Source organism: Scomber scombrus, chromosome 20 (assembly GCF_963691925.1).
Source record: "Scomber scombrus chromosome 20, fScoSco1.1, whole genome shotgun sequence".
NCBI classification, from domain to species: domain Eukaryota; kingdom Metazoa; phylum Chordata; class Actinopteri; order Scombriformes; family Scombridae; genus Scomber; species Scomber scombrus.
This window is the reverse complement of record NC_084989.1, coordinates 18855737-19069358: the sequence shown is the minus strand read 5'-3', so window position 1 is coordinate 19069358 and position 213622 is coordinate 18855737. Positions and strand designations below refer to the sequence as shown.

General features: G+C 38.8%; 7 protein-coding genes across 7 annotated transcripts; 3 read left to right on the top strand and 4 right to left on the bottom strand.

The window, feature by feature from the left end:
• Positions 1-23104: 23104 nt before the first annotated feature.
• Positions 23105-54331, bottom strand: tmtopsb (teleost multiple tissue opsin b). The gene is made up of 4 exons (XM_062441657.1): positions 53944-54331; positions 44782-45110; positions 30671-30904; positions 23105-23395 (listed from the first exon to the last, which is right to left on the bottom strand). The coding sequence occupies exons 1-4, from the start codon at positions 54329-54331 to the stop codon at positions 23105-23107; spliced, it is 1242 nt and encodes a 413-aa protein (XP_062297641.1).
• A 25525-nt stretch (positions 54332-79856) lies between these two features.
• Positions 79857-101725, bottom strand: tnk2a (tyrosine kinase, non-receptor, 2a). Its single transcript, XM_062441367.1, has 21 exons — positions 101416-101725; positions 99177-99339; positions 98894-98964; positions 97985-98194; positions 96220-96369; positions 96022-96117; positions 93175-93356; positions 92905-93031; positions 92612-92758; positions 91524-91618; positions 90799-90993; positions 89778-89869; positions 89532-89576; positions 89196-89431; positions 86572-86760; positions 85853-86490; positions 84219-84354; positions 83335-83430; positions 82905-83032; positions 80332-81409; positions 79857-80301 (listed from the first exon to the last, which is right to left on the bottom strand). The coding sequence occupies exons 1-20, from the start codon at positions 101530-101532 to the stop codon at positions 81403-81405; spliced, it is 3120 nt and encodes a 1039-aa protein (XP_062297351.1). The 5' UTR covers positions 101533-101725; the 3' UTR covers positions 79857-80301; positions 80332-81402.
• A 6494-nt stretch (positions 101726-108219) lies between these two features.
• On the bottom strand, positions 108220-123014 carry tfr1b (transferrin receptor 1b). Its single transcript, XM_062441365.1, has 19 exons — positions 122964-123014; positions 119103-119154; positions 118600-118810; positions 117605-117794; positions 116709-116846; positions 116107-116191; positions 115615-115737; positions 115402-115497; positions 115173-115312; positions 114050-114213; positions 113809-113928; positions 113309-113394; positions 113148-113211; positions 112972-113039; positions 112815-112882; positions 112346-112436; positions 111667-111894; positions 111401-111550; positions 108220-111041 (listed from the first exon to the last, which is right to left on the bottom strand). Exons 2-19 carry the CDS (start codon positions 119133-119135, stop codon positions 110829-110831), a joined length of 2268 nt encoding a protein of 755 aa, XP_062297349.1. The 5' UTR covers positions 119136-119154; positions 122964-123014; the 3' UTR covers positions 108220-110828.
• A 7534-nt stretch (positions 123015-130548) lies between these two features.
• On the top strand, positions 130549-164742 carry sh3kbp1 (SH3-domain kinase binding protein 1). The gene is made up of 19 exons (XM_062441690.1): positions 130549-130706; positions 137971-138128; positions 147103-147214; positions 147776-147882; positions 149095-149239; positions 149531-149610; positions 151844-151933; positions 157064-157133; positions 157717-157811; positions 157997-158092; positions 158184-158235; positions 158359-158430; positions 159747-159882; positions 159983-160053; positions 160178-160284; positions 161183-161314; positions 161933-162147; positions 162268-162331; positions 162907-164742. The coding sequence occupies exons 1-19, from the start codon at positions 130703-130705 to the stop codon at positions 162943-162945; spliced, it is 1845 nt and encodes a 614-aa protein (XP_062297674.1). The 5' UTR covers positions 130549-130702; the 3' UTR covers positions 162946-164742.
• A 2294-nt stretch (positions 164743-167036) lies between these two features.
• On the top strand, positions 167037-192449 carry map3k15 (mitogen-activated protein kinase kinase kinase 15). The gene is made up of 29 exons (XM_062441366.1): positions 167037-167340; positions 170537-170676; positions 170917-170940; positions 173108-173301; positions 174198-174366; positions 174489-174595; positions 175174-175344; positions 175527-175639; positions 176556-176715; positions 177083-177233; positions 177336-177443; positions 177661-177710; positions 178159-178254; positions 178414-178501; positions 178593-178726; positions 179534-179661; positions 179951-180081; positions 180901-181006; positions 182583-182740; positions 182881-183061; positions 183435-183612; positions 184221-184395; positions 185641-185826; positions 186500-186605; positions 186795-187035; positions 189201-189313; positions 189397-189503; positions 189600-189676; positions 191025-192449. Exons 1-29 carry the CDS (start codon positions 167037-167039, stop codon positions 191116-191118), a joined length of 3990 nt encoding a protein of 1329 aa, XP_062297350.1. The 3' UTR covers positions 191119-192449.
• Positions 192450-204148: 11699 nt separating this feature from the next.
• ccl20b (chemokine (C-C motif) ligand 20b) lies at positions 204149-205716 on the top strand. Its single transcript, XM_062441715.1, has 4 exons — positions 204149-204309; positions 204486-204591; positions 205100-205174; positions 205275-205716. The coding sequence occupies exons 1-4, from the start codon at positions 204159-204161 to the stop codon at positions 205336-205338; spliced, it is 396 nt and encodes a 131-aa protein (XP_062297699.1). The 5' UTR covers positions 204149-204158; the 3' UTR covers positions 205339-205716.
• Positions 205717-206809: 1093 nt separating this feature from the next.
• Positions 206810-211158, bottom strand: LOC134001946 (toll-like receptor 13). The gene is made up of 3 exons (XM_062441151.1): positions 208635-211158; positions 208203-208320; positions 206810-207474 (listed from the first exon to the last, which is right to left on the bottom strand). Exons 1-3 carry the CDS (start codon positions 211147-211149, stop codon positions 207234-207236), a joined length of 2874 nt encoding a protein of 957 aa, XP_062297135.1. The 5' UTR covers positions 211150-211158; the 3' UTR covers positions 206810-207233.
• Between the last annotated feature and the right edge of the window lie 2464 nt (positions 211159-213622).

Sequence of the window (213622 nt, the reverse complement as noted above, 5' to 3'; positions counted from 1 at the left end):
ACTCTGAGGTCCTGTGGTTGTTCAGGGTGCTCAAACCGTCTCTTATCTGACCCACTGACATTTTGGACTGGCTTACTTCACACTTTTGTAGACAAAAGCATCTAGCACTAACCATTGTCTCCTATATGCAGATGGGGATTTCTTCTTTTTTTTTGCATTGTGGGCATTTATTACTGAATACACTGGGTCTTTTCTCTCTGTAGTTCAGTCGTTAATGTTCTTCTTGTTCCCTGGGGTAACAGAGAAAGTCTTCTAACAAGGACGGGGAAAAGAAAAACTGGGGAGAAGGAAGAAAGAGATACAGAGAGAGAGGTGCGGCTGGATTTTCTTATCATTGTGAAACAGGGTCGCTCTGAGACAAAAAGCCATGAACTAATTTCATACCAAATTTACATGAAAATTACTATTAATTACTTACAGATATTAGGTATGTTGGAAACAATTATACGATCCACATGTAGACCTTATTATGTAAATGTAATTTAGTGTCTGTTCCCCGTGTGAGGCGTTCACGCGTGGTTCGTTTGGTTGTTAGCACTTGAAAAACAAACCCAGAAAGAAAGAGTTGGCCCTCTTTGTTTCCTCCTCTTGCCGCTGTATAAACTTGGTGATTAGTTGGCTCCAGTGCAATGTGTCGCTTGAGGGCCACGGCTCTCGGAGGCAAGCCGCACGGAGCGGTCGCCTGGCGACAACTGGTGACAGGTTGCAACCTTGGCGTTATAGATGTCCCCACCTCCCGCTGACGTCCTGGCGATGCTCTGGTGTTTATCTTGCTCTGCTTCGCCATGAGCACTCATTCATCATGCCGCTGCTCAAAGGGGGCTGATCCCTCGCTAACAGTGTGTCTGATTAAATATTAATCACTTTTTATAAACACTGCCAGGAGTGTGTGTTCATGTACAAAAGTGTGTTTGTGCTGTTTTTCTTCTCAAGTGCAGTTTGCTAATGACTGTTATCCAAAGTTGCTCCATCTAGCAGTGGAAAGTAAGAACATTTGCTCTGCTTTCCTCTGTGTGTGCGTCTCTTTTTCCACATTTAATTAAAGCAAGAAACGCTCTGAAAATTAAATCTGAAGGGCCATGAAAGCGGAGCAGCTATTTAAAAGGCATGACAAAATCCATTCTAATAAAATTTGTCTGAATGTACAAGCATGTGTGTCTCTGTATTATGTTGCAGTGTCTCTTTCTGTGTACATTTTACAAACTTCCCATGTTTGGCCATGAAACTGTGCCATCTGGAGCCGTGCCTCAGGTTTGTGTGTGTAACTGTGTGTGGACATCTTAAGTGGAGAGAGCAGCTGTTTAACAGCAACAGATGGCTCCTCCTCCTCCTCCTCTCTCCTGAGGCCCTTAACATTTAACCCTTAACGGAGAGAGGAGGCAAAGGTAACTGTTATATAAAATTATGTAAGGAGGGGAATTCTGCAGCATTTAAAATAATCATTGCCTTTAAAAAAAAAAAAAAAAACTCTAAAGGCATAAATTTAGTTTGACATGTTAATTCAGTCAGTTGTTAAATAAAATCCTGTGGTTTGTGTCAAGTTCAGATCAACAGCACCTTTTCTTTTTTGAGACTGCATTAACTTTTCTCAGATTTTGTTGTTGTTGTTTGTTTTACATAGATAGTGTAGTTTAAAGTTTTACATTATGTGTAGGGCTCTGAGTGCTGCTAAAAAAAAAACACCACTCTTCTGTTACCATGCTGATCATGTTACACCCATAGACTGTATATAAGAAATGGACACGTAACATCCGTGACGTCACCCATTGGTTTGTGGACTGTTGCTCGGAGGCTAATAGTTTCGGATCTGAGCAGCGCCTTCTTGAAAATTTCAGGTGCATGCCGGGAAAAAAACAAACATGGATTCTACTTATATGGGCATCAGGAGGAGCAAGAGGACGGAGCGGGGGAGGTTGCGAGGGCTGGATCTACCACAGTCTACACCGGCAACCTGGTGATGCTAACCAAGTTAGCTGTTACGACTAACTATAAACACAAAAATCCGGAGAAAAACTGTCGGTGTGAAACAAGTTCACGGCTATTTCCTGCAGTCTATCTGTCCGCGCTCATGAACCTGTAAACCAATCAACCTGTCAATCACGACATAGCCACGCCCTAATGCATACCCTGCTTTATTGTCAAATATAAAATCAGGGAGGCCAAAATTACACAAACATCATACTGCATTGAAGAAGGCTTTAAACTAGCGATTGAGATAATGAACAGGTTAGAAATCAAGTGAGAAGTTGGTGAATTCTCCATTGACTTGTATAGAGATGGAAGTCCTTTTGACACCAAAACGGTTGCCCCCTGGTGGCCTTTTGATAGAATGCAGTTTTAAGTTACTTCCACGTTGGCCTCATTTCAGAGGACCGGAACTCCCCGCCTGGTTACACCTCACCAATTTGATGTCTTGACGTAGGCCGTGCAATCCAGTCACAATAAATTAAAGAAACAGAATCAGCAAACAATGCGTCATTGGAGTCGAAACAGTAGTGAAAAAAACATCCTGGTGAGTTCTTTATCTATGAGGAAAAGTTCTTGTCAACATCGGCTTTGAAGTACATCATGGTTTATCAAGCAGTCAACTGCTTCGTCTTGCTGTGCTTAGCGTGGACAGAAGAGTTGATGGGTTTGAACGGCCAACTCACTTATTCCACTTTGGGAGAAAAACTTGCCAAAAGGGAATCAAAAGGCGAGCAAGGAAACAGAGAAACTGCCCGAGAGCTTAGCCAGTCTGAGAAACTACAACTAGAGTAGCAGAGAGAGATACTTGAGAGGAGCTGGCTGATTGAGAAGTGGCAGAGTATGCTGGCTGGGAAACAGAGGATAGCTTGCTGGACACCAGAAAGACTGAAGAGCTGATGAAAAAGCAAGGCTAGGTCAAAATCTAGTATGGCTGGACTGTGTATGGGTGTGCAAAATTGATGCCAGTTTGTTACAGGGATAGAGTCTGTCGTGTAAATTCATAGATATTAAAAGTTCATCTGGAGGCTGTGATGGAAATTACAAATGAAAGTTTTGTCAGCATTGAATGCAAATTTAGGAGGCTCATCTCCACCCAGTTACTGCAGTTACAGCAAGTGCACCAACACTAAACTGATGTAACAGCCCACATGAGTTTTACCTGCAAGCCTCATATTTTAGCGCTGTTGTTCATCATTTGTGACGTGAAAAAGTCGGAAGAAAATTAAAAGCATGCGTCCTGGTATTAAGTTTAGTTAAAAAATCCAAACGCAGCGCAGAGCATCTCTCCTGCCAACTACTGACAGTGCTGTCAGCTGAACAGTCGCTCATAGTGGACGGTAAAGGAGAAAAGGTCAGAAATGCTGGTAAGTGTCTGTTTAAACAGGAGTTTAGCAGAGATCTATTTTGCTTATTTGGAGGCAAGACTGTAAACGTTTAAAGCATGTCATGTCAGCATATCCTGGGGTATAATTTCATTAAATTTGAGTAGAATACAGACTGAGGTTAATTTCAAATTCCCACGAGGTCCCCTGGTAATACTTGTCCCATGCAAATAGGGCTATGAGCGCTGACACACTCCATGATGACGGAAATAGAAAACTCTTTGTGCCAATTAATTTTGAAAGAGCAATGGCTGGGTGACTTCTCAAGAGATTATTTTTTTGGAAGGGGGTTAGCCAATGGACACAAAGTGCAAGAAGATTAACTGGTGGTCTGCTCCAAGGAGATGCTTGGTGGCTCCAGAGGAGAACTGGAAAGCACTAAGCAGGAACTGGAAGATGGCTAGGAGGTACTGGGAATTGTTTTTTTTCCAGCTGTATGCAGCGTGAGTCAGTCTTGCTTAATATACATTGCATTTTGCCCATTGAGCAGCACTGTAGCTATTGAACCTTTATATTTTAGAATTCCTGGAAGCCTTATTACCTTTTTTTTGCCTCGTGAGCAGCACTGAGTGTTGTTTGTGTTTTCCAGCCACACAGTACGTCACAACTCTCATTCAAGGTTAACAAACAATGAAACAGAGAGTAACCGCAAAGGGCAATGAGAGACACAACAACCTCAATCAGGCATGACCCAGAGAGGTCAAGGATACTTGTGAGAATGTTTTTATGAGGAGAGGATAAGCAACAGCATTTGTCTTCATCCTTGTGATCAGCCGCTGGATGGAGGGAAGGACAAAGGTGAGAGATGATGGATAGAAGTGAATGGCAGGACAATAAACAAGTGTCACGTGGCTCTGCTCATGTTGCATGTGGATGCCCACGTGTGGATTAGACTTTCCACATGTGTGTCTTTGTGTGATGAATATTCTCATTACTCAACATGTCCTTTGACTTTTCATTCAGAGCTCCCAAGAAGAAAAGAGAAGGAAAATATAAACAAAACGTATGCGCATTTGTATTTAAAGTCTTGTTTACATATGTGGTCACAGGTTTTTCAAAAGACTAGCAACATGGCCAATACAACAAAGAGATAAGGACAATGAGACGGAAAAATTAATAAACAGAGATGAGATATTACAAAAACATGTTTACCACCTTTTAGTTGTTGTCAATGCCATGGATGCAATGTAACAGAGCAAATACAAATAAACCAGTGTTTTTAATCTTCATTTAGCCCTTGAATTCATGTTGGCTTTACATTGTCTTTTATACCCCAAGTAATGATCCTGTGGATGAATCTGAAAATGCTGTATCTATTGACATAAACACAAATTTTAATGTGCCAGTAGCCCAATATACATTTATTTCGTCTGAAACGTTGTAGTCAAAAATAACTGGTGCATATTGGGAAACTAAATTTAGGGCACTGTGTGTTAAAAGAGCGATATCTTCCACAATCTTTCTATATTGAAGTAAACATACTCAAATTAAAGCTAAGATGTTGCACTTTAATGTAGTATCCATTATTTTATTTCAAGTGTAATGTGCTGAAGCACAGAGCCTGAAGAACAAACAGTGTCCAAATACTTACTGTCTGGACTGTAGGTGATAATGGAGAGCAGGATGGGGAAGAATGGAGATTTAACAAGCTGAGACTTAAAGTCTGTCCCACTCCTTAGCAGATGTTGGCTGCAGGGCACAGTTGTCTTTGTGGACCAAAAGGAGGACGATAAAGAGATTTAACACATTATTATGCTTCAGAATAAGTAGCTGTTGAATTGTTTAACCGTGTCTGGAAGCCCTTCCTCTCCTACTTTTCCAACAACCAAATTGAAGAAGTCACATCTGACATTTTTATTCTGAAGCATCAGATACGCAATGTCCACTTCTTGTAGCTACTGGCCAGGTGTGTACAATATGTGTTTTCACATTATAAAAAAGGCAATATCAGACTTCCCCGGCTTAGTATGAACACAGACTGAGCAGCAGGGTAGAAAAGAACACAACAGGCAGGCGATGAGGGGAGGCAGGAATATTTTTCAGTAAAGGAGACGGATGTGGGGAAGAGCAAGTAAAGCGTGAGAAGCAATGAAGTGTGCTATGTGCTAATGATCACACAGGGAGGTTAGAGATAAACAGTGAGCTCAAGCACTGACAAGAGGTGGTTATATGAGGGGAGACAGGAGAAAAAAAAGACTAAAGAAACTCCCCGTTTCATGCTGGGAGTATAAACACAGTTGACTGTATATCTTGTGAATATACTGGTCAAATGATGAAAAAAAGACATTAGTCTAGACATGTAGACATTAAGAAGAAGTCACTAGAATATAATTTCCATCAGATCTCCATGCTAACAGAGTAATGAGACATAAAAGGATGAAAATGAGACTATTTCACTGTAAAGCATAATTACTACTTAACACAAAATGCAGTCAGGTCCAGCAGTTGTGATATAATTAAAGTGCCAAAATTAACGGAGCAGTGAATGAATACATGACTACTGACCTGAAACCAATGGTGGCACCAGCAATATTTGTGATCATTTTTAATTTGTGGACCATGATGTAAAAAAAAACAACATTAATGAGTAAAAGGTTACACAAAGATGGGTATCGAGCAACGGTACTTAATTGGTATCACTTCCTGACTGGTCAGTAACAAAATATTGATTCGCTCCAGGATAAATGGTGCCATTAATGGTATTTATGTAATTTTAGTTAATTCTAACATAGCTAGCATAGGTGGTGGTAATGCAACTTAATGCTGGTTGTCACCAGCTGCCCGAAGGAAGAGAGGGCTTGCCTGGACTTGTCAGGCTCCAAGATAACGTTATCTTCTGCCTTCTGCTTAGAAGTGTTGAATTTACAGCTTATAGGCACTTAATACAATATAGTCTCTGGCTTTTGTTTGATATCATCACGATATCACCCACTTAGCTCAGAGGGCTAACTTGGCCTGTTTTTATCACGTGAATGTTGCTCCCCCCCCCCCCCCCCCAATCAACCAATTGCTTAGTTAGTCAGAATTTCAGTCAAACAAGATTTTCTTTGGTTGACTACAGCCCTAGTCATTATAAAACTGTTTATTATGTATATTTTTCTTATCGCCATCCGGTGAAAACTACGCATCTCCATGTTTGATGATCTGCAAATGATCGGGTAATAATGGATTTAGAGGTTCTCATACATCTTAGGCAAATTAAAACACACACACAATTATTACATTACAAACAAGGTTGTATTTTTATTATTTTATATTAATGGTGGCATTCAGCAATGGTATCAATTCAGAAACTGTTCCATACAAGCTCAATGAGTCCTTTAGAAGTCTGTATAAAATCAGCTTAATTCTTCATTTCCTGGGTTGGTTCCAAAAATACCACGTTATGTTGAGAAGGTGTCTGTTTGTACAGTGTCACAAACCTAAAAAGTAATTTCAGACAATCAAAAACCTGCCACTGCTCAGGTGTGCAGAAATGTCTTTAATTTCTGCACACTATCAAGAGAACAAGTGGAGGTGTACCTATCTAATACATTTTAGCAAAGAGAAAATGATCACACTAACTAGGACCTTGTGACCACGTCTGAACTATTCTACACGTTTCCAGTGTCTTACAGTGTCCCCAACTGTCTGTGGACTTGGTCTAATCAGGAGTCATATAGGGGTGTGGCAGAAAGATTCAACATCTCAATTTTCCATGTCAACATAACTCCGTCACTTTTTCCTCCCTGGTCAGTACGCATCTGTCACATCACATTTCACAGCCTGATATCCAAATACAGTCTGTGCTGTGGATGTATGTCACATTCCCATTGCAACAATACCACAGGCTAATATAACAGAAAATTATATTCCGCCATCCTCACTGTATTTTCTGACAATGAACGGTGCTTCTGTCATGTAAATGTAGGTCACCCTGGCAGTTGGCATGTTTCCAAAGCATTTCACAACACAGATGTTACATGGCTACTGGAAGAAGATCCATAGGCCTTGGTCGCAAAGGAATCAAGTTATCGTCATGACAACTGTTGAAGCTATGCAGGGATAATGGTCACTTTATCACCAGGCCACATGATTTTGGCATCCTGACAACAAAATTCAGGAGGCTCAAGTATCTGCTAATTAATAAAAAGTGCTGATTATGAGTGCAACAGTCACAGCATGTTTCATTCCATACATTTGATTTGATCCAGGTGACCAACTCAATGGAAATCTTTATCTTGAAGGGGATGTTGATGATTCAAACCCACCACAGGCCAACAACCAAAATGCATCTCAGTACAAAGACATGCTTTGTGTCCACATTTAAAAGATAGGATGCACATTCACACTTATACCCTTTTCATGAATTTTTTCCTCTCTGCACATTTTTATGAGCTAGTGTGCAGTATACCACAGGGTGAGGTCAAATGTCAAGTTTATCAGGGACATCAAATACTACTACCACCTTGTAATATTTGATGAGGCTCTGAGGCATCAAGTTAATTACCCTTTGATTCAAGTGCCTCTACATCAAGACCACTGCTGTGCATTCAAGTGGAAGCTCATGGCAACTGGATGGTAAGAACCCAAGTGAAATCAGCAGGGGATCAGTACTCCCTAGAGGCAGTTATTTTATGATTGTGAATGTTAACCAGCAAACCACTGCTCCTTCAGTGGAGTTTTTCTGTTTCTTGATGAGATTTATCAAAGACCGTTAATATCTAAATTATCTTGGTTAATCATTTTTTGTTGGTCTTCTTTAATTGGGTCAATGTTTGACACATGCATGTGAGCATTTTCTTTTCAAAGCTCTTTTTCAGAGCATTTCCTCCTCTCCTCCTTTTAGTCTCCTACACATTGGCAGCTCTGCCCTCTCCAGTGACTCCACAGCAGCTGTCCACTTCTCAGCATGGGACTGGTAAGTGTCATGACTGGGGAAGAAGGGTGTGGAAATAATTGTGCCCGATGGTGTAGTCCCCACCCCAGAGCCACCAAATATTTCATCCATTTTTAGTAAACGGACACAGTGGAATTCGCTTGCTGTGCTAAATTTACCCCCTTCACCAGTGTTGCAATTATGAGGAACTGATGAAGCCCTGTAGTTGAATTATGGGTGGCAAAATACTCAACAGGAAAAATGGAAAATTGATACTCTTCAGAAAGTCACATTAAAATCTAAGATGTATGTACAGAGCAAGCACTTACTGAATAATATTCACAGGTAATTCTGCCTTCTCCAGTTGCGTGAGATCTGTTTTTAGCCCTTTTGTATGTGGCCAGCATGTTATCTCATTTTTTCCTTAATTTTTAATTTGTATCCTTTGGCAATAAAGGCTTGTTACAATTTACTGTAAAAGGCTATTTTGTTCTGATTGAATTGGTGTTGCTACTGTATGTGCTGGTTGGCTCAGGTGGTAATATCTTGAAATCTGTAAAAACAGTGCAGTATTGTAAAGACTTTAATATTTTATTCTAATCCTTAAGATTACAAACAAATGATCACTGTACTTGTCTGGAATGTGTGGCATTCTGGCTGGCAGGATGGAAATGAGGCCAAGCCATCTGAAAAGGGTGACTGCATGCTTGTTTCAGGAGCGGGGCACTGGGAGAATGTAGCCACAGACTGGGCCTAAACCTGAGTGTGGTTGGTGGAAACTATGGCCTAGGAAATAGGAGGGGGGGGCAACGGGTGAATGTAGCTCCAGGCTAGGTTTGAACCTTTGTGGGGGAGATGGAAACCCTGGGCTGGGGAACAGGATGGAGTTCTGGGTCAATGTTGGAGGCTGAGGAGTGGGGAAGACCGGAGGCTAGGTGACATTATGGCTTGGGTTTACTATCCGAAAAGAAAGCCAGAAGTTTAAAAATAGTTGTCCAAATTAATTAAAATATTCATGTTCGGCATAATAAAAAGGAAAACTACCTTGATTGTGCCCTGCAGTCAAAACCAGATGCCTTGCCTTACATACCAGATGCAGGTGCCTTTTGGACCCAATTGCATTACAAGATCTTACCACACACTTGCTTGAAATGGAGCAGATCTGTTGTGTTGGAGCCCATTACAATTGACAACAGACTGTGCCCATCCAAGTGATGTGTTGTATGTTTTGATGATTTTGATGACGATATTGTTCAAGAATATATTCTTTTGCTTTACTGCAATTGCCCAATATAAAAACAACAATAACAATAAATGTATCAGTGATGTCAAGATGGAACCTGGTTGATGCTAAAACTCACAGGAAAGTAGTAACAAATCTGTTCCCTTGACCAATTTCCTACCTTCCTTATTAGCATTATTTTTTAATTATGTATGTGAAGATATATCCTTGTCATAGTAAATCTGGTTCTCGTTGGTTTGCCTCATACCTTTGCAGAGTAATTTTTTTTGCATCTATAGTTGACCACCCCTCCAAAACTATGAGGTTACCTGTGGGGTACCACAAGGATCAATTTTAGGACCATTACTTTTTAATAAGTACATGCTATACCTGGGCAGTGTCATCAAGAGGTACGGTATCTCTCTCCAAAGCTATGCTGATGACACTCAGCTCTATGTGGCAATGTTTCCTGATGATACAGCCACCTTTCAACTGTATTTTAGATATGAAGGTCTGGATGTAAGATTTTTTTTACAGGTCAACCAGGATAAGACAGAAGTACTGATCATTGTTTCAAAGGCTCAGAGAGAGAAACTGGCCTCCACATTAAACAAACTGGACTCAAACCAAGAAAAGAAGCAAGAAATCAAGGAGTAATTTTTTTAAAATCTGATATTAATTTCAAGGCGTATGTGTGGGTTCTCTCTCTAAGCAACACAGAGAGACTGATACACACTTTCGGGGTGGTTGTTGCTCAGGAAGTTGAGCAGGTGGTCCACTAATCCCTCGCTCCTCCAGTCTGCATGTTGAAGTGTCCTTGGGCAAGATACTGAACCTGAAGGCTGTGCCATCAGTGTGTGAGTGTGCATGAATGATTAGACACTCTTCCTGATGAGCAGGCATCAGGTCTCTGCCATCAGTGCATACGTGTGTGTTAATGGGTAAATGTTGGCATGTAGTATAAAGCATTTTGAGTAGTCGGAGGACCAGACAGGCTTTGTATAAATGCAGCCTATTTATCATTTATAAGCAGCAGACTGGACTATTGTAACACTCTCCTTTCTGAGCTAACAAAGAATACAATTAATCAGTTACAATTTATTCAAAATATTGCTGCAAGTGTGCTGACTAAGACCAGGAGTAAAACACACATTACACCTGTACATCTTTACACTGGTTAACTGTTTTTGTATTACCTAATAAAAAGACCTTGTACCAGACAGCCTCTCAGAAATGCATTTAGTTTATGAACCAGGAAGGCTCCTCAGATCCTCTGGCTCTTTTTTTTGCTGTTCCACCAAGCAGAACAAAAACCTTTGCTGATGTTTGCTTTCGGCCGTTACGCTCTGAGCTGCTGGAAAAGCCTTTCGAGGAGCTGAAAATATAGACTTTTTAAACTTGAACTAAAAACCAGCTTTTTAGTCTGGCTTTTATGTAGTGTTTTATAATTGTATTGTTTTATTATCTATACTTGTTGTATTTTTCATCTCTTTTTTATTCTGTTCTATCAACCAATCTGTTCTACCATCATTTTACTGTTGATCATTGAAATAACATTTTACTATAATCTATTTTGTGTAGTATTTAGTAATATTTACCCATCTGTTATTGTTGTTTTAAATTGTTTGTTGTAAACTAGTCTCTAAATCCATGTTTACATCCTTAACTTTGTCAGTGACTTGTAAAGCACTTGGAATTGCATTTTATTTCTTTGAAAGGTGTTACATAAATAAAGTTTTATTAACTGAGTGATTGAGTGAGTGATATACTGTGTGAGGTGTGAAATACAAAAACAGTTGCTGGTCTTATATATCCGATCTAATTTATTTATGTATTTTTATTGTGCAGTGATGGTTGTCAACAGGATGAAGCACCTAGCATCTCCTTTGCAACAAAACAGGCAAACGCCTATGATTCACCATAGAGGCTAGATCTTCAGGAGTCCAGCCAAGACACAGGAGAGGTCATGAACTCTCCAGCATACACCAGGTATGTACTGTATCATGAGGCCAGAGCAGAAAAAGATCCAGATCTCATGTCCACATCCTGGAAAACAGAGGGAGATCCAGGCATCTAGTGCCAAAAAGATTCACCCCAGCAAGACCCCCTGGACATCAACTGAACTCAAGGAGCACATACAGGATTTATATAATGTTACAAAGATGAAAAAAGGCAGTTACTGTGTCTCTCCTCTCTCCTCCTTATCTGTCTTCTCTCCCTCTCACACACCTAGTCAAGGCAGATGGTTTTCCACCTAGACCCTAGTTCTGCTTGAGGTTTCTTCGCGTTAAAGGGGAATTTTTCCTTGCTGCTGTCGCCAAGTGCTTTCTCATGGGAGAATGTTGAGTCTCTTCAAATTAAATTGAAGTGTAAAGCCAGCATACCTGGGCAGTGCTTTTCATCTGTTTGTGCATCATTTCTACAACCGTTTAAAACTCCTTAAGGATGTGTTTAGCCTGAATAGCAGATCATGTGGCACGTACTATGCAAATGCTCAAAAGCTCTAAAGAAAAAGGATAGTAGAGGTTTCATCAGTTGGATCTGTGATGACCCACTTGGTTGTTGTGAAGTGGAAGAACACACATGAGGCTGCTCTTCAATCCACAAGGAATACTCTGCATTAATCAGAGGAGGCTCAAAACATTGAATGATGGATGGAAAAATAAATTCATTGAATATCCAACACCTCTCACGGAGTATTATAAGTACGTGGGAGGTGTTGATTTGTCTGACTATCTGATCCAGTACTTACTCTACACAGCCATAAATAGCTTCCTTCTTTACTAGGAACCCATGACCCACAGGGCCTTCATGCAAGAGCTGTATGGTGTCACAGTTGTGGTCCCCTCTCCCATGACAGTATCTGATCAACCCGACAAGCAGCAGGGCCTTATATGGATGCGAGACCTGTGCACACTGTAGGCAGACCAGGCAGGTATGTAGTGTAAGGAGTGTAATGTGGTCCTCAGTCTCATTCCAGACACACTGCATTCATGCATGGCACAAATTACTTTTTTTTGATAAAAAATGTATGGAAAAATGGAAGAAACTTATTTGGAAAGAATGTAAATAGAAAACAATTTTCAAAAAGCTGTAAGTCTTGTTTACTATTCAAATCACACAGAGAAAAATAATCAATTCCATTTTCGCTGTGTTTTTTTCTTTTGTCCTCATGGTCATATAACTATTTATACATTCATGTGACATCCCTGCAGCATACATATTCTGATAACCCAGGTTGTCCTGAAAGAAAGATGTTTTGAGGTTATATAAGGAGACCAGGCGAACCAAAAACATGAAAAATGGCTTAGACCCCACTTTTGATGTATCTGTCTGTGATTATTCTGTGGGACTGATTGTTCTGTTTATATATTCAATTTGTTCTCAGGTCTGTGTTGCAAAAGAGATCGTGGATCTCAGTGAGACGTCATTAAATATTAAATTTACTTTAACCAACTTAGTAATTTGCCTAATGTAGGTAAATCTGTTCTTATCTTTGTCCTCTTTCTCAATTCCTTAACTTCTCTCACTCATTTATCCCCCCCCCCCCCCCCCCCTCTCTCTCTGTTCGCGTCACTCTCTTCAATATGTATTAATATCATTTTTTAAGTATACATTTGTTTACCATAAATAGCCTTATTTGTCATTTACTTTTGGCAGATTTTCAACACCCATAATCCTACTTCCTTATCAAGAGCTAATACGCTCAGGGTGGAGGAATCAATTTTCCATTCTGACAACATACCAACAACCATAAATTTTCACTGCAGTTCTAACTGACTGAGGAGTGGCTCTGTGACTGATTCCTCATCAGCAGAAGCTATTAAAGTGTGTGTGATCAGTGTCCGCTCTGTGTTCTGGTTGCCTTGTCTGTCTCAGGTTGCGTTTCAGCAGATCCTCTTCATATCGACAAGGAGAAGGCAGGAGTGCTGTGTGGAATGAGGGTCATTTGTTAGTAGGGGGTCTTGACCCTTGTGAGAGAGCTGGTGCTGCACTAATGTGAACCTTCACTCAGCTATGTAAGGTGAAAAACTCTGAGATATGAAAGCATGGCTGGTGTTCTGACTCTCCTTGCCAAAAAAAATGCTTCAAGGTGAAAAAAGCATAGAATTTAATAAAATGAAGCATAAATGGAATAAGAGTACATGGCAGACACTGTAAAAGTCAATTTCGATAGCTGTATGTGGAAATGGACTGTACAGTACATGCCAAGGATTATTTAATGCTTTAAAAGAAGAACCACACGCACAGTAAATCTTCAGCCAAAAACAAAAACAACAGATCCTACATCATAGAAATAATTCTTTTGATGGATGCAAGCAAAATGCATTGGTGGTTTAGCAAACTCAAATAAAAAAATCGATTCAAAAAGTTGATTTTACAGTACATACACACGCACACACACAATCACAAAATATGAAAAGTGAGGTTTAACAGAGTTATAGCTCAAATTTAATACTTGCTTACCTAAAAAAAAAAGTAAATATATCATCTGTGTTGCACTTTGAGACTAGAGTCGTACATTATTTGTTACACACACACACACACACACACACACACACACACACACACACACACACACACACACACACACACACACACACACACACACACACACACACACACACACACACACACACACACACACACACACACACACACAGGCTAAATTTGTGGAATTTGGGGTTTTATACTTACTTTCAGCTTTATTCAGTCTCCCAATTGTGTGGATTTACTCAATTCTGTATTTATTTTATTATCTGCACCAGATATGTAAAAAAAACAAAAAACAACCCCCCAAATATGTAATATTTTAATGTGAACTATGAAAGTCAAAACTTTCAGCTTTCATTAGGGGCCAGATATTTTTGCTGGAGGCCTTTTATCTGCCTACCACTGTCATAAATACACTACACTGCATGTTAGCAGAGAACGTAAAACCCCAGCTGACTGTGACTTTGTGACTCTTTTAATCTTTCACAAAAACCAACATGGATGAAAGGTCTGAAATGTACCGAGTGGAACTTTTGATGAGATTGTTTTGGAAACAGTTTCCAAGGTGAAGGATTACATTTAAATCTAAATCGTGAAAAGACTTCACATTGACTCACTCAGAGATGCACCAGGTTCAGATTCCTGTTGTCTCTTGTTATTGTTGCTGTGTAACCTTCCGATTTACCCACAATGAGTCTTAGTTAGTCTCATTAGTTGGTTCATTCTGGAAATAAGAATCTACTCACTGCAGAATAATATGCTCCCACACCCCATGGTTGCCACATTTTACGCAGAATATGCTGGATCCTTATGATCTTGAGCTGTCATTGTTAAATAATGAGGGATATACAGATGGGGACAAATTAAAGGAGAAAAACCTGAATAAAAAAGAGTAGAGAAACATCAAACGCAACTGCTTTTCTGAACCAGGGGTCACTGAATGCTTTGGCGAGTATGAAAATGATTTGAATAAAATGCAAAGGCCTTTTGCGGTCACCAGATGTCAATCCAGTTGAACACCTATAAAAGATTTTGGACCAACATGCAAGACAATGTTCTCCACCACCATCTCCATAAAACCAAATTATATAATAATAAAATTTCATCTTCAAATCTATTTAGTGATGTTTCTATCTGCTTGTACTGAAGTTTCTCCTGCAAAACTATCTTAAACTCAATAAGATTACCTGATATGATAAAGGTTGTACATATAAATTAAGGGATATCTTGTGGAGGAATAGTGTTTATCCCTCCACAGACTTGGCGAGGAGCACTGAAGCCGTTCTGAGGCCTCATGGTGGCCTGACCTCATACCAAGACACTTCATGATGGTTTTTCCCTTAATTTGTCCACCATCTACATGTTTTACATACAGATAAAATAGGTTTTGGGATGTTACGTGGCATGATTGTTAAGTTTTTAAAGTGAAACTGAGACCACGTCAGTGCTCGCAACCTCCAAAAACTCAAAATGAGCAAGTTAAGGGAGCCTCTGCTCACAATCAAAACTCTGCCACTGGCTAAACCCTGAGTTTAAGATACTTTTGGGATATACCATTAACATTAGCGAAGGGGAGGATTCAATCCACAAAAAGCAAAAGTGACTTTAATTTAGCGGCAGCTCAGCGTCATTATGGATCACTTTTCTTTTAAGATTTGAACATTTAAATAACTTTCATCTGCGCTCATGACCAAAGGAAGAAAATAAAGCCAAAAATATGATCTAACAGCCACTCTAATCCTCTTCCAATTTAATCCACTTGATGGAGTCCAACAAGCAGCAGCTGCGGCTCATTGAGCACCTGGTTGATGACACTGCAGCTAACCTGGCCTCAGTTAAGAAGTGAACCAAAGTTGTTTATTTCGTTTTGGTTCGTTTTTATAAGCAAAACTCAAAAAGTCTCATTAAAACAAATTAAATTACTTAAGACCCACTCACAGCAGCATTTAAATGGTTTAAAGTGCCAACCTTTCAGAGGATTTGGAGAGCCAAACAGGAGAAGTTATTGTAGCTTATTCGCGGTTTTACACCATCCACTTACTGTAAATTGAACCTCCTCCGCCACAAGTATAGACCACTCCACAAGAGAAGCATAACATTTAAGACAGTTATGAGACAGAGGCCAGTAGTACCAAAACACATTTTTAATAAACTGTCTGAACTTTTAACTTTATTAACAAACCACCATGAACACAAAGTGTACAACCGATAAGTATATAAAAGCTGCAGCAGTTTCTAGCTTCACCTGTTTCACAAAGAAAACTCAGATGAAGTTTACTGGTGGTATGTTGACATGCTTTATATGTCTTATCTTTTTATCACTGCTTTTTGAACTAGTGTACTTCATGTTGTCTCTTATTCTTCTCGATGTGATGTTATGTGAATATTTGTCGCCTTTTGTCTTGAATACATCCTAAAATCTTTTTGCTGATTACTTCTTCCTGGGATTCATTTGTCTATGTTTGGTGCTTTTGTTGTGATATTTCTTCATGTCAAACAATGTTCTCCTGTCCCCATCCTGTTGAATGGTTGATGGACTGGAAATAAATCTAAGACTTTATCATTCTATTCCTGGCATAGTCTGATATTGCAAAATATTGTCAATAAACGTAAATCTAAACTTTTAAAGTTGCATTCAGCCACTAGATGTTGCACCAACATCTCGGACCAAAACAACTTTTTCAACAACAATCAAGTTGTTGTTGCAGTGCTGATCAAACCGCCATCTTGGAAACAATGGTGGAGGGACCCACATACACTCAGACGCATGTGAGTACGACATGCACACTCACACGCACTAACATGCTTGGATAACAAAGAGTAGAGAAGCTTTAATCACAACACATACAAAGGTAGTATGGCTAAATTCTCAGCTCTGGTTGCCATTATTTCAATATATCTTGTTGTTTTCTGTCAGGCAGTAATTGTAGGCATGTAATCCCTCAGTTAAAGACAATTATAAGAATTACCGTAGAAGAAATTCAGTCAAGTGTCCAACCACTGAGCTTTATTGGCACCTTCTCTCCTACAAACTGTTCGACTCACTTAAACTGACGTGGACCGTCATCCTGAAAATGTAGCGATAATAAAAACCAATTTGATACTCATTCTCTTTATCAAGCCACTAATGAGGATGCATGTAGTGATTTATCAGAGATACACGCTCACTCTTCCGATACGGCTCCTGGTAAGATTGGATTTGGTCCAGTCACAAATGAGATAGCATTGTGATGTAAGGACATTTCTGCTCAATCCAATTACAAGTGAGCCAGTGGAAGGGACACGTTGAGGACATGTCAAATAATCAATTGTTAATAATGGAGGTGTTCTCCTGTGGTTTCTGCTTTGCTAAGTGTTTTCTAGCAACAAAAGGACATTGGAAATGAGCTCATTTATCTTCAGTGTTTGTTTGTGTGTGTGTGTGTGTGTGTGTGTGTGTGTGTGTGTGTGTGTGTGTGTGTGTGTGTGTGTGTGTGTGTGTGTTGCAGACAAATGTTTATCTACATTTGTTTGTAATAGTCCTTGGAGGGCTCTTGAGTAAAGGACTAGTTCATTTCACTTTGAAATCATTCACAGGGAACATCATAGTTGCGCTTCTTCATCATTTTGATGTCTCAAGAGTGTACTGGATGTGCCATATTTACTGTAGGTTGAAATTGATGAGCTTCAGGACTTTTTTTTCTTTCTTGGTTAGACGATACACATTACTATTACTATATATTACAGTTTCATTATTTCCCCACAAACAAATGAGTAACTACTTGAATGATACTACTTGTAACAAGGAGTTCTGTGTGTCTCTTTGCTATTACATATAACTTTTTTTCTGGAAAATTGTTAACACAATAAAAATGTATCTTAAAATTTGATTTTGATGCACACCAGCTCTACAAGACGTGGTTACAATATCAATAATGCAGAACCTGCCTTAGTTTATGTTGTATTTTATTGGTTTAGTTGCCATAATCTGATAAACCCTCCAATTTATAAATCTATTACTCAACAGGGTATAATTCTATTTAATTGTGTCACTTTTTTGTTGTTGTTGTTGTTCTTTTTAACGCAGTGCCACTGTTCACTGTCACTTATAACTACAATCTCTTTTGATTCACTATTTTGCACAGCTATCACCCAAACTAGAATGACAATTTCTGGCAAAGTTAGCTAATGTTGACTTTGCTGGAGTCAGTGATGCAAGCAGATTCATTCAACATATATGCTAGATAAGCTAAATTGCATATTTCTCACCTTTGTAAACCGTCAGACTCCTGTGTGCATTTACAGACTGTGACTGACAACTAAAGCATGTTGTGGCAGACAATCAGCAACAGATTTAACTGAACCAACTCCATGAATACATGATGTTTTTATTACTTGTTTTACCCAAAAAATAGTAAAATGATCATTGATAAAAGCTTCTTAAATATAATCACCTATAATCACTGACTGTATACTGTGTAAGTTTTAAGACAAAAAGTGAGGTAGTGAATCCATACCTTTGCTCCCCCTAAATGAATAAAGGGGATGCATTTGTTCCACTTGTTCCATTGCTCTTCATCATCTATGTTGCCGTATATATGCAGTATAACCTGCAGCTGAGTGCAGGAGAGATGATCATTTTTAACAGCATAAGAGTATCCAGCTGTGAAGTTTCTCTTTAGTCTAATGCAAAGGGAGGCTATCTTTGAGGCTGGTGCTGCTGCTATCACAGATACGTTTGGTTGCCATGTTGGTAATTATCCAGCTCCTCACCTATTAAATCATGTGTTAGTTCATCAGTTGGATCTCTCAGGCGGAAAAGGGGTCCAAGGATGGGTGACAAATCATTTCCTGCTAAAATTAAACTTGGCTGTGCTTCAAAAACACACACACACACACACACACACACACACACACACACACACACACACACACACACGCACACACACACACACACACACACACACACACACACACACACACATACCTGTAAACAATCAAGTAAAGACACACACCATTTTGAATGTACCAAACTAAAAATATGGACACAGCCAGTCTGTTGGGCCTATGGGTGACACCAAGAAATGAGATTAGAGTAATTCATTCTGTGTGGTGTTGTGATCAAATTTGAATTGTTGGAACATAGAATAAATCTCCTCTGTGCAAAATAAACTGCAGCGAAATAAGTTCATTTTTTCATCTTAAACTAAATGTTAAATGGATGATCAAAATATGTTATATAACCAACTGGAGCCAAGCAGTGTGTACTTTTATTATACTTTTATTACCTGCAACTTCTCAATATAGTTTGATTAAAACATTTAAAAAGTGAGCACTGTGTCTGTCTTTGGGGAGGGGGCATTTTATGCCTTTATTACAGTGAGAGAGAGTTATAAAAAAGAGTCACAAGGAAAGAGGGGGAGAGAGAGATGGTGGCATACAACAAAGGTCTGATCGGAACGCGGTCGTTGCAGTTATATGGCATGTGTCTTAAGCAGTAAGCTACCAGGGCGTGCCATGAGTACTGTGTCTCGACAGTTTATCACAACAGAGCAACCATATACAATACAGTATTATATAAAGGTTACTGCAACTAGTTGGAGATGTCTGGAAGTGATAATCAGTCCACATTTAATCTGTTTGATTATGTAATCTGTGTCTCTGCAAGTGATAAGGCCATGGCTGGTTCACTCCTTAGTGTTTATAATTGCATCTAAGACAGACAGACAGACTCAAACACAAGAAGAAACACACACACACACACACACACACACACACACACACACACACACACACACACACACACACACACACACACACACACACACACACACACACACACACACACACAGAGAGGAACACAGCAGGCCCACTGTTAAAGGTTTGACATATTTGTGCTGAAAGAATAGGTCCAACTTGTGCAGTTTACCAAAAATTACAAAGATGTAGACAGATTATGCAGCAGGACTGGTTTGGGGTGATTTTTTTCCTTCTTTTGTGGAAACGCATTATTGAAATCCACTACTGTGAATCCAAGCTCGAGGCCAGTGGTGGAAGAAGTATTCAGGTTGTTGACTTAAGTAAAAGTTGCAATACAGTAAAAAATACTCAATTACAACTAAAAGTCCTGCATGAAAGATCCTACTTAAGTAAAAAGTACATAATTATTAGCAGCAAAATGTACTTAAAGTATTGGAGAGGTGGAGTTAGTTTGAACTACTTTATATACAGTTAGCTAGTTAAGTCCAGTGGTTCCAACCTAGGGTTCAGGCCCCTCCAAAGGGTCACCAGATTAATCTGAGGTGATTAATGGGAGAGGAACGAAGAAAAAAACAAAGCTCTGACACAAATCTGTTTTCAGTTTGTTTTTTTATTTTTGGTGAAATATTGGATCATTTGAAAGTTTATTTAAATTAAACCATGTGAGAAGTTTAGAGGGGAAAATCACTATTTGGTGGAGCTGTGAACAATTCATAGACATATGAAACATGACCCACGACTACACCTTTGTAAGACATCAAAAAGGTAAATCTTTAACAATGTGTTGTATTTTAAAAACTTGTTATGTTATCCATTGTCAACTAAAGTACAAGTACCTCAAAACTGTGCTTAAGAACATTACTGTACTACATTATGTAGTATAAAATGGTTGTATCTTGGTGGGTTAGTGAAAAAGAAGGAAATCACTGCTGACACGTCTCACTTGTATATTTAAAAGATTTTATTAAAAAAGAGAACAGTGTCAAACATCCAATCTTGAGAGACTCCCTGGTGCCGATCTGAGTCACTCTCACTACTCCAGTTTTGGCAACACTATATAGTTTCCTATCTCTAAAAACGCCACCTTCTAAACAATTGACCAGTCAGGAAAAAACTGCCTCTGGCCCATAACCTTTACTTGACTTTTAACCTTTATCCTAAGAAAAACATGCGCTCGGATGTCACAGAATGTCACAGGACTAAGGCAGAACAGATACCACATCACAACTCGTGATGAAGCCCTGACAAACTTTTCACAGGTAAGTTAAATACCCTGCATGCCTTCAATACCCAAAACACAACATTTGGGTGGAGTATTACTTCCAGATTAAAGGTTTACCCTGAGCCCTCAGCTCATTATTCATTCATGGCCGTCAGTTTATATTCCTTTCTAGCCCTCCAGATGCTGCCTGTTTCTCACCGTGACGAAGGCTGTAATTTAGAACATTAATCTGCCTCCCTTCCGTAAATAATGCCTGTGTTAATAATTGATGGATTAATCAACACATTTGAGTATGACTATGAGGAAAAAGAATGAGACCAAGTGACACTGAGCTCCAGTTTCTGAAAGAAGACACACACACACACACACACACACACACACACACACACACACACACACACACACACACACACACACACACACACACACACACACACACACACACACACACACACACACACACACACACACACACACACACTTTGGGTGAAGTAAATAGACAAAGACCAAGGCAACCAAATCTGTTTGTGACATGATTTCATTTATCTTATATAAGAAAAGAAAAATACATTAGGAGACACAAACACAAAACCACATTTGCACTGAACAGCAGCTTCAGAAACATCTACACAACTTAAAATGGTGAAATCTCTTTTCATGTCCCTCATTACCTTGTGAAATTTCCCTTTAATGGCTTTCATAAAAGTCCCAGCATTGATGACAGAGGACCTATATGCCACAAAGTGTAAATAAAGGCATAATAAAAACCTTGACAGTTCTAAATTGCATAAATTGTTGCCTTACACCGCTAACAAACCTTTAATTCTCTGTATCAAATCTTTAAATATCAGCCATGGAAACGGGGTCAGGAGAAAACGCTTACCCCCTTCTTCAACTGAATTATTATCTGGAAAAAAGAGAATAATCCTGCTAACAGTAGCTACACATTGGAGCTGACAAAATATCTCATTGCCCTGTTTACAAAAAACCCCATCACCAAACAATTTATGAAATCTCCGCCAAAGAACGCTATGCTTCTCCAAAATGTTCCTGAATTATTTCTCAGATTAAGAGAGAACATTATTCAGTTATGTAACAAATATATTTCATCAATACAAGAAAAAGGCTTGACCTATTTATGTGGATTTTTTCTATTTCTTTTTTTTTGGGTAGTAATTGAATTACAGGGGTGCGGCAAATGCAATTTCACGTCTTCCTTTCCATCTGGTTCCTCTGAATCAGTAAAGTGCTATCGTGCTTAGTTCCATCGCTAACATGTTAATACCAACCTAATAAACATGATAATTGTCGGCCCATTGCGAACTAACTCCCGTTAAGATGCTACACAATGCACATTCTTTAACAAATCTTCCAAAAATATACACATTTGAATTCACAAATAAAGGGTTTTATTCCAAAAACACTTAATTTCCAAAACCTTCGCTACATCAAATGCATCTTCCTGTCCTCATAAACATTTAGTTTTGTAAGCAGACCTCTCCCAGCATGAGTAATCACTTCATTACTAAACCACTATGTGAATTTCTTCATCTTTCATCATTTTGTAAAAGCAGGCTTCATTTTTTTCCCCAAACAGCGGACATCAAGTTTTGTAATCATCCTCTCCATGTTGGCTCTGTGTAGGCTGCGTTCTGACCCTCGAGCTCTGACCTTTTTTCCAGGCGCCAAGCTAAAATGATTTGTCCCAATGCACAGAAGCAACAGCCACGCTTTGATCGTCTTTTACACCAAGACTAAACTACACAAACTTTGTTAAATGTTCATAATCTTGGATGCCTCCCTCTGGCACTAGACTTCAGGCAGAGGTAAGTGAGCTTTAATGCAACATTTGTGCTCTTGTGTGATGGATGTTATTATAACAAGTACATTCTAACAATAGAAGTCTGTAATCTTAACACGAAGCACTACGTTTAGCCCTAGTCTTCATGTCTACCTCCTGCTTTGTATACAGTGCCTCTGGTAAGCAGGGTGAGACTGGAAAATGCATGTGTCCCTGTTTGCTGACTTCACAGAGCAATGATAATCCATAAAATGTCCCAGCTTGTATTTAAGACTCCCACTGAGCTTGTTTATTTTTATTTTTTTATTTTATATTTTATTAAGAGGATTTTTTTCTTAATTGGAGACCTGTGCCCCTGCTAATTGTTCCCTCTCCTTTCTGAAAATGTTCATCCCCTGTTGTTGTTGTTTCACTGCTCTTACTCCCTGTAGTGAGCCACTAGAATCAGTTTGGGTTTAGGGCTGTTAGCAGTAGCACAGGCGTGGGAAGCGAAAGAAGCCGATGGAGACAGAGTCACGTTGTTGGCTGCCTGTGAGGATACTCGGATGGAGTTGGGCGTGGGAGCGACTGAACAGGGGGCGGCAGCGGACACGTGGTGTTCCTCCTGGCGGATGATGCGGAGCGTCTTGGTCGCCCGTGAAAGTGTCTTTAAGGATGAGCCTCGCTCGGGGGCGGAGCAGCTGAGCAACGCCCTGAAACACCTGTAGAACTATAAAAACACACGGGATTAGTCTAATTATTTTATGAAGGTACAAATAGTAGTGATTCATAATGGTAATTTTAGGACACATGATTGTAAAAGTAGTTATTATTTAATTACAAAAGATACCGCAAGTGAACAAGACTGCAGATTATTTATTTAACAACACTTTGGAGTTTATAACATTAATTAGATTGATTTCATATGAGTTGAATCCTACAAATAGACTGAAAAAACAAAGAAACAGGCAAGTAATCAATTATAAGCACATGATAAATTATTAAAGTAGTTCACAGTGGTAGCAGTAGCAGATTAGACATTTTAATAGTAGTGGAGCTTAGTGAAAGTGAGGATGACTCTTTTGCATGCTCAGGTCTGTAGTTTTATCTCTAAAACCATCTGTCATTCCCATTCGTCATGCATGCTCACTCATAATTTGCTTGCTGTCATTGCCCGAGGTGTTAATAAAGATGTCAGCTGCTCACATCAGCTGCTCACATCTAACCAATACCAGGATAACACACCTTCACTGTCAGCCTATCGTATTGTGACTGTCTTTTTAAAATATGTTTTCTCCCTCTCTGCCTGAGTGCTCTCAAGGTGGCGTTTTGTGCTCCCCACCGCCTCCCCATTACCACCCAGTACTCTCAGAATCATCAGTTCATCAACCACATCAGCCTGATCAGACTCAGGAGAAGTCATCAGCCATCACCACCAGTGTCTGGACTCCATGGGGTATTTATCTTGCTGCTGCTAAGGACCGAAGTCCCTCGAAAACAAAATCTCCCTGTAGAGTCTAACCTCCAAAGACTTTTGATAGACATCAATATTATCTGTATAATAAACAATTATTTCGCTTTAATCACTTATCTCTCCTGATTGAAATGGTAGTAATTGAAGTGATGTCAATAAAAAGTAATGATATCAGTCAAGGTACTTGTAGAAGTCGTGGAGGCACAGCACTAGTAAAAGTGATATGTGATGATACAGCAGTAGAATTACACACATGACTTTAAGAACCCCTAAACATTTAATACATGGATTATAATACAGACATTTTTTTTTAATGTGCAGTATTTTTCAACAATTATAACATGTTCATTTACTAGTAATAAATGATAAATGATGAGACTTACAGGAAGAATGTGTAGGATTTTCTTATTAGATAGTCATAGAAATAGTGGCAGTTAAAAAATTAAAAAAAACATTAGTAAAATAAGTTAGATAGGTAATATCAAGGTAATAGTAGCAAAAGTAGTAGTGGATGTGTTAGAAAGTAGTGGTAACAGCAGCAGTTGTAGTAGTAACAGTGTATGTTGTGTAGTAGCTGCAGTCTTATAGTATAAGTTAGGGATGGAACAAGGTAACAGAAACTGCAATAGAAAGTAAAGTATAAATAAAACCTAGTAGTTGTAGTAGTTGGTTAATAGTGTGATAACAAAGTAGCACTAGAGGTAACAGTAACAGAGGTAGAATAACTAGTAGAAGTTGTAATTGGAGTAACACTAATAGGCATTGTGATAATAGTAGAAGTAGCAGCAGTAAAAATAGTAATTGTAACATTAATTATAATATTATGTAATAGCACAGTATTGTTGGAAATACATTAGAGGATAGACAAACAGATAAAGAAATGATCATTTATCATTTAGATCCTTCTTCTCTCCGTCATGTTGGGAGTCCAGCAGGCTGCGTGCTCCCCTGGATAAACGTAGTGTACTTAGTATACTCTCCGGTTCCACACGTATACTTAAAGTCTACTACATTTCCCCAGGGTGCCGCAGATCAAATAGGCATGATTGCATGAAACATGACAACTCTCATATTACATCATCATAGGGAATAATTTCCTCCAGCATGATTCCATCCTTTGAAAGAAGTGATGTGCAGTGACTGATATGCAAAATGAGACCAGTTTGCGGGGCTTTTTTAACAGAGATATTTAAGCACTTGGCTGACAATTCATCATATATGAGCCAATTATTTTTTACTACCCAGAGGAAACTGCTTTCAAAATGAGTACTCTATCTTATAAATCTTGTAGTATCTAACATCCCAATGTATTCATCTACTGTTCTTGTAAAGAAAAAGAAAAAAGCTGTTGGTTTAAGAGCAAAACCTTCAGGAACGTGTGAAGTTGGAAGTGTGAAGGAGAAAAGGATGCAGAGGAATAAGAGAAGCAGGAGGACAAGCAGACGTCATCAGGGATTATAGCTGATATCAGGCACAGATTGAGATCTTAAGACTCAGGAATGACCAAATCCTCACCTGCCACTCTTAATCTTTGTGTCTTTAAGGAAAACACAGACACACACGCATGATAAAACTGTGATGCATTTGTGACATGTGTCCCTGCAGTAAACTCAAAACCAGGCGAGTGACGTACAGTATGTCACATTAGTCAGAATATTAACATCTCCATCCACCAGTTTAAGCACTTTTTGGAATTATTTAATTTATTTAATAGGTTTATAAGAAGACACAAAGCCTTCCTGTCATCAGAGTATGTGTCAAGTCTGGTTACTTAAAGGTGCAGTACGTAGAATTTAGTGGCATCAAGTGGAAAATATTCACAAGTATGTTTTAATTAGTGTATAATCCCATGCAAATGAGAATCATTGTGTTTTTGTTACCTTAGAATGAGCCCTTTATATCTACATAGGTAGCAGGTCCTCTTACACAGAGGCTGCCATGTTTCTACAGTAGCCCAGATCAGACAAATCAATCACTGGCTATAGACAAAGCCGTGTACTAGCCAAAAAACACCAGCTCTAGTCTAGACCCAGCCCAACAAAGTCTGCAATTTGTCAACCTGAGACCAACACCAACATCACTTTATGCTCTCTATGATGCACACAAACGTGAAGCTACTCTGCTGAGCCACACACAAAACATTGCTAAAATGCTAATTGTTATATTTTATTGAATCAAACTTTTGAAGAGCCTACTTCCTACTTATACTACTTATATTTTAGTCTTTTTTTTGTTATTCATTATATTCTTTTGTGTTTTGTAACAGGTAAGGGTTAAAAAAGTTGGTAACATTGCATGGAGAGAGAAAACCTGACACATCCAGTGGACCCCGAGGACATGCTTTCCCCCAGGAGGATTTTGAAAGATATTTGCCTTCAAATCGCATTTCACGTTATTTGCATCTGCCTGAAAATTAACTCCAACAGTCATTATTGGGTTAAAAAACACAGCATGAAACACATAAAAAGAATCAATAATCAACACATTGATCTGCAGCCAATCATTTCAACCTACTTTGGTTCATCTGTAAAAAAAATTAAAAAAATAAATAAAAAGAGTATCCAGCTCCACAGCTGTATTTAAGCTCTAAAAACACAAAAAATGCAAATGTGTTTTGGCAGCTGTGGATGGAAAATATCAGCTTCAAATGAATACCCACCCATTAATCCACCCATCTGTCTCTCTGACAAACAATATATAGCTGAAGAAGGAGTGCTGACATTATACAATGCATCTAATCTAAAAAGGTCAGCTGTTTGAGCCGTTTTTGAATAACATTATCTTTTTTAGATAAAAGCAGATGTAACTTTTTTTCCCCTCCAGAAAATCTTCTTTTTGATGGTTTCTTTGGTTTTCCTCATTTTAAAGTAGGATTTTAATATTCCACACTACACACATTAAGTTATCGCAAGGCTATCGATTGATAGCCTGTTATAATTTTTCACAGTCAAAGATGTTTTCAAACGTCTTCATTATAGTGACCAAAACCCAAAATATTTAGTTTTACTACAATGTATATGTCGAAGAAAATCACCTAATTATCTCATTTGAGAAGCTAAAACCAGCATATTTCTGTCTTTTTCCTTTAAAAAACGTTTATTGAATTATCAAAAATGATTTTTGTTGGACGACTAATCAATCATTTATGCTCTAATTGTTAGGGGTGGGTGTAAAAAATCAATTCACATGAGAATCAATCCACAAATGTTAAAAATCTAATTTCTAAACATTATTTAATAACATGATATTGAGGCAGAAATCAACTGCGAGGATAGTGCAGTTTAGTACAGTAGAGTTCATCTTTAAAACAGACAGGGGTTGCAAGCATTTTTTGATAGCATACTAAATTAGTATTACTCTTGTACATTTTATTGTTTTTACTATATGTTTTACTACTATTGTCTTTTTATTGCTTGTGTACTTACTTATTATATTTAGTGTTTTTATTCTGTCTATTGACGCTCTTTTTATTTTTTTCTTGGTGCTAAATTAATTATGTAATCTGTATAAATCCATTAACGTAGTTGATGGAAACATGCCATGATTCAATTCCTTAAATTTGATGAGGTAAAAAATATTAAACATAACCAATTTGAAATATATAAATACTGGAAAACTACATTCACAGCATGACACCCTCATTGCTACCTTTTGCAGAAATGTGCTAACAGCCTTAAAGGTGTAATTTGTTCGATGACAGCTCAGGTCCGGGGGCGTGAATCTGTGCAGCGCTTGAAGTCTTCAACTCGCCTCAACACACTGCTGCCATAGTTATGGGCTGGGAGGAACTGAAGACTGAAAGCGCCACGCAGTGCGGCCTCCAGCACGTTCCCCTGTGGCACTGAAAGTTCAGTTTGGTAGCTTAACACACACACACACACACACACTGCAAAAAACTTCACTACAGCACTACCAGACAGAGCGCAGTCGAAACAAGTCAATCATCAAAGGAAATTAAATGTCTCACAAGCTCAAAAGTGACAGAGACAAGCAGTCCAACAGGAAAAAAAACCCTGAGAGACAGACTGAGGTAGAGGCAGATAAAAGAGACAGAGACAGATAAAAGAGTGTGCGTGAATGTATGATAGAAGAAGGAAAGGTCACCGCCACAGTGTGTCCTTCCCTGATAGTATCATCACATGCTAATCAAAATCAAAGCTACGTTGCCTTTTGGAGATTAAAAAGAACTTTCTACTCTTCCTGCCCGTCACCTTTCTCTTGCGCACCTTGCTTTCATCTTTATGTCCTTCCTTTAGTCCGTTGTTTCATCTATTCACACTCTTCCTACCTTCCTTCTCTCCTGAAAGCCCATCCTTGTTCCCTCCTGTCTGTTTCTTACACTTCACTGCCTTCTTCCTACTTTCCTTTTTCCTTTTATTTAAAACTTTCTTAAAATTATTTCCTTTTTCTTCTTTCTTTCCACTTCCCCTCACTAGTTAACCTTTCCTTTCCTCCTCCCACCATCCATTCCTTTCTGTCTACTCAGTTTATGTCCAATTTAATTCCTTTGAGCAGTCCTCCTACATTACTTTCTCTTCTTCCTTTCCATTCTTTCTTTTTCTGTTTGCTCTATCCCCCTCATTTCCTCTGTTTCTGCCATCTTGTCATTTTTTTAATCTCCTACCTTTTGCCTCTTTTTTTCTTCTTTTCTTTCATTCTTGACCTCTCCCTTTGCCCTCAATAAATTCAGTTTTCATGTCCTTACTTTTTCTGTTCTTTCCTTTTCTGATACTCTGTCATCAGTTGGTCAATAGCACTGAGGGTGTCAGTACGCTCCAACTGAAGTGCTTTTCGGATGATTGAGCAACGTCTAAAACTGCCCCAATTTCACCTCCAATCATAATGTGGTTTGCTTCTTAATCCTTTAATTGGATGTTTGAGCTTCGCTGTGCAGAGTGATGCATGCGCAGAGTTTGTTTTCACATTCATCTGCTAAAGTGGGAGAGTTTCTCTGTGCTAACAAAACCAGTTTGAAGCCAATAATGGGACAGTAGCCTACTTACACAATGATGTATTAGTGTGCATACACACTGCATAATTATAATGTGTGGAATTCTTAATGAGGAAGGAATAAATGTCATTTTAGGGATTTTATTGAGATAATTTAACATTTTTTGTGTAAAAAAACATATTAGACTCAAATAATGATTCAAAGTAGAGTGTTTTATATACATCATCAAACATTTCTGGTGACGATCTTTCACTTTCAAACACCACAATCCTCTTAATGAAGTGAGTAAGGTCTGAACATATTCTTCATCTCTGAAACTCTCTTTTTCATTCTATATACAACATCAGTGCCTTGTCTCACGTGTACAACCGAGTGTCTTCCCTGTCAAAATGTCCAAAGCAGATAAAATCATGCATGATCAGTCCTCTCTGTCATGCTAATATTTGGTTACAGTAATTAAACTTATCTATTAATGACTGTGGTAATGATTGACTTTGAAGTTTGCTCTCCTGTCATTTCATAAGGCCAGCAGCATCAACCAGATTACTTCTTCTTTTTGTCATTAGTCGGGGGGGGGGGGGTGTTTTCCCCCATGCTGTGTCCTTGAACATATATCACAACCTCACAGGGAAGAGGGTGTGTGTGTGTGTGTGTGTGTGTGTGTGTGTGGGGGGGGGGGGGGGGGGGGGAATGGGGGGGATGGGGGGATGGGGGGATTTTCGTTGATGCTGTTATGGCTTTGACACCATGATATTAATGTCACACCTCAATCTTGTTGCATTTTATCTCTGACTTTGTAGTGGGATATGGGAATGTGTTTGCGTCTTCAGCAGATGGAGAACGAAGTTTGCTTGCAACTGCATTAACCTCCCCTAGGTGTGAAGCTCATAATACTTCAATTACAAGGGACAGCAGATTATTAGATCCGATCTGTTGCTAGACAAATTAGTTTACTTAAGTTTAGTTTAGTTGATGGTGGTATTAAATATATTTTCTAATTGTCAACGTATCTCATTAAAGCAAACAGTCAAATGATCCTACTAACAAGTATTGTGTGTGAAGCCAAAGTTCAGGAAATCTTGACGTTTATGAACTCGGGTACTGTATTTTATTTTGAGTCAATCCAACATGAACTACTGCAGTAAATACTAACAACAGCACCAAATGTTCACCAAATGGCTGAAATGGTCCCCTAAATGCATGAATATTACTTCTGTTTGAGTATTGGCTGTTTAAGGCAATAACTGAGCCTTTTTTAAAATTGAAACTGCAAGATCTGCTATTAAGGATTCACGTGAATGGGTTTAATGCTGAAAGCTATTTTTACCAACATACACATACACATATTTTTAGAATTCATGCTGCAGTTTGATCTATGACATTAAGCCTACACAGAGACTGCTTCTCTGATTTCCATCTCTCTGCAATCCAGATTGTTTTACATTAACAGAGTAGGCATAAAACACATGGGCGGATACGGCAGGAAGACACAGAGACAGGTGGCGATGGAAGAGGCAACAGGCAGTAAAAAGAATGAACCGAGAAGAAAAGCGATAGCACAGTGACAGAGAACAGCTCACCTGTTTGTTCATGAAGATGTAGATAAAGGGGTTGATGACGGTGGAGAACTTGGCCAGGAGCGAAGGCGTGATGCTCGCCTCAGGGGTCAAAACGTCATGGGGGCCAAACGTGGCGAGCAGAGCCGCCACACCGTATGGCAGCCAGCAGACCAGGTAGCAAATCACCATGGTGACGACCATTATCAGCACTCGCTGCTCTCTGCGGCGGGTCACCACCGAACTCACACTGCGGACCTGAGGGAGAAAGAGGGAAAAACCAAACAAACACAAATATGAGCTTGATTGTAATTTCTTCCTTTTCTCTTTGTTGTTGTTGTTGTTGTTGTGGATTGCTTTATTTATTTATCTATATTTTTTGTGTATGTGTGTGGGTTTGGACAGATGTGTATGTATGTGTGTATGCATGCATATTATGTATATTTTTAGGATTCGGAGCATAATTCTGACCAATATGCAAAAAAAGGGGTTTGTACACACATTTAATTGATTGATAATTTGATTATACAGATGCTTTTGATCTATGAAGAAGTCATTCAGCTTCAGGGTTGAGTCTTTTTAACTTTTCACTAAAAGTGAGCAGCAAATGGCTCCCTCAGAGTTTCCATACTGAAAATTTCCCAACAATAAATCTCCCCAAATCCATCTGCCTAAACATAATACACATTTTGTACATTCACACAACTACATACAGATTATACAAGCAGTTTTTTAAATAACCATTAACATATTTTCCTCTGATCTTAAATTTAGTTAAATCAATTCAGATTGGTTTAACTCAAAAATGAGGTATAGTTTAATTTAAATGAGGCTTATTGACCAATATGTGTAGTTAGCTAAAAAGGTCTAACACAGAATTGGATGATAATCTATACTTACACTTTATTAACAAGCAAACCAGTCAAAATTGACCTGGGAGGACTAAAGTTGCACAGTTGATGGGAAGACAACAGAAAGGTTAAATTCATTAATCAATCTGCTGTGTTACTTCTTCTACAACTGTTTAGTTTGGACACATTGTGATTGAAGAATTGGACATGACGTCTAATTTATCATATTTTGAAAAGCATATTTAAGATTACCTTTGCGAGACAGCTGGATCACGACATCACAACATCACAAGAGAATTCATCTTGTCAGGCTTCAAGTCATGCGCTTGTGTCTGAACCCTCGGTGGATTTTCGCATGACCTCATGAATCTAGCTGCCTCGCAAGGTAAGACAGTGATCGATGGTTATAGACAGATGGTTCATACAATCAACTGCCAAGTGGTTTGTTTTTTTTTCAAGTGCCTGCCCTTTTTCAAACAGTTTCCAAGAACAAATGCTCAGAGGGTTCTGTGTAACAAACCATCTGGCAGGCTTACATTTAAGGATCCATTGTTACTTTTCATTTCTGTATCACAGCTCTATTATCAGTATTTTCTATGCATTGTCCATGCTCTCCTTGCAGGAAGTTGTTGTTATACAATTATTTCTAACCAATATGGACAACAACCGGACAAAATGAAAAAAGCACGACTGTGATATCCTGCAATATAGGACTGCACTAATAATTAATAATTATTTTCATTATCATTTCACAGTCTGTTTTGTGGTCTAAAATGCCTGAGATGATGCCCTCAAATGTATTTTTTTTTGTTGTCCTAATCAACAGTCCACAATCAAAAATATTCACTTTACTGTCATAGATGACAAAATATTCACATTTGAGAGACTGGAACCAGAGAATTTGGACATTTTTATCTTAAACAATGACTCCAAATGATTAATTGATTATCAAAATAGTTGGCTGTAATTGAATACTTGACAATCAATCAATTAATCGACTAATCGTTAAGTATGGAAAAGTTGTTAAGGAACTTTCTTGAAATATTGTCACGTTAGAAACAGTAGCACATGCACATTTTAGCACATTAGGGTTATTACGTGGGGAGAAACCGCACATAATATAACTCCACAACTGTGTCATCATAGCGTCTATCAGTATCTGTGTTGATGTCTGCTTCCTGCTTATTGTGGTGAGAATATCTTCCAAAGGTTTGTGTTTATTAAACACTCAGGCTTCATGCAGAGCCCCTCACAGCTGAAAGTGAAAAATGATTGTGTTTTTTGTGTTTGTTTGGGGTTTTTTTCCACCGTGTGCTCGACTGTTGATATTAAACTTCTTCTGAAAAATGATCCACGGTGACTTTTAAAGTTATTATTATGAGAACAGTCAGTCAATTAAATCAGTGACTGTAAAAGCTCATGGCAAATGATAAGCTCAAACTCCAGCCTTCAAAACATCACAGAAGACTTATTGATAGTGTCAGCGCCTGAAATCAGATTGGCATTGATGACATCCACTTTCTTTGTAGTTTCTTTAATTATACCAGCTCGAAGGGGGACATCCTTCAGGTCCTACTGCAGTGGACCTCCCACTGCCTCCCAGATGGAGCCTGCAAGCATGAACATGCCCCCTGCCCAAGTCCCTGTTGTATTTTCTTGTTTACTTATTTTTGTATTCCACAAAACTGGATTTAAGCAACAGTCTGAGCCGTAGTTCTTGTTCTCACTGAAGCAAAATCCGCTCCACAAAAATGGTCATGGCCTTGTAGAACGGGCTAAGTCACCCATTTGTTGCTTATTCTGGAAACAGCTGCCTGTCAATGCTGAGCACCCGAGTGCTAGCAGAAGAGACAGGATCAATTGATCAATCAATAGACTGACAGATAGATGCAAAGCAGTGGAAAAAAAGAAAACTAAATTTAAGTGACATTTAAATCCAAATAAGCAGTTCTTCTCCTGCCAACATACATATTCCATTCAGAAATCCTAAATATTCATAAGTATAGCAATATTTTAAGGTAAAAAATAAACAGATGAGGTACTGATGGAGACGATTCAGACTGTAATGTTGGGCCATGCAGCTTTCTTTAAGTTGACTCTTTGGACGCATGTATCTGCAGCCAATTCTAAGAGTTACAAGTAGAGACATACCCAGCACTACTGAAGCCAACTCTCCTCTTAGAGAAGTAGCTACTGGCTGCTCAAACAGTCCAACAATATTGTGCAGTTGTGTTTATGCATGGTTTCTCCATTTACACGCAGTGGTTAACATAAAGCTCCTTATCTGTATGTGTTTACCAAGTGGCCTCAAAAGTAAAATCAGCTCTGGTTAAGTTTAAGAACAAGACAAAAAAAAGTAGCCTTAAATGCCCTGGAATGTAAATTTCCACCTTTACATAACCCTGCTGTGCATGGTTTCTAAATTTGCAAATGTTTCTTTGCCTAACAGCTATTGTTGCTGACAATTTCATGGTTCAAAGGTTCATACTGATGTTTTAGCCCTTTAGTTCAACCCCCCCCCCCCCCCAGGATTATATGAAAACTATTTCCAGTACAAAATGTGGGATGGCTAATCCAGTGCAGAATTTGTTGTCTTTACTTTTTTCCAGCCATATTTTGTTGTAGTATGATTGTTAATGGGCATGACATGCACATTTCTGGGTCTAATTTTATATTCTGGGGCACTACTAGAATATCTTTGCATGATTTATAATTCAACAACTCTTTATGTGTTATACTGGCCCTTTATGCAGCCCCTTGTTTCAGCCTCTGTCAAAAACAAGTCGTTTTAGCTCCTGTCTCTATATATTCCCCCCTCCTGATGAGCTGATTGGTCAGCTTCAGGAGCTGCTCCTTGTCAGACTTCCACTGATTCTGGAGGATATGTAAAAAACCAAACAGTGCAGTTGGATTTGACTTCTTTTTCTTGTTTTTTTTTACTCTAAATATAAACATCTAAAAACATTCATACGTGTTTGAGCTTGAATCAATTCAAATTAAAGCTGCAAGCAGCGATGAACGGGCCCTCGCCCCCCCATGCATGTCGGACTGTGGCGCAGTCGGAGGGCGCGCAGCTAGGCGTCTTCATTTGCAGGCTTTTATTTGACATCGCAAGATGTGGTGAAATATCACTGCCTGTGTCCACTAGAGAGCGCTAGAGAGCACCCACCAATTATATGTCATGTTGTAGTATGTGATGTGGAGAACACATCCTTTAAATTTCATATAAATCGGATAATGTTTGTCATATGAGGCTGACTTCCTGTATCCAGTAGGTGGCGCTGTGTATATGACACAGTATTGATACATAGACGTGTTCAGGGCGGGACTCTCTACATGCGTGATCAATTTGGTTTAGATCGGACGATGTCTGTAGGAGTTATAAGGATTTCCTGCTTTTTGGCGAAGGATGGAATGGCGAAGGAAATTGTCGGCACCGCCACGCCCAAACCGAATCCCTAATCAGAACGTTTTTTTTTTAACTTTTCATCTCCAATGTCTCAAGATGATTCTGAGTGAATTTGAAGTCGTTCGGATGAAATCCCTAGTACAAGTTTGTTCGCCAAAATCGCACATATTTTTCAAAATGGCCGACTTCCTGTTGGAGTGACGTCATGGGTCCAAGAGACTTTTTAGTGCGTCTTTACACGATACATGTGTTTACCGAATTTTGTTTGTCTACGTCAATCTGAGTCGAGGGGCTCGTTTTTTAAAAATTTCTAGGGGGAGCTTTTGATCCATTTTGCGTCGCCCATTTCAGTGATCCTTAAAATATCAAATTTTTTGCCGGATCGGACATGATTGCAAGTTTTGGTGAGTTTTGGGGCATGTTTAGGCTGTCAAAAAAGCGTTTTATAGGAACTATAATAATAATCAGGACCTGATTATGTGAGTTGACAATGTGAACAGCTAAGGAAACAACTACCATATCCAGGTATCAAAAAACTGAACAAAGAAGTACACATCAATCCTTGAAAATAATACAATTATAAATGTATCAAATACGCAAACATTGTGAAGGAAAGATAAAAATCAATTTTCAAGAAAATCATGAAGAGAGATTGCTGTTTGCATCCCGTTCACAAGTCACAGATGTTTGAGCATCCCAGAACACACACACACACACACACACACACACACACACACACACACACACACACACACACACACACACACACACACACACACACAAAGAGCACTCTCTAAACAGTTATTGTTTGGAAACTGTACCCCAAGAAATTAATATGGAAAATCAGTTTAAAAATGTATGATATACTGTGAAAACCCCCCCAATATTAATTTAATAATTCTTAGGAATAAAACATCAAATCTTCTGAGAGATACATTAAAGGTGATGTCATTTTGTGAAGTATACAAAACACCTGATGGAAATTAATTAATGTACAATCAAAGACATACAGTATGGTTCTATAATGGCAAAAAATATAATAAAATAAAAAATAGCCAGTATGTGCCAATTTTAAACATTCGCCTTTTCCATAAGGTCTCAGTTGTTGAGCTGCCATCTTTTGAACGATGACTTGCAGAACTAAATAACACAGCTGTCATCCCGTCCATGTTACTCCGAGCAAACTGCACTCTCTCAATCCTGGCGACAGGTGCTGTGTCGGCAGGATGTCAAGGATGTTTTAAGAATATTTCAGACCTCTGCCTTCGGCCATTCTTAATGGCAGAGTACAGACGGTATAAAAATAATAGATATAATATGACATGTGTCAGGTCAAAAAAGGACCTGACACATGATGAAGGACAAGAGCCATCATCTTGCTGGTTTGCCAAACATCAGTGATGCTTCACATGGGAGCATCAGGGTACCACAAGTCAATAAGAATAAAGGGTAGTGGAAAAAGCTACAATCCATGCAATTATTAGCCTTCCTTTTTCATACAGTCATGTCTCTGACACGTGCGAAAAAGCACTCAAAGGAAAATTAGAGAAAAGCAAGTCTGTAAAGAAATAGTTTGATATTTTGTGAAATGTGCTTAATTGCTTTTTTGCTGAGAGTTAAATGAGAACACCCGCTATCTATCTTTTCATCTAATTCCTGGCAAATAAACATATTTCCAAAAATGTTGAATTAGTTCTAATTGTCCATCATACTGAAGGGAAGAACTATGGAGACAGAATTTGTACAATTTTCTGCAGAGCCTGAAAGTACACCCTGAATCTTGAGTCTACACCTTAAATTGGCCATGCATAGGCAGAAAGCTGAGGGGCCCCAGGGGCCGCACAGGCGCCTTGAAACATGGCAGGGAGTATAGATATTTAATGTGTCAGAGCTGCTGTGTTTGAGCTGTTTTCAGTGAGCCAGTGAGTTCCTGCGGTGCATGAGTACATCCAGCTCCATACAAACTGCAAGCATTGGCAGCAAATGTTTCACAAAATATTTTCTCTTTCCCTTTCTTTACCATGTGCGTCAGTTAACATATTTAATGTTTAAGGACAGTGAGGAACATAAAGCAGCTTCTTTCTCATTTTACACATTATACCTACTCTGCTCCAATTGAGATAGAGAGTAAGATTAGAAAGAGTGATATTTGTTGCTGAAATCAGCGATAACCAAGACTGGTGTAAACCACAGGGACAGACACAGATAGGAGTGAGGGGTCCCAGGATGGAAAGGTGTCAGTTGTCAGAAAATTTTAATTTCACAGTTCTTGGTTGCATGTCAGATCATCCTGAGACGCCTGTTTGAAGTTTGGCTACATCTTGGATTATTCTCAAAAAGTCCTGCATTCAATTTTCCAAAATATAAAAAAGACTAGAGGAGTGCAGACTTTGTGGAACATTTACTGCCAACACTTGCGGTTTGTATGGAGCTGGATCTACTCAAGCACTGCAGGAACTCATTGGCACTGAGTAGAGCGCATATCCTCACCAGGTGTGTCTGGGGGCATGTCTAGTTTTAGTTTTCTTTAAGATGCATGGGGTGGTCTTGTAACTGAATGTCCTGTGTTTGCTTAACTGTATGTTATTTATTTATAACATTTTGTTGTAAGACACCACACAAAATAAAACCCTGTCCCTACCTCCTGCTCCCCTCCTGCCCTCAATTGTCCCTCCAGGCTCCCTTATAGTCAAGAGAAGCTAAACAAAAACTGAGATTTATTCATCTTGTATCGTGCCTAACTTTAGTGGATCATAACATATCGAGTGTGGATTTAGTCTGCAGATGCTCCGGTTCAAGATGAGATCAAACCTTTCTATGAATGTCTCTTTTTTTGCTGCAGTAGTTGATTACTTGTGGCCCTTACCGGCCATTCAAGAGGAGTGAGTCAGCAGTCAATGGCGGTATAAAACCTGCTATAAAATAGATTTTTCAAAAGTTGTGAATCATAAATGTACACAAAAAATATTTGGCTGGTGGGTCCAGCAGTATGTGAGATTAGCTTCAGACAAGTACACACATGGACAAACACACACACACACACACACACACACACACACACACACACACACACACACACACACACACACACACACACACACACACACACACACACACACACACACACACACACATCACATTTAATCACATTCTGCAAAACCCTGCGGATGAGTTTTTGTATGTATGGAGATGTGGATTGAGAAAAATGCATTCTGTGTAAAATGGGGGATTATCCCTCCACCCCTTCCAGGTCACCTTACACCTTGACTGCTGAAAGACAATAGTACACACATGCAATCAGAAACACACACATCCACACATATACTGTATACACAGTATGCAGATAGCAGAGCAACATTAAACACACTGGTGCTAATCTGGATCACCTTGAACATTTCCTCTCGTCCTCTTTCACATAAAGTCCAATTTTTACATTAGTTCCTCCACAGTTCTTCACACACATCTTCACACAACATTAGATAATACAATCATCATATCATAACAAAGCTGTGAAAATGATTAGGATGATTACCGGTTCATTAACTGAAGCAGCTATCTGAAGGAAGATTCTGGCAGCATGTTTCTTTTAATGAGTTGAATCACTTGTTAACTGTTGGATGATTGCTTAATAACCTGAAGTGGACTGCCACTAGCAATGAATTAAAGATTATAATCAGTTCTGTGTGTTGTTAAACTGTGCCGGATACAGCGCCAATCAACCCAAATCATCCAAGTCACTTGTAAACACAAAACTAATAAATATGTGAGACAAATGACAAAGACAGTTACCTAATTGCCCTCATTTTACTTAGAAGTTAGTAGCTTACCTGCTGATTTGGACCAGATCAAAATATTCTCACCAGTATAGTATTGCATCATGCACTTATAGAGCATATTTAGTGATATGACAACACATCAAATGGTTTCTTTAAAAAATGTGGAAACTTTTGGAAAAACTTACTCAGTGCTTAACAAAAGACAGATCTGAGAAATGCATAGTTCAGAGGGAAATTAAAAAAATTAAATTAAATTACATTAGATAAATTAGAATTAATAATATAAAATGTATCAAAATTAAAAGATTAATTGAATGATTTTGGAGTCAAATGGAAAATGATATGGTTCTTTTTTTTTACCTAAAAGTAAGCATGTACAAGGAGAATAGTTAAAGGCCCAGGTTTGATGCCTGAGACAATCCAAGAGTGGAATGAATTGTGGAAGATTTATAGCCACATACAGCCACACAAAAGGTCCTCAGAATATAACCAAATACCAGAAAACCTATTTAATTCAGTTTGTTAGAGTATTTCTAGCAAAAAACACCCCCTTTCTGGTGTCTACAACACTCATCGGTATCATTAAAAACAAAACAATAAAAGGATCTGGCTGCCAACCTGACATATTAAAAAATCACAGCCATGACTCTTCCAATTAACCTGCCCATCTCTCTATTTTATGTTCATTTTTCCTCCTCCATACACCTACGAGTGCTCGTCAACATACCTGCCATCTGCTCTGATCGGAAACTAACAGCAAGCAAACAGAGCCAGAGACTTCTCACTACATCTGGCTCTGTTTTCCTTGTATCCTCTGATTAATCAAATCAGAAGCTGTCATCGGCTAAATAAGCAAGTTTGAACCATAATTTTATCTGTCCCAACTCCTCCTTTCCTGTTCCATCTATTTTAAAGCCTTTAATGACTTCCAGCAGATGTGAAATCATCTGCCGCTCTGAGAATTGCACCAAATCAGGAAAAGCAGCCATCCTACCAGTCTAAAGGTCAAATTCAGGCTGTGAAGAAAAGGCCATCCTCTCTGAATTAATTCAGAACAAATTAGTTTCAGGTGTCTGGTATGATCACTGGCGGGAAATCATCTTGTGCACAAAGACATTTACACTAAAACTCAAGAGCAAAACTTCTCTCTGATTAAACACAATTCACCACTGCCGGCTGAAACGTCTGCAAGTGCTTTTCTCTTCCATAATCATTCTTGAGTGACATTGATATTTTCCTGTTTGCCTGAAGTGATTTGAATATATTTCTTACTATGGACTCTGTTCAATCAGACTGTCACTTCCTGAATGAACTTTAAAATAGTGCAAGAAAAAAGTGAATTTACATAATAAACTTACATAATAAATCATCAAGTATACATAATAAATCATCCACTGGAATGAGTTTGTAGATAAATCATTAGTATTCTTTGTAGTAATATACATTTTTATGATATACACATCACAGTTGATGTAGGTCCATGCTCTCATCTGAGATATACAAGAAATGCACGACAAACAGACACAATTCTGCTCCAATTTCTGCTGGTGAGAGACAACAGTGCAGTAGTTGCTATATTAATGTCATGTCAACCAATCTGTTCAGTTTTTATAATATCATTAATTCTATTTTCATGGTAACCCTGCTCAACAATACATAGAAAAACAAAAAGTTCAGTGTGCTTACAGGCATGGCAAACACCCACAGAGGCATGCAACATGAACCAGCAAATGGTGTGGTAAATTAAATTATTGTGCAAACAGCAAAAACACATCAACATCCAACACTGGCAGACACAAAGGGGTTCATGGTGTCAAAACAAATGCATTTAACCATCCCACATAAAGTGAGGAGAACATATTTGACACACAGGCAAACAGTATGCTCTGTGTGCATGTAGCTGCCAAACATATTAACATAGAGTATAATCTAATTTAGGGCAAAAACAAACAGGCACACACACACGCGATTTACTGGAGTTAAGGACACGATGTCCAAAAATATCATAATGAACTTTCAAAACCCACCACATATAATTTGCATGTAACTGTGGAATGTAAACTCCTCCTCGGGTCATTAAAACCTCTGCATTCCCAGGAACAATATGAAGACATGCCCTCTGTGTCATAAGTGGCAGCTACTGTACAGCCCTCGTCTTCACACACACACAGGCATACAGTTCACAGACACACAACTAAATGAAATGATGAGTTTTTGTCTCCTGTGATTAGTTGTCTGTAATCCTGTCATTAACACCAGCCTGCAGACAGAACCTTTGTGCTGCTCTCTACCCCCGCCCTTAACTACTACTTTCAGCTTTCTAATTCAAGTCTTTGAAATTCCCTCATCCCCCATCTGAAAATACTGTTCCGAACTTTCTTCTACCCTATTCTTATTTTGTAACAGACAACTTGTAATGTTGACAGCATGGCAGAAAATCACAAAAAGCATGATATGACTTCTTTAATATTTGAGAGTGTTAGGGTGGGGGAGGGATAGCGTATCAGCACGGTAATAGTGAGAAGTAAGAGGTTATAAAGACCGCCTTTTACACCTGAATGACTGGATGTTACCTCTCAGCTAATGAGGCGAGAAGCGTCATTAGCATTCATGCGTCAGCTGATGCAAATCATTAAAGTGCAAGTCTGACTTCAGTGCTCTCTCTGAACTCAGAACAATACACCATAATGTTAGCCTGGTTAGCTCTGTGGATTGTGGAAAGAATAAATGAGCCAGGACAACTGAGCAAACTCCTTCTGCTGTCAACAACCAGGAGATTTGGTTGAAAGCTCTGGCAAAAAATAATGTGGACCTTCTTAACTGTAATTGGAGATGTTTGAGCACCAATGTTCTTTCTAGATGAGAGTTTGTCATTATAATCGGTAATCCTCAATTATATATCACATTGAACTTGTCCAATACATGTAACACACACAGATTGTGCTTTAGGATTACTGGTGCAGATATAGACTTTAAAACAGTGACGTGATAAACAACGATTGAGTCGAAGCGTTGCTCAGCTTCCCTACAGTACATGCGTCTGCAGCTCTTCATCCAACCAATTCACTTGTTTAGCTTTCTCCTTTTCTCACAAAAAGATACGCTGTACTTTTTCTCTTCAATTGCTTAAAGGTACTTTGTCCGCACAATGTTTCCAAATGACTTCCCACCAAAAAGTTCAGAAAATGTACTTTTGGAAAAGATATGTTGGTACTGTCAGCTAACAACATATGGTATTGTCACAACTACTGGTTTTACAGTAAATGCTTACCACACTGCCTTTACATTACAATTAGTTCCCCATTAGCTGCGGCCATGACATCAGCTAGTCTTTCCTGTGGTCAGACACAATCAGAGGTGGGAAGTAACAAAGTATTTGTACTTCGTTACTGTACTTAAGTAGATTTTCCAGGTATCTGTACTTTACTTTAGTACGACTTTTTACTTTTGCTCCCTACATTTGAACACAAATATCTGTACTTTCTACTCCTTACACTGTCAAAACAAGCTTGTTACTTGTTTCAACCTCAGTGACATTATACAAAGAAGACATGATGTGCAAATAAGCCATAGAAAACTGATCTTTTTTTTCTTCTTTTGGTTTGTGCACTCTGTGTCGCCCCGCCCTGGGCGACTGCTGATATCAAATCCGCTGGAAGAACAGTCCCAACAATGTGTGCAGACAGTGCAGGAATATGACAGCAGCAGGAAGACTCCTGCCACATGAACACATGCTGTGCACTGTGCACAATTTACAGAGGTCGATTATAACGGCAATCTGTGACAGTGAGTGAGTCAGTGAGGACCGATTAACACGATTAAAAGAAATGACAGGAAAAAACACATTAACGCTGACAGCAATAATATTTATATATATATATATATGTTCTTTCTGAAATTTGACATGCAGCACAATTAGACTCTGTCCACTGATTTATTTCTGTCAAGGTTGTTAACAAAAGTGGAAAACTATCCTATTTTGTGTGCTGAGAACATTTTTCATTTTGCCGAGTTATCAAAAGAGGTATTGTGTATCATTGATGGTAAAAATTCATTTTTACTTTTTACTTTTGTACTTAAGTACATTTTAGAGCCTGTACTTTATTACTTTTACTTGAGTAGAGTTGAATCAGTACTTCTACTTTTACCAGAGTCTTTTTTTCTTTTTAAGTGTCTGTACTTCTACTTAAGTAAAGTATGTGAGTACTTTTGCCACCTCTGGTCACAATGCACTTATTGTTAAGCACTTGCAGGAAGTGATAAGTAATAGCAGCAGCTTAATGCAAGAAAATTACCTCACAGCAGCAAATGAGCAGAACAGAAAATAACTTTCACACATATAAATCAAAGGTGCATTTTTTATTTAGGCTGCAATGCCTCCAAATATAGGATAACTTTATAGGCGTGTTTGCAATCTTTGTGGATAGTAGTTTCAGTTTCGGTTTAGTTTCTCTCTCTGCTGTACTTGTCTTTCAAACAAAATCCCTAGTTTTAACTAAGAAGCAACACTTTTTTTTTAGAATTATTTCTAAGCTAGCATGTGTGCCCTCACAAAAAACCTGCACCTTGTAATGAGATACCTAATGTGTCTACTCACAAACATTCACCCTCATTCAGTGTATGTATAATGAAAGCCCTATCATTAAAGTTTCAAAAGAGTATTCATTATGTTATTCAGTTGGTTACAATCTGCAACCTCACTGCTAGACAATAATAAATCCAACACACATCACTTTTATGTTTTTTCTTCCTAAACACGGAGCTCGTGTTAAAGTTAGATTGCTGGTAATGTCAAATCTGTGCAAGACATGCAGAGCAAAAATCCCTTTTGGGAAAATGCAAGAGAAGAAGAAGTAACTGGTTAGACAGAAGTTTATGGGCAGTTTGTTCATGACTGTAATGCATGAATTGGATCATGTTTTAACTACTTCATTTATCAGAGTGCCAACTGTTTTTGCAAGTAAGACATAGCTTCATTAGTTTGGAAGGAGGCTGGATCCGCAAGATAACAAGATTACGAGATGATGTGAGAATCCATTTAGTCAGACTTCAACACATAAGCTTGTGGCCAAACGACTGGTGTTTGAACCAATCAGCATCCTATGAGGAACTACTGGCGGCTATGGGCATGGTTTAGGTGTGACGACAGCGAGAAGTGTCTGTCTGTTCGAAAACAACAGAGGCAGCTCCTAAATAGGTTAGTTTAGATGCTGCTATAGACTCTGGAACATATTTAAATAAATACATAGGTAGCTACACTACTTGTTAGCTTTCACAGGTCCTCAGACTGCAGCTTGTTATTGTGTCTCCTCTTTGGCGCTCTGCTACTAATGTCATACGGTTCATTGATCGGACTGGTTGAAGTTATCTGTGATAGACGGTAATAGATAGATGATTTCATCCAATCACCTGCCAATTAGTTTTGGTTTTTTTGTTTGTTTTATTACAGTGCCTGACCTTTTCCAAACAGTTTCTAAGGACAACTTCAAAACCATCAAACCATCTGGCACATAAGGTTAATGGCTTCAGACACTTCAGAGAAATCTTACAGTGGCCCGGGGGTCAGCAAAAGTGCAAAGCTGAAGACAAGAGAAGAAAACTAGAGCTGGCAGCTTTAATAGATCACCTTGTTGACATGTCAAAGCCCATTGGGGATTGCTGAGATCAGTTGACAGTCAACTGATGTGTGGCTTTTTTTCCCTCAGGTTTCAAATGTATCGACACATTGGTTCTTCTCTTGTATGTATGTAATGTCTTGCAGCCCCAACACTGAACATTCAGACTGGCTGGAGGTTTTACAGTTGCACTTATGGAGCAGTTGAGGTCACAGACAACAGTGACAGTGACAGATAAGAGAGCACTGCTGGTGTACATTCAAAGCACTTATGAATACATTTTCTTTCTGGTGTCTTATCTCAAATCTACCCTGAAGTGCTTTTACTGGAACTTATCCCGACATCTGCAATTTATTTTAATAAAAAACAAACCTGCTCAGGGATTTCTAACTCATAACAGACAGCATTACGCTTTTCCCAAAGGCTAACTTTCTCACTTAGGAACAAGCTCCATTATGTAACATTTAAATGTACAGAATCTCACCTGTCTGATGGCGTGCAGCAGCTTGCCATACGAGTAGACGATGACGCAGAATGGCAGTACCAGGCAGAAGGTGAACAGGCAGATAATGTAGGAGATATTGTTTGGCGTGTGGGTCTTCCAGTCGACTGAGCAGGTGGTACCGGGACCCTCGGGCCCGTATTTGCTCCAGCCCAGCAGCGGAGGGATAGTCCAGGCTATTGAGTAGAGCCACGAGAAGCAGATCCCTCCCAGCGCTGGGCGAAAGTCTCTGCTGTCAGCAATAGTGGTTGCCATCATGGTGCAGTAACGCTCATAGGACAGAACGGCCAAGGAAATCAGGGAGACAATGCCTGAAGAGGGTAAACACAGAAAAATACTTAACACACACACAAGGTGCTTATTAAGTGTCTAACAAAAAAATAATCATGGCAAGATATTTCACATGATAAAAAGGAGCGGGGACGTGAACTGCAATATCAACTAAGCCTTACCACTATTGGGGCTTTAGGAACAACATTCAGCAGCTTTTCTCAAAATTGGAGCTGAGGGAGCTGCTCAAAAGTTTGGACACACTTTCCCATTCAAGTAAATAGGAAAGTGGTGCTTTATATAATAGTAACAAGTTTAAAGACCAAACACTTTATCAAATTATGATTAAGATGAACTAATAATAAAGATAATTGTTAGTTGTAGCCCTAAACTTAAATTTCTTGTATTTTTTTCCAGTATCTGCAAGATACTGAAAAGCAGCAAATTCACACTTTCTTTTTTGGCAATTTTTGCTCGAAAAATTACTCAGTTGTATGACATAAATAAGCAACTTTCTACTTTCACCATTTCTTTTCTATTAAAAGTTGTTAAAATTGCGGTTAAAATTTATTAAAAGTGGATCAAATTGTGAGCCTTGTGGTGTGATTTAAAGGATTGTCACATGCTCAGTGGCCATATTATCTCTTCACAATGAAACAAACATGCACAGAAACACTGATTTGCATTGGAGTGGAGCCAGACAGCAGCACAGTCGTGTGCAGTCTTTTTCTATATATTAATTGCTAATTATGAAATCTGTTGCACTGGAGTGAATTACTGCTGAAGTAAGTCTTAAATCAGGGCTAATCAGCACATACTGCCTAAAGTGATGGTTCAGGGGCTCTTTAACTCCATCCACATTGAGTCTGAGATGCTAATTACACACAATCATAGCAACACGATGCATAACAGAGGTCCCTGATTGGCTGACACCCTGGCATGCTTGGTGTGGTCACGGGGCTGGGGCCATGGGTGCACAATGTACTGAGAGCAACAGCAAATATCAAGAGTCTTAAGAATAATGGAAATGATTTTGTGTTTGTGTGCTTGTTGAGTATCAGTGTGAAAGCTTTGTGAGTGTGTGTGAGTGTGTCTGCGGGTGGATGAAGAGGGAGTAAGAGCTCTCTCTATTCATTACTGATGCACTCTGGTTATATAAAGCCTGTGAACTCTACAAGTTTATCCATATGGGTCAAACAGATAATTAGCGTACTGTGTTTAAAGGATGGCTTTATGATTTTTCCACTGTCTTAAAGCAAAATTCAAGCAATATTCCCAGATAAACATGGAAATAGGTTTTGCTTTCTGTAATCAGTCCTCCTGTTCATACTGACCATTATAAATCTCCTCCTCGCAATGTAAGTGATAGGGGACAACATCCACAGTCCTTCATTTGTGCAGAAATGTATTTAAAAGTTTATTTGAAGATTATGAGGCTTAAGCTGTGTGTTAGTCTTTTGTGTTGAGCCACAGTCAAAGATATAATAATTACAATAAATAATGATATGTTTAATTTGTACTATACTTTTCATTCATAGTAAAACTCAAAGTGCTACAGTATTAAAAACACAGAACACAATATAAAGAAACCTCTAGACTTTTTTTTTTTTAAAGTCTTGGGGTCTGTGTTGCCCTCAGAAGGTTATGAAGGCTGTTACAAAAGCATGATGCAGCAGAGCAGGAGGGTGAACCCCATGGTGTAGAGCTTAATACTGAGAGGCCTGGAGGAACAACCTGCTGGCAGATCCGAGTGTGCAGGTGGAGGTTTGAAGAATGATTAGTACCTGCAGATAGGGAGGTGCATGTCCGGTGATGGATTTGTATGTGAGAAGCAGGATTTTTGTAGTCAATCCTGAAGCTTACAGGCAACCAGTGCAATGCAAAAAAAACTGGTGTCTTATGTTAGTGTTTTCGCTCTCTCATCAGGATCCTGGTTGCTCTGTTATGAATGTCCTGGAGCTTCTGGATGCTCCTGCTAGGGATCCCTGTGAAGAGTTCATTGCAGTAATCCAGTCTTGAGGAGATAAAGACATGGACAAGCATCTCTGCATCTGACAGGGTTCGAGAGAGGTGAAGTTTAGAGATGTTTTTCAGATGGTGGAATCATCAAAAGTCAGCTGAGGGTCAAACCGAACAGCCAGATTAGTAGCCAGTTGTCAAAGGTGAGATGAAGTATGGGGAATGGCTGAATCTGCTGGTGAAAATGTGTGCTCATCAATGCTTTTATCTCCTCAAGACAGGACCATCCACTTCATTTGGCTAATTTGGGCGGCTAAAGCTTAATATTAGCTTCAGATAAGCTTCTGAATGTCTTTTTGCGCAAACTGTGGACTGTGGATTTTACCCCTTATCTAAATACTCCTCTAAGTTCACTAGCTAGTTGTTAACTTTGTTCGTCTGCAGTTTGGTGCTGAGCAGGTAGCATACTTCAGGATATTAAAGATCTTTTGCTGGAAACAGCAGTTGAGTATTACAACTCTCTAGGGGCCCATCTCACTTGACATATAGATGCCTGATTCATTATTAACATAAAAATATTTATTAGTGCAGCTTTACTGTTCTGTTTGCTTGGCCTATAATTGATTTAATGATCCTGTGATTGCAAAATAAGTATCTTGAGATTTCATCTAATTGTGTTATTGTCTATAATCAGCAAACCAATTGATTTAAGTAATCATGGGTAAACAAACCTTAAAGATAACTAACCCCGAAGGCCTTTCCAGCTTTCTGGAGTGGATTTTTTTTTTTATATAAATGGTCTGCTACCTCAGCAACAGGGCAGATTCTCTTAAGAGCAACCATTTTCCAATTCATTTCCTGTAATGATTGCACAGTCTCTACTCTGAGCCTGGTGGGGATTCGGGAGCATATCTGTACCAAATGTTGGCTTTGATTCAAACATGGCCCACTTTGATTCTCCACCATGCATTTTAATGGGTTTTTCACCTAAGGCCTGAATCTTCTTTGCCCCACTCCGGGGTGGCATGGAATAGATTTATGGTAAAATGAATGACCCAATGTCCCAGACCTGAGTCAGCAAAGGAAGTAATCATCCTTCATTGTCTTTTGCTTTTTTGCTCGCTCTCTCGCTCTCTCTCTCTCCATTTCGTCTTTTCTTTAGTTTCTCTCTCGTTCTGTCTTTCTCTGTTACCCTTGTGCTCTTTCTCTCTGCATTCCTCTCTCTTTTACTTCATACCGTGCCTCTGCCTCCTTCCTTCTTTCCATCTCTTCCTCTCTCCTTTGTTTTCACGTCAGTTTCTTGGAGTATTATCCAGTTGCTGTTCACTCAGCTGGACCTCCAGGACAATCAAGTTTGTTTATATGCGCTTACTGCAGGTAACCAGTTTACAATTCTGCAATAATTGGATTTATTCGGCATCAGGTAAACAAGAAACCCTTTTCTCTAATCAGAAAAGAGGGTTTGAAAGAACCACTGGTGGAAAGTAAATAAATAAATTTACTTAAGTACAAATTTGAGGTTCTTGGACTTTCTTTGACTATTTCCATTTTATACTTTTTACTTCTACTCCACTATATTTCAAAGGGGAATACTGTAGTTTTTACTACATTGCATTTATTTGTCACTTATAGTTAATTAACAGTTATTTTTCAGATCAAGATTTTACATGGAATAATATATTTTAAATAATTGTTGTTTAAGTTGTTTTTTTTAATTTGTTATGCACTTTGAGTTGCAGTACTGTGTGAAAAGTGAAATATAAATATAGTGTATTATGATTGTTATTATTATTATTATAATCATAATAAAAAACACGATACAAGTATAGGTACGATGCAGTACAATTTTTATTTATCTACCAAAAGTTTCTGTTCATTGACTTATTTGTTATTGATTTAAAAACCAAGCAATATAATAAACTAAAATAATATAACAGAAGCTGTTTATAGGATTTGGTGGCATCTAGTGGTGAGGGCGTAGATTGCAACTAACTGAATGCCACCCCACCCCCTTCCAAGTGTATAGAACAACCAATGGTGGTCACGAAACTCACAAAAAACCCAAAAGGCCCTCTCTAGAGCCAGTGTTTGGTGTGTCCATTGTGGGCTACTGTAGAAACATGGCAGTGCAACCAGGTGGGCTACATGGAAGAAGACCCACTTCCTGTGTAGATATAAAGGGCTCATTCTAAAGGTGACAAAAACACAACAATTCTTATTTTCAGGTGACTATACACTGATTAAAACATATTTATGAATATTTTATTCTGTTTCTGCCAAGTTTGCCTCACTAGATGCCACTGAATTCTACACACTTTAAGTATATTGCACATAATACTTTATCAGCAAAACATACAGTACTGTACTTTTATATAACTGTGCTTTCACTGACGTAACATTGTGAAATCAGGGCTTTTATTTTTAATGGAGTATTTTTAGGCTACTGTATTGTTATTTTCACTCAAGTAAAGGATCTGAATACTTCTTCAGGCACTGGAAAGACCTCATTTCCCAGCTAGATTTCTTTCAGAGAAAGATGACATCAATGGGCGTGTATACGTGTAACCAGGTTTTTTGTTGTTTTTTTGTGCCTGTGCAAGACCAAAAAAAAAGTAAAGGAAGTAAAGGAAAAAAGTATGGCTGTGACAGTTGCATAATGGAAAGGTCATTAAATGTAGCTTAAATTATGTTTATTTCAAATCCCACTAACACTTGAAATTACACTAAACTAGCCTCTGTGAGTCCACATCTACAACGAAAAAGTTTACTTTTTGCCTAAAATTCAGATACATTTGTGCTTCTTACTGCACGGTCAGTCCAACATCAAACAACTATTATAAAAGGCTTTTTGTTATGACTAATACACTTAAAATAAGGGTAGTAATCGTATCATAGAACCACTGCTTGTACTGTATATAAGGATTTTACAGTAACATGTTAACATGTTGCCCAATCTCCTGCGTAATTTGATCCGTTCTTGTCACCGGGGTTCATGTGTGTATGTAAACATACTCTATGAGTTCCTCTTTATTCTCACCATTTCCCCTGAAGTCAGTTTAAAAAGTGTACTCTTTTATCCTACACCTGTTACCCCCCTACAGCATTATGATGGTGGATAGCTTATGTAGGAGGGAGGAGAAAAAATGTCCTCACTGATTCATGAAGATCTAATTCCAGTGAGAGTGACCCGGGGCTTGATTACCAGCTTTCCAACAGCGCCTGAATGCACGGTACAATAGCTCCAATGTTGTCTGGGTAATTGCAGCGGGGCAGACAGTGTCTCATTAGTAAATTAACAAACAGACTGGATTCCATGTTTATTCTCAAAGGGCAGAAGGGGAAACGATAGGTCTCGGCTCCTTTTGCACTTTAGTCCTGCTAAACTGAGTACATGTTTCTTTATTGTAGTCCTGCCAGTGACACAATATGTCTTATTAGACTGATTGAACAGTGTGATGTGTACTGCTGGTAGGATAGTGATAAGTAAGTGTAGGAAGAAGCTGATTACATTTGTCTCTGTTGCTTCCGTTTCCTTTAGAGGGTATTATAAATATCTTTGGTTATCTATAAACATCCTAATTTGGAACGAATAGCCAGTTTGAGCGTTTTCTTTAGGTTAAACACAATTTGTTTATAGAAAAAACATTTATAATCACACTATGTTATGATCTCATGTTATCTAAAACAGGAGAACAAAACAGCCACAATTTTTTTGTAAGTGAAGGATGCAACATTTTTTGAATGGTAGGTTTCATTGTAACCATTAATCAGCATTGCTTACGAACTGAAAGCCCACCTTTACTGTCAAATGTAGACAACCAGTGTATTAGTGTAAAATAAACTGGTTTACAAATTTCAAACAAATGAAACTGCAAAAAACTTCACTTTTACAGTCCTTTTTTTGTTGCATCTCCCTCTCTTTTTGCCCCCTTCTGGCAACTGATTGTGGGACTGCAGACTGATCAGGACAACATTTGGACTACTGTGCTGCTGCGGCTGCTGTGGCTGGCATGTGAGGAAGCTGGCGTCGCTTTTTGCATGAAAGAAGTCACAAGGACATTTCCTCAATTTTCTCTATGTCATCCTCCTTTTGTAATACTTTCACTTTAACTCATCGTCTCCTGTTTTTCATCTTGGATTTAAAGATCCACCTTCCACTCCACTGAACCACCGTCTCAGCGACTTTTTATAGTCCTATGAATGCTGCCCTCCACTACGGGGAGGCCTATGCACTACAATCACAACGATGATTGCCTGATAATTGATGGGTTTGATTTGTTAATTTTCAATCTTGTTTGCAGGGCCAGGTGGCGCCCATTTAAGTGGGAACCCTGGCAAGTGTAGCAAGGGATACATTGGCAAGGGAACACAGGCAGTTCTCATGCCAGTGTCAAGGTCGCCCCTTGAGTTCTGTCTCCACTGTCCTAATGACAGAAATACACAGACAGGCCAATCTATAGCTTCAAGATTCCACATAATCACTCTTTACCTTAAGGAGGCTATGCAATTTAAGCTAAATCTCCACCACAGGCGGCTTTTTTTCCCCGGTTAAAGCAAAACTACAGTGAATTCAGAATTCAGACTCACTATTACATCACTTAAAAGGAACCTGACATGCTTTTTGTATTTTTCTGTCATTTTGATTCTATTATGACGTCTTGTGTCTCCATTAAGCAGGGTCAAAAACCTCCAAAACTTGAGGTAAAATGCTCCAGAGAGACAAAAGTCAGGATTTCAACTTGCTCTAAATGCTCCATTAACAATGTTTTCTCTACTTCTCCAACTTGCCCACAAGCAGCCATCCGTTGAATTTAGGGGCTTAAAAAGCCACTATAAGATAAATAAGAATTGATTAAAAAACTGTAAATCATGCAAAAATATTCCAGTAGAGCCCCAGAATAAAAAATATGGAACTGAAAATGTGTATGATACATCCATCACCTTTAAAAACCCAAAATAACACTTTTCTTTCCATCAGACCTAAAAAAGATCTAAACTAACTTTACAGGAAAAGTTATCATTCTTAGATCAGTTATGCCAAAATACTGCAATCAGTTACCAAGTGCTGACATCAATCATTAACGGCAAGGTGCGCATCTGTCCACTCCAATAGTCTTAGAGAGCTCTTGACTAGACCAGTCCAGAAATCAATCTCTAAAACTAATGTAGGTCTTAGAGCCTTTGATCCTCTCAGGTACGGTACAGTTTTGATCCTATTGCTTTTTTATTCTTTGGTTGTCTGCAGCCGCGCTTGAACATGCTCTGCAATGAAACACTGCAAAATTAATAGCGAAAGTTCTCAGTTCATGGATAAACTGTAGATTGGATATAACTTGTGCATGTCTTATTATAGTGTGAATGTCAGTTTGTTGAAAGATAGAGATAGATAGATAGATAGATAGATAGATAGATAGATAGATAGATAGATAGATAGATAGATAGATAGATAGATAGATAGATAGATAGATAGATAGATAGATAGATAGATAGATAGATAGATGGTAGCATCTAAGATTGTATTGGAAAGCTGTTCAGCCTGTCAGAAGCTGTTTAGTGGAGTCATGGAGGGATTTAGTCAGAGTCCTTCTGTTTGATTGAAAAAGATGAGAAGAGATGAGCAGATACCTTGCTGTAGGTGTATAACCCACAGAAAACAACCAATTTAAAAGCAGATACTTGACTCTAGAGAGAGATGATGACAAGGTGAGTAAAGACCAGGATAGATCTGTACTGTGAGTCTATTAACAGATTGATTATTCGCTGGTTTCCGCTCGGTCACAGAGGGAGAAATGTCTAAATTCAGCAAGACCATGAGTACGCTGACTAGCACAACACTCTGTCATGATCTCTCTCTGGTTTTGTTTGCTCCAGTGGCTCAAAAATGAGGATATTACTATCTGAGCAGGGGGGGTGACATTAATCAATCCTGAGCAATAATTAGAGTGATTGTCCTGAAACTAAAAAAAGGGTTTAAAGTTTGATCCCAGCACTTGCAAAGAGTTCTGTCAACAGTCCTGCATGTCCACATTTTAACAAGACACAGAACCTCTAAGGATCTAGATAAGAGCCTAACAAGAGGATATTTATTATGTAATATGATCAGAAATGCTTTTTCCATGTTTTATGATTTTTTTTTTTAGAGTTTATTTCCTCTACAATCTATCCTCCTCCTCAAATGTTACCTCTGGGACAGATTGTAGTCCATATTTTTCTTAAAGACTCAGTTTTAAAGCTGAACATATAAACAGCAGCGGGCAGCATATTACACAACCTAATAGGATTTTAATTGAAATTGGAGAATGAAAGAGGTTAATAAGATTTTAATCATGTTCTGAGTGAGTTTTATGTTGCCCATTGCTGCAGGCGATAATGTATATTTTCTCCATGACACTGCAAGCTGCTACAGCATGAAAATGAGGTAATGTGTTGTATGAAGTAACAGGGCAAATCATGACCATGCTGCTAGACTTGAAATCCTTAAATTATTGTCAGTTGTCATGTTTTATGTGTGTAAAGATGCCACATTGTGACCCTTGGTGCTCTTGAAATAGTTTTACATCGTTTTGGATAAATGTGCATGGTGTGCAGAAAGTGAAAGTAAGAAGTTAGTAACGTTAGTGGGATACAAGATATTTAGCCTACAGTTTTTGCTACATAGAGGGTTAATATATTGATAAAAGAAAGAATTGGATAAAATCCTAAATTACGCATCACTGCCTCTATGACTGACACTGGAATTAAGAGGCAAAATCAATATTTAATCTCTTTTCTTTGGCTTGTTAGAGGTGAAAACGAGTGAAATGATAAAACAGATTTAATTCTAGATTAAATGACTTGAAAGGTGTTACTTTTGCTCATTAAACCTCCAGTGACTCATGCCAAAGGCGGGAAAAAAATGATTGAACGCCAGCTTACCTAAAAATGCGTTAATGAACCCATACCAAACGCACCCAGCGCGCCCGATCAGCCACCGCCCCTGGGTGCTGGCCGCGAAGCTGAACGGGGTGCCCACCATGCTGACCAGCAGGTCGCTCGCCGAGATGCTCACTAGCAGGAGGTTCATGGGCGTGCGCAAAAGCCGGTACCGGCAGAACAGCGTGAGCACCAGGAAGTTAGTGAGGAACCCAAAAGTGCCAATGAAGCCGAGGCACACCGCCACCACCAGGTGCCCTGTGGGGCTCAGGGACAGAGGAGGCAGAGAACCGGATACCTCCTCGTACGCATCTGTCGCCGTCGCTGCCGTGCCACCGGCTCCTCCTCCGGGACAGTGCGCACAGCTCAGGCTCACGTTGGAAACGATCATACCGGGCTGAACCGCGAAGTTTGGACCAGCCCGAAGTTTGCACCGCGGGGGAAAACCATCCGGTCTCGGTGCCTCTCACTCAGTCAACCCATCTGGAGAAGCGGAGGCGCACGGGGGAGTCCTCTGCTGTAACAGCGCATGTATCAGCTTCTAATGGAAAGATTATAAATTTCTAAACGCTGGGTTCCCCGGTCTAAGAGCGCTACTTGGCGAATGAGTGAGGTTTCAGAGAGCAGAAGCCAGTGTCATGATAGATCCGCCCCTCCGCCGTGCGCTCCGGGTCCGGCGAGGTGCGCTTCTTTTCCTGAGCTTTTATCACCCACAGCGCCTTTTAACGCGCTGCGGGACAGAAACCCTCAACACAAGCCGGCGGAGATGTATGTGTGTGTGTGTGTGTGTGTGTGTGTGTGTGTGTGTGTGTGTGTGTGTGTGTGTGTGTGTGTGTGTGTGAGAGAGAGAGAGTGTGAGAGAGAGAGAGTGGGAGAGAGTGTGTTTGTGTGTGTCTGTGGGCATGCATGTGACACTCTCGATCAACTGAAAATGCACCGCCAATGAAAGCATCGCATAACGATGTTTTATTTGGACAGAGCACACAGCAAATGAAGTGAAACATGATTCACAAACTGTGTGGCAGGTGCAAGCTCAGAGTGTATTTCTCCTACATTAGCTTGTGAACATATTCATGATCGATATAAACACTCATGTAGAGCTACACACTTTAAATTAAGATAAATCACCGATTTCTCATGTCTGATGGAGGAGCAATCCATATGATGCCTAACAAGAGATCAGTATGTTATAGCCTGAGGGATAAGGGCTGCTTTATTTTTTTTTCTTTTTGAGCTTGTATGATATACTGTTTTCTGGGTTAATCATTATTTCATGATAAGATGAGGTTATTGGCTGCTTGGGTTGCAGCTTGATGTCAGGGGTCAAGAAGTCTAATTACCTTTCAATAGCATGGAAATCAATCATATCGCCTGGCTCCAACAGCATGTCTTTCTCTCTATGCAGGTAGCCATGTTCATTTCATTTCTCTTTCTTTTTCTTACTTGATGCCCGTGTCATTTCCTCTCCCTTTTCGACAGGAACACATAGACTCACGGTGAACCATTTCAAAAGGAGTTCTTGGTTGTTATCATAGACTGTATATAAGAAAGGTTATTATTCAGTCTCAAACCAGGGGGGATGGAAACCTGTAAGAGGTTTAATCAAGTTGGACATTATGACCGAACAAATAGTCTAATCCACCAAACTACCTGCAGCTAAACAATAATAAGACAGTGGTGCTACTAATTGGTCCACACACTGTGTAACTGAATAACTCAAGCACCAGCTGGGCTCTTCAGTTCTGAATGCAACATATTCTGCTAGAAATGTGTTATATCTGACTCTAACCTCACTTTGAGGAACAGGTTGTCCAAACATTATTTTTACAATTAAGAACAGTCTTCAAAGTGAAATCTTTTCTGTCCTTCAGTGATCTGGAGAAGGTTATACATGCTTTTTTATCTTTTCCAGATTTGACTATTGCCCTTCTTTTAATGGGTATGCCATGTGACACCTGTTTTAGCATCATTGCACTGGCTCCCTTCACATTTTAGAGTTGATTGCACTACTAAAGCCCAACTCAGACTGGCCCCAGAGTAAATAATAGACCTTGTAATACTGAGCCTGGATGCATCAATGTCGAGTGTGTGTGTGTGTGTGTGTGTGTGTGTGTGTGTGTGTGTGTGTGTGTGTGTGTGTGTGTGTGTGTGTGTGTGTGTGTGTGTGTGTGTGTGTGTGTGTGTGTGTGTGTGTCTGCAAATATATTTATGTGTCTGTGTAGATTTTTATTCACGTCTACTTATTGTTTTGATCCATTTTATTTGTTTTCATCAGTTTTTTGCTGGATTTCATTATATTGTTTTTATTTGACTTTATGACGTTTTTTCATCTCTTTAATATTCTCTGTACGATTTTATGTGTTCTTGATCTGCCTCAGTGCTGTTCTGTCTGTTTTTATTGACTTGTGAAGCACTTGTAGCATTTGTTTTGAATAGTGCTATATACACAAAGATATTAATAGTATATATCATATTTAGATATTTTTAAGTTTAGGAAACTACTTATTTGATAAACATTAAAAACATGGTGCTTCTCCAGGATAACACGCTCAAAGTGAAGACTCAAAAGCTCTCAGAGAGAAGCTCCCAATGAACATCTACAATAATTTACTTTCAGTATCTGCTTTTCAGGTTTTTTATTGATTTTTTAACGATTCCTAGGAATACTGGGCTGCATTATTTGCACCAACACAAGAGGTCACTTGTCTTCTAAGCATTTGAACAAAAGGACCAACTATGATGTAACTTTCTCATGAGCACAGTGAGTTAAAACGATAGGCTGTGCATTTTTATTACACAGGTATTGCAATGAAACACACACACACACACACACACACACACACACACACACACACACACACACAGAGACACACGTGTTGCTCCAGCGATCTTCGGGTTGTCTGGGTTTTTTTACTCGTCCTTTGATTTCAAATGCAATCTTGCCAACAGATGCACTCTTGCACCTCTGCTGAGAAATGAATTATTAATTAAACAAAATGAGTGAATTTAATGAAGTTTGCTTCATAAAAAATGTAGCACTTTTCATAAAAACTTAAGTATAGGACTCATTCCCGGCCCCTTTGTCTCACAAGGGATTAATAACGCTGTCATCAAAAGGAATTTTCACTTTTCTTATTTCTTTTATTATACATAACTATACAGTCAGATTCATGCAATACAATCAGTCTTTCTTTACAACTTTGTACTATATTTTTTTCTGTACTTTGTGCCATCATGTGAATTGATCGTCATGTGTCAGAGTTAATCGAACTACAAATAAATAAATAGATAATTAGACAGTCTTGGTTTAACATTGATATTTCACACTTTTCAAAGTGTATAAAGGACATTATAACATCAAAGACAATGTGATGTGATGTCATAAACAGCTCTGACAATAAGGCTGGTTGTCCTTTTTTTCCCATGAAAAAGCCAGAAAATGTTAAAGTCTTTGAACTTTAAAGATCATGTTCCCTGATATAGTCATAAAAATTAGCCCTGAATACATGTGTAAATAACATCTCATTATATTATCAAATGAGTACTGAAAGACTGTAGCTTAAGTTTATATTCCTCTCATTAACTGAAGAGGAAATAGCATAGTTAATCACCCAGCTAGAAAATCAGCTCAGAAAATCTGGAACATTTAAGGATTTCTTGAAGTGAAACACAAATGAAGCATTTTGTTTATTGTAAAAGGCTTGTATGTTCATATGTGCATGTATGTGTATGTGTGTGCGTGGCAGAGAGAGAGAGAGACAGAGACAGTGAGAGAGAGAGAGAGAGCGAGAGAGAGAGAGACATGAGGAAATCTGTCAGCAGGCAGTTTGTTGACATTAAAAGAAAATCATCAAAGCTCCAACTTGCTAGTCAGTATCAAAACGAACCATAGTGTGACAGCCAACCCCATTTCACCTCTAAACCTGACTTTTTAGCTCCCTCCACAAAGGTAAACCCGAGCAATTCAGAAGTAAATTGTATCTCACTCTCTCCTGCTTTTACACACACACACACACACACACACACACACACACACACACACACACACACACACACACACACACACACACACACACACACACACACACACACACACACACACACACACACACACACACACACATTATGAAGTGAAACAAGCCAATATTTTATGATAAGCTGCAAACAGTTTGGTGCTGAATTGAAGCTATACGGTGTCTGGCTTGGTGATGCTACGCTTTAACAGATGAGCTAAAATCGTCCTGATGCAGCCGTCAAGCCCACAGTCAGACAGTCTGGACTCTCAGACCTTTACCACCAGCCTAATTTGACTGGAACCTGCAGGGATGATACCCCTTGTTATTTGTAGAACCTGGATCAATCATTCAGAAAGATTTATTGACTTGTTACATGTGTGGTTGATGATCATAAGGTGAGGTTGAAAAATGGCTGCAGGCATGGGCATATCAACTAATGATGAAGAACAAATCAATGTCAGCCTTTACACCATGGAAACATGCCTGTAATTGACGACCACATGGATTATTGGCGGACTCAACAGCTCATCTAAAAATATTGATTACCAAAATGCAGATCATATTTTTGATAACCTTTTTTTTTTTTTTTTTTTACTCTTACATGTTGTGGCCATTTCCATGATTTTAAAAATGTTATATTTCTTTAGATTTTTATTTAAAATTAAATTTCCTGATTAAATTGATAGGTTTAATGATTAGTTGAAGCTCTACCAGAGGGCATTTACATTGCTAATAGATGACTGACACCAAAACTAGACTTTGTCAGGTTTACACTGCAGTCATAATTCATGATGTTGGTCACAGTTCAGACACTAAGTGCTTAAAAGAGGATACAGGCAGTTTAAACTTATGGAGATGGAGGGTGAAAACATGACTGCAGGGACAGGAGGAACATCCCTGGCATTTCTAGGTCAAGTGGCGCCATGAAGTGGTATGCATGAATTAAATTCTGATCATCTGAATCACTTATCAAATATTACCTCAACATATGTAACACATTGAAGCAGTTTTTGATAGCTGAAGGTTATGAGATGGATTCAAAAGCCTGCAACCTTCTGACAAATGTGCTGTTTTATGTTTACTGATTTTTGCTCCAGTTACAGATACAATGTGATGCAGTGTGAGGGTGATGCTTTATTTAGCTATTCAGGAAGATATTTATATTCATCTGGTCAGTTAATTGTTGAGATTAACTCCAGTGCCTTTTGGACATTTTGCGAATAGTGTTCATTAACAGTAAGAGCCATGCCATTAAAGTGTATTGAATTGAGCCGAGGAGGACAAAGAGGTAGAGAGATAGTGAGACAAGGAACAGGCAAGAGGGCAGTAAGTAGTGAGAACCAAAAAAAGAAATGATTGCAGGACTGAAGATGGAGATTGAATAGAGGTGAACATGGCAACATCAGAGGCCGGCCTCCACACTATACACCCAGTCACCCTTGGATTAATGAATGTCTATTATATAAGCCTGTAAGCTCAGCTTTCCACTTGCTTTGTTTTTTAAATTTTTGCACATGTGCACACACCAAAATGAGCTCAAAAATGTGAAGACGTTCATACGCTTTAATGAGAGGGACGCTGTGGCCATTTAACGCTGTTTGCTGCTCGTCATTTCTACGGCTATACTGAGAAGATGTATGTGCTTGAAAGAAGTATACTTGTATAGTTGGACAGCCAATGATAAAGGGCACAAGAGGTGAGGAGCTGTTGTTTCCGAATTGAAAAGACTGAGAAGATTGTGGGGGCCAGGCTTTGTTTTCATTGTAAAGCCTCCAGGTACAGTATGAAAGAGCTACTTCACTGCATAGGGGTGGAAATATGTTCTCACCTACCATTCTGGATGTGTGCAGGAGGCAATGTGAGAAAACAAAGCGTTACGTGGTTTATTATAGAATGACTCATTTTTAAATCAAAGCCACACTATGCAACTTTTCACATTAATAATATATAAAGTAGGGTTTATTATAAGACTGTAGGTGCATGTGGACAAGTTAATCCAGATTTAACATTTCTTTGATGTTCTCTAGGTTAAGAAATGTAAGTAATGTGTGTGTATATTGAAGACGGTGCTGGGTTGTGGTTACTGGAAGCTAAGGAAAAGCAGACAGCTGGGGGAACCAAAAAAAAAATCTAAATATGCCACAAAAAAGTCCCAGTTAAAGCAGGATTGAATGTTGTACTGCAGATGTTGCTGTTCACCATCTGCTCCTCCTGCCGCTGTTGCCGCCGTGGATCACTTCAGCCTCAGGCAAGATGTCATGTTTAGCTCATCAAGATGACTGACAAGTGATGGGGCACGGAGGCAGGACTAACAATATCCCAAAAAGTTGCTTAGATTTATGAGTGGAAAAGGATGGAAAACATAATTGACAATGTCCAATATTTCCTTTTTTACTTCTCTTGTTTTTTAACCTGAAAGGTGGCTCAGAAAGATGATTACAGCTAGGAAACACAATTACCACAATCTTTCTATGGTTTCATTTATTACTAATGATTTTAAGCCAGGGAGATCTTCACTCGATGTCTCAGGTAAATATTTGCTATGATTACAAGGACTGATTATCCTGTGGTGAAAAGTAAGCCTGGCATTTTTGTCTGTTGCAGCCACCAGCTGTGTTGTGCTAACGGCTTCATTTACTGCCAACAGAGATCGATGTCAGACAATGTCCTAAAATACTGATTGCAGTTATAATAATAACTTGATTTGTATGGCACCTTTCTGAAAACAGTGTTTACAAAGTGCTTTACATACAATAAAACCTAAGGAGACAGTGTTGAAAAAGTTTCTACAATTAAATAAATAATAGAAAAGCTGAATAATAGAAAAATACTGAACTTGAGCTTGAAGAAGCCACATTCCACTATTCTGTGTTGCTGTGTATGTGACAATAAAAGATCTTAAATATCTTCAATCTCAAATCTTAACAGGTGGGTAGGAATGAGGGGAGTGGGAACATGTAGGCAAAGAAAAGCAGGAAATATCAGAAAAGTACTTTCTTTTTTTTTTTTTTAGCATTGTTAGGACCTTTTAGTTATGTTTCGAGTAAATTACTATTCATTAGCCTGAACTAGAGCAGCTGTATTTGCAAAGGGAACAACAGTGTGCATAATTTCTTCTTTCTTTTGTACTGTCGGTTCTTTGTTCCAGCACCTGGTTTAAGTTGTTGTTCTGTTTTTTGTTTTTTTTTAAGTTTAGAGATATAAAGAAAGTTATTTGATTGCCTCTTCAGTCAGTGTATGTCATACTTTTTGTAAATGGCATCAAAATCAGGAAAAACCAGAACATGAAATCAATCAAACATTCAAACAATTCTCACAGTAAACTGCTATTAAACACCATTTAAACAAGGAACCTCAAATATGAGGCAGAGGCTGGGAAGAAAACTCATTACTCCCCGTCTGCATGTGAAAATATGTTTTAAAAGTATTGATGGTTATTGTAGCGCAACACATTTTCTACATTAAGCTAACCCAATTTCTCCGATAACTGTGTGCATGTAAATGAGTGAGACTTTTATGCATATCTTCTTTCTTTCCTAGTCTTAAAAAGGACAGACAGTGTTGATGTTAATTTCCATATAAAAAAAAAAAATATTACATTGAGCTCACTCATGCAAAAGTCAATATGCAAGTCACTTCCTAAGAGTACAGATCTCAGCGTCACACACACCACTTTATCAGAACAGCCCAGCATCAAACTGAAATTGACCAAAGACATTTTTCATCAAAGAGATCAAAAAGAAATGGGTTTGGTGTTCCATTTGGATGAATTTCTTGCTGTCAGGCCAGTAAATTGATGATTGAACAGGAGAGCAAAGGAAGGCTATAGCGAGGGGAAAAGAACAACAGGAGACGAGGGTGAACTAAATATCCTGCAATCAAAGGTTTTTTTGATCAACTCTCATTGAGGGAGATGAGTGAAATTGACAGAATGAGATGAAAGGCAGTTGGTTTGTGTTTACTGGTGCTCTCTTTCTTTTCCATATGTCCTTCTCGGGTTCTTTCTTTCGCCCTGCCAGGGGACTTGTTTTGCCATGAGAGAGTGGCTGAGCTGGGAAAAGCATCAGTATCCATTTATCCACACCATTACCCACATCTACCGCCACAGCAGACACACACACAGTTCAGTCTCCAATCTCCAGTGCACAAGATGACACCTTGACCTCTGGCGAGTGCTGGCATGTGATTACAGAAGACCTGCGGAGGAGACAGACTCACAGTCAAGTGTTGTTGGGTGAAATGTGCTGTAAGTGACAGAAACAGCGATGGATATTTCAGTGCATCATTAAAAAAACGTTTAAAAAATGTAGAAGTTGTAAAAAAAAAAAAAAGATGAAGGGATGAAATTAGGGATGAAGGTTGAGGCATGAAGGGATGAGGGAAAAATCAAGGCTGAGGATGGATGAAGAGTCGAGACTGGGGGGGGCTGTGTCTTCAGCCAATCAAAGTGGTTCCTGTTGAAACAATGGACAGAGGAGGTTAAAAGGGGGGGGTTTGGTGGGGAGGGATGTGATAACTGAGACAGGGGAGAAAAGAACGGAGGTGTCCCTAAATACTCTTTGTGCATAAACAGGATGTGTACGATAGTTATGAAACACAGAACACAGGAACTTAAAGTATTTTCGACATTGTTCCATCCACTGTTTTGTCACATCTGTGACCGAGAAAATATTGACAAGCATCTTTTATCTACTCTCAAAATGCAATCATTGAAGCATTATCTGAAAGTCAGCTTCTATTACAGCTGCTTTATGTGTTATTAATATCATTTTGCAGCAGCTACTCTAGAAGTCTCAACCTCAGCTGCACAATTCACAGACCCTCATTTCTAAACTAAACTAGTGTTAGGTGACTTCTGAAAGCAGGCATACCTGTGGCTAACATTAGCAAGCCAGTTAATAATGACATGCAAAGCAACTCTTTTCAGTGCACCAAATCATTAGTATCAGTTCATTAGCAAGATTCGTTCAAAAGACTCATTCACTAAATCAATCAGTGCTTGACTCTGATGTGTAGTCACTGAACGTCCACTTCAGCTCAGTGTTGTATCTTTCACTGAGTGATTCAAGTCATTCAGTCAGTGAGTGCTATCCCTCCTGTTTTCACTAAGTATGTTTATGCCTGAGTGAGTGAATCAAGTCTACTTTGTATTCAGAAATGAAACCACTTACTTATAATTATTATAAAATATATATAGAGTGTAGCAGCAACACACACTCATGTACACGCACAATTACTGTTTGAAAAGAGGCCAGCTATCAGGAAACACTGAACGGAGTATGTGTGTGTGTGTGTGTGTGTGTGTGTGTGTGTGTGTGTGTGTGTGTGTGTGTGTGTGTGTGTGTGTGTGTGTGTGTTTGTGTGTGTGTGTTGTTGTGTACATTTTTCATTAGAATGTTACATTATTCAATCATGATAACTGCATTTGGTAAAGGCTATACTGAAGATTGAGATGTATGGTTAAGAATGAATTGTGTTTGGTTAACACCTGCTGAGTTAATGTGATTTAATATGCTCTTACTGATTGAATTCACTACATTATAACCCATAGATGTGAAATGTAACCAGACCATAAAAAAGATGTGTAAAACATGTGACCAAATATACTAACTTTTACATTATTCTTTTTTTTTTCTTTTTTTATGCAGTAAGAGGAATAACAACACATAATGGTATATTTTAAGGTTGAAACATTGTTAAAAATATCATTGTTAAAACTCAATATCAGAAAGATTGAAATTGATTGGTGTATTTTGAAGAAGGGACTTTATTTTAAAAGGAAAAAAACAAGGCAAAGGTTTAACAATAGTGGTGTTGGCAGAAAGTTTGTGTGTAAAAGAAAAAAGGAGGCCAGTATGAGCCAAGATCGCTGTTGAGAGGAAAAGACAGAGCCAGTATAGGCCAACGAGGGGATGATATCTTGTGTAGTAGAGAGCTTGAGGAACTAGCATCAAGGGCAGCCTTTGAGATAAGCGCCAGGTGCGGAGCCTGTATTACAAGAGTGAGACAGGGCACAAGACAGACAGGAGCCTGTGTTGGAGGGGCCAGGATGATCATCTTTGGGCATGAGACAGGAACGACCCGTGTCAAATGTATAAGGAGGGATTCAAGTACTTTTCCACAACAACCACAGACCTCAGCAGTTTTTTTAGGTATACAAATGGGGGACCTACATTGTATATTAGATCATTTCTTTATCTGTGCATTGGTCTCTAGTATTTCTGCCAGCAATAAAACTCTACTGCACTCAGCTGAGAAGCCTCCTGGTGATTTTTTCCAAGACAATTTTTTGAACAACTGATAAGAGTCCAATTGACCAATCCCCACAGTGTGTGAGTGTGTGGTCCGTCATATGCTATTTTTGAGGGTGGAATTATGCCTTAGGACCATTTTAATGGGGATGGCTTGTCCAACTGGGGACAAAAGCTTTGTCCCCATTTGGGAAAAAGCTGATATGTTTCTTTGTATGTGACAGGTAGGAGTCTTTCAGATGCAGCAAAGAAATTGCTCTCTTTTCACAGGCACACCAGATGCAGCTCTTTAAATTAGTGTGGAGGATGAAAAACTTCAAACCACTTTAACCTTCCCTTTCAAGAATCTGCAGGCTCTTCATCTCACAACCAATTAAATGTTAGTAGGGGTTAACATCAGGGTTAGAAATTAAAAAGTGCTTGAGGCACTTTTTGCCCCGGGTCCTGAAATTAATAATGAGAAGGGGCAATACTTTTGAGTCCCCTTTTTTTCCCATTTCACCCTGTTCACGGTTTTCTTTTGTGGAGTTGTCATATATTCATGCATGAATGTGACTTCTTTTCCCCTGTGGGCCATCAAAGGGTGATTCATGGGGCGGGCAATTCTTCACTTTTTCATTCAAAGAAATGGAACAATTTTTGATGAGAAAATAACTGAGAGAATAGGTTGAAGCCATAAAGAGTGCTGGTGCCACACAATAATCATAAAAAAGTGTTGGCGGAGTTGTGCGTGTGAAACTCTGTACAGGTATTTTTCTGCAGTGAAAAACATAAAAACTGTATATTATTATAATGTGACTTCTACTTAGTGCTTGCTGTAAGAGTATCTATTCCCTCGTGACCATGTGGTATTTGGAGGAATTGAAGATTGATAAAGTCAAGTGCAGATGACATCTTAATACTGACCAACAGCCAAAAGATGTGCTCTCGGCTGATGTACACCATTGTCCATTGGTATAATATACAATATGTACTATTTGCATATTGCTTGCTTAGTATCATGCATGAAAGTACATTTAAATGGTAAATGGAGGGACTTATATAGGACTTTTTAGTCTCTTTGACCACTCAAAGCACTTTAACACTACATGTCACATTGCCCATTAACACACATTCATACAGCACTGGCGAGCAATTTGGGGTTAAGTATCTTGCCCAAGGACACATCGACATATGGACTGGAGGAGCCGGGAACCGACCGCTCTACCTCCTGAGCCACAGCTAATGGATGCATATAAATCTTTATGCTTCAGTTAGTAGTCATATCCAAGATGGTCATATGATGTATGCTAATCCTGAATAGGATGGCTATGGCTGAGGAGGGGGAGTGGCTCGTCCATTGATTGGAAGATTGGCGTTTCGAAGAGTCCATGGGAAAGATATTGAACCTCAAATTGCTCCTGAAGAATGTGTCATCAGTGTGTGAATGTATGTGTGAATGATTTTATCCTCCTGATGAGCAGACACCTTACATGACAGCTTGCCATCAGTATATGAATGTGTGTGTGAATGGGTGAATGTGGCTTTCAGTGGAAAGTGCTTTGAGTGGTCGGAAGACTACAATGGCATTTTGCAAATGCAGTCCATTTACAATGCAGTCCATTTATTACAGGGAAACTGAACATTTCCGGCACTCTGGCATATCTTTTGTAAGGAAGGAAGGATGTTGATTCTACCAACCCACAGTTTATCTTAAAAAAAATCAATCTACTAGGCAATTTAAAAAGAGAAGGTGTCACAATGTGTGCTCCTACTCGGTGTGATGCCTCTGAGCAGCACTTCATGGAGTTAGTCTCAGGAAAAAAGAATTACAAATAATGTTTATGTTATAGAAATTCATGATTTCTACCTACTTAATTTCAAGATATTGTGGCGCCTATAAATAGTACATTTGTTTTCTTGTAATAATACTGCTTCCTTACCACATTTATTACATTTGCCTACATACACTCTAAACATTTTCAGATATTGTTGCAGCAATATTATTAAGCTTAGCTGATATCAGTAAGGTGCACAACTTGATGGATTTTTAATGCAGTTTAAAATAAACACTGAGAGTTTGGTCTAATGTGATTTTCTTTTCATTCTGGTCAGAGATGCTTTGATATACTTTGGATTTTGCCTGTTAAAATGATATTTGACATGTCTCAAATATGTGTTGAAATGTTTACAGTGTTTTATGTTCTGGTACTTCATACATACGAAAGCATCAATTATTCATTTGTGCACAAATATTCAATTCTCTTTAAATCCCTGATGTACCAGACTTATTTCCATTGCACTGGTTGGTGTGCAAGAGGGAAATCCTCTTATCTTTCATTGAACTCAAGTTGTATTGACTTTAATAGAAATCACCCCTGTCTATTAGATTCAGTCAGGTTTGATGTTAATATTATTTTCTGATGATTACCTTCCTTCCGGTGGGTTCATATTGTCAATATTCCTCTTAATAACACATTTGAGTGAAATGTTCCCTCCGAATAGTACGGTTCTGCATCAACACCAAGTGAAGAGAGACTAAGGAGCATAGCTTTAACTGAGATTTCCCACTTGACCTGACTTCCATATTGCTTATATGAGGATCCGTGCTGCATAAAGCCAGTTACCTTCCTTCCTTCCCCTGTCTAGTTAATGTGTTTGAGCAACTGGTGAATTACATCAGCTGTCCTGCTCATCGCTGCCACTGATTGGATCATCAGAATCTCTGTGTAAATAAGCAAACAGAGAGGAGAGTCAGATAAAGGTTTTACAGAGGATAAATAAAGCCTGAGACCTCGCAGAGGATGTGGAGTAGGCACACAATGTCACTCTACTCTTCCACCTGTACAGAATCTGGCAAACAGCATTAGCCAGATGCTCGCTCTTCCAATCAATAACACAAAGGCCAAAGTTATTTCTCTTTATACCTCAGCCACTGCATTCTAATGTTATTGTGGCAGCGAGTGGTGTCAAAAGACATTCCTTAAGTGAAAGGTTTCAGTTAACAAGGGTCTTTTTAGTCCTTGTAACTAAGGTAATTATGACCTATCTATAACTCATTTCACAACAACAACAACAAAAAAGCATTTAAAAAAAAGCATTTTCACCTTGAGTTAACAAAGGGCGCTTTAAATCTTTGGAACTGAGGTAACATACATCTATAGGTCGATTCACAACTGGGAAAAAAAGCATAGTGCTGAAAATGTGCTCAGAAAGCTGTGCTCAAGTGCAAATTCAGGAGGCTGTGTAGTGTGGTAAAACTGGTTTTATTTGGTGGAAAGGCAGGCAATGTGAAGATATTCAGATAAGGGAAACAAAGTTATAGGATGAAGGCAGGGAAATGTCAAAAAAAGAAGACATCATCAGAACAGGCATACAAAAATAAATAAAGCTAAAGAAATACAGACTATCTGGCTACAGTACAATATGAAGGGTAAAAGAGGGTGCACTCCAAAACGGGACTGGCACAGTGCTGTTGGGGAGTGGCAGTTTGGCACACAAAATAACACATGCTGCTTATGCTGAAATGAATCGATGCCTTGTCATGACTGAATTCATACGGAAAGGGGTGCTGTAACGTCTCTGCCAACACCTAAAAGCTGTGAAAAGATTAAGTTAAAGTTTACAAAAGCCTCTTCACCACTTTAAGTTGGTCAGGTGGTGATCAGGACTCAACAGTGGCAGCTAGAGGACAGGTGAGGAATTGCAGACCTGAAGCCTGTACTATGAAGCAAGTCCAACATGCCCAGGCCACGATATCTTATATTTTGCTGGTTTCACTGAGCCTAAAAACGGCCACCCAGATACCCAGTACTACAAAACTGACAACCAGCTCAGTCAACTCCGGGTGGATGAAGCTCTTCATATGATATGAGATGAAACCGTAATATCAAGTACCTGCATAAAACTGTTTTAGGCACAACAAAAAGTCCCATTCAACAAAGTGACATGTTAACAATAGTCTGTAATCATACAACAGAATAAGATGTAGAATCCATAGAAGTAATTTCCATACATTTAAAGTAGGCTGAGGCTTAAAATATATGCAGGAATTATTATATATGACTTATGTATAGAGGATTTTTAAAAAATATTTAGTTGGATAATGAAGAAACCATTGTGAATATGTCACTTTAAAAAACCTTAGTGCTGAGGTACTGCCAGACTGTTTCGGCTACTGAAGCAAAGAGTGGAAAAGAATTGACTGATGAGGTCTGTCCTGTCTTATAATCATGGGATCCAATTAACAGTGTTGATTTATTTTTCTTATAAAAATTATCATTTCCAATTATCATTTCACAGATGTCTTATCTTATTCTGAGCTGCAGTGATGGAGTCAGTGTACAATCATCCACACTGTCATCTGTCACTGTGGGGTTAAAATCAACTTTGTTCAATTAAAAATGCAGCTAAAAATGATCATTTTATGCGCTTATTGCAGTAAACAATCTCACATTTTGTTAGAAGCTCTGTTTTAAGTCGAAATAGAAAGTCCAGAACAATAAAATGTTTCTACTGATACATAAAAAGTGCAAATTACTCTTTTTATATGTCACTTTATTATAAACTCAGGACTTTTGTTCATGTTTGGATCCTGTAGGATTTTTTTTTTTTTTTTTTTTTTTGCATTGATTTGATTTGTCGGTGGTCAGGGTGTTGAGAGGTTGTGATCTGATCCTCTGTAGTTAACCTGCCCTGGAGCAGGTTAGCTGTTCAGCATAGGTTACCATGGTGATATACCCCAGTATTAAGTGAACCACCGTTGTAACCCTGAAAACCCAGAATTAAAAAGATATACACTGGCTCAGCAGTGATGCCATAGAGAAAAGAGAAGAATTTTATTCACTATAGAAAACATCCTCACTTACTCCAGCGTCATATAGAAGAGAAAGCAATTACTCATTCCAACAGTCAAATTCAAAGAAATCATCTATCGAACAAGAAACAAAACACCTGTTGTCTGGTAACTGCTGCTCCAACACTGGTTATAGATTTATTGCAGCGTCAGGGACTCACACAATGTGACTGATAGATATGACAGACAATTCAAATCTGTTTATGACTGAAAGAACTGAATGGATGCGAGGAAGACATAAAGCAGCTACAGTATAAATAAATGTCTATAGTCTATTAGTTTATGAGACACTACAGGAGCAGTAAGTCTGACGTCATTTTCAGACTCAGACGTATGTATAGGATGATGAATCCCTGAATGAGCTGAGACATAGTTGTAATAGAAAAGAAGAAGAAAAACAAAACGTCTTTTACCTTATGAAGAAAAACTAGACAAAGTTGACTAACGGCTACACATTTTGAGTTATTCCATCTTCCTGAAAAATTGCGATCTAACAGAGTGTGCAGAAAGGGCTCAAAGTCTCAGAGAGCACTATAAAGACGGCAAAGATGAGCCGGTCTAGCCCTGAACGCCTTACCTGAGGTTATGTCTCAGCTTTTTGCACAGAAGGTATCATGAGGGTTAAAAGTTGTACATGACAATTTCACTCTTCTCTTCCACCTGAAGAAAAATACAGAATGAGGCAAACAACAGTAACCAGATGCTCCCGCTACCAATCAATAACACCAAGTCTAAAGTTATTTATCTTTATACCTCCATTCCTGTACCTACCTCCATTTTCCATTCATTTCATTTTTCACCTTGGGTTAACAAAGGGTGCTTTAAGTCTTTGGAACTGAGGGAACCTACATCTATAAGTGGATTCACAATGAAAAAAAAGCATAGTGCTGAAAATGTGCTCTGAAAGCTGTGCTCAAGTGCAAATTCAGGAGGCTGTGTAGTGTGGTAAAACTGGTTTTATTTGGTCAAAAGGCCGGCAATGTGAATATAGTCAGATATGGGAAACAAAGTTAAAGGATGACAGCAGGGAAATGTCAAAAAATAATACATCATCAGAACAGGCAGGCAAAAAAAAAAAAAAGCTAAAGGAATACAGACTATCTGGCTTAGAAATACAATGTGAAGGGTAAAAGAGGGTGCACTCCCAAACGGGACTGGCACAGTGCTGTTGGGGAGGGATTTCCATTGCAGTTTGGCACACAAAACATTACATGCTGCTTATGCAATGGCTCTATGTGACATGTAAACAATATAAACTATAAATACATATTTTAAACTCTTGTCATGGCTAAATCCATATTAGAAGGGGAACTGTAATGTCCCTGCCAACACCTAAAATCTGTGAAAAGATTAAATTAAAGTTTACAAAAGCATTTTCATCACCTGAAGCCGTTTTAATATAGCTGCTATGAGGCACAGCCAAATGCAGCACAGCCTCTACATGTACACTGAGGCTAACGACTAATAGGAAGCAGCTGGACAGGTACTGTAGGTAATTGGTCAGGTGGTGATCAGGTATGTGAAACTTAAAAGTGGCGGGTAAAAGACAGGTGAAAAATGGCAGACCTGGAATGAAAGATTAGATTTTGAAAATGAAATGGCAAACAGACTGGAGCAGAGGCAGAACATGGGAGGAAGATAAGTGTGGAGTTCATGATAATAATAATAAAAAAAAGATATACACTGGCTCAGAAGTGATATCACAGAGTGTTAAGAGGGATTTTATTCACCATAGAAACTTCCTTGCGTACTCAAGCAACATATAGAATCATCTAATCATCTCAACTGTAAAATACATAGGAGTCATCTGTCATATGTGCTGAAATAGTTGACAGCAACAGTTCTAAGAAAAATTCATGTGATCAGTCACATAACAGACTGACACAGCCAATTCAAATCTGTTGAATGGACGTGAAGAAGAAATAAAGCAGCTCTAAATAAATGTCTATAGTCAGATTAGTATGTGAAACACCACAGGAACAAGAAGTCTGACATCCATTCATGGTTGTAGATTAGAGTATGGCTGATAGGAACATTAAAGTGTTGCTTGACTGTCAATTTCAATATTTATACCAATCTCAAACAATCCAGCCACTTTAATTCCACATTATATCAATAGTAATATCCCTACAGAGTTGACAGGTTTGTGTGTTTTCTGCAAAGAAGTGTGCTATTATGATAAGTAGTGAAAGAGCAGGATATGGGAGATACTTGACTTGATGATCTGGCAACCCTCCACTTGGAGCTGTACACTGTTGAGTAGCAGCAGCCCTGCAGCAGTAGCAGCAGCAGTGGAGTCGGTGAGATGGAGAATATAAAGCAGTTTGTATTTATAGTTTAAATATTCCGAACGTCACAGAATTAAAAAGACTTCATTGAATAAAATTAAGATAATTTGATTTTATATTTAATTTAAGGCGTTCAGTGGTGATTTGTGATTAATGCTCAGGCATGCTGTTTAATTAAATACCTTTACTAATGTTGATGACAATTCCTCCCAAAAGCACATTAAAACATCAGGTCCTTTTCAAAGAGCCAAAGCGTCAGTAACAGTTGAGCTTGGTTAAATTAATTTTTCTCTGTAATCAATTCGAACACAAATTGGTGAGATAAATATTACGTGTTTAATGGCAGCTCTCTCCTTATCCATGACTGGATCAAGAACAATGTTATTATTGCACGTGTCATGAAGACATGAACATCGTTTATAAGCCAAATTAGTCACAGCTTGTCTGACTGATCTGTTTGTGGTTGTCTGGCATCATTTCATTACAATAATAATATCAGCAGCAGCCCGATCAACACAAACGGGTGAGCTGCATCCGCTCTGGTGAGCTCACTAGCTAGCTAAACTGTTGTAATTTAATTCCTAAAGTGCCTCTGACATTATCAGCAGTTGTTAAAGAGATTCAGGTGCAGGTGTGTTTAATAAAAGTTCATTTAAATTTAATTGAAACATGTTCAACTCGTGCCGACACATCTTCAAGTGAATTTGCATCGGCCTTGTATGTGATCACATCGCCTCTAAAACTATTTGGCATGTTGTTGGAACACACAGATATTGTTTGACCACATGAGATCTAATAATAAGTTATGTTCAAGCCCTAATTGAAAAAAGAGGTCCTAGGCAGCTCTTTGACTGTTTGCCTGTTTTTAAAATAAGGCTAAAAAGTACTTGCTGATCTCTAGGTGAACACATATTCAATGGCAAATGAAAAATTCTCACAAAGGGAGGAAGTGCATCGGAACAGAAATGAGCAACCCTGGTTTCTCCCCGAACACCTGAGGTCATTTCTCAGCTTTTTGTACAGAAGGTGCAATGAGTACAAGTGTGACTCACTGCTTGCAATAAATGTACTGCATACGTACACACACACACACACACACACACACACACAGATACACACACAAATGCTACTTGTGTTCAGACCTGAGTGTGTTTTTGTGCATGTTTTAATAGGTGCACAAAAAGTACCTTTTGTGCATATATGCATTTTGGGTTTCTTTGTTTTGTTTTGTTTTGATTTTGGGAGAACCCTTTTACTTTCTCTTCTTCTTGCACCTCCCGCCTCCTCTCTGTGCTTTATCCTTCTCCTAGGGGAGAACACATTTTCCTCTCGGTTTGACACAATCGATTTCAACCCAGTTCAAGGATGAGTCATTCTCTCTCTCTCTCTTTGTCTACCTTTTCTCTCTCTCTCTCTCTCTCTCTCTCTCTCTCTCTCTCTCTCTCTCTCTCTCTCTCTCTCTCTCTCTCTCTCTCTCTCTCTCTCTCTCTCTCTCTCTCTCTCTCTCTCTGTCTCTCTCTCTGTGTGTGTGTGTGTAAATATTTATATAATTATTCAATTGATTCCTTCCTTCCTTCAATCTAATCAGATCAAATTAAATCAAATTTTAGTGCACAATGCCTTTGTGTTTGACACAAGCATCATTGGCACTGAAGACATAAGGCAAATTAAAATGACAGGATTGTGCTGTAATATGTTGCTAACAAGACTGACTAAAGTAGAGCAGGTGGCAGAAAGGAGAAGTCTTGTCAGACCAGAACATAAACATACTGTATTTAGTATCTTTTTTTTTTTTTTCATAGTATCTCTCTTCAGCTGTGTTTTCTCACCAATATTATAGCTCTCAAGTTCTATAATTTTTCTTCTGTCTTTATTTGTGGAAGTGGAGCGCTAACACGTTGTCTTAATAAAATGATATGAAGACAAAGCAGTATTTTTCTTCTTGTTATTTTAAGGATAAATGCCTTGAAAGTCTGTTGCACTATTTCCACTTATTAAACATAGAAGAGTTGCCTCTTGAGCAACACTTTGTGTTTGAAAATGTCAAAATTCAAAATAATACTCCCTGCTATTGAGAGATGTTTGTCTGTTTTGATCATGAATTATGAGGGTTTTACTCCATGTCGACAAGATGAAAGAAACCAATTGTCTGCTATCCTTTTAAAAGTGAGTTTCAAATATTCATGCAAATAATTTTCTGTCCTAGTGAACACATTGGCTAGACTTACACTGCTCTTCTATGAAGTATGTTGCAAGTTTACTGTCACACATTTCTTGGAGATATAAATGTCATTTCTTTTAGTTTCAAAGTCATCATCCGACAGCTTGGTGCGAGGGCAGGTTTATGTTGCATGTTGTGTTACATGTAAATCTACTTTCAAGAATCACCTGGTTTTGTTGAGTCAGGGTTAGGGTTAGGGTTAGGGTTAGGGTTAGGGTTACAGTGCAGCTTCACTTCACTATCTATGGATGATCGTTTAAAACCTCCAAACTGTGAGCTGGCTGCTTGTTAAACCACAACATCTTGTTTTTTTCCTTTTCTACACATTTTAAACGGAGACAATGTAACATGTGGGTGTGAAGGCTTTGACGTTGTTAAAAGGGTATCTTTGACGTACTGTAACAAGTAATATAACAACTTGCTTTTGCTGTAGAGTATCACTGCAGGAATAATTGTGTATAGCAAGGTCTGTGTCTCTTTGTACAAGTTACAGTGGATCCTAAAAATGTTCAATCATTCTGCTTTGATTTGAACTTCTGATGGCGTTGTATGTTGGGCTTGTATGGCTTCCTTGTTTTCGCTATGTTGACTCTTTCAAGTACGCTCATTACTGCCCTAGTCAGGCATGGTTGCCAGACTGTGATTGGTTGGCTTTGGCAGGAGCACAAACAGTCTGGCATCCCTGTTTGTATCCAAGTTGTCTGCCCTCTAAGTCGCAGTTCAGAAACAACAACAAATGGCCCCCCCCCTAACATAGGAGGACGACATGGATTCAGGTCCAGATTTGTGTTACTGAAGCTGATTTCAGTACAATGAGGGCTGGCCTCAGTTTGTTTGTCTCCCTCACACTCTCACATTTGGGATTGAGCAGACTGGACCAACAGACGGCAGACAGAGGGGGAAAAACGGAGAACAGATGAACAGGAAAATAGAGGCTTTGAAGAACTAAAGAAAGATAAACAAACCACAAAGTTCAGCTGCCCTTTATTAAACTACTGCTCACAATATCACACATAACCAAACTTAATATAGAGAGGTTCACATCAACCGTTAGAGGGCTTCAAACTCACCTGCTCTCTGTGAAGCAACGGGTCAGGAACACATACTGACAGAAACAAACGAGACAGTCTAGCAAAGTTTAAATTGATGTTGGAGAGTAAAGTTGTCTTCAAATGTGTTTGTGTTTTCAACACATATTCTTGGTGTTGTAGTGTTTTAATATCTGAGAACAACACTGCGACTGCAAACAAAAGTGGATTTTGTTAATAGTATTCATGTTCTCATTTCAAGAAAAGACAATTACTTTGTGTTTTGCATTTTAAAAGCAAAAAAAGACAATGTACTTTAGTTGCATTATCATGTCCTCCAGGAGGACTGACCCTGATTTGCATGTAGCCCTGGCTGCAATCAGATTTGTGATCAAGCTAAGAGAGATGCATATATTCAGCACAGTGTAAACAAACGTGTATTAAATCACATCTGGATTTATTCAGAATAATATGAGACATGTGAGAAGTTTAAATGGGGTCTCTGACTGTTAGGAAAGAACAGAGTCTGACTTTGCTGGAACAACTTGCTCATGCGCCTGGAGGTTAATCCTGCTGGGTGGCAGCCCAGCCATGAGGTGCTGGGGTCAATCCATTTGTCATGTAAGCACTGGGGAGGATTTGTGCTGCACTAGCGAGAAAGTTAAAAACATAGAGATGCTGCCAAGAAAAATGGTCACATGGCCTGTTTTTTATTTTTTATTGTCGGCTACAGCATAGTTAAATCTATAACTCACTCATCTTGTGTAGTCATTTGAGAAAAAAAACAGAAGCCAAAAGGGAGACATTCAAATGAGTAATTTTGCATAATTCAACCCAGTGAAGTACATTAAGTTACCAGCTTACGACACAGCCAATCAAATATTTGCATAAAGCAGTAACATCAGGGCTCTATTACTGGCAGAGTAGATGGTCACACTGAGCCTGATTACATCCTGCTACACTAGAGCCACAGACTCTGAAAAATAACCCACACTCCTTCTTATCTAGCTTACAAACATGAACATGTGTGTTGTCCTGCACCTTATCTTGTTCAGTGAGCCACCAAACAAACATCACTATTAATGACAGGTAGCAGGTAGATAGCTAAGTAGCTGCTCAGCTGCAGGACATTTAACTTTAACTCATTTTATTCAGTCCACTTAGATGCTAGTGTAGCCCTGTGTGTAGCCATTACCCTTTAATACCATTGCTGTCTGCCCATGACATGTAGGCTGCAGTGCAGGTTTACTTTGTCATTTGTTCCATGCAGTGTAACACTGACATTAAGCCTGCCAGCTGCTGTGAATCAACACAGGCATGCTCCTCCACAAAATAAGCCCTTCCCCAAATACCCTTTTCCTTCCTTTAAATAATATAAAAAAACTATTAGGAATCTGTTTATAAACACACTGACATCATTTTTTTTCAGAAAGGGATGACTAAATGTGATCGGAAGAAAAACACACTGACATAATTTTTTTCAGAAAGGGATGACTAAATGTGATCGGAAGGGGCAGTGTTTCTTCCAGGCTGTAGTCAAAGGTACCACCCACGCAGGACAAAAGATGTCTTGACAGATTAAATTACATTACAGATTGGATAAATTTGATTTAAAAATGAAAGTATTTTAAACATCCAGGCTACATACAACTGTTGCTTCAAAGGCATTCATATGGCTGTATTTCAATAGGAAAGATGACCTGACAGTCAGTCGCAGATATGCTGTTGACACAACCTAGACAAATAAAGAAAATCACTCCCATAAATTGCTCCCACTTTTAACCTCAACACGTAGAAATCTTTTGAGTGACATGTTACCATAACTATACTTAATGGGTCGCACAGATATTCATGCCCTGGAGGAGAAGTATGCACTGAATTACGTTCAATGAGTTTCAACGTTTGCCAATTGGAAATTGATTTCAAGTGTTCTATAATTTTATCTATCATTGTCTCACGGGCGCAATCTATCTTGAGTTAATAGGTAGCCGTCGATAAGCAATCCCCAGAGGTTGAAAAACAGAAAGGGGAGCATAGATGAGTTATCGTTCATAAAATTGATACTTTTCTCTTTTTCCTGCTTTTTTCCCCTCCCTCTCTCTCTCTCTCTCTCTCTCTCTCTCTCTCTCCCTCTCTCTCTCTCTCTCTCTCTCTCTCTCTCTCTCTCTCTCTCTCTCTCTCTCTCTCTCTCTCTCTCTCTCTCTATCTCACTCTCTCTCTCTCACACACACACACACACATGCAAAGAGAATGGATAGTAGAAGTCAATGGCGAGATCTGATCAAAAAATATTTCTTTTAAAATAAATTGAAAAGAACATAATGAAAAGCTTGGAAGTAATTTTCTCAAGGTGCTTGTCCATAATTGAGGAAATGACTACATCTTTACAGACCGACTTGCCAATATACGTAATGTTATGTATTTTATGTTTTGAATGATGATGAAGTTCTTTTGGATCATTCAAGGTCGCAGGTGAAGCAATGAAACACAAAATGAAAGAGGAAAAGGGACACTTCATGAAAAAAAACACTATGGCAGGTGCTATGGTAGTGATGAAAAGACTCTACTCTAAAGGGGATTCTTTTGTCAAGAGTGTTTGTGCTGAGCTACTGCGGTCCAGGAGACTCGTACAAGGCCAGTGACAGGCAGAGTTATCAGTGAGTCAATTGTCCAGTTAGTCAATCCATATAATTGACAAACCAATCAAACCACCGTCCTTTTGATCGTAGTGAAAGGTTGAACAGAGGTAGGTGAGTCCCGAGTGGTCAGTCTCCAACAATCACAGGTCCGGCTTTCAAATAGTCAATTGGCTGCGCGAGTCTGACGTTAAGCTGAATGTCTGAAAAGGCCGGAGGAAATCGATGTGCTCTCCAGCAGCAACAGAAAGATTTTGAATTCATGCATTTTCAAAGGTAGACATTGATGTTCCTGAGATATTATGTTAATATGAATGGTTTTATATCACCTGAGTGAAAAACTGGATAAATCCAAGGTTGATGAATTTTATCCTCTAACTTCAGATGAGGATATAGAAAAAGGTAAAGTAAATTGTAAAGTTCACCCTTTAGTTGCTGTTACTACACCTGTCAAGCTTTCCATGCAAGCACTGCACGGACTGGCAGATCCATCACTCAAAATTCTTAGTAATGAGACAGTGAGTTCTCAATTTCAGGAACAGACGCGGTTCTTCTAGACGAGGGGTAAAAAATCAAGTCTCAGAGGTCCACTTACCAAATTTCCACTGCATCACAAGTCCAATAAGGGTGTATTAATGAATTATATTAAAGTTCCAAAATCTCCAGCAGAAACACACAAAAAAAGGATTATTTTGTGAGATGATACAACATAATCTTGTGCACATAACAAAAACTCACCCAATCGCACATACACTAAAACACTGTGTACCTGTCATTGTCATACAGTGGTCATTGTGATATCAAGCAGCAACATGGTCACACCTCGTGATTGCAACTGTCTAATTTCTAAGTTCCTGTAGTTTTATGTCTGTGCATGAAAAGGTGTGTGGGAGTGTGTGTGTGTGTGTGTGTGTGTGTGTGTGTGTGTGTGTGTGTGTGTGTGTGTGTCCTGCATCGTCAGTGAAAGTGACAGAGTGCTTACTCCTGTAGCGGAGAAGTGCAGAGCGAGCGTCCGGGGGAGACAGGCTGCTGAACCGTGCTGTCCAGGGATCACACTGTGCAATCGGACCACAATGCACTGCAAGTGCGATCAATTTAAGAGGGGGTGAGTGTGTGAGTGACTGGGTAAGTGAGTGAGGGAGACAGGGAGCCGGAGCAAGGGGTGTTGTCCTGGCGGTCCCATAATGGAAAGGTCACAGGTTTGATCCCTGAGGAAGTAGAAACAAGACTTCCATTAGAGACAGGACTTCTGCAGTGTTTGAACCCGTCACTCTGCACAGAGCTGTTTGGACAATGTTTAGTGACAAAGAGCAAGTATGAGTCAAACATGTTTATGTAAACTGCAACCCCTTTTTTTTTTTACTTCCTACCATATCAGTGAAAAGAAAAACAACCATTTTTACAGTAATTCCAATATTCAATTCCTCCTGTGTATGAAAAACTGTGACCTGAGAGAGTCAGTCAAAAACGGCAGAGTGTATTTGTCAAAGTGATCAAAGCCAAAATGTGTTGGTGATGTTTTGGACTTAATGATTTTTATTCCTCTACACCAGCATAAAAGTTGTGACCAGAGGCATTATGTTTTCGGTTGTCTGCCCGGATGTCGTGATCGCGATATCCCTGGAACGCCTTGAGGGAATTAACTCAAATGGTACAATTGGCACAAATATCCACTTGGACTCAAGGATGAACTGAATAGATTTCAGTGGTCAAAGATCAGGGTCACTTGTCACCTCACAAAACACGTTTTTAGCCATACCTTATGACAAAGTTTCACACAGATGTCTAACAGGATCTTCACAATCACTGTGGTGATTTCTGTCCTGTCAGAATCAGCTTTATTGGACAAAGATGTGAACACAGAAGGAAAATACACTTAATACCTTTTTTAATATAATGAGTCTGGACAAGGATGATAAATGCAAATTGACTGGTATTTCTAGTTCAATGGCATGACCCAGACTTATTATGAAAATAATACATTAAGTAATGACTGCTGTAAATTAAATTGCAAAAAAAAAAAAAGTTTAAAAAAAGTTTTTTTAAAAATCTGCATTTAATTGATTTCTTCACAAATTGATGGGATTTATAAATTAAATAATACAAAAATAAAGATTAATATAGTATATAGAAGTAGAAATGATAATAAAATTCACTTTTAATGTGATTACTTTTACTCTGTAGTTGGGAGTTTGTATTTAAACTGGTAGTGCTGTATGTACAAGAAACCATAGCTTAATTTATATTGACTTTAAAAAGCAAATTATGGAGATTCAAGCAAGCAAAATTGAATGAAATTACATTCCTTATAATACATGTATTGTCAGTTTATTTGACCATGTTATCTAATCCTCCACATAATTTATTCCATTATGAGTCAGCTTTGGTCTTCCATACTATAAATAACTTTCTTTAAGTTTAAAGTTTAGCCACACATTACTTGTCATCTTTGGTATCTGTCCATTGTAACAGTCCCTCCTATATTATTCCCCATCCCATCTCTCTGTTTAATCTGAACAATCTTTATTTGTATTATCTGTATGATGCAGCTGATGAAACATGCATTTGAGACTTTGAGCTGACTAATTGTTAAATAAATAACACACAGAACACCGGCTGTTCTGAAAAGAGAATGACTCAAAATTCACTTTATTATAAAACAGGCAATGTATGCATTTATAAGCAACTATATTATTATAATGCAGTCGGCATCACATACAGCAGTGTGACTACAGAAGCTCATGACTGAGTCACAGAGACAGAGTATCACACACACAAGCGTACACACACACACACACACACACACACATACATAAAAACCAAGTATACAGTATGTAACGTCTTTGCTGCCCGGCCACAGTGTCTGCTCTCAATATCCTGGGTGGCCATTTAGATTTTCTTGTCTAAACTGTCAAAACCAACAGTGACTAATGGCGTGTTAAAATGTGGCTACAAGCATTGACTATGTGTTGCTATTAATTTCCTTTTCTGTTTGGCTGCTAACATTTCATCAGTGATCTCGCTCATAATCAATATGTGCACACAAAACACAAAGATTGATGTCCTGAAGAACCACTGCCTGCAGCACTAAGCACACACACACATACACACACACACACACACACGCACACACACACACACACACACACACAAACACTAGTACATGCATACACACACAGTAGTAGCCTACTTATGTTGGTAAATCTGACAATTAAGCTTTTCAGCATATATTTATGATTATCATACAGCCGTAACTATTATAGGAAACACTGAATTGCATTAAATATCTAATTTGCGGAGGTTTAACTCAGTGCCTAATACCCTGTATTCAGCGGGAGATGATTGATATCTTTGTATTTGTTTTGGCATCTTATTACCTTCCTTAATGACAAGAAAACAGAACTAGAAATCACAACCCTTCTTTCCTTTCACAATTTATGCCTATGTAAAGCTTAAAAAGCTTTACTTAAGACACAAATGATACATTAATAATACCTGACATGATATAAGACCAATCTATCACTGGATAAATTGTTCATATTCTGACCAGCAGTTACCGTGTCCTCAAAAATATCCGCTCGTGTGTCGACACACTCAAGTTAAACGTTATAAACAATACAACATCTTAATCTGTACATTTTCACAAAGACATACGAGTACAACCACATCGTTAGCTGACATTTTCCCTGATTTTATATCGCTTCATTAACAGCAAAAAGGCATGGGCATTTACAGTGTTTGTACATAACTGTAAGCTTATGAGTGCTTGTACACACACGCCTGAAGATGCATTCAAAGCAGACACACAACTCTCACCCAGTAAAAGTTGGCAGTAGCCACCAGCGGAAACATAAACTCTCTCTTTTCTTTTTCTTTTTTTAATGGAAAATAACAATCATAAATAGCATTTCTTCAAGTAAATAGTGTGAGTCATTCAACAAGCTGCTCTGTTAGCTGATAATGAGCATGCACATGTGTGTGTGACACAGGTAGAAGCAGGTATTCACAGTACATAAAGTGAGGCACATCTACTGCCGTATGTTCCTCCATTCAAGAAAAGCGACACGGTGTCTCGGGGGTCCTTGGAGTGAGATGAGTAATCCGAGCCGTTCGGTGTTGGTGCGTTCATCAGTTTTGACACCGGTGGCTCATCAGTAGTTGATTGCTTGTCAGTGTTTCCTTCTGCAATCACTTCCTGAGAGACGGACAGAGAGATGGCATCATATTATGTGTTGGCTGGTTGTGAGAAAATCTGTGATGTAACTGTGATGTCTTCCACTGAGAGTTTAGACTCTTTTTCTTTTTCCTCCAAAAATTGTCACTGTAACAGAGTAAATGTTTAATGCTGCACTAATCCATATTCTATCATTAATACATCAAATGGCAATGTCAAAGAGGTTGTTGTATAGTGTTGAACCCACAGAGAATTTTCACCTGACTCTGCAGTTTCCTCTCTACAGAGATTTTTTTATTGTCTTCTGCCTATAAATCCTGCTCTTTATGCTGTCTTGCTGTTTTTAGGAAAAGAGCTGCAATAAACCCACTGTGCATTACCTGCCAAACATAGCATACAGATGAAGTTAGCAACTAGCTGGTGAAATATAGCAGCTAAAGAGACAGATTTTTTTCTTCAAATCTAGTTGTGGACTTTATCACTATGACTTCACTAAAAGCAACCCTTTTCATATGCAAAATAAACAAAATTAAAAAATAAACAATTAACAATTATGGCTGCCTTAAAGTAAACCAGAATTAAAAAAAAAAAAATCAATCAACAGGGAGGTTCAATGGACTGTACACTGCCACGTCTGCAGATGATGTGACCCGAGGGAAGCATGTATGAAGAGTGTATGAGAAGTCCATAAATTGGCCCCTGAGGCACACCACACTTAAATTGACAAAAAGAAAAATAGATGTTTTTAAGGTTCAAGTCTTATTCATCAATCTTTTAGAGCTGCAACAATTCAATTATTCAATGAATAGATTAGTTGATTGACAAGAAAATTAATTAATTTTACTCTCACTATTTTCTAACATTTTATGGACAAAATGATTGAGAAAAAAATATTGAGACAAATGAATCAATACTTTTGTTATTTTTGTTATTATATAAGTATTGTAATTATTTGGTTTGTTCTCACTTATGTGGTCATATTACTTTCTGTAATATTGTGAAATTTTAACATTAAAGAAAAACAAAAAACATTTTAACATCAGCCCACTCTGCTTTTCTGCTTCTCCCTGTATTATCTGTGCACATTTTAACTTAACTTTAACAAACTAAACCAAACTAAAAACTAAAATTTAAATATCTGTGTGTATGTGTGACTATGGGACAGTCTAAGTGCAAAACATCTCAGAGAATTTTGGACAGCTTGTACACTCTAAAGGAAACAGCAAGAAAAGCAGCAGACCGACAGGCAGATGGAGGAAGAAGAGCAGATGGAGTGACATTGATATCACATATGTGGTTGTGTTTTGAAACTCAGGAGGGTTTTCTAACTACTGCTGCACCATTAGGTTTTTAACTCAGCAACACATTAAAAAACACACACATGTAAACAGCTGCTGCATACAGTGCTGACTGTAGGTGTTGTAATCTTGTCATTTTCGGTATGTACTTTCATTTTTTTCATCTGTAACTGGAGCAATTTATAACCAAATGTGACGTGATATAGAGTTTTACAAACCTGTTGCAATGTGGCCCGTATGTGTCCAGCATGAGCGTGCTGGCCTGTTCCAGGTTCCACTGGCAGCGCTGCAGAAGCTCTTCACACTCTGATCTGGATCGCAGGCCCAGACGAAACAACTGCTCCACCTACAAAAAAAAAGATGAGAGGAAGATATTAGGCAGGGAAGTTGTTGTTTGTTGTGTTCTGTGTATGTTTTAACTGATTTGTTCTTGATAGAGACAGCAGAGGGAAATCTCATTGTTGTCCCTATCCCCTTTATTATCGTCCCCTCTATTCTACAATTGAATTTCAATACATTTTCTTCTTTCTTTGTGTTTACTTTGCTCTGGCTTATTTACAGGATTTCTGTTGATCGATAAGCATTTCCTCAGACAAAACAAACTAATAAATGAAATAAAAACACACACAGGCAGAGAGATAGATGTACCTTCAAATGGTTTATAGCCTGAGGGATGCTCCACTTGCAACCCTGCAGAGCAGCCTTACACTCCTCCAGCGTGACACCGTGTACCGCTCCTTGGACCTGTCAATCACGCCAGGAACTCAAATGAATGGATTGTTTAAGCATGTCTGTAACTGTGGGTTGTTTCCATTTTAAACTATCCATGCTTTGAGGGTAAAATAACTCTTTTTAACTGGCCAAGAATCACTTAACCATGAGAAAGTAGGACTGCTCTGTGCTTAGCAATCATTCATTCAAGTTCAAAAGTAAAATGATTTCCAAATATGGACTACTGAAGAAGAGCAATACAAGCTTTCTGGAGTTTGATGACTTTCTTTTGATTTTCTGCACATATGTCAAAGCTAAAAATGTACATTTTTTGGCGGATATGTTAAATTAATCATTTAGAGAATTACTTTTTTGAAGTTCCTCCTTATAGTCACGCACTGCCATGCAGTGAAGAAGTTATGAAGTAATAAAGTCAGTGATTTCTCTTAAAATTAATCCTAAAAATTAACATGACAGCAAAGGGACAAGAGATAAAGTCTGAATATGATTAACATCGACTGCTTTGCCAGCCTATTAGAAGAGTTTTTGATTTAAGGAAGTGAATATAATTAATGAGGCCAATCAGGGGTTTCAGATATTATCAAGATCTTAAGTGTGGTGAGTGACTTTTAAGGGTATTTGGTTCTTGGTAACAAATGTCTGTAGTTATTTATGCTGCTGTTTGTATTGTCAGTGTGTCAGTAACAAAAAAAAAGAAAAACAAGAAAAACAACAAAGTAATGACATTTAACAAGGAGAGGGAGAGAGAGGAAAGAGAAATAGTGCTACAGTACATTTGGTACCCTTTTCTTCTTGCTCACCTGTGTGATGCGCTGCTCCTGTTGCATGCTGGGAACTGCAGTTCGCCCATTATTGTTGTTGTAGGAGGAGTTCGGTTTGGCTCCACCAGGCTGCTGCATCATCGGCTTCACTGCCGCCATATTGGCTGTTCCATATCTGATGAGAGGGACATGAAGATATGATACAATTTTAACTCTCTTTTAAGCATTATTCATTAATATTTTGTTATTTAGGTGAAAAAGGCTATATTAAGATGTATATGTTTTCTTAAATTGATAATAACAGTGAGTAGTCTCTAGACAACTAAAGATCTGACTTATAAACTCTACTACTAGTGTAAAATTATCATTTTAGATTTCACATAGTTTCATTCATATCCTGCAGCAGCAGGAGTTCCAACTTTCTATTAAAAAATCATTAAGTGTTTGTTGTTTTTCTGTTATTATTGTATTTTTTATGGTTTATTATTCCATTTACTTTTAATAGTCTTTTGCCGTATTTCTAATAAATTGCTGCAAATGTAATCATGAATGTGTGAGTCCCAAAAGATTAAGATCTGCTAGAATCCACATAAACTAGCCTAAACTTGCCATTAGTTCCCCCCTGCAGACTGACGAGAGAGGACATCTATATGCCCAAAATATCTTCAAGAGATTATTTCACACTGTCATATAACACACTAAATAATGGAGCTGGATGAAACTAACACTTCATAGGCTGACAGATCCAGCTCAGCTCAGTCTGTCAGTCAAACAGCTCTTTCTCACTTTGTATTGAGTGATGTCTGATCTCTGGGTGTTGCCTCAGCTTTGGTTTTATAACTGTGGTAAAAAAACTGTGTTTGTTTGTATTTTAGCAAATGTTAAAATGAATTGACCCAGCTGTTTCATTGTATAACATGCAGGGGCTAAGTGGAAGATTAATCAATGCCAGCAGAACAATGCTGTCTACCTTGGTAAAATTACATGTTAAAAATACTTTAAGACTTATATTAGCCCATAGCTTCTATGTCTAACTAAAACTTAGAGACAAACTTTAAAGGAGATTCTGGTATTTTTCATCCTGGGTCTCATAATTATGTCTATTCTGACTGATGGGACATGCTAACTTTGCACTGTTGTAAACGCATTGGTACCTTTACCCAGGCAACTTGCTGACTAAGCTACCTGTTTGGTTGCAAACTAGCAAACAATGCTTCCTGTGCATTCATGATACCCAGATGATGAATCCAATGACTTTGGTGATCCTCAGCCTTTTTCTACAGCACCACCATGAGGTTCACATTTGTGGTTTTGAGTGAAATATCATGATAAGTATTGGATGGATTGCCATGAAACTAGGTACATTCAAGGTCCCTGAAGTTTTAATGATGTTTGTGATCCTTTGAGTTTTCCCTTGCTGCCACCAGCAGTGAAACAGCTTGACATCTGCTACATGGATTGACACATTCATTCACCCCCAGACAATGACTTTTCCTCTAGCACCACCAGGTTGGTACATCTCGACAACTACAGGATGGAGCTCCATGCAGTTTGGTAATGGCAGTCAGGATGATTTTTGTTGATTTCCAAACTTGTCAAAACATGCCTTTATCCTTCAAAAAGTAGGCTCAGATGGGAGTAACTTATGATAGTGTTTGACATCAGCAACGTACCTTTCCAGAAAAGCTGGTCGCTCTGGCAACGGTGCAGGAACAGAAATCTGGGGGCTGTCAATCAGCGAGGAGAGTCCACGCCCCTCACGAAAGGTGAGAGGATCCAGTAAGGAGCTGGATGAGTAAGAGGAGTCTGGAGCTGCCAGCCGTGAGGAAAGGGATGTAGTTTTAGGCAGGGAGGAGGAGGAGTTGGAGGACAGGAGGGGACCCAGGAGGCCGGACGACCGACGAGGGGACACGGACATGGGAGGAGGGGGCAGGGCTATGGGCGAGGAGGACAGTGGCGGAACCAGTGGGAGGGGTGAGGAGGACCGGGAGCCCGGCTGGGAGAATGCGTGGTCTCTGGGCGGGATCTGAGGCGGCGTGTCCTCCAGCTCCAGTGAGATGGAACTGGTGCGCGCCTGCGGGTGGGAGATGCGGTTGGAGGGGTTGTGTTTGGAAGGACGCAGCGGGGGGACGGGGCTGCGAGGCGGCAGCACCGGCCTGTCCTCAAAGCAGGAGTTGAAGGAGGTGGAAGAAGGAGAAGGAGGAGGCAGGTATATCTGTCTGTGGGGGCCTACAAGCGCCAGGGGCATGGGAAGGGGGGAGGAGGGGAGGGAGCGACCTGTTGCCATGGGAACTTGCAGCTTTACCATCACCTACATCACCAGAGAAATATGTGTCAGTGTGAGACAAAATTTAATCTGGAGAGACAGTAGGTTTTATCACGTTTTCTCTACCTCTCTCTGTAGCTCTTGGAAGAGGTCGGCCGATTGTGACTCACTCCTGCCTGACATTGGTGAGGTCTGTTCAGTCACTCCCCTGTTGATAGACCGCACCTCCTGGTCCTCCGATTGGTCATCGAGCTCTGTAGCAACCTCGTCATAAGATGGCTGCGGAAGGGGCCAGTCAAGGATAGAGGGGGTGTCCTGAAGAGAAGGAGAGTGAAGGACAGTTTAGACATGGGGGGGAAAAGTGATACATGGAAAGACTGAGCTTCGTTTCCCCGATAACAATCTTAAAAGTTTCCTCCACGCATTTCCCAAAGCGGTGCTTAAGAGCGAGTGCCGTTATGCTATTAGAAGCTTCTTCACGCCGGCTGTCTGTGGCGCAGAAGATGATGCTGAATACATTTTAAAGAAACTTATTTAAAATTCACACCATAAACAGAAAGAAAAAAGAGGATATGCAACCTGAAAGTAAACCACCAGGGAAGTGACATTTTTAAGCAGAAGAGGTGAATATATCATGCAAGAAGAGAACGATGACGAACAATGACCAACTGAAATCAACATTATTATGTGTCAGCTTTACTTAAGGATTTTAACATCACTCATTTTACATCAAAGCACAATATATGTACAAATATGGACTTAAAAATATACAAAAACAAAGAAATGTATCATAAAATGTTCTTTTTTTCATGATATACTCATATATATTCAAAGACAGCACCAAAGTTTTAGAATGTCGTAGACTGGAACAAACAACACTGAAATCCACCTAAACCCGAGAGCATTAAGTTGTAGCTTGGTTGAGGTGACAGAAGGGAGCCGGAGGATATGATGTGAAATTACTGTGAAAACTCCAAAGTAAACCATTAAAGCATGAAGGTGCACATAATCAATCAATGAGTGCCAATTCATCACATTGCACCCCCGCTTGAGTGCATCCAGGGAGAAGATTCATGACATTTCTAGGTCAAAGGCTGCTGGACCGATGCCTCTGGAGAACACGCGGACCCATTGCTGTCGAGTAGTGGCACCGATTTTTATTTTGACACCATCTGCAGTTTATTAGATTAAGAAAAATGCTTGATGCTTGAGGTTTTTGACAGGTTTGCTTTGTGTTTAAGTATTAAGTTGGTGGTGGAATCAAAAGGTCAACAGCTCAAATCTAGCAGGAAAAACATGCGTGGAAAGCTATGTAATCTAAGTATGGAATGAAACACCTCCCTCAACGCTGTGCAGCTTTATTAAGGAAGTGTGTAAGAATAAATACGAACTAGTATGTGTCGATACGGATAAACGGATAAACAAACGTGTCCTTGATCAATTCTGCTGGCACCCAGCTTTCACAAAAAAGTTCTGGTGTAGCCCATATGACCTTTAATTGATGATTAAAGTGTGTATTTATCATCAAATGCATTATCCCTTATGGTTTGATCAACATCAGATGACTTGTGTAAAGATATAAAGTCTTTAACTGGTGTTGATTGATGCCAAACTTTTACTTCAGTTGTTTATTATCAAAGCCAAACCAACAATGATTGAATTAATCTACTTACATGTTGTGTTCATATCCAAAGCCTGATATCTTATTTTATTTGTTTATGCAGTACACCTCAGTGAACCACACTATTAAATCAGCGTTCCTTCACCACTTAGATTAAAGTCACGTTAGTTGATTGAGAAATGGCTCCAAAGACTAATAACAGCGATCACATTTTAAGTCTCCAGAGAGTAGTTCCTTGTATGGCAGATGCCACTGAGCATGTGCAGGAATATGATTCAGTTTATAGAGCTTTGCCGGCTTGTTGGGTTACATATTGCAACCTTTTGACTTTGTACTACTTTCTAAATAACTTTCCTACTAAAAACTAAAAACATCTCCCTTACACAGAACTACTCTCTGGAGACTGAATACACGATTCATTGTATTAGTCTTTGGAGCTGTTTCTAAACAAACAAACATACCCAAACTCTTTGGGGTGAAGGAACATTTCACCCAGTGCAACTGACTGACATGTTTTTAATAGTTTTTGGAGAACAGCGGATGCCTATAGCAGAGAGGAATAAAATACAGTCAAAACTTTCACATTCAATTTGACATGAATAATGTTTCTTCTTGTTTTTTAGGCTTACCAAGGGTTTGTATAGTGTGGTGAATTGAAGAAATGCCTACATTACCATTTTTGCTTTTTTTTCAGCCTCATGATTTTCTTTTTTACTTGCTTGGTCACCTATTTACTCCTCATATTGACAGACCACTTCACCTCAATCGAAATAGCAGCTTTCAACTCTCAATGAACCCTGAGCAACGTGTTAGCCCTTCTGTGCATGAACGTTTAAACAACACAAGAAACATTAATTAGCCACGTTTCAAATTACGTTTTAACCTCTAAACTTTGAGAACTATGTGTTAAAAGGTCTATATCTCCCTCACAGTTCTTCCAATATTGATGTCAACCTGCTCAAATTAAAGCAGAGTCTTGGCACTTACATTTAGTATTGATTATTGTATTTCAAAATGACTTCTTGTGTGAATGTGCTGGAGCAAAGAGCCTGAAGAACAAATATATGTATATTGGGCTGTTTATCAGGCTTTGGCTATACACACAATACTGTATATCCTGTAACTCTACCTTCAGCGTGTCCTCATCTGGCTGCCGTGTCTCTGTGAGTGGGGAGGGCGTGGTTGAGCTGAAGCTGTCATCGGTGAAGTCGATGAGCGACATCTCACTTTTGGCCGATCGCACGCCGGACCCCTCCCACGTCCGCAGCTTCAGGCCGAGGGACACACCGAGCTTCTTCAGCCCGGACGAAGTGCTGGTGTCGTCCTCATCGTCGTAATCGTCCATCACTGAGTCGTAGAACGGCTCTAGACCCAAAAAAGCAAGCAGAGTCAGAACATGACAGCTAATGTATTTAAAGGTTAGAATGTAGGATTCAGAGCACACAGAGAAGAAAGGAAAACTTACTCTTCAGCAGAACAGCAGGCTGAGGCGGACGAGGGGGAGGTTGCTCTGATAAAGAGAGTTAAAATATCACAGTCAGATTTTACATTTTAGATACTGACTTTGTTATCATTCAGTGTGACTTCAATGGGAGAATTAGCTCATTATATGCAAGCAAAGTTTTAAAAAATTACATTCACAGCACAAAAAAACAGCAAAAAGTCCCTAAATATGTTGAGTGTGAGTGTTTCAGTGCTTGGATGAATTTACTCTTGGCACGGTTGGGGAGTTTCGTCGGTCTCGCAGCGCAAGGGTCCATTCCAAGAACATCAGGTGGGTCCATAGGGTTTCCCAAATATAGACTGAAGGGGGGCAGATAAGGTAAATCAGATTTAAGAAATTACATGAAAACCATTTTTGCGTGATGGCTACAAAATGAGCCAAGCGACAACTAAATCTATCTTTATCTTTTTTTATTTTTATCTTTATTTTTGCTACAGCCAAATATACAGACTGAGTTCTGCTCCTGCAGTCACTACTAGTTAAGAAGGTGCTTGTTGATGTGGCATTAAGGCTGTTTTTATTTCTGAAGCCACTAAGATCTGCTCTGTATTTGAATGTCTTGTCCAATGCTTAACAAATACAGTACATCATCTGTTCAGCATCATAAAGAACCACATGTGGTGCACTGCTGCACTCCAGTGGAGAGATACAGTATCAGCTACAAAGGAAACAAGCTAAAATGCACCAGATTTAATCTGTTTTATAACAATTATTTTAAAATCAGTTTTCAAAGAATAATTTCGATATATAAGGTGCTAGAAATACCTAGATTAACAGATGTTTGTTGATTTTATTTATTTTAGGGAAACACAAGCTAAAAGTTAGTGTGTATTTGTAGTCCATTTTCACTCTTCTGCTGTTTTCAAAGTGTTTATTATCACCAGCTGAATTGTAGACAATAGCACAAGAAAAATCCTAATATCCTTTATTGTATTGTGTTTATGTAAGTTCAGTGTGTTGCAGTTATTTCATTTTATTTTTAGGTTAAAGTCTAGGTTAAAGGCTATAAAATCAATATTTTCTTACAACAAAAGTGGAATATTCTGCTTGTTTGTTTATTCATTTGCATATGCAACTGCTCTACTTCTTATACATGCTTTTATTGCTCATTTGGAAATTATATTAAAAGAAACATTTAAAAAATGGTATTGTGTATGATGCTATTTTACATTATTTGAATACAACTTAGGGGATGACTTCAATCAGTCTTAACCTGTATTGTATTAACCTGTCTATGCGATCTGCATGTCCCCAGCTCCTGTGAGGATCCGTGTCTCCGTGTCCCGTGTGGATGAACGAGTGTTTGAGCGGCCGGCTGATGTCGTGGGCGGACAGGCCGGCCACTGCCGTCACCACGTGTCGAGGGAACTGAGCGATACGAAGCGTTCCCCTGTTCTGGCCTCGCCACCAGTAGTGCTCTGCCCTGAAAACACACATATGGACACACACACATTTGTCCCACTATATCTTACCAGTGCAAGTAGAATGGTAGAATGTTTCTTCACATGACTACACTTAAAAACACAGAGACAGAAAGTATTATCTTGTTAACTTGTGGAGTTAACTTTAGGAAGCGATACACATTTTGCAGGCACACACACTTACACTCATACACACACACACAGAAGCCACAACATTGCTATTATGAGCCAGTAACAAGACAGTAATTACAGCAATTTTCCACAATGCAAGGAATCCAGTGTCAACAAAAGATGCATTTGTTGTCTTTGGGGAAGGACCTTCATTGTGCACTCTCACACACACACGCACACACACATACACACACACAAACACTGACACACAAACACACACACATGCACAGACAAGCGTAGCTTTAAAAAAAACAACAATTTTGTTGTTGTGTACAACAATAAGTCTGAAATGACAAAGTTGGAGGGTTGTCATTCTTCAAGGTGCCTGCATGTGTTGGCTGACAAACACTCACACACTGACCTTCCCTCTATGATGGTGATGACATCATTCATTTTAATCTGCAGCTTGTCTTCCTCTTCAAAGTCCTGCAGGGCTCTCATGTCTGTAGGCATGGTCTGCAGAACACACACACACACACACACACACACACACACGCACGCACGCACGCACGCACGCACGCACACACACACACACACACACACACACACACACACACACACACACACACACACACACACACACACACACACACACACACACAACACACATACACACACACATAAATAATTAATCATCAGTAGCATCACAGAGACAAACAGAAGATCACCTCATGTCATTTTGTGTAATTGTGATTTATCTGTTTACACTATTGTCCTCTACTAGCTTGGTGAACCAGTTTGTGTCAAATTACTTTTTGCAGCTACAATATTAGGACACATTTAATCTGAGTCCTGGATTTAATTAGTTTGGGGGGGTTTGTTATTAAAATGTGTCCAAATTTACTCATGCTGAAAATTTCTTTGAACAACCAACTGCAAACTAACAAAACCAAAATCCTTGTCATAGTCATAGATACAGGTTTCCAAAAATGACTGGTCCAAGTTTTCATATTTGTTGTCATGTGTGCAATAATCCCAGGTGTATACACCCCTGTTATCTAAATTGCATGTATAGCACTGTTAATGTATTTTATTGTCTCTGGTTTGTGTCTGTATTGTGTTTCTGTTTTCATGGTTTTGTGTTTCTATGCTGCCAAGCTGTAGAAAGAATTTCCTCATGTGGGAAAATAAAGATCTGAACTGAACTGAACTGTTCTGGGTGATTAAATTACAACTCAAAGTAAAATGGAGAGCAAACTAGATTATAAATTAAACTTGGAAATCACATTTCTAAACAAATACAGCTTATTAGATCACACACACTTGAATCAAAAGAACATACACCAACAACATAATCTTTTTTTTTCTTAAGTTGTTCTTCGAAGGTCAAGAATGAACCTTATTTGTGTTTACATTATCCTTATTAACAGATGTCCTTTACATTTCTTTTAGGGAGATATGTTTTGATAAAACTATACGCCTTTATTTAGTTTAGTTCTAGTGTGTTACCTCAAGCAGGAAGTCTCTGAGGGCGACGAAGGTGGGTCTGTCCTCAGATTTGGGGCTCCAGCACTGCAGCATTACATTGTAGATATCTTGAGGACAGTCGTCTGGTTTGCACAGCCTCTCAGCCTCCACGTCCACCTTGTGGAGGATCTGCAAACAGCCACATGGACAAATAGTAAAATGGTGAAAAATTGATTATTAAGTCATTTTAAAAATTGCAAGATGCTGTACATGTTTTCTAAATAGCTTGTGTAAGTTTTAAGTACAAAATTAAGTGTGTGAATGCATGCATGTACCTGGCTCCCATTAAGGCCCAGCCACGGTTCCTGTCCGTGGGTGAACATCTCCCACAGAGTGACCCCAAACATCCAGGTATCGGATGCATGAGAGAAAGTACGAGACTTTAAAGACTCTGGAGCACACCTGAAGAGAGATAAGGACAAAGACAAAGCAACATCAGAGTGTTACTTAACTAGTTTTTAAAAATTTGAAAACTGTGTAATGAATTAGAGCCAACAGAATACAAAACAACACATGGTTTTGTGAGACCATGGCTCTTTCCTCACCATGGGAAAGGGATTTTGTGGCCCTCCTCCATGATGTAGTGATCAGTGTGTGTGGGTAATGCTCTCATCAGGCCAAAGTCTCCGATCTTCACCATTTCATTAGTAGACAGCAGAACGTTGCGGGCGGCCAGATCCCTGTGGAGGAAACGCCTCTGCTCCAGGTAGGCCATGCCGCATGCCACCTACACACCCACAAACCAACTTTTAAGTTACGCAGACATTTGTGACATATTGGGCCAGATGCAAGAACCACTTGTACGCACAGATTCGTTCTTAAACCATGCGTACGAGTGATTTACGAGGATTTGCCGCATTCACCAATTTCCTCGTATTTTGGATTTTCTCTTAGGTACGAACAAAATTTACGAGTGATGCAGACCTGTCGTACCTCTCACGCACAACCAACCTGCAGTCTTCCAAAGCAATAAAACATGACTGTTACTGTCTAATTGTCTAATGGCAGTGTGCCAACGATATCATGTCTTTTGGGGGAACTCAATTTTTTTCCGGGGGGGGGGTTTGACATCATATACTATAAGCAAGATATGATAATCACTTAATGAACACATAACACCTCCACACGGGTACCCTCATCTCCAACTTCTTCTGCCGGCTTGCCCTGCGTTGTCATCCCGGGTGTTAGCAGGTCTGTGCTGACAGCAGTACGGCAGCAGGTGTAACATCAGCAGTTGAGCTTCAGAATCAACTGACTTGGATTTTCTTTTTAACATCTGTATGCTGACTACCACTTAACAGAGAAATGAATAATATATTGTCAGTATTTTAGAGACCCCTGAGTAATGGGTGTGAACTACAGGGGATGTAGAGGAGGGGGGGAAAGTGTATACTATGTCCCGTTCATTAAATTGCACTTCTGAATCCATAATCATGATGACATTACTCTGTTTGTAAAATTATTAGGCTATTTAGTATAAAGAAGTAGGCTATTTAACAATTTAGGTAGATATATCAGTCATTTAAATTGACAATTGAAACTATGATATAATGCAAGCTTACAATATAAAAATTAGCGGCCGAAACTACAAAGCGACTTGTCCACAGTTACTTTTCCACAGTATAAACTGTGTTTATTAATAACTGTTATTAATTTAATTGAAATATTGCTTATCGAAGTAATAGTTTAACTCCCTGGCTGATGACATCCTCTGGCATAATTCATGCTCAGTCATTTTTGTTTTTATTTCTGTGATGCTGCGCGCAACAGCTGAGACAGATTTCACAGCACGGGTCATTTTTCCTCATTCTTGTCTTTCTCAGGACCTTTAATTCCACCACTAACACTAAATAATAATATGTGTTTCTGTTGATCTATTTCTGAGAGCGGGACCTCAGTCTGAGAGCTCGTAAAGTTCTTATTCTTAGTCTTTAGTGCCATTTTCATGAATGGTCGTCTGACCTTATATGGTATTTTGGGGGCGTCATTCATGTTAATTTACTATTCTCTGGAACGCGCGTTCATTTAGAACAGGTGGGATTCATCATGTTTACGAAGGTCATTTACGACTGTTTCCTGGTGATACTAGTGTTTGGTGAATCCGACGTGGCACACTCGTAAATTCCACCTCACAAGAAAAGTATGAAAGATTTAAGAAGAAAAATACGAACATATTCTTGCATCTGGCCCATTGTGTAGCACACTATGTGAGATGGAATATTTAATGTAGCACAAGTGAAAACCAAGACTTCCTCAGGAAACCTCATTCAAAACCCCACTGACATTTATAGTGAAATTTGTGGCCTTTCAACAGAACCTTACTCAATAGTACGTCATGTGTTTACTCCACGTTTAAACAAGGACAGTAAATGTTCAAAAACAATCTAGTATTATTGTTTTTTACAGCCTTTGACGTACAGCATATCCCATAAGCCCTGAACCATTGCCAGCTAAAAGTCACAGCTCGACAGATGCACCGAGACTATGAGCGAGTCGAAAGGTCCCATTTAGTTCAGACATGTCTGCAATAACAGTAGGACAGATGGGAGCGAACAGTGTAGACATTTCTAGCACAGATTACAGCTAATAAGTCTTAAAAATGACTTCAGAAGAGCTCTCCCATCTACCATATCTTATCAAGGCAGCTGTTGTTGTTTGTGTCTTAAAAAGTAATAGTAACTTTATTTATATAGCACGTTTCATGCAAAAATGCAGCCTGAAGTGATTTACAAAACAAGATGAAAAACAAAGTTAGACCAAAAAATAAAAAGTCAACTTAAAAAGATTAGTCTTTAATTTATTTTTAAAAACACAAAGTTTGCTGCTGTGAGATAAAAAAAAAATAATTAAAAAAAATAGAAGCAGCTTCACCAGACGTTTTACTTTGTTGTAATCTCAAAGGATTCAACTTCTTAAAGGAAGTGCGTGAGTGGAGCTGATTTATCAGTTTGAACCGCAGGAACATGCTGGATTTTTTCATTAAGACAGATGAAAGAAATGCTCAATGAGCGACTGCATTTAGTGCCAGAAGCTAATGGAACATTGTCTAGCCTGGATGAGATGTCACCACCTCAGCTCTGATTCATGAGTCTTCATAAGTGTAAAGTCAGCTTTGTCGCTCTCTTTCCCTGGAAATTATGATTCATTTTACAGGAAGTAATGTGTTACACAGGAGTCTGTTAAAGTGAATTAATGACGTTGTGTTGAAATACAGGAAGGTCAACCTAAACTACAAAAGAATGAGGAAGAAAACGTTGTGGTATTGGCACAAAGTGTCACACATTTCTGGGCACTGTAACAAAAAATGTGATGAAATGACAGAAAGAGAAGAAGTAGTGTGGTATCACTGCAAGTTCCTCTTGGGTTTTTTTTTCTTTTTGGTGTTAACTGACCTGAACAGCGTAGTTACACAGTGAGGAGATGAGGATGTGGCCCTGACGCTTCCTCAAACGATCCAACAGGGAGCCAAGAGGGGCCAGCTCAGTCACCTACACACAAACACCAACATTGAGACACCAAATAGAAGCGCGCGTTACAGTTGAGCCGTGTGTATTCACGCATGTGCGTGTTTGAGAATATGAGCATCTCACCATCTTCATGGGCTGCGTGAGGACAATGCCGTACAGGCGGATGAGGTTCTGGTGGCTCAGGGAATGCATGGCGTTCACCTCTCTGATGAAATCGTCCAGACCGTCTGAGTCCAACACGCTCGCCTTCAGACACTTCACTGCCACTGACAGCTAGAAAGACAGAGAGGGACAAAGAATATCAGCAAATACAGTATGTGAACATATACAGCAAACAACATATAACAACAGATTCCCAAATAATGCTGAGACTCTTTGAGGTAGTTGGTATTAATCCTCAGAGTTCATTAAAATAGGTAATGTAGAATTGCAGTTCTGTTACAAAGTTTTAAGTTTTCATTTTAATTGAAGCACCAGCACCAGGCAAGTTATTACAACATTATAAAAACATACACCATCATCTCTCCAAGTTTCATAAAATTCAAACCAGTGCTATCTTAGATATAGTGCAAGAAGATATTATAAACCTCTCCTACTTTGCTCTGTGAGGTTTTCTCATATAGAAGTGTGCATTCATGAGATTTGTTCATTAAGATAATCAACGCCCCTGAAAATGCCATAAAAAGCGACCGGTTTTGCTCCACTTGTGGGCGAGGGTGACCTGGCACAATTAGAAAATATTAATAACCTAGCCTACAGAGCAGCACTGCAGTGTGAGAGGATTAAAGAGGAAATGTTTTGACATGAAGTTATGTGCTAAAAACATCTTTCTAAAGCAAAGTGCTCCATGACTGATTTGAGAGGCGGCCATGTGACAGTCACAGAGACACTAGCAGAGAGATTATTACAGCCTGCATTAGGTGATGTTACACTGTCAGCTGCAACACAAGATAATACTGAACATAAACAGAGACCTGCAGAGAGACCCTGAGGCAGCTGTGAGAGTGAGAGAAATGTGATCATAAAAATCATAAATTCATTCAGGATCATATTTAAACTTAACATCCACAACATTATAATTCTAGGTCAAACAAGTCTGCCCTTGTGAAGAAAGACACATCATGACTCTCATGTCTTGTAAAGTTGGACACATTAGGATGACTAATAATATAAAAAAACAACTTTTATTAGATTTTTAAGACCACTGCAGACAAACAGCACATGTCTGCCAATATTTCTTTTATGAAAAAGTCTGATCTAGTTTTAGAAACATCTGTCAAATGTTAGAAATAGACTTTTTGGACTAACAGCAGATTTTAAGTGCAGTTTATTACATTTATTTGTCAGGGGCCATGTACTAAATAAGAGATGTACTGTACCAGATTAAGCGACTAGCTAATCTCCATCTGCAGTAATGCAATTAATACAAATACAAAATACAATAAATTCAGGACAGAATATAAGTTAACATCATGACAGAAATGTAAAGGAAGGTTGTGCAAGGGCAAAGCTTCTTTCAGAGATCTTACACTCTCCTTGAGGCTCTGGTCATTCGCTCTAAAGTTGTACACAGCTTTTAAGTGGAGGCGATGCATTATTGTGAGTGACTTTAAACACCAGACAAATGATCTAAATATAAAACTAAATTCAAGTGGAAAACCTTTACTTTAACTCTGATGTAGTTGCTGCATTATCACCCATTATCAATGAAATGTGTCCAGTCACATTGTTTTACCAGCTAATGTGAGCAGAGATCCAACACACAATCTGTTCAAAATAGATTCATATTATAATACTGCTACTGTCTTATTATGGGAGAAGCAAACTTTAGAGTGAGAAATATTATAGTTGGACTTTAATTCCTGACTTCTATGCCTCTGTTTCTCACCACTCTGCTGTTGGGACCGGTCCACTCTCCTCTCCGCACCACTCCGAACGTGCCGTCTCCCAGCCGCTCAAACAGCTGCAGCTCCGTCTCTCTGATCAGGCAGGTGAGCGAGGCTGCAGATTCGCTACTGGCCTGCTCTGGGCCGGACGACGCCCCCTGAGGGGTGGACTGCTGGGGGTCGGCAGCATCGGGCCGTTTCACTGGAAACACCTGAGGACCCAGAAATAGATGACACGTAAAAAGGAGCTTTATGGTGTTTCTGTTCTTTTAAAATATTGAAACCTTGCACCTTCTTCAAAGATAAATGTTTCAGCATACACGCATGCTGACAGGTATTCTTCAGCTTTCTTCCATTTAAACTCAGGAAAGTGCAGATTTTCTTTTTAAATATAACTACGAAGATACTTCCTGAAATCTGCTATGCTGATTGGCTAAAAAAATTAAAAAATACATTATTTAAGATCCACTTGAAAGAAAAAATATGTCTTTATTGCCTCTATAGCACTCTTTAAATATACATAGTCACCATTTAAAGGTGTGACCACTATGTCAGCCTTGGAAATCAATGATCTAAGAGAGAGAAATTTGTTTAAAATTTGAACATGTGTTGCTCTTCTTTAACAGTAGCTTTGTCATTTGGCATTCAAACTTTCATTCAGTTGGTGGCGAGATATCAGGGTTAGATAGTCAGAGAACAAATGTGGCAAAATACAAGACTGTGTGTGTGTGTGTGTGTGTGTGTGTGTGTGTGTGTGTGTGTGTGTGTGTGAAATAAAAGCGATGTGTAAGCAAGTTTTCTCTTAAAGGAGTAGCGTAAATGCACGATCAGCTCTGGCTGAAGAACTGAAGGGGGGGAAAATATTAGTGTGTGTACTTCTTTGTATTGTGTGTGACAGAGTGGTGCTGCACCTTGCTCATCCAGGACTTGCGTTTATAAAGAGCTCTTCTTCTCTTGACTGCCTCCCACAGCCTCCTCTGACCTTCACCCACAAAATCACACAAAAAAAACATATAAAGTTGAGAGTTTGTTAAAGAAGTTGGAGGTTAGTGTACCACCTCCCCCCAAACAAATAGCAAATTACACAAGTCACTGCAGCTTATAACGAGTTTTATTACTTGTTAAACTCCAATATGCAGTAGGTAATGCTATAAAACAGTGACTGGATGGAAATAGAAGGTTTTAGGACTCTACCCGGCCGCCCCATGCCAATCTTTTCCAGGTCTTCATTTTTGACATAGTCGAAGTGGGAAAGTCGCGTGACGTTGAGGTCATCGCGGATCCGCAGGAAGTACTGCTGCAACTGTACATCTGTCAGCAACTCCAGCAGCCACTCTGTCCCCTCCTCACACTGCATCTGCATGCACACACACACACACACACACGCACACACATTTCAATTGTATTACTATACATGCAAGTTTACCGCCCTAATCCTTGTGCCTGAGCTGCATTCAAGATATATTTCTAATGATGGTTTAAGTGTCTACTACCTTCACCCTAAAAAATACTATTAAAGAAAACATAGCCTGTAATGAACATTTCCAGGTTTCTATTTATATTCTGGGGCTCTACCGGGATATCTTGATCTTGAAAACCTCTTATTTGTCTTATTCTGGCTCTTTATGCAGCCTTTCAGTTCAGCCTCTGTCTCTTTAAAAAGTTTGACTATGTTTATATACATATACACCAGACGTGATACTTTTTTTTAAAAACTGAAAATAAAAAATGTGTTTGCATGTTATGTCCCCTTTAAGAGCGTAATGTTAATGGACACAGTAATGTGCAGTTAAAATAGAGGAGCTTCTCTCAGCTACAATATATACTGTATAACTGCAAATCCCTGGAATAAAAGGTTTCACTTCCTATTTGTGCAGCTTTCAAATCTTAAGTCAAACCTTGCCTGCATTTCATTCATGTTCATAAAATCATCATTTCAATGCCAAACTAGTGCACTATTAAATTTAAGATTAAGATTAAAATACTTAGGAGTTTTGGTTTATATTATTGAAATGGGACACACTAAATGCATTATTCATGCCAGACCTCAGTCTAATGGAGATTTTAAAGGGAAAGTCAAACTTCAGAGTCTTCTACCCTGTTTCCAAGACTCATTTTGTGTTAAAAGATGTATATTGTCCTTGCAACTACTTTAATTGCTCTCCCTGCTTGTACCTAAGGTAGTGATTTAGCCTACTACATGTTCCAAGATGCTATGAGCTAAGAAGTCCTCACTGTTTGATTGTGAGGGGCTAAACCCAAAACCTGACATTTTCGTTTATTCTTCAGAGCACTAAAACATTTTGTGGAATTGAACTTGAAGCCAGATATATCTCAAATCACCTGTGTTGTGCCAGCAAGTATCAACATATGCGAGAAATTCACATTATAAGAACTCACAGTATGTTACTACTAGACAATACGGTATTATACATGCTACTCCTATCAACAACAGCTCAGCTTTTACGTCACATTACCGTATTCCACTGTAAAATACAGCTCTGGTATGAAGGTATGATTTAATAGATAACGCCTAAGCCTACTCTAAACCCTAATGGAGATCAATGGAGCAACAATGTTCAAACTTTTGGAGATTTTCAATTTTTGTAACATCAGATTCTCAAAAATGAAGAATTGCACAAGCAGTGAAAATGAAATGACACTTATGATGAATGGTTAAAATCATGAATCATGCAGTCACTCTTATATAGCTATAAATGTAGTTAGACTGTTAACAGTTTGAGACTGTTAAACTAATTATTATGATTTTTAACTGTCTTTTCACATCGTATGCAGCATGTTGAAAAGAAAAAAAAAATATACCAATAGATAATGTAAACAATACATTAATTGATAAGTAGAGCGGCAGCAATTAGTTGATTAATTGATTAGTTGTACAACAGAAGATTAAAAACCAACAATTTTGATGATTGAATAATCATTTTGAGTAATTTCTTAAGAAAAAGCTGATATTCTCTGGTTACATCTTCAGAAATGTGAAGTCTTATTAAGTCTTATATAACACTGAACAGAACATTGTTGGCTTGTAGACTGTTTGTCGGGGCTGAAACGAGACATTTTAGGTTGCATCTTTGGGCCTGTGCAACATTTTTCATCATTTTCTGACATTTCAAAGACCAAATTTATGGATTTAACAGAGAAAATAACCCAGAGATGAATCAATAATGAAACATAATCGTCAGTTGCAGCCCGAATCATGCTGTAAGATCACCTCAGACACAAAAAATAAGATTTGCATCATCATCATATACACACACCCACTCGACATCTGAAAAAAAATATTCAGGTGAACCCCTCAGACGCCTGATGCTCGGTCACAAAACCGCATCTCAACACACACACACACACACACATACACACACACATACACGGCAATCACAGCCACAATCGACCCACAACTTCAGACTTTTACCATTTGTCCCTGGACACTTTCTCTCATCCTTCCGTCTCTTTCCTCTTCGTCCTCATCCTCCCCCTCTTCCTGTCCTCTGGTGTAGGGAAGTCTCTGGTACATGTAGCTCTCCCCCATACTGTAACAGCCCCTCTCGTCCTTCGCCTCGTCCCTCTTTTTTTGGCTGTCCTTTTTTTCTTTTTTTTTTCTCCTTCTCCTGTCTCGCTGCTATTCAGAGGAGGCGTTAGCTCGGCCGCTGCTCTCTCCTGGCTGCGACTCTAGTTTGCTAATCTCCTCTCGGCTCCATGACCTTCTCTGCTCAATCGATACGCGCATGCACGCACACGTACATAAAACACACCGGGAGGCATTTGACGCCACTCTCCCGGCTTGCACCATCCAGTCGTATCACTTAAATCTATCTATAAACTCTGTCTTCCCTCCCACTGGTCCTTTCTCTCCCTGCTGACTCACGACTTCCTGCAGCATCGGACACCTCCATGCTCCCCCTTCCCTCTCTCCATCTTTTCCTCGTCTCTCTCTCTTTCTCTCTCTCTCTCTCTAGCTAGTGTATCTCTTTCTGCATCTCCTTCTGGCTCAGCAGCCGAGCCCACTGTCTGATGTTAAATAATTCAGTAGCTCTGTCAAGAGGATGAGAGGGAGGGAGAGGGAGATCTTGGAGGAGAAAAGAAGGGAGGAAAAATGTAGATAAGCAGGCAGACAGATGGATGGGTAAATGGGTGGATGGTCAAACAGTTCCCAGCATCTTTTTGATGGACGCAGATGGTAGCAGAGCTTGACATGAACCCAAACAAGCATAACATATCTATGCTAACATTAATGAAGAGGTCAAATAAAATTAAAAAACATGTCAAATCTGTGCTGGAAGCTGCTTTGAAATGATATGAAGAGTATTTTAAAGAGATGTTTTCATTCAGTAATGCAGAGAGCGTTTTAATCAGACACTGTAATGCTTTTCTGACATAGGCTACTATAAAATGAATGATTAATTGGATAATAGAGAAAATAACCATTAGTTGCAATCCCACATGAATCATTTAAATGATCTAATAATCAATAATGCAAAACACTGTCTGTCCACAGTGTATCAAACATGAGATTTTGCTTTTCTTTGCTTTGTATCGTTAAATTGGGTTTTTTTCAGGTTTTAGGTTGGTTGAAAAAAACATGCAATTTACTGACGTCCCCTTGGACTCTGAGAAATGTGATCGATGAATTAAATCAATGATCTGTTCATCAAAAATAATAATAAAGAGATTAATCAATAATGAAAATAATTATTTGGGTTTTGTTTTTTTTGGCCTCAGTTAATTCAAAGAATGACTTTCAGATTAAAATGATTAGTTGCTACCTTACATTAATCATTTTAATTATCCTATACAGGCAAAAATTACATCACATACAATCTCTGGTCTCAGTGTCTCAAATGTGACACTTTGCTTCTTTTCTCATTTTAATATTATTGAAATATTATTACAAATTTAACATTTTTGGGTTTTGAAGTGTTGGTTGGACAAAACAAGCAATTTATACATGCCCCCTTCGGTTAGGGTAACCCTAACCCTAACCCTAACCCTTGGAGTCTGTGGTACTATGAATGTCATTTTTTCACAATTTCTTTGTACTTTATAGATTAAATCATTTATCGATTAATCAAAATAATAATCATAACAGCTTTTAATATGTCTAAGTGATATGGGCATTCAAGCGATTCATTAAGTGCATCGTTTGGGTCAGTTTACAGGCAGATGCAGCACTTTCACATGGTTTGTAAAGGTAAAACTGTAAAGCTGCTGATAGTTAATGACTGGGATGTCATTCAAAGGAAAATTGGTTTCAAGGGGCATAAAGAACTGAGTATGTATTTCATTATGTTATGAGTGGAGTTAATTCAATGTTATAATTATCTACATTTGAAGTCTGTTGCTGCTTTATGATAAGAATTGTACTAATGGCCTCATATCATAACTCTACAAATGAATTGCTATCATTGCAGGGTATTGAGTGTGTCTACTTGATAAGGCAATTTAGCAGATGAACGCTATTTTTATGAGATAATATTCAGACTTATAGCCCAGAAGTAGCTATTAAAGGGGTATTAATGCAATTAGGAATTGTTGTGGGATTAAAACAGAATGGTAAAAACTAAAGTAGCAGAGGATAAGAAATGTTATATTTTAGTCCTTTGTATGTGTTAAAGATCGGTACGAAAAAATAACATCTCATGACCTCGGTATTTAGGAGCATGTTTGGATACTGATTGTTCTCGCAGCAGCTGGATCACTACAGATGTGGCCTTGAATGAATGTAGCAGATATTAGGGACATCTATGTGCAAGCTCTTTCTCACAGTCTACCATATATACTATAATACTTTATGGTTATTTCACATGAAGTTCATTCACACGGGTTGTTGCCGGCTGCCAAATCGCATATTTAACATCATGGTGCCCTTTACACATAGCTTAACTGGGATAACATGAGGAAGATACACGGTGGATCTGATGGTTATGACAGCTTTAATTTAGCCACAGTCGGTATATTTTGTAAAAGCTTTCCCACTGCTTGCACTGAGCTTTCATTAAAGACTAATTTGTAGACAAAACACAAGTGTGTCTGATCCTGTTAGTTCCACCGAGGGAGAACAAATATGAATGTTAGAAAGCCGTTTATTTCTAGCCTCTATTAGTCATTTTAAAACGCTTGGTGCCAGAAAGAAGATGGAAAAAATCCAAATCATTTACAATATTTAAGTGTAAATACTATAGACTGAGAAATAAAGAGTGAGAGGCTGAGTTGTTACCATTGGCAACATTTGAGGCTAACCGGTGCATAAACTGCAGCTGCAATGGTCATGTACATTTCATATACTGTGTGTGTGTGTGTGTGTGTGTGTGTGTGTGTGTGTGTGTGTGTGTGTGTGTGCATCTGTGGCCTAAATGAGCACAAAATCAGAGCTTTCATCTCTCCGTGTGCATGTGTACAATTGAGGGCGATGCTCTAAATATAGTGAAGCTAATTTTAGCTCACATTCACTGGCATGGAGACTGAAATTGAAGTGGTGAGAACAGGGATGCTTTACTTTCCTCTCATCTCAGCATCAGACACCTGAGATTCAGTCCGGGCCGTAAACACCTACACTGATGTGGATTTAGTCTCTGTGTAGGATTTGCTGTTTTTTGGGTTCGTTGTCCTCTTGAACCACTGATCCCTCGAACCGCCGACTAATTAGAGACACCGTGAAATTGCGGTTTTGAGAATCACATTCCTATAATTTGGTGCAATACGGGTTCAATTAGAAAGTCGAAGCAAAGCGTAAAGTTAAGCAGCAGCTGACATTCAAATCCATGTGGCAGGAAAATGGGAAATGGGGGCCAGAAAAAGAAAAATAAGAAGTTTTTTTTACTTTAAATCATGCAAATATATTCCAGTAAAGCCACAGGATACAAATATAGACGTGGAAATGTTGCACGATACGTCCACTTTGAAGGTTCAGTATATTTTGCTCTTCATACAAGCTGCAGAACTTGCTAAAATAGCTTGAAAATAATGAATAAAAAATAAACTAGAGGTCAGTTTGAGATCACTGTGCGTTCTTTAACCTCTCATTATTTACAAAATGAGGTGTGTGATGATGTGGTGACTCCCGAAATATCTTTATTTTGAGTATTTTGGGGAATGAGTGAAGGCTGGACTAAGAACTAATTCATTACCATAATGATATTAATATGGGAATGCATGAGGATAATTATGAGAACACACTGAAGATGATTAGTAGCCTCTAACTAATGTCAGCTGTATTTAATTAAAGTGTTATTTATTTAAAGGATGTGTTCACAATTTCTCAAGTCTGTCTTAAACAAACGTTGACATATGTTCCTCCTGTTCATACTGACTATTATAGGATCCCTTCATAATGATTTAAGTGGAAGTGTTGAAACACATAATCTCTCTCTTTTTTTTAAGTTTCTTGTCTAAAAGAGGATGTTGCAATTTCTTCCTCATTTCACTACTGGAGACTGTGACAACATGCCACTGGATTTCAGCTTAAAGCTTTGGAATTTGTACTGTGATGATGACGATGATGGTGATGACAGTATTAATCATTTACTGAATGAATGGGAAAAGAGAGTGCATGTACAGTTTGGGTTGGTCCATTACAAGCAGGCAGTCAGTCAGTTTTCTCTGCAGCGGTTTAATACAGACAACTGTGAGGACACGTGGGAGTTAAAGGGCGGGTCAAATCTCTGTCAAATCTGAACATTTTTCACATTGCGCAACTTTAACTGCAGAGCTTCCTGACAATCATCAGTTTTTACAATTTTTTTCATGATCAAAGTAAATAAATAATGGCAGCCTGTATCCATGGATACACTGCGGAGATGAACTGATGATAGATAATTCAGCATAACAGACTCAGAATATTAGACTCTCCATAGAGCTCAGTTATCATAATTGTGATTGTGTAAATGGAGGCTGATGTCAGACTTTGAATGCATCTGGTTTAAAAATGTTAGTGTGACTGGTCTCACCCTGCCTAAGTCTTCTGGTGGATCAGGGATTACAGCTGCAGTCAGGAGTGACCGGGGTCACTGGAGGTCACCTGGGGACGGCCATGGATGGACAAACCCCACATCTACATACACACAGAAAGAAAGAAACAAAGAGAAGGAGTTTACTGCCATGAATACACTGAATATACAATACATAAAATGCTTTTTTTACACTCAGTGTATTTAAATTTGACTATACAGACCAGCAAAAACAAAACAAAAATGGATCCTACAGAGTCCCTCGAGTCCTGAAAGATGATATTTTGTAATCTTGTGTGCACGAGAAAAAGAAAAGTCATCTTTCAGGGTTTCATTGGGCTCTGCAGGATTCAGCAGTGATTTAAATAAGAGACATGCCTTTCAATTAAATTATTTTACTGTTTGTATTTTTTTGTGACTTTGGTCTGAGTCTACAGCTCAAGCCTACATTGAAATAATCATCACATTTAACTAAATAAAGACAAATGTATCTGCTGTGATATTTACCATGCTTACTGTTTGACTATAAAGCACTATTATATGATTTAGAGTTCCAAAATCCTTTATAAAAACTAATTTGTCCCGTCATGTGTGTGGAATATTGAACATAAAATATCCTGCTACATTGTTCAATACTAGTGTGACATTATTTCACTGGTTTTATAAGCTATAGTGGCTTTATTGATTTTATTAGCCTTATTGTGCATTTTTATTCTCTCTTTTTAATTTATGAATGATTGTCAGGTCATATTTTTTGGGAGATATAACAAGCAGAATAAACTCTCTCTACTGTTGCAGCTTCCAAACTATGTCAAGTCTGTTCTCTCATGTAAATCTACTGTACTGATATTAGGTGTTGATATAATTTACTGGATTCATATGTAAATATGGTAAACAAGTCAGAATTGCAAAAAGTGTCCCACATTACCCTAATCCACCCTAGTTGTGTTGTTTCTGTGGAAAAGAGATCATACATCACAATAAAAATGCCTGATTAAATAAAGATTAAAAGAAATAAATACAGTATTTTTTTAATGTAAATTTGAGTTAATTGAACTTGAATCTGTCTAAGAAACAGAGAGGGGATAAACACAAATAGCAGCACACAGAGTGAGATGTAGGGAAGAGGGACATGAAGCCATTATTACTAATGAATAAGGCAGAATAGATTTTAATTGATCACACACACACACACACAGTCAGAGTCATTGTGTAAAGCTGATTAGCCTGCCTCAATCACGTCGTCTGTCACGCTGGAAAACATCTCACCATTTCATTTTTTAGTTAAAAGTTTTAGTGCAATGATCAAATATTAAGTTGTTTTTATTCATTTATTTGTTTGTTTTTATTTCGATGCAACATGTCGCATCTTCAGCAGCTGTAAAACGCTGCAGAAAAATAACACAAAGCAAACACCGACCTGTGAAGACGACTTCTGCGGAAATAAGAGTCCCCTCCTCCGGTCAGTCCTTCGCTGGGAAACCGCGCAGTTTATCGGTAACGGGTAAAATTTAGCGGATCCGTTATCTCCATGGTTATCTCTCTCTGACCCTCTCATCCAGTAATTCCGGGACGCTCCCAGTGCGCCTGCGTCACCGTGCGTAACCCTACACGCAACTGGAGCGCTCCAACGCTGCTGCTGCTAGACCGGAAATACCAAAATAATGGCACTTCCTGTGAGAAGGTTTTGGTTTCAAAATTAAGGCGATGTTAAATAGTCTAAAAGCAAGTGTCTTAAAAAATAGTTTTAAACTTTAGATGTAGGCCTAATTTTAACTCATATTATCAATTTGATATGTTTTCTTACATGTTTGTTTACATGTATTAAAGCAATAATAAAATTACATAAAATTGTAATACTTAATATTTTTAGCTGCAAAGTTCTTAACACATTTAACTGATTGAACACTTCTCTTTATTTACTTACTGATGAAAAGCCCTTAAAATTGTGATAAACAGAATGAAATAATTAAACATGTTTTAAGCTGCTGCTACAAATATATTGCATAAATATAGAAAGGCATTTTCATGAACTGGCTGTGATGAAACATTGGAGATCCAACTGGTTCCCAATGAGATTTTCATAAACTTCTATTTTCTGAACATTAAAAAAAAAAAAAAAAAAAGGATGCTAGCATAGTAGCACTCAAATAAGATAATTATGAAAAAAGAGATATACTGTAAATCACCACAAAACCGGAAACTGTTTCAACAACCACTTTCTGTCCATTTGTTTTTTTTTACCAACACACAAACTGATACCAAGTGTAGATTTACTGGATGCTAAGCCAGAGGGTTTATTACTCTTTTCTGTTGAACATGGAAATCACAGAAACATAATTTCAAAAACTTTTCATGTACAAAGAACTGAGCAACAATTACAGTATTTTCTTAAAGCAATAATTCAGTAGGCTTTTCTTTATACTTTGAACAGATGAACAAACAAAGAAAACAACGAGTAAAACCAGTCTGTAACTTGAAGTTCAACAGAACTGACCTGATCGGGAAACAACCAAATATGTTTATTTATCCAAAAACCTGAAAAATAATTAACCAAAATTTTGCCGGCTCTATGGTGGATGTTAAAATAAAAGAAAGTGGAGTGTAATTTGGTTATATATGACGATGACTGATACCTTTATTTTAACATGATCACTACTGTTTGGATCCAGGCTTCAAATATTTCAAATGTAATTTTTTTTATGCTACCATTTTTAGAAGGTATGACGATATAGTTTGGAAGAAAACAATAACTTTGGGGGGGGGAAAAGATATCAGATAATACAGTAGCTTAGATACAAAACTATTATTCAAAACAAACAAAAAAAGACACATTGGTTGAACCCTAAAATTGAAATATTTGAATCATCTGTAATTCATACAGTAAGACTGAGCTACACCTCAATAAAGCAGTACAGTAACATGCAGGAAACAAATGTTATGGAGAGACATGTAGCCTGGGATCAGGGTAAACATCAGGAGTGAATTCATATGCATGTAGTATATGATCTGTGAGTCTGACTAACACAAAAGCTACATGTTGAAATCTCTCTTCTCTAACTAGATAGACAAACCAGCTTTGCAGATAAGTATAATGATTATGAATATAGTGCATTTACACAGTCCTGTGCGTCAACAGTTAAAATGGGACTGATTTTGTTGTATGAAGACTACAGCATGAAACAGAAATCTGAGCACAAGGCAAAAATGTAAAACAAAATCAGAAGCTCACACACTCTGGAGGTCAGGAGGACCGTGTCTAAACACACACACATATATATAATCCAAAAATAAAGACAAATCAAATAAATATGTCAAGTATAAAACTCTGGGAAACACTGTCCCCGATAAGTTGTTCCACCCTTCAAGTGAAATATGAGAGACACTGCTCTCGATAAATACACACGTAAAACACACACATTCACTGGTAGGAAAAAACTACCATCACTGCTTGTCATTATGGAAGGCACTGCTCCCGATAATGGGTTTAATTATGGAAGGCACTGCTCCCGATAATTTATCATAGTATTAACTGCTCCAAAGTAGACTGTGCAACATAAATGGCTTTCTTGCAAATTATGCAACCAATTCATTGTCATAAAAGTGGGCTTTTTAAATGTATTACTTGTTTCTGGATGGCTTTTTATGCATTCAGTTTACTTATTTCCCCCCCCCCGTTAAACACTTCATGTATAAATAATATTTTCTTGTCCGTTTCTATCTACCCCTGGTCTTGTTTTTGACAGACAAAAATCGTACCAGTTCCTGTTGCCAAATCAGGAAAAACTCTTTTCTACCCTTCATTTCTCCCTTTCAAAGTTTTTAAGTAACGTCTTTTTTTTTTTTTTTGAGTAGCTGCTGCAGTTAATATCTCTTTGTGTGAGGGAGACGAGCAGGGCAGAAAGAAAAGTAACACTTATTTTGTAAGTCCTTTCATTTTTACACAAATTTCCTGGACATTCTATGAGTAATTTGCAGGTATTAAAATGTTCTTTTTTTGTTATTCAGAGTGGTGTAGTTTGGTACAAATCATTAGAAAAATCAATAAAAAAAACAAAAATATTATTATATTATATTGTATAGGTACATGCCAACTGAACTAACATTTTTTTCCCCATTTTTTAATATAATTTGTACCCAGTCTGTAAAATGTCCTGGAAATATGCTGTTAAATACCTGCAAACTTCTCAAAACATTTCCAGGAAATTAGCATTAAACTGAGACCTGCAAAATAAAAGCATTACCGAAATAGAGACATTTTAAACTTCATCGCGGGCTCCATTTTGTCAGCAACAGTTGAGGAGTCATATGTGTAGCAGATGCTGCTGTAGGATTAGACAGTATAACCGTCATAATTATGGAAGGCACTGCTTCCGATAACGTCGTATAAAAAGACAAACGATAACTTTATAGTGGGCACTGCCACTGATAAAAAAAACTTAAATAAGGTCTTCAGTGCTTCGATGGCAAGAGGTCACAGCAAAGGCTTCGACTGGCACGACACTTTTAAGAGTGCAGTCAGGAGGAGGAGGCAGATCTGTCTATAGTATGCAATTTCTTCAAGTGTTGGGTAACATTTCACTTTTTTTTCTTTTTTTTTAAAAAAATGTTTTAGCTTCAAGTTGAATACTTTATCATGCCCTCCTGAGGTTTTGTGGGATTAAGAGTCAGATCCCTTCAAAATAACGGAATATAAGCATTTATATAAAGCATGGGGCTTTAATGACCTCTGATAGACAGCTTGTGCTTAAGTGCTGATATTGGAGCTCCTCCCTCTGCTTCATTCATCGTTTTCTTTCACTCTTGTATGTGTTCACTTGCTAATTTGAACAACCCCCTGTGTCTCACCTGTGTCTCACAACCCCCACCCCCCCCCCCTTCTTTAGATTTCGTTGTCAAGGTCCCAGATGTCACCGACCATGGCGTTGGCGCACAACTGCAGGTTCCAGGTGGCCAGGGCCAGCTGGGTGTGGAGCTGCTCCATGTCGGTGGTCTCAGTGATGAAGGCCAGAGTGTGGGAGCCGCGGCCCAGCAGGAGGTGACGGAAAGGAGTGTCGATGGGGGACACATATGGAGAGATGAGGGAGCGCTCAACCTATGATGGTAAAAATCATAATCATTAAAACATCCAACACCCCAAGATGATTACAGTGCTACCAATATGTTTTATAAAATGACATACTATCAGCATTATTACTTGAATATTAGATTAATACATCTGATCTAGAGTTGCACTCAGAAGTTTCACATTCCGTTGAAAGCTAAATCATGCACACTTCTTTTGGCTTCAAGCAGCTGAATAAGTTACGCAGTTATACAGTTACAGTGGCAGCGGGCTCCTAAGTTTAAGTATCCTTCAGTGTGTTACATGTATATAAGATGGTGCACCCTGCTAACAACCGTTCTTTGGAAGAGTTTTGATGAACAAAAAACACAGAACAGTAAGTGTCTTACACTCATGATCCTGTCGTTGAGGATTCGACAGGCCTCCTTGTCGTACAAGTCTGTGTTGTAGATGTCGTTTGTGATGCTGCTAGCAGCTCGTTGGAAGGAGCCTCGTGCAAGGTTTAGCCAATTAGGGCTCACATCCTTCAGCTGACCAGACTATAGAAAAGAAAGTCAAATAAACATCAGCAAAGGACAAAATGTTGTGGTCATAGCACACTTAAAGAAGTTCAGTCAAACTTCAAAACATGTAAGAAAGATGCTGAGAGACCGACCTGAGAGAGCTGTTTAACACGTCTATAGATCTGGCTCACGGACTTGGTAATGAGGCCTCCGTATCGGCTCACATCCAGGTTGAGCAGGTGGTCGTGGACCAGTCGCAGAGCCATCTGGCCAGCAAACTGTGCAGCCACTGCGGTTATTTCACCGGTGCGATGGTTGGTTTGATAATCGAGGTTATCCATGCTGTCCAGGTTGGTACCATAGTAGGTGTAGTATTCAGTCTTCAGACAGAAAAACACACAGATGCAATTTCAGTACAAAAGATAAACAAATTAACCAAAACATCACAATTTGAAACAAAAATTTGGAATCATAATAAACTTCCGCAAACGTCACATAAACAGTTATATTTAAGAAACTGGCTGTCTCATGATCGCTTTAAATCCCCCCAAAATAAATAAAACTATTTAGGGAACTTGTGCAATTAACTTTGTTTTGATTTGTTTCTACTGTTTGACTTTTTCCTTTCTTTTTTAAAGAAAATGACAAACCTTTTTATGCCAATTGGTTTTTAACATAATTGTATTTATTATTATTATTATTAACTCCTTAGATAGATGGAGTGATACAAATGAAAAAGGATTTCCAACAGTAAAGAGTTTTTTACATGTAAACGTTCCCATTTGTACTTCTTGTGGTTAAATGTCCAGTCTGTTTTGAATGTAGACTCACATTAGGATTGATGAAGTGGAAAGAGATGGAGGGAATCCCAGAGAAGGCCAAGAACGGATAAGCGGGGTCGTCCATTGCCATTGGTCTCAGTCTGCAAAAATTATTGTGTAAAATTATTACAGGCAGCTATTAGCAACAAAAACAACTCCTTTCTACAACAAAAGCAAAAGATAGAGTTTATTTAACACTCCAGAACTTTGGCAAGACGCAGGTTTCATGTCGGCACTAGAGTCTAAAACTTTTCCAATCAAATAATACCCGGCCTTAGATTTTTTGTAGGTTTAGATTTATCATTGTATTTGAAGAACTACATTTCTATGAAACATGAAAAACTAAAAAAAACTGTCCTCGTAAAAATGTCTAAAGTCGAGCATGAGTGATAAACAGTAGTATTAAAAGGAGTAGGAAACTTTAACTGACACTGTCAATGCTGGAAAAAAACCTCTTTCTATGCTGGTTTATTACTTACACTTTGGCCTCCCAGTTACTTTTCCCCACCATATCGTACACAGCTCCAGAACCAAGAGGACTTTTCACCTGTGCAGACAAGTGAAATTACACTAATTACAAACTCAGCGGACACAATCTGGACTGGATCACAATGTGAAGTGGGATGTTGTTGTTACCTCTTTCAGTGTGCTCTCAATGAGGCTGTACAGCAGTGGACTTGCTGAGGCTATAAAGCTTCCACGACCTTGTGAGGAAACATACTGTAGTCAGCGACAACGTAAGCATCTGAACACAGAAATATGTGCATCTATACTGTGATGCATATATAATGTACTGTATGTACTGTACATACCCATGACCGCTCCATCCAGGCTTATGTAGGTCAAAACGCTTTTGTCAATAGAGGACATGTAACCCTAAGAACAAACACACACACACACGATAAAGATCATTTGTAGAACATCAGACGATGCTTTATTTTTTAGATCCTTATAAAAGCGACTTAGCTCTCACCTCCAACCACTCGGTGGCGCCAACACTTCCATACTCTCCAGCACTCCAGCTTGCAAACACCAGACTTCTCCTGGGCCTAAATAAATCTAAAAAGAGGATACATAGGGGGCATTATCAAGTGATGTCCTGCAAAATACACCAGCACAACAATAAGGAAACACACTAATTTATAGTTAGAGTAACTGGGAGTCTACAACATACTGGTGAACAAATACTACTAATAGTGCAGATATAACTGCAATACAAGCATTTAACAGAAGTAACAGTTAAATCTGGTTATTTAATCTAATCAGTGAATATTGAAGATCTGTTATAAATCAACAGTGGCATATTTTCAGATTATACATAGACAAAACAGAAAGAAAGAGTTGTCGCTCCTCCAACATGGTGGCATCTCCCTGATCTACAAACTCAGTTATGTGTCCCTGAAGTGGAGACACATTGTCTAGGATACTGATAATACTGCCTCTGTTATGTATGCAAAATACTCCATCTGTTACCTTTCTCCACCATCGCATGAAAAGCCTTGGCCAGCTCTAACAGCATGGATGTGCCAACAGCGGCTCTGGCGTAACCTTTCCCCCAGGCGTCTCTCTGGGCTCCCAGCACAACGTAGCGATCTGCAGTTACATGCACAGACACAAAACACGTTAGTACAACAGATTTTAAATGTACAATAAAAGAAAAAAAACACCACTCTGAATTATTGAAGGGAAAATAGTTCATATGAATTAGTCCTACCAGGATCTTGGAATCCTTTGATGACTCCAAACACATTGTGAAGCTCCGTGTTGACCAGCGCGTTGTTCACCTCGACAGTGACGTTCTCGCTGCCTCCCAGTGTGTAAGACACTGAGTTGATGCCTCCTCTAAAGCTTGCATCTGCTGCAGGGCCTCCAATTTTCCTGGAGAGGGTGCAGAGAGACGAGGAATTGGGTGAATTAACACTGGAAATATTTACAGCTGTTGCTTGTCTTCCAGTCATCCATTTAGTGAGCACATTTAACACATTTATTTACAGAATTAGTTAAACCGCCTTCAACTTTTTTTTTGTTTGGCCACATGGGGAGGGGGGTTATGTTAGGATGTTAGAATATTTTTTCCACATCCAGCAGAAACAGAGCAACATCCTTATTCATTTAGAGTTGTGTTTCTGTCCACCTGGTGAATGTAAGTCCAATATTCACTCTTTTTTGGCTGTTTTTGAGCTACTGAGGGAAATATCTGGCTCTTTAGCTACTAAATGCTCCACTAGGTTCACCAGCTAGTCACTAACTGTGTTTGTTTATGGTGTGCTGAGCAGGTAGTGTACAGTGGGTTTATCTCTGAAATCAACACCACCATGAGAGTGCTGAGAGTGAACCAGAACAGTCAAGTTACACCAGAACAACTAAACAATGTCCTCAAGTTCATCATTGACAGTGACACTTCTGATATTACATCTTATCATTTGACTGTTATTATAAAAAAATATGGATTATTGTTGCTTTAACAGAGTAAAAATAACAAAATACAAGAATAATAGTAGTGATCAAAGTTAATCATATAAACTGAGTCTTTGGAGTGAAAGATATCATGAAGAAAAGGCTTTCCAAAACCAATATATACAGATATATGGAGTACAGTACAGTTATATACAAATCAATACAGTAATATCATTCTAAAGTCTACCTTCAAGTCTTTTTCTAAGCAAGTGCTACTAAAATATCGACTAAACATATGCTTTTGAGTTGATGCCTTTATCCAAAGACCTCTAGCACCATGACTGTAGATTAATAGTACTATGAGTTACACTGTGACTCTACTAAAGTGTGAAGCATTTTCTGTTGTCAATAGTCGTCATAGTGCGTCTGTGTATTCTTACTGTAGAAGAGTTGTTGCCACGCTGGCGGTGATAGTCTGGGCTGGGATTTGAGGGAGACCAGATGACTTAGTTGGGGGGAACTGGGTGTGATTGAAGGAGGGGAATCCAGGGGTGTAGGGGTCGCCTGAACCCAGATGGACCTGAAGGACACACAAACAAAACAATACGATTATACTTTCTAGCTCTGGCTACTTGGTTAATTGACTTACTATGAACCTGACAAACTTACATGTCCGTAGAGTTCTGTTGTTATTGTATACGTGTAGTCTTGAGGGTCAGGGTAGATTAGAACAGCAGAGGCCCCCTTTGCTTCAGCATTATCTACCTGAAGAAACAGAATAACAAACATGAAAACAAGTTTCCAATCATGTTCCTTAAAAAAAAAAAAAAAAAAAAAATCATACAAGGCATATAAAAAGGGTTAAAAATCCCACACACATACCTTCTCTGCAAAGCTAAGTTTTCCAGCTCGGAGCAGCAACACACAGTCTTTCAGCTCAACGTTCTTCTTCTGCAGAACATCCAGATCCTCTTTTCGACCATAGCTGCCATACACCAGCTTGCCCTACACACACACACATACAAGTTAGGTACATGACAAATACATTTTAACAAGAAGCAGACATCTTTAGGTTTTGGCTATGTAAGTGTCAACTATATTAAAAGGTGCAGTGTGTAGAATTTGGCAGCATCTAGTAGGACAGACTTGGCAGAAATATAATATATTCATAAGTATGTTTTAATTTGTGTTTTATAAACAAAAACACTGCAATTCTTATTTTGTGGTACTTTAGAATGAGCCCTTTATATCTAGTTTCACAGCCTACCTATACATGCTTGGAAGGGAACGGTAAGGAGAGCCATTCAGTTGGTTGCAATCTACAACCTCACCACTAGATGCCACTAAATCTTACGCACTTGTCCTTTAACTCACCTGAACTTTCCCAGTAGCGCTGTATGCAAGATATCCCTTAGGCTCGAAGACCTCTGAACCAAAAACGACACGGTTTGTGTGATTGCTGCCAAGGAGAGGACAAAAGCTTGTTATGATGTCGTTGGTTTGTTTGTTTTGTTTTACCAATGACACATTTTACTGTGATCCAGAGACCTTTACGGTCAGTGGATAATAGCACCATCCTAAAGTCAAGCTGTGACACTGTAAGCACACCAACATGTTTAAAGTGGAAACAGACACCTTTTCAACTATTCCCCCTCCTAACGTGTCATCAGATTTGCTTGTTCAATATTCCACATTTATCATATAGCATTAAGACAATGAATAAGACAAATTATTATTATTATAGATATGAGGCTTATAGGGAACCAATCTAAAGACCAATGGTGTCATTCTATATCCATTATACTGTACAATCAACATTTACTTCATAATAATTAATAGTAATAATTAAAGTTAATGCAAAAAAGCTGTCTATTTCCACTTTAACCATGTAGGCGTTACAGCCTTTCAAACTTACCAATACCTCTTAAATAAAACAATAATTGTATTTCATTTTATAAATGATTTAATTTATCAACCTGTCTGGCGTTGGCAGCTGAACGTAGTGTTTGTCAGTCCAGGGCTCCATCTCAAGCGTCTTGAACTCTTCAAACATGCGATTTCCCAGTTTCTTATCGTCTTCGCTTCCTGCTGAATGGTTGGGTAGATCAAAGTCTCTGCAAAACAAAGAACATTTAATTACCCTGCCAAGTTTGTTTCGGTTCAGTCTTCAAAAATGACTTTTTCAGTTAAACATTCATTTGAGAAAAAGGCGTAGAGATGAGTCATTAACTGTCTTATGAACAAACAACGTACTTTATTATAAATGTCACTCATCATTGTCAGGGCACATTACGAGAAATGATGAGGCTGATAGGATTTTAAGGCGATACTAAACACTGCTTTTATGCATATGTATTCTGTTCTGTAGATCAGTTTGCTGATTACTTGGTGACAAAACACTTAAGAAAATCTAGTCAGTTTTAAGAGAGTGTATAAGTGAGTTTCATGAGTCTGAGAGGACAGAAATTTGTGTCAACTTATTAGAAGGACTTATTTTAAAATATAACAATCACCAAACTTGAGGATACCCAGTTTTCTTTAGACGGCAACAAACTTTGTTATTATTTAATTTGTTATTAAGTGGCTTATATGACTTTTGTGGCAGTTTCCTCATACTTAGAATGATCTGCCAAAACACTAATCATAATGCCTTAATCTAAATTTAATTGGAGTCTAAATATAATAATATGAAAGGTGCTTAAGAAAAAAAATGATTACTATTATTACTAAATATGTTTAACTAGATAACTTATATTCTGTATTCAGTAGGAACAGATAGGCTTGAAGCTGAGTGCCACAGACAGAGTGGAGTAGTCGGAGCGTACTGAGAGACGGACTAACACGTACACTTGTGTACAGATGAAAAGTTTACCTCAGAGTCTGGACAAAGTTTGGGGCCGTGAGCTTCTGTTTGAGAAGTTCAGTGACGTCGTTCCAGTCCAGCTGGACTTCTGCAGGCCGTGGAACATCCACTATCGTCTGTTCTTCCACTTCCGTTCCTTTACTACAACTCACTGCCTCCACCCGAGGTTTACGATGGCTTATGAATCCAACCATGTACCCTGGAAGACATAGGGTGCAGACATCAGAACCGGTTTTAAAAAGTAGTACGTTTTAAAACAGTGATGTAAATCTGCCAATAGTGACCTCACTAAGATAAATACACATGACTCCAGATATCAGATCTTTGCACTGGCTTTCTGCATGACAAAAATCTGACTTTATAAAGCATTATTATTATGAATCTTCCAGGTCTCTCAAGTTGTCCCCAGAGTCAGAATTTAACATGTAGTCTGCTTGGAATAATAAAGTGTGTCTGACATGCTTTGTCAACTAAAACATTCAGTTACAGGGTTCAAACTGCTGGACACAAGATGTATCCTACTGAAAAGCTTGCACCAGAAGTTTCCACATCAAACTTTTGTAAGTGTTAGTGAAACAATCCACAGTTGTTTCCAAAGAAGAAGAAGAGGAAGACTTTCACCCTTTAGCAGCCTTTTAGAGCCAAACTCTGCCCATCATTGTTCTGAACAGTGAAAGTAGAAACATAGGTAACAAAAACAAATTTTTGAGTGTCAATTGAGAAGTTAATATCAAATCTTAATTATCAGTTAATTATCAGATACGTTTTTTTTTCCCCCAGCAAAAATTCACAGTTGGCAGCTTCTCAAATGTAAAAATCTGCACTGATCATAAACTGAGTGTTTTTGGTTTTAGACTGTTGGCCAAAACAAATCATTTGGATTTAACAGATTGGCTCTGGAGAAAATGTAATGAGAATAAATTTAGTTGCAGATCTCAACTGTTTGAAAATGGTTAAAGTTTAGTAAACAGAGAAAGACTAAGAAAGAGATTAGCGCTGCCTACCAATAACAAAGACTATCAGGAGTCCCAGGGCCATGTAGCAGAGGGTATTTCGGCTCTGACGTGGAGGTGCTGGCCTGAAGCTCGGCGATCCTCCCGCCTGGCCGACCTCAGTGTCGTCATCCGTGGCATTATCATGCAGCTTGACCTCAACATGTCGTTCTCCATCCTCCTCGGGCTGCAGAGTGAACCTGCTGTACCGCTCACTTTTAATCTGGACAACAGGGGAAGATAAGAAGGAAAACTGTGAGACCAATGTGTTCCTAATCTCACAGCTGCAGGAGAGGACGGGAGGCTTACAAAGGTCCAATTATTTAAATTTTTAAAAAGATAGTTTTTTATTTCAGCCACTCAAAAATGAAGCTAAACTCCATCTTTTCTATTCAATCAAGTGACCATGAAGCATATACAAAAAAAGAAGTAAAAATCTAAATGCAGGTAACAAATCTAATAAATGATTGCATTTCCATGACAAATCATTCCAGTGAGAAAACACAAACACTCACCACACTGTTAAACGCAGACCTCACTCGATCCATTGTTGCCCTGATTACTGTCCTGAAAGACAGAATATGACCGAGACTGTGAGGCTGTGGGCAGCAAATTAAGAACGCAAAAGGCAGAAGGAAAGATGAAAGCAGGGCACAAAACGACCAGAGGAAAGAGAGAGGGAGGGAAGGAGGGAGGAGGCAACATGCGGTGAGTCATATTTTTTAAAACAGAGCTGCTATTCACACAGATCTTAAGTTGAGTGTTTCCTCTGTTAACGGGCAGACTGTTTTTTTTACAAACAGACTCAAACTGTACAAATCCAAACTGGACTTATTTTATACAGCCTGAGTACTGTGTGTGTTTATGTGTATTTCATTGAGTTAACACTAAGATATCTTTTCTATTAATATCTCTATTGATTTGAAATGTTGCAGAGAATACACCTTAATACACTAGATACTGATTAATACAAATATTGGATTTTTTTGATTGTTGCATCCAAAAAAAAATGACCACAAAAAATTAAAAAGGCTTTCTTGACTGTGTCCCATTTGCTCTTAAATTAAAAACAAACTATATAACGACATAAATCTATATCATGATCACATAATAAAATACCCTACTCAACATGAGTCATCCTAAGCAAACTCAGTCAGCCAGAATATATATGAATATTTTCCAATTTAGTGACTGAAGAGCAGTCGACAGGGTAACTTATCACCTATTTTGATAAATAATTAAGTGTTGGAGTCATGTTTAATGCAAAAATACTAAACACTGAGAAGTGTAGCTCTTCTGTTGTGACAGTTTTTGTGCATTTATTTGTTTATTTTGGACAGGAAAGACAAAATTGGGCTGCAACTAACACTTATTTTTATTATAGATCAATTGTTTTGTCTATAAAATGTCTCAAAATTGTGAAATATTTCTTCAACGTCTTATCAGCAGTCCGATAAAATTCAGAATAAAATTCAGTTTATGACACAGAAAAAAATCAAAATCATATTTAAAAGAAGGACCGAAAAATGTTTTGCATTTTTTTTTAAAAGAGACGATTATTCAATTTTTAAAAATAATTGCCAATCATTTCTCTGACAATTGTAGCCATTTTCTGACATTTTCTAGACCAACTTATAAACCAAGAAAATAATCAGCTGATGAATCTATAATGAAAACTGAGTTATTTGGAGGCATCTGCAAAATAAAACTGATATTCAATGCGAATAACTTTATTCATCTGAGGAAAAGAAAAAAATTGAAATCATTTTATTAGCTTTATTTTTCTCAGTTTGCTTGCAGTGATTAATTTTGACAAATTTCTTTCACTGGTAGCCAATAAAATTATCACTCAGTCCCATTCCTGATTTATTATTTTCTAAATAAATATATATACAGCTATAAATACAAATACAAATAAGGACATTTGCTCACTTTGTCTGGTAACCTGTTCTGAGTGTTTGACACTTAATGTACCAAAAGGTTTGTTAAAGAAAAGAAGAAGAAAAAAGAAAGAAATTGAATCCATGATGAATTCTACAATCATTTCCTTTAATTACTGTCTCCATACAAAATGTCAAATGACGTCCAAAAACTGGTTTGACCTACACCTTGCACCCACATGCTTACACAACACAAGACAAGGCAAAAAAAAAAGACCTACAGGTATCACCACAAAAGATAAATGTGTTTTATTTATAAACAGGCATTTACAAACGGGCTTCTCAGAAGGAAACTTGTGAAAGAAATGTCTGTTAAAACTTTAAACCCACAACTTCCGTGTCCCTGAAGGTGTGTCTTTCCTCATAATGCTGTAGGTGGTGACAGACCAGACATGCACAAAAAAAACCTGCTATGCATGCTTAAAGTTTACTGAGCTTAACCGGGAAACTGTAAATGACTTGTCCTCCAGTGATTGGATGGAAACTCTGTGTGTCATAATGATAAGACATTATCCTGCACTAATCAAACAATCTGGGGGAAAAAAAGCCTCAAGCATTTCCTCAATCCAGAGCCCAAACTGGAGAAGTATTACCAGAGCTGAAGAGATAGGTCATGCTTCTTTTCATCATCACCCGATAAACACACCAATATGGTGGCCGTTATTAGCTACACGACAGTGGAAACAGTGTCACCAGTATTAGAGCTGCACTTCACTGCATTTCCTTTTTGTAGTCTACTAGACACAAGCCACAGAACCGCATCATTTTCTCTCTTTTTCTGTTTCCTGTCAACTCTCTAAACCGTCGCTGCAGTAAAAAGCAATTTTAAAAAGCCTTAAAAATATACCAAAAAAATGTCAGGCGTTTCTGGAAAGTAGCCCCAGAATTATTTACAAAAAAAGGCAAAAAATATGAATCACAAAAATGCAAATGTAACACAGACACAGAATTGTTTGTAAATAATATTAATGTTCAACTATCACAATTCATTGTTTATTATACTTTTTTTTTTACTTTTACAACAATTAGTTGATTAATCTATTCGTTGATTTAGAGAAAATTAATTGGCAACTATTTTGATAATCAATTAATCATTTAATAAATTGTTCAAGCAGAAATTCTCAAATATCAGAAAGTTTCACCTGCTTACTTGTGTGGATTTGCTAATTTAAATTTGATTTGTGTGACAGTAAACTGGATATCTTTTAGATTTTGACTATTGGCCAGAAAATAATAGTGATTTCATGTGCAGTCCCTTCAGTAGGTCAAGATTAAAAACATAACAGTGTAATAAACATTATAAAAGCAAAAAACATCCAGGATACATAAAAATACAAAGCTACACACAAAAGCACGTCACATACAATGTAGAGTCAGTGGTTAAGTTGTTTGGGCTTCAGGAAGTTGTGATGCACAACTATTATAATCATAGATTGCTCATTTTGAGTCACTTTTTTAAGAAGAAAATGTCCAAATTATTTGATTTTCTTCAGTCGTCTATGATATTAAATTAACTACATAATTATCTTTGAATTTTGGACTGTTGGACGGGACAAAAGACATTTGAGGGACATCACTTTGGGACATATTTCACAATTTTCTGACATTTTATGAACCAAACAACTAACAGATTAAACAAGAAACTAATTAATAAATAATTTAATAATGAAATAATTAGTTGCAGCCCTAGTATAGATTTATCCGCCTCGAAAGCACCAGTCTTTGTTACTCATCCCTCTTTATCATCATGTAGAGCAGACATATTCACCATGTGGTCCTGGTGGTGTGAAAAATTAAGAGGAAGTGCAAATGATGAAGTCCCAACATGTCCTTGCTTTTTTATTTATGCGCATTAGCCACAAGTTTTTCCAAACTAAAACAATACATTACTATTTATTTAAACATAAAGCAAAATCCTTGTCAGAAATAAAATGATATCAATCGTTTTGGGAGTGGTTACACGAGGGTTTCATCGTGGCATGACTCCACAATATAAAGGCATCCTCTTTGAATAAAGACAAAAAAGCCACTACAACCACATTTGTGGAGTTTTTGATGTCTAACCACATCTTCCTTTTTTATGTTTGACAAGGACATTTTATATTCTTGAGCAAGAAAACTCCCTAATACTCACTCACACGTTCAAACCAAGAGACTGGATAAAGACAGCAGGTTTCGTATTAAAATAAAAAGCCAATTATGATGTCAGTTTATCAGCAGTACATTTATTTTTAGATGAAAAGAGGTCACATATGTTTCCAGCACGTACCAAGCTAAAACAGGTGACATTGCAGCAGCATCACCAAATTGAGCTAGTTAGCAAAAAACGTGTCTCTTGTATGTCTCTCCCGTCACATAAGAGACAACAGAGCTAAATAAAATGTCGAAATTTAAAAAGATGTGAATGAATTATATGTAAATTATCGTGTTTCTCACCTGAGTACAGGCTCTGCTCCGCGCCTTATGGCCTTCCTGTTAGCGGTGCCTTTGGTCCTTATACGGTTCACTTCCGCCTTTCCTACAGGGGCGTCATAGTCACGTGAGCAGTGGCGAGTTCATTCATTTGGAGGGTTGAGGGCAAGCAAGAGGCCACCCATGTATACCCCCCTTATCTTAAAAAAATCCAATTTCTACATAGTGTGGTGTAAAATTTGGATGACACTTATTAAGAATGAATAATGTTGTATCTGCTAAAAGGGTACTTGATTGTTGACTATTATTTGCTAATAATAATCAAAACTGAGGGCATTATGTTGAAATAAGAGATGTATGTGATTCTGCACTTACTGAGAGAATACTGTATGTGGCTTTTTGTCACACACAAAGCAAGAGAAGAGAGCCGAATCGCTGGCGGGTTTTACTCTTGTGTCGGACGCGCATGACTCTTCCAGTGAAGACTCTCTGACCAATCAGTGGCCGGCAGTCAGTTGACCAAGATCCGAAGTTTGGTGCATTTAGTTCGGCTGTGGGGGGAGTTGACGCTTTCCCACGGAGGTCAGCAAAATTAGAAGTATAAAAAGAAAATTTTATCTGAGATCATTGTATCATTTCTGCATGGACATTGTCTGTGTATGTTTTGGTTCCGGGTTTTGCTGCCGGTGTTCTGAAAAGTTGACCTACCTCCTCAGGGTGACCTACCAGATCAGGCTTTCAGACAAGTCTGATAAACTGACCTACCCGCTCAGGATAACCTACCCTAAAGAAATCATGGTAGCTCATCCCGTCAAGTAGGGTAGCACATCCTGTCATGCTGGAAATATCTATCAGAATGACCTACTACTCATTACGTTGTGCTTAAACCATGGGTAGCGCAACATGTCAGGCATTAAATATCCATCAGAATGACCTACTACCCATTATATTGTGCTAAAACCATGGGTAGCACAACCTGTCAGGCAGGAAATATCTATCAAAATGACCTACTACCCATTTTATTGTGCTAAAACCATGGGTAGCACATACTGTCACGCAGGAAATATCTATCAGAATGACCTACTGCATAATATAATGGGTTAACTTAACTGTTCAGACATTGCTTATCCTACAGACCCCATTCAAACTTAAAATATAAAAGTACAAAGTGAGAGCCTTTACAGCAGTATACAGATACATGTTTTAACTCTCCCCAAGCTCATATCATACCTCAGTATTATGCCACAAGGCTCCTATTTCTCAAAATATAACATATGAGTCATAGTCTTTGAGATCTCAACCTTAATTGAGGGAGAGCACTGTCTAATTGACTGCAATACAATCTGCAGGCTCTCAGGCTCTCAGTGTCCTTACTCTCCTATTTCTTAAACTGACAGACTGTCTCTTCTTTCAAACACTTTGTGCACACTTTGTACTTCCTCATGCCTAGCAAGTCCTGCTGCCACTAATTATGTACATCTCTTGCAGCTAGGAGCTTAATTTTAAGCCAATCAATTTCTCCTCAATAAAATGTGAATTTGTGCTCCATGTTTCAGGGATCTCTGTTGGCTCAGTGGTTAAGCCCTGTACAATAATGACCAGGTTCTGAGTTTATAACCAGCTCAGGACAGTGCTCCTCAAGACATTGCTCTTATAATTGAAGTCGCTTTAATATGCTTATGCACCATCATGCAATGTGACTCCAGCGCCTTATAATATAAGAATGTCATTGCTGCAACCCTTATTATTTATTATTACTTATTTTAATTGCATATATGTTTATGCAATTAATGCAATTTTGCTGTGTCTCACTTTAGTACAGTGCATAGCATTGCTTTCCTAACAACACTAGGTTGTAAGTTTTCTAGTTCTAATATTTTTGAAATCTCTTCTCTACACAGGGCAGGCCATCCTTTCTAGTTAGAAATGATCAACAGTTTCACCTCCCAGAATGAAAAATACCTCTGTTACATAGAAATATTTTATACAAGCACGCAGTTAATGAATGGGAAGCCAAAGCAAAAATCTACCCATGACACCTTCTCGGCTATCGTCTCCTGAACTATTATGAGGGCCAGAAATTCAGTTTGCTAATTGGGCGAAGCTGGAGAGACGAGCTGTCTAATACCTGTGACCTTCTCTCACTAATCCTTCAAGGTATGACTCTGAATTGTTGATACACAATGTTTAATCCTAGTCAGTAACGGCTTTTGGCAGTCTATACCCTTTGTTCTACATTAGTCTTTTCTCTCACAGTCAACTCATCTTTGACAAACGTGCAGGTGAACAAACTGCCAGCAGGGCAACAAAAACTTAAATGCATTCAGCTGAGGAGTACAGTACATTTAGCAGATGAAAGTGAAAGAGACACATCTTTACTGTAAGTGAGCAAGGAGGAAATTTGATACAATCTAATTCTGTAATGGCATCACAGATGGTCTCTTATCAGTCATCTGTCTGTACAAAATGGTGTAGTGCAGGAAATCCATGTATAATGTGGAGAATGTGGGCACGTAGACCCATTTGAGTCAGTTACTGCAAGTAAAAGGAATTTGACCTGACCTGAATACAACAATTTAGATGCCCTCAAACAACAACTGTGTGTGAGGGAGGGACAGAAGGGCTAGAAATAGTGTCTGCACTCCTCCCTATGTGTGCATTTGTGGTGTGTGTACAGTAGGTGGCAAAATCTAAATGGGGCTGAGCACATCATGCAATAGCAACACTGTCCCAGATGGTGTCACCTCAGTGCTATGTGTTAAAATTACCTCTCATCTCTAGAGAGAATTAACCTCCATCTCTGGATGAGAAAACAATTTGTCCCTCTTACAAAAAGACTGGATACTGTACATGATGGCAACTATGAGAAAGCAAAGTTGTGTGATCAGTTGCCATATTTAATATCGCTTGTTCCCCACATTTTATGGTTTTAGTTTACGATTGTGTTTGCAGGTTTAATGTGTTACTCAGGAGCTATGAAATGATTTGTTGGCTTTTGTGGGATCAAATCTGTGATATTTTGGTGACAGGATGATCTCTCCATCAGTCCACCATGGGGCTAGTGTGAATGAATGTTGTTTCAAACATGCTTTGGAGTTTAATGAAGCAAATAATTGATTCCAGAGGTTTGGGCAATGGTGGAAAGAATCTAAATACATTTATTAAAGTACAATTTTGAGGTACTTATACTTGAGTATTTCCACTTTCTGCTACTTTATACTTCTACTCCAGATTTGACATAATGGGTAACATAACACGCTTTTAAAAAACAACACATTGTTAAAGATGAAACCAGTGGCTTCAAACCTTTTTGTTGTTTGACGTCTTACAAAAAGTAGTGTGTAATCCGGGTCACATTTCAGATGTTTATGTTGAGTTGTTAACAGCTCCACACAATAGTGATTTTTCCCTCTAAACTAAACATTTATTCATTTCTATAAATATTCATATAAACCCAATATTTTAGCAAAAATCAAAGATGAGAGAAAAAGTCCAAAAACTGAAAACAGATTTGTGTATCAGAACGTTGTATTTTCTTCTTTTCTCTCCATTAATCCTCTCATGACCCCTTTATCTGCTGAACCTTTGGAGGGACCCAAGCCCTAGATTGAGAGCCACTGGACTGAACTAGTTATCTGTATATAAAGTAGTTCAAACTAGCTCCACCTACAGCAGCTACAACAGTAACATGCTGCTTCACACTGATGCCTCAGTATTAATAATCTAATGATGTCATATATAATAATGTCTGGTATGGTTATGTATGATTGCAAATTGAAAGTTTACTACCAAACCAAATTTTTATATGTTTATATATTTTATAACCCTAACTCATGTGTGGATTAAATAAATGTGATATTATGTGTTAATTAGTGAGCTTTACAGTTGCTGGTAGATGTATTTTTGTTTAATTCAACAGAGCAAGAACAGTTTTTATGCTACACTAAGCTTACTGGCTTCTGGATTTAGCAACAAACAGATAAGAAGAAACACGCATTCAAGTAAAGGTCAGACAAGTATTATCTCTCTCATGCATCATATAGACACCTGGGAGGCATTTACAAACAAATATTATCTCCACTCATGTGAACGACATTCCTGAGCTGTGGTATTTTATCACATCCGATCCTCTTTTTTAGTCTGTACAGCAGCAGTTTGTCCTGTTCACTGTTCTCCACCCAGTGACAGCTGATGGTGACAAAAAAAAAAATCTAAATTCCTCATCTATCTTTTTCCCCTATCGCTGCATCCTTCCATCGCGCTCTTTCTGCTGCCGCCAGCACATTTCTCCCCCGCGTGTGGTTTGATCCAGGGGGGACAACGCGGCAGGGCTTTGCATGGTATGTGCATGTGTGTATGTGAGAGAGTGTATGTATGTTGGATGAGGTTTCTATGAATTCAGAAGCTTTTTCATGTAGACTATTCAGTTCAATTCAGTTTTATTTACATAACACCAAATCACAACAGAAGTTATCTTAAGGCACTTTTCACATAGGGCAAGCAGTGTTTCCCACAGAATTTTGAGAGACTATGGTGGTAGGGTCTCAGTCCGATCCTCTAGGGGGGTTCTGGGGTATGCTCCCCCGGAAGAAAATGTTGTACATTTTTAAGTCAAAGGCATCATTCTGGTGGACTCTGAGAGAAACATTAAGAGGTTATGTCTAGAATTTTTTGTGGTTTAGTAATTTAACTACTGGTTGAATGGTGATGACACAGCAAAAAGGTCGTTCCCAAAAAGCACAGGAAATAAACATTACCTGTTAATAAATGTTTGAAAAAAACTATCAAAAAAGACTAATGTCCATATTTCAGCTCTGAAACCAAGAAAGCAGATGTGATTATCCAAGTTCAACTAGTTACTTATAAACATATAAAAAACTGTTTCAGTAAATATCTTTTTCTGCACATTCTGTTTCTTCAAATAACTAAACTAACTGTCTTTGCTGATCAATCAAATACTGGATGTCTTAGAAGTGGATCCGGATCAGTTGATTTATTCTACAGATGGAAATAAAGATCTCTCATTAATACTTTTTAAAACTGAACCAACTAAAGGAGCATAAAGCTGCTGCTGTGTTTTAAACAGCACACAGGTGTTTCAGATTCAGAGGTTTGAGGCTGAGCTGCAGGGTTGAGTGGAGGTGTGTGGGGAAGTTTATATGTGCTGTTGAACGCAACCGCTGTGAAACAATCAGAAAATACCGTTTTATTGATCTGATTCATCGGATTTCTGACAGCGTCCTGTAACCGCTTACTGACGAAGGACCTTTAATATAGAACAGCGAGGTGGAATAAAGTAGTAGTATTCCCGCATTGAACAGACTCTCTAATTGCAGAGGAGAGCAACGAGATGAGAAGTGACAGCAAACTGCAGCAGAGGCTAACGTTAGCGGCTCCTCTCCTCTGTCTCAGCGGGGCGGAGCTGAGCCCTCTGTGCAGCAGAGACAGAGACAGTTGAAAATTATCACAACTTCATTCAGTAATTCAACAATATAATCCGCACAAAAGAAGATAACGTCTCATCCTATATCTCGTTTGAAAATACGTTGATATATCTTAAAAACTCAATCAGTCAAAGTGAGTTAAGTGTCAATATACCCTACTAAATCTTTCACAGTGCAATGTTGGGGTATACGCATACTGCATATAACGATGGATGTATTAAGATGTGACGTCACCCACTGGTTTGCATTGGAGCCAGTTGGAAGTAGAAGGGTATCTCTGCTGTCTTGTAGAATTACACCACATAGGCCTAACCACTTTACCACATGCCACATCCACTTTACGTCCACGATATCCGTCCTACACACAATATTGTCACTGTAACAGCATGCTAAACGACACAGACCCCTGACCTTAATCATCTCATTGCTCATGCCTTAACCTTACCAAATGTCATGTAGTAAAGTGGGTATGTCATGTACTGTAGATACTGTGAGTCCACAGAAAAACCTACTTGGTTTGAGATGGAGAGTTGCTGCTTATGGTCAGCGCCATCATTTCCATTTGGAGCCAGGACCTACCAAATAAGTAGTGAGGGGTGTTTTCTCTCAAGCTCTGGAAAAACAACCCATACCATAGACTGAAGCTAACAATAACTTACAGGGAACACAGAGTCATCTAGACTTGCTTACATTAGCTAACTGACAAAATATCAGGTATCAAATTCAAGTAACATTAAACTTAGCAAAATATTACGACTATAATCTGACTCAGTGCAAGTCCCACAGCCAGGGAGTAAACTGTCAATCACAGCTGTCGATCAACTTCCACATGGCAGACATTATATCTTATTAACAGAGCAGTAATTTCCAAAACCACCAGCATACTTATTCCAGGGCCTGAATTTAGAGATTGAGACCATAATGACTTGTTAAAAAATGGATTGACTTAGTATTTCATGAGAGAAGGTGATGATTTTAGTGGGAGTCTATTGGAGTATGGGATGTTTTCTGGACCCGACATCTAGTGGCCCACAGTGGTATTTCCCTTAAAGAGACTTTTACATTTGGCACATTAAGCTTAGTGTGATTCATTCATTCTGCTTGAGCTTCACATGTGCTAGACTTTGATCTCATACAGATGCTACCTTCAAAGGCTGTTGGTAATATTGACATTGTTAATGAAACGTACTTCTACAGTACTAACTCGTAGAAAAGTTATAGTTACTGGTACTGACTTGGTTTATTTTATTTGAGGTAAGCCACATTAACAATAGAGAGCAAAATAAACTATGTAATACAATAGTTATAGGTAATTTATAGAAAAGACTCATCTGTGAGACCCACTGATATCCTCTCAAGTCTTTATTGAATTAATCAATTAGTAATTAGGCCTCATAATAGTAAACCTATGTCCACTGCTTAGCCATGGCCTAGCTGCCAATGTTATTATTTCAGCTTCAGATATGAATATTTATCAGTGTATTTTATCCTCTGTGACAGTAAACTGAATATATGCATCGTGGACTGTTGGTCAGGACAAAACAAGGCCTTTGAGAACATCATCTTGAGCTTTGGGAAACAGTGAATTACATTTTACACCATTTCCTGATATCTATCTATGTATATCTATGAGATCTACCTACTCCAAGAGCCTGTTTCATCATTAGCAATAAGTTGGCCTTGATATAAGAAGGAATATGTTTAAAATTCCTTATTAATTACAATTAAATGCCACTGTAACCGATAGCCTAACATATGTTTCTTTATGAAACAGCTTAGTTTGAGTACAGAGTATCTGCTGTCCCATAACTGAGAGTTATTGTGTCAGCACCATCTGTTCTGGGTCCATCATGCATGGCGCAACAATTTGCGTCACATTGCGCCCGTGTCCGTGATAATAAACGCAACGTTGAAAATTAGGAAGAGTCTGAATTTCCGCGGCGCACCTGAAGGCAACGAGAGAGAGAGAGAGAGGGAGGGAGAGAGAGAGAGAGAGAGAGAGAGAGAGAGAGAGAGAGAGAGAGAGAGAGAGAGAGAGAGAGAGAGAGAGAGAGAGAGATTTGTTCATCAGCGCTTTTTCCGTTTTCTGGGCACTCGCTCTGCCTCCTCTGTCGTGTCACCGGAGAGAGAGAGAAAAAAAGAGGAAGGAATATGGTTTCATCTGATGCTCCTCCCGTTTCAGCGCTGCTATAGCGGATCTGTAGTACGAGGACGAGGCTGGGGCTCAGTCCTGTTTAAACCCCCTCTATACCTGAAACAACCACCTTCCCCGTTACCAACCCGCCTGCAGGAGCACTACAAGCGCACCGGGAGACATAAATGGGTGAGACACAACGCTGTTTTTTGCTTGTATGTTGGAGAATGCCCAAAAATAGCCTCCAGTGCCTCTGCACATCTGGATGGGGCAGGAATTCGCCCGGTCCAGATGCGTGCAGGGTTCAGCTTCTCTACTTCCTCCCCCTCTCCTCTCCTCTCTACCTCACCTCCCCTGACGTCGCTGCATGCCTAGCTGTGCTGTTGAAGGGTGCTCTCAGGCTTGACGTTGGACAATAATTTTCGCACGTCTCCAAAATGCTTTATTCATGATTAGGACTTTGCGCGTGGGTGTGCGATTTCAGTAGGGTCACATTGATGAGTTGCAGATGTTGACACGTTTACATTCACTCACTGTCTGTCTGCCCATTGTACTGTACTGTACAGTGTTTGAGTCTCTTCAGCTCTACGTCTCTCTGGATGAAACAGGCCTGACGGTGACATTCTCCTCATCATCGCGCCATCATTTCCCTCAGCAAAGCACCGCTGCACTCATGGAAATCAACTGATTGCGGACTTAATGGTTGAGCAATCGACCAAACAGAGCATAGGCCTAAAGACTATTTCATAGATGCCGTTCAGGAGGGGTAGTTCCCTTTTCTGTTTAATTTGTCTGTTTTATCAGATGCTCACACATTCCCTTGGACTCTGATAACTTGCGTTGCAAAAAGCACTTGACATTTTGTAACATGAATGAATGGATAAGGATGCCCTTAGTGAAGATAGTTGCAGCACTTGATGCAAAATAGGCCTGCATCATTCACTTCATTCTTAGTCCCCTACTGAATCACCATGTAAACAAACAATGCACAGCTGCCTCAAGATAAACACTCACACACACACACAGTTAGTTGATGCACACACAATCTTCAAGGTTGGATTACCAATTGAGCAAAGTGGGCAACTGCCCTATGGCCTAAAACCATTAGGGGCATCAAAAGCCCCAGTTTCCCAGTGTGTATGGACTGTGGCAATTTAAAACAAATTAGTTTGCGAGTATGTGCCACTAAATTACACTATTTACTCAAATGGAATTGACAAGGGCCTTTAAAAAGCCGTGACTATATTGCCTAAATCTAAAAATGTGCCCACATGGTGCATATTCTTGTATAAATGTTTTTAAATTGTGTTACATTAAGATGACAGGATAAGCCCACACAATGCACAGAGAGATATGACAATCACACAAGAGATATAGTCTACTGCCATGTCGCCAACTGCTTAAACTTTTATTTAAGGTGTATTTACATGCTGTTTAAATATATCTAATTGTTTACTCTTTTATGAAAGCAAACAATGAGGCCAATTGTTACATTGGCTTGGGGAGGCAGGACTTGAAACTGTTAATGGTGACCTTGCATTTTGTTGTTTTCGTGATTTTATGCTCTTATTTCCAAGTTAAAAAATGAAGGCTAGAAGACACATCACACATTGATAGCTTTCTCGATTACTGCTGTAATAATAAAGCTAAAACCGTGACCTTCAGTCCCTCAGAAGTAAACGTCATTCAAGACTTATCATTTTTTCTCAAACATTCATTCAGAGAGAAAGATATTCTAAGGTAAAAGATCTGGTTTCTCTATCGACAGTGACCTCAACGGAACAGAATACAATGCAACCGAAAGACATCTTTTTTTCAACTGTAACTGAAAAACTCTCACTTTCTTTCTTGCTTTTGCTGTGCTGCTTTGCTTTTTTCTATTGCTTTCTCCACCTACATCGAAAAGAGATGAATGCACAAAGTCCTCATCCAAAGGCATTCTGGGATTTAGGTGCAGAATATGCAGATTGAGGGAGTGCAGTAAATTCCAAACTCTTTGTCACACAATAACTTCCTGGTATGAACCGAAAACCACAGTGATGAGCAGAAAAACATGTGGAGTTTGTCCTTTAATGTGGGAGAATTTGCTGAAGTCTGTGATCTGATCCACAGCTTGAGTGGGTGGGTTTCACTCCCAGTGGGCTCCAGTCCAGCGTGAATGTTTTACAGACAGAAACACACAGCTGCTCTTGACATCATCAACGACAGCACTGAAACGCACCCACAACTAAACACAGGTCTGCTGCAACCAGTGAAATGTCAGCATGGCTTTGCAGAGTTGAGTGTGTGTAGTTTCTTCTTATCTAAACTGACTGCAGCTGTTCAGAGGATGCTACAGACCCACCTCAGTTCCTGCATATATGTGCGCATGTCTTTCTTGACCACTTGAGTGGGAGTTTTGTTTTGTCTGCAGGCTTTCACACTTTTCTGTCTCTTATCTTTTCAAGGCCTCCTGTCTGTTATCTTTAGCCTTGCACACAAAACCAAATTAAAACCACGTTTTAAGTTTAACTTTGTTTAAGCATCAGGTTTGTTTAAAATGAATTGTAAATGGACACCTATTTTTCACCAATTTCTCTTTGATTACTAATATAGTCCTCATATTTTTTATTATATAATTCTGAAACTAAGCTAGCTACCTAGCTATGAAGCTATATTTGAATGCAATGGCGGAAAGTGTGTTATAAGGTATTTTTTCTTCCTCTTGTCTTTCTGTCTTAAAAATCGCAGTTATTACATTATTTTAACTTTCTGATAAGGTTCAAAATAAACATTTGGTGAATCTTTTTCCACATTTGATCTAAAGGTGTTAGCCAACTGGCACACTAGACATATAGCAACGTTAACATCATTTGGAGTTGTGTTTATGTCCATGTGATGAATGTAAATCCAATATTTACTCTATTTTAATCTCTGTTTAATCTAGTTTCCACTATTCCATGTATTTTACTGTAAACTGTCAGGTGTATTGACTTTCTTCAAAAGCTAGTTGCTAACTTTGTCTTCTGTTTGGTGCTGAGCATGTAGCAAACTGGGTTTATGAGGGCTTTTTTTTAGCTGGAATCAACTTCACAGTTAAAATAGTGGCTGATTTGTGACCATTTTTGGCCATTATATTAAAACAATGAGTATAAACAAGCTAATTGGCCTCTTAGAGCTGCAGATGGTGTTGGTTTGTCACAGTTACCCATGTACACTGTGTATTAGTGTGTGCCTGGACAATTACATCATGATGATAGGGCCTTTGCATTTACACCTGGCATTAATAAGTGCGGTTGTTTCCTCGATTCTGCCCACATGAAACAATGCTGCTAGGACCTCTATTTATTTTTCCTTTGCCAGGAAAGTGGTTGTGTTTTTTCAGGGCTTTAGAGAGCAGGTAAAGGCGATGTTGGGTGGCCTTTGAACTTTTGAACTTTTTTTTCTTCTTACCACCATGGCTCTAAATTCGAGCCAATGTAGTCCCGTTAAGTGCAATACCACTGACGGTTCCTAGGTTAACTTTAGTGGGCCGTGTGTCCAGAGGTCCTGGCTAATAATTGTAGCTTTTGTGGTTCATTCATCAGCTCGTCCTGTCCACATGCTGAAGTGTCCCTTTTAAAGCATTTTGGATTACAAGTGCTATATAAATGCAGCCCATTTACATTTAGATGTGGTCTTTCTGACCTAATTGCGGTCCACTGACATACATTTTTCTTATGAAATAATTAGATTTCATGTCAATATACTGTGTAAATGGGGCGGATGTGTGACCTCTTTCACATTTCACAGTAACTTGATTCAATATTAAGATTAATACTATTAATGGAGATTAGTCTTAACTAGACAAGAATAAAAAAAGTACTGTAAGCAAAATGTATTTAATGTTTGTTCATTTTCAATCTTGCTGTAAGGTTGTTGAATTTGTAACGAATTCATTTTGAATGAATTCAGCATTAAGAACTGTCTTTTAATGCAAATAACGTTTGTTTTTCTTTGTTGCAAACATTATACTCCTTTGCAGAGTACTACATTTTTTAAAGGGGAGATATCATGCTATTTGTGATTGTCTATTATTTATACTGTAATTATTTTAATATTGGATGTTAAACAATGTCAAAGTTCCAAAACCTGAGGTGAGCATATGTAAAACTGCTCCCTGAAAGTCAGAAGCTGAGACTCCAGCATGCTCTGATACCAATGTTTTCTTTATTTTGCCAGTAAACTAATGCCAGATTGTCTGCACATGCCCCCAAAAGGCCATACTTTCAAAGCCTTTGTTGCTTAGGTTGCTCCAAGAGTTGTTTGTGTTGCTCATTCATATACTTTGGACCAGATTTCAGCTTGAACATGTAGGATGTATTTAAGAAGTTGATATTTTTAATAAACAACGAGAACAAGAAGTGAAATCCTCCTATTACTGTTTGTTAAAGTAGCCTCTTGAGCTGCAGGAAGTCTGCCAATGGGCAACTTCCAGAAGCTAACCAATAAGAACAGAGTGAGCTCATTGGGAGGGGGGCTTTAAAGAGACAAGATCTAAAACAGCCTTTCAGACGGAGGCTGAACTGATTGGCTGCATTAAGAGCCAGTATAAGATAAATAGAGTTTTTAACTGTAAATTATGCAAATATATTCCAATGGAGCCCCAGAATATAAATATAGTTTTCGAAATTTACGTGATATGTCTCATCTCATAGACAATAAACTGAGACTGTTGGCTTCATAAAATCATATCTAGTGTACATCTTTTGCAGGGCTCAGTTTCCACTCTCTCTGAAAAACTTTACACCAGACAGATCTTCCCTTGACAGCCTACTTGGCACTATCTTTGTGTCACTTTTAACTGGCAGTCTTCTTTGCACTACTCATGTGTGTTTTGTGCAGAGCCACAAGCTGTCGTTTTCTTCAGTAGTGAATGTGTTTCTCACTGACATGGGTGGGTGGACTGCAGTGCTGTCTTGTTCTGCCACTCTGACGTATAGTATGTAGTTTGCAAGAGAGCTGCCACAAGCTATTAATTCACTTCTCTTTACTTAAGAACCATTCCCACCTGATTTGCCACTTCCGCTCTCATGGTATCTGCCACTTCCCTACAAACATCACAGCTGAGATCGAAAAATAAAGAAGAGAGAACTAATGGAATTTGTGCCACGTCGCTTTCTCTTCTCAAGCTAATCTCTCTGGTTATCTCAAGCCAGAATCATATCCTCCCCCATCTGAGCACCAGGCCAACTTGGACTACAGTCATCTGCTTTGTCTGTTTAACATCGATGTCTTGTGGAAGTTCGACTCTTCCTCCTTCCCTACTATGTAAACTGTCTGTGACGCCCTGCTTCTTTCACAGTAACTGTGGTGGTAATTCTGGGCAGTGTTGTTTTGCTGCTGCTGTGTTAAAACCTTGTCATTTCATGTGCATTTTATATTGTATACATGTGTGTGTGAGGGGGAGATCACTTTGGGGAGGAAGCCAGTATGTCTGAGTCATAGCTACCCCTTTATGCTGTTGTTCCCATGGTTACCCCACCCCCAAAACTCCCCCGCCCTACCCCCTTTGTGCTGCCTACACAGTTTAGACAAGGATCAGGCCTCAACAGTGATGTGTGTATGTTTGTATGAGTGTGTGTGTGTGTGTGTGTGTGTGTGTTCAAAGGTTTAGGGATAAGAAAGCTATATGTGATATTACACATTCAGTACATTTTTACAAGTATTAGCAGCTGCACGAGCTGTCACAAGGTGTTTGTGTGTGAGTTTGAGTGGGTTGGTGTGTGCAATGTTCAGAGAAAAGTGTTTGCATGAATTATTTGTGTGCATTTTTATAGACAGCAGCTTGCATCTGATTTTAATTTCTTCAATATTTGCAAGGGCCTTATGCACCTTAACTGCTTGGAGAACCAGGCTTTAAAAAAAGCTTTTATTAGAGAGAGATTTAGAGGGAAATAAGAAGTCTTTTTGTTTTCTGATCTTTCTATTTGCTATTGAAGCTGTTCACTCAAAACCTCCCCCATGTTAACCTCTTGCCTCCATAAATTCAACAAGATGTACATTTCCTGAACTGTATCCTTTAATATTAAACAGTCTGCCGCTGACTTTTTATCTTTTTTAACAGAAATGCAATTTTATGAAAACTGCCAATTTTTGATCACCACTCAATGCTTCTTCCCCAGATATTTCACGTTAAAATTGTCCCAGTCAATAATCCTTTTGTTTTGTGGTAGATGATTTATTTGAGATATTTTTTAGGAAGTATTTCGTTTTATTGACGGTCAATACTGATCGAAAGTCCAGCAAAGTAGAACTGACCAGAATTTCAGCCTGGTCTCTTCTGTGAAAAATATCACAACTTTACTTTCAATTTGCGTGCAGTGCATACATCAAAGTCCAATTCTGCATGCAGATGTTACACCAATCCTTACCATGGAAGTGACGTCAATATAATATAACTTTCTCCTACTTCATAAGGTGATTTTTGGCTTCTTGGACAGAGGTGTGTTGGGTGGATGGCAATTTGTTGGCATAAAATTGCAAAAGCAGCAGGATAGCAGTGTCCAAGACCACCAACTACCACGCAGTTCTTTGGTCTCACATTGGACATCTTAACCTGACATTTTTATTGTCACGTCAGACGTTTTAGCCAAAGATTTTTAGCTCCACATCAGGACATTTTTAATGCATTTTACTGTTTTGCCTTTAACCGTGATCTTCCCTAATTCTGACCAAGGATTAGTGACTTAAATTGGTGTTGGCGTATGCACTGCACACAATTTGGCAGAATTGTGATTGTGAGACTGGTTTGGAAGTTAAATCTGCAGAGTTTGGACCACTATAGTGCTATGCATTTATAAGGTCCTCGTTTTGTTTGTATTGTGCATGCACAAAAAGATGCACACATGCAATGCATCACTCAGTCTTACTGCAAGTTTCAGGGTAATCTGCTGATTGACATTTGGTGGTAACATATAAAGATGCATTGCAGTGTTCCAATAAAAGGCAAGACTCTTCAAGAGGAAGAAAACAACAAGTTAGCAAAAAATGTTGTTGTGAATCATGTTAAGTTTAAATTGGCTTGGGTTAGCAAGTGGTTTTTGAGGAAGGAAATTCATTCAACACATTTCTCCGACCTCAAGGGCACGTGAGATAAGCATCATAGTCAAAATTCCAGTAAGGAGCAGTTAAATATGTTACCTTTTTCTCTGCAGTGTTGTACATCAGTGTAAATTGCATTTATATATAAAATTCCATTAGCACTATTGCAGATTTGTGTGTGGTTGCAGGATTCTGTGTGGTTAGTTGTTACTTGGCTTCCACTGTCAGTTACAGTCTTTAACATATATAAATAAAACCACCACAATCATCAGAATTAAAAACACCATTCCGGAGAGTAAATATGTAATGTGACACCGCTGCAATGTTTGACCTTTGTAGGTTAATTTAATGTAATGCATTGACTCTTATCTCTCTTCCCCTCTCTGCTCAGTGGAGGCCGTGGTGGAGTTCGACTATGAGGCTCAGCAGGATGATGAGTTGAGCCTGACGGTGGGTGACATCATCGTGAACATACGGCGGGATGAGGGAGGATGGTGGGAGGGCGAGCTGGGAGGACGGAGGGGACTGTTCCCCGATAATTTTGTCAGGGTGAGTAATACCCCCTCATCTCATCTTCTCTCTTTCTCTCCTCATTCTGAGTTTCTCACATGCTTCATAAACCCACAAGAGGTGCTCCGTGAATAGCAACAGAGTAAGCATGCAGTTTCCAGTGTGTCACTGCGGTATGGTTTGTTTTGGGTGTTTATGTGTCCTTTGATGTGCTGTTCTTGTGCAATAAAACGCATCTCAGTTCTTATGTGATGTTATTTTGACTGATGCATATCTTACTAGAGTTAGTGGAGCCTTTAGGCAATGGGTTAAAATAAAGACGGTATGTTAAGGCTCAGTTTGTGCTCAGATTTTGACTTACGATTGAGCTTAAGATCAGGTTAGGGTGAATGCTTAGGGAGACGAAATTTACCACAGATTGATTCAATCCTCAGGTAAGTACTAATGGGTGTAATAAGAGAGCTGGATGTTGTGCTGCCATTTAACCTTTGTGCTAATTTTCCCCAATGCACTAAAATCCCCTACAATCCAAAAAGCATTTTCCCCAAATACCACCATCATAGAAGAGATGTCTGTAAAACAGTTCACAGACAACTCAAACTGCAAACCAGGTCAATTATTACTCTTTGTTTTTTGAATTTTTAAATCTTCCAGCATTTATGTTTGTAAAACTCTCTCTGACCCTGAGGCCAGAAAAGCAACAGTTATGTTCTGGCATGAAAAATACAATTTGGTATTGAAAACAAAACCCTGAATAGAAAACCGAAACACTGGCATTGAAACACTTGTATTAGCACTGCGACAAGTTCCACTGAAAAATAAAACACAAAAACACATTTACAAAATACAATCGTAAAATCTCATATTATTTTGATATTTTTTGAATTGTGATGTATTTCTCAATATCAGGCCTCACCGTTTTTGCGTACAGATGTGGGCCCTTACTAGACCTACATTACCCAGTATGCCTGAAGGTCTGAAGAAGATTGGATATCCAAGGGTGAGGTCATCATAGTGGAGATTTTGAGCCAGACTGTTGTGGTTTTCAGTATAGAATTGTTAATGTCACTTATCCAAATAACTCTTGTTTTTATATCTAATAAATACAAAAATATTAAAATGTATAATTAGGTGACATTAACAATCCCAGAGCAAAAATTACAACAGCCTGTCTCAAAATCTCCATCATGGTGCCTTCGCCCTTGGATATCTTCATCAGACCCCAAGGCACACTAATGGCGCTTTTCCACTATACAGTTCTAGCACGACTCGTCTCGACTCGACTCGTTTTTTTTGCGTTTCCACTAGGGATAGTACCTGGTACCTGGTATTTTTTAGTACCTGCTCTGGTGAGGTTCCAAACGAGCCGAGCCGATACTAAATGTTACGTCAACAGACTGCCGGCCACTGATTGGTCAGAATAGTTGTCGCTGGACGAGTCATGAGCCGTCCCACACAAGAATCAAACCGTAATAGCCTGAGTCTGTCAGAGGTTTGGGTTTGTGTAATTTCTTACAGTTTTGAGAAATGATGGCATTGCTTCCCTTTTCGCATAATGCTTTCATGTAGGCGTTGGTGAAGTTAATGAAACTTTCTATTCTAGGATATAAATAATTTTATGTCACAATACTGATATCATGATAGTCCAAACTCAGCTAAAAATTTAACAATGATTTAAATAACTGACCAGTAAAGCTACATGGGCACATTTATGCAGCAATCCTGTAAACTCAATATTGCCATAAAGCTGTACTGTTCATTGTTTTGCAACATTGCCTACAATGGTCTAATGGTCTACCACAGTTCCCTAAAATGAAGCTATGCCTGCTTGTAATTTTCTCTCACAGGTTAAATATGACAGTGTGTACTTTATTTCCTCTAAATCTCTCAGATTGTCTCAACTGAACAACTGTTAGAGGCCTCAGGAGGTAAAACTATCCAGTATTTAAAAGGAAAAAGGAAAGATCACACAGACGTTACAAAAGAAAAGAATATTCAGTTGACAATTTGACAATAACATTTTTTCCTCATTTCCTCTTCCGTTAATCATCTTGAAACCCCTTAATGGAGACCTAATTATGCTTCTTCTTATTTTAAGTCATAATGTCACAATGTCAGATGCTGATGTTAAAAATGGGCAACGTGTGAAATGTAACGTAAATGTATGTAGAAGTAATCCCTGTGAACAAAAAGCACGGGCTTTGGTTTCCAATGTTCTTCTCTACTTTCAAACTGAGCTAATGTCAGCATGTGACAGATTTTTTTTACATGGTCATCTTCTACACGCATATCTCACAAATTCACTGCTCCACTCCACTAACATTATGGCTTTTCCATTGTTTTGGCTATGACTAGAGTGGAACTGCCACACTGTGAGTCTGTTTCCATTACACAGCAGCCATGTTACAGCAGGCAAGGAAAACACGTTTTTTTATCTGTCTGAGGTGTGTTTGTCATCTGCAGCTCATCATTGTGTTTCTGCCTTTGCTATTCTACCTTGTGTTAGTTCTAGCTGGTCTACTGAACAAAGAGCTTCAAATATCTCCATATGTTGTTTTTGCGATACTAACAAAGCTCTGCTAATTCAGTGAGGAACACATTTCACTTCCTGTAAATTCTTCATAATAAAAAAATCCCATTATTTAGTCATTTAAAAGCTTGGTACTAAAGCAGGACATGTTGGGTTTGCAACAGCGGTAACTTTACACAAAGAGACAAACTCTATACCGAGGGGCTGCATAAAGGGGCATTATAAGATGAATAAGGAGTCTTTTGAACTGTGAACCATACAAAGCTGCTCTAGTGGTGTCCAAAATGAAAAATCTAGAGCTGGAAATTTGCATAATAGGTCCTCTTTAAGATTGTCTTGTAACAGGGGGCCCCAACACACTTGGAACCTCTGGTCGATTAGAACCAGAAATGTTAAAACACGCTCTCATTTTATATATTGTCATGTTGCTACTGTCCTAATCCCACTATCATGTATGTACTAGCCTTTACATACACATAGGAGCCATTTGGGGCTTGCCTCTAGGGTTATACCCCTATGGACAGGGCCTCCATTAGTTGGTAGTGTGTCCTTGGCTGCCTAACAACACTGATACAGACAAGAATAAAAATAAGACAAAAAGCGTTTATGCACATTTCTTGTCTTTCGTTTGCCATGGACAACAGTTTATTTAAGGCTGATTGTGTGGTACTGAAGCTGTGACTCCAATTCTTCAACAACCACTTTGACAAGATGAAGAAATAAATAACAGTAAGCTCTTACACAGAAATTATGTTTATATACTACTAAATTGTTTTCCCAATTTCACTATGTTTGCAAATGTAAATGCTGTCTGGATTTTGTTCAAAGGCAATACTTTCTCCAACAAATTAAGCGCCATATCGCTCTATGCAAGATGCAGGACTCTGGCATTGGAGAGACATATTCCCATTATGTTGAGAGAAAAAACAATTCAGCCAGCAAAACACATTTACTGCTGTAATTTAATCATATTTGAACATCATTTTGAGTAGACAATATTGGGTATTTTTCTATGATCCCAAAGCTGCAGAGATGTCATTCTAAAATCCTTCATTCATATATTATTCAATCTAAAATAACTTTCAGTTCAGTTTTGGTCAAATTTCCAGGGCTTATTTAGTGGCTCAAAGTCATACATAATGTAGGTAATGTAAGCAATTCAGGTGTGAACAAAGTCAAAGAGCAAAGAAGCTTTTAATTTATATAGTAAGACCATATGTTTGTGGTGGTGAGAAGAGGGAAGTATCTTGTTTACTGTACCATGAAGGGAAGTTGAAAAGTGCCGCGAGTCAAGGGCTGCAAAGAGTAGTGTTTTGACATTTTGACAGCGTTAAAGCAGTCAGTTTACTGTCAGGTGGTTCGCTGTGCAGCCAGTCTTTATTTGTGCTGACTGAATGTCACAGTTCTCATTCGCTGTCGGGTAGCTGGACAATGGGCCTGTGAAGGCTCACTGACGGTGTTTATGCGTGTGTGTGTGTGTATGTGAGAAAGAGAAAGAGAGAGACAGAGAGACAGAGGAAGACTGTGAGTAATGCGGTAATACCAGAATGGCCTGTCACAAGACTGCAGTTATGGGAATCAGTGACATTAAGCTTTGGCATGCTGTTTAATGTGTGTGCGTGTGTGTGTTTAAGAAGTGGGGGGTGTGGAGAGTCAGGTTGAAATGCAACAAGAAGTGATGACATGCAAGCAGCCCCCCTCTGGTGTATGGTCATAGCTGGCAACCATGGCATGACTCATTAAGATAGTTGTGGTGGAAGCCAATGAATTAACATTTTCAGTAGAAGAGAGTGCGTTTTGAAATGTGCCTTTGTCTCCTAATTGTGGATCAGTAAAACACTACTACACAAAACTGTAGCATGAGGAGGGTTCAGTTAAGGTTAACAAACTGCTGACACTGGACACTGTTAGTGTAATCAGTTGGGTAATTTAGCAAAGTGACTGATGCCGCAGAAAACATCATAACATAACATATTTATAAATGCTGGCTTTAATCAAAATGCATTTGTTAATGTGCAAACCTGATGTTTTCGTCAAAGCCTCGAACTGTAAATAGCTGTCCAACCCAGTAGCCAAGTTGATATTATCTTAAAACCAAATTATGTGAAAAACCGCAGACATGAACCATATCTTTCAAATCCTGTTGAGACACACAATCAGCTGTTCTTAGCTACTGTTTCCTGAGAACTGCCCCTCAATATGGCTATCCTATTGCAGCATAACTTAAAAGACTAAAGCTACTATATTAACAGGCCCCATTCAAAGGAAACACAACATCGGTGGCACAAAAGGTTGCCAGAAGTTCCCAATTTCCCTGTGAATAGCTCCACAGAGTGAAGACTTTGCTCTTTATGTTCATGTGATATCTGCGAATGAGACAAGCAGGTATTGCTCATCGGAATCACATGCTTGTGATTTGACGTTTAATGGTTTCGGAGTCAAGCTAAATTTGTTTTTTCATGGTTTAAAAGAGCAACAGGATATGCTGGTAGTCACTTTTGAGACATAAAGTTACTTGGAATACTATAAGAGTTGGTTAATATGTATTTTTATTTAATGTGTGTGAAGTGCATTTTTATTTGACCATAACCAACAAATGTTGACTTTATATGTTCTCATAAAATCCACACTTCCCATATCAGTATGACCAATTAATAGAGTTGCACAATGAGTATTGGGTTTGTGAAAAGAGGGGAAACAATATTTTGAATGTCAAAATGATGAAGTGTAAGCGCTCTCTGCTTCCCTTTCTCTTCCTTTTTCTTTCTATGTTTCTATGTTAGATATTGTTTTGAAGTGTGCGTGTGTGTTGTTTTTCGTTATCTGTGGCCAGGAGAACGGAAAAGGGCCAGAGGTCCGCCCACAGGGGATGCACAAGCAATGTTTGGCCGTATAGCAGTGCTTTGTAAACTACATACTTGCTGTCAGGCCTATACACATTACACAGATAAACACACACACACACACACACACACACACACACACAGTGCAGTGTACATTATGCAGGTGTTTCCTGTTGAGATATGATGAATCATGTTGTCTTCCTCCCCTTATTTCAGCTGGGTTTCCTTTAACTCTGGATTACCTCCATACCCCCATGGGAGGAATTTCAGTAGAGAATGAATGGAGTCCAAGTAGTAACAAAGGCAAAGGCTTTTTCCTTGATTCCCATAGAAGAATCAGGCAAACATTAGTCTTTAGTTCCAAACTTGAACATATTAATAATTTAAAAGAAGCAGCCATAATGGATAAAATATGTACTTTAGATGTTTTTTGTCATAAGAGGTTATGTTCCATTGCTTTTCATGAAGCGTAGACCTTAAAAGACAGTAAACACCGCCTCTCCTTCACTACTCATAAAAAAAGGGGAAGCTGTAGGCTGCTAACAAATGGCCGCTGTGGGTTTTTGCGTAGGTTGGCTTGTGCATTGTGGAGTCTCCAAGTTAAAAGTATTTTTACCAGACAGTTTGTGGGTCTGTGTTGATTCATGTGAGTTTCTGAATGAGTATATACGTCTATATCTTGTCTTTGCAGAACCTGCAGCCATGTGATATACAGAGTCAGACCGAGACATTCTCCACTAGGACTGCAGAATCAATGTCTTTTTTTCCTGGTTCTGCATTAACGCTGCATTAGCCTACTTTGTTAACACTAAATGGCAGAAAGGAAGGTAACAGTTTGACCGAACTGACCTCAGTTAACAGACGTCATATGACATACCATTAATACATCAAAGGATTCTGTTAATTTTCTTCCTGTTTATAGACATACTGTACAACGACGATTAGTTGTGTAAGTAGATAATGTCATGTACTTCTACAGCAAGGTCCTGCTTTGAAATTGCTCAAAAAGAGAATTATCTGCACATTAAAGCTGCATTAATCAATATTTTTTACATTAGCAATGGATCAAATGACTGTGTAATGTGAAAGAGGCTTGTAGTGACCAACTTCAGTTCTCCCTCAGCCCTATAGAGTGTTTTAGCATCTTTCAGCTCATTTGTTCCACAGCCTGCAATTTTACTGTTTTGGTTCACTCTTACTACTTTTAATAGATAGACACTGTACTGTGTAGATGTACAGTACAGTATCTATGTAATGATTATAAAGCAAAGGATTATCATTTATTATATTGCAGCAAGGAGAAACACAAGAAACCTAATGTTGGTGGTTTTCAGTTTTCTCCTGCACTCACATATTGCAGTTCAGAGAATCATTCTGTTTTGTCCCCAATTTCCTGCTGGAAGACAAACACACAAAACCCCATGTAAGATTTTAATTGGTCTCTCTATTATATGTAGTGTGAATCTCTTCCCTTCCGAGTGCCACATTTATTTCATTTTTAGACAAAAAACATTATTATTTCAGCATTATATGCAGAGTCCATCCTTTGAAGTGCCTTAAATGGGTCTTAGCCTGAATTGAGCTTCAGTTGTTGTCTAGGAGACGTCTTGTCTTGTTGATATTTTTGGATCTCGGCGTCTCATTAAGGCTTTCGCGCCACACCAGGCCATACACAACCAGAGAATGTGTGAGGGGTTAGATTCTGTGAGTCAGTATACCAGTGCATGTCTGCTTCACTAGGCTGAATTCGCCACAGGCCAGGGCTTATGAAACAGTGTCATGATGAATGTAGTGAAGAGATGTGAACCGTCAGGTCTAGTTTTTCTGGCATTCTGTGTGTGATTGTGAATGTCCGTGTATGTGTGTGTGTCTCCCTGTTTGCTTGTCTACTGTCTCCCCATCTGCCTGCTTGTTGATTCTTCTGTCACTCTGCGTATTTGTTTTCCTGTCTCTCTCCGGTTTTCTTGATCAGTTTCGCATGGCGTCTTGTGATTCAAGTGAAAGTCACGGGGACAGAGAGTCAGCAGAGACAGAGGGAGAGGTTGCAGCACAGAGGGAAGGGGCGATTCTTGTGTTTGTGTGTTTGTATTTGTCCGAGCTCTTGCAGGTTAACAGTCAGAGTCACCTGGGTTACTTACATCTAATACTGCTGCTCCACAGCATCATCCGCTTCACTACACAGAAGAGCACAGTGCCTGATAAACAAATATAGACTGAGAGACTTGATTTGCATGTATACATACGCGAGTTTATTGCATAACAAATAATCTCATAATCTCTAGGTTTATAGTCATATTCTAGTCTTACCTGTAACTGTAAGTCATATCTTTTGACTCATGAAGAATTTTTTTTCCCCAAAAAAACATTAAATCTTTAGTCTAGTCTAGTCTGTCCATAATAATTTAACTCAATTAACAACATTTTATTCCAACTTTAGTCACAGGTTTAAGTACATAGTGAGATGTGAGACCCCCTTTTGTTTCTCCATCATACTATTTTATAGGTCCAATGCTAAAAGTAATCCAATATTAGCATTGACATTGCATTTGAAAAGTGACCAGGGGAAGTTAGGTATAACATGTAATTTTCTTTAAGCACTGACAATAAGCTGATCAGGTGTCAGATTGTTGCCACAAATTATGTTTGTGATGATGTTGGAATGATGTAACTGATTAAATGTCTATATGTCTTGCTCTAGGGGTTTCCCCTTTCAAGTCAATAATAAAAAAGATTTTTTGGGCCAGAAGTGACCAAATTTGGACAATAGGATCGAGCTGACCCTAGTGCTAGCTGGTAGCTTGGTTAGCATTGTGCATTTACAGTCTGTGGTTAACTGTGATAATGACAATGTTAATTTTTGCTACTGAAAAAACACGCTTAAAACCATTAAACTGAACATTGGATTCTTTTGAGGGTATTTAAGTACAACCAAATGATGAACAAGAGCTTTTAAGACAACCAAAATGTTATAATGAATTTACATGAACTTAAGAGACACTGTGAAATAGTGGCAGCCACACTATACTCAGGAAATCTTGGGGTTACGCCACGGTTACATTTCCCAATCAACATTGCCACCATAGTAGCACACTTGTCGATCACAAGTTGCCACTACAAGTTACCTAAAATGTACCCTGGTTTATCATCTATTTTACTCTAAATGGGACCATACTTGAACATCATGCTGTATTGAAAGAGACTTTAAACTAGCAATTGAGGCCATGAACTCACTAGGAAAGTGTTTACTGAAGCAGTAAAGCAAGTGAGATGTAGGGTCACTTTCCGATAAACTTCTATGTAATCTGACTTCTTTTTTCAACCAGTGGAGTTCCCCCTGCTGGCCATTAGAAAGATTGCAGGTTTAGGACACTTTGGCTTCACTTTTCAGACCGGGTGTTACCTGCTTGATGATTGCATAGTTATTACACTGAGATACTAATTAACACTATTTTGCAGATTTAATACTCTTTCACTAAGCCCTTTCTCCTCTTTCTGTCTTTGTCACATCCTGTCTCATTCTTGTATTCACTTAGGTAACCTACATTTTCTCACCTGAACCCACCTTTTTTCTATCTCTCCTACCATCCTTCCTGTCTTCCTCCTCTCACCTCTAACACCTATCATGTGTCTCTCTCTGCAGGAGATAAAGAAAGATAGTAAGCGAGAAGGACAGCCAAGCATGATAAGATCTGACCTTTCCAATGGCAGGGCCAGTCCTGTGTCCGACCCCAGTGCACGGCCAAGCAAGAAAGGTACTAAACTTTAAACACGCTCTCATACATTCATACAACATTGTAGTCACTTGGCTGCTTTAAGTCTGCAGTCTCAAACATAGATCCTATTAGTGTGACGAAGGATTTGGGTCAAGCATTCCTCGACATTGTACTGCAAGACATGTACTTACACTCTTTATGTGCACATGTGCATACAACATACATGTAACATCTCAAATTTAAGATAAGGAAGGGTGACATCTGGTGGACAGAAGGGGAATAGTCCCCTTAATGCCTCACTTGGTGTGGAAGGAGTCAGGGTTAATGAGCAGGCTAATGAATGTAAGACAAACACCTGCAAGACCAGTGGGAAGCATTTGGTTTAAGAGCTCATTAATGAGGTTGTCCTTCAATTGAAAGGTCATAGGTCAGCCTGTCAGTCTTTAGCCATGAGACTGAGTAACTCAGTGAACACCTGCCAGCTCACTGTTAAGTCATGGATTATGGATAAGTGCACAAGCTAATGATGTAACATGTAAGCCCTAAATATGTACGTGCTCATGTTCTGTGTCTGTGTGTTTGTGTGCGCACGCATTACAGCAGAGCAGATCCGTAAACGGAGGTGTAAAGCGGCGTTCAGCTACGTTCCTCAGCATGAAGATGAGCTGGAGTTGAAAATAGGAGACATCATTGACATTGTATCAGAGGTAAGATTTATTACAGTTTACTGGACTGAACCTGTGATGAAAAAAAATCAGCTTCCAAACCACACAAATGCACGTTTTTAGCGTATTTATCTTGTTTTATAATGAGATATGTTGGTTGGAGAAAAAAAAAAAGCATTGGTAAAATTAGTTTTGCATTAGTAAAATGGTTAATTTAGAAACAGTATTTTCATCATAAAGTTTGTTCGCCAGTTTTTATCTTGGTCAAAAATGTTTGTTAGTGGTATATGTTTCTATTTAAAACACACTTGTGTGAGTGTTCCAAGTCAGCTTCAACAAGCAAACTCTTTTAACTTCTTGAACGTGTCGTAAATAGCTGGTTTCAGCCTGATAAAGCAGCCATTGTTCATGAGTAGTGAGATTTAATCATCGACATAAACGACGCCCTTAAAATTACCACATGATACTTAATTTTCCGCTCCATTTGCGGGCATGTTTCATTAAAAAAAAGCTCACAAAAAGTAAAAATAAGAATTTCGTACTGCAGAGCTTCAAGTTCTGCTTTCAGAAATCATAAGTTTAGGAGTGTCAGTAACAGGGGACCCAATACAATTAGAAAATGTTAATACAGCTGCTAACAAAATCTTTTTAATGCAAAGTGCTGTGTTGTGAGGTAGTGAAGATGTGACAATCTTGTGAAGAAATGCAGAAACTGTTAACGTCTCATACGACCACTTGTGAATTTCGTTTATACGTAAGAGAAAGACTCTTGGTACAAGGAATTACCACACACTCTTAAATTACTCATACGTGCCTCTTATTCTGAATCTGTTCACACAAGTGGTTCTTGCATGAAACTCATAATGTAAAAGACATTTGGCTTCCTTGGCTGCTGAAAGAGGTTTTGTGCACGGTATGGATACATTGAAAATAAGTTTGATTACAACACTGATGTTCAGTTGTATCACATGATCTTCCTCAGTAGATTGAGTTGCCAAGATGCCATCGAAGTGTGAGGATGTTCAAATTTACAGAAGTGCTCTTGATTTAGAAGCTTAATTTAGCAGCACTCTGTTGTGACTTTCTTACAAAATTAATCCTTTACCTAAACATAACCCTTTTTTGTCCTTGCCTTTTACAGAATCTGTGCATGGCATTAGTTTCAGGGTTTGTTTGTCTGCATATTTATCTGTATGCATATCTGTATGTATGTCTGTGTTAATCTTTGAATAAATGTATGTGTGTGTTTTGTAGGTAGAGGAGGGCTGGTGGGAAGGATATCTAAATGGGAAGAGTGGCATGTTTCCCTCCAATTTCACCAAAGAGATCCTGCTGGAGTCTGATACACCCTCTGTAGACACGCCCACCTCACAGGAGGAGCTCCGCAGTGGCCGCACAAGTGAGTCTTAGCCAATCAGATTGTGGGAAATTAACAAGGGGCTGGTCTGGTTGTGGTTATAATTTTAATGACTTTTGATGGATAAGGTTTCATGACATTTAAAGGAAAAATATTAAAAACATTTATCTTATAAATATATGGAATGCTGCTGAAAACTAACATGTTTTGTGTGTGCGTGTGTGCGTGTGTGTGTGTGTGTGTGTGTGTGTGTGTGTGTGTGTGTGTGTGTGTGTGTGTGTGTGTGTGTGTGTGTGTGTGTGTGTGTGTGTGTGTGTGTGTGTGTGTGTGTAGGTAAAGACAGCCCAGGCAGTGAAAGTGATGGAGGAGACAGTCGGTCAGAAATGGGGTCAGGAGAAATCCAGCCCAAGAAGGTAATATTTCCCTGTGATTTTATACAAAGTCTGTATAAAGGTTATGGGAAGTACTACAGAATATGTTAAAAAACTATCCTGAGTTTGACAGTGTGAAAGCATCTGAGTGAAGGCTGTTGAGTAGACTTTTAGGGCCCCATCTTGCGGATGGTGGGCGTGACACATGTGTCTTTGTTAGTTTCCCCCACCGCAGTTGTCATTTTCCCGCCCTGTGCCCACGTTGTCTAAATAGCAAATGCACTTGGTCTCAAAATGAGGTGTGGTCAGGCACATTGGTGGCGCGTTGCTATTTTCAGGCAGAGGAAAGTGATTGCGCCACTGACAAAAAAAAAAAAGGACTGAAGTCACAGCTATTCACTGTTTATTAAATCAGCTGATGACACCAGGTTGCTACAGTATAACCACACACACCTCTACCATCGTGGGTGAAGGGGAAGGGAGTGCGGGGGTTGGACATAGGAGAGAGGAGGGGTTGTTGCTGTTCAAGTTTTTTCAAAGTGCTGTGTGAAATGCAAGAAAGGTAAGAGTAGCTTTAATGAGGGGACTTAAGTCCAACCCTTTTAAACCATGCGCCTGGCACTGTTTTTCCGCCGTTAAAATTGCAAAAGTGGATTTGGACACGCCCCAAAGGCACTTGCGCCACACTTCACGCCATGCACTATAGATCGTTAAAATGGGGCTCTAAAGTGAGAAAATGTAGTGTGGTACAAAATTAAACCTACAAATGGAAGCTGTGTCGTAACCAATATTTCTGTTCTCTTGATGTACGCTACATTTGCCCTCGCCTAATAATATGGAGAATATAAGATGACTCATCTGACCACATCTCTGTACACCAGTAACTGTGGTTTTTGCATCACTAAACTTTCAAATGTGCATTCATCTTTCTAATGAGGGGTTTACGAACTGCCACCCTATTATAATATCCCTCTCTATGTAATTGTCGACGGCCTGTTCTTGCTGACACAGTCTGATTACAGCCTGCACAGACATCCTCAGTCACCTGAAGAAGAGTTGCCCTTCTGTTTTTCCTTACATATCTCAATAATGCACAGCCTTCACCGTCATCAAATGTACAGTGTCAACCGCAATTTCCAACCCTATTTACGTATGTCTTTCGCATAGCTGTAAGTGCAGATTTCCCTTTAGCCACTGTTCTTAATTGAAACACCAGGCAGCTGAGCAGTCTTTTTGACCGGAGCAGCCATCTGTGCTCCAACAATGAACCCTCTTTCAAAGTCATTTAGATGTTTTCCTCTTGCTGTCTTTACAAAACATCAGAATCAACTGGGCTTTTCTCAGCATTTTCATACATGCCACAGAGCATGATTGGATGTTAATTGCTTAATTGTACTAATTGTATTAAACATTGCACCTGTGTGGAAGCATTTGCATGTATTAAATATCTCCAGTCATTTATTCAGGTTTTCCTTTAATTTGTCACCCATCTGCTAAATTCACAGCATGTGTTTTTTGAATGCAGCTAGCAGTTTATGTTTGTGGTAAACAACATTTGTTCAAGGTCGCAGACGACAAATGCAAACTGCTCACAGCAGCAGCGACAAATGGAAGGTCAAAGTGCATTTTGAAGGACTTTTATTAGTAGTGTGTGACAGCCCCTGAAAACAGAACATTACAGTCTGGATGGCACAAAGACTGTATAAGGCGTGGACAGGAAAGACTGAATATGATCTATGTTTCATAAGTGAGAAAAGACAGTCTTGGTGATGATCTTTGACGCAATTATCAAAACAAAGGATCAAGATAATTGGCCGTCACATTTTGTGGAACCACACAGTTGTCAAGAGTTACTGTGAACACTATGAACAGGGCCAATGACGTCTCCGTTTGATCAGAATTAAGAAACAGGAAATTACTCTACATGGCATTTTTCACAATAGCCAAACAGGCCAGAGTATACTTCTCAGCCTGTATAGGCACATGCAGCTCAGTATCATCTGCTTAGCAATGGAAATTAATTGTATTCTAGCATGTAATTTGTCTAAGAGGTGAAATATAAAGTGAGAAAACCAAAGTGCCAAAAACAGAACCTTGGGGTACTCCATATTTAACATCATGAAATGTAGACGGACTATTATAGTGCACACTGTGTTCTTTCAGATAAGTAAGTGTGTGTGTCTAGGCATATTTAGGGGGACTTTATGAGCATTTAGGATGTAATTAAGCTCAAAACGTCCCTATCAATTGCATTGCGTCTTTCATGCGCCTGTAGGTCCGAGGGTTCGGCTTTGGTGACATCTTCAAAGATCAGCCCATCAAGCTCAAACCTCGCTCTCTGGAAGCCGACTTAGAGGGGGAAAAGGTGAGACACTCGCGCACACACACACACACACACACACACACACACACACACACACAAGCATTACTCTTTCTTTGTACATTTTTTGATACTGTAATCATTGTATTGTGGGCGAAGGAAGTCCCAGCCATGCCTCCTGGCTCCTCCTCTTCCTCTGTGTCAGTTCTTCAACACAGGAAGTGGTTTAATGTTGAAACACTCACACACACATGCACACGCGCGCACGCACACACTTACACATGCAGACACACACCCCGCAGAGATTTGACAAGCAAAGCAGAAGTGAGAGCTCCAGAGGACTGAGAGTGAGAGAGGGAGAGGGGAGGGCAGGGGAGGTAATACAGTTTTTCACTGACGTTTACATATTCACACACACTGTCTCCTGCTGCCTGCGCTGATGTAGCAAAGCTTCGTCTGTCTGTTAACTGGAAACAGAGGAGAGGACGGTAGGGTCAAGCTTTCTCTTCCTTCCTTCTTGTTCTTGTTCCTTTCTTTTTGTTGTCTTAATTAATTTGACTTGCAACCTCTTCCTCTCACTCTTCTTTCACCATTTGCTTTTCTGTCTGCTTCTTGAGGCACTGTTGGATGTGAAATGAGACAGCATTGTAAGTGCTGTGGTTAGTGTTGTCTTGCTTCTTGAAGTGAGATGAGAGTTTCAGGTTAGATGTACTTTGTGTAGTTAGTCTTTGGGTTTATGAATATTTTATGCAGAAAAGTGAATTTTGTGAGGTTTTCTATTAAATTAAGACAAAATAATAAGAAGTCTGGTTTTTGATGACGTGTTTTGTGTCTATTGATGAGGCTGTTTCACTCTGTCAAATACACATTTTTTGGAGAAACGTTTGGATATTTTATTGGCGTGAAATAAAGTTTGTTGATATGAAATTAAAGAGTCACTTGAGACCCCTTGACAACTCGAGTCGGGGTTTCTGGACTTCCGCAACCTTTGAGGACTCATTCTTTGAAGCGTCTTTGTAATTAGGTTGAACTAACCCTTTGATAATACAATGGACAGTTTCAATGCCAACACCTCTTTGTGAAAACTAGGCATCTCCAAAATGTCAATGAGATAAGAATAGCCCTGATTCCTGCTTTGCGATGTGTCATTTTTTGGCTAATCCATTGGATTTTTAAAAGGCTTATTTAAATCATGGTGTATTCTTTAGTTTTCCAAAAAAAAATTCAAAATCACCCAATTGGGAGATACATGTAGGTGCTATATTGGTCATCTGACGTCTTCTGGCCCCTGCAGACAGATGTGAGGTATGTGTGTTTGTTTGAAGGATGTTGTGCAGCCTGTCCTGCTGGGCAGGAGGCTGTTATGTTGCTTTATGGTGAGACAAGTCTCTCTGCTCCCTAATGAGGCTCTGGAGGAGGTGACAGCAGAGCGTCTCCTTCCGGGACTGGGGGGGTCACTGAGTCATACAAAGCCACGTCAACCTTATAATTGAACTAGAAGGTCAGCTGCATGTACATGAGTAAATTCCCAGTGGGCAGCTACATCAGTGTTCTGCATGGATGCTCAACTGTATGTTGTGAGTGCTGATACTGATTGTTCTGGGCTGATTTTGTGCCAGTATTTAACTTCTCTCTGTATGTCCTGTGTGTACTCTTTTAAACGTTGGGATATACGGTTGTATCCCTTGGAATTTTGTGTTATTTTTATGTCAAAAATAAACCATATATGTACATTTCAGCTTTTGTGACAGTAAAAGCAGAAGTTTTCATTGTTTCCACCGGACGTTTTTTTTTTTTTTTTGGAATGAGTCAAAGTCACTCAACCATGATCTGTTGAATCAACAGTTTAAAAAAGGTCTACCGTGTAATTTAAGGTGATGAGATGGATCCTTAAGGCGGGGTCACTGAGCTCCACTGAAGGGATAAACTTCACAAATGCACAAAATGAAGAAGAAAGACATTTATTGTGGATTAGCAGTGAGAAACTTTCAACACACAGTTTTTAATGTCACTGCAGTCTAAATAACTTCTCATAATTTGAATCTTTTTTTCAACCCTGTACATTCCAAGTTTCATCAAAATCCCCGTATGGTTTCAGTTACTGGAAATATTTATATACAGTTTAACAAAGAAACTGTTGTGGATCTATTGAACTTGTAAAAACAATGACTTGATTTTATTCTCTGATTTGTCACCTTAACAATGGAAGGCTGTCCAACAGCATAAAGCACTAGTGTACAGTTTCCATGTCATGATGAGACACAGGAATGTTTGTGGGGATTTTTATGTATCATAGTGTATGAAGTTTTCTATCAAGTTGCAATTGTTGGATCCAAGGTGTGTGACTCGTGACTCATACTCCGGACTAAAAATCAGGATGTTTGGCCTCTGCTGCATCAATTATGACCTTTGGGGTTTTTTATGTTTCTCACAAGCTTACGGAAGTAAATTACAAAATGTTCCAGCATAAGGTTTCTAGAACATATTAGCACAGTAAAAAGATGTAGACTTGTTTTTTCATCAAAAAGGCTGAATCATTGTGGGTTTTCTGCATTTTAATGTCATAGCAATGGCAAAAAAAGGTTAGACAACTAAAATAATCAGTACAAGATTTACAAAGTAACATCTGCAAATGTCACACTTCACTGATTTTAGAAAGGACTTCTTCTCACTGAGTTAGACTGGTATTCAAGTGGACACCGCACCTTCCTCAGAAAACTGACACCAGGCTTTTCTCTTGGTTAAATTTCCTGCCTCTGGTCACACTTTGTTCTGCAGGTGCATATTTCATGATGACGCAGCTGCATGTTCAGCAGTGTCGAGGCTAACAGCTGTGGTCAAGAAGTGTGACAGCCACCTTACTCATAGTTAAAACATGATGGGAAAAGTGGGCCGTTGCTAATTACTGTATCTTCCTGTTTCCTTTTGTCTTCAAGTACCTATCCATCATGCCTAGTGCTGGACAGGATAGTTTTTTATACTCCATAATACAAATGTAACTTTTTGTTAGTGTCTTTAATGTGTCTGGTGGTTTACGTTGGTAATTTTTTGTGCAGGTTTATAGTTTTAACCATGAGTGAGGTGGCTGTTACATTTCTTGACCACAACTGTATTTGCTGCTGTGTTTTTGAGATCCTGTCTGCTGTGTTGTGCGTCAGTAATGGTTGACATTGCTGAGAAAGGTTTCCTGTGTCTTATTCCATGCTGCTCACAACAACAAAAAAAAAAATGAGTGTATATAAATAAAACTAACATGCTCAACACAGTTTTATAACGGTAAAGCAATCTAACGTGTTACTTTTCTTAGTACATAGAAGAAAAAATCTGAGGTTTCTGTAGCCAAAAGTATGAAAATAGCTCTCAAGGGAAATATTTATAATTTTGGAAATGAAACTATTTGCCTTTAAAAAAAGCTTGTCTATAAGAAGCCTAGCAGCAGCACGTGATAGCTGGACATGGAAACCTGTCTGTGATGTTGTAATGATGTCTCAGTGTTAGTGGCTCCACATGGATCTCATTAGGGAGAGAAGCTAAAGGATGCAGAGAGAGGAGAGGAGTGAAGCCGGCGGGGGGAGGTGGCGCGTTTTTTCTCGGCCGAACAGAGCTGCGTGTGTGTTCGGGACAGACTGGGCCCTTTGAGTGTGTGTTTTCCTGTGGAAGAGCCACCCTGGTTCCACAAACACTGTCGAGGGATCCACTCCAGCCAGAAAACAACGACCCCTTTTAACCGTCTACACACACTCATGCACACACACGTACACACTTCATCATCAAGTCAGATTGTTGATTTGTGCGTGTGAAATCCAATCCCGTCCTCTCTAATCAGCTTGTTAAATCGGAGCTGTTTACTGGAGACAAGTCATTATTTCAATTAAATTGTTTTTATCAGAGTTTATTTTTGTTTTCAGTATTTATAACCCTTTCATTTGAGAAACTGGTTCATTTTTGAATGTTTTTGTTTGACTTATCCTGTTTTTTTTTCTTATTTCCTTCATGAAAAGCGATTGTCAAGTAATTGCTCTTTTATTTTTATTATTATGATTTATGTGAACTAAAGGAAGATGAGCAACCATGTTATAGAAACTAATGGGAATCCAAATAAACAGAAAAAATGATATCATAAAGTTATAATGTATATTTTATCTTAGCTCCTGTGTGACAGGTGCGTCAGAGGAAAGCTCTCATAAAAATAAGATGCAACTGCAGCACATTATCTCATTTACTGCTGGAATATTTATTAGTTTACAAGGTTGTGGTCTGTCTGACCTTCATCAGGTAAATAAAGCTGACCCGACTGTTGTAAACTAATAAATATTCCAGCAGTAAGCGAGACAGTGTGCAGCAGATTTTCTCATTTTTATTATTAGAGTGGAGTCACACAGCCAAGCATCCAGTTGTTATAAACCTGTCAATTTTGGAAAACTCTTTAAACAATAGAAAATGTTCATGTTCATGTTTTACAAGTAGAGCAAGGAGGTGCTGGGTGTAATGTCCAGCTACCGTCTTTGTGTGTATAAGGAAAAAACAGGTGCAACCTGGGAAACAGATTAAAGATATTTTTCATCTATATTGTTAGATGAGGAAATAACAACTTTGACCTTCTGGGTCTTCAAAAGATTGTTTGGTAATAACGTTTTGGAAAATTGGATACTTAACTTCATGAATTGAGGCATAAACTGAGGCAATTTTTCATTTTTGACATCAGTTTAATTGCAGATAATTACTGGCCAAACATAAACAAATATATTGTGCTGAATTGTTTCTACAAATGAGTTTAACAGCTGGAAAGTGTATTGCTTGTCTATTAACTTTAAACAGTAAGTTTTAGTATAAGAACCATAGAACTAGATTCACAATTCATTGGAGTCCATTCAGTGATCGTAGAAGGAGAAATCTGTAGCCTGTAAGATGCAGTGATGTCAGTTTACCACTCACAATCTGCACCTCCACACCAACCACAGCTGAGTCTAAATAGGTCACGTTATTTTCTAGAGAGGCTGTCAAAACTGATCGTAGGACACTCAGGAAGTCACAATCCGAATGTGGCTACACCATAGATGAGCAGCAAAGCTCCACTCATTACCAAATGATACCTGCTGTGTGCATCTGAGGGTAAGGTTTTAAACAAATGTGAGCTTGTGGTCGAAACTAAACCTCTATCTGTCCGTCATGCAGGCTAACGAGGGGAAAACAGCAAGTGTTGCTGCTGAAACCATGAAGACTGAACCTGACAGCAAAGCCAAAGGTGAGATTATGATTTCACAAAACACACTCTGAGAGTTACTTATCAACAGTTCAAATCAAACTATCTGATAAGATGCTAAAAAAACCCTATAAACTACCGTACTGGTGGCACATTTTTTCCAACGCATACCACAGTAACTTGATCATTTCCTACCTTTCATATAAAAGGTTTCCTTTCATTCCAGTGCTGTTTGTTATTAATACACACTATTGTAATGTAGCTGCGGAAGGCACTTTTTTGAAAACGCTTCCTTCAGGCACTTGTGGAAAGCTCCAACATCTAAGATTTGGAAGCTTGATGTGAAAATTCACAAGCTGCCTTGAAGGAAAATGAATAGACAAACGTGAATATTTTGATACGGTGAACTTTGCTGTGATTATAGTGATGAACTGCTAGCTGCAGGAAGCAGAAGAGGACAAAAATGTTTTTAAACTAGTATTTTCCACAAAAAAATGAAAACACTGATTGTGGTATATCTCTAAAAGTCAAACTCTCCAAACTGTCTCCACTATCTTGTTCTGTGTCTTTTAAAGTTTCTCATTATGACTTGTCTGACTTAGTCCTTTATGTGACTGGCTTTCAGGGCGGGAGCTGTGTAAAGTCCTTTTTCCATATGAAGCACAAAATGAGGATGAGCTGTCACTCAAAGAGGGGGAAATCATCAACATTATCACAAAGGTGTATATTTATATCTGTAATTATTTGTTCCATTGTGGGCGTGTCTGCTGTGTATTTGCATCATTCGGTTAGTTTGATTTGTTTGTGCTGGGAGGCAAAAACACTATTTGCATCCAGGTGCTTACTAAACGTACCAAGCAAGCATTCAAACTGTGTATCACCAAACGAGCGTGTTGTCTGTCCAGGAGTGTGCTGATGCTGGCTGGTGGATGGGGGAGATCGGGGGAAGGCAAGGTGTCTTTCCAGATAACTTTGTCAAGCTGCTAGAAGCCGAGAAAGAGGTAATTTTAGCACCAAAACTGTCTGAAAAAGTCTCAAAGATATGGGACATTCTTGAAGTAATGTTTTGTAATGTTTTTTGTGTCTTTCCAGAGACCAAAGAAACCACCTCCACCCAGTGCACCGTCAGCTAAACACACAACAGGTAAGATCCAGCGTTTTCTCTTCACTTCTGTTGTATTTCTGTGTTCTGACTGAAACAGAAAGACAGAAGCTGATAAAACCAAATCAACAAAAAAAGCAGAAACCTGTCAACTCTGACCTTTAGAGAAAAAGTCGGATGTCAAGAAGCTTCCTCCTGAGCGGCCTGAACATCTGCCACAGAGAGACCAGGATCGAGGTACAGTCTAGACCAGTTTGGCCCCTTGCTGAGCCTGCTGTGGTCTGCTTCGACTTACTTCGGCTTCTCATAACTTTCTACTGGTTCTCCTGTTCACCTGACAACAGGCAGAGCACTTCAACTAACACACTTCGCATTCGGTTTGTGACCGATGCCAAAACATAAGGACGATGCTGTTTTTTTCTTATTGCAAACTGAGCTACAAATACAGAACATTAGGTCTCTGTCAAGAAACAAGTGCAAGACCAGTAGAAAAGCAACACTTGCGGCATTTTGTTTGTTGACAGAACAAAGCTTTTATTGATGAAGCAGTGCCGACATCTGTCTGTGTGCGACAGGAAGCGACTGGCATTGTGGTTTTAATCTTGACAAGCACTGGCACCACTGTTACTGCTGCAGTCAGACAGACGCTGCTATGCTCTCGTTACTTACAAATCCACAGTACCTTTTTTTTTTTTTTTTTTTTTCTATTTATATTTTGTGTTATTTTCCACACCGGTGTACTGTATATGAGGCATTTATTTCATACAGAAAATGAGGAAAACAGGGGGAAACAAAAGAAAGAAACATGCAAAAAGGAGAAAAGCAAAGAAAGAGGGGGTTGGAGAAAGGTGCAGGTAACAAATTGAAACTCATAGAGGTTTGATGGAAGACTAAGCTTCTGTAAATACAGGAACATGACTCAAATAAGGCAAAAGCTGTATGTCTTACATTAATAACCATGAGCCCTATTTAACTACTTAAATTACCGTTTTTCAAGTGCTGCTATTTGTTTACCTAAGTAATCCATACTTTATTATATAATAACAATTAACAAAATCCAGGAATCAGGAATAGTTCACTTTGTTCATAGTTTTAAACAATCTAATTTAATTTAGTTTAAAAATGAAAGCAGGGATCATAAAATGCTCCTGACCTGTTAGTTCCATGACAAAAAAGTCAAACTTACAATAACAATGCTTACAAATACTACTGACACCCCTTAATGCCTTATGTTCTGTAGACCTCCAGCTGTTTTCCCTTCCTTTTCCGCCCTTGCAACACCTTGGTGACCCCAGACTTTTCTTTTTCATCTGCTTTTCAAGCTCTCCTAACAACCTCCTTCAGACCTCCTGTGTCACTTTTGTTGCTTTTTGCGGCTTTTTGCCCTCTGCATGGCTGTGAATGTCTGAAAGACTGTTTGTGCATGTTTCTGTCTGCATGTGTTAGTTGTTTTTCTTTCGAACACCCTTTGTGTGTGAATTTGTGTGTGTGTATATATACAGTATATATATGTATATATATGTGTGTGTATGTGTGTGTGTGTTTGTGTGTAGGTGAAGAAGTAAAGGTTGGAGACATCCCCAAGCCCTCCCTCCCATCTATCCTTCCCAAGAAACCCCTCCCCCCAAAGACAAGCTCCTCTTCCTCCTCCCAACCCCCGCGGCGACCTGAGAGACCACCCACTCTAGCGTCAGTACACACTTATATATACATACTTACACACAGTCAGAAAACAACCATATCCCTGAGCGTACACAGCCTAATGTTGTTGTATGGTTTACCTGCTCAGGTGTGAAAGCCCCAAGTCTGAGGGCGGGGTTTCGACACCCGATTCTGCCCCTGACAGGTCACATGACGCTGGTGAGTTTGAAAGTCGGGAGCATCGGCCAATCAGATCAGGATATGGTGCCTCGGTAGCTGTCAGAGCGCTCTCTCTTGAATGTGAAATGTAACCAGCTGAGAATCACGTGTGTTTGTGTTGCAGACATGGACTTAGACGTGGTGGTCGCATCAACAGAGAAGCTGAGTCATCCAACGGCGTCACGGCCCAGAGTCACAGACCGCCGGCCTCGCTCACAGATCATCACACCTGTGAGTGTGTTATTATAATGCAGCTATATATAATATGATGATGGAGCTGTGTCACACTACATACTAATGCTGAGCTTTTAGTGTCTCCATGCAGGAAATGACAGAGAATGAATCATAGCATGCATACTGAAAACACTTGTGATTTTCCCACAATGCACACACAAAATGTCTCCTACTTCACATTTGTATGAGTACACCATGCACACCGCTAACTCAGATTGAAGGTGAGAACAGAGAGACTTTCCACCTTCAGCAGATGAATGTGAAAACAAACTCTGCAAATGCATCCTCCTGCTCAGTGAAGCTCAAACTTCCAACTGAAGAAACAAGAAGAAAATCATATTTTTGAGTGGAGAAATACTTTAAAGTAAAGGATTATACATGAAAATGTGACAAAATAATGAAGGGCGATGATGTCATTATGATGATGTATGATGTCTATGTATGACCGGCAGATATAGTTTACTATAAAAATCTCCTAAACTATCATTTGCATGAATAGTACCGTACAAATTATGTACAATTAATCTGTAGTATGTAAGCTGCTCATGTTTCAAGTACTCTCAGGTCTTGTTTTAGCATTCAGTTGCTCACTGAGTGATGATGAAGAAAGATGTTGTTGTAGGTTAGTGATGGGTTAGGGTTAGGGTTAGGCTTTTGCTGCAACAACAGGAATAAAAATCATATCTGTGTTTTCTTTTCTCATTTAGTTATTAGTTCTGCTGTGGAAAGATGGAAGTGATGTTTTTTTGGCCGTTTCATTTCCTTGTTGACAAAAATTTAATGTTAATCTGCTCATTTCAGTCCAAATCAAGTCCGTATCGGTGTCTGTAGATTGAAGACACCCAGACAGTCAGTCACCTCTAAACACATTTCTTTTTGTCCGTCTCTCCTGCAGTCTTCTCTGTCCAGCATCGACCTCGAGTCCCCCACGGTGGAGGAGAGGAAGAACAGACGGAAGGAGGAGCTAGAATCTGTCCTTTCCAGACCTGTAGAAGTTTCCGTGAGAAAAGGAGTTCCCACCATCTCTGTAAGACATCCACCTTCACTGCACCTCCATGTATTTATATTTTCCAGCAGAGGGCGCCACACCACAGATTTTTGTCTCTCATTGATAATACACACTGACAGATGACCAATTTAATAGAAGGATATACATAATCAATAGATAATAATAATAATCTTTAGTAAGGTTGGGTTTATATTTTTAATGCCAGATACAATAAGAAAAATCAGACGAGGTTATTCAGTAAAGGAATATTTACTGATCAATAGGCAATACAGTTTCTTACTTATTTAAGTTATGCCTTTAAAAGTGCATGTTTTTCAGCTGGCTAAACAATCTCACCATGAGTGTGTAGCTTTCAATTATATCACATGATCTTCCTGAGCACATAGAGTTTGCCCAGTCGTCATGAAATTGTAGATTTCCATTTTTCATAGGACTGAAAGTTCATTGTTGGCCTTTGAAATGACAGTTTAACAAAAAATCAGGTCATATATTTTTCACTTTTGTATTATTTTTGCCGTAATTTATTCTTCTAACATTGCTGGAAGCAGTTTAGATTCATAAAACTACCTTTAGATCTCAGATATGTGGGGAGAATTCAAATCAATGTCATGTTTGTTTTTCTCCATTTGTCCTCAGGCACCTGACAGTAAAGCACCCCTGCCCGCCAAGCCCTCTGTCCTGAACCCACCAAACAGCTCCGGCCATCGCTCCGTCTCCCCATCTTCCTCCTCCGGTCTAACCCCCTCCCCCGAGCTGCGGCATTCACCTATGACCCCGCCAACGCTGGAGGAACTCAAGAATCAGTTGCGAGACCTGAGGGCCTCCGTAGACCTGCTGAAGAGCCAGCACAGGTACAACTGTACACACCTATATACATGTGTATGTGTGTGTGTGTGGTTAGTTGTGTGGTACACAGGGGTGAGTGTGTAAGTCGTAATGCTGATGTGTTTGTGTGTGTTTGTGTGTTTCAGGCAGGAGATGAAGCAGCTGGCCAGTGCGCTGGACGAGGAGAAGAAGATTCGTCTTAGTTTACAGGTGAGACATGACAGGAGAGATTAGACACGTATACACACAATACTGACCACCGGTGCAAGTTTTGAAGTGAGTTAATGACCAATACAACTTTTTAAGTTACATACTGGATGTTTATTAGGTTATTAGTGTTTACTGTTGACAGAATTGAAGCAGAATTGCCCCAAAAGAGACACATAACAGCCCAAAAAGTAGAGCGCCAGATCACTCATGACTAAATAACAGATTCCTGTTTTGATTTGAGTATAGCTGAGTTTCAGTTCTTTAAAAGATACTTATGACCCATCAATGTTGATCATTGCTCAATCATTCAAGTGATTATTGAGCAAAAAGACCACAACTTTGATAGTTTCAGCTTTTTAAATGTGACCATTTGTCTGTCAAAAAAAGCTGACTTGGTTTTATGAGATGTTAAAGACTAATCAGTTAATTGAACAAATAAAAATAATGGACAGATTCATTCCTAATAGAAATCACTTTGTTGACAACTGCCAAAGCATCCTCTAGAATTGATCATCTCAAAAAGGATTTAAGAGCTAAATGTGTTTAATTGTAAGAAACCTGTGTTTTTTTTACAGATGGAAGTAGAGCACATAAAGAAGAACCTGGGGAAATGAAAGCTTAAGCATCCTTATCGTCGCACTCTGATTACCACATCGGAGGCCAGCATTTGAAAACATTCTCACTGTTGGCCGGGTCACTTCAGCCAAATCAAAGTTTGTGCCAAACGATCATCACGATCGACATCAGCAACAACAACAACAACAACAACAACAACAACAACACCACAGCAACCATGGAATCAGACACCTTCCTCCCCCTGACGCCGCCTTATCCTGTGTTTACTTCACTAGTTTATTTCTCTTTCAATAAGGCTTCTCTGTTAAGTTTACTGCTATCTTGTCGGAGCTTTGCTGTGCCACTGGTACTGACTGACCTCGGCCTGTCGCTGTGTGTTGCCATGGTTACAGAGGGCTGACACGGAGCAGCGGCCGCCACGGCGACCTCACTGGTACTTCAGTTTCTGAGCTTGAAGGAAACTTGGGACTCAGCCTCCGTTGCCCAGTTGGTTCAGACGACCTCTGTGCTGTTCTGTGTCCACTCTGCGGCCTTTGCCTCTTATCTGTGTGCGTGTGTTCGTATGTGTGTGCATGTGTGTGAATTACCATCCATGTGACAACCATGGCTGGTCCTGACTTCTTCCACGGGCTAGTTTTGGTAAAATATTTGGGTTTAGAGGTAAGATTACAATCAAATCCATATGTTTGAGGCACATCATTAGCATTACGGTAACAGTTCTACACACTGTACTTGATGTTTCTCTGGTATACTGCGGGCGTGATTTTGAAGCATCAGGTACTAACATTAGTTAGACATATTTCCCCAATCCTGGATAATATCTCACTTTATTCTTTATGCCACAAATTTCTAATCTGCAGTCAAATATTCAACATGTTGGGAGATTAAAATTTTAACTTATAAGCACATCAGGATTCTCCCCCCTTCAGTGTAATTCAATCATCATGACAAGTTGTGATACTGTAGGTGCTATTTAAATGAATAGTCTGACATTTTGGAAAATAAACTTACTAAGAGTTAGATGAGAATATTGATAGTATCTATCTTCTCATCTAATGCTGAGATAAAAAAACAAGCAAAATGTAAACTATAATGATATTTGACAGCAAATTAAAAATGTATATAAAGAAGTTAGTGCATGAATACGCCTATCTATGATATTATCAAGTTAATATTATTGCCTTTTGGGAAAATTATTTTACTTTTATGACTTATGCACTTTTGCGCCACCTCTGGAAATCTTGTAAAACAGCTGTGCTGGTCGCATCACAACCCCAAACACTCAAACTGAGATCACTTGATGTGCACCTGATGTTTCTGGTGCTTTTTTGGCAGAAGGGTGAAGGGTAAAGTTTGGGACAGGATTTAAGGAATGTAGTCAGTGAAAGATCCTCACAGGTGAAGGAAGAGAAAAATGTGTGTGTGTGTGTGTGTGTGTGTGTGTGTGTGTGTGTGTGTGTGTGTGTGTGTGTGTGTGTGTGTGTGTGTGTGTGTGTGTGTGTGTGTGTGTGTGTGTGTGTGTGTGTGTGTGTGTGTGTGCGTGTGTGCGTGCGTGAGGTAGCATGTACGGCTGTTTGCCTCCCTTCCTTAAATGTGCACAGACTCTATGGCAACCCGTCACTGTGGCCTTCCTGTTTCTGACTCCAAATCTTTCTTTATTTCTTTCTTTCTGTCCTCTTTCTTTCTTTCTGTCTCTCTTTCTTTCTTTCGTATAACAACGAGAAAACTGCTACAACTGAGGCGACAAGTTGTTTTCTTGACTTTGTCCTTTCTCTCCAGGATAGTGATAAATATATATACTTTTATATTTCAGTGTAATAAAGATGCTATTATGTACTGTATGTGTGTATATTTTGTTAAAATGACAAACATGTTTGAATGGTCTCCTGGTAAAATGCATGTTTGAGACAAAAAAAAGCAGTGCCCATCTGACAGATCGAAACAGGGCACTCAAAGGAGAACAGAACAAAGGAGAAGTGAAAGTCCTGATTCAGTCTTAACAACTACCGCAGAACTCCTGCTAAAGCATTATCTTGATGCAACTTAAAACCAGATGAAATACAGCAGTATGTGTAACAACACAACGCTTCAATAAACCTTACTCTCTCTGCATGATAGTTTTAAATCTTCTCAGGGTTTGATACTCCAAATCTTTCATATTTTGCATTTTCACAAAATACCAGCTGCATTATACCTATAAGAGGCTGATTCTGTGTCATTGTGGAACAACATTAACATAAAAAGTGCGAAAAGGCATTATGATCATGTGACTTTATGAATATGTTGCAATAGGACACAAAAGCAGAAGCAAGACTGGGACAGAGGAGATATGATGGTCAGTCTAAGCACTTTTAGACTTGACAGAAGAATAACAAAGATTTAAAAGGGTATTCCAGCAATTTACTATTGCACTTCCATAAAGGTCAGAGGTGAGAGTGGTACTTCTCATCTAATTCTCATCAGGAAACAATTATTACGAATTATTCCTTTAACAAGATCCAATTAAAGTATATTTAAAGAAATGTATGAACTGTGCAGCAGAGGTATATTTTAAAGCAGCTTTAATCTATATTTATAATGAAGTATCAAATGACAATAATGCCAGAGACAGAGCTCATAGTGATAACCCTGCAGAGAATTATCAGCAACTCTGCAGCTTTCGTTGGCTTTATAGAGCTTTATAATGACTTTCAGGTCATTGTTTACTGTTGTGGTTCCATCTCAGCACTCTCATAGTGTCATTTAAACTCCAAAAACTCACTGTACATTATCTGCTCAACACTAAACAGTTGAAAGGAACCCAAAACAGAGCTAAAGGAGAGTGAATATTGGACTTACATTCACCAGGTGGACAGAAACACGACTCCAAATGAATGATAATGTTGCTCTGCAACAACTGGGTGTGTAAATATGCAACTATTTGCTAACAAGTTCAACATATCGACTTTAAAAGGTGACGATATGTCAGTGTAGTGTTCTCAACTTGTTCCTGCTACCCTCAAGAGGCCAGAAAATCAGTTCATGCAGGTTTAAATTCCAAAGTAGGTCAAGCTGGCAAAAATTGGTCCTACATTTCCCATAATGCAACTCCCTTCTTTAAACCCACAACTCTGGTTTTCTAATGAAAGTTTAGGGGGGAAAATAAGTAACTCTGAAACTCAAAGGGACATAAACTCGACAGAACACTACATAAATCACCATCAACTAACCATAATTTATGGCAGGAAATATGGTGTCAATGACAAATCCTCATTTATGTTGTACAACTGAAGACCTTGATGTGAACATTACAATATATTCCTTTCCTTTGAGAAAGTTTGAGGGCTGTCCAGTAAGGATCAGTGCTGCTGACCCCATTCTTGGAGTGCAGATATTTTACTGTCAGGGTCTAATGGATCGATGGCTTCTGGCAGTCAGTGCAGCACATGTTGCCAGTGAGTAACAGATCCAGCCTGTTTGAAGATACGGTTCCCTTTTTCTACTGGAAAAGTCAACAAACTGATATCAAATGAAGTATTTGTGGCTACTATTTAAATCTTGATTTGTGAGAAAACTTGCACCAGAGTTGGTTCCGTTTTTCTCCACTTTAGGTGACATGTCATTAAATAATTTTGTTGATTTGATTTGTTGTGAGGTGGGCATAACTGAGAATAACTTGGCTGCATGTGTCTTCGGGTAGAGGGGGGAACCAGAAGGACACACAGTTTTATATTTAGACAACCGGAGAGACGGCGATTGCATTTCAGACGGTGGACGGTGCATGAAGGTGGAAATCTCCCATTTGGCAAGAACCAAAAGGGAATAATTTAAATTCTGGGTGCATTTTGATACCTTCCCTCTTTCCACACCTCCTCCTCTCTCTGGGAACAGTAATCTAGTCGGATCCAGTCTGGGTGAAGCGGACTTCTTGGTGCGAGATAATCGACAGATGATGTGAGTTAATGAGGCGGAGATGCGGGGGGACAAACTCAGACGCGCTCCTCTCCACCGACGACAGGTGCGCAACGAGTGAGCGAGAGGAGGACAAGGCGGAGGAGAAAACAGAGCAAAGGAATTAACGGGAGGGAGAGAGGGGCAAGTAACCGGAGAAGGAAGTAGATAAGGCATTAATAATAGCCAGGTTCTCGCTATGGAAACGGGGCAGAGCGCACAAGTTGCAGATATGGGAGGAGAGCACTCCGCCGGGACGTGCGTGGTGGAGCGGGACAGGGGCGAGGTGTCCAGCCCCAGCCCGCCGGCCAAGCAGCGCTCCCTGCGGGTCGTGTACGTCCTGAACGATGGGCTGAAGTCGGTGATGGCCAGCAGCCCGGAGTCCGGAGCGTTGCAGTGTTTGCAGAGGGCATGCGACGCAGAGAGCGCACTGCTCACCACCGTCACCTTCGGCCGGCTGGACTTTGGAGAAACATCAGTGCTGGACAGTTTCTACGACGCAGGTGTGTTTGAGTAAAGTAGTTTGTTGGAAAAGGATCCAGCCGTCTAAGAAGTTAAACTAGTTAGAAAAGTTAAGTTAGTTGTTTTAACATAATTGAAGCAAAGGTGCATGTTGAAATTTTAATAAATTAAATGCTGTTGAAACAATTGATATGCTCACTGTATGCAACCTTTGACCTACATTATGTACATTTAATCACCAGAGTCATGCTGGGAATGTAGATGTATATCTGTACTGCTATCATACGGGTAGCTTATTGTATTAAGTTATCCTCCTATAACTCACTACAAACTAACTAAAAACTCACCAAATAGCGCCAGGTGACTTGGATGCTCTCTCTCATGATCCCACACTACCTATACCTACATGACCATACACTCCTACACACACGTCATTATATATGCATTAAAAATGATGTTGATAGAAAGAAGAAGTTATAATGAGATAATAGTGCATTAGAAAGAATAACAAAATATGTCAAAGAGAAAAGGAGGGTTGCAATTAATCTCTCGATTATTTTCTCTATGAATTGAGCAGGTGTTTGGTCTATCAAATGTCAGAACATTGTGAAAGCTGACAATCGTTGTTTTAGAAACGCCAGAGGCAACCTCAAATGTCTTGTTTTGTCCCAACCAACAGTCCACAACTCTAAGATATTCAGGGTTAGGGTTAGGGTTAGGGTTACTGTCATAGAAGACAAAATAAACCAGAAAAAATGTACTTATAATAAGAAGCTTAACTATAAAAATGACTCAAAATGATTAATTGATTCCCAAAATGGTTGGCAATTCAATTTCTATTGATTGACTAACTGATTAATTGACTAATGGTTGCAGCTCTAGAGAAAAGTAGCATAATACAGTGGTGGAATAAACACTCAGATCTTTCACATGAGTAAAATAGCAATACAACAGTGAAAAAATATTCCTTTACAAGTCTTGCATTTAAAACTTTCTTAAGTAAAGCTTGTTACATGATTAGATATGTCTTATGAGTATTGTTAAATTAGTCCTTCTATCGCATTTATGATGTGTGAAGTTCAAAAGAGCAGAATAACAATGTAATTGATTCACGTGATTCCTCAGACTGTCTCCTTCGTGAAAAGCTGCAGGCACCTTTTATAGCCCCTGTTCTGATTGGAGCAGTGAAACCAGAGCTCCCCTCAAACGTTTGTAATTTTAGGCTATCTTTATCAGGCCGTGACGTTGTCTGCACCTCTGCTCTCGAATACAGACACAAACTTTAGGCTAAAAAATACTTAGACACACTTAAACTGAATGACTGACAAGATGCAGACAAGATCAGATCAGATGGGTTTGGTGTTATTGCAGCAGTGTCAGCAAAGCATGACTGCATGATGTGGCTAGTTTGAGGTAAAAAAAGAGAAGAAGCCCATTGTTAGAGAGAGTTGAACTGCAGATATTGTTTTGACTAGTCAGAGCAGCTAAAGCACAGGTGTAATAAATAGAGCAATTAATAAGTATGTTATGCCACTGTATGCATGCAGGCTGGAAATAAACCTACGTTGAAAGAGATGCGATCATTGATATTATTAACTCCACCTGTGGTTTTTCCTCCTATGACATGTCTGAAAGTCTGCTGTGAAAAAGGCTGACTGTATGTAAGTGTAAATATAGTATATATCTCCATCTTAATCTGATTATTAGATTGCTGAGCTCTTATTTATTCTAAGCCATACTAGCATAGCAGTGTGGCTTTAGGAAGGACAATGTGTCTGTCCCAATACTCACTCTCGTGGTATTTGTAGATAATGAAGTGGCTACTTAATTGTGTGACATATTTCCAGTTACTGTTCCAGTATTCAAGTACCTGTCACAACTGTGAGAGTGTAAAGGTTTATCAGAGCTCAATGGGACTCGCTGATTGTATGTGGCACAATCAAACTCAGAGTCTGATCAACCAAACAGTCACAAAACTGCACATTTAGGGCCTGACAGGAGGAATACAAAGTAATTAAGTAGATGTAAGAATTGGGCATAATGAACATGAATTTTAATATTTAGATAGATATTAGTCTTCTCAGCCCCAAGAAACACAGATTAATTGTTAATATTAAGTGATAACTGTTACATTAAGAGCTCAAGTCCACAAGTGTGGATAAAGGGATGGACTCCATGTCAGTCTGTTGGTTGTCAGTTCACCACTGGTGGAGACTGAAATATTGCAACTACTGGATTTACATACATGCGTGCATACATTTATACCTCCCTCAGGATGAGTTAACTTTGGTGATCCCCTGACTTTTCCTGTAGCAAAACAAAAAAGTAATTTGTGATACTGTGGCCAGTTTCACCACATTCACAACATGCAAGCTGCAACATGCAACATAAGATAGTATCCTCTTGTGTTCATTTTTACTTGTTTTAGTACTCAAAGGAAGTATTACACGTGCAACCCATGCATGAGCGTGTGTGAGGACTGTAGGACACATTATCTGCAGTTTGTTTGTTTACAATTTAAATTCTCACTGTTGAGAAATTCATTGTTGACATATTGAGGTCAGAGGTCAGGTGCATAGTAGCACACCCAAACCTAATAGTACTAGTTCAATCAGGAGAGACAAGTGATTGAGGCAAAGATAGTTGTTCATTTTTACAAATGATATTGATGATTATGTCTTGTCAAAAGTCTGGAGCTTAGATTCTTGAGGGAGATTTTGTAGTCGAGGGACATCAGTCCTCAGCTACAGCAAGATAAATCTCTTAATAGACTCCAGACACTCGTGGTGATGGTTAATGACTTCCACCGAGACTGATTAGGTTGATGCAGTGATGAACTAATGAATCTGTGAAGACTGGGCAGTGATGGGGAGGTGGTGGGGCATGCACAGCAGCAACATTAAAGCACTAAAGGCAGAGAGGGAGAAAACATATTTTTAAAAAGACAGTCGCAATATGATAGGTTGACAATGAAGGTGTGTCACCATGCTATTGGAGATACGACAAGCTGAGGCGAACAGCTGGCATCACTATTGACAGCCAGGAAATTATTAGTGAGCATGTGTGAGGAATGGGGATGACAGACAATTTGAGAAATAAAACTACAGACCTAAGCATGCATAAAAAATCCTCTTACAGTGGTCTCATTTGCACAAAAAAATTGATTGTATTTATGTCAAAGAGTGACCTTAGAAAAATTGTGATTGTATGTTTTCTTTGTTGTCCCATGATCTTCAGACATTGCAGTTGTGGACATGAGCGATGTATTTCGGCAGCCTTCCTTGTTTTATCATCTGGGTGTGAGGGAGAGCTTCGACATGGCCAACAACGTCATCTTATACCATGACACTGACCCCGACACGGCACAGTCACTGAAGGTATACACCCACACATCTTCTTTGAATCTGTAATCAGAGTTCCTGGATGCCATTCTTTCACGCTTCCTTAGAACAAAGTGACCCGCTAGGTTATTTACAGACGGGTGTGTGTGGTGCAGTCCTGCACTGTAATGCCAGGAGGGAAAACAGCTGTTTCATATAGTAATATAGCAGTGTAAGTGTGTGCTGTCCAGGCCTTGAAATCCTTTCTTACATGCACTTTGTTTGATTTCCTTACAGGACATGGTTGCACAGAAAAACACAGTAAGTTTCTGTGTGTGTGTGTGTGTGTGTGTGTGTGTGTGTGTGTGTGTGTATGTGTGTATGTGTGTGTGTGTGTGCGTGAGTGTGTGCGTGTTTTTGTGATGTATATGCACACACAGTTAAATGCTATTTTTGGATTATAGTTGTTTATCTTCTCAAGCAAAAATGTATGCAGGAATGCTCATAAATGTGCTTTCACTCTCTCCTTATCGCTATCTCAGACATACACACAATCACACTCATACAAACACACACACTCATACAAACACACACACACACACACACACATACACACACACAAAACATGCGTCACAGTTTCTTTATATAGTCTTGCAATTCTAGCAGCAATTCTTCTAAGCAGCTGATTTGAATGTATGTATGGTGTTTCTATTTGTGTGTGTGTGTGTGTGTGTGTGTGTGTGTGTGTGTGTGTGTGTGTGTGTGGGGAGTAGTCCTCTTGTCCTATAGCGTTAGGTTTTCCTTGGGTTCAGTTACCTCCAGAATACAGAGGCTCTGGATTGCGCAATAAAGTAGGTACCATGCTGCACCAAAGCATGCTGGGAGATTTCCTCACAGACTAATATTAATAGAGATGAGAAGTAGGAGGGGCCACTGGTTCCTGGAAGTGTTTTTCCCACACCTTATCTGACACTTTTGGATAATGTAACAATGATATTTAAGTTATGGCCATCAGGTTACATTAATAAGAAGTCGGGTTTTCTGTAGTTAGTCATTTTGGCATGGCTGATGGCTCAATATACCCATAAGCCTAGGCTGTGGTTGCTTTGGAGAAAAGGCCAGTCAGCAGTGTGAATCAGAGCGGTTGTGGTGGCCAATTCAAAACGCTTCATTGTTGCATTTGAGAACAAAAAAAACACTTGAATTGCTTTATTCATCCATAATTGAACCAACATTTGAAAAAAGTGAATCACTTTAAGCTGCATTTTGTGTTTTTTTTTTTTTTTTTTAATCTATGTAGTTGATGTTTCTTGCCAGAATGCACCATGGGGGTCGTAGTTTACTGCTACCTTGAAATATTTATGTACACTGGCTTGAACTTTTTTAATCAAAGAACCAGATTAATTTTAACACAGTTGGGGTTTTTTTTGTACTGGTAATTAAGTGAGAGAGTTACATGAGAATCTAAGCTGTAGATGTGCTCCAGCTGTGAGCCATGTTACATCGTTTTTGGGGAAATGAATTTGGATTTTTACTTCTGGAACCAGAGACACCTGAAATAGCCCCTCCCAGTTTGCCAGAGAGAGGGGAGGGGCTAAAGACTCACCTGCCTGAGGGATGTTGTGTGAATAACTAAGCAGTCCCCTAACAAGGTGCAACTCACAATGCCTAAGAAGGATAAAATGAGCATGACACTCTAGAGCTTGTGTGTTGATCATGATGATATCTCAACTGTAGCTGCACCGTGCAATAAATCCTGCTCTGCTCTGCTGAAGAGGACGTCGTACTCACATTTCCCCCCATTCAGAAAAAACTTGAACTTTGGTTGTGGAACTTTGTGACAGACAGTCAACCATCTTTATTACTTTATCCTGTGTTTTATGAGGAGGAAATGGAAAGTAGCATGCAGGAGTGCAGTGGCTTGTTTGTTCAGTTCAGCAGCTACTTTCCTTTAAACTTTTTGCTTCTGATTGTTTGACTATAGCATAGTAATTACATATCTCAGCCAGCAATATATCTTTTAATCTAGTTATTTAGATTTTTTATTATATATCTGTGTTTATTAATTCATTAAATAAAAGAACATTTTGTACCTCAGCCCAGAAAGAATTAACAACAGACAGAAAGAGAAGTAAAATACTGCCCTACTGCATATTTAACAGCCATATCAGCCTTTGCATTTGTGCTAACCTTTGTTGATGTCACCATGATACTACCAAACAATCTCAGTGATGTGCTGAACTGCTCGTTCTGATCCTCCTCATTAATCACTGTTAATTCCTACTCTATCTTTCCTTCATCATCTTCCCATCTTTCTCTGCCTGGACTCATTTTACACCTGGCATCAGTCTGCAGCATGTGTGTTTATCTGATATATAGCTGCAATAAATTGACACCAGGCTTTTAAAAGTCTCTCTGGTATTTACGCTGAAATTTAAGTGATCAATTTCCTGATGTAAACTAAAACCCTCTCCCTCTTTCCATCCAGGCATCCAGTGGTAACTATTACTTCATCCCCTACATAGTGACTCCCAATCATGAGTATATGTGCTGTGAGAGCGATGCCCAGCGCAGGGCCAGTGAGTACATGCAGCCCAGCTGGGACAACCTGCTGGGGCCTCTGTGTGTCCCCCTGACCGACCGTTTCACCAGCCTGCTTAAGGACATCCACGTTACTTCATGGTGAGACACACACACACACACACAAAATTACACTGTCATACACAAGTAGAATTCAAACTTTCTTTATTTATTTTTTTATGTCATTAGATACAAATATGCCTCCAAATAAAATGTTTCTGTGCTCAACAGATTAAAACTGGATTTTGAGCATGTTAATTGTATTGCAAACAGTCTGCAGTTTAACCATAATTGGTGTTTTTAATATTTTATTCATAGATGATGAGGGTCAGTTTTTTTTATTTTTGAATGCAGCTGGACATAAAATCCAGCTCAATATTTGATAGAAATTGATGTGCTCCTTTTTTTTTTTTTTTTTAAATCCTTGTATTTTTGTGTTTATGTACGTGATGCTGCAGTTTAATTAGCCTGGTGTTTCCACACCAATTAGACCTCTGCTCACGCTGAAGCAGGGCAGACTTATGCAGGGCATTACTTGACCATGAACCATGAACATGACTCCATGCACCAGTTAGAATTATAAGGTGTAACTTGAAACTGTGACTCAAAATGTTTGAACGAGGCTAAGTGCAAGGGCAATTTTGTTAAATGGAAAGCTAATGTGGTTTTACACTGCATTCATGTTATATCAGAATGATTGTAATTAAGAACATAGAAGGTTTTTCGGAAAGCTCAGATATTCCTGACTTGGCTTTCCATACTATGGAAATGTATGAAAACCATGTAGATAGGCCAAAGAAAGTCCATTATCACTGCTAGTAAATTGTACATTATTTTTAAGCTTTGCTCAGCCAACTCTGGGCGAACTAAAGAAAAACAAATAAATGCATGTTGGATCACTAGTGGCTCTTTTGCTGCAGTGCTTTATGGAAATGATGTACGGTAAAAACAGCTCATGTCATCATCATTATCATCCATCATCTTTCTGTCTGCTTCAGTGCTTCTTTTAAAGACACCCTGCTGAATGACATCAGGAAGGCCAGAGAGAAATATCAGGGTGAGGAGCTGGCAAAGGAGCTTTCCCGCATCAAACTCCGCATCGACAACACTGAGGTCCTCACACAGGACATCGTCATGAACCTGTTGTTCTCCTACAGAGACATACAGGTACAAACAAGAGAACAACTGGCATAAACAGCGCTGCCAGAAGTGATACCAGCACGTTTTTCTATTGCAAAAACTGAAGGGTTTTATCTTGGTGATATCTTTCATGTTTATCTTACCACCAGGATTATGACGCCATGGTGAAGCTGGTGCAGACTTTGGAGATGCTGCCAACTTGTGATCTGGCCACCCAACCCATGATCCAGTTCCACTACTCCTTTGCTCTCAACAGGTAACGTCATGCATTAGTTGGATTCAAGCTCAAGCCTGGAGGGGAATCCAAAAATACTCTGCCAAGAGGAGGCTTTTACTGCCAACATTTAAGCTCCCAGATGAAATATACACATTTTCCTTCTGGAGCAAGAAAATAAGAATGTGCCTGTTGTTTTTTGGCTTGATTGAAATTGTATTCCCATCTGTTTGTAATGCAGAATGAATAATATATTGACTATTTTCCCTTCAAATTCACACATAATATCACTTTTAGGCGTTCATTCTCTTTCCACTGCAAGTTCTTGTTTGAATCAGCAGCTTTACTTTAAGCACAGCCTTGTATAGCCCAGACATGTATACCTTTGTATGTACACCTGACCTGAAGCCAAAATACGAAACATGATGGCAGATTTTGGTCCTTTAACCTTAACCTTTTTTAAGTTGTGGTTTATTGACAATCATTTTTTGGCACAATCTTCCCCCAAAAACAGTGATTCTTTATAACTTAAGAAATAAAAATGTATAATAAAATCTGACATAGAAGGTTTCAATACAACCATCAGTCCAACTTTAATGTATAAATCTGTATGTGTGCAGGAGGAACAGTCCAGGTGACAGGGAGCAGGCTCTCAGAGTGATGCTGCAGGTGTTGCAGTCATGTGAACACCCAGCACCGGACATGTTCTGCCTCTGTGGACGGATCTACAAGGACATCTTCCTTGACTCGGACTGCAAAGACACCAAGAACAGGGACAACGCTATACAGTGGTAAAAAAAACACACATACACTCTGCACCTTTAATGACTTTTTTTCTCAGTTTCTCTCCTTCTAAAGTTTAATTTATAAAACTCTCCCTTCTTTGGCGCTACAAGCAGAATTCACAGCAAAGGGTCTGAGTTAATTATTTCCATCCATGTATTTTATTTATCTAATTTTATTCACCTCTTAGGTACAGGAAAGGTTTTGAGCTGCAACCTACTCTCTACTCTGGTATCAACCTGGCTGTCCTCCTCATAGTTGCTGGCCAACAGTTTGAGAGCTCTATCGAGCTGAGGAAAATAGGTGAGAGGGTCCTCCTGAACATGAAAACCCTTTGATTATCCAGTGCATACACAAGTCAGAATACCTGAGTCCAGCTGGACCAGTCACATACGCATGCATTCTCAATGGGCCACTGTTTGCTGCCTTTGCTTCATTTGTCTATGCCAAACTCAGTTCACTTTCAGAGGTGATAAAATGGGTGTTTGGGTTCAGTTTTACAGAAACAGATTGGCTTTAACAGCTAATGTAGAACATTTGCACTTCAAAAGATGTGTAGGCATCAAGGTTAAAACCAGGATAAATGTGGACATCTAAGTTACGTATTACCATTGTTTCAACAGCATTTAAGGATGCAGTGTATATAATTCAGTGGCATCTAGAGGAAGGGACTTGGCAGAACTGGAATATAATACCCTTAAACATGTTTTAATTAGTGTATAATCACATAAAAATAACAATCATTGTTTTGTTTACCTTAAAATGAGCTATATATCTTTATATCACCGCCATTTTTCTACAGTAGCCCAGAATGGACAAACCAAACACTGGCTCTAGGGCCTTTCTTGTTTTTAGCGAGTTTTGCGGCCACTTTAGGTTCTCCTACTGTACATGTTCGGAAGCAGAGGTGGAAGGAGTATTCAGTTGTTTGCAATCTGCGTTCAAATACATAGGCTACTTGTGATTTACTAAGAAACAAAAAAAACAAAATTACTAACTAAATAAATGGGATTTCAAGGTAAAAATTGAAGGGATTTGGTTTCATAGGGATTGGAGCAGTTCTTATATGTTCATTGTTTGCTGTTGTGTGCTGAAGAATGACATATTGCAAGCATGCTGAGGGTATTTAGTTAATAGTAATGAATATAGGATAAAAATAGCTCTGTTTGGCCTGGTGACAGTCTGTGTTCACACTTTTTCCCCTTCTAATATGTCTCAGGTGTGAGGTTGAACAGTCTGCTGGGGCGCAAAGGTTCTCTGGAAAAAATGAATAACTACTGGGACGTGGGCCAGTTTTTCACTGTTAGCATGTTAGCTAACGATATCCCTAAAGCTACCCAGGCTGCCGAAAAGCTCTTCAAACTCAAGCCACCTCTCTGGTATTTATTAATACACATCTTTCTTTTTTTATATATCGGCACTGTTATTATACAGTAGTTCCATTTTAGCCAGTGTTATCCATTTCAAAATACAAGTGGCTAGTTCACTACTAAAAACAGTAACTGATAATTGCCAACAAGCCTTTCTGTAAATCCATACTCTTGTTGTGGTTGTTTTGATTAAAGTGGCATAAAGTTTGAGTTTGATGGTTTCTATTCCTCCTTAATGACTATAATAATGACACAAAAGTACAAATAATCCCCAACAGTGATTAGGGTATATAATCATCATGCCCTTTTTTTTTTTTCTTTTTTTTTTTTTAACTCTCGTCTCAGTCTTCTATCGCCATTTGCTTTTTTCTTCCAGGTATCTGCGGTCGGTGGTGCAAAACCTGCAGCTGATCCAGAGGTTCAAGAAGCAGACAGTGGAACACTCCCCCCAGAGGGACAGACTCAACTTCTGGATGGACATCATCGTAGAGGCCACACAGGGCACCACCAATCGACTGCGGTTTCCTGTACATAGACACATACATTCACACTAAAACATGTTGGATTACATATTCAGAGATACATTTTTAACATGTCTGTCCATTGTTGTTTTTCACTCTCTGTCACAGGTGTTGATTCTGGAGCCAACCAAAGTGTACCAGCCGTCCTATGTGTCCATTAACAATGAGGCCGAAGAGAAGAATGTCTCTATCTGGCATGTTTCTCCAGTTGACACGGTCAGAGCATCACCTTCTTGTCGATCTGTCACTCTTCTTTGTTACCACAGCATTTCATAGCGTTGCACACATGTCAAGAGGAAATGTAAAAATTTACTTTCCTCATCCATTTTTAGATTTTTAAATCTAGGCCATGAGACTGTAAGGGTGACCTCTAATAATTCAATCCTGGTTGAACATGTGACCAGTCTGAGTTAATGTGAATAATGTGTTACAGAAAGGGATCCATGAGTGGAACTTCACTACAATGTCCATCAAAGGCATTAGGTATGAACATGCAAGTTACTTTTTGGCACAAGTGAATTTACATGACTGAGGGAGAGGAGAGAGATACTTTATTTCAGTTAATTTGAGAAAGTGGTATGTTGTTATGGTTGGCTCTTTTTAAACTCTTAATTATGAGATAAAAAATCACATAAATTTGAACATGAATCATCATCATTGTAAGAGTTCCATCCTATTTCAGAAGATTAGATGTGCTGCTTTGCCACATATTCAAAATGAATTACAGCTTGACAAAAATATGTGAAAAACTATTATCACCTGTACAGATAAACTCTTAATTGAGGGTTTGAGAGTACATTCAAATTTTATGAAATACAGAAAAGGACGTACTTTGGTTAGGTTTTGCAAATGTGACAAGATATGTCAAAAACAGAAAAGGACACCTCAATTTAAAGTAAACTTTGGGCCAATCTGACTCTCTTGTCTGCAGCATCAGTAAGTTTGATGAGCGCTGCTGTTTCCTCTACGTCCATGATAACTCAGACGACTTCCAGATCTACTTCTCTACGGAGGAGCAGTGCGGTCGGTGAGGACACACACCTCTAGATGTGTCTGTGTAGGTGTGTGTGTTTGTCTGTGTTTGTGTTTGTACCGTACGTGTGAGCGATCGCATTGCAACATGACCTGTTGGCTGTGAACTGTAAATAAATATGTCGTAATGCTGGTATCTGGTTGTGTGTTTCAGATTCTGCTCCATGGTGAAAGAGATGATATCTGATGGTACGGGGAATGCTGTCGAGCTAGAAGGGGAGGGAGAAGGAGATACACTTGAGGTCAGGAAGTGTGTGTGTTTGCATGAATATAAACCAAAACATTATTGACTTAGAATAAGTTTAGGTATTTATCTTTAAATGTGTGTTACAGTATGAGTACGACACCAGTGAGACAGGGGACAGGGTGGTGTTGGGGCGCGGAACCTATGGCGTGGTGTATGCTGGGAGAGACCTTAGCAACCAGGTCCGAATCGCCATCAAAGAGATCCCAGAGAGAGACAGCAGGTAGGTGGGCGTGTGGTTATATAGAAAGATGATAACATAGTCCAGTGCTGCCAATGCTTATCGCCTTCTGTTTGTGAAGTGACTTTGGCTTCTTGCATCTGGGTAGTTTAGGCCTCAGTTTATGTAGGTGGCTTCTTTGTTAATCTCTCGCTCTTGTCTTCCTCCAAGGTCTCCACCAGTCATATAGGTTAGGGTTTTGTTTCGTTTGCATGTATAGCATACTTCACTCATCCACATATTGCATTTATTACTGACTAAAATTAATATATTTTATCATAAATTGACAATAAATGTCATTTTAGAAGCTTTAATCATGCGTGATTCCCTTTTATAAGCCAGTTTGTAACAAATGGGAGCTCATCCATTTGGGTTAGTTTGTTAAGAATTTGCACATGCTAATTAGCATATCTATGACACGATCCTGTTATACACACATACATACACAAAAATCTGGGAGTGTGTTTAAAAAGGGTAATGTTACCTCGGTTAACATATTTGCTCAAGTGTTAACATTGGCTGCTAACATTACCCTGTACTGTGATAGATAGTGTCATAGTAAATGTCATGTTTTTTTCTTGGCATTAGTTTAAAGAGTAACTTATCACCAGATGAGACTAAAGGTTAAGAGACAGTTGATACTTCATAAAATACATTGCTTGTACGAGACATTGCTTGTACCAGACAACTGCGTATAGATATAAAAATGTGAAGCAGCGTGAATGTTGTAACAGATTAAGCGTGATTATGACATTTTACCTGGATAAATGAAGGGAAAACAGTGTATCTCTTCTTGTCTCTGTGAATCAGGTACTCTCAGCCTCTTCATGAAGAGATCGCCCTCCACAAGTACCTGAAGCACAGGAACATTGTTCAGTATTTGGGCTCTGTTTCTGAGAACGGATACATCAAGATCTTCATGGAACAAGTGCCTGGAGGTGTGTTTTTACAAGAGAGAGAAAAAAGATCATGGAACAAATAAAGTTATATTCACTAATACAATCATTTTGTGTGGTAAGGAAGGAAACTGTTTACAATACATTATAAATGCTATAAAAGGCATTTAGGTGATACTCAATAGAGAAAAACAGGAGACAATAATGGACAAACTGCCTATTACAGAGATCGATGCTTGTGACCTCTCGGTTACCGAGCGGTCTCTCTAACTGCTTGGTCATCTTCCCATTTCATGATAGGTTTTGGACACTCCTTCTCTCCTTTCTCCAGGAAGCCTGTCAGCGTTGTTGCGGTCTAAATGGGGTCCGCTGAAGGAGGCGACAATCATCTTCTACACCAGACAGATCCTGGAGGGGCTCCGGTACCTGCACGAGAACCAGATCGTCCATCGAGACATCAAGGTACACGAAAATGAGTTGGACATCTCCTGGTCAACATCTTGTTACAACAAACAATCTGTGGTGCAGGGTCACTGTAATGTAGGGATGAGTGGTCAGTGATGTATCACTGGCATCTTATTCTGTCTTTCTTTTTGTTGAAACTTTGGGCAAGAATTTAATGAATGACACACATTTATAAAATATGAACTTTTCCATCACTTTTTTAAAAACATATATATTTTTATTTATTTTTCCCTTACCTGACTTGACAATGTTCAATTAACAAATAATTTGGTCTATAAAACATTTTAAAACTGTAAAAAAAAAAAAAAAACACCCACCAGGCAATAGACCTTTTCCATGGCAGACGTAGCAATAAAAAAAACTAATAATGATAGGTCTATTCCATTTATCTGTCTAAATACGTGATGCCAGTGAGCAAAAATGCATAATACCTTAGCCCTGGAAATGGTTTATTGATTACGCCTATGGTCTCCTGCTTTTAAATGATGTGTTAAATTGTCTTCTGTGAAGAAGTCTCTATTACATGCTGGATGGGAGTCATAATTAACCTTATAAGTTACACCTGTGTTCTTCCTGCCATGAAAGACAAATGTCTGTTGTGTGCAAACATTTTGGTTTCAACCTCCACTGGCATTTTAAAACACCTACAGTACCTGTATGAGATTACAGCTTTCAAACGCTGATGTATAACCATCATTCTTGTACTATTAGAAACAACATGATGCTAAACACAAAACTTTTCCACTTCTGGCCAGGATATGGTGCAAATATTATCAATTTAAAAAATCGTTCTGTCTTTGACTGTGTCTTCATCAGGGTGACAATGTGTTGGTGAACACCTACAGTGGCGTATTGAAGATTTCAGACTTTGGTACTTCTAAACGGCTGGCTGGAGTCAACCCCTGTACAGAGACATTCACAGGTAACTTGTTTGCACTTCTTGCTACAATAACAACCACTGCAAATATTGTTCATTTATTCCTTATTAGCATATCCCAATAATGGCCTTTAGAAAGAGGCTTCTTGGATCCACACATGGGTTGTTTAAGTATAATGTTTTCTACTAGAACTTTAAGGAACATCTATTAAATTGTATTAAAAGTTTAAAGAAAAATGATTCACATCAAATTCTGAACATTTTTAGGGCTTCAAAGGAAATTTATAGGAATGATTGGGGGAAAAAACACTCTATAGCACCACAAGAAGCCTTCATAAACAATTTGTCTGAAACAAAATGGATGAACTGCTCCAGTAATAAACTACACACACACAACAGGCCCAGTTTGATAAAGTGCCGTCATATACACAAGCAGACTGTAATTCAGTCTGCTAGCTGCATAAATGGAGCCATAGAAATGCTGCCGTCTCAGACTATGAGTGTAAATATCAAATGACCCTCAAAATGTCAAGAGGCACTATCAGCCTCTATGGAAACACTCAGAGGTTGCGCGTACGAATATGCATGTGCACACACAGCCTGGCATACACATTCATTGGCCATCTGGTTTTCTCCAGCTGCCAGTGAGGTGTGTAATTACATTAGCTAATCAAGCAGAGGCAGAAGGGTGTTTATCTTTCATTAGCAGGTGTGTGTGTATGTGTTTGTGTGTGTGTGCGTCCTTATCTGTTTCACCTCTGCTGCTTCCCTCCCTCCTCTTTCCTTTTTATAGCTCCCTCTGTCTCTCACTACTTACATCAGCATTTAGACCAGACCGCAAATGCCAAATCTGCTTAGAATTACTGACTGCAGACAAAATACTTACAGATCAAATGAAACATAAATGATTTAACGAGTGAGAGCTCACACCCTGAGATGTAGCATCTCTTCAATCTTTTGATCTACAATGATATTTGCTGTCATGTTGAATTTTGATAGCAGAGGTTGGATTTTTCCAGTTCTGGTAAAGCTGTGTTTTTTAAATTAAAGTTAAAACAAAAAACTCATAAGAGGCTCCAGCAGTCTGAGTTAGTTATGTAAATGGTTATCTGCCACATTTACAGTCTTTTTAGCAGCAAATCCCACGGAGCTGCAGTGAAAGTACAGTAACAAAAACAGGGACTTTGACACTAAAAAGACTAACATTGAAAGAGATCTACTGGATTTGACTCATTTTTGAGGGCTTCCTCTTAACTTCAAATAAACCTTTTTCCACAGAAAGAGGACTGTGGATTTTGTCCTGCATCACTTACATTGTAAGTGCATTATGAAGGCATTATTAATGGTTAGTTTGAACAGGCAAGAAAAAACTAGTCCATTTATTTGGGCACCTAACTATTGTTCTAAGATGTCTTTTAATTTTTAGTCCTTATGGGTTAAAGTTTTGAGTAGACCTCCAGTGAGATAAGAATAGCTCCATCCATAGCCACCTGTTCAGAAAGGCGCACGTCTAAATGTTTTGTAAGATTTACTGACCTTCATGTTATGAACGACTTGATTGCCTCTTTTTATCTGTAAGATAATATTGTTTCTAGGTCACTATCTGCTTCTCTGTCTGCAGGTACTCTGCAGTACATGGCTCCAGAAATCATTGATAAAGGCCCTCGAGGGTACGGAGCCCCGGCTGACATCTGGTCTCTGGGATGTACCATCATAGAAATGGCCACTGGGAAACCCCCATTCCATGAACTTGGGGAACCACAGGCAGCCATGTTTAAGGTTTGCATCTGAGTCTTGGAGTGTGAGGATTGCATGGTGTAAATCTTTTGTTAAAAACTCGAGGGTTTTGATCTCCAAACTGTCTGTCAGCCAGTCTTTAACAGTTATCCAAAATTGCTTGGTGTAAATCTGTGTTACAGGTTGGTATGTTTAAGATCCACCCAGAGATCCCTGAGTCTTTGTCGCTGGAGGCTAAGTCGTTCATCTTGCGCTGCTTTGAGCCGGACCCTCACAAGAGAGCCATCGCCTCCGACCTGCTCAAAGACACTTTTGTAAAACACAACAAGGGCAAGAAGAGCAAGATCGCCTTCAAACCATCAGGTTACACACAAACGCATACACACACACAAATGTACAATGCACCGTTACAACAATGATGTAACATGAAAGTACCATATCCAAATTTGTTTCTTTTACATTTAGGCTACATTTTGCTGATGTCTAATTTAGTTGGAAAATGAAATCCTCGTCTGTCTAAAAATAGACTATTTTGGTCAAAAGTGCTCAGTGGTCAAGCTTAGGCTAGCTTTTCTCATTCAGAATAGTGTTTTTAGTCGCTATCTTATAACATTGAAAACTGTGGTGCTCTAATAAATCAATTAATTTTGAAATGTATGTGATACACCCCAAAAAAGCATTTAATACATTTCTAACTGTGTAAGTATTTGTGTGTGTGTGTATGTGTGTTGGACAGACTACATCCACAGTGTCTCCCTGCCGGTGCAGTTACAATGTGAGGCCACCGGGAGCAGCAGCAGTGAACATGGCTCAGTGAGCCCAGACTGCGACTCCAAACAGGATGTTTTCTTCCAGAAAAAGAAAAGCTCTGGCTCAGGGAACCTGCTCAAACCCCCCAACTCCAATTACCTGAGGTGTGTATTAGCCTCAGTTTGTCTGTGTTGTATGTTTTACATTTCTTGGATTGATTACATTTAAGTTAAGTTAGTCTCAAAGATAAATAAAATCCAAACATAAAACTCTTGCTGCATACAAAGTACTGCTGAGACAGTTCAGACAATGTAAAAAGATGTGAATGAATATGCAAATGTGCAGTGCATGTGCTTGTGTATGATAGTGCGTGTGTTTGGATGGCAGGTGGCCTTATTGTGCTCACAGTTTGCTCCACTGCCTTTTACAACACTGATATAATGAGGTCTGATAACTTTACAAGCTTCAGCCGGCGGTTGAGCGCAGACGCTCCTGTACGCGCACATCTGCACATGCACACACACACACACATGTGCGATCGCACAAACGTGCACGACACACTGCGCTGAATCATGCTGCCTCTGCACTTTCCTGGGCACACATAGTAGCCAGGAGAGGCTTGTATCTGTAAATAGACTGAACAGCGAGTCACGCTGCTGTTAATCAGTCATGTACTCCTCGCTTTGTTTTATGTCCCTGTGAGATCACTGTGTATGTGTGTGTGTGTGTGTGTGTTTGTGTGTGCGTGTGTGTGTGTGTGTGTGTGTCGCAGTGTTCCAGATGAGGGTTCAGTATCAGAGGACCGCAGTGCCCCCCCCTCTCCTGAGGACAGGGACGGCGGTCTGTTCTTGCTGAAGAAGGACAGCGAGAGACGGGCCATTCTGTTCAAGGTCCTTAATGACGACCAGGAAAAGGTCATCTCCAACCTCAAGGAGAACCACATCCAGGTGTGTGTAGATAAATAAAGTAAAGTAAGTAAATAGTGAGTAAATGGATCTGTAAGTAGTCTTCTTCCTATGCATAGGATTTGAACATTTCTGACATTGTCAAATCCTGGCAGTATGAAATAAATACCTCCCACAGATCTGATATGAAAAACAGGAATGAAGGGATGAAAGCATCACCAATTTTAACCATGATTGCGTGCTATCAGAATGAAAGACCACTTATTTGACTATTATGGTCTTGAATTTATCACACAAAAATTTTAGCCATAGTGGTATCAGGCACGGCCCTCCTGGCTGTTCCTAAGGCTCGAAAAAAAAGGGGGTCATGCTTTTGAGGCCATGGCCCCTCTGCTCTACATGTCCCTGACAGAGGATCTGAGTTTCTAGGTGTTCATTTTTTTTATCTCTGCCAGGTGTAAGACGGAAGGGGATCATGTGTTTGCTCATGTGTCTATCTGTCCGCATACTGCTGGTCCCATCATTCTAATATATTCTGTGCACATTTATCACTGCATGCTCAAAGACTTCTCGTGGTTGTCAGACTGCCACTAACTGCTGACTCCTCACTCCACTTAACTGGCTGGCAGGGGCCACAAGAGATCAACACCTGCTTCATTTTGGCATCTTGTTTCCGGTAGACAACCCATGCATGCCTTGTTGCCATTTTACAACATAACCAAAGGCATTTCTGGCTCTCAGCTAGGCTGAAAACAAGGCTTACCTCATCTGTTGCAGGCCACATTTTGACCTTTGTGGTTGCTCAAAAACTGACATCCATACTAAAGTTTACAGATTACTTCCAAACCCGATATGTTATATTCCACTAAAATTAGGCACGATATAAGATGAATGAATCCCGTTTTTTATTATTTTCACCACCACGTCTGGCAGAGATCTGCACTCTGCTGATTGCACTCTTCTAGTTTATATTATTGTTTATTCCATTCTCTGTACTTTTAGTGGCCGTGGATTTTATTTAATTTTATTGTGCTGATTTGTTTTGTCTTGGTTTTCCATGTAAAACACTTTATAAGTCTGTTTTTATTTTTTAATTATTATTAGAAAATATCAGAAAAGGGTGATTTTTTAAAATGATTTTAATGCGACATAGCAGGTATTATATCAGTTGTGTCTTTTCGGTTACTACCACTTGGGGGAGCCAAAGTCTTATTTTAGACATTTAATGATTTATGTGCAGCATCTTCAACTTTGTAGTTTGCATTCTGATTCTGTATGAATGTGTAGGGCAGTGAGGAGCTCCAGCTGTCTGTCGAACACATCAAGCAGATCATCTGCATCCTTCGAGACTTCATCCATTCCCCTGAGAGGCGCGTCATGGCGGACACCATCTCCAAGCTCAAGCTGGATCTGGACTTCGACTCCACCTCCATCAACCAGATTCAGCTGGTGCTCTTTGGCTTCCAGGACTCGGTCAGTGTTTAGACACAAACCCACAACTGATAATACACAAGTTTATACAGGAATAAATACTGATTTACAAGGAATTTAGCTTAATTAAACAACTCTAAAATGCAGTGCTGTCACAATAGCTGCAAAAGAAAAGCTGGAAAAGTGAAAAGGTTTTGCAGTAAAATAGCAAATTTGCATTCATTCATCCTGACAATGTTGCAACATAGAAGTAGCAATTAAATAGGTAATATGAGAAAGCTATTCCACAGCAGACATTTTTAAACAATGAAACAGAAATGAATTTAACTACTACTTCAATTGATTTATATGTGTTTATCCACTCCTGATATTTCTATAAAGTGTCATGGTTTTTATTTCTTTCGACCAAAATGTGTTTTCCTGTGAGTGGAAATCCAACACATCCAGAAGTCTCATACGAAGTGATTGATGAATTTGTAGGAATAATCTTTAAAAACTGACAAACCTTTGTTTCTGATGTGAGAATTAATTGTTTAACTTTTTTAATTATGAACAAATGCCAAGAATTACAAAACATTTCTGTCCCCTTTCAGACAAAACTTTAAGTTCACACATACAGTCAGACAGTACAGATAGAATTGACTGCCTGTGTGTTCAAGTTCATCCTGTATTACCAGTATTTTTCATTTGTCCCCCTTATATGTGATTCTCTCAGGTGAACAAAGTCCTGAGGAATCACCACATTAAACCACACTGGATGTTTGCGATGGATAACATCATCCGCCGAGCCGTGCAGGCCGCCATCACCATCCTCATACCAGGTGAGGCGTGGACTGAGCTTTTGCCGCCATCTAATGGATACATGTATCACACAACTTCCTGTCCTCCCTCCTGCTGTACATTCATATATAAAGATCAGAGTTAAATATACAAATGACGTCAGGAGAAATTATAATTTGTATTGACACAATAATACGTCGTGGCCTTAACCTTCGAACTGTCTCCTTCAGAGCTGCAGACCCACTTTGGCCCGGCGTCAGAGTGCGAGGGAGCAGAGAAGGAAGACGAGGTGGATGAAGAGGAGGTAGAGTTTGGTCCGGTATTAGAGCCGACCACTGAGGACTCTGTAACAGCCGCCGACCCCATCACCTGCACCATCAGCACTCTAAACTCCACCCACTCCCAGGAGCATCAGCGCTCCCATCATCAACTCGGTGCACAGCTGGGACGGCTCAAACAGGAGACCAACCGGTACACACACACAAAAGAAATGATAATGGAAACTGTCTTCTGTAGATTATTTCTTCCCCGATACAAATTACCTGAGGTGAGGGAGTGTCATTCAGCACGTATTTTCCATATAAACACGCATGCATGGAAAAAACGTGTGCACGCTAACATTGTGTGAATGAAACACGTGCTAATAAATAACACTTACGTCTTTCACAGGAAGTTGTGATTGCCTTAATAGACAGATGACTGAACTGACACCTGACACACCCAAACCAGCCCTCACATGCTAAAGCATGACACTCATGCAGCTGCTCCAAGACTGCATATATTAGATGGTTGCGTCCTTAAATTCCACAGAGTGATGACACATAGCACCACCTGAATAGTAGATAGACAAAGAAACCTTACCTGGCCTTTATCATATTTTACCACCCATCTAATATTGTAATATTACCATTAACGAGATGTACTGTATAGGATGTGTTTTTGTTAATACAAACTTTTTAACCCAGTAAAATCAATACAGTTAAATGATGCACATTTTTAAGAGAAAGAAAATAGGCACTATGACCTGAAGGAAAACACAAGTAAGACAGTAATGCAGAACAATGCAGAAGAGCATAGAAATGATTCACTATTTAGATTTATGAGCAAGAGACTATCTGGATTTATACTTTGGATAAATTATTGTCAAAAGGTCAGAGCAAAAAGACTGGTAGCAACACCCAGACTTCAGTTTTAAAGAAGCTGAAATACAAAAACACAAACAAGCTGATTCGATTTATTGGGGGGGAAAAGGTTAAAACCGTCTGTGTTAGTTGTTTCAGATCATCTGTAACATTTGACACATTCTACAGTGCCACCCAGAATATTTTTAAAGCGAGGTCTGCTACGACTCACACACACTAAGATATGAAAGATATGATGTTTTTGCTCAAAGGCTTCCCTGGTATGTTATCAGAGATTAAGAGATCACGTTAACCTGAAGTAGTGGCTTCTGTGGCGATAACACTACAGTCAGTATGTTGAATTTTCCATCCTGGTGCGGAACGTGAATGCAGGCACGTAATATGACAACATCAGTTGCCACCACCACGTAATGTGTTGTTAAGAAGCGATGGTCATTTCACATATTTCTGTGAGATCAAGTTGATGGCTGTTTCGACAAACCAGGTTGCCAGATATGAACAAACTGGATCAGCACCCATGTTAAAGGTTTGCTGACAGTGTTGCATATTTCTACTTCAAGTATTCGTTAACTGTGACACCTCTTTTGTTGTTGACCCCTTGAAATGTCCCTGCAGATCTTTTCTGGCGCATATTTCACTGTTATTTTAAGGGCACATTATCAATGTGGGTACACACACAGGGACAGGCAGTGGCACACAAACATACAAAAAAATAAAATAAAAGTAGCCTATTACATCAACATATTAAACAATACATGTTATATTGCTTAGTCATAATGTTTATCAGATTTAATTAATTGTAAAACTAACAGATTCAATGAGAATGAGCCTTCCACTACTGTATATAAGTGTTTGGGCAGGGGGTCAGCACCTTGGAGAGTGCTGCTGCGGACAGTCCTAACAACTGTATGAGGGGTTAACATGATTAAAACAGTTTTTCGCTCTGCTTCCACTTAGTGATTTTATCAACAAGAACAGCATCTGAACATCTGTGGTTAAAACATCTGTATTCATATGTTAAAGAAGGTGGGTGACTCTGTGTCTGTATCCACAGCTGTGTATACTGTAGGACTGATGTGTTGATAAATCCGCAGCCTCTGAGATGCTGCACAGAGCACAGTGCCATTACGCACAGCCGTTCACTGTTTATTAAATCAGCTCATGACACCAGGCTCCTGCAGCATAACCACACACACCTCTACACTCATCAGACTGGTCAGTTATATCTCCATATTCTTCGTTAAAATGGGGCCCTTAATCTGTAGCCTTTTAGCTTCCATTGATACACATGCAACTCATTCGCTGAAATATGTTGGTGTCAGTCATGTGTTTTCTAAGTGTCTTAGAAAGCCATGACAGTGAGCAAAACATGGACCCTACCAGCTAAGTGGATGTCAGCCATCTTCCATTTTAGTATTTACACTTGTGCATTAACATGTCAAAATGTTATCTGGTGAGAAGTAAATGTTATTGATGCTGTGGTGGCTCCCGCAGCCTGCTGGAGGAGCTGCTGCAGAAGGAGAAGGAATACCAGCAGGTCCTGAAGGCCACGCTGCAGCAGAGAACACATGACATGGAGCTGGTCAGAGTCAGACACAGACCACCAGGTAAACACTTATTGATACACAGAAAAGGCCTTTCTTCTATCTGCCTTCTGTTTTATCTCACTCTCAAACTTTGATTTCTTCAGACAGTTCACCACCGTCCATCTTCCACATCCCTGCAGACCACGAGCCAGACAAGCAGCTCACTGATTGGCTGAAAGAGCAGGGGGCGGACCCCGACACCATAGATAAGGTTGAATATACTTCTGAGCACAACATAAGCATATAGTTAATGAAGCAAGTGGTTGTAAACTGATGGTTCACAAGTTTTCTCTTTGTTATATCCCAGTTTGTGCTGGAAGAATACACGCTGACTGACATTCTCAATGATGTCACCAAAGACGACCTCCGCTGTCTACGTCTACGGTATCTTGTCTCTCGTATCTGTCCTGTCACCCAAAAAAAGTTGACAGAAACACTCAAATCAATCTAATTTGGGCATGTATTTAAGTTTTTCATCTGTTTTTCAATTGTTTATGTGCATATTTACAGAATCGACAGGTTTAAAGTTTCATTGTTGCTTTCTTGACACTGACCTCAAGTCAATTACATTTTATTTTTACAGCCCAATATCACAAATTTGCCTCAGCGAGCTTTACAGTCTGTACACGACACAACATCCTCCGCCTCTGTTAGACCCTCGATTCAAATCAGACTCCCTGATAACTGGAAGAAAAAATGGAAGCAACATTAGGACAGACATGCAACAGATGTTGTACAGAATAGAAGAAGAAAGACAAATTACAGAAAAACAGCTTGAACCAGAATAACAGAAAATCTAATGTAATTTATTTTCTGATTGCTTCATCTCAACAAAGGTTTCATGATTTATTAAATAACCATTTTGCACAGCTTCTGTCTCAGTAGGGCAAAATCAAATATCACAATAACATTGTAAGGATGACTATTGATGCTTTCACAAAATAGTCACACTGTGAGATTTTTGGTAAATAATTAACAGTAATGTGGATGTAATGACTAAGTGGGTAAAGACGGATAATAAAACAGCTAAAACAGTCTGATGAGTTCAGAAAATTACATCACTTCACTGTAATGAGGCACATATTACAATGTGAATATAATATCGATATATTTCTTAGCCCTACATCTCACTTTCCAGACTCACAAAACTTCACTGCACAAATCAGCAGGTGCTCAAGGGAACTGTTTTTTACTTTAGCTTGCAGATTTTTAGCAAGGCTGCAGAGATTTTAAAAGGAACAGAGCTACAGATATGATAGTATCTGCAGCATCAAGGGAAGAACCCACAAAATGTTAACTCAGCAAGCATGAAAGGTGCTTTTTCAAAAAGAAGAAAACATGAATTTATGAATATGTTAGTTGCACCTTTAGATGTACTTTACGGTGCCAGTGTAATCAGACGTTATTAAGTCAGACATCTTTGTATCTGAGGCAAAATTCGATGTCACAAAGCTTGTATCAATTTTTCTTTCTGTCCCAGTTTCAAGTCCTCAACCTTTGAACAACAAGTGACCAAACCTAGTATTTAAGATTCAGTATAATCACCTCTTTCATGAACCTGATGTTGTCTTTTCATTTAAAAAAAGAATCAAATTATACCTAAAATAAGATTACATGAATTGAAATGCTTCTAAGAGCTGCAGTACATCTTCCACTGTGAAAGAAAATATGTCAAAAGTTAGTTTTATTGCATCATATATCAAAGAGTCATGATAATCCCTCTTCCCCTCAGGGGTGGAGTCCTCTGCCGGATCTGGCGGGCCATCCAGCGGCACAGAGAGCGTGAGAGGCTGAGGGGCGACGAACGCTCGGAAGATGATGCATGATGGGATATGGACTCCCAGCTATGGAAGATTTTGCGGAAACACGCACACATCCACACACTACCAGTCCTGCCTACTTTCTCTCTCTCTCTCTCTCTCTCTCTCTCTCTCTCTCTCTCTCTCTCTTTCTCTCTCTCTCTCTCTCTCTCTCTCTCTCTCTCTCTCTCTCTCTCTCTCTCTCTCTCTCTCTCTCTCTCTCTCTCTCTCTCTCTCTTTCTCTCTGTCTCTGTCTCTCTGTCTCTCTCAGTGCAGGTGATGTACTAGAGTGTCTCAGTGCCTTTTCATCTTGACTGACTGAACCTCATCTCGACTGTGCATCTCCATACAGAGTCAGACTTGACCTGACCAAAGCGCTTTAGTGCAGGCACTACTGTGTGTATCTTTATGAGCATTTACATGTGTATGTGTGCCACAATGTGTTTGTGCTTGATCATTTTCAAACATGAGTCACGCCTAGAAAAAATGGAAACGGTTTAAAGTGTTGCTCTACCCTCAAAAAATGTCTTTTAGGTATGAATCACCCACTGTGGACTTGAAAGGTGGCTGTAAAAAGTTTGTGGCCTTATTTTTTACAGAGAAAACAGGTGTTCATAGTGTAAAAAAGTATCAAAATATCTATAAAACATCTTGAATCTGCTCTTGTAGCATAGTCCACTTTTTTTAATTTTATCAATATCATCACATTTTTGCCAAGATACGATTACATTGCTTCTGTTTCTCTCATGCATGAGTGCATGAACATTGCTCGCACATATGGTAGTGTCGTCCTCTTGGCTCTGCCATTGTTTAGAGATGCTTTGCTGAAAGTGTTTTTGGCATAAATGTCTTTTTCACAACCTCCACTCTCCATAAAGAGGAAATCAGCAAATGAAATGACCAGATCTTAAAGTGTACACAAATATGGACAAGACCACTATTGCAAAACCACTACTATGATTTATTAGACCTTTTATAAACCTGTTATTCAATCTTGCATTTGTGTTTCAGTCAAACTCTAAACTCTTATTGGATGATTATTCCAAAACTGATCCACTGTCCTGCATAACTTCTCTTTCAGATTTCATCTAAAAGCCTTAAGGTTTTTTTTGTAAAGTAAAACTAACGTAGCCACATATAATTTATTAAAACATGCACACACACCATGTCTGCCATCACCTCACTGCCTTAACATTTGTTATTTATTAGGTGTTTACCATTTCCTTCATGTTCTTAATGTAGTAATTATTTGTTTTCCTCCTCTGCGTGTGACTGTATTTCTTTTTTGAATATTTCCAACTGTTATATGTGCTGGCCTGTTTCATGATTGCTTTACAAATGCAATAAACCTGGACATAATGAGAGTGTTTTGATGTTAATGTTAGTGATATTAGTCAGATATTTGTTCACATAAAATGAAATATGACTTTTTTTTTTGACGTGAAGTTGAACTATTTGTCATTTTACACCTTATTAAACAGTCTTATCGAGATAATTAATGAGTGGCTTACACTGCCAGCAAAAAGACAGTGAGATGTGCATCATGCAGCCAGTACACACAGAAACTCAGTTCACTACTCTTTGCCAAATTGCCTGCAGAGTATTTCCGCATCACCTTTGAGCCTTTTCTTCATTCCTTTTGTTCCTTAACTGTTAGCCTTTTACCTACTTTAAACCTGTTTGCCTACCTGTGTGCCTATCATTTCCTCCCTTATTGCTGACAGTTGTTTTCATATATGGTTTTGGCTCAAGTGCTGTGTCTTGCTGTTACAACTAGCCGACATGAGTTTTTTTTTTTTTTTTTTTTTTTTTTTAATTATTATTTTATAATTAGTACTTTTAAGTAATTTTAATTAGTAATTTGTGTGTACCAATCCTTTAATTTTATTTGAACAGGTAGATTTTTTAGCATGGGTCATTACATTTACCCTATGTAAAGCTCATTGGATTACATATTACATTGATTGCTAAACCACACAGCTATTTGAACGTTTCCATTACTTCAAAACAGCTGCTGGAAAGTTAAGCCTTGGTAGTTGAGAGTGGAAAGAGTACATATGTCACTGGCGTTTGTTCAGTGTGCTCACATTTACCAACCCAACAGGTTTATTTCCTTCCACCAGGGGTATGATGAAATACGGAAAGCAAAAAAATATATATCTGAGCTCTTGTTCTGTTGAGGACAGTTTGTGTTTTGTCTTTAACACTGGAATTTATCTTGAGGAAATAAGGTGAATGCATTGGCGACAGTGTGGGTCATGTTCTTCATTCCTGCAGGTTGAGTTAGTTTTTAATGGGAATATTAAATATTAACCACCAGTTTGGAAAAAACCTTCATTATCTTTTGTCATTCTTTATTTTTCAAAGCAAGCTTCTTTCCTGTGCGTGTACGTGTGTGTGTGTGTGTGGTTTCCCCACTGGGTACGTGTTGTTATGATAAGTTAATGACAACTTTATTTTGTAGAAGAAGTGAACCTTCCCAGACATTCCAGTTACACAAAACTTTAATCAACATTCAAGGAAACTTTTGCTGCACTTTATAACAAAAAACAGCCCAAAGTATTGAGTCATTTGGCCTAATGTTGAGCAATGAGCAATAATAATACTTAACAGATATATAACACTAACATTTATATTTTGTGATAAAAAGAGAAACACAGATGAAACAGGCGACTTAAAGGCGACTTAACCTGTAGCGTACAAAAGTCATACAAAGATGTCAAATTTACAAAAAACGATTAAATCTGAATTGTATCAACCTTAGGTGGCAGGAATCTTTTTGTGTGTTCAGACAGAGGTATCTGATCCTTTGCTGTTCCAATAAGACACTTAATATGAAGCCACACTGCCTGAAGACTTGCAATTATTACATGCTGAATAGTTTCATGCAGGCCTATTAAGTTTCATTTTGTCTCTATTACAATGCTCTTGATATTCTTTTGTCCCTGGACCAGGATGTTCTTATGTGTACTTGAGTTAAGGCAAACTGAATGAATTACAGTTGGTTATTCAAGGAAAGTGACAGTGCCATCTGACTATCTAATGACATAGGAAGTAATTACAGGTATAATAAACATGAAGTCTAAACTCAGCACACAACAGAGTGAATTACAGACACACACAGGTAGTCTTGGGAAAGCATAAGCAATAAACAGTTCAAACTGCACATACACAATTATTGCTGTTTGCCACTCAGAAGCTACCTCAGTCATCCTGGATTTAATAAAATAAGATTTTTTTTTTTTTTTAAAGTAAAATGAACAAACCACTGGTAAAACACCAGTTTTTGTGAAAACTACTCACTTCATATTATTAAAATCCAGGACTCTCATACTAATTGCTAAATATATACTTACACACACAGCTGACACAGAGGTACATTCCTTGAGATGATGAAGATCCCAGGTGTTTAGATACAGCAATTAAGCTTGGTTAGCTTTGTAAATATGATAGATGGCTACTTTTTAAACAGATGTATCTCAAATTCCACATTTGCAGTGGGTGTAAAAGGCCATATTTTGCACTAGCAGGTATCAAAGAAATGATCATTCATCTCTCAACTATTGAGCTGAGCTGATATCTTTTCTTGCATCGCACATACCTTTTGTAACACAAATGGTTGTTTACTGAGAATATTTGAAATATATTGTTTTTTCTCCTGTGTGGGTGGCTGCGCTTTCTTTCTCCCTTTTGAGGTTCTCTGTTGTTACATGTTTTGAAACACAAAACAAGGGTCTGCACTACTTAACTCCGACAGGTTTTGGATAGCAGAACAATGTGCAATTTATTATTACATAATTTTCTATGTGGCCTTGAAAGGATAATGTATCAGGTTCAGAGTACAACAAAAAATGTCGTTTTTGTAAGCTTTTTGCCATTTTGAATATGTACAATGGCCCATTTTACCAATAGTTCTATCAACACAGCACTTTTCTATTCATGAATGTGATAAACTGTTTAGTTTTATACAGTAGTTTTGTAGGCAACTCTTCTGATTACAGGAAAGCACCACTAAAAATGTGTGTTTGTGAGTGTTTTCATTGTTTTTCAGCCGTATTGCACTTACAACACACTGTAATTGCCTTTAGCTAAGCTTTACTGAATGGGCTAGAGGCAGACAAAAGCTTCTCACATAGCAAGCTAGAGCTAGTAATCCCTCATTTTAAAGGTATGATAAGGGTTAAGGATGAGGACTAACTACCAGATAACGCTGGCTAGCTCAAGTGGAAACCTCTCCTAACTCAATAAGAAACAGGACAGTTACTATGGCTGTGCTGTGAATGGATCTTTATTTAAACTGACCCCACAAACTTCTGGCTTGTATGTTACGGATGTAGTCTTTGGCACTGGTAGTAACAATTGGTAACTTAATGGCACTTGGCTAATTTGCTGAATATGCTAATGATCACAATTTATGTTACAGCAAAGAAACCCAATGTAATATTTCTGACTTGTCTTTGAGAATTTTAAACTACAATGTTGTGGAGTGGCACATCTTAAATGAAAATCTAAGGTTGTAGGAGTCCAAAAAAGTTTTTTTGTCAGTGACATGCAAGCTTAAACAGTTGTGTGTGTGTGTGTGTGTGTGAGTGGGTGGGTGGGTGCTGATTTGTATGTTACCACAAAAATTCAACACGTTTTTGCATCTTGTGAGTTGTCGGATCCACACAGACCTGATGCTGTTTCCACTTCCACGGAAAAACAACACAATCCAAATATTGATAATTCTCAACGGCAAAACATGATGATGTCAGAAAAAAAGGATTAGGATTGAAGCGATAAGGATGACTAACATGTTGGAGATATAATGGCACATTTCTTTGGAACTGATGTCAAACTTAGTGGCTGGAAAAATCACATGGATTAAACATGAGATAAAGGTGACACATTAGACATAATGTAATACACCACACCAGCATTCATTACACAGACCACATGTTAGCCAGGTAGCATGATATTGTTTGTTTGGTGGGTGCACACAATGAGTTACATTTAACATCCAAGTAAGTTTCCTGTGCTATTTATTCCCATAAAGTTTCCAGAATCACACACAAACACATTTATTGTTTTGGGTGTCTCTTTATTATCTGAGGATTGGAAATCATGAGTTTGTATCTAATTATGTTGTTTTTTCTTAGCACAGTATTTCCTGGTGCTGGGCAGTAACAAAGGACCCGAGCCATGGTTCAGGCTGTCTTTTAAAGTGCCTGAGTAACCTGTAGGGAGCATGCTCAGTCCATCTTACTGAACCATACCAATTGTGGGGTTGAAATGGGTTTGTAAATTCATTTCTGGATTGAGGCCTTGTGTGAATGCATTGATGACCGCCTTTATGTGTGGTAAATAAGTGTAAATAGATTTGGTAATGATTTCTGAAAATGACCTGTGGGGTCAAGTGATTATTTGATTGATTCCAATTAAAGGTGGTATGGTCCAGTGGGAGGGGCTAAGTCTTTAAATGGAGGGGTTCTACACTGCCTAGGGGAGTCAGAGAAGGGGTGTGGTGCTGTGTAGACCCAATGGTGTTTTTGGTAAGTACTTTGTAAATATATTTTTCTGCTGCAGTTTTGCGGCATTCTTTGCTCATATTTCCATGGACTGTATTTATAGGGCAATAAACCACTTCAACATTTTAAGGTTAAACTACACCTTTTCCAGTCAGCCTTCCGGCACACTACCCTCCCTCTAGGTCAGAGTGTGACAGACACATACAAACTAGAAAGTTAAAATCATGGATTCATACTGTGTACCCTATTACATACACAAAGACAGGAAAAAAGAAAAGAACAAAGCAGGGAACATAATCTTATACTGCATTAATGTTACACCCCTCTGTGATACCCTGCCACCAGCATTTGACCACCACTCCCGTTTTACAAGATGGAATTCACTGCAGGGATTTTGGTATAAATTGTTTTAAAAAACCTGCCATGTCCTGCACAAACACAAAAGCACACCGTCAGGAAGGTTATTTGATATTTGAATAAGACAATAAGTTTTTAGCACCTCGCTCTATGTGACAAAACGCTGACAAGTCATAAGTAAAGGGAAAAAAACCCTTTGTGTATGTTCTGCATGGCTGGAGATACTGGTAATTGCTGTCAATCAGAAAGAGGAAAAAACCCCCAGAAAAAACAACTATGTGACCCGTATTATTGTCACAAATCAAGAGGATCAGTTTCCTTTATGAAATGAAAGGCTCTAAATATACACTGAGAATCCAGCACATTGTGTTTGGATCAATAAGCAAACCAAGACCTCATCTAAACAACAAGGTGATATTTATAGAAAATTAGGTTTGATTGTGCTTGTGCATGAGACCTTAAAAACTCTACAGAGGATAATGCAAAGTTGAGTAGTATTCCGATGTTGGTCACTTGACCCGCTTTCACATTACATGTAGTCATTTTATCCATGTATCCAAGTACTGAGTAGTTTTAAAGAAATGTGTTTGTCCAATCTAGAGTAGGAAGGGCTCATGATGAAGGAGAGATCTCTATCTTATTAAGAGTCTCTCTAGTCTCCACACAGCTACATATTCCAGCTGATTGGAGAGGTAGTCCCCGTACTCATACAGATACAGATCTTCTAATCATACATTTCACAGCTTTTTAACATGATGATCAAAACAAATAGCTATTGAGTCAAGTTAAGATATTAGTTTTGGTTGTATTGGTCAACAACACTATAAAAATGTTTTGTCTCTTTTAGGCACAGATAAATTTGCAAGACAACAAAAAAAGGATTTTAGCAGGCAGTTTGGCAAAGCATTGTGCTCATAATGAAGGCAATAATGAATCAAGTATGACAGTCGTCTTTAATCATTTTAATCGTCACCATTTTGCAAACAGTGACTTACCGGCTGCCCGAGCCACTGCATGTGTGCCTGATGAGAAGTTGTAGGTTTTGCTTAAGTGGGCCTGGTATGGGTGTGTGAAAGGGAAGCAACAACTGAGTATTGTTTGGGTTTACATCAGGGATTTATTGCTGGGAAGAGTGACCTTGGAGGGAGGGCTAACTCAGACATCCCAACTCTTCCGGGAGTCTCCCGCATATTGATAGCGGCTCCTTGATGCCCGCAAATGAAACACAATCTCCCGGAATCTGGATCGAGCAAGCAAGAGTGTGCTGTAGAGATTGACTGCGCGTGCGTGTGTGTGTGTGTTTGTGTGACTATTCATGTGTGTTGCTGCTTATTAGACCACCCCCCCCCCCTCCCTGAAATTACTTTTTGCAGGTTGGGATGTCTGCTAACTGGTAATTGAATATGATCTTACACTTCAGGTGCATTTCACAAACTTCGCCATTACAGCCATAACAATACAGAAAAGTTGACTTTTTTGTGTTTCTGTGCTTTAAGCAGGGTGATTTTTTTTCTCTCACATGCTTGCTGACACTGAATTGTGTTTGGAATGACTGGAATGATTGGAATGATTGTTTACCAAATAAAACCCTGACAAACATTAACCTGGAGAATGCATTTAACCACGTGTTTGTCCAACCAAATGTGATTAAGATCGAAGTTCATTTTTCCGGCCTTGACTATGATTTGCTGCTACACTAAGTTAACCTTGTAACTCTAGATTAAAGCTCCGTCCTACGTCAAAGCTTTCCTTTATCAAAGCTAGACTGTAGTGAGAGTAAAAGTCAAAATAATTTGTTTCCTTGATGCTATCTTGTACTTGACTCTAATCTTTACATGTGCTGAAAAAACCCAAGAATTCAACTTTGTAAATTTAGGTATCTTAGAATATAAAATAAAGTTAATTAGATTCAAAAATGTTTCTTGCAAATCCCCAGTTTGTAATAACTCATCCCTCTGTCAGGAGGTAAGTGAAGTTTGAAGCTGCATGTTTATTTGTTTATTTATTTATTTATTTATTGGCCATTTGTGGGCAGTGGGACAAGCTTTACAGAGCATACAATTGAAAAATGATCACCCTTTAAAGTTGTATTAGAAAAAAAAGCTTATTAAAACATCCAGCATACAGAAAATAACATTAGCATTGATTTGGAGTCGTGTTTTGTGACCAAAATATGATCTCCTGTTAGCTTTGTTTTGGAATCTACCAATTCTCGAGAAAACATTTCTTAAGCTGCTAAATGCTCCCCTACGTTCACCAGCTATTAACCAACATTATCTGGCAGGAAGTGTACAAAATAAGGCTGATGGAGCAGAATTTGAGGGGAAGGAGAACTATAAGAATGAGCTCAAAGAGTGTAAAAGCTCTTTAAAGGTATAAGATTTAGTATCTATTGGTGAGAAAGTTATCTCAAGGCACTTTTCACAATGAGTGAAACTATTTTATTTTCAGGGACCCAACATTCCCTCATGAGCAAACACGTGGCGACAGCAGAAAGGGAAAATGTCCCTTTAATGGGAAGAAACTCTAGGTGGGCAGCCTCTGATTTATTACTACTTATTAAAACATACATATTATTATTATTTTCCGTTTTCACAAGTCCGTCAAGCACCTTTAAATTTGAGATGAGCTCCTGGGTCATTCACTCTGGGTCTGTCCATATGAGTGACTCATTTCACACAACAGTCATTTGATCCATTGGTAACATGCGATTATTGATTAGCGCAGTTTTAGGAGTTACTTAACTTTTTTTTCATGTATATTAAACATTAATTTTTTTTTATTATTATTGGGGGTTAAAGCTATGTGTAATGGGAGTCATAGGGTAAGCCTTCAATGTCAAGTGTGTCTCATTAAAAACTTCCCAAGCTGATTAAACATATCAAGATTGCAAATGCCATTAGACTTGTCAACAAAAGATAATGTAACTTCCAGCACTGAATGAAAACCTGGAAAGTGTATTCTGCAGATCATCAACCCACAGAAGAACATACAGACCTTCAAATTATATAAAGTCTTAAAAAATGAAACAAACTAAACTGAATCCAGTCAGCTGATGAAGGCATGTTTTCCCACATGCAGCACGTCAGCATCGTAATCTTGTTTCTCATGCTGTTGCATCACTGGGTCAACAACAAGGAAATGCCAGCTCACATTTGGCCTATTGTAAATTCCTATCTGGACAAACCTACTTTGATAATCTGTTACTATTTTAAGCACCGTTGCTATTTTTAGCTCACCAAGGCTGTGGTATAAATAGTATAGAGTTGTAGATATCGTAAGCTTATTCAAGAATAGATACAGAGAGGTGCAACATGTCATGGAGTTCTCAGGAGTTTGGACATATTTTGATTCTCAGTCAGTCTTTCCAAATATAGTTATGCTTGATTAATCAGAGTTAAATTCAAATGTTAAGATGAAGTTTACAATGTGGTAACTTACGAATATATTGGGATAAAAATAATCTTGTTTAACATCATGGTGTTAAAAAGACATTATGTCTATGGGCTCCCCTCTGCACAGGACACTTTATAGGATCAATTCACAGAAGTCTTGAAAGAGTGCAATCTCAACAAAGAGATGTTAAGAGAGTTTTGGGTGATTTTAATGTGAACTGGGAGGATAAATCTAAGAGGAACAAATAAATTCCACCTAGAACAACTAGCTAAAGGTCCAACTAGGATTGTAAGGATCTGATATTTACTAACAAACCAGAAAGAATACCTAAACGTTATAATTTAATCACGGAAGCAATATGTTTTGCCAAATAATGAAATGAAATGATATCCAAAAGGTCAACTTCACCGTGAAATCATAATTCTGTGTAAAAGAACTTGTCTGGCCATTATTCAATGCCATAAGCCATGACTCATAACAAATCTTGGGTTCCCAGCTTCAAACTGTGGTGACTGTATAGATCTTCTGTGCTGCCAGGTTCACGATGTGCGTTTAGTAACCACATTTTAGGGTTTGTTGAACTTAAAAATTGCAAAATATCGATACTCACAATTACACAACCACCCTGAAAAAGATTGTGAGATAGACTTGTCATTCAAGAAGCTGTATTCTTTATATTCTTGTTAAAATATGATATGGGTGGAGAGCAAACTGGTGAGAAAGATGAGCAGAAAGAGTGATTCATAAAAAGGTGTGTAGCTCAGTACTATGTGTTGTGGTTAGTGTAAATGCTGTAATTAAGCCTGCACATATTTCTATATAATTACTTATTATTATTACTTTTATTGAACAGGATTATTATACCGGTGCAGGTGCACACATTGCACCACAGTGTGAGTACTTTTTTCCTTGCCAATTCTGGTCTGGCAAGAAAATGTAGAAATGCCTGAGTCAACACTAAACCTTACATGAGACTAGAGGGTTAGATGCATGACAAGAATTTAATTTGTATTCATGGCTTGTTTTTTTTTTTTGCTGACAGCTCCATCCTAGCCTATTCATTCATTTATAAAGTGGATTTCAAACACTGACAGACAAACAAAGAAGCATGAGTAATATTATAAATATCTCAGGGTGCGTTCATATGAAACTTGTTTCTACTTTGAAGTCCTCAAGAATTTGGCGCTTAGTATGATCAGTTCCGCTGCAGTCTATAAAGTCTGCAGATACTCTTCCTTATCTTTCTTTTTATGACAGAATATTCTCATTCAAAATACAGCCTGCCTGCAATGAAACCTACGTCAGCAATGTTCTTGTGACAACGTTACTATGACTACATTACTATGACAACGTTCTTGGATAAAAAAAACTAACAACAGCATTGCATCATCTCTATAATGATATGGTTATTAGCCAACCCGAGGTCATTTAATTGTTAATGTATTTATTAAGGGAATCAAGGTTGCAGGAGAGTGACCGCAACTGAGGCAAAAATGAGCTGTCGGACTGTATTGGCTCCCTCTCCATTTAATGAAAATGCATTCACATGAGTTTAAAAAATGCCCACACCTTTTCTGAATCTGATCAATGACATACAGAGATAAGAGCTGAGGAACTGGAAGACAATAACAGACAGATCTGGAGCCTGTGGTGAGTTCAGTCAGAGGCTGAATTGTCACACACACACACACACACACACACAGGCCTCGTGTCCTCTGTTAGCTAGCTAGCTCACAGTTAACCCCCCCCCCCCCCCCGGGTTAATGTGTGAACTATGAAGTGTGAGTGGACTGAAGAAGTGGCTTTGAGGTCAAGTCGTCTGGGATGGTCCATGACTCAGTGATAGACAAAACAGCAAACATTATGTGATGAAATAATATTCCTGACAGGTAAATGATTTGTTAGACAGGGATTTTACATTCAGCAAACCAAATTTTGAGGGTGAGGAGGAAGTAGGCATAGGTAGTAGGCCACAGCATAATGTAATAATGTTATCATAATTTACTGTGGAAGCTACTTTTGGAGACAAAATTTAGGAATTGTGTTTGGAAACCTTGAAAATGAAAAACCAGTCATAAAATATCACAAAGTTGTTTTTGGGGTTTTGTTTACACTTTTCTGAGGTGGAAAAGTTGTATCAACAAAAGAAAAACTTAAAATGCAACAATGAGTCATATAAACAGACTGACGTACACTATATCTATGACGTAAACATCCACTGAGGAGATGATAAACATCTTCAGATGAAGACATCAGGGGCCTGTTTCAGAAAGCAGGCTTAGTGAAAACTCTGAGTAAGTTGACTCAGAGTTGACTGAACTAACTGTTATCACCTGTTCTGAAGCTCAGAGTTGGTCAACCTAGAGTTAAGGTTTTAACTCAGAGTTAGTTAAACCTACGTCCTTAAACAGGCCCCTGATCTGTGAGGAGCAATGAAGAGATGGTAAAGCTCGTCAGATAAGTATATGACACAACTCTATCAACTTTCTATCATGAATGATGACACTTAACGTCACGTGAATTCCCAAAGTAGAAAAGTGGGATAACACTTCACACAGTTCACACATACTGCAAACAATGATGCAGAAAAATAAATAGATTAAGCGGATACAGCTGCTGAGGTAAGGGACTTTCAAACTGAGCAAATGACTATCCTTTCAATCTCTGCTCAGACATTGTTATCTAAAGTATGCACTCCTGAGATAAACTTCCTCACTAATTAAACAATCATATCGTTTCTCATGCCATTCACTAGCGAAAACAGTTTCCACAGTCCAACATTGATTTTTTTTCCCACTTTTCGTTTAAAACAGATGTTGTTTTGTCCACCCACTCACTGTCACATACACATACACACAAAATGATGAAATACTACGTGCATTGCCTCAGGGAGTAACTGAAAAACCTGTAAAGAGAGAGGGGGGGGGGACTGCATGCCTGCTTCATGAGCATGAACAAAACCAAGAACAAAGAGTTACTTTTTGTGAAGATTAGCTGTATGATTTTATAAATTAAGGATTTTTCATCACCTCTTTATCACTCAAATCCTTGATATTGATATTCAGTCCTTCCACATCCTGTAGACACAGACAAACATTACAATGTATTTGGAGTCGTGTTTAAGGCCACTTGATGGATGTAAGTCCATATTCTAGCTCAAATTTGGTCTGTACTACCTCCTCAGAAAAATATAGTGGTTTCAGCAAAAAAAAAAAAAGGCTAAAATATAGTATTCACTAGGTTGTTGCTAACTTTGGCAACCTTTTTTACTAGGTCACTGAAAGTGATACGTCTCTGAGCCATAAAACACATTTGCAAGCCCTAAAAGCAAAACAGTGAACTAACAGAGCTAAAAGAGAGGCAGTGTTTGGTATTTACTGCAGAGTCATAATCAAGTTTTATGAGAGCTGTTTTAGTAGGCTGGAGCGAGGTCAAGTCGGAAGTTGTGTCAAAATATGTATAAGACAAATCATGTGTAGGTAAAATGCAAGATTATTATGTCTTGTAATGTGGATCATTGAAATGTTACATAGATGAGACCAAGTACTTATAATTCTGAAGTCAGATAGTAATTAAATATTCAACATTAAGTCCTCAAATTTATGATTTTAATCTGACACAAGCATAAACTACCAAGTACACAGCTCAGATTATTGCGTAGAGCTCTTTATACAGTTCAATATCTGTCCACATGGAGCACGTCATTCAGCAAACACAATTGTACAAAGCATTACGCAATCGGGAAAATCCCGGATACGTCCTACTTAAGAGGGCAGCCCACTACTTTCTCTATCACACTCTCACTGAATGCCTTCAGGTGCTTCACTCCACTTGAACTTCAACAACTTGTACCGCAAGAACACAGACTGCAGAACAATGGCAAGCAGCAAAGTGTCTCTCCTGGCAGCTCTCTGCTCTCTCGCCATCCTCTTCAGCTGTATCAGCAGCACACAGTCAGGTCAGTACTTTTAACATACTGGTCATACACACTTTAATTATGTTTGTCTTGTATTTGTCAGATTTTAAAGGTCTAACAAACACATTTTTACAATTAACATTTTTTTTAAACATCAAAATGGAAGAAAAAAAGTTGTTCATACTGTATGTTTTCTTACATCTTGTGTCTGTTTATAGCAAGCTGCTGCCTGAGGTACAGTAGGCGCAGGATGCCGCCATGCAGCCGGGTGTTGGGTTACACCATCCAGACCATCAAAACCTCCTGCGACATCAATGCCATTATGTGAGTTAAGGGTCCAGTCTCATGATGGGGTACAATGCTGGGGGTCAGAATAGAAATGATGACACTAATTCAACTGTTACAGCAGCACAGGCAACATATCGATCAGGTAGAAACAAAATATCAGATTAAAATCCTGTCAGCTTTTTGATATTCTTCAAGATAATGTCATTATACTATATAGAGAATGTAGTTGTGCATTATGTAAAATGTCAACTGTGAGTTGAAGTAATATAGAAAACTGTTAGATATGTGTTAAAGACATTCAGTGATTCAATTTGGACAAAAAACATTATATGAAGTGAAACAAGATAAGTCACAGTGAAGTGCTGCAGGAGGTTTTTGATGGCAGGTGTTTTGGACGGGGGTGTGTACATGTGGTAAATATTACTAGAGGCACGCTGAAGTTAATACAAAAGCCGACACTCTGCTATGCAACCTCAGGGGAGGGAAGTGCATTCATGTGTCTCGTGTGTCTGATCATTCTTCTTTCGTTTCCCGGATCCCACAGTTTCCACCTCCCTGGTGCGTTCGTGTGTGCCGACCCTTCCAAGCACTCGACCCAGATAAGGATGAAGTGTGTGGAGTGAGTATAACCACGTCCTTTTTTTTGAGTTTGTTCAGTCTACGTGGATTTTCTATGGATTATTGAACTAAACCCATGATTTGCATATTTTTCTTTGCAGTGACAAGAGGAGGGTGATCAAAGAAATCATCAAAGATGCCCCTGCCAACACCACATCAGCATAAATGCTACAGTATCATGTCTGCAGCATGTACCACTTCTTGTTATGCCTTTCTGAACCAAGGAACCTAATTTAATAGTAGAAAATATTCTGCTTCACTTTATATTCTAAACTTAAAGCTATTTAAATCACTGTAACAGGGACTACCATGTGATTTGTGTTGTATTTTCTTATTATAATTGTTCTGTTTTATAAACAGGGATGTGTAGTATTTTAAATACATAGTATACTGTAAGCTGTATGTGTCATCAACAAAAAAGTATTTTTTTTAAAAATAATTGTGTGTCAATGTTGATGAACATTGCTGAAACACTGTGCTTCCAAAAGTGGAACATTTTGATTGTAATTGATCATTGGTTAAAGAGTTTATTAAAATACAGATATTTAATAATACATGTGTCTGTCGGTATTGTTTTCACTACATTCACAATGTCCACACATTTTATACATTCAATTCAGACATTTTTTAAAACAAATATTTACACTACATACAGTACACTGCAATCATCTTATTCTATAGTGATGGTATCAGAATTTTAATTACACCAGACTGTGGAAGCTAACTGGCTTTCCCTAAGAAGAGAAACGTATTGTCTAGCGGATAATTAGCAATATGATAAAGTAGCAATGAAAAAAAAAGTAAATTGAAATAATTGTTAATTTCCAATTAAACAATCCTACATTTTAAATCCCATATTCATACTGTACATATTCTGCACCAGCTTGTTCCAACTCTTCATTGAAGCTGTATATAATGTACCCTGAGTGAAATATACAAACAAGGCTACATGTTTTTAAAGCATATTTAGTATCTTTGGGTTTGCTGTTAGAATGCCAAGTAAATAACAAAGCTTTATAATTAGGATGACATATTTTTAGAAAAACATGTAAATCCAGATCCAAAGGTTACATAATAAAACAGTATAAATAATGTTAAGCATTTCAGAATATGTAATAACGTCTTAAACTGGTAGGTTTGGAATTGTATGTACACAGTCTTGTAGATGTGTTTCTAAAAGCCCTGGTTATTGATAAGGTGATGGAGAGGAAATGCCAGTTTTAAGGTTTGTCATCTCACACTGCTACTGTCTGTTTATGGTCATTTGATTGAAAAGCTTTTCAGGCTCTGTGATCAATACTTTTTTGAATTGTGACTGGTGGACAGCTGATTAATGTGGACAGATGTTTTGGATGGAAAATGCATCCTCGCTTGAAAAAAAAAAGGTATGAAAAGGTTTGGAAATACGAGGACAAGTGGTGCATACAAATTTACTTCCAGAAAGCAATTTCTCTGGTTTCCAACATGACCTTTTTTCCTGTAAATATATATAGGAAACTTTGTGGAGGCCTGTTTTTCCCCTGTTGAATGTGCATCCTCTATTTTTTGTAAATGGTAAACCCATCTATAAGAGTCTATTTATAGTTGATCTTAAAGTGATAAAGATCTGTCAAAAACAAGGTGAGACAAAGTACTTTGTAATGACAGTGATTTGTTGTCAGTTCCATACACAGCATTGTTTGTACCTTATGTTTTTCCATGATCCTCTAATTATGTCATTCTTTATTATCTATTTGTTTGTAAGATTAATGAGACAAACGAAGTACAAGGCAGAGCTCACGTGATCACTTGGCTTGTGAAATGTTCCTGATTGCTCATAACTCGGTCTTCCAGTTTGCTTGTATGTAAACTGTTCAACTCGCTGCACCTAAGTTTCCATTTCATTTGCCCAGTGACAAAGCACAAGCCAGAAAGTGTGTTCTCAAAATCACAACTGTCAAAATCTGTTCAGCATTTGGAATGAAGGCCTCATAGTATTAAATATCTACATATGCATTAACAAACAATTAAAACAAATCTAAGCAAAGAACTCTCCTGACTGTACACATCATCCCTTTACATCACGGCTTGTCCACCACTCTGAGAAGGAACCTGTCGTCATTAGGATCTTCATTGGTCTCAAGAGCCTGGCGTACTTTCTCCCAGAACAGTTCGGCGTGGTCCCTGGCTTTGGGCCAGCTCAGGTAGGTACGCCTCTTCAGCAGTTTCCTCATGCGGTAGTAAGGAGCTAGATGAGACATGGGAATCTCCTCCAAGAACACCATTATCAGCACGTCCTTCTGCTCTTCGAATAAACGGAAGCTAAACAGGAGGAGGAGGTGAAGATGGATGAGACAGAGGACAAAACATCCCCCCCATGTGTGGAAATTCCCTTCAATGCAACTATTATTGGTCTGGATTATCTTTTGTTGTTTCTGATGAAACATTTTGTCCAAAAAATATCAGAAAACAGTGAAAAATGCCCATCAGATGTTCCTAGATCCCAAAAGTAACGCCATGCTTTGTTGTGTGACCATCAGTCCACAACCCAAAGAATATTTATAATAACAAGTATATGTAATTTACACTAATATAAGATACATAAAACAGCCTTTAAGAAGCATTTAAGAGGTTTGAGTCCATGAATAAATGATGGAATATAATACAGTAAGAGAAAAAACTGTCAGCCGTAACCTGAGTGCTCCAAATTGAAGATGCCTTAGGTTTAAGATATGTTCAAGGTAACAGTAACTATATATTTTTGGTAATGTATAGTTGTTCTTGGCATGAAACGACCTTACTAACTTTACTTTGGGTTTCATTTCTGCAGACTGGCTCACTTCTCCTGGCCTGTTATGACCTAACAATAGCAGTGAGCAATTCACATTTCCTATTGGGCACAAAGGAACTTTTTCCATATCCTCTTTTCTTTCTCTGCACATTTAAGTACCACAAAAATGACACAAAAACAGGCTTCATACAGGCTTAGTGAGGCGTTACACTAACATACGTCTCAGCTCAGACACATTTATAGTCAGCGGACACTTTACCTGGCCGCCTGGATCTCTCTGGAGCACCACTCACTCTCGAGGTATTTGCGACTGACCACACAGATGGTCTTTCTGCTTCCATAGATGGCGTCTGTGATGTTGTCTATAATGGACCTCCCTGAGACAGACAAAAGGAAAAGGAAAAAGAAAGAAGTTGGTGAGCTGGATTCTTCTCTATAGTTCCTCTAAAGGTACTATGGTGACACCCTGTGGAGTACAGATGAATCTACAAAATGAGAACATCAACTGTGATAAGTAACATGCTTTTGTATGTATTGATTGCCAGACTACAGCTGTGCATGTTAGGGCACACACTGACATCAGATGGCTTCTTTGAGACTTTTTTCTATTCAGTGGGCTCAACTGAACATGACAGAAAAAACACAAATTCATTAGACTGCATTATAAACTTCCCTTTTTGAAGCAACCTACCTGGTTGGAAGTCTCGATGGTGCAGACACAGTTTCCAGCCCTGTTCTCCCTCCAGTTTTGGCAACATCTCTCTGACGACCCAGGGCTCATCATGGGTGTTGTAAGAGATGAAAGCGTCATACTGATTTTGAGATTTTTTGTTCTTTTTGTCCAAGAGCAAAGCCAAGAAGAGGTAGTAGGCATAAACCATCTGCCATCTCAGGAAATGGTAGATGAAGGATGTCAACATAAACAGGAGGATTGTACACGTGGTGGATACAAAGCAGATGAAGCCAGTGTCCACTGTGCAGGATCGCATATCAAGGTCTAAGAGTTTCATACCTTTAACGTTTGGAGGATAGTTGCACACAAAGTTGTAAGCGTCAAAAACTTGTGTTTGGTTGTTGTTTTCCACCCACTGGACGAACAATGCATTGTCGCAGTCACAGGTGAAACTGTTACCTTGGAGATCCACATATTCAAGAGCTGGTAGGGAATTTATGACATCTTCACGGATAACTGAGAATTGATTCTTTCTTGCCTGCATGTACTGTAGCTTGCTAAGGTTGGCTTTTAGAAGGAAATCTAGAGACAGAAGATTTGTTCTTGATATGTACAGGGTTGTAAGGTTTTGAATTGGGGCAAATAAATCAGGAGAGACATCTGAAAGGTCATTTGAACTAATGTCAAGGTGTTGCAGTTGAGGCGTGTAATTAAACATGCCTACACGCAAGGATAAAAGTTCAGTGTTCCTGATATTGAAATACAATAGATTGGTCAAACCTTCTAAGATATTGCAAGGCAGCCCTGGAGACTTTTTCCTGTGGTGTTGTGAAAGAAGAGACAATGACTCCAGACGAGACAGCAGAGAAAATGGGGGATCGCGCAAAGCTGAGCTAGCTCCATAAAAAATTAGATTTTCCCTCAAATCTAATGTCCTTAAATTGATCAGGTCTTTGAAACTACTTTTGTGTATGCCTTTGTCTGTAATTTTATTATATTGTAGTAGCATATCAGTAAGATTTTTCATTCCAATAAAAGAATTTTTTCCAAGCCTTGTTATTTTATTTTCATATAATGACAAATTCTTGAGGCCCTGCAAGCCCTTAAAGTACCCTTCTTTGATGCAATCAAGTTGATTTCCATTCAAATGCAATCGTTCCAGATATGGTAAGTGTTTACTGAAAGCACTGTTTAATTTAGTAATTTTATTTGTCTGTAGCCTTAAGACCTGCAAGCGTATTAAATCCTTGAAAAGACACTCTTTTAGTTCTGTGATTGTGTTATTTTTAAGGCTGAGCTCCTTGAGTCTTGTCATATTGGCAAAATCATGACAATCAAGTGCGCTGATTAAGTTACTGCTGAGATCCAGCTCTACAAGAGTTGGTATCGTCCTTATGACAGATGGAACAGCCGAAAGCTTGTTCTTTCTCAGACTCAAGATCATCAGACCTCGAAGAGTTCTGAAGGATTTATCAGAGACATTTTTTATCTGATTCTCTGCTAAGTCTATCTCAGTTAAATTAATGCACGCCTGAAACAAATCTGAAGAATTGAGATTGTTATTTTGGAGTTTGAGTGTGGTCAGTGTTGGGATAGTACAGGAAACGTTGATTAGTGCTGTAACGTTACGTTTAATTTTATTCATTCTCAAAGTTGTCAGTGAGGTGTCGAAGCTCTCAAGTAATGTTTTTGTGTCATTCAAAGGCAAACAAAGCTCACTAATATCAAGAGTGGCCACTCTAAGAAAAGTCTTGTTTCTCACCTCCCATGTTATATTTTTCTTTCTAGGAGAGTCGCCGAGGTTTAACCGGGTGAGATTAGGAAAAACATCTGCAGTAAACCTAAAGACTCTAATTGGATTCTGAGACAAATCAAGGGAAGCAAGGGCGACTGAAGTATTTGTCAGCTCCCATGACTGAAAAATGGTTATATAGCTTTTTTTAATAATTAATTCTTGTAGTCGTGGGAGGTGCTGGAATATAGAACTAACTATTGTTATGTCTTTCAGTACATTGAAGGAAATGTCCAATGTTTTCAAGTTTGTCAAGGGCTTAAAGGAGCTTGATGCCACAGCTGTGATTTTATTACTTTTTATTCTTAGCTCTGTTAGATTGCTCAAACCATCAAAAGTACCATCTTCCAGTTTAGTAAGTTTATTACCATTTAGATTTAACTTATTGAGAGAGATCAGATTGGCAAAGGCACCTTTATCTATTTGTGATATGTTGTTTCCTCCGAGGTCTAACACTGTCAAAATTGGCAGATTTTTGAAATCTGAAACTTCTATTTTTGAAATTTTGTTTCCAGACAAGTCAAAACCTGTCACTGTTGATGGAATATCTTGAGGGACAGCGTGGAGTTTCACGTTGGAACAAATGGCATTATTGTAACTAATTCGGCAATATTTCAGTGCAAATCCTGTGGCTGGAACCACAAAACAGCTAATACTCAGAAAGAGGAAAATAATGCTTAAATTAGACCACTTGGATCCGCCTTTTAGCACTGGATTATCCTCTTTCACTCCGAGAGCCATTTGGACACCTTCCTTACATAAGAAGAAATGAAGTCCAACCAGCAAGGGTATGCAATTTCTCAAGATGTAGTCCAACTTGTGAATAAAACTATACAGAATGTATAGAATGTAGACCTGGAAATACAATAAAGCAGACAAATATGGACCATCAACAGGAGTAAAAAACACTTAAAATTAGAATATTATCATAAATGGTGCAATGTGCCATTATGGAAAGTGAAAAAACATCATCATCATCTAAAAATGACTGGGTTAAAGTTGTATCTGTTATTTTGACCCAATGTTACACACAACAAACTTTAGCTTAACAACTGTCACAAATGTATTGTTTCTTCATTTCAGGTTTAAGATATGTACAAGGTAACAGGAACTATGTATAGTATTTCTTGGCATGAAAATACCTTACTCACTTTACTTTTGGTTTCATTTCTGCAGACTGGCTCATTGCTCCTGGTCTATTATGACCTAACACTAGCAGCAAGCAACTCTCATTTCCTATTGGGGCACAAGGGAACTTTGTCCAAATTCCCCTTTTCTTTCTCCACAAAAAATACGACAAAAATACTAATTTCCTTCTTCTCTGTTTAAAAAGTCTATTATATTACAACACTGATATAAAATACATAAGTATCATGAATAGTATACTGTAAATATGTGTATGGTCAATATGTGAGGTTAGCCAGTGATGGATTTTTGTATCAAAGAGAGACACTCCATACAGGCTTAGTGACGCATTATACTGATTTACGTCTCAGCTCAGACACAATCCTCAAGATGAAGTCCAACTTGTGAATAAAGCTATACACTATACTATACAATAAAACAGACAAATATGGACCATCAACAGGAGTAAAAAATACTCAAAAGTAGAATATTATCTTAAACTGTGCAATGTGCCATTATGGAAAGTGAAAAAAAACATCATCACACAACAAACTTTAGCTTTAAAACTGTCAAAAATGTATTGCTTCTTGTACAAAGCAATGTTCAAGTGACATTCAAAAGATAAACAAGTCATTAACAATCGATAACAAACTGTGGCACATAAGTTTAAAAAGAGCAGATTGTAATAAGTTAATAATAACTTTGGGTAAATGACCGAACAGTAAAATAAAAATGACACTAAAATTGGGTCAAGACATTTAGAGTGTTGTTTCTTTAACCTTATCAGAAATGTTCATGCCAAAAATGATAATAAAATAAAATAATAATAAGTCGAAAAAGAAGAATGAACATGTAACAAATACTAGTTACTGCTACTTACTGTGCCACGCAAAGAAGAGCTGATTAACGAGTGTTCTGGCATCTGATCCCCACACTGTCTTCCTTCTCTTATTTACATCAGGGTGGGCTTAACCATTAGGCAAAACCCCTGGAGGACCCCTACCTGCTATAGATTTATTGTGATGTTTAGACATGAAACATGGAAGAATGTGTTACTATTGTAACTCAGTATAACCTGAAATTAATTACAAAAGGTCCCCAAAGCACATTTTTAAAAATTATTGTCAGAGTGCAACCTCCTCCCGCCCCACACACTAGAGATTAATGGACTATTCCATGAAAACTTCTCAAGTCTCAACCTGCATTTGAACACAACATCAAACAGTGAAACAGAGTTATCATAGAGTGCATATTTAAAGAAAAAGGGAGAAAAAAGGAAGTTTGTTTTTGGGATAATGGGCCATTGGAATCTTCGCTTTTAGTTGAATGGGACATTTTTTGATGTACTGCGGTTCTGAAATAATGGGCAGTTGGCAGTCACTTGCCATTGTCTTTCTTCTCTTTTTCATAGAGTGAGGAAGTTAGACTAACTGGCTGGAGGGTTGCTTTTTGTCAGTAGCTGTGACTTAGCTGCAAATATTATGATTTACTCAAGCCTCTTAGCATTCAAGGAGAAAATAATTCAAGATAATGTTCTCCACTTCAAATATTTCACACTAGGTCTTGCCTTTATGTTTACATACATTAAACCATTCTAATAAAACATATAAGGAGAGTGTGTTCTAGAAGATCCCCTTTATTCAAATACATCTCTTTCAATTCTTTTTTTTACCCTTTCATGCATCCTCAGTAAGGATTTTTCAGCTAATTGTTTTCATTTCTCTTTAGGCATGAAAAAAAAGAACTTCATTTTTTCTTTCATCAAATGATATACTATTACATTATAACATAAATCAACTGATCTACAGCCAAAAACATTACTGCAGGTTTAGTGGTGATGTATGGGATGACGCACTGTCCACTGTGTCCACTGTGGTGGCTGAAGTGTAACTATGCCATCAAAATCCTTTCATACATAAGAAAACAGCTTTTGAATAGCTGTCCACTGCAGTGACCACTATGAGTGAAAGGGTTAAATGCGTCATATGCTGCAAGGTGTTGCGGTCTTCCTCACTTCCTCTTAAAACTTTCCATTGGGAGCAGTACAAGTAAAGCAGACAGTTCAACAACAGTTCCTCTTTTCTGCTGA

Coding starts and splice junctions, on each gene's coding strand:
- tmtopsb (XM_062441657.1), bottom strand. CDS start 54,331: ATGATCGTTTCCAACGTGAGCCTGAGCTGTGCGCACTGTCCCGGAGGA. Junction 45,111..53,943: donor GTTCATTAACGCATTTTTAG/GTAAGCTGGCGT, acceptor TACCCTCTTCAG/GCATTGTCTCCCTGATTTCC. Junction 23,396..30,670: donor ACATCTTCATGAACAAACAG/GTGAGCTGTTCT, acceptor GTGTTTTTATAG/TTCTACAGGTGTTTCAGGGC.
- tnk2a (XM_062441367.1), bottom strand. CDS start 101,532: ATGGGGGAGAGCTACATGTACCAGAGACTTCCCTACACCAGAGGACAG. Junction 98,965..99,176: donor GATTGGCATGGGGCGGCCGG/GTAGAGTCCTAA, acceptor TTGTGGGTGAAG/GTCAGAGGAGGCTGTGGGAG. Junction 84,355..85,852: donor CGACCAGCTTTTCTGGAAAG/GTACGTTGCTGA, acceptor CCCTCTCATCAG/ATATGGAACAGCCAATATGG.
- tfr1b (XM_062441365.1), bottom strand. CDS start 119,135: ATGGATCGAGTGAGGTCTGCGTTTAACAGTGTG. Junction 113,395..113,808: donor TCATGCGATGGTGGAGAAAG/GTAACAGATGGA, acceptor TCCTCTTTTTAG/ATTTATTTAGGCCCAGGAGA. Junction 113,212..113,308: donor GCGCCACCGAGTGGTTGGAG/GTGAGAGCTAAG, acceptor GTTTGTTCTTAG/GGTTACATGTCCTCTATTGA.
- sh3kbp1 (XM_062441690.1), top strand. Junction 157,812..157,996: donor TCATCAACATTATCACAAAG/GTGTATATTTAT, acceptor TTGTCTGTCCAG/GAGTGTGCTGATGCTGGCTG. Junction 162,148..162,267: donor CTGCTGAAGAGCCAGCACAG/GTACAACTGTAC, acceptor TGTGTGTTTCAG/GCAGGAGATGAAGCAGCTGG.
- map3k15 (XM_062441366.1), top strand. CDS start 167,037: ATGGAAACGGGGCAGAGCGCACAAGTTGCAGATATGGGAGGAGAGCAC. Junction 173,302..174,197: donor GACATCCACGTTACTTCATG/GTGAGACACACA, acceptor TGTCTGCTTCAG/TGCTTCTTTTAAAGACACCC. Junction 180,082..180,900: donor TCGTCCATCGAGACATCAAG/GTACACGAAAAT, acceptor TGTCTTCATCAG/GGTGACAATGTGTTGGTGAA.
- ccl20b (XM_062441715.1), top strand. CDS start 204,159: ATGCCTTCAGGTGCTTCACTCCACTTGAACTTCAACAACTTGTACCGC. Junction 204,592..205,099: donor TGCGACATCAATGCCATTAT/GTGAGTTAAGGG, acceptor CGGATCCCACAG/TTTCCACCTCCCTGGTGCGT. Junction 205,175..205,274: donor ATAAGGATGAAGTGTGTGGA/GTGAGTATAACC, acceptor TTTTCTTTGCAG/TGACAAGAGGAGGGTGATCA.
- LOC134001946 (XM_062441151.1), bottom strand. CDS start 211,149: ATGGCTCTCGGAGTGAAAGAGGATAATCCAGTGCTAAAAGGCGGATCC. Junction 208,321..208,634: donor CCATCGAGACTTCCAACCAG/GTAGGTTGCTTC, acceptor TGTCTGTCTCAG/GGAGGTCCATTATAGACAAC. Junction 207,475..208,202: donor AGAGAGATCCAGGCGGCCAG/GTAAAGTGTCCG, acceptor CCTCCTGTTTAG/CTTCCGTTTATTCGAAGAGC.